The 251,963-nt window shown below is 35.8% G+C and overlaps 4 protein-coding genes across 6 annotated transcripts; 3 read left to right on the top strand and 1 right to left on the bottom strand.

The window, feature by feature from the left end:
- The first annotated feature begins 16,116 nt into the window (after positions 1 to 16,116).
- Positions 16,117 to 16,587, top strand: LOC149374295 (ankyrin repeat domain-containing protein 63-like). Its single transcript, XM_089594001.1, has 3 exons — positions 16,117 to 16,202; positions 16,272 to 16,458; positions 16,516 to 16,587. The coding sequence occupies exons 1-3, from the start codon at positions 16,117 to 16,119 to the stop codon at positions 16,585 to 16,587; spliced, it is 345 nt and encodes a 114-aa protein (XP_089450127.1).
- Positions 16,588 to 37,645: 21,058 nt separating this feature from the next.
- LOC106637926 (KH domain-containing, RNA-binding, signal transduction-associated protein 2) lies at positions 37,646 to 191,852 on the top strand. 3 transcript variants are annotated; one of them, XM_089593740.1, is made up of 9 exons: positions 37,646 to 38,128; positions 126,822 to 126,943; positions 162,366 to 162,482; positions 181,634 to 181,940; positions 182,031 to 182,145; positions 182,800 to 182,910; positions 184,272 to 184,280; positions 189,053 to 189,177; positions 190,649 to 191,852. In XM_089593740.1, exons 1-9 carry the CDS (start codon positions 37,966 to 37,968, stop codon positions 190,780 to 190,782), a joined length of 1,203 nt encoding a protein of 400 aa, XP_089449866.1. In that variant the 5' UTR covers positions 37,646 to 37,965; the 3' UTR covers positions 190,783 to 191,852. The 3 variants fall into 3 exon arrangements, with proteins under 3 accessions (XP_089449866.1, XP_014206390.1, XP_089449867.1); XM_014350904.3 differs by lacking the exon at positions 184,272 to 184,280; XM_089593741.1 differs by lacking the exons at positions 182,800 to 182,910; positions 184,272 to 184,280.
- A 7,492-nt stretch (positions 191,853 to 199,344) lies between these two features.
- On the top strand, positions 199,345 to 236,820 carry LOC149374294 (uncharacterized). The gene is made up of 4 exons (XM_089594000.1): positions 199,345 to 199,444; positions 202,936 to 203,036; positions 203,603 to 203,668; positions 236,779 to 236,820. Exons 1-4 carry the CDS (start codon positions 199,345 to 199,347, stop codon positions 236,818 to 236,820), a joined length of 309 nt encoding a protein of 102 aa, XP_089450126.1.
- Positions 232,322 to 234,654, bottom strand: LOC106643577 (E3 SUMO-protein ligase ZBED1-like). The gene is made up of 6 exons (XM_089593831.1): positions 234,548 to 234,654; positions 234,141 to 234,457; positions 233,662 to 234,109; positions 233,174 to 233,583; positions 232,898 to 233,090; positions 232,322 to 232,824 (listed from the first exon to the last, which is right to left on the bottom strand). The coding sequence occupies exons 1-6, from the start codon at positions 234,561 to 234,563 to the stop codon at positions 232,322 to 232,324; spliced, it is 1,887 nt and encodes a 628-aa protein (XP_089449957.1). The 5' UTR covers positions 234,564 to 234,654.
- Positions 236,821 to 251,963: the final 15,143 nt, after the last annotated feature.

Here is a 251,963-nt window from a genome sequence, read left to right as displayed (position 1 = left end):
TGGGTCGTTAGAGTACATCGGAATCGTTGTGGAAAAGCGTTTTTAGCCTTACAGTCTAACTTCGATAAAAAGGTAACGGCAGTACCTTGGAATCGTTTTGAAACAGCTGTTAAGTTGCGTGTTGCAAAGGGGGACCGTATACGTACAATCAAGGGCCGTTTGCACTTGAGTCTATCTGATCGAAATCGAAATCGAACATCGACAATCAAAATTTAACTTTAAAACTAATGCAAAAGAATAGCGTGTGATGATATTTCTACGAGGTCTAAATATACGAAAATTCGGAAATCTGAGATTTGAGCAAAAACAGTGTCTGATTCCGTTAAAGAGCCAGAAGATTTGCAAAATGTTAGGTTCAATATGCAGCTTTTATTGAAGTTTCATTGGTTCAAGATTCTGTTAAAGTACTTGCCGGGATTGTCGCTTTCCTTACGTATTTAGCAGAAACATATACGTGAAGCATCTGAGAAGAATATAATAAAGGAAAAATTGATTTGTTGACATTTGTAAAGGGCATTTCTTCGTATTACGTACAAAAAGCTTATATAAGGTACATTATGTAAATATATATTTATTGACATATAACATATCCAGCATGTATTTATTGACGTATAACATATCATACCACAGTAGGGGACCATTATTTTGTAACTTGTAAAAAAAATTTACACAAACAAAAAGATGATTTTATTTTTAAAGTTTTTTTTCTGTTGTTACACCCGATTTATTTAGATAATTTTATTTTTTGGTGGGCTCAATTGCAACTGTTTTTTTGTCATTCTTATCAGTAGATGGGCTCAAGTGCATAGTGCTCAAAATTAACGTGGTGTCGCAACTCTGGAAGAGGATACCTCAACAATGTCTAGGTAAGAATTTTTTCAGATACATTTTAATGACCATCATTATCATGAATTTCGTCTTGCTCCCATGAATAGTTAATTAACAATGCCGTGTTTCTAAAATGATATACCTGTTGTATACGTGACATTGCGCGGGAGGTACCTGCGATCAGTATTAAACAAAGCTTGCTTCAATATACCTAAAGGTTTTCTCAATATTTATACCTCATTGATAATTTTTTTTACTTAGGAATTCGATTTCGCAGTACTTTTACAACCATTGTTTGGTGTCCTGAGTCTTAACTATTTATGTATTACCACGTAAGGGAATATTAATTTTTTGATAATTGCATGTAATTACGCCCTACTGTTGTGTTACGGATTGCTTGTGACTGAGTGAAACTCGGAGGTACCTCTAGGTAACCTTAATATACACACACCTTGCCCTTTGCGTTTCATGCGCCGGTACACCAGTGGCTACCCGCTTTGCGCCACCTTCCCTTAATTAAGATGGGGTGCAAGTTCCACTAATATATATTTTAGAGCACTAATAACTTAAAACCAGATGTTTTTTGGATTTGATTTTTACAATATACAGAGACTTTTCTTACTTCCTAGTTGTTTATTTATGTCGACAAAGGGATTGAATCGAACATAATTAATCATTTGCTTGTGTTTATGGGGTTTGTACAGTAGAAAACGCTGTTTTTTACGCTTTTCCGTAATTCCCTTTCAAGCTACCTATTCTAAACATGGTTTAAGACTAAATCTACTTTTAAAAATGACGTAATAATTAATTTAATATGTCTAAGTACCGTCAGAATTTAGTGAACGTCTGTAAAATAGAACCAAACGTGAGAAAGTCATTAATTTATTCATTCATGTTTGAAGACTAAGGAATCAGTAAAATATTATGAGAAGAAACAATCCACATTACACTCGGTAAATTTCTGCTTACGTTGGCTTCTAGCAGGAACTCTCTCTCTCTCTCTCTCTCTCTCTCTCTCTTTGCTCTTACTGTTTTCCATTCCACTGACAAAGTGGCCGATTGGTACGACAAACATCACCAGATCCACTAAAAGCTAACCCATATATACATACAGGTCATACTATACTATATGCAGGCATCTTCTGACATCTGACTTTATTCAGAGCAGATGCGGTGACTCTTGAAAATGCATAGAAATCGGTATTGCGTTGTAAGAACGAAATTCTAATCAAAAGACTGCACGTATCGGTTCCACTTGTGTACGTATAAGGTTCGTTAAAGCCACTTTTGGTTCGGTTCTCTTAACAAAATACACCTATATATACATGCAGAACCAGTTCTGTTTGGTTTCCTATATATAGGTATATTTTTTTAAGAGATCCGAACCGAACCAAAAGTGACTTGAACAAATCAAGTGTGTTTGTATACAGAGCGAGTTCGTAAACAATCCAACTGAGTTGACTATGATTGTTGTTTGTCATTAATTTTTCGTTAAGGGAGTGAGCTGTATGTATACTTGAATTATGAATGAAACTTGATTATGCCAAAATGAGAAACAGACATCAAAATGTTATCTCCAGCTCGAGAATCTCGGGAAGCACAACAGTTTCCTCGCAAAAAGCAATTCGATTAAGTAACGTGCTGCCGAAGCCCGCGAGCAGACCCGGCAAAAACTCATCCCCGACATTTTGTGCGACGAAACGGGCGCGAGAGTGAGCTAGAATTTTGCAGAACTAACGAAAAAGCGAGCGCAAAAAGTAAAATCTGATGCATCCGAGACGCAAAGGAGCAGAGGAGAGTTTGAATGCGAGAAAAGGTGCAAATTTTTCTTGTGCTCCTTCATTTACGAAAATGTTCGCATGCTTGTTGAAACTTCTAATTGGCTATTTCACTGGGCAAAAAAAAAACACTTGAATAAAAGTTACTGAAGAAAAGTATTCGTGACTGTGCTCTACGGATAAATAGAGGGTAGGACGCTTTTTGGTAGACCTTCAATATTAAATGTCGAATTTTAATGATAAAGATTCAAGGCATACATCGAAAATTGATTTGAAATTACTAAACTTAACGCAATAAACATTTTAAGTCGAAAGAAAAGCATAAACTGAACGGTTTGATTATATAGTACATTACTGACGCCCACGTGTCTCTAATAAAGCTCGGAGCTCTTAAAAGAGGTCTGAGATGAATAACGCGTGTTTTGGGTTAATGTTCGGTTTCAAGCGAATCTACTATGATGCTGTTTTTTTTGTCCTTCGTTCTAGAACTGTCCTTATAAGTCTTACTCTGACGTGCATGCGCCAGTTTATCCCCAACCCTAAGAAATACGAAGTAAAAAAACCTTTGGAGTAATTAGAGTTGAGAGGCTATGCTATTTATATTATGTGAATCTTATTTTTTTTTGCAATTTAAGTAATCATGCACAATGTGTTCTAATTTAGTGATTCGTACGTTTTTTTTTTTTTTGTTGTTGTTTGTACATAAATAAGATAATGTTGAAAACATTAAGGTTATTGTCAGAGTAGGTGGCTCAGAGATGACGGTAGGCACTCGCGAAGGAAAAAGCACAAAAGATTTAATCTCACAAAGTATTATAATAAACGTATTACAGCAAGGTCAGCTTTAGGCTGATACAGTAAAAGTAATTTAACAGCGGTAACGTGGCGATCAAGAAGAGAGAGTGTATCGGTCGGCTGCCGGAGAAGTAGTGAGTGTCGCCAGACGACCACGAAGAGCTCAAGTGACTGTAGTGCCCGATGTATCCATAAGGCGGCGCAGGTGTGAGCAAGACGGGAACTTTGATTGCTCAAAGCTCACTTTCTTGACACTCCCTCCCTTTGAGTCAATCTAGAATTTCGTCTGAGATCCAATCAACTCTGAAAGTTACATCTGAAGATTGATTTTACTCTGAAGTTATGATTCGGTGGTCTCAATGGAATCATTGTCTTCCTGGTTTGACATATCTGAAATGAATATAAGTAGTTACAATGTGCGATTCGTGTAAATGTAAGTCGATCATTGAATACTTAATATTTTATCTCTGAGGTAATTGTGGCTTTCTGTGGGCAACGGTTTTGTCATTATATCGGCTTCATTCTCTGAAGACGAGATCCACTGAACTTTAACTTTGTCTTGTTGCACACAGAATTTAATAAAATCTCCATGAGTATTTGCCATATGGCTCTTTGAACCCGTAGTTTCTCTCTCTTTTAATTGACTCTGAATTGTCTTTATGTCATCGTCGAAATTTTTCAATCTATGACAACCATCCATTTGAGTGCATTTTATTGCTGATTGATTGTCACACCAAATTGTGACTGGGTATAAAGTTTTTCCTATCATGTTTCTGATCACCTTGTCCAGAGAAATCAATTCTTGACAAGCATCGCTCATAGCTAAATATTCAGCTTGACAAGTAGAGAGAGTTACATACGATTGTTTGTGGCTTCTCCAGTTTATAGTGTCTCCAAAAAGCTTTATAATAAAACCTCCTATTGTTGAAGAATCCTCCAAGTCTCTGAAGCTGGTATCAGTCATGGCATATAGGTTATCTTCTTTTCCTCTGAATATCAAACTCATATCTAAAGTACCTCTGATGTATCTGAACACTCTTTTGACATCTTTCCAATCTTTTTCAGTGGGTTCCAATTGTCTTCTAGATAGGTAATTAACTGCATATGAAATGTCTGGTCTGGTAGCTCCTGCCAGATAGAGAAGACTTCCAATTGCCTCTCGATATGGAGCTTTTGTCCGCTGCGCTACTCCTGCAGTAGTAAGCTCTGAATTTTTAAGTTCTCTATTCTTTACTTGTCTAGTTACCATTGGAATTCTCTGAGGTTTGCTATCAAGCATGTTGAATCTTTCCAAAATTTTCTTCGTGTATTCTGATTGGGAAAGTGTTAAAATTCTTTGACTTCGGTCTCTGGAAATTTTTATACCTAGAAACTGTTTTGGTTCTCCCAAATCTTTCATCTGAAATGTTGTACAGAGTTTAGATTTGATTGCCATTAATGTACTTGCGTCATTTCCAGCTAACAGGATATCATCTACATACAGTACTAGAATAATCATCTGATTATTTTTACGCCAAGTAAAAAGACAAGGTTCGTTTATGTCTTTTTCTAAGCCTAGTTTTAATGCTTCTTCGGTGAAGCGTTTATTCCATCTCTTTGGGCTGATTCGAAGACCGTAAATCGATCTTTTAAGCCGACAGACCTTTTTGCTCTTGAATTCTTCTTCGCACTCTATTCCTTCTGGGATTTCCATAAATATGTCTTCTTCTAGTGTCCCATTTAGGAAAGCGGACTTCACATCCATCTGACAGACGTCTAGGTCGTATTTGTTGACTATAGCTAGTGCTGCTCTGATAACTGCCAGTCTAGATACTGGGGCATAAGTTTCTCTGAGTTCGTACTCCCTCCTGTCTTTAAAACCTCTGATTACTAATCTTGCCTTGTAAGTTGTTTTACCTTCTGAGTCCAGTTTCCTTTTGAATACCCATTTCGAATCTATCGTGTGTACTTTAATACCATTTTTATCCAGGGAGGGTCGATCTATTATTTCCCACACGTTGTTAGATTCCATGGATTTGAGTTCATCAGTGATTGCTTCCAGCCACTTTTCTTTATCAACTGAATTAACCGCTTCTCTGAAGTTGATAGGATCTTGATTTGTTCTGGCTATAAAAGCATGAGTCAGTTCATCCTCTGAGTTTATGTTTTCTAAGTCGGTAATTCTTTTTAATGTGAAATTGATGTCAGGAGACGTATCTTTTTGCGCCAACCTCAAGTGGGACCATGTTGGTCTGTTAATTCTAGCTGTTCTGTCTGGCAGCTTTCTCGTCTTTGGCTCGATCTCTGCTGTCGTCTGATCAGCTTCTCTTTTCTTTGGTCGGCCTCTCCTAGCCTTGCTAGACTCGTGTGCATGATTAGGTTCTAGTATGTCTTCAGAATGTAGAGTTTTGTCATTTTCTGTCTCTGATTGGAAATTCCAGTTTTCCAAGATCTCGGTTTCATTGAGTTTTGTATTTCTTCTGATGTCTTTATATACTATTTTTTCATTAAACTTGACATTTCGAGAAATGAAGAATTTCTTGGTCTCTGGATGCCATAACAGGTACCCTGTTAGGGTAAAACCTACTACTATGGCTTTGAGTGCTCTCTCTGAGAATTTTGTTTTGGTTATTGGGATTTTAGCATATGCTAAACACCCAAAGCGTCTGATTTTGTCTAAACGGGACTTCTGATTCTGATTTATTTTACTTATTGGTGTTTCGGAATTAATACTTGAATGAGGAGTTCTGTTGTATATATGAGTGGCCACTTCAGTAGCCAATGACCACATACTAGCGGGTAGTCCTGAATCGAGCATGAGTGCTCTAATTTTCCATTGAATGGATTTATTGAATCGCTCTGAAGTGCCATTAAGTTCAGGAGTGTGTGGTGGAGAGAATTCCCCCACAATCTTTTCTTTTTCCATAACCTCTGAGAACTTTCCTCCAGTAAATTCTGTTTCATTGTCTGTTCTAATATAACAAACCTTGGCATCTGTACCTAATAAACTTCTGACATGTTTGAGGTACTCTTCCAAACAGTCACCTGCCTGGTTTTTGTTTCTGACGGAGTATGCTTTGGCATATCTAGAATGATCGTCTATAAAGACTATGATAAAACGGTTATCTCCTGGGTACGAGTCTGGTTTTATGGGACCCATTGTATCTACATGTATTCTTTCTAATGGTCTGTTGGCTTTGACTCTAACCTCTGTGAAAGGTAATTTTTCCATTTTGGCTAATTTACATGTTTCACAGTCCATTATTGAATCTGTGAATTTTACTTTTGATAAAATGTCCTCAGATTTTTGTAATTGTTTTAAATATTTTAAAGATGCGTGTCCCAATTTAGTGTGCCACATCAGGCCTTCGTCTGACTTCTTCTGAATGTTAATAATGTTGTTGGAACTTACATCTGATATAATTTTGTCGATTTCATCTGAATTGCTGTTGTCTAAATCAATGTAGATTTTTTTCAGTAGCAGATTGTTTGGTTTTAGTGAAGTGTGATCTTCTGATTGCTCTTCTGAATTATTGAGTTCATCTTTCTTCTCCCTCCCAATCTCAGACTGGGTATTCTCTGGACTGATAGACTCATCCATAGACTCTGAATTTTGACTGTTGAGAATATCCACAATGTCTGTCTGAGATTGTGTCATGAACTCGTCCAGTGAGACTATCTGTGCCGAGAACTGATATTTATTCCAATTTCTAGTTTTTACAGTGGTTTGATTTTCAACTTCTAACTCTATTATCCAGTTCGGTTTCTCATATACGCCTGAGATATATATTTTTCCCGTTTCCTTGTCAAAGATTTCTAGATATTTGTCATCTAAATAGATGCCTAAACCGGCATCGGCAAATTGTCTTAAGGAGATCAAGTTGTTGGAGATGTCCTTCGCAGCTATCACGTTTGTTAATTTAAACTGTTCATTTAAATTTAGTTTAAAAATTAAGTCGCCTTTCCCATCAATAATGATGTTGGCTGAGTCGTTTTTATTTGCACTTCTGATGAATTCATTGTTGCATTTTTTAAAATTTGTTAGAATAATTCCTTTGTTAACAACGTGATGAGTTGCTCCGGAATCAGCAATAAAAGATAATTTAGTTTTACCTCTGTAGTTATTTTTATGATTACCTGTTAACATAGCCTTAAATTTGGTTGCTTGTTGTTGTTTGGCTTGTGTACTCATGTTACCTTGCTTTTTATTTACACGGCCATTACCTCTGAATTTAAAATTACCGTTGCCTTTGCCTCTACCATTACCTCTGAGCTTGCTATTGTTTTTACCTTTATTATTATTATTGTCATTAGAATTATTTTTAACATATCCATCTTTAGGATGATTCCTGTTTGGGCATGCATCTCCCTTGTGGTACTCGAGATCCTGGCAGTAAAAGCAGTACCAGAGTCCATACTGGCTTAGAGGACAGTTAATGAGTCTGTGACCGAGTTTGTTGCATCGGAAACACTTAGTGTCCTTATTCGCCTGGTCGTTGACTCTCTGACTGCCTGTAGCCATGTTGGCCCTGGCCTGCTCTGAATTCAACTCTGAATGATTTCTTTCAGCCTGCAATTGTATTAGACTTGTCTTCATGTCTTCAAGACTCATCTCAGTATTTGTGGTCTGTCGCCTAACCATGTTAGCTGTACGCAGCTCTGAGAATTTGTCTGCTACGGCTTGGTAAAAGGCTGACCTCTTTTCCTCCTCAGTCAGAGGTACCATACCGTCTGAGTTTTCATACTCTCTTACTATATGATCAAACCTGTCAATAAAGTCATTGACTTTCTCTTTCGTTGTAATTTTAAGACGATATAGTTTGGCTCTGACTGACGAGGCTGTTATATTGGCTTCAGCCATTCTAAAGGATTTTAATTTATTTATAATTTCTCTAGGGTCTACAATGTTTAGTACCTTCTTGTGATAGTATTCATCTAAGTGATTAATTAGCAATTCTCTAACTAGACTCTTCTTAAATTCGATTTCATCTGAAGTGTATTTATCAATTCAGTTACTATTTTCTATGAAATCTGAAAGATCATTAGTTTTTAATTCTGAAGTTAAGTGATCAAACCAAACATTGAAAGACCCTTTTTGAGTCAGAATGTAGTTTTTCTTAAAAAAAGGTTTAGAAGTATTCTTATTTGAATCAATTGATTTTCTGAGATTGTCTAGTGAATTATTTAGATTATCCAGTCTATCAGTGTCATCTAAGCTATCTCGATTATATGGTCTCTGATTAATGTTACCAAAGGGGGTTGGGAGAGGATTATTATGGAGAGTAAAGTCACTCATATTCGTGTTTCTTTGAAACCTCTGATCGTTAATGGTAGAGTTAAATAAAGGTGGTACCTCTGAGTTTCTATGGGCTCTCTGAGAGTCCTGGATGGACTCTGTGGCACGTGTCAAGCTGTCAATCTTAGTGGATACTAGATTGAGAGCTTTGGTCATGAGGTTGGCAGCCTGAACAAACTCCGGAATCTTTTCTGTTTTACTGGACATGGCGTCTGCCGCCCTTTCCATCTTTGTTGACAGTGTTAGAAGCTTGTCAACCGCCGTATCCCAAGATTGGATTACTTCTGCTTGTTCGACTCCAACGTTCCTAATTTCAACAATCTCTGGTTGCTGAATGGTGTTGTCAGTGTCCTCTGATCTTAGTTGAGGGGTAGTCGTGTTCTCCGACAACTCTGAAATTGTGAATCATGTCTCTAGATTGTTTGGATTTTGCAGAAGTTGAAGCTGCTGGTTTTATATTGCCAGCACCTCGATAGGCCTCTCTGATATAAATGATTCACACTCTGATACTCTGGAAAGAACAAGTAGGAGAAAAAATATTCTCACCTTCCTCTGAGTTGACAACTGGTAAATCTTGAGGACTGTCCCTTGGAGGTGTTTCGGTAAAGTTGGACTCTACGTTTATTTGGGACTCTTGGTCTTGTTCATTCATCTGAGAAACAGCCCTCGTTGTTATTGTTGACACACATCTGAATATACCAAACACAAGAAATTAATATGCATGCATGCATTTATTATGTGGGCGTGTTCTCGTACACGGACGGCACTGCCTGCCCGGTTGGAATCAACACCTGGCTTGTTAGCACCGCTAACCTCAAATCTCACACACGCGCTCCCTCCCAACTCGTGTCACCGCACTGCGTGTAACTCGAAAAAAACGTGGGAAGGAGGTGCACTCGCGCATGTAAAACCGAAGCTTCGCGAGAAAAAACTAACAGCCCCTCTCCGCAATGGTTAAGAAGGTCAACTGCTGCGGGAGTTTATTAACTTGCAGCACCGCTTGCAAGTTACGAACCTATAGGTACATACACCTATTCGAAGGATGTAAATTTATCAAACTGACAGCACCAAATTAATAGGAAAAAAAAAACGTACTCTGAATAAGAAAGGAAGTAGTGAAAAAAAATTTAGCCTCTTCAAGCAAGAATTCGCGTATGTTGTTCACGTGCATGTAGCTCTCGAGGCCCGTGCGCGCCAAAAAATGGCGGCCTCGCTCAGGTCTGCGTGATCGTGGTGTTCGCGCGGGCTTTTATTATATCGACCACCAGCACGCGCTTCTACTTTGAACTACGCTGGCCGCACGCGGACAATAAAAAACTTTAACAGCACTGTGCCCTGCACCATTCGCTCACGCACATTATCACCCTGACACAGGAAACACGATATGGAACCTCTGAAGCAAGACACTCTGAAAAAGTACTCACTGCTTTCCTCCTCTGAAGCCCTTCATGGCAAGGCCGGCTCGTCCTCTCGAGAAAAAAAAAGTGGGGCCCATAACCTGTCAGAGTAGGTGGCTCAGAGATGACGGTAGGCACTCGCGAAGGAAAAAGCACAAAAGATTTAATCTCACAAAGTATTATAATAAACGTATTACAGCAAGGTCAGCTTTAGGCTGATACAGTAAAAGTAATTTAACAGCGGTAACGTGGCGATCAAGAAGAGAGAGTGTATCGGTCGGCTGCCGGAGAAGTAGTGAGTGTCGCCAGACGACCACGAAGAGCTCAAGTGACTGTAGTGCCCGATGTATCCATAAGGCGGCGCAGGTGTGAGCAAGACGGGAACTTTGATTGCTCAAAGCTCACTTTCTTGACAGTTATTAATAATAAAATATTCAAACTATTTAAATTAAGTGCTATAGCGCACGATAAACGGCTTGCGTCACGAAAACGTTTATTGTAAAACCACTTTAACAATAAATTTAGCTTTAGCTCCTTACATTTGCAGGTTATGTGAATTACATGCGAAGAATGTCAGGGATCAAGAACAGGGATAAAGGATATTTTTGTGATACATTGTGATTATTTGTGAGTCAAATATATCAAATACTTGAGTCATTTACATGAAAAATATCATTTTTATCATCTGATGATGATTCCATACTGACTTTTGAGTCAAAAATACAAACTTACAGAAAGCATGAATTTCAAAAAAATATAAAAAGAAAAGAAACATAAAATCTTCCTCATTTTTCGTGTTAATTATTCTGGTAAGAAAACAGTACAATAATTCACAACAAAATTAATGTTAAATAAAGTTAAATCAGCACAGACTTCAACATTGAATTTAGGTCAAAAAAGCACTTCCTGATTCACCTTTTATTTTTTAAATAGATCGTGGGAGTAATTGTACGTAGTAAGAAACAAAAAAACGTTTATTTTGCAATTACTAAAAATACTAGGGAGCTTAGCCCCCCATCGCCAACTCCCAACTTTCAAGTAAACAGATTTCTAACAATTATTTAGCCCAAGTAAAATAATTAAATTTTAGTTTATTGATTGGACTGGTAGTTTCAATTTTTTTTAATATATGCTAAATACAATTACTTTTTTTTTCAAAATCAAACTTTTGAATTGACGTGCTTATAATCATCATAAGCCAATCACGTGACGTATAAAAGGCTTCAGTTACGTGACATACTTCATTTTACGACAATAATCGCTTAAGTTTGAGATATTTTTGTCTAGAACATTGGTTTTAACTATATTAATGCCAACTGTTAGTATATGGTATTCTGCTTCTTTTATAATATCAAAAATATTTATTCATAGTTATAAAATCTTTCAATTTTCAATAATTTAAGCAGCTAAAAAATCTTAATAAAAACTTTGTACAAGTGACAAAACACATTTTGCGTATATAGCAAAGCTAGAGATTAGTTTTCGATGTGAGCACAAGACTATTGGATCTTAAATATAGTGTACATAATAGTTATTTACGTAACAAGTGCGGAAAAGACGATTTCCCGCACGAGTAGTCATTGACTCACGAGTGGCCGGAGTTGACGGGAACGAGTACCAGTTGAGCACACGAGTGCGTAGCACCGTACGATGATCGTAAGGTACGAGTTACCATCACCGGCCACGAGTGCGAGTCTATCACACGAGTGCGGGAAATCGTCCCGCACGAGTTGCGTACAAGTTTTTTCGCAATGTGTGAGGAAAATAGGTACAAAATAGATATGAATTTTGATTTCCAGTGTGTAGCAAAATTTTTTCCGGTGTGTGGCAAAACCTTTTCCGCACACTGTGCAGCAAAAACCTTTGCCACACACCATTTCCGCACACTGTTCGACAAAAACCTTAGCCACACACCTTTTCCGCACACTATTGCGAAAAAAATAAAGTGATTTATTAGAAAGCGCATTCTTTGAAAAGGCACTTGAATTTTTTACCTAGTTCTGGAAATGGGTGATTCTGCTGTTAATGGCTCAAATGCCTTTAAGAATTGTTAAAAAAAAATTGATTGAAAAATAGTAGTTTTCCTATGAGTTTGAAAAGTCTCTGTTTGCGAATTGAGAGGTTTGCGGCCCGAGCCGAAGGCAAGGTCCGTAACGAGGTTCGTAAAAGAGACTTTTCGAACGAGTTCCGGAAAACTGCTTTTTCGCCCAAGGAAGTACCAGCCTCCCAAAACCACCCGAGGGCGGAAAATTATTTTTCATTGTAGTTGTACTTCAAATACCATCTACAACAAATATCTAAGTAATTCTACTACAAATTTTTTAGGTCAAAAGGTAAACAGTCTTTCGTATAAGTCCATTTCAGTCAATTTTCGAAAAAAATACCTCTGCTTCTGATGCTTATAGCTAAGCTGTTTGTATATTTAAAGTATTCTTATTCAAATAAAATCAAAACTAGAATCAAACCATACCGATTGAAAAAGTGCCTCGGTTCAAAAGTTATAGCTATTTAAAAAGGGAGCAATAAAAATCTTTACAAATAAGATTTAATAGATTTTTGTCGGAAATTCGTAATTTAAAAACAAATCCCTATAACTTTTGATTGGTGGCACCAAATTTGACAATTAATTTTTTCCATTAATGGAGCTCCATTTCAGCAGTCATTTAAGCCTATTTTGGACCACCTAAAATAGTGTACTCCTTCGCTACTAGTGTCGGAAGTGGAATCGATGTTCATTGATGTATCTTACCAAAAAAGGCCAATTAGACCGAACGCCGAGATATGTGTCTCATTTGTTATCTCATCATTACTGGAGAAAAAGTTTCGTCAAGTTCAGACGTACGAAAGTTAGAAAAAGAGACACTTTTACCATTGGGGGTACGAAAGTGACGGATACGGAAGTGACATTTCGAGCTTTGCAGTACTATAGCGGCTCGAAGACTTAAATAGCATAAACGGTTTTTCGCTTTTAAAACATCTGTCTCCAGTAAATAGTACAAAAAAAATTTTCCCTTACCTGTATGAGTAACAGAGAGTTGGAGCCAGCGGGGAAGGAAGTGACCAAAATTTTTGTACGCACGAAAATTGAAAATTAAAACATGCGTCGATTAAAAAAATTGAAATTTTTAACAGCGGATTTTTTACCAGATGCTTCATTGCTTGATAAATAAATTTTTACTGAAAAATAAAATACCTGATAACGTAGAAAATTACTCACTCCTTACTTAGTAATCTTCAGAGAGATAACAAATTCAAAGTCTACGGCTTCTGTCACTTTTTTTACGTCAAACTATGAAATCACGTCCGTACTACCCCTACTACACTTGTCAGCGATCCGATAATTTGACTTTTCAGAGTCAAGCGTGACATTTTTCTAAAAGACACGCTATACGTGACATAGTTCTCCCAGTGGTCGAAGACGTCACTTCTTAAACTTGAACACGTGTGGATTGACTTTTTTGATGAAATTTGTGAGCAAGCCAAAAAAAACCACTAGTAATTAAAATTTGAAAACAGGTGTCAGACTTAGTATTGTACGGGATTTCATTTTTTTACGTTTTTACGCATTAATATCGAATCGACTGCTTTTCGTGAAGTTCTAAGGTGAAATATGAGATTGTAGATACAACAGACTGAAACGTGTTGAATCAGAACTGTAAGTAAAGTTGTTGTTATTCCTTTAAAATGATCTTTTTTTTATGCAATAATCTTTTCATAGCTTGTTGATCCTGAAATCAGGTAGTTTGTAAATAAATTAGTTTCGTTTAAGCATAAATACTTTTTCATTTACACACTATCCGTACTTAATTTTTTTGAAAATTTCTCTACCAATACACGCTGTCTGTATTCATACGTTTAATTTTTGAGAAAAAAAATTTCTAAAATTCGGTAAAATTAGATCTGCATCCATGTCTAACAACCAGTGTCTTATAAGACCAGCTTTGTAATTGCTGCCCTGTTTTAAAAATTGTTAGCTGAAAAATTTATATTTTGCTAATTTAAAACTTTTCTTCATTTTGACAGTTTCATAAATCGTTTGGTAAGTTGTCAAGAAATTCGTACGCTTTATTCTATAAGCGATTTAACTCATAAAATCATAAGCAAGCAAAGTAGAGGTTAATCTCATGATGCAACCAACTCTCATGTACAAAAGATACAAACTATACCTTATCAAAAGAGTAGCTTCTATAAACTACCGAAAAAAGTTACCGTTAGAATTACAAATGTTTGGAGATTATCTTAAGGAGGTTTGGTAGTGAAACAAGGAAATCGCAGAATTGCACGAAATTGTAATATGATATACTATTAACGAATCTAAGCCCAAATGAATTTTTTCAAAATTTTTTACCGTCCCGTTTTTGAGTATTTGATCACCAAAATATGTAAGAATAACATAGCCTCTTACGGGAGCCATCTTTTTGTTAAAAAAAAATATAGATAGGAATCGCAGATAATTATGATACTGTTTCTAGTTTGAAATAAGTATTAGATTTACTATTATCTGTAAGAAAAATTATACTTTACCGTTTATTTATTTGGAAAATAAACATAAATCACATTACACGTACTTCGATCTTACATAGTTATAAGGTTGGTATTTCTGTCTTTTTGAAGGCATTATCACGCGCGACTTGAATATTACTGAGCGTTTGATCACAGTACATTTGAAGCCGATTAATAAATTTTTTTATTAACAACAGTAAGTAACAACAACAACAATAACAACAACAACAGCATCATGATTATATACTAGTATATATAGTATACATATACACGCATATACCACGCCCGTACCAACTTAAAAAAATATCGGTAAAGTAGAAACGCACCCTACCCCTTTCCCCGCAAACGAGGTGGTACCAAACCTCCTTAATGTATTTCAGTTAATGGAAATGTTGGATGCATTCTACATTTTTGAAAAAATTAAATTTTTTACTTGAAATACAATCGTAAAAAAAAGTTTAATTACTAAAAATTCATAGATACAACGGTATTGAATATAATTTTTTTTTTTAATTCTGATAACTTTTTTTATCGATCCTAGTAATTGAAATAGATCGTCAATTACGTATGTATTTTATCAACATAGTAAACATAATTAATTGATTGCAAAAGTTATCAAACGTTGTGTTTTATTTCTTTAAATCTGAGCATATCGGTTCCCTACTATACATGTACCTACTAAATATTTAGAGTTATAATTATTCAAACTTGTAAGCGCTTTTCTCATGGAAGCTAGGCTCTAGATAGTTTTTTAAAATTTTTTTCCTGATTTCTTCATCTAAATGATTTAGAGTAGTCTCCAGTCACTTGCGTTAAATTAATGTAATTGAAATAAAAAATTTTCATTTACTTTTACTTTTAATTAAAGCAATTCAAACTCATTATTTATCAATTGTGTATTTTATAATTAAATTCAAACAAGTTAGTCTATTACGACTGTCTTTATATTTTTCTTAGTCATTAACATTATTCATTTGCAAAGCCTGATTTTAAATTAAATGTTTAAATTTTGTAATTTAAAGTAAAGAATTTCAATTTACTTTTTTTTGGAAAATTAATTTGTTAATTGAGTTTATTTAATACTTTACTCCAATTACAACAAGAGCTAAAATAACCACAGGAATTTGTTAAACTTTTGTATTTGAATAAAATAACTAAGCGATAAAATAATTTTAACGATAATTCAAATAAAATTGTTCGCAGTATTTGAAACGTATATCAAATACTGCCCATTTTTGCTGATAACGATATTGATTTGAGCAACATAAATATTGAATACACATTTTTATTTAGTTTAATTTTTTACGTTTTTATTAATTGTTTCAGAAATAGTTTGATACACTCGAAACCAACCAGGTAACTCGGTTTTTCAGTCTAAAGTAAGGTGTACGACTAATATGGAGGAATAATACAGTTTAACCGATGTTTTCTCACTTTAATTTTGAGACAGCCACGTAATTACTACATGAACTTCAACAAACAAGTGTTAAAAAAAAAGCTCAATAAAAAAACATAACAGAAAAGTTAAAAAAATCAAACAATGATGCAAGACAAAAGAAGAAAGGGATATTTCCATGAGGCAGTTCGTACCGGCGATGTTGACCGAGTTCGTGATATTCTAGAAAGGTACCAGGTACCTATTTTTTTCAAACTATCTTCCTTATTCGATTTTTAATATTTTTCTTACTCCATCAGTGATTCATCCTGTGTAAATGACTATGGTCTTGATTTTCAAACGCCTCTACACTCAGTCTATCTTTGGCACAATCATCCCAACAACAGATATCTAATTATGCAACTACTGATTGATCATGGAGCCGATGTAAATATACAAGGAATGCATACAACGTCACCACTCGCTTTAGCCATCGAGGAAGATCATGTAAGTATTTCATAAAATTTAAAGGTTTCAAAAATTTTTATCGTTTTAAATCTACAGATCGATGGCGTCAAGCTTCTTTTAAAAAATGGAGCAGACTTAACTTTGGCCATGGAAATAGATTGTTGTTGAACTGGAAGGAATTTCTCATGATTTAATAAGGATTCTGTTAAAACACATGAACGTAGACTGTAATATTATTAAATATATGAAATGTATGCTCCTGACAAAGGCCATTCTTCTCGGAGATTTGGATTTAGTACAAATGATGGTAGACCACGGGTGAGACGTGAATACTCTTATTGCATTACTTTTTCCTGACGTCATAAGACATTTAATTAATTTGGTCGGTTTCGATCATTTTTAGCTTGAAGAGTACGAATATTTACAAAAATTTATTAGCTGTGTGTCGTTTGAACGGTTCAAGACCTAGGCTGCAGCAGGTCACCGAGTTCCTGTTAAACCACGCAACTGAAATAGATTCACATGGTCACTTTACGCTCAAAGCCCTAAACTGTTACATGGTGACTTATTGCCATAATAGGGGAGACGTAAGAACGTGCATCCTTAAAAGGTTTCTACACGAGCAGGGCATTGATGACGATGATGACTTGGGTGATTCTGATCTTCATAGAGCTGTACGTGATGGGGATGAATTACTTGTTCAATCCTTACTCGAACGGGGATGGAATGTCAATGCGAAAAATAGTTTTGGTGACTCACCACTGCATTTGCTATTCGCAATGCCACAGCCCAGAAAAGAAAAATGGTACTACGACATTGCTGAGCTTCTCATTGAATATGGTAAGTTGTAGACATATGATTATGAATCGGATCGATTTACACGAAACCAATTAATTCATGCGTACAACGACCTTATTTTTTTAAAACTTTTTGTCTTAAGTGAATAAATAATGGGAGATCCCATGAATATCCAGTAAAAGTGACAAAAGTCAATATTTTTCCACTGAATATTAGCTGATTACAGCGGTAACATTTCGCTGATTTGCACTTACCTACATTACAGTATTAGTATTCGATATAAATTCGCTATTTGTACCTTTCACGTGTGGGTGGGTGTTTTTTGTAAGAAAAATTAATAGCAATTTACACACTTAGGACGGTTAAGTTAAGAATCATCCAGATCTTGTGTGTATGGTTATTGACTTGCGTTCGTGGTTTGAATATAATTTTACACCTCATAAGGTGCACCAGAATTGATACGTGACTGTTTGCGTAGTGGGCGGTTATGAATCAGTTTTCGACTAGATGTGGTGTAAATTTCTAAATTGAAAAACTAATTAAGAGACTTTGAGTCGACAACTTGATGATAACCGAAGCCTGTTTGTTCTGAGTACGATTTGTCATAACTTATGAAAGTTAAAAATTCTGAAAAGTTTATCTGTAGATGTATTTTATCTATTATCGCTTTACGTCATTTCAAAAATGTCACCCATTGTACATTAGTCATTGATAACGTATTGTACTCGAAAACAAAATTTAAGTATTTATATTACGTCTTTAATCGAATCTTCTGATTTGTATTTTATTCGAAGTTTTTAATTTTCTTGAAAAAGACACTCACCCCCATCTGATAAATATTGAAGCAAGTATTTTATTGCCAACTTTGAAAACTCTTGATCCAAAAATGGTACTCGATTTTATGTTTTTATTTCGTTCTCTATATTAACGTTCTGTCAAATTCACTGAAATAATTACGATGTAATAATGAGTTTCTATTTAACAAGTTTACCATGCGATTAAATGACCTATGACCCCCCATAGCTGCAAGCAGTCATAGGAGTTTATATGTATAAAAAAAAAAAAACAATCACACGTTTTCTTTTAGGAGCCGATCTACGTGAGCACAACTTTCTCGATGAGACACCATTTTACAGAGCTTTTAATGTGTTACACGACACAAAACTGATAACCTTGATGCTGCATAAAATCGCAGGAGTCTGCATAAGTGGACCAACGTTCTTTGACTCATGTTCAACTGTGTATAGTATAAAACGTTACTTAACTGGTAGCTACGACAAGAATGAACCTAAGATGCATGAACTCATCGCTGATGAGTTATCTGAAAATCAATTCGCCGATGGCCTGCTCGACATGTATGACATTCAATGGGCAAGAAAAAATTGTAGCCAAGACGTTGACATAATCATGTGTAAAGCCATTGAAAGGGGCAGCTTTAGCACCGTCAAGTTACTATTGGAGGCTGGCTTCAAAACCAATAGGTTTGTTATTTTATTAACGGAATGAATGTACAATTTACTATTGATGGGAATAATACTCTGTTACAAGTCATACCTTCTATTTACAGATACAATAACAAAGTTTGTTTTAAATACGCATTTTGGACAATAAGAAATTTGAGACTACTATGCTTACTTTGGGAATTCAGAGACAACTTAATGATGTACGAGTATACCATTATAAAGGTTCTTGATTGCTTTACCAATACCGGGCATTTAAAGAGCATAGTTTACTTGTTCACATTCTACTATGCCATCAGCAATCGTTTGAATAAATTGGATGCAACATTAATCCCATTGAAGGGACTTTTCAAATGGTACAGTGAGTTGGCAAAGATTCTCAGTTCTTGCAACAGTAAGCTGGATGAATTGAAAACAATAAAAATAGGCTCAATGTCAGTTTTTGATTTACTCACGATGGGACTAGATTCTCTTGTCAAACTGCTGAATAATGTGTATTATTTTGGAGCTTGCAAGCATTTCCTTTTATCTCTTGGCGAGGAAAATCACCTTGAATATTACGAATGTGCAATAAAAACTCGCCTTGATTTGGCTATCGAAAAGAGAAAGACAATGGATATTGCAACATATTGTTTGAACTGGGCTCTTCAAGATATTTTGATACCAATGAGAATGTACATGCTGCACCATCACATTACTTGGAAGATTTTGTCTTACCTGACTATGAGGGACTTGAAAAGACTAGCAAAAAATTTTGAACACAATCAAAAAATGGCGAAAATACGAGTGAAAAAAAGGATTTGTAATACCTGTGGAAAATTCTGTGGGAATACTGAAGAAAAATCTACACAGTCCCGCAAGAGTTTTTGCAAATCTTGCGGGAGTTCTTGGACATCTTTATTCAGGAAATACGCCTTTTTCTGCAAAAACGCCAGTAGGCAAATACGGCTATCAAATCCTGCAAACTCTTCATAAAAAATCAGTAGATCCTTGTGCATCTACCGTATAATATTTAAATAACTTATTGAAATAGCAAAAAAAAAACATTTTTTCGTCAGAAAATTTGTATTGCGAAGCGTCTATGTTGACAACAAATACGTTAGTTATGGTCTCTGTTTCACCTATACTAAACATTCGTGAGTTGTAAGGGAAATTTTTGTTAGGCTGCCCGATGATTTTTATTGGGTGTAAATCGTTAAGGTTAGGTAAAAAGTCCTGAGTGACGTTCTAGTCCCACGATTGACGTTCTGCACAGTAATTTTTGTGGGCATTTACTACAAAATTTATAAAAAAATTTATCTCCGTGTAAAAAGCTGACATTATAAGTACCACAAATTTGTCAATACAAAAGTCGTAGATCTTATAAAAATACAAAGTTTCCATACTACTGTGTATTTTTTTGACTCGTTTTCTGTTCTTAAAATTGAATAAAATGTTTGAACGTGAAAAAATAATTGTATTTGCTACAATTTATGTTTTAAATTTATGTGCAGCAAAGTTGTGGATTTTGTCCCACGTTTTTGTGATGTTTATTTACATCTTAAATGAGATAATAATAAAATTAAAAAATGAAAAATAATGATTTTTTGATTTAAAAAAAAAAAAATATAATGAAGCTTTGTGCAGATGAATTGGCAGTAGTTTTAAGTATTATTCAATAAAAACTAATCGATGTAACTAACAAAATGAGATCCAACCTTTTTCGTTTCGCTGTTTTACGTGACGTACGATCAAAGTTCACTCCTCGACCAAATAAAGTCTCAAGGTAAAGTTTTGAAAAATGTAGTGCAAAAAAAAATATTTCAAGCCCGAAAACTTGTACCTCTAAAACCACCGAAATAGATACTTACACGGAAGAAAAGGTAGATAAAGGAAGTAACCGCCAACCATCGTATATGTGGTGGCCCACACCAGGCTCCAAGCCGTTAACTCGCTGACATCTGTCTTTGACGGGCTGCTAATCCAGATTTATATCCGGTCCGCGCTGCACCTCCGCTGCCTCCGGCACTCGTCAATCTTCCACGTTCCAATCCCTCCCACGAAAACAAGAACCATAGGTACTCCTCGAGGCCATCTGATTCTTATTCCGATTCCAAACGGAGATAGACGCGCGCTTTTTTTTTTTTTGTTCTCGAGCTCCACTGCCACTGCTCGCTGCTGCTACTGAATGAAGGAACGGGTGGTGTCTCGTGAAGTATTCCTCGAGAGTCCAGAGGGGAAAAACACGCACACGAAGGAGGAGAAAGAAAACAAACTCGAACCGGCTGTATGTCACAGAGAGACGTGCGCCCCGACGGAGCGGAATGATCGAGACGTCGTGAAAGAAGGATGAGGGAACGCGTGGCGTCACATGGGGATCAAAGCACCACGGCACATCTACGTAACGGCGCGACACCTGCAAACCATGATAGGTATCGGTTGGCCGGTTCTATACACACGCGTACCTACACCGCCTCGGCCGACTGTGCCAACTTTGTTTCTGCCCTTTGACGCTTGGAAGCTCGACCGCGTGCTTTCTCACCCTTAACCACCTCCTCCTCCCTGTTGTATGTGGATGTGCACGCAAATACACACGTATATACGGGCAAGCGCTGCGGGAGAGAAAGAGAGAGCGGTGGTATTACCAACGGTCCCTGGTCCATGGAGCTCGATCGAATTAATACCAGGTTGGGGAGAACCGAGTGTAAGAGCCCGCAAAAGAGAAAAATACAATGCGGGCTGGAATTGCAGGTAAAAGTGAAGGCAAGGCGACAAGTGTCCGGGTGCACGCCCTTGTGAGTGCACGTGATGGTGACACAAGAAAAAGATAGAGAGAGAGAGTACCCAAGTGGTAGTTGTGGTGGGGCATGGAAAACGAGGAAACGTCGAAAATGGGAAAAATTAGAGGGGAGCAACAAGAGCTAGGAGCTGTGAGTATTGGAGAAGATAACGGGTACGAGTGTGGGGGTGGAGCTGAGGGGGGGAGGGAAAAACGAGCTGTAAAAGCGTAATAGAGACCAGGCCAGTCTGCTCTTGTACGGATAAAGGGAAAGGGTGAGGGGTGACAGAGACAGAGCCGGAGAGGAATGAGAATCGAAAGGACGATTAGAGTTGGGGTGTTCGGAGGCATGGATTTTTACACATGGCGAGAGGGAGATCGAAAGCTCGACTGAGATATACATGCGCGCGTACGATGGGATGGCGGTGGACGGTTTAACGGGAGCGGGGGTTGAGCGAGCACTGTTGAAAAAAGGTAAAACTTGTTGGAAAAAAAAAGTAGGGGCCGAAGAAACAAAGGGACGGATAGGAAAATAGAAAAAGACAAAGAAGGAGATGGATATTGGAAGCTAGAAAGTGTAAGAAATGAGGTATCGGAGAAATGGTGGAAGATTAAAAGAAATAAGAAAGGAGGAAAAAAATACAAATCTGCGTGTTGATATGTTGAAATATTTTGCTAATACGCAGCTCCATATGTTTCATGGTTTTGCATTGTGGTTATTATTTTAAAGTAACCTAACGGAAAACCAGTGGCTAAACTAGTACAAAAATTACAAGTTTCGTACTTAAGATACGACTGCTATATACATTTTCCACTAGAAAAAAATGTAAAATCGTAATATTTATTCGTGGGGACGAAAAGCGTCATCCAGCAGAAAAATTGTTACATGCACTGATTTTAAAGATTATTATTTGTAATTTTGTTGAAAAACAAATCTTACAGTTTTAGCAAACAAATGCAATTTGTACGAAGCAGTAACTTTTAGTATAAATTTAGTGCGTCTACTATAGTCCACTGCAGCTATATACGTCGTATTCACTTGGACTACATTCAGTACTTATTAATATGAACAGTATTTGACTTATATTACTTGTTTAATATACATACAAACAAATGGTATTTTTCTACAAAGTTATGATATCCCCGAAAAATTTACCTGTTAAAAAAAATAGAGTTCAGACAAGTTTGATGTGTTCAATTAATATTTTTTAAATAATTTTCAAAGCCTTTTAGCATAGGCAATAAGTTTTATTCACTTCACCCACTCGCAAACTTTGCAGAGCTGCAAAAACAAAACTTAAAAAAGGTAAAGTTTTGTTTTGCTTTTTAGTACTGCATACTTTTTGTTTATCACTCGTAGTATTTCACTGTCATGTACTCATACATTAAAAAAATCAAACCAAGTAATTTTAACTTTTGACTGGAACTACTTGTTAACTTGACATTACAACACGAATTAAAATGATCCCCTAATATTTTTTATACACTTACGGCATTAATGTATTTCATATTAGGTTTGCATTTACTACTAGTCAAAAGTCAAACTTATTCAGTTTGATTTTTTTTAATGCACTGAGAGAAAAAAAAATTAATGTGCCAGAATGATAACTTGATGTCGTTTCGCCGTCTAGGGACTTTTTACATTGTGGACAGTAACTTCTATTGTACAAACAGTAAAAATCACTGTATTTACAACAAAAATTACTGTTCGAAACATAAAAAATTATTGTTCAAATAGTTAAGAGTCCCTAGACGATCAAACACTACCAGATTACCATTCTAGCACAGTAATTTTGATTATGTGTTTTTCTCTCAGTGTGTATGAGTACAGTACAGTATAATACTATGAGTGTCATACATAAAGTAAGATGTATCAAAAAACAAAACATAACTTGACTTTTTTAGATTTCGATTTCACAACTTTGCAAGGTCATTACAAAGATAACAGCTTACTGTAACTGTATAAAAGTATTAGCAATTATTATAAAAGCATTAATTGAACATATCAAACTTGCTGGACCTTTTTTTTTGTTTCAACAACTTTAATATTGTATCAAATTATTAACATTACTTGATGAAAAATATTTTACAAAATTATGTTTTTATATCAAAAAAACAACATGTTAACTGGTTCACATGCTATTTTGTTTCCCCACATTTTTGACGTTTCAATTATGCCAGCACAGTAATTACAAATTATATTATAAAAAAACTGCGTGGTAAATACAAATACTTTGAAATATGAAAAAGGTGTGAGCGTCCATGGAGTAACTCCAGTCAATGCAATAGCCCTCGGTGCGAGGAGAAACTATACAATCATGTGCTTACAGTTGTAGCTGTCAGTGTTGTGCATATGTCGGCCGGGGTGAAGCTACAAGCCGAGTATAAAGTATAACCAAATGAAGAAAGCTGTCGACATTTTCGATGCACGGGAGAGCTGTGTGCAATGTATGTCGATGTGCAAAACGTATTTTTTTCAAATGTAGGTACATATTTCAACGTAATTTGGAACTATTTGTACAAAATTAACGGGACATTTGTTTAAGTATTATAAATATCTCTGTACAAGCAGCGTTTAGTATAAATTTAGTAGGACTATTACAACATACCGAAGCTACTTTGTATTTCGTTTACAACCAGTACTTCCCAATATGAACAGTATTGGATTTAATTAACTTATTTCAAATAAATATAAAGAAATGATGTTTTCCTAAAAAGTGATGATATTCTCGTTAAATTTACCTTTTCCAAAAATAAAAGCTCAGCGGAAGATTAGATAAGTTCAATTAATTTTTTCAATGGAATTTCCAAAACCTTCATAGTGGCAATGAACTGTATTTATGAATCGTTAGCCTTGCAAAGTTTTGAAATCAAAATAAAGTTTTGTTTCGTTTGTTGATACATTTTACATTAACTTCATAAAAAAATAACTCAATGCCTTGTTACATCGTAAATATATAAAAACGTTTGGACCTTATTTTAATCTCCCCAATGTTAGGTTTGTATTTAGTACCAGTCAAACGTCAAAATTAGTTTGATTTTGTTGATGTACAAGTACAGGACAGAATTATGTAGTACTACTAGTGTCATTGATTTCAGAACTTAAAAAGGCTAACAATGCATGAATACGAAAAAAGGTAGGGGAATAAGCATTGAACCGAGATTCAATCCAACAACAATAGAAAAAAATAAAAGAACTTGATCTCAACAATAACACAAACAGGAGGAGGGAGAAAGCGTCGAAAACGTATTTGGCCAACCATAAAATTTTTTACGCAGGACTTGAAAAAAAAACAATATTTTGCAAGCCAGCGTTTTTTTTACAAATTGAAAACCATTTGCATGCAGCAAGAAAGAAATGGAGTTTGACGGATAGACGTACATTTAGAAGCATATCGAAAATCCAAGGGGCTGTAAAAGCACAATGAAGCGAAAAGGGGGGAATGAAGCCGACGAGTGGGTAAAACGACAGTCCCCAATACAGGGCGACAAATGGCAAAGTTCGCTGTGCCGTGGAAACCAGGGGTCGCGTTGCATTTGGGGAATTTGCATTTTACTCGTTTTTTTTTTTTTTTTTTTTTTTTTTTTTTTCTTTCAGGAATCGCAGCGGTGCCGCTGGCTTTTCTCTTTCAGTTTCCTCATCCTCCCACTGGCGACGAATTAATTTCCTCTCATTGTTACAAGTAGATTAACTCTGCAGTCGAGTGGAGCTTAATTGATTTTATTTTAGTACCGATAAAGTGTTCAGGAACTTTTTCATATCAAAATAGTTTCATCACTGTAGAGGAAACAGATATTATGTTGAATGATCGGTAGATAAATTATTTTGTAATTTTAGTCAATCAGGTTTTTTTACAACATATTTAGTAAAAAAAATTATACTTGTACCCTATTTGCCATTCTAAAAAAGTTTCAACAGTTATTTAATTTTTTTTAGTTCTTATATAATTTTGCTTTTAAGTTTTTTTTTTTTTTTTTAAATTATTTGCATACAAGTAAAAAATGAGCGGCGATTTCACTTTTGATAATATAATATCTATACTTACAACATGATGGTTAAATTCTTACTAATCGAATTTTTGTTACTTTTGTGTCAATATAGACATCTTTACATTGACTTAGAAATACTATTGTAAAAGCCAAAATCAATGATACTTTATTTAAATTCTGTTGACGTTTTAGTTTTCCTAGCTTTTGTGATACCCAAGAGTAAAAAGTAGGTAAAGTTGTTTTAAAATTTGGGAAGTAAAAAGTACCAAATCCTAGAGATCCAGTAGCACATAGCTCGGGACCCTTTATCATTTTTTTTCCAAAGTTAATGTAAATTATTGAGCTTTTAAAAGCCACTTAAACTATAGACTCTAGAGAAAATATCGAGGTCACCGGTATTAAGCAGTGGTCGATATTAGAGCACTATCTTATTTTTACTTCGAGCTCTTAAAATAAAGGTTTAAAGAACATAATTTAAAGAATGGCTTCGTAATTGATGAATAAGGGTTGATTCTACAGGTACACTAATTCTCTCAAAAATCTTTTACCGTATTAAAACTGAGAAATCACCTTTCAGACAACGAATATTATAAACATATACTTATACATTTAATAGTTTTTATTATTTTTCAGATTTTTTACTCAGTTTACGATTTTAGTTTAACTTTTCGTATACATGTTACGTAACAATGTCTATCTTACCACATGTGTCGATCCAGCCAGTAATAAAAAGGGCTAAAATTATCAATACATATATGTATCAGACTGATCCATAAGCTATTCTAATTATTTCTACGAATTTCGTTAGCCCATTACCAAAAACACAAAATTCAACCCATCTTGTCCAAACCCCCTCATCTTACTTTTTTTCCACACAATACTCAGTATTCTAGAAAAATAATTAAGAAATCACTTAAACATGCATCTCCTAGAGATTAAATGAAAAACAAGAGCCTATACAGACTAAAAGTATAATCGAGTAGCTTCATTTTTTTCTATTCACGGAAACATAGCCAGAAAAACGACGCAACTGCTCAGATGAGAATCGGTGTCATGACACTTTCGAAACACGCCACAGCTTGTATACAACACAAGAGTATGCGGTGATCAGACGTAAAGAGAGTCACTTTATTTTCCTGTGGCATATTTGTTTCGCATTGCCAAGGAGGGGGGGGGTGGAAGGTAGAGAGAGAGAGTGAGTCCCACCACGAGCGCGAAGAGTACAAAGTGACGAGGCCATTTGTCCCTCGAGTCGGTGGTGGGTGCATGCCCGCAGCCTCCAAATCGTTTCAAGCCCCTAAGCAAACGACCTTCCCCATATAAAATGCATACATTACCATACATTGCCTGCACGGTGTACCCCCCTCTTTCTCCAGCTCCCTACAGCACTCTGTAGACTTCATTTCCCACCTCTCGGGTAAAATTACCTTTTTAAGCCCAATGGAAGTGCATTATTTCCCGGGGCATCTCTTATTGGGCGATATCAAAAGTTATTGCAAGGGAGGATGAGCAAGCATACGCTCCCACGTGCCTGTAGATATACGTACGGGTGTGATAAATAGTAGCCTTATGTAGAATTGTAGATGCATACAAACACAAACATACACATGCAAATACATAAATTACCAGTGCATAATAGATATTTCCTCTAATCAATCTATCAAAAATTAGACTTTGTAAATAATAAATGATGTTATAGAAATATAATTGAGTGATGAGAGATGCGCTAAAGTAAAGATTTTAATATTCAATACTAGAATATCCCGTATTTTTTGACAGAGCAGATTTACCATTATTTTTTAACCACAAGTTTTTGAAAAGGACATAATGTTTTTGCACAAGTATTTATTTTATAAATCTCATTTGGCAAAACAAATAATCTGTATCCGTGTACTCGGTCTGTACATACCTACTGTAGTTTAAAAGAAAATTTTATCACGATTTTAAAAAGTTGTAGAGAACCAAAATAGAAAAAAATTAAAGTTATGTTTAGAAAACCTTTGAAATCCAAAAACGTCAGTTGACCTCTTCGTAAAGTCTACAGCGAACGCACGAATCCCCCCCCCCCTCTTGGCTGTGGGTGTATATGTTAAGTACCAAACCGGAAATTAAACAGAGCGCGATCAGTACAGCAGTTTTTTCCCAAAAACAGTTCTGTACAAATCGTTTTGTACCACGCCTGAAAAATAACGGGCTTTGTAGAATAATTCAACGAGCTCTGTACAATGCGTTTTGTACTGAGCTATATTTTCATAGGTATTTGTACGAGTGTAAACTTTGGCCTAAAATGATTCTTCGTTTTATTAAATTGGCACTATGGATCATTTGGATATGAAAAGTATTTTTGAAAAAAAAAAGATTATATGAAGTTGCAGTAAAAGATGATACTGCTTCAATTTAAAGTGAGGAGGCTGGTAAAAAAAATTATTGAATAAGTTTTAGAAGAAAAAAATTGACTCCAGCAAAATACGTTCATTTACAAAGATTTCTTTGTTTGATTTGCAGAATGTATCAATTATAATAAATACAATGGGATTAATGAATTAATACAAATATATTATTGAGTAATTTGAGTTTATTATGCCATTTATTTACACATCTAATAGATGTTCCTCATAAAATGTACTTAATTTACCGGCAGATCTTACGGAGATTTTGATCGCAGGCACATTGTCTTTTAGAAAAAAATCATACTTAATACATCGTATAGGCGTATAGGTGCAATTTGGTTTCTGCCAAATAATAGCGAAATTTTTTTCATCTTTATTTCCCATTCTGTAACAATTATTGTTTGTTATTTTCATAAAAATCCATATGATGAGTAAATAAGTTAATTAAACGGTATTATACCTCAATAATCCTAGCTTCACTTTTCGCGCGGCCATTACTAGATTGCAATACTGCTGGTAATATAAAATGTATTCTTATTCGCCATCCTTACTTAATCAGATTTCAATTACGTCCACTTGTCGCCATGTGTAAGCTGCTTTCGATAAAATAGGTTGCAAAACTACCCCCTTTTTTAGAAGAGCTTTTTTTCACACACGTTGCTCACAAACTCAAAATCAGTAGTATTGTATTACTTGGCCAGCTGTGTACCAGTACATGTACTTTTTTCATTAGCATTACGCATTTTGTTTAAGCCACCATAGCCATAGTATTAACTGATGTTGAACGATACAATGCGACACAACGATAATACGATGATATATTGTGCAAATTAATCGAAGTATAAATTTCGGCCTATGTTTACACTTGTACATACCTGTATGAAAATAGTTATGTACGGAATGGATTGTGCAGGGCTCGTTCGTTACAGAAATCACTGTATGAAGCCCATTATTTCAGGCTTGGTACAAAACGATTTGTACATAATAGACGTTGTACGTAACACGTACATTCTGCGATATAATGTGTCTACTAGTCATTTGAAACGCGCTTCGCACAGTTCGAATTGATGTCCTATTTATAGGTAGCTATATGAACATTTTGACAAACAACAACAACAACAACACAGCACTGTTAAAAAAAAAAAAAAAAAATATCCAACTCGTCTTAAGCGTTAAGAAAATGAAAACACATCACTTTCGCCATCGCGTTTTCGCTGTCAACTGTATGAATGTGTATACCAATTGCAGAGCCAGCGCTGTTGTTGCCATGGCCTTCAATCAGTAGTTTCTCGCGCTCATTTTCGTAACAAGCTCGGGGAATTTCATGGGGAGAGAGCCGTTGTCGCTGGTGGTCGTGCAATTCCCCATCCAATGCAGGGGTGATGCCGAGAGCATTAAAAAAATAATGAAGCAAGACGATATTGTCCCGAGAAAACGTCATTTGACAAATAAAGAGAATGGGACGTCGCGCTGAACATTTTCACCCTCAGACATCTTCGCATTGTTGTCATTGCTGCGTGAAATGCTAATTGAGCATCATATATTCTTTTCCTCTCTTTTCAGCATAGGTATATGCTACGTACTACTTGTATCGTGTACTTTTTTTTTAGGAATTGCTTGAGTGGCAATTTGGAAGGTATAATTTGTAATTCCTTAATATTGATCTCATTTTTGTATGGTAATTTGTTTTGTATTGATATTAGTAATAGTAATAAAATAGCTTTACCATCTTCAAACATACGTTTACACGTAGTTACGATATGACATGAAGAACATTAGGCACGTATCGGGTACAAAAATCATTGAGGCAATGAACTTAAACATATGAGAAATTGTATGAAAACTACATAAAAAATATTATAAAGATAAATCACCACATTTGACTATAAAATGTGAATGACGTGGTCCGTAAGAAGTAGCAATATAAAATTAGGTTGGATGCTGGATGATATTTGACATAAGGCCGAGATGTACAAATAGTGTGGCTATATATTTATACCGATTTATACCGATGCTTGTAAGAAAATAGAAATCATTTAAAGTTCAAATTGGTCATGAGAGAAGGTATGGAAAAGAGATCATGCGGACGCATGTCATTAGGCTTTTTTAACCATGACTTCTCTTTGGGAGTTGTAGAGTTCAAAGAACAAAAAAAAATGTGTGACTGTGTCAGGTTCCCGTTTACATCTGTAAATAACGGAATCGACAGTTTTTCTCAAACATAATATTATTTAAAAAGTATGTTTGCTTCTTAGACGATATATATTATTTTTCTTGTTAAATTACACCAAGGCTTTTTTTCAACATTGTCAAAGAAGTTAAAAAAATAATGAATATCTAATTATTATGGGCTGATCTTCATTGTGCTAATGCAAAAGATAAATTTTGTTATAATTATATTCTATCATTGATCTGCGTGTTAAAATTTAAATACAAGGTTTACTAAAACTACTATGACGAATTTTGTTGCATTACTAATTTGAATCCTTTTACGCATAAATCATTGAACGTCTTTCTTATATTTTTTTTCCTCTGAATACTTATTAAGATGGAATATTTAAACTGTACACACCTAAACTTTCCAGATCTAATAAAACACGATACCACATGATAAAAATTCTTGTATCATCTAAGAACTGATTTTTTAAAAAAACCATAAAGAAGCTGACGATACATCGAGTGATGAATACCTACCTTGGCATGATTAAATCATTTAATTTTTTCTATCAATAGAAAAACTGCCTCAGCTTTACAATAAAAAATCATAGCTACGGCAGTACATATTTTTATGTCACAATACATTAAAGTGACTTTTCGAATACGGTAAAAATAATCAAAATTTTAGTACAATTGTTTTAAGAGTGCCAAAGTTATACCATTACTTTTAAAGTGACATTAAGGTGGATGTCCCAGTACTCGCTCGCTTAAGCAGACGAAATGTTCCTGTAATAGTCAGCCACGTTATATTTTCAAATGGGTACACAAGTAAAAAAAAATTAAAAAAGTAATTGTTTAGTGTCTTAATAACTACCCAATTTATCTATGTTTTGAAAATTTATACTGGAAAAATCAGCCAAATGATCGACTAGTGGGACATCGACTTTAACGATTTGTATTTTTCGCACTAAAACTCTGAGCGTATTCCTTTACTTCTCTAAACCAACATATTACATACTACCCCTTTGTGCATACTTAATAGATAGACGAGAGAGCTAAAGTACCTATAAATTCACTGCCTACGACGCATGAATGATTCTCCCCGTGGAAAAGCGAGAAACAAGCATCTGAGAGTGCAAGAAAAAAAAGAAAAAAGAAAATACGCTCCAACGTCCCAGACTCTGTAATTTTTATCCAGCACCCGATCCGTAGGTACCCAAGGAAAACACGGGGCAGAGTGAAAAAGGGACACGCAACCGACCGCGCACGGCATTCGTAATGTCATTCGCGAGCAGCATCCGGAACACGTCGATTTCTGAAATTTTAATCACGTGGCGGAGGAATGCCATTGCCCTCCCCGGCACGTACGTATCTAGCGCGAAGCAGCACGTGATAGCTCCGTCCCGAATTTCCACCTCCTTCCCCAATTGTAGCGCATATCTACGACATCAAAGTGTTAACGTCGCGGGTGCAGGACTAAACGGAAAAGAAGTGGCTTCGAACGAGGAGGAAGGAGGTTTTGTTGTCCTATAGCCGCTTAATTGCCGGAGTAACAATATACTTACTGAAATTTTTATTAGTTAATAGGAAGTTTGCACATTTTTTTTTTTAATTTTTGAGAAATACGTGTTTGTGGTTGTACAAGTGTTTTTAAAATCGACACACTCCTTTATATTTGAAGATATTCAAAAACAGGTAAAAAGTTCTTTCAAACCAAACTTTGTATGAAATATGTAAGGATTTTATGAAATTTTTATTTACTGCTGTAGTACTCACTTTAAACTGTTTTTTAATGAATTATGTATATATAATACAGTGGCTTTTCTCTTCTCTGATATCTGTACACCAACTTACCATGTATACTTGAAATTGAAGGTATAGTTCTATCTCACATTTCGTAAATTTATACTTATTTTTTCTATAAATTTTGCTTATCACTTATGAGATTATAATCACATTAAATACGTTCAAATATATCACAGATTTTGCTGAAATTGAATAGTTCAGGCCTCAATATTTTATAAGATATTTAATGGTTGAAGCTATACTTTTTATGCAATTGAAAATAATTTTTTTATTGTTTAAAAAAATTGCTGTTAGTTCCTTACAAAATACTTAGATATGCACAAGTACTTAAGGTGGCTCGGATAGTGCCGTACCTAGGGTAGGGTGCCATAAGCAGAGATCTACTTATCTCTGCCATAAGGGCCCCTAAAAAATCAACGCTTTTCGACGGTAAATTTTTCAATAAATATAATTATTTCAATATAATCAAAGTACAAGATCGAGAAATCGCCATAAAAGTACCGTGAAATTATAATTGTGAAAATTGGGAGATGTTGCAAGACAAGCTGGATTAATATTTCATACTTTTCTTCTGATTTTCTCTGAAGTTAAGTCGTTAACCCTATATTTTTAAGAATTTAATAGATTCGTTGTAAAAAAATAAACAAGAACTATTTAAAATTTTTGAGGTTAATCGAAGATTTTCGAAGATATAGTCGATTTTGTGATCACCGTCCACAAGAGTAGTTGTTGAATTGGTAAATTTCCAGTAGCAATTTGCGAAAAAATGAAGTCGTTGACTCCAGTATTTTCTTATCGCAAATGAATTTGGCATACTTTATTTACATAATTCCAGAATTTCAAAGGTTTCGATCAAGCCGATAAAAATCGCCCAAGCCTCCTTAAACCGGAGAAAACCAATATTTTCTACCTCATCGATGAGATCGATTTCATTCTGTAGGATAACATTATTTATAAAACAAACCTATATCATGAGAAAAAGAGGAGTTGACATACATTCCTGACATTTCTAAAAATAATTCAATCGGCAAAGTTCATTGAAAATTGGTTGAGAAAGAAGTAAAATAAGATGTCAAAGGAACGACGTATGATCTGATTTTTTGTCTTTCGTTTCCAAATTAATATTACTCTAAATCTAGGCTTTATTCGCTCCATACACAAAAAGAGAGGCGTTGAGTTATGAAAAACATAACCTCAATTTTTGATGTTTTCGATGTACCTTCATGAAATAAAGAGGGAAAATCATGGGAAAAGTTATATTACGTTCAGTACAGGATAACAATGATGCAAAAATGATTTTCTATGGTCATGCGTGCACATAACCTTTAAATATTAAAAAATACGCCATATCTTTAAAAGAAAGCAAGATATAGCAACAATACCAAGTTTTACAGGTTTTCTAAAGGGGAAAAATATCGTGGCACACAAGAAGAGAGGATTAAGTTATGTGAAGACATAACCTCAAATTTAAGTATTTTTAATATTTTTCTATAAAATCAAGGTGGAAATTTTTTGAAAATTATTACTAGTATGTAGAATATATTTTTCATTTTTTACCCAACAATAACCGTAAAAATTATTTAAAAAATGCAAAATTGCGAACGGACAGATAGATGGACCAAATATAACTACTTACATGTTTTCGAAGTTCTTACTTCTGCGGTGCGTCACATGTGACGCAACCCGTTTTTTTTTCTTCTTCTTTTATATACTCTTCTACACGATTAGAAAATAAACATATTTCGTACCGACACGGTGGCACAGTGATGGTAGAGTTGCAGTCTCGTTAATCTGGAAGGTTAAGCAGAGTTGGCCGCGGTTGGTAGTCAGATAGGTGACCGCTCTACTATTATTCCGTTCGCTTGCGCTGGTGATTTTTCAGATCGTTTGACCGTCTTTTTATGGTTACGACAAGGTGAGCGGGAGATGTGCCAAAGTTCAGGCCTAATGTGTCTATAGACAATATAGACATTTGTTTGGAACTTAGGCAATACACTGGCCGTTCCGGGATGGGTTCTTCCCGAGTGACTTCCCTACCCACAGGACTGATTTTCTTGGCGAATGCGGAACGGAATCCTCAACACCCTTACCACCCCCATCCCTTACCAGTCCCCAAAGTGCTGAGTGCCCAGAGAAGGACGTAGTGTACTATAATATATATCGTCACAATTTGCCATGGGAAATAATAGACTCGGCATTTTACTAAATACCAGATAAATCACGTAGGTATGTTCTAAATTCAAAGCAAGACTGTTTTGCTCTTGGTTTTATTTGTTTTTCGAGTTGAAGCACGACTGATATTAAATCCACTATCCGGCAATATCCGCAAGCACTTTTTGTATTATTGAGAATCGATAAAAATTACTTTTCTTTAAGCATTTCCCCCCTGAAGAAGGTTCTGCAAGCACGTGCAACGCTTTGGCTTTCCAAACCTACTCTTGTGTGGTGTAGTTACTCCACACACCCACATGTCTACGTAAGCTCTTTTTTCGTAGTGTTGGTACAAGAGGCGTCTTTTACTCTTTTCCTACGTGGAAATATACAAGCGTGACCGCAGTTAATTGGATTGTAAAAGTAGCATCGCTCGACTCTCTATTTTCTGGCTTATCGTATTTTAATCGACGAGCTGCCGAGAAAGTTTAAGAGGTATACAGAGGATTACGTTAAACGCAATAAGGATAACGCATTAACGGATAACGTTAATCTACTCAAGTACTCTTACATTTACCTCAGTGCAATTCATTAAAGATAAAAACTTTTCTTTTTTTTTTTAAACCTACAGGGAAAAACAATGATTCGGTCTATTTTATTGACTTTTAAAATAGTCGAATTATTTCCAATGATGTTTAATTGTAAAATGTCACACATTTATATTTCGGTGACTTTCTTTGTTACAACTCCAGCTTTGAATTTAATCTTCGCGGGCCATATTGCAAATATAAGTGTGATTTCTCTGTCAATACGGCATTCATGAGTATTGAATATATTTTCGACTTCTCTGAAATTGTACAAATTTAAATGGTAAAAACTAATGTGCGAAGGCTTCAGGACAAGAAACCCTCGAGCACAACTTGATCATGCATGAAAGTGTGTTAAATTTGTGATCAACATGTGTGACACTCTAGATATTGTATAAAAATTTTTAATATAAGAATAGGAGGTTTCGGCAAAAAATAAAAAAAATGTTAGATAACGCTGGAATAAAATTACGTTTTCTTAAGAACACATTATGTGCGTATGAATTTTTTCACTCTTTTTTTCCAGACATATTTTAAAAATAAAAAAATGATTTGATTCCACAATTTGACATAATATACACTTACTGGAATCAGTAATTGCATTGTATTTAATCTACCATTGAAATAAACCAAAACTTTCGAAAAGCAATTCAACAATTTCTCCTTGTAAGCTCATTAAATATAAGCTATGTATTAAAAAATAATAAAAGCATAAAAAAAACTCATACGAAAAATCTTTAAAAAAGTTACATTTAATAAAATTCTATGAGTGATCACAATAAGAGCCTATGTTAAATTGCAGCATTAAATGTTTTTTTTCTTGAAAATATGTGTAGAAAAGATTATTGAAAAATTCATATGATGTTCTAAAAAAAAAAAACGTAATTTTTTTCCAGTATTACCTACTTAACATTTTATATTTTTTATCGAAAGCTCCTCAAATGTATTATTTTAACACAGTTGAATCGATATAGTCACTTTGACTTTTTTTATACTTATTTCACTCTCTAAGTGCGACCGTTAGTTTCCGCAGTTTCAGGTATGACTATATAAGTATTAGTGACCGTTCGTTTAGTGTGACATGTTCTAATTTTATCAGCTTCACGCCAAAAGTAGCGCAGTTATCGCGGTTCTTACGCTAATAAGAGAGACCGTTCTATTTAATTAGTGTACCGATCTGCGACGTCGTCGAATGTGACTTACTTACATGTGCGTGTGTGGTATCTGTGCAGGTTCGCAAGAGTAAAGACTAAAATACGGCTTACTGGTGCAAGTAAACAGCTGACCTTCAAGAAGGAAAACAGCGCGGCTTAAAGCTTAGGATAAAATTTATAAATTGTTTTTTTTTTTTTGTTTTTTTTTTTAAATCATATATATTCAATGAACCAATCGAATAAATATTAAGAGCTTCCTCTGGGCCCTAAGTGATTTGCTGGGCGCAATAACCCTTCGGACGTTTGAATATGTACTTAATTACTCCCTGTGGTGACGTAATTTTCTAATTTAAAATGTATTGAAAAATTTAATTGGGACAACTACGCATTCACAAATCGATTTCGTGTCTTATCATATTTGTAACATGTATAGAACTTTTTTATATAATATGATATAAGTTGAATGAAAAACTATTTCCATAACATTTATTTATTGAAAAATATGGTACTTTTTTTACTAATAAAAGAAGTCGGAATAAACAATAACTTGAATAAAAAGTCATTAAGTATACGAGATAATTGTACAGCTAAACTATATACTGTTAAAAATACAATAAAATATTGTTTGTTTATCTTTTACTGTAGTGCGTGTACATACGTAAAGAAAAATAAGCAATTGATAGAAAAAGAAAAAAAAAAATTTAATGGTTTAATTTTTATTGATTGTAAAATAAAGACAAGCAAAAATTTTTTAGCTGAAACAATAAATTATATTCTGAAGAAAGAACTATTCAGGAACAAAAAATTTGAAATATGTTTCAATAAACTTTAATATACAAAATGTATTGAGCTTTTCTGCAAAAAAATTTTATTTTTCGTATTTTATTGTGAATAACGATGAATTAGAATTTTTTTTCGGTAAAAAATACCCAAGATCGAGAAAAATAGTAGTTTTCGACGGATAAGTGCCATCGTCTCCGGGGCTATTTTGCGACCCAAGGGACCTGCGAAGCAGGTATTTCTTAGCGCATGGGCCCAAAGTGCAACTGCCATTTTGCGCCCTCGGGTCACACTTTGCGCCCAGTAAATCACTTTGGGCACACGGGCAGAAAAGTTTTTTGCGCCCTCCGGGCCCAACGTACTTTTCCGCCCTGGGGCCCAAAGTGATTTACTGAGCGCAAAGTTTGCCCACGGGCGCAAAATTGCACTTTGCGCCCTCAGTAAGAAAAACATTTTACAGCCTTCTAACCTCAAAGTCGCACCTTCGCCGCTTTCTTTTCGGTTCTCAGGCTGTAAAATAGTATACGAACCTTGTTCGTAAAGGCTTCTTTACGAACCTCGTTACTGCCCTCGGCTTCGCCTCGGGCCGTAAACCTCTCGGTTCGTCAATTCAGCCTTTCCGAACTATAGGTACGTAATATACTAATACGCGACTCGGGCACCAACCTACAACAAGCGCGCCCTTCGGGCGCTTATGTTTGTACTTTGTGCCCTAGTGACGTATTGTACCATTTTTTTATTTGTTCATTTAACGATTTTCTTATCTAAATACCTTATCTATAACCTTATATTGTAATATTAGGCAAAAATTATTATGAATAAACGTTTGAGAAAGTTGCGGCATTAACTTTTTTATAGGGGAGGGGGGGTACCTTTTTGGGGGGCCATTTTTAGATACTACAAGAGTTCCAACCCTGCCCCAAATGGTATCTTGAGATAAAAACTTTTGTTTTAGTATCTATTGGACTTAGTTGCGGCAACAATGTAGTATGGACTATATGACACTTTTTATGTTACCATATAACTTATGCCCAAAACAAAAGTTTACAACAATACTTTGGATCTCTGCAAATAATAAAGATTCTCAACTTTTGTGAAAGTTGCGGCAGTAACTTTTGTTTACATAATTCGGGCTCAGCTCTCAGTCATATATATGTAAGCGTCATTCCTGATGTACACAGAGCCGCCGCAGCCGCCATTTGTGATACTCGAGAGTTCATCGTGCATTTGTGCATTTGAACAAACTTCGCATTTCGTGTAGACGTTTGTGTCGGTGTGGTACAATCCTTCGAGTAATTATTCACCAAGGCGATTGCACTTTTTCTCGCTCTTGGTCTTTTTTCTCAACGTTCGTTATCTAAAATCGCGACCTCGATAGTTCGTCTTGAGTAAACTCGTGTACGTTAGTCGCTCCAGTAGGTCGTGCTCTCGTGTCGTCGCGGACAGGTACCTAGTCAATTGTTATTTACCCGGTCTTCGTCGTCTTTGCCAACGAATTAGTCAATTTTCTGTACAATGGCGGATCGCAATGGTGTCACCAAGGAAGATCAGAACGAGGAGGGCGAGCAGAGGCAGCTCTCGGAGAAGGCGAACGAGTACATTCGCGAGTTGATGCAGGAGAAGCTCAACCTCGACGAAAACGGTCGCCTGCCCAATGCTCAGCGACTACTTGATCAAGGTACGCAACGTGATGTATATACAAGCTCATTGGTCTAGCTGTTTTTTTCATAATGTTTTTCCTCGAGTTTAGCTGTTTTGCTCACTTCAGAGTAAAACTGCAGTCGTAAAACTGTGGGTACACTATGTTATGTCTGTTTTGATCACTGCTTTTAAATTGAGGGAAACCTACCGGCTGGGTTTGAGGTTAGGTCGTTTGCTCTGCATTGATAGCTTTTGTGTGTTACTTTCAACAAATTTGGTAATAACGATTTTTACTTGACAGTAATAGCTGAATTGAATTAAAATTATATAAATATTTTTTACTTGAAAATGCTAAAGTACCTCGTGTATTCAGACTAGCAGCACATGGTTTGGTGTGTTGATGCTAATACTGTTTGTTGTGAATTTTATATTTATCTTTCATAAAAGTTATTTGTTACTGAAAAATATGTTGAAACCTTGTTGAGTATGCACTTTTACTGGGTAAAAAACTTGATTACAAATTTGCATGAGTAATAACAGACCTAGTTCAGATTTTAGTTTCTATCAAGGCATGTTCAGTATTCAAACAAGCTAATTAGTATTTTTATAATTTTATTCATCCACATAACAGGCAAAAATGTTAACTGCTAGTTAGTTTATTTGAAAATTAATGACTTTTTCGATTAGCCTTATGTACCTAAAGTGTTTATCTTCGTCATCCATGCATAGGTATAGTTCAAGAAGTATGGGTATACGTTTTAATAGTCTTTAATGTTACTGTAGTCAAAGATTTTTTTAATACATCTAACGCAATGTTCCTGCTAAAATATTTGAAGACACTAGATGGGTGTTTTTTTTACTTAAAGAATAAACTTCAAATGTCTACGCACTCCTTGAAACTCACCATTTGACATGAGTTTTTGTAATAATTTGTTTCCTTTTTAAGAGTAGTATGAAACAAGTAATTGATATTTTGTACTCATTATTTTAACATGTACACTTTTTACATCTTTCATTAAATTTGTAATACCATCATTTTTGTAGTTAACTGTTTCAAACAGCAAAAGATATATACTTTTGAAACAATTCATGGAGTTTATTATATCTTGCTAAAAAATATCTCTTCCTCTTTATGTATCTTTTCTTTTCTATAGCATGGAACATGGTCTAAATAGAAATTCTGTGCCTGATTGGTGCGATAAATAACAATTATTGAAAATGATCAATTTGTTCGTGAAGTAATAGTAAGTGATGAAGTAATAGTAAGTTAATACTTGGTTCTCCTAAAAGACTACACATAAGAATTATTATGAATTAATATAACTTGAGGAAATATTGCTTCTCAAGTTTTAAATATTTGTTGAGTTAAATTTGTAATATTCAATGTATCAGATCCAGAGAAAAAATATTTATCCAAGTATGTGTGTATTTATATCAAGATACCACTACCTTTTACCAGTACTAGAACAACTTGGGTTTCCCAATGTAACTTTGAATAATAAAAAGCAGGGTTGTGCTGGTGAAGAGTATGTGTAACAAAAAAAACTTGAGTTTATGAAATGATACTGAAATAATGGGATAAGAAGTATCTTTAATATTGGATTAAAGATTTGTACTTCTTGTGAAGTATGAAAAGACTTTATTAAATTAATAGTATAATAAACAGACAAGTCTATTATGTTCCATTCAAGGTAGAGATTTTAACAGATGTTGGTATGATATAAAATATTTAAAAATTTGGGAACAATTTTATATTACTAGCTGTAAGCCACTGATAATGCCGACATACAGTGATATAAATTAGTAGAGAAAACTTTTCACCAGTCTGAAACTGATTTAGTACATGTTGTTCTTCTGATTTCAGTTACTGTTGCTGCAAAGATTAAATTGGTACAGGGCCACGTTATTTACAGATTAAAAAAAATATATTTATGTACATATTTGTGTACCATTCAAATAAATATTAGAATATGCAGCTTGAAATAATGGTCCGAGGTTAAGCAGATGGGTGACCGTTCAAGTCTCGCCGTTCCGCCTGTGCTCTTGATTCTCGAGGGTCCATCAACTGTTACTCTGACGCTTCGTCTACGTGATCATAGGGGTGACTGAGTTGGCCCTCGTGTTTATTCGCTTTGAGCGCAATTCTGAAATCGCGCTCCCATTGGAGACTTTGAGAACGATTGGTCGTCATTAAAAAAAGTAAATATTAGGAAATCGAGCTTCCGGCTCCATTCTCCAGGTGGCCAACCCTAAAATTCTAAAGATTAAGACGAAGCGCTTCTGAAAAAACGAAATTTACGCTGAACAAGTCAATATTATTTTTTTTATAAAAATCATAAGAAAACACTTACCAAACACCGTTCCAAAGTGGTACCTTTATCTTACAACAGTCGGAGCATTTTTCGTCTTCCAAAACTTGTTATTTATAAGGTTTATTATTAAAAAAAATATCGCAAAAATGACCAAAAATTACGGAAATTTAGGGAATAATTATTATCACAGGCTGCATGTCACTGATAATGCATAGACATTTATTAATATTACTTAATACATATAGTATTAATAAGTTCCAGCAATTTTTGTCTTCCGAAATTATTAAACTCAAGTGTTATATCGCAAAAATGATCAAAAAATACGGAAATTTAGAAAAAATTCAGTAAAACAGGCTACACGCCACTGATAATGCATTAAAACTTATTGATATTACTAGAATCTAACCTTATGAAAAGTTACGACGTATCTAGATGATGATGCAAATATTCTGTCAGCACTGTTGGTAATTTGTCAGCGATGAATGAGCAGTACTTCGATACCACGTCAAGTCAATTATGATAGTATTGATTTGCATTTTGCTTGAACTTATGGTGTTAAGGCCTAAGGCAGCATATACATTCTGCGGAAAAATACGTGACGGAATGCTGACGTCGGTACATGAGGGCAAGTCCCTTACCAACGCTTATTTCCGTTCTAAAAGGTCAAGAGACCGCCATTTACATGAAGCGAAGAATTCCGCTATGAAAACTTAATAAACCAATGAGAGCACAACTCTTCCGATAGATCCTTCTAAAGCTTCACGTTTATTGGATCATATAGTTTCTATCGTGGAATTTTCCGCTCCATGTAAAACGGGGGTCCCTTGACCTTACGGAATTTTGTGTACAAAACTTCGTCATCTGCATAGTAGCTATAGTATTGATGGTTACAGTTTTTTATTTTTATAACCGTGTATCGTGCAACTGTACAACTAAAAAAGCTTAAATGGATTGAAAAAAGCGGTATTGCAATTGTACATGCTAAATGAATCAAAATGTACAAGAGACCACTACTTCGAACAAGAAAAGAGAAAATAGAAAAGCCTTGATTAAGTTGTGTGATATGTATGTGGCTTTATCTAGCAGCAGAAAAAATAAAAAAAAAATATGTGTACGACCAATTTATACATTGCTAGAGAGACTATTACATGGTGATAGAGATAGTTAAATTGTTTTGATGCAGAGATTTTGGACAATACCTAAATTATTTGCGATTATCATCTGATATTTTTTAAATACTGTTAACATTTGTAGCACCATGAATTGTGAAAAGTAATATAATAAGGATTTTCATCCCACCTTACATAAAAGTGCAGGTGTGTTTGAGGTATTAGGCCATTCGTTATAGTTTCAATTCTAAAGGATACGCTTTTCGCATGGCTATATGCACAGTTTCCAAAATTGTTGTAGAAATATGTTTAGGAATCTACAAAACACTAAAAAATATCGTTCTAACTGTGCCTACAACGAAAAAATGACTGTCAGTAGTTAGAGGTTTTAAAAAAAAGTGTGATTTTCCGATTTATGCTTGTGCGATTGATGGAAAAAAATTTGTTATGCAGGTATTACTCTCCATGTTCCCAAGTTCATTTAGAAACAATGACTAACTACTTCCTATTCATTTAATGTAGGCACAACCTCACAGCGGGTCAACAATTTTTGACTTCAAGAGTTATCACAGCTTGAATTTTATTGGAGTCTGTGATAATGTATATATACATTTACTTTGATAGAGTTTGTCGCTGAATGTCGTCGCAGTGATGGTAGTGTCTTTGCAACCAATCAGATTAGAAAAGCTATATAGTCTGTTGTCCAGGGACAATAAAATGTTTTCCGTTTTCTTACGTTTTCCAGTAGAGAAAAATTGGATATTCTCCTACATGATTTTAAATCAAAAGTTGGCTTCATTTATTTATTTAAAAATTTATGAAAAAATGCCAATTTTTTGCTTAGTTTTTTGCTTTCTCTCCGGCTCTATTGCCCTGAAATTTTTGACCGCTACTCTCTTTGTCATTAAATTTTCTACAAAATAGACACTTATGTAAATCCATTATTTATTGTTAATAACACGTCAATGGCAAAAGAGTGTAGAACAAAATTTTTTATACCGAAAAACATTCGATTGACGTAAAAAAAACTATCATGTAAATCCAAACATAACCGTGAGAAGACATAGATATTAAGTTGCACAACAAATAGCTATTGGTAAAATTACAAATAATTGTTAGTTTTTTGTTAATTAATATTTTAAAGGGCTATTACAAACTTGACTGTCGATTTATCGATATTTGGCTTCGGTAAAAACATTGTATTTAATGTTGGTAATCATAGCAAATAAAAAAAAAGATTTTTGACACCAAAAATGTTATTTTGCAACTTAAAAAATTGTAAATATCTCAGTCATTTGTGCATTCTCTTTTTCCTACAAATTTAATTGCATTTGTCATAAAAAAACACGAATTAAAAAAAAAAGAATGCTCTAGCTTACTCTAAACCCGAAATACAAGAAATTGGCGTTTTTGCAATAACGAGATCCAACGAGTAAAAGTTGTTGTAGACCCCCCCCCCCCTCCATTCTGGCAAGTTTTCCTGATCAAATAATTGTGATTTTACGTAGTAAATATGAAATGTCATAAAATAGTACTACTTATATCTTTACTGCGAAAACGCGAAAAAACTGCACAGCAGTAATTACTTGGTATTTACATTGGAATGACACAAAATTTTCGTTAGAAAAGGTAGCAGTGCACTTAGTAATTTTTACGCCTCTTCTTTTATGAACGTTTCTTAACCTAAAGTTTGCAAATCAGAAGAGAATTATTAACTTGTAAGAAACTTTTTGCAAAAGTTTTGATATAAACCTTTCGTTTTCTTAGGAGTTTTGATACCCAATTTTTTTTGTGTGAAAAAGGAATGAGTAAGGAAGATAAACGAGTTCGTAAGCAAACAAAATGAAGAACGGAAGGTAAAAAGAAAGGTGTCATTTGTGTGCTAGCACGAAATTGTCGATCATGACACCCCATCTAGTTTTCCATAAAAAAAGAGAGACCAAAACACGAAAGAATTTTTCTCGTTTTATTTGAGTGTCGATTACTCATGCTTTGCTTTATGTACAAACATTTTACTACATCTATGAAAGCGTGGTCTACTGCTTGGTCATTTATATTTGCGTGTTCATACCTCAAACGAGGTCAGAACCTAAAAAAAAACAAAAAAAAATATTTATATTTGCGTGCGAAAATCATAACGCACCATATTCAATAACTCTATGCGTTTTAAGTAAAAATTTTATCGATGATCATTTAAGGACCAGGTAAACAAAGTTAACCCGAGTTTTGAATAAAGGAGTTCACTCGTACCTAACCTTTTTGACGCATAAGATCAGCAGTATTGTAACCTGCATGACTATACAGATAAATCGTGACATACTAACGGTAACTGTCGAAGGAGAATTATTTTATTCACTAATTTATTGTTTATTCCGTAAGCCATGAATGAAGATGAGACTATAGCTACGTAACCACTAAGTTTTTAGCTATTTTCCAAAAAATTTCCAATCAAATCTTGACATCGATTATCCAGATATTGCAGGTTATGTATCAGAACATTACTGATTCTCATAAGACTGCACGTTAAAAGTTCAATAATAAAATCATCAATATCTCACTTTATAAGCCATGAAAGGACTTGAAATTTGAGTCGAAGGTTTTTCATACACGATTTAATCTTTGTTCGAAGTATTATCAATATTCGCTTTAAGTGCCATTCCGAAATCCCCTACTAGGCACTTGAAGAACGATTGGTCGTGATTAGAAAAAGTAATTATGTTTTCGAGCTTCCGGCTTCACTCACCAGGTGACCAACCCTTAAATTTCGCTTCTCTACAAGCATATAGAAATCAATTGATAGTACTGTCCTTTTCGAATCACGACCAATCGTTCTGAAAGTGCGCAGTGGGGGTGCGATTTCAGAATTGAGCTGTCGAACAGACACTCATGTTGATTATATACATACATCCGGTGCGATGGTTAAACATTATTTAAGGTGGCTCATCACGATGGTGCCGTATCAAGCAGGGGCACCGGGGGGGCTTTTCTATAAATTATAAATTTACTGAATATAAACCAATAAAAAGACAGTTAGTGGTTTGTGCCATGTCTTATTCATGATTTATGAGCAAAAAAATGCGAAAAAATTCCGTAATTGAAAAAAGTTACTATTGATAGGGTATCGAAAAACCTGCGTACGTCCCTATCCAAGCAGACGAACTCGCGCGTGTGCCTCAGCTCCAGCACCTGTCAACTTTCTTATACTTGTTTTGTGTGTATTTTTTTACCACTAAATATTAAATTAATGCTTGTAAAAAATGAATTCTAATTTTCAATGGAAGCATTAGTTAGTGATTTTTTACAAACAGAAAACACAGAATCACTTCATAACGCTGTGGAAGATGTGCGAGTTCTCAGAAATTTGTTAGTTAAATTAGGAATAAGTGATGATATTATAAGGGAAAAGTCTCAAAGTATTTCTTATATTTTGAAACAGAAAAACAAAGAAGCAGCTGTTTCTTTGAATAAAGCGTCTTTACTAGAGTACAAAAATAATATTTCGAATGGGATGATGCTGAAAATGGCTAAGGCGCAAGTAAATAAATCTATTTTAAATGAAGTATTTACGAAAAGTGGAGAAAAAGGACTAAGGCTTTTTCTAAGCGAGAATGTTGGAGAAAAGCCACGGGTGACTACTAACACAAAAGTATTAGACAAAATAAGCCAAATATTTGTTTGTAATGAAAAGTAAAGGATATATTATTTGATTGGAATTTATATTATTTATGGCGTTATTGCTATGTTGTCATCAAATGAACAATTAATATAAAAGTTTTATATTCAACTATTTTTTATTCAACCTATTTATTTAAATTATTGTTATTTAATATTTTTACACAAAGTTTTTGCAATAATATGCGTTCAAAACCGAGCATGACATTCCAGTTTTAGATGTAAACAATATTTTTACAATTTTTTTGCCCACATTCTTATATATGACATTTGAATCTCCCGGGCTAGCGCCAAGAATCAAAATTGAGGTTATCCTGCGGTTAGAACTTTCAAGACATTATATATTTTTGTTTTTACCGATAATCTTGGACTTTTGCGATTTTGTTAGAAAGAGGATTATTTAAACTACTTGCTCTCAGTTTCTGGAGACTGTGGCCCGACTTTTAGCCTACGAAATCTAACACTTTCGGTGAAAAAATCAGACTGCTCCATAAGACCAATGCTAAAATTTCAAACTTTCAATATGATTATTTTTCGATTTTGGCCGGCAGCATGCCCTAAAATTTTAACTGTACATCCGTTTAGTCATATTTTAACATAAATTTCAATTTGGGTGCAATGGCTCGACTTTCAAAAATGTGATGAGCCACCTTAATTGTGATGTATACATATGAGCCCTAGATATACGTACCGGGTGGTATAAATCGCCTGTTATGATGTATTATTTTCAAAATTTGCTACAACAGTGAGTGGACTTTTCTAAGTGAATGAGCGTTTTTCTTTCTTTCGAAAGTATACTTGGTTAAATTAATATAACAGTTTAAGATAGTAACGTATACATATGAGTCGTGTATATAGTTACCGGACGGTGATTCAACGCTTGTTATTGTATTACAAAATTTGCCACAAGAGTAAACAGTATACTTTCCTAAGGGAATTGACATCCTCCTTTTTCAAATTAGAAAGGACGATTATAACTCTCCTGTCGTATTCTATGCATTTTCTCTACTAAATAAAAGATACATGTGTGATAATTTCAAAATTTAATTTTTTAAATTTTGGGAAGTGTGTAAATTAATGTTATGAGTTGTGAATTTAAAACATTACATTTTCTCATGAATAGAAAAATTTTGTATTTCTTTTTTTTTAAATACGTTCTTAATAACTTCAGCTTTTTTAGAGAAAAATCGAGAAAACTACATTTTATTATCTCATTAAGATTCACATTTTCTGACTAATTAGTTCTGCATAGTCACAGTATACAGTATAGTAAGCTTTGTTTAAGATTGAATTTGAATCTTAAAAAGCCTAAAAACGCAACTTTATATTTCTAAAAAGAAAAAACTGAGAAAAAAATACTTTTGAATCGCACGGACACTGCTTTATTTTGTTTAAAGTATTAGAATTACTTTTTTAAAACCTTCATTAAAGGGTGTTCTTATTTTTAAAATAATTATTTTTATACATCATCCTACGACTTATAAACTAGTTTAATTAAAAATGAGTACTGTTAGATCGAATCACCTCAAGTTTACCACTTAGTTACAAGGTTTTTGTACACATCATTATTTTGAACTAGTTTCCGTTATCGTTAATCTAAATTTTGCCAATACAGCACACATGAACGAGTAAGCTCAATTGCATTTTTTGCCTTCTTCGAGTTGTTAGAATAAATTGTTTTATTTTTTAAATTATCTTTTGCCGATGAATTAAAAAAAATTTAATACTACTTAAACGTGACATCTCCTAAATTATGGTACAATTCGTCTGGTTCTCTGTCCTAATACCTATGAAGTATGCCTTTGATTTTCTTGATGAAATTGCCCAACATATTCAAGTACAGCACCAGCCTTTTTATCCAGCTCTAACTTAAAATTTTTTCAATCTCTCCTCGAAAATCATAGCCTCGTGCTAACTCTGTGGTACACTGTGCATGTTGCACTTGTTCAACAACACTATTATTCGATAGAAGTGTAATTGCGCTCATGCAGCTGGTAAGTTAATAAATGACATGTACTTGTCCGTTTCTCCTTACAAACCGAAGCGAGATTTTCCTTTCTTCTTTGTTATCCCACGTGCGTTCACCGGCTGTTCTACTTTTCGGTGAACGAAAAGTCTGATTACTTTGGCCGCGTACCTCACCCTATCCCCTCTGTGTCTATGTCTTTCTTTTCGTCTTTGACTCTTCGAGCCTAGTTGGCTGTGATTTTTTTCTTGCTTGACTCTTTTCGCTTAGCCGTCTTCTACTGACAATAGCCCGTCTTGTGCAGCTACCCACTGATCGCTCACGAATTCCGCAGAATTGAATTCGCCAATAGCTTTTTTGTTCTCAATTCTCTTATCATCGATTGAAAATCTAATTAAAAACGTAACTGGTTATTCCCCAGTTTATGCTATGATTGTATTGAAACCCGTTGAAACCAGTTAGTGAATTCCGTTTAGCGCCAAAAACAATTGTAAAATGAACATAATTTTTTGAAAATTCTCATTTTTAAGAAAAAATAAAACAGACTAATTAGTAGGAAAATATTAAACAATGTTTCGGCAACCTGATCTGATGTGTAAATAGTTTATTATAAAACAAGTGCCTTTATCTCAACTAACTTTTAAACGATTTGAGTTGCCCATTTCCCGTAATCGGCAGAAAACCTAAGCGATTAACTGCCATTTTCCCGGCCCTACCGAACAAGTGATAAAAAAATTATTGCTGTAGCGAAAATTGATAATTGTAAGGTACAAAACTTATGGGGAAGTTTTGTATTTAGTAATTATTACCGTTTTAGAAGGAATTTTACGTAAATATACGCAAGTTGGTTGCTTTTACGAATAATTAATCAAATTATGTTTTTCAACGCCGTTCTAATATTTATAATTTGTTTGCATGCAGGTATTAAATTTACGTTCGGGAAGAAGTTTTACTTATAATTTTGATTATCCATTTATTGATCCCCATTTCGACTGTGTGTCCATGTACTAAATCGCTTACTTTAAAAAACTTCTAATTCATTAAAGTCATTACTTGTAACGTTTCTTTCAACACTTGTGCACGAACAAAATATTTGTTCATTACAACAAAATTTCATCTTTGCGTTCGATCTCATTTCCAACGATCAGTTAAGTCATACCCCCGGGATGATGCTTTATGTGACCCAGATTTTTCGAAAAGCCAGTTTTTTACACAGCCCTCGGGTACCTTCCTCCATTTCATTCTTCGAGAGTTGGAGGCGTCAAAGGAGATAACCTAATTCGATTAAGTGTATAACGGAATTCCGCTACGATCTCCGGATAAATTTTAAAGTTTCTCGATTTCCGCTTTTCCCGGTATACAAGTAAGAATAAAGGCTTGGGTCGCACACGCTTCAGGATCCGAGCAGGAAGAAGTATAGAGAAAAAAAGTTGTGCAAGAATGGACCGACAACGAAGAGAGAACTTTAGCAATGGACCTTGTCGTCGTTTCTCGAGGATACGAGAGCGGGGTAAGAAAGTTAGCCGCTTTTCTCGAGCGGATTTGAATATTCGATGACACTTTTAGAGCGCCTGTCTCTTTTTCTTCATGTACAAAAACCGACTGTCTGTGCGCTCTTTTCATAATTTCGTTAGTTCACTCGCTGTCACTGAAGCTTTAAATTAACGCAACTCTTTTCTTCGTACAGAGCGACCAATTAGTTCAAAAATCATTTCAGAAAAGTTGAAGAAATACTGAATACAATTTGTTGGTTAATAATGTCCAAGCTCGAAAGTCTTTGAACACTAAACATCTGATTAAAGATCGCATTATTATAGGAATTCCAATGCATGTGTACAATAATAGATTGGTGTTTTAAATTTGAATCATTTAAAATGAACTTCATAAATTTTCAATCATATATTAAAAGAGTACATTTACGTTTAAAGTTGTATTAGCAGAAGATAAGCATAACTAGCAGCAGTATGCAGATTTCATACAAAAGATTTAGTATTTACGTTTGCAAAAAACCAAAAAATAAGTAAAAAAAAGGAAGCGTATTGTATTTTCTTGTGGTAGTGCGGTATGCCTACTGAACAATAAACATGACTGTGAAGTAATCATAGTAAATTAAAATCATCATGTATTAAACTTGAATCTTGCTTAAGGTGGTTAAGGAGGTTCGGTAGTGTTAGCGAGGGGAAATCTCAGAGAGGCAAGGGGAGGGAGAGCGTCTGGCAACGTTGTGAATTTTTTTGGCTGCTGGCACGTCGTCTACTGTTGTTGTCGTCTACTGCTGTTGTCGTCGTCTACTGATGACAGTGTACTAATTTATTAGGTTGAATTTTTTATAATTAATCAATTTAAAATTTAAAGGCAGACTGATAAAAATAAATTATTTGTTTATTGAATGTACATGTTGGTATGGTGTGACTTTGGTGTTCAAAATGGGCAAAGTGAAAAGAAAAACGAATAACCTCAAAATTACAACAGATGCTGCTGACAATGGAAGAATTCGTTTGAACGGAAAGTTTGTTAAAAAATCTAAAGTTGATAGACATTTACGAGGCAAAAGGTTGAGTGAAATGAGAAAAAAAAGCTCAAAGGGTTAAAAATTCTTTAGATGAAATAAAAAAAGTTGATGTTCCTGTTGATGGTGAAAGAGTTCTTAACATTAATTATATTGCCAAGAGAATGTTTTGCAAGATATGTAATCACAAATTACATTTAACTGACATTACGGATGAATGTGTTCAGGGATTGGGAACCATTTTCCATGTAAAATGTGGAAAATGTTCACATGTAAACAATGTTGAATCGAGTGAAAAATATTTAGACCCTGCAAAACGCGTGAAACTATTTGCAATTAACAGCAAAGTAGCCCTAGGTGAGTTTTATTTATTGTTTTCTTCTTTATTGATATAAGCTCTGAATTATTGCAGCTGCTGAACATGTATATTATTTTTGTAGGAGCGCTGAACTCTGGGTTAGGAGCAACGAAAGCTAATAAATTTTTAAAAGTCATTGGTCTTCCTGGTATCAATGATAAATCATTCAAGTGCCATGAAAGACTCGTAGGACCCGTGGTCGAGCAAGTAGCGAGGGAATCATGTGTACAGGCAGTCCTTGAAGAAAAAGAACTCACGGAGAAAAAAATCGACGAGTTGAAACTTTGTCTGTAAGTTTTAATAAAAAAAAAAAAATGTAGTTATTCATAGTAACCTTGAGAGTGTTTTTTATGTATACAGTAAATTAGGGATAAGAAAGTGTTTTTTTTTTTTTTTTAATTATGTACACATTATGATTTTACAATATTCGATCTTTATACTATACATATTTGCAAATGAACTTAAAAACGGTCGTTATAGAAAAGTATTTACACAATCTATTTTATTATCTACATTTGTTTTTTATTTGATTTTTTTATCAATGAGCAGAAGCAATCATCATGTACTTAATCGATATTTTTTTTTTTTTTTTCATTGTACCTACACAATATTAATTTATTATTGTAACAGAAATGAGTAAATGATTTTTTAAAAGAAAAAATTGTCTGGAAAGTTATTTCCTACCTTTTTTACGAATTTTCAGGCCGCCAGAACTTCAAGAAAATTTTCTTTCTTATACTACTACTGAAGAACCCCCCCGAAAAATCACTAGGCTGTTGGTAAGTTACGACATGGGTTGGAGTCTACAGGATATAAATATGATAGCTTGACCGGGTTTGGTAGCATAATTGGCTACAACACTGGCAAAGTTCTCGATTTCTGCACTAAAAACAGGAAATGCCGCATTTGTGAAATTAATTTAAAAACAAAAACAAAGAAGGCCCACGACTGTCGATTGAATCACCATGACACTGCCAAATCCATGGAGGCCGAAGGGGCAGTTGACTTGATCGTGAATAGCAAAATTCTTGAAGATTTGAACGCTCAAGTAGGAGTATTCATTGGAGACAATGACAGCTCCAGTATTCATGCTATACAGGAATTGGTTGATTATACGATAGTCAAGCAGTCCGACATCAATCATAGTAAGAAAGGAGTAGGCAATTTCTTATACAAGTTAAGAGACAATAAAAATATTGACGTTGATAAAGAGTTATCCCATGATATTATAGCTTACTTGAAGAACACTTTCGCAACAGTCATTAAAAAAACAAAAACAACAAACAAAAAATAGAGAAAGATTTGAAAAATTTAGCTTATCATGTTTTTGACATTCACGACAATTGTGGCAGTTATTGTAAATATGAAATTGAAAAAGAAAACTATGACAACAGTCGTCACATGACTAATGCAACTCTTTTCGAACACATGAGAAATTTTTTTTCTGATTTAGCTAGCAACGCGCATAAATTCGTTCTTGCTGGTTCATCACAAGCTAATAAAAGTTTAAATAATACCATGGCAAGTTATTGTCCGAAATCTTATTCATTTAGCACCAGTGAGTCTGCAGACTACAGGTATGCTTGTGCAGTAGCGCACAAAAATTTAGGCAGTGATTATATTTTAAAAGTACTATTTGAGAAATTGAATTTAACGAGTAGGAAGAAACTGGTTCACTATTGTAACTACGCCAAAAAGAAGGCAATCAAAAGACTGACAGTAGCGAGTACACCTCACTTTAAGACTTTGAGAAAATTCAACAGTATTAAAAAAGAGCAACTACGTAATCAAAAAGAAAGGCAGGCAAAAGATACGTACAGTTCCAACATGACGTTGTTAGATATTTCTGTTCAGCCTGAAAATCTAATTAAAGAAGTTGATTGTGATTTAATTTACAATACTAAAGATGTTGCATACATTTTTTTTGATATTGAAACGGGAGGGTTTTCTTTCGACAAAGATGTTCTTCAAGTCGCTTTGAAAAGCGAAAAAAGTTTTTAATCCGTGTATATTACACCATGTAAAAGTATAGATGCTAAGGCAAGTGCAGTCACAGGCTTGACAAAAAGTGGTAGGCAACTATTTTTACATGGTACACAAGTACCAACAGTTTCTCGGACAGTTGCTGTTACTAAAATATTAGAATTTTTAAAGAGTTTCAATAAAAAAGTTGTTTTTATTGCACACAACTGCGATTTCGATTCCAACCGCTTCATTCGATTAGTTGAAAGTTCATCTATGTTACAGTCTTTCAAAGATATAATTCTTGGATTTGTCGATACATTGGCTTTGTTTCGAAAACAATTTCCAGATATTCAGTGTCATAAGTTATCATATCTCGGTAATAATTTATTGCAGCTGTCAACTGAAAATGCGCATGATGCTGCAGTTGATATTGTTATTTTGGAAAAGTTGACAGCTCAGTATATTTGTTGGTCAGATATTTTGAATAGTACATTAATTGTTAATGACGTACTTCAAAAAATATACATGTCTACAAATGAAAAACAATTGAAACCAAGCTATGCGCCCATGAAATCTGTGATATCAGCTTCCCTTATAAAAAAAACTAAGTCAAAGTGGGATTGCATATAAAAACATAATTGATAAATATTTCGAAGGAACTGATAAATTACAGGAGCTATTGATGAGTGGGAGTAGTCCCTTGATAAAAAAACTCAGTATAGTGGATACCATTTCAGAATTTTGCCTTACTTTAGAAAATATCATCCAAGATAAATTCAAATGTTGCAATGTATTAGTAATTATAATATTTCCAATAAAAATTTTCAATTACAAAAGGAGTTTTTACTATTCATTACATTTCAAAGCGCGCGCCAAAAGCAGCGTTGCCAAGTCGTCTGCTGCGAGCACATTTTTTGCTGTTTTTTAATAGAAATTTGTGGTAGGGCTCTTTCAAACTTTGACAAAATATTATTTTGACAATATTCTTTCATTTAAAAAAAAAAAAGCAAGTTCATTTAGCCGTTTTTTTTTTTATGTGAAATTTAAGTGATTTCTCCATAAGCCTACATGTTAAAATATTGTTTTTTCAGGTCAATATATCTTGAAAACGGCGTGGTTAAACCCTTCAAAAATTTAGCTGTAGTTTGATACTATTATCCCAAACAACATATCGAAATTTCAAAAGTTTTCATCATAAAAAATTATCACTACCGAACCTCCTTAATCCGTGACTCTGAGGTCAATGTTACGTACGAAAAAAAAAAAATGCTTATGCTATAAACAAATGTACATCTAAAAAATAACATTAAAAATGATAATTTTTAGCACGTTTCAAGTTATAAAATAATATAGAATAATTCATAAAAGTATGAAAATAGTTGCATCGATGACTTGCAGTGTTTGCAGACCGAAAACTTAGTTGTCTGCTGATTTGCTGATGCGCGTATGTATAGTGCGATATACTCTAACACAATTACCTGTGTATATAACGCTGCGTCCCTACTGAATAAACTTGTTATTAAATATCTTTTGATTTTGTCCTATAAGGTACAATTTGTAACGCACCATTATAAAGAGAAAAACTTCAAGTTTATTTCTCTAGTTTTTGGTTATTCTGGCCCACTTCTGTACGTCAGTAAGAACCCATGCGAGTGCTCAACAACGATTTTCACACGTCTCGTTCTCATTATTTTATCTTAAAATGATAGCTGAAATTTTGCATAGAGGTGTGTAGTAGCTTCATAAACAACTTCTCCAAGTTTCTTTTTGATAGCATAGCCCAGTTTTGTCTTCCAGCATGAACCACCATATCCAAGTACACTTTACAAATTGTACACAAGGTATAAATGAAGTAGCTTTTTAAATAATTTGTTTGAAATTAGGTATATCGAATATTTTGTACTGTCGATTTTTATGGTGGTTTTAAATTTGAGAAATAAATGTAAAATCAGTTACGTGTTAGAAAAATTACTGATTTATTATACCATTATTAAAAAAACACCATTAGTTATTTTATGATCTGTTTGACTCTTTCAGTTACGTAAATAGATTGATCATTATTTAGAACTTCTCGCTTCCTTTACAAACGGCAGCATCACCAAACTAATCTCTTTTAACATCAGAGATATTGCAGTGTTATCAGAGCTTCTGAGATCAAAAATAAAGATCAGATATCGGGTAGAAGTTTTGTCTAACCAAGTCGAGTGTTGGCTTCCTTTTTGACGAGTGTCAGCTAGTCCCATTAGTATTTCAAGCCAAGTCATCCATGCTCGATTAGTTGACTGTGAACCTGCTTTGAATCCGAGTTTGAATCTACCCTCGTTGCCACTTCCTCGAATTTGGTCCCGTAGAGTATGCAGCTTGATCAACTCGCGACAGCCATTAAGGTCGCAATGGAGTTTCCAACCAGTTCATTGGAGTCAAAAGCTCTCGCCAACTCTGCGTTACGTTTCACCTCTTTTATTCCATCGTTCTAGATTGAAACTCACGAAAATTAGCCTTTTTCGCCTCTTTTCCATTTTTGTGACCATTGTTTTTCTTTTGTTTGTTTTTCTTTTTTCTTTCTTTTTGTTTTAAGCCCACTACTGATTGTCTACACAAAGATAGAATCGAAGGTATTGTCACCACAAAAGCTATAGTAATCCAGTGAAGCTTTAATCAATACTTACGTAAATTTTCACTAGAATTTTCACTGTGTTTACATTGATTTTTATAATTAGTAAATACTTTTAATAATAGTTAATACGTGTTACTAAATTTAAAAAAAAAATTTACATTTCAAATAACCTCGGACCTTTTTTAATATTTAACTTGACGTTTACAAGTTAGTGCCAAGATGAGAATAGATCGTTGTCATGCCAAAATGAGAGAGAGAGAGAGAGAGAGAGAGAGAGAGAGAGAGAGAGAGAGAAGGCGTGTAATCGATGGCTTACCAAAGTGGGAATATCTACTGTATATGTGTATGTATGGGTGTAGGTAGGTGGGTGGGTTGTACGTTCCCGTCCGTATATATCTGCGTGACCCAATGGCACACTGGATACTATTCGGTATGCAGGGCAGTGAAGCACCTGGGACCCTCGGCCCGTATTTCGCTCGCTAATGTTCGAACTTTCCATTCCCATCCCCGCTAATTTTCAAACATCGATTTTCTTGTATCAGAATATTTGACGTGTTGAATTCACTGGTCTTATGTACTTGAAAAACTTTAGAGGACCTTCATTTTCTGTAGCTTATACATAAGTTGTAACACACCTTATCCATGACGAGAGATAGTTGAAACAATGTTTATATGTATTATTGGATTTTTGCATACACATCAAAAAGACTATTTTTAGAATTTTTTTTTTTTGTATTCGATAAACTATTGTCCAACAGTATTATAATGACAGATAAAATGTATTATATTATATCTTAGTGTATGACTTGACGAACATAGTGCTCTCTTTTTTTTTACATTATTTTTTTCTGGACTAAGAAAATGTGGTAAAAATTAATCATTGAATTTTTCAATTAAAACTATGTTAGAAATTAATCTTTGTATTTTTATGAGTAATTAATGTTTAAGTGATACCACCAGAAACGCCAATTAAATTTCATGTTATGTAAGATATAAAATTATCCAAATGGATCAACTATTAGTGTATTATAAACTGACGACATTCAGGAAAAAATGATAGTAAAAACTTTTCGCTACTTCGTAAAAAGATGCATCATTTTTTTGTTCCAGTTAACGAATATCGCGAAATACAATCGCACTAAAACGGCAAGCTGTTAACTGCAGTCCGTCACACATCATGCAGGGAGCGATAAAATGCTTGTGGAGCTATTGTGCATCTCTTTCTGAGCGTTACATAACGACGGCGTACGGTTACGTATACGTATTGGACGATACTCCATCCATTTTCAGGCTATTATACTAAGAGTATTATGGCATCGTGAACCTTCGACCGTTTTCTTTCTCCCATTGATGGGTGTAGTACTACTTTTTCAAGCCTTTGTGTAGTAAGGCAAAAAAATATACTCGCTTATCATGCAGGTTTTAGGGCAGCAAATAGTAGCCATCAATGACGGATGCGCACGGAGTGTATTGAATTTTTAAGATTAAATATATGATAAAAATGGTGTAAGTAAAAAGATCAATGGAGAATGTGTTACATTGTCTCGAATATGCCTTTAAAACTTTTATGGCTCTGCATAATAGATGTTAGAACATAAGAAAATTAAAAGTAATTACTAATGTAGTCTCAAACACATAGAAATTAGTTTTCGTGGTGGAATTTCTTTAAATAATATTGTGGTTAATAATGCTGTGGCAAAAAAAATTCAACGTTATTAAATCAGAAATAATTGTTAGTTTTTTTTTGTTGAATTTATAGCACTGTATTTAACGTTACCTTCTTTAGAATGAAAACACTTGTTACACGTAATCATACATTAGTCGAGAAATGATATGACATCTCCCAAGTGTAATTTCAAAGAGTGAAAAACGACGAAGTTTAAAAAGGTGTTTTTGTTACTTCAACTTTGTTTAGTTGTGAAGATACGTATTGAGTTTTTAAAGTCGATCTTCGATGCAAAAATTGTGTGTTTGAAAATATTCCTGAATAAATGCACTCGCGACGTTCCTACAATTTTTCATTTGTATTTTTGCACATTCAACTCGCACGCAAAAATACGAAAATTCCAGGCAAACAAATGAAATAACGAAAAGAATTGGCCTGGTCCATCAATTTTATTGTCTTTCTTCTTGCCTTGTTACTTTTGGTCCAGCAAACAAACAACGGGTGCGTATACATACGTAATAATGGCATTCAAACAGTCGTCGGTGGAGAGTAGTGGTGTACCATGTTGGACAACACTACAGAGTACTCGCAGTCCTAAACTCGGATGCTCTTCACTACCGCTGTCGCACTTGTACAATTCATGAGCGAACGGCCTGGTAGCGGATGTCTGGATTCCGAACAGCGATTCAATATTTAAATGTTTGTTGGCATTCATTCACTCTTTCTCGTATCTTTATTTAATTGAAAATTTTAAATGCTATACAATTTGTGATTCCTTTCAAGTGTTGAATGATTTGCTTGAAGAAATTATGTTACAATATTGTTCGTTACTTACTTAGTTGATACCAAATTATGTAGTGTCACTCCTAATGGCGTTTTTTTAGTTTCAAACATATAACGCCTGTAAAATGAAAATCAAGGGAATGCATTTTCTTGGAGGAAACAATTTTCAATGAGATCTGAGTGAAAATCACGTCAAGACTCAGAATTTAAGGTCTTTATAGTACAGTAATTGATCGGAGCATCTATGAGCACTAAAAAAAAAATCAAATAAAAGTTACATGTAGATAACTTGATATGGTCTAAGGTTAAAGGAGTTAAAAATATGTACCAATGAAATCATTTGAATATTCTTTGTAGACATGTCTTATAAAAACAGGCTCAACTACATGCAAATAACTTTTCCACGCGAAATAGTTAAAAAGCCCTTCCCATTAAAATTACAAAATTCTGCGGCTGAGATTTAGTCTTGGGGCACTACATCATACGCCGCAAACGTTTGCCAGGGAACCTAGAAATGGAACGATAACATTAGCCGAGAATGCATTAGGAATATAGCGAGTGGCCGGTTGGACAGTGAGAAAGCTGATTCGGTCGAAAAAAAAGCAAGGGCCGACTCATAAAAACAAAAAACGGGAAAAAGTTCAAGCGAGTGTGGAGCCCAGAGTGTGAGAGAGGAGGGGTAGGTCACGGAAAAAGGAATCGGGTGGGGAGGTTGAACATGCGTGTGCTCTGCTGGAAGGGTAAAGTGCAGCTTTTTACTGAGCCCCGGCCAGGTCGGACTCATTTCTCTCCTTGTATCCTCTCGCGCTTCTACAACACAGAGCCGATGGAAGAAAAAAAAAGGAGCAAGTCTCTCTCAGCGCCTAGGCAAAGAAAAATCTTGCAGAATACCTCCGCTGCCCGTATGTTTTTGTCTTGGTCGTCTCTCGTTTCTGGCTTTCTTTTGCTCTTTGTAAATACATTCGCGCCCGCGCGTGTGTATGTGTGTAAAATGCGAGATGTACACGAGGTAGTGTGGCTGCGTAAAAAGTCTTCACACCTTTCTTGTTTGCAGTCCCAGTGCTGCTCGTCACAGAAAATTTTTCTGTATCCTTTGTCTTTTGATCCAATAGTTTTCAACTTGGTTTTTAATTGTTATTTTTTTTCTTAACTTATCAATTTCATGACTTTATTTAGTCTAATAAATTATTTTTATTTTTTAAAAATATTTTTTACTTCTTCGCATGATTAAAAACGAGTAAAAATACATTTATGATTAGAACGTCGTAAAAACCAGTTTCATGATGCTCAAACGACCAAAATTCGTCGTTAAGTTGTAGACTCAGTCAGTTTTGTTTAATATAAAATTTTTTTTTAATTGTTTCAATTACCAATTCTATTATTAAAACAAAGTTGGAAATTGAAAGAAAAATTAAATTAGAAGAATAATGATAAGTATATTTTGTACTGGCATAAGCAGTCTCCGAGTTTTACACAGCCAAAGTTATTAAAAAAAAAAATTTATCCGTACAAATTTGCAGAGTCAAATGTATATTTTTACAGTCCATACTTTTTTGCATCTTTTAGGCAGTTTTGAAATCAATTTAAATATAAAATTCATCTAAAAGATTATGGTACAACAAACTCAGATAATGCAACTTCATTGTTACAACAAACGTAGAAAATAAATTGAAAATTTAAAGTTGCCAAATGATAAATCTCAATCATCGCATGGGACTATTTCACCGAATTATTATCCAAATGCCTCATGAAGCAAAATTAACAAAGTTTTCATTTAATTTATGTTAAAAACAAGGATCCATCAATTTTTCGGCGTAACTCATGCTCTCGGGAGATCTGTACTGCAATGCCTCATTTTCGAAACTGAACTCTAACTTTGTAAAACCTAAACTTCAATTAAGGCTTACCAAAAAATTTTTCATCATTCGTTTAGTATAAGTTAGTTAAAAAATTTTGTACTGGGATCTCTTTAAAGTTTAACAGTATTCCGTGTTGATAGAAGTTACATTTTTACATGTGCAAACTATTTTCATTTTTACTTGAACACAAAAAATCTTTGTTATTGCCGAATGATTTATTAGAAAAAAATGTTAGTAATATGTCTCATCGAAAAATATTCCTTAAAAATTAGTTTCTATTTTTTACAATTGTTAAAGCTTTAAGTTCTGTTGACAAAAGTAAAAGCCCTCAAAGTTACATGTCATATAGACTTTATTATTTCATAACATCCAAACATAAAATATGGAAGTAATGTATTCGACCAATTAGCAAAACATGTGTAAAAATATCTCGCAAACTGACAATTTACATACATAAGATTAAAACTTGATCTACTGTCTGATGAAGTTTAGAGAAAAATTTGACATTTACTTGAATATAAATCTATAAAAAATGAAAGTTGTCTAATTAATTTCAGACTCAATTAGATACCATCAGTTTGCTCATTTGTGACCACGAAATACTCTGTTGTCATTATTCAAATCGATTCAAATGATATATAATAATGATATTGACACTTCATAAAATTTCCAAAAAAAATGTGTCTTAAAAGATTTTAAAATATTTAATAGTCAACGAATACGTGCACATTAACGAAGCTTCTTTTTTTATTAGTATGATTATGCTTATGAAGTAACACATTTTATAAAATGCATGTAACAAATAACAACGGAAATATCAGTAAAACAATATTCTCTTAATTTCCGAAATACTTACACATTTAGGGATATACTGACTTTCATTTATTGTTATAAATTTTTAATAGTTCATAACCCTTTCAACTTGAACTCTGATATGACTTTTGATGAACTCGAGGCTGTACGCCTTGTATCGAGTCTACATCTCATGAAATTTCCATACGACAGCTGGTTGTACTTTTTTTCCAGGTAATGTTTTTATCACTGTCGAGATGAAGCACATACGTGCCGAAAGGTACAGTCGAGAGACGACAACGCGTTGCGGGCGCTCTTTTTAATGGCGTCCTTATGGTGAAGTGGCAGACAAGCATTTCTGCGACGACAATTGACGAGGTGGTGAGGAGGGTGGGGTACGCCGGGTGCACTCGGGGCTCGGATTGTCTTTGAATTTTTCAGGCCGCTTTTTAAGTACCTCGATAAAACTACGAAGGGGCCGTGCACAGAGAGACGAATACGCGAAACCAGAAGAAATAGGGCACTGGAGAAAGACAACGAGAGGAGTACAATGACGTCAACAGGAGAGAGCGGTCGGGGGACACTTAAGAGACAAATAAAGATGATTTTTTTTTCTACTTTAGGGTTCCCGTTTACGTTCAAACGTTTTGCTTTGATTTTCTTCAAGATGTTCTTTTTACCGTGTGGTAGAAGGTTGTTGAAATTTTAAATTAGCTCACACATACTGGCTCTCCAAGCAAAGGTGCACTCAATTTTTTTTTTATAACTTGCACATCAGATGGTTCACAATTTTTTATAGTAAACTACCGATGGAACATTTGATCTGGTATTTTACGTGATTGGAATAACATGCTTGGAAAAGATCGTGGTTGAGATCGGATTCAGATTCGATTTACGGAGCATACTTTTGTTGAAGTTAATTGGCATTCGTTACATCTGTGTAACCAGTATGCTTTTTTTCTAGCAACCTCTCGTTTAATTTGGATTTCTGCTCTCAAGATCGCAGTCTTTCGTTATACCCATGGGTAACAAAGATGCCTTTGTTTTTTTTTTGTGATTCATCGACACCATATTCATTACTTTATGGAATATCATTTTATGACTTTTTTTTTATTTATTATTCTCGAGCGCTTAGAAATCGGCTTTTTAATGAAATTATGTTGAGCAAGACACGATAGGAATTGGCAATTAACTTCGTACCTTCGGAACTGCGTTGGAGAACACGGCCTATGGTACTGTTGCTTCTCGATCGATCGCAGACACTAGTTATCTCTCTCTCTCTCTCTCTCTCATCCTTTTCGACGTAGTATTTATAATTGCATTTCGCGTAATTAATTTTATAACAGAAAAAGAGCAGATAAGTAGAAGTGGATGCTCCTTGAAGTTGTGTTCAGAAATAAGGAAATTGCCTGAAAGAAGAGTAAAAGTGTAAAACAATGGATCACCTTCTGCTAAGATATTATTTTGAAATGTTTATTATATCGTTCCTAATGTATTTTCCTAATTTAATAGTACTCACAATAGAAGGCGCAGTTTATGCAATATTTAATTGATATACATTTCAACACTATATATATATATATATATATATATATATATATATATATATATATATATATATATGTAAATTAACCACGATTTCGTTGGAAATAAATAATTGAACCCCTACATAATTAGAAATGTAATTAACGCAGATATTATTGAGTTTTTTTGTTCATTTTTATAGATATTTTTCAGTTCTTTTGAGCTTGTCGCTTGTTATGGTACTACATGCCAAAGTCACCGTAATTAAAGAAAAAATCGAGCTTTTTTCTTTTTTAATCACACAATTTGCAGAGGTCCCTTATTATAGTAATGAATATACTACGTATTACCTACGCTGTAATGTTCTAACTGCCTTTTTTTAAGTCATGTTTTTTGCATATAATATTAGTATTGTGCACATCGTATGAATTTGTATGCCTTGAAAAGGTGTATGCATCACAGGAATATCAAGTGTTTGAATATAAGTGGTTTTATTTTATCTTTTGAAAAAATATGTTTTATGAACAATATATTTAAATAACAAACATCAAAATAAAAAAAGAACAAAACCAGAAACAGCATTTTAAAAAAATTAATAAAGTAAGAGTCGAATTTTTTTCAAGCTCGAAATCACATCAAACGATATCAAACTTAACGACTTTCCTCTCAACTGAAATATCAAACACGACGAAAGACAAGCACATTTTTATTTAGCGCTTAAAAAGTAAGAGGAAAAAAATCATCACTCCTTGGTAATGTCTTTAGCGGTATAGTCTCTTTATCCCTTTGGTCTACGGTACCGCTAGTTTTCATAGCTTGCCTTTACTAAGGTGTTTTTTGTACATATCTCTCGTTTTTCTTCCTTGGTCCTTAGTCTTCCTTTCTCTCTGTCTCTTTGTATGTAGTTTTTCTTGAGCACGAAATAAAAACTCGAGAGTAAGGGCGGTTAAAGTCAGCTTGCCTCGTTGCATGCGCTCAAAGAACTTTTTCCTCATCCACTGCTGAGGCTGGTTCAACCTTATGAGCCTTGTATAATTAGTTTGCGCTATCCTCTTTTCGTTAGACGTATTTTTATTATTTTTTTTGTCCTTTTTAAATGGAAAAACAAGCATACATGTACAGGTATACAACTAAACTGTAACCCCCGTTTCAGGTCAAGCAATCCTCACAATTTGAAAGCTTGAGCAGTGAAACTATATTGAATTGTCGAAAATTTACAGTTTCTCTTCTGTGTAACATTTACAAAAAATGGTTCTCATATTTGTGTCTTACAAAAAATTGGTAATACAAATTTATTTATGCATTTATTGGTTATAAAAACTAAAATACGAAAAAGTTATCTCACTAATGATATTAGTTTTTCTATTGTAGAGTATAGTCATAACATTAATGTTGAATATAGTTTAATACAAAATGATTTTTTCTTATCCGAAGATTGATGGGTTAATATCAAGTAATAATGATGCTGCGTTTCTAGCAAGTACAAAATTGTTTTACGTTACGGCAGCCGCACATTATGATGATTTGCATATTGAATAGTTGTTACAATCGTATGTAAATCTCCATAAAAATAAGTATTTTCGACCGAGTATGCAGTCTGCCGTTAATGTAGACAAAAAATACGATCGTAATTTATCGGCAAATGGCTTCCTGTAATCCTCTAGCTTTAATACCGGATTAAAATCGTCCTCAAACGTATGCGCATTTTGTCATTTCGATATGTAATCTTCCAACTGATCGGAATTATTGTATTATTAAAAAAGTCTTTAAAGGTCGCTATGAAAAAAGCTCGGTCAAACGTTTATTTTTACAAAATAGATCAATCTGGATGTAAAAAATAACTTTTTTCAAGTTTTCAAGCGAACACAATTTTTTATTCTGCTTGAAATGAAAACGTCATCTGCCTTTCTGTTCTTACGTGTAGAATTAGATTTTTGTAGAGCAAGACTGACTTTGATAAATAATTTCCTACAAATTAATAAATCACATGATCTTCTGTATACTTTTTCCGAGGCTTTTTCACTAGCTTTTTCGATACTGTCACCAAGTATACTATGTTGTTTTAATACTGCATAGGTTACTTCCTAATCATGTTACAAACGCTGACATGGTTTGTCGTAACTTGAAAGAAGTTGAAATGAGTATAAAACGTGAAAAATTTCTCATATTTATTCGTGATTTATTAATTAAAAAAACAATTAGTACTTGTTTTGTTTAAGACTATGACAATGATAGATAAAAAGTTATGTTATCAAAGACTAGACGAATTGATATGTTTATCTTGTCAGTAAGTTATCCTTAAATTCTTATAAAATTAGGTAATTGTTCAAAGCAATGCAATTAAGTAATATCAAGCTTCCAAGTTTAAATGTTGGAACTCATTCACGAGATTATTTATAATATTAATAGTTATACATAAAGTTGCAAATTGAACTATGCTACACATTTGACATCTCCTACATTAACGGAGATAATATTCCATTTTACTTGGTGCCGGTCATTTTTTCCTGATATTATATTTTGTGTTGGCGATGGGACACAACTAAACTTTAGCTTTGCGTTTAAAGACATTGTAATAAATTTTAAAAGAAAACACTAATAAACACTACGTCAACTACGATATCTAAATTTTAATATCAATTCTATATAATTACTTAATCGTATATTCTCATGAATTTCAAAAAAGATATATCGCTTAATGTACCATACTTTACTGTATTTCAGTAAAATCCTCTTTTACTCAGCAATAAGTAATATTCATTGTGTTCACATAAACTTCGTGTTCCGGAAGTTATATTTCATTGTAAGAATCGATTTCCCATCCCCAAAAGCCGCGTGAACTGCAATGGAATATTGCTACTCGAGAAAAAATCTATTCTCTGGTGTACTGGAAGTGTATTTCAGAACTGAGAAATGCCGAGAATCTGAAAAAGATTCGACCTTCCACTAAAACTTTGGAAACATCATTCTATTTGTTTCAAAGTGCTATTTGAGTTTCTTGACAAATAAAAACGCGCTGCTCTCATGTGCTCCAACGTGATTCAACGTAGACGTTATCGAGCATGAAAGATAATAAAAAAAACTTTGTAAACTGAAGATATTAACAGTATTAAATCATCTCGAAATAGAATATCGTATTAAGAAAATTTTGAAGTAATTGATTCTTTGTACTTCAAAAAAATGTATTGACTTTTTTTGTATAGCAACTGTTATTAAAAAAAATAATTTTTGTCAGCAAAATATAAATTCCCATAGTTAGCTGCATTTTTGTTATTTGTAAAACATAATTGTTTTTTTTAGTTGTAATTTTATTTCCTTTTTCAACATCAAAGTTTTTTTTTAAATATATCAATGATTGGCTTGCAATAGTTAAGGATATGCGCTATGGCTAAGCCGTTTATCTAACGTACGTGTTGATTTCCTGGTGGTTTTGAAACAATGATGGGTTGCTGTTCCAACATGACGTTGTCGAAAAAAAGACCTGTGTGACCTGGGTGAAATCCGATATTCTAGGCTTCTTTTTTAGACTCCGTTGGTGTTGTCCGTTTTTATTCCTTAATTGTACTTTGACAAGCGATTTGCTTAAAAGGACGTCATATTAAAATTCATTTACAATTGATATGAGAAAAATGCCACGATACTTTCCCCACAGCAAAGGTATCGTACAGATTAGTTTTTAGCTCGTTAAAACATGAAATCAGATGGAATCACGCCATACGAAACTACAAATTTTCACCTACACATACCAAATCTATTAATCCTTGCAAGATAAATCCCAACGCTTTAATTCTCCGGCATTGAAAAATAAGCTCCACCCCACCTCCGCAATCCAGCAAGTTTTTTTAATCTCGCGAATTTCGATATGCAGTGCACGTGGCAGTAAATAACCTCTCGAGCCGGAGGAAAGTGGAGGAACGGCCGAGGAGGGAGTATTTAACTTCGAGAGAGTGGCTGCGAAACATTCAAGGGCTGAATGGATTGAGCTTCCGCTATCTCCAGAATTTATCCACATCACTTTTGGGCTAACGTTTCTCGAACTGGACGGAAAGTATACGCATGGCGTCAAATACCAATACTAAAGTTGCTCTTGAAACTTCGAAGATACTTCCGCGTGCGCATACTTGACGACAAAACGTGTCATACGCGATAATACTCTCAAGCCATTTGCAGTTTAAATAGAAGCAAGCATTGCAAAATTCCTTTTCGTTGATGCGTACACTTCCAGTAGTCGCTTTTTCTACATATGTGCTAGAAGTCCTGAATGGCAACAACTGGAGGACGAGTCGGAGAAGAGGACACTTCACGTGTGCATCGTAAAGTTATTGCAAACTGCGCTTCCACGCCAGAGAGGCAACATTTCGCCCAGAGTAAAGCACGGGAATACGACCGTAAATTCTGAACGGTGTTGCACAGCTCTGGTACCAAGCAGCGGAAACGACAGGAGGGTATTACACGGCCGCGAGCGCTGCGTAGGTACACAGATTTTCGTGGCGTTACATCTTCTGAGCGCGTCTTCTCTGCTGTTTGTGCATGCCTGTTTGACGGCGAGGTTAACGTTGGCTTACCACGGCTACGCTCGATATTACGGATCATGATAGCGTAGCGTGCGTTTGGCATTGTTTTGTTGGAGCTGGTAAAAGTTATTGCCAAGAACTTGAGTAATCGATCCAAAGTTGGCTGATGAAATTGCAATCATATCAAAGTGCGTTTAGGTAAAAGCCATCCTGATTCAACCCATGCAAAAGCGAATTTTAATACTTTAAATGTTGTAGGTGACCTTACAAACTGACAAATCAATATTATGTAACAATTTCTTTTTTAATAATATTACATTGATTTTAACATTCATAAATTTAATGTTTACTGAAGATAATTACTTTATGTTTTATCTGTAAACTCTCTGCTTTACATACATTATTCTGTTTTTGTTATAGGTAAGCTATCTCAAACTGGTTAAGACGATTGGAGAAAAGGGATCGTAACCCACTGTAGTGAGTACTTGAAAATTTTCCGTAATCCTCGTTGCTGACTTAAATGAAAAATTTTAAAGTAGGTTTACGTAATAATACATGTAAGTAAATAGTCCAAGTTGTAAAACTCTGTTTATCAGAAACCTGACAAATAGGAAAGTATTTTATCAGCGTAGTATTCCTGTAGTTTTGTTTTCCCAAAATTTCTGAAATTAATTACAACTAAAATATCGTCCGCATTTTTTTAAGGCATTCGTTACAATTTTTTATCGATATAAAATTATATCTCTGCTAACAAAATCCGTTAACGGACTATTACAAGTAGTGAAATTTGAATGAAATTATACGTGATATGTTATTGAAAAGTCTGTCTGATTTAAACTTGATAATGTGAAGACTAATGATCATTGCTACTTTTTTAAGCTCCATGTGTATTGTAATAAGTTAAAATGATCTCAGAATTTTTAACGCAATATATTTAAATCAGAAAATAAAATACTGAAATGGATCTCATTTTTCTATAATGTTGTACCTTCAATAAATAAGAAAATTCTATTGTATCGGACATTTTTACTTATTGTTGAAAAAAATTGCAGAATGACTGATTATTCATTAATTTAACTTTTCAATTAATTTAGTTCACTATTTGGAATTTATTATTTCTAATTCACTTTGCTTATCGTATTGAAAATTACGTATGTTTATTGTTGCAAGTACTGTTGTGATTTATAGTTGACTTTCGAGGGAAATAGTATCACAACAAAAAACGGTAAATTGAGCATTATCATTGGTTATACTTACTAAATGAACATTATGCTTCGATCTTATAGTATTTTACTTTGATGATGGATCTGAATTTTTAGTATGTAATTCTAGAATCGTAATAAAAAACTGATTAAAGTTATCAAGTATTAATTTATGATTTTAAGATTTCATTTTTTAAATCGTGTAATTACTTGGGCCAGGCTTTTTTATTGAAAATGTATTAACTGACACCAAACCAAATTTCAATAAGTACTGCGTCTAAAAAATGTGAATTTACACAAAATTGGTTAAAAAGAACATTTCTCTACTTAAGAGAACCATATTCTGACTAAAAATAAATTACAAAACATGAATATAAGTGTCCACTAAATATCGTTATTTAATAAATGCGAGATTTGAAATCAATTTTTGTTAACGACGGATTTATAACTTAACTATTTGGCACTATCTTTACGTGGAGCGCTTTATTACAACTTTATAAGAGACAAAATTCACAGGCGTTCCGATTTCTGCACTTTCGTAATATTTTTCTTCAAATTTTTTAATTATAAGATATTATCAGAGCTCGTGTATCCTTTGAGGTCTTTGCGCTTGATTTATACTTCAGGCCGATGCTCCAAGCTCTGGCGTGTCCGACGTTTACGGTGCTATGTCTTCCAAAGGTGCTTTAATGGGAAAATTATACTGGAATTTTGAGCAAGGTGAACATGGTAGCGCCAGAGCTTGATAGACAGTCGCAGGTGTGAATGAGATTCTCTCTCCTGTTCTCTACCTCTCTGCGTATTAAACTCGAGAAAGCATCCGCGTTCTGCAGAGGGAATATGTGCGTGAGAGGCGTTTCAGCATCACCTGTACACTGAGCGATTTGGCATGCAACATCACACAGACGTCCTGCGAAATTCTATGTAGGACGGATTGTTGCCTCCGCTTTATGATACTGTGACACCCTTTATACCTCCCTTTGACAAACGAAACGGGAGTAATGTTGGAATGGAGTTGCGTCTTTACTGTGCCATAAACATTTTCTTCATGAAGTTTCTCATGTGACCTTAGACGATTGTATTTTTCCTCGTATTTTCCTTTTAAAAAATTTAATTCCAAAGAATTATAGCCTCTCAAAATAGTTTGATAATAAATCCCTACCAGCAACGAATGTTTACATAATAACATCGCAATTTAATCAAGGTATTTAATGACCATTTACAGATTTAAGAAGTCTCAAAATGTATTTGTTAAATGAAAGATGTAGTTTCGTAATCATACATCTCTACAGATATCCTAATTAAGAAGTTGAAGTTCAAGTAAGAACATGTCATACAACCTTTATTATTTAGTCGGGTTATAGAATATGTAGTACACCGTATTCAAAATAATTAAGATAAGGTCAGTAAACAAAACCATACAGACATTAGGCCATACTTAGATTATTTTGGAGACCAAAAGAGCTAGAAATTTCCCGTGACTCATGCATATTTCTATGGCGGTAATAGGCTTTTGAAATTGTCAATTATTTCCATAAATCTAGGGATTTATCCTTTACAATTATGACATGGACTACTTCATTGAATGGAAGCAAAGCATAAGTGACAAAAAATGATTTTATGGTTTAATTTTCGATCAAAACAAAACTTTAAAAAAATTTTGAGACAAAACAAGATTATTTTATAGAAAAGAATAAACAACTTTACATAATCCTGAGGCCCCAAAGTTTTACAAGAAAATAAATGTGCGTTACATTACAAAAATGAGTAGATTATGACGGGCTATCCTGTTGCAAGAATGAATAACATTAGAAGTACCCATTGATTTATGGTAGAAAAACTGGTAGACCAAATAGACTATGGAAAACGATGGAATATACTAAAGTAACAATGGGAAAACAAGATTAGGGAAATAAAACTAACAGAATTAGAAGCGATGGTGTTTAGGTATACATTTGGCGTTGAATTCCCTGATTTCTAGTGTCTATAATAAACAGTCATAACATTATAAAAATAATGATTAATAATAATTATTATTTTTATAACAGTAATAATTATACTGACATAAACAATTATAGTAGCAATAATAATAATAATAATAATAATAATAATAATAATAATAATAATAATAATAACAATGATAGTAATGATAATGAAATTCGTTAATCAAATAGTTTCGGATCAGGAAACCGACATAGGTTCAAACTACAATCGATTCTGAAGATTTGCTCTTTTCATTGTCTCTGTCTCCCTTCCTCTTTCTCCAAAACTGTGAGTTTGTGCTGCTGGACTCCCAAAATCTCGGGCCACGATTAACTTTAGAAACCATGTCCAAGCACAGCCCAATGATCCGTGAATTTCGGGAGCCCGACGAAACGTCTCAAGTCTCACGACACATTGCTGCCCACTTGCTCGCTCGGACGACGAGAAGTTCCCTAACTCTCCGACAGCCGATCGGGCACATTATTTTGTTCTCTCTCTCTCTCTCTCTCTCTCGCGTGCACACGTACACACGTGGGCGCACTCACACATATACAAAATATTCTACTTTACCCTGTTCACTGCGTCTTGCTAAAAGTTATGGTGCTTGATCGATCTTGGAATACTGATATCAAGCTGAGTGGTAAGAGCTTTTATTGTACGCTCATCTTTCGTACATTCCTACACCTATACTCTCAAAATTTTTGAAAAGTCTGAATTTTTTATGTTCAATAGCTCGATATTGGACTCAAGTTTCAAGAGCTATTGAGAGAATGCATAATTAATAATTCAGATATCAGCCAATATGATATTAAAATTTGTGGTATTATGATATTATGATATTATTTTGAAGTTTGGTAAAACTATAATTAATTATTCAAAAAATGATTTTTCACTGTCATACTAGTTTCCGAGTAACGAAAACTTTCCATTCTTCCTTCGTAAATCATGTAAAACACAGTTACCTGATTCTGAATCCAATTATTTTTGTCATTGCGGATGAAAGTATCCCATGTTTCAGTCATCTATTGGGATAGCCAAATTTCTCCATTTCTCTTTATCGACCTTTTTTCTATCTACTTACTGATAAGTCATGTATGCTTGATAGTTATGATCTGTCTGTTAGTTTCAAAATCCTTTAAATCTAATAAAAGTGTCAATCAATTTTCGAATGTTAATCAACACATAGCTGTACGTGACCGTATAAGTTGAAAATAAAGTTCGACTTTCACTTTCTAAGGAAACCTCTCCAACGCCATAGCAATCGCGAGCATCACCACAATAAGCCTTGCCACTTCGTAAAAACTGCTAAGTCAGCTTTTTGTACAGTATTCGCCTTGGTATTCGCTTAGCATTGAAACCGCAGGTGCTCTTGTAATGTCGATGTATCACGACATAAGGAGTTAAGCTCTTTGCCGTACGTGACACGGAGCCAGACTTAAAATTCTGCAGAGAATAAGATTTTTTACTGTTTTACATGAAAAACTCACTTTCATTGACGCAGTGACATAGCATCCAGTAACTTGGTTGATATTTGTGCATATAATGGTATTAGTTTCAAAACCGGTTGTAAGAGTCTATAAATAAAAATATCGTGATATAATAGTCCGAAAATGAATGTATTTATGTAATAATTGCAAGATAAATTCATGCTTTTAATTAATATAAAAAAATGACCTATTACAATAGTCAAATCATAATGGGCAGTATTTGTTTTAAAAGTTGACTTAATAAATTTAATGAAGCACAACACCAAGACAAAAAAAGATCTCAAAGTTTTCCCCCAAAGCTTGAAAAAACTGTAACTGTAAGAAACTATACAAAGCTGGAGTAACAAAAAGCTGCTAGTCATTCTCTGACAGCACATAACAATGAAGAAAAACTAACGAGAAAAGCTTCTCGAGTTTTCACTTCAATCCTGATTATAAAGCTTCCCGACACGAAGCAGAGTTGCTCATTACTGCGATGGCGCAAACGCTCTTTAGCTTCTCCAGATATTGTAGGCGATTTTGCTATAAATTTCAGTTGCACTCTCTAGAAAAATTTGCTTTTTCTTTTTTGATTGATGAATTTACTAATTTTGCTCCAGTAGTGGATGATACTGTGAAAAAAATGATGTCTGCTTGCCTAATAAATTTTTATGAAATGTAGAACAAAAAAAAAAGAACAAAGTATGACAAGGATGAAACTCGTCAACGTACAGTATCTATGTTATCCTCATGTAATTTTCAATTAAGATTTATTTAGCTGCCGTGAACAAAATTAAGTTTTGGTATAAGATACATTACCATTTTTAAAAAAAAAGTGTACTAGTAATTATTTTGGTCGTATTTTTATCATAAATTATTCTCAACATTTATAATCTTCATAAATTTATAGTATAAACTTGTAAACAACTTTAGAGTTAATGTTTCCAAGAGCCACTAAAAATAGACCCAAAACATACTTTACTTTGACTAAATCATTATCCTTGGAAGAATATTGATGTTAAAAATTTATGCACTTGAATTTTTTTAATGGATACAACAATGATGAAGTAGTTTTTCACTGTGATATTTCTTAATCTTCCCTTTTCCATGTTTACATGCATATTCATAAAATTTCTCTTCTCTTTTGAAGTCAGCAATAAAGTTTAATAAATCCTACGGTGGCTTTAAAAACACAACAGTAGCATCCAGTCCTGGTGAGCTGTCTGTGTAAGGGCACTCAGCGAACAATACTTTCTTAAAGCTAGCGTAGAATCTTTCATAACGCAAAAACCCGTAAAACAAATAATTGGCAACAAAGCTGAAAATTCCGTGACAGGAACCGACAGCACAATAGCTAATGCTCTCCTTGTTGTTACCTTATCTCTTTCTTGCTCTCACTTGCTCGTTAACGGAGGTAAATGCGCGTCTTCTTGTAAAGATAAATTTTCAATTTCAGGACGATTCGTGAAAACGGTGCCTAGTTGTTGTCTTCTATCTTCCTTCCTTCCTTTCTTTCTTTTTTCATCCGCTCCTAAAAAAATAAGAGTAGTAGAACATATTATACTCAACTGCTGCTTTTGTGTAAACTAGCTTTGATAGTCTTTCTCCTGTTACTTTTTAAAGTGTCTTTTACTTGCTCTATAATCTTATTGCGAGTTTAGATGGGCTCACTTGTATTGCTTACACGATTGATCTTAAAATGGTATGTATCTTCCACTTAAAGTATATCGTAGTCCTGCAGTAACTACGTGTGGCAATCTTTAAGATATTTACTTGTAATATTAATTCAAATTTCCGTCAACCAACATAACCCTTTTTAAATTATTAAATTTATTAAATATATAGGAAAATATTAGTATGAATTTCATTAAATTTCTGTAAAACTTGTTTTTTTTACCTGGTGAGATGAAATAGTTACATAATTAAAATAATACTTAGTTACAATTATAAGTTGAGTATTTTTTCTACAATTACGTAAGACTTCTCACATAAATAACCTGCCAGGCTTGTTATTTTAGTTTTAGGTGTCTTGTATAGATGGTAATATATACTTTTTTTTGTAAAATAATTATTTTTTTCGCTATTCACATTTATTAAATGAAAAATTTCTTCCAAGAATATGAATTAAGAATTTTTTTTTTGTGTAATGCAAATGAATTTGTATAAATATTTAAACTCTACGTATGCTTATGCCAAGTGACGAATAATACAAAAAATATGATTGATTCTCAGTGATAAGAAGTGGAAAATTATCTCGTTGAAAGTTGTAATTTTTCTTAAATAAATGAAATTTCAAATATTTTTTTAGTATTGTTTTTCAAAGAGACATTAAAATTCATATAAAATAAACATCACGCTTGCGGTTGCGAAGTAAAATTCTTAATTTTTTTCTTCTACTTCAGAAACGTGTGGATATTTCTTTTGTTGATATTTTCCATTACTAACAGAATTATAAATATGTTGGCCCAATTGAAAAAAAACAGTATTTACAATTTCTAAAACAAAATATACTATTCTGTCAATTCAGTAATTCAATTAAACTTAAAGCTGGACCGATTCCTTGCCAAAAGAGACTCATTTTGATCTTAGAGAAAAAAAATTCGAGTAAGATACATCAGACTCTTATGACGATAGTTACAGGCGGTTACAGGCAAGGTCCCGTGCGTTCGTAGCACCGCGTAGACACTATTTGTTCGGCGCTCCTCGGTCGTTTCTAGCTCTCACGATCGATGGAGCCCAAATTTTTTTCGACCCCTCTAAACTACCGCTCGTCTTCATTCATCATCTATACGAGGCCCTTTTTTCGCTTAGCGGCCGACTCTATGAAAAATGCACTGCACGCGAATTATTAACGATTGCGCCGAAAGCCATCCACGGCTATACAGCATACGCTGCAGTCGGGCTCCATATGGTTTATTTTCTTAACGTACTATGTGTTTAAAGTTTCAAACGTTGGAGCCCAACGAAAATCCAAAAAAAAAAATTTTTGTTTTTGTCATAAATAACCCAATAAACCAACGGCAAAGGGTGTATAATACCGTAAAAAAAAAAAAAATCAACATCTAACCATTTTAAACATAATTATTAACAATAAGAGTAACATACGTATAAAACGAACATTAAGCACTACACCACTCAGTAATACATGGTGAAAAAAATTCAAAATAAATATTTCTACATACCTCTAGTTGTAAATAATAAATAAGGTACTTTATAGGCATCAGAAACATAACCTCAAAGGGTAATAAACTCCTGAAATTAAAAAAAAGTCGGAAAACAGACGTTTTTTCGCTACCTACGTTCATTAGGGGCTGCGATAATTGTAAAACGTATAAATATCATTACAAGGTACTCAAACTAGTTGCCCGGATTTTTTTCAGAATTAGGAAACCTAACCTCACCGTGCAAAATGTCAAGAAAATCAAGAAAATAGCCTTTTTTCTGCCATTTTCGGTCACAGTCAGCCATTAGGGGCCCGTAAAGGGTCTGAATGATTTTTATTACTGTCTTTGTATCACATTTGGTACTTATGGTCATTTTTAGCACTCGGAAAGATAACCTCGTTTGGTTATGTGATCTAAATGTTAGAAAAAATTCGAAAAAAAGACGTTTTTACGCTAGCTATGTCCATTAGGGGCTGCGATAATTGTAAAACGTATAGATATCATTACAAAGTACTAAAACTAGTTGCCCTGATTTTTTTCAGAATTAGGAAACCTAACCTCACCGTGCAAAATGTCAAGAAATTCAAGAAATTAGCCTTTTTTCTGCCATTTTCGGTCACAGTCGGCCATTAGGGGCCCGTAAAGGGTCGTATTGATTTTTATTATTGTCTTTGTATCACATTTGGTACTTATAGTCATTTTTAGCTCTCGGAAACATAACCTCGTTTGGTTATGTGATCTCAATGTTAGAAAAAATTCGAAAAAAAGACGTTTTTACGCTACCTATGTCCATTAGGGGCTTAGCTAAAGCTTTAGCTCTTACTGATTGTGTGCTTATGCACTAAACCTCAAGAAATAATACTTATACATATATGCATTCTTATGATGATTATTAATGTTAAATACATTAATCCGTCGTCGTATTATAAGTTAAATTAAATGAGACATCTTTTTATAGTGTTTAAATTTCCTCTCTGCGTTTTACGGGCTTGAGACCGTCGTATTAACAATACGGCCGCATTAAAAATTTGTTTTAGTATTTATATTTTGATTTACGATCAATGTTGCATTCTATTTCTTTTTTACGCTTTTTTTGCATTTGTTTTCAAATCAATATTGATTATATTAATAAAGCTTACAGTTGTTATACGTCATGCGGTTTTTTTTTTAAATTTATATGGAGCTACAGATCTTCAAAGCTTTTTCTACTATTTGATCAAGTTTTTAGATGGCTGATACGTGTTTATCTTCATTTTTTATTTGTATTACATGCATTTTTACATAGTTTGCATATTTAGAAAAAACATGCTAATTTCATCCATTGTTTTTTCAATATTTATTTTCATTTTAGATTGTTACTTTATTAATAATTTTGAGAGCATTCATATCACGTGCATTAATTTTAGTCAGTTGTATCTTTTTTTGTGAGTACGTTTCTTTTATTCATTGTTACTATTTTTTTTCATATTTTTTTGAGGCATGCATATTCAACATATGTTGCATTTTTTCACACATTGATGCTTTTACGAAGATGCATATAATACATGTCTATGAGGAACAAATATAACAAAAAGTTTATTATACACTTTTACCTCATGCAAATAAAATAAACAATTATTTTTTTACCCTCAATATTGGAATGATTATACGTACCCAGAGAAAAAACGTAAGTGCAATTTTTTTTGTGGTACAGCAGAATCTTGCTTATTAGGTTGTCGTCGTGCATATGTGTTCATGCATGTTAAAATGTTTTTTTATGGCTTAATTTATATGTAAGAGTTAGTGCATTTATTTGAATACTACATGTTAGTTAGTCTATTTTATTTTGGAGTATTAAATTACTTTCAGTCTCCTATTTCTACAATTCGTATTAATTTGCTAGTCATTATCCGTACACTATACAATCATGTTTTTTTATATCAGTCTGTATTAAGCATTCTTTGAAATTCACAATTTTTTTTCTGCATGCAAAATCGATATTCAGTACTTTCACTATCTTTTCGTACGCTAGTTGATGCTAGCTACTGTTTAATCTAACTTGCATAAAATTATTACGTATATCAAAGTGGTTCACATCGTACTTTACTTCTGCGTTTATACACCAAGCATATGTCATACATCATAGGAAATTTGTTTAATGCTCATTCCTTTTTTTCATTAAATATGCATGCATACACATTGTCTCATTCGCCAATTACGACTTTTCTAATATTTTTGGAGATTTCTATATTTTTATTACGATTATTTTAATATGGCACTGAACACAGAAGCATTTTCTGTTGACATTTGCCGATATATGTGTAATTGTGTCATGAAAATTTTTTCATTAATATGTCTATTTATCAGCAAGTTCATTACGTTGTTAAAGTCTACAAATAAATTTCTTGGCAGTTTGTTCAACGTTTTTTGTATCATTTGATAATACTACTTTTTTTTTAATTACATGTTTGCGATTTCTAATACTGCTTGTGACTACATTTTCTTTATCATCGGTTGCTCCATCGATTTTCTTTAAGCAGGACTTATGACAATATCTATCACAGATTTCACATTGCACTTTGTTCGATACCGTCTCAGAAAAGCATACCAAGCATCTCCTTTTCATATTTATCGATTTCAACAGTAATGTACGCGCAACTTCTAATCGGTAACTATTTACATTAAAGTTGCGTGGAAAAGATGCATCGAATCCCATATGATACATGTATAAAAGATCAAGAACTCCGCAGTTATACACATCTCCATCTTGTTGAGTGGGCCTGGCGGGTGGTTCTACAAATGTTAAGTCCTTTCCCTGTAATGTTTTGAAAGAGGAATTGGTAAATTTTATAAATCTATCAAGACATTTACGTACTCTGTCCTTGTCAGCGCCATTTCCATAAGGATCAAAATGCATCATCGTTCCATCCTCAGTGTTCAGTATAACAAGCTGCCAGTGGTTATGAATTAGATATGGCATGAATATCCGTTTCTTCAAAAGAAATTAAAGATTATTAACGTGCCGAATATTACAATTATCGCAGCCCCTAATGGACGTAGGTAGCGTAAAAATTTTATTTTTCAAATTTTTTCTAACATTGAGATCACATAAACAAACGAGGTTATGTTTCCGAGAGCTAAAAAAGACTACAAGTACCAAATGTAATACAAAGACAGTAATAAAAATCATTCAGACCCTTCACGGGCCCCTAATGGCTGACTGTGACCGAAAATGGCAGAAAAAAGGCTATTTTCTTGAATTTCTTGACATTTTGCACGGTGAGGTTAGGTTTCCTAATTCTGAAAAAAATCAGGGCAACTAGTTTTAGTACCTTGTAATGATATTTATACGTTTTTTATTCATCACAGCCCCTAATGGACGTAGGTAGCGTAGAAACGTCTTTTTTTCGAATTTTTTCTAAGATTAAGATCACATAACCAAACGAAGTTATTTTTCCGAAAGCTAAAAATGACTAAAAATACCAAATGTGATACAAAGACAGTAATAAAAATCATTCAGATCCTTTACGGGCCCCTATTGGCTGACTGTGACCGAAAATGGCAGAAAAAAGGCTAGTTTCTTGAATTTCTTGACATTTTGCACGGTGAGGTTAGGTTTCCTAATTCTGAAAAAAATCAGGGCAACTAGTTTGAGTACTTTGTAATGATATCTATACGTTTTACAATTATCGCTGCCCCTAATGGACATAGGTAGCGTAAAAACGTCTTTTTTTCGAATTTTTTCTAACATTGAGATCACATAACCAAACGAGGTTATGTTTCCGAAAGCTAAAAATGACTATAAGTACCAAATGTGATACAAAGACAGTAATAAAAATCATTACGCCCCTTTACGGGCCCCTAATGGCTGACTGTGACCGAAAATGGTAGAAAAAAGGCTATTTTCTTGAATTTCTTGACATTTTGCACGGTGAGGTTAGGTTTCCTAATTCTGAAAAAAATCAGGGCAACTAGTTTTAGTACCTTGTAATGATATTTATACGTTTTTTATTCATCACAGCCCCTAATGGACGTAGGTAGCGTAGAAACGTCTTTTTTTCGAATTTTTTCTAAGATTGAGATCACATAACCAAACGAAGTTATTTTTCCGAAAGCTAAAAATGACTATAAGTACCAAATGTGAAACAAAGACAGTAATAAAAATCATTCAGATCCTTCACGGGCCCCTATTGGCTGACTGTGACCGAAAATGGCAGAAAAAAGGCTATTTTCTTGAATTTCTTGACATTTTGCACGGTGAGGTTAGGTTTCCTAACTCTGGAAAAAATCAGAGCAACTAGTTTGAGTACCTTGTAATGATATTTGTACGTTTTACAATTATCGCAGCCCCTAATGGACGTAGGTAGCGTAAAAACGTCTTTTTTTCGAATTTTTTCTAACATTGAGATCACATAACCAAACGAGGTTATGTTTCCGAGAGCTAAAAATGACTATAAGTACCAAATGTGATACAAAGACAATAATAAAAATCAATACGACCCTTTACGGGCCCCTAATGGCCGACTGTGACTGAAAATGGCAGAAAAAAGGCTAATTTCTTGAATTTCTTGACATTTTGCACGGTGAGGTTAGGTTTCCTAATTCTGAAAAAAATCAGGGCAACTAGTTTTAGTACTTTGTAATGATATCTATACGTTTTATAATTATCGCTGCCCCTAATGGATATAAGTAGCGTAAAAACGTCTTTTTTTCGAATTTTTTCTAACATTTAGATCACATAACCAAACGAGGTTATCTTTCCGAGTGCTAAAAATGACCATAAGTACCAAATGTGATACAAAGACAGTAATAAAAATCATTCAGACCCTTTACGGGCCCCTAATGGCTGACTGTGACCGAAAATGGCAGAAAAAAGGCTATTTTCTTGAATTTCTTGACATTTTGCACGGTGAGGTTAGGTTTCCTAATTCTGAAAAAAATCCGGGCAACTAGTTTGAGTACCTTGTAATGATATTTATACGTTTTACAATTATCGCAGCCCCTAATGGACCTAGGTAGCGAAAAAACGTCTGTTTTCCGACTTTTTTTTAATTTCAGGAGCTTATTACCCTTTAAGGTTATGTTTCTGATGCCTATAAAGTACCTTATTTATTATTTACAACTAGAGGTATGTAGAAATATTCATTTTGAATTTTTTTCACCATGTATTACTGAGTGGTGTAGTGCTTAATGTTCGTTTTATACGTATGTTACTCTTATTGTTAATAATTATGTTTAAAATGGTTAGATGTTGATTTTTTTTTTTTTACGGTATTATACACCTTTTGCCGTTGGTTTATTGGGTTATTTACGACAAAAACAAAAAATTTTTTTTTTGGATTTTCGTTGGGCTCCAACGTTTGAAACTTCAAACACATTAACGTACTCTCCTGCCGCCTCTGAGTACACCTCGGAATCCGTGTATCTTTAGACCTAGTAAGCCATTTCCTTTCTACCTTACCAAATTTTTTACAGAATACTGCTCAAGATGGTGTCTATGAAGCTAGCGTAGCCAAGTCATAGGGCCATAATAAAACTCATACCATATTTTTTTGCTAATTATTTGCTACTTTTTTGCCAAAGAATTGATATTTTTGCCATAGCCGTTTCTGAAAAACAATGGTCCTGCTGACTCGAGACTCGAGTCAGCGTAACCAAAGTAATATTTTTAGATCTCTTACTCATATCAAAACGGGCTTTAGGGCATAATTTTTTGCTAATTATTTGCTAATTTTTGAGCAAAGAATAAATTTTATTGCTGCTACCATCATCGAGTAACGGTGATCCTGCTGACTGGAGACTCAAGTCAGCGTAGCCAAGGCGATGTCTCCGGATCTCTTACACTTATCAAAACGGGCTTTAGGGCATAATTTTTTGCTAATTATTTGCTACTTTTTTGCTAAAGAATAAATTTTTTTACTGTTACCATCATCGAGTAACGATGGTCCCACTTGAGGTTTAAGTCAGCATAGCCACCGCTGTATTTTTAGACCTGTAGTATCAATTCGAATAGGATTTGCGGGATATTCTTTTGCTAGTTATTTGGAAACAGTTTAAAAAAAATGCTTATTACTAAGTTGCCAAGAAGCTAATCAGGTTTGATTTTTAACAGAAAATTCAGCCATAAATAGCGTAACACAATTATTCTATATCAAATATGCATTTTTTCAACGGTATGGTTGAACTTACAACTGTACTGACTTTTTAGCCCATGTGTGCCTTTTTGCACAAATGGCTCTTTTTTGCAGTTTCTAACTAAAACTTCTTTATAATTCTGGCAAACTCCTTTAAAACAGTATACCAATTTTAAAGGATATCGGAAATACAAAACTGTAGAAATTTATTCGATCTAATAATTCGTTTACGCTTTTAAGACTGACAGTGCCGTAGGTCTGAAATTTAAAAATCTTTCAGTTACTTACATAAGCTACTTCTTTATACTTCATTACGTTACTGAATAAATTTCATGCAAGTTAAGTGTCCATAAAAAAGCTCGTTTTTCATAAATAAAACGCTAATTTTCCGACTATTTAAAAGAATATTTCATTACTTTCGAAATATTGTTTTATTATATGTATGTAAAATAGTGTAAAAATTATATATATATATATATATATATATATATATATATATATATATATATATATATATAATAAAGGAAATAATCTTCTACTTTCATCATCTTGAAAAAAAACATGGTTTTTTTTAATGTTTAGGTGGACAGAGATTTCTTAATCTCTTTATGATTTTTGTATAGTACTTTTGAGATAAACACAGTCAGTTAAAAAATATTATGGGTAACACTTTAAGAGGACTATTTGCATACAGATTTGTAAGTTAGACATTTATATAGTTAGAAATGACCTTAAGAAGCTTTTTTTTTAATTTTCATTTATTACATTTTGAAAATAAAACTTGTAATTATTTTAATTATTTTCTTCAACCAAAAAAAGTAACTCATTAAATATTTAATTTTGAAAAATGAGAGTCACGATGCCGTAATTGTTTATTTGTTTTTGTACTCAGACACTGTTATAGTAAAAAATTTTCTTGAAATTTAGGAAAGGATTAAGACAATACATGCGTTTAAGCAGAGTTCATACGTTTGTATGGTCTTTAAAATTATGAGTCAATGCTCTAATTAGGTATACACAAGTACTTATTACTATTTTTTGTTACTTTCATATTTTTTCAAAAAAATTTAAAGGTTTTTAAGACCTAAATAAGATTTAGATTCAATGCATCAATAGTACATTATTTACCTAGGTGGGAAAAATTACTTGTGACCTGGAACATTATTCATTTCACTCCCTAGGTGAATAATATACTATTAAATAGGTTGGTTTGGCCAAAGAAGAATTAGTTTTTGTTGTGTCTTAATGTAGTCTGATGTAGTGATTAAAGATGTTTTTCACAAAATGCAATGAAAAATATAATAATTTTAATAACCTTTTAATAACATTATAATGCTGACGCCTTTGACTCAATTACGAGTAAGTTGCTCGATACGTCGAAACTCTCTTCAGTGTTAACATAAGGCTATTATTTTTTGACTTTGTACAATATTAAGGCATTAATCATAATTTTTGTTATTTTATTTATTTTTTAAATCAAGCCTGAAGAGGTCGATGCATCTGGTGAAGAAACGTTGCAAAAAAAAAAAACAAGTTTGTTTTTCCAATTAAACCACTCCCCTAAAGATCAAGTAAAAAAAAAATACTAATTTCAATAACCTTTAATGGTTGGAAGATGTTTATTTTTATTGCTTAAATAGGTAAATAATTAAACGTTATACCCTTGCTTTTGAACTTTTAACATACATTAACAATCTTGGTACTATTTTATAATTCTCAGATCTAAAAATTGAATGGTTCGCAGTGTCATCAAATTCCATCCAACTAGTGTTACCTCTTCGGTAAGAAAAAGCCGTATAGTGCCCATAACTTCCATGTAAATTATTATTTACAAATCTTAACATCCTACCACTCGTACCACGATATGCAACTGCACCAACTAGTAATAGGTTTTCTTGCTCAATCAATGGATTTTTCAAAATTTTAGGGAACTCTGATAATTTTAATTCATAATTGTCTTCATTATTATTGAACACATCAAAAATAATTATATCACCTGTAAAAATACAAATAAAATTGTTATAATATAATTCGTTGTATTTCAGATAGTTTGAAAATTATTGATTATAATTTATCAGTGAAGATTATTTGAGCTATCCTAATAATCAAATTAATTCTGGTTTAAGACCCCACATTCTCATATTAAACTTATGTGACAAAATATCTAATATATTATGAACAACCTTTCTCTCTCGTAAAATGATACGACATTTTGTATAGCAAGCATGCTTTAAAATAGTAGTGATAGCCCTGGATGAGATACGCACCAGTGACGAAAACTACTGTTTTGTACCATAAGCGCAAAGTACCTACGATTAACGTGCCCGAAGGGGGAGGATGTATGTTCGTGCTCGAGTTGCAAACAAAATTTTTCCTACCAAGGGTGCAAAGTGCTGTTTTGCACCTGTGGGTACACTTTAAGTCCACTAATCACTTGGTGCCCTGGGTCGGAAAGTACTTTGAGCGGGTAGGATAAAAAAGTATGCAAAGTGTAGCCCTAGGTGGTAGAGGCCTTGAAACACTTGATATGGTAAAAAATAGTAGTTTTTGTCACAGAAGCGCCATTGCCACCGGGGCTATTTTGCGGCCCGAGAGACCTGCGAAGCAAAGCCCGAGGTTCCATAGCTCGAGTAGAAAAAGTCTTCGGCTAGCCAAAAGGTACCTTACGGACCGTATGCTGTAAGCAGACAGCGTCCCGTACACAGTATGAGTACAGGCGCGCCTTCGGGCCACCTTCGGCATTCGAAGGGTCGGTATAGTATATGATAGTAGCCGATGACGGCCCGCATGTATTATATATTTGTATAGTGTTATTTTAATTGGCTAGCTTCAATAAATACAAAAAAGTTGATTCTTAATTTATGTTCATATGCTTAGGAATTTTATTTCTTATATTGAAAACTTTACATATTTATAAAAAATTAAATACACGTTCATAAAAAAATGTATACAAAAAATTTCAGTGGAATGTGTTTTTTTCTGTCATCATCGATTTTAATTAAAATAGGTACTAATAAAACAATTGGGTAAATGAACAAATTCATAACCAAACAAACCAGTATTAAATGTATATCCATATCATTGCAATAATATATATATACTAGAGGTATACGGGCTATTTACGGGCAGTCTTCGGCTACTGAACGGCCGGAGCATTCGGGCCGTCTTCGGGTAGGCTTCAAATAGTCTTTGGATACCCATTTTGGCACTTTTACATTTACAAACTTACTACTTTATTTATAGCGTCTACACTTAATTACTTAAAACAATCACATGAGTCCAGTTCAAAAAGAAAAAAGCACAATCACAGAAACTGAGATAAAAAGGGAATGACTGACAAGTGCACGAGCAACATGTGACGAGGCCTGCTTAGATCTTGTAGGAACTTGTAATTTATACCTGTACACACTCAACATGCACCAAAAGCCCGCTAGATGTACAACGGCTAATGGCATACAAACTCACTATCAACTTGATTAGACGACTAATTTATGTTGAATCAACAAGATTATGCTCATTGGTTGGGCGTTACGCGCGTAATTTAAAACCTAAGCGCGTAAAATATTATTCTTGTTATTTTTTATACTATTCAAAGAACTGAGGCCTCAATGGCAATAACTCTTAAAACTATGTATTTTATTTCTAAAATTTTTTTGCAGTGTTAGTAATAAAATTAAATTTTGTGAAATTGAGGAAATTAAATTTTTACCTTTTGATAAGAGCTTGTTAGCTCGCTCAGTATGTTTCGACGACTTGTACGAAAACCAGCCCAATTCAGATTTTTCAATGTTGTTTTAAATTGGAAAATCTGAACTGGGCTGATTTTCGTCCGAGGCGTCGGTTAGTTGTATATATGAAAAGTATTTCATTGACGTATGATGAAAGTCAGATGAAAGTGATATTATTACATCTTGCGTGGACGAGGTTTTCAACTCAACTTAAAAAAAAAAACTACAAAGTTTATACATTGTATTATTTATCAATCAAGTAGTGGATTACCACAGAATTAAATTGAGAATATAGTCAGAATTTTCACTACCTACTGATTTTACAAGTATGAGCAAAAAAGATGACATAACCAGTATTTTTATCAGAAATGAATAGTTATTAAATAATTAAGACACTACACTTACTAAATCGGTAACATGGGCTCTTCTGAGCAGTCATAGTATCGTACATAAACTAAAAGTAATACTTACAGATCTAGCAAAAAAACAAGACAAAGCTTGCTTTGATGAGTGTAAGAAATCCAAAAAAATTTGAGTTGGCCACGCTAGTTGCAGTGTTTACTTATGGGGATCACATTAGTGCCTTATGAATGGTTAAGGCAAATAATTAAATTCTCAGTCGAAATATTTTTTACTAAATAAAAAACATTTAGTAAAAAAAGCCACCAAGGCCTAAGTGGATTACTGTAACAGATCTGGAGATATAGTGGATACTTCGCTTGTGTTTCAAGTTAGCTGGACCATTTTATCTCGGCAATGGTAATGGCAAAAAAATAAATTCTTCAGTAAAAGTCCCGTTTCAATAGGTGTAAGAGATCCGGAGACATCGCCTTGGCTACGCTGACTTGAGCCTCCTATAAGCAAGACCATTGTTTCTTGTTAAGTATTGCGCTAAAAATATTATTTCAAAAGCCAAAAAATGGCAAATAATTAGCAAAAAAATATCCTTCAAATCCCGTTTGAATGTATGCTTCAGCACTGGAAATACAGCGTTGGCTACGCTGGCTTTAGCCTCGAGTCAACAGGACCATCGTTACTCGATGATGGTAGCAGCAAAAAAATTTATTCTTTGCTAGAAAAGTAGCAAATAATTAGCAAAAAATTATGCCCTAAAGCCCGTTTTGATAAGTGTAAGAGATCCGGAGACATCGCTTTGGCTACGCTGACTTGAGTCTCCAGTCAGCAGGACCACCGTTACTCGATGATGGTAGCAGCAATAAAATTTATTCTTTGCTAAAAAAGTAGCAAATAATTAGCAAAAAATTATGCCCTAAAGCTCGTTTTGATAAGTGTAAGAGATCTAAAAATATTACGTTGGCTACGCTGACTTGAGTCTCGAGACAGCAGGACCATTGTTTTTCGGAAACGGCTATGGCAAAAATATCAATTCTTTGTCAAAAAAGTAGCAAATAATTAGCAAATAATTATGCCCTAGAGCCCGTTTTGATAAGTGTAAGAGATCTAAAAATATTACGTTGGCTACGCTGACTTGAGTCTCGAGACAGCAGGACCATTGTTTTTCGGAAACGGCTATGGCAAAAATATCAATTCTTTGTCAAAAAAGTAGCAAATAATTAGCAAATAATTATGCCCTAGAGCCCGTTTTGATAAGTGTAAGAGATCCGGAGACATCGCCTTGGCTACGCTGACTTGAGTCTCCAGTCAGCAGGACCACCGTTACTCGATGATGGTAGCAGCAATAAAATTTATTCTTTGCTAGAAAAGTAGCAAATAATTAGCAAAAAATTATGCCCTAAAGCTCGTTTTGATAAGTGTAAGAGATCTAAAAATATTACGTTGGCTACGCTGACTTGAGTCTCGAGACAGCAGGACCATTGTTTTTCGGAAACGGCTATGGCTAAAAAATCAATTCTTTGGCAAAAAAATAGCAAATAATTAGCAAAAAAATATGGTGTGAGTTTTATTATGGCCCTATGACTTGGCTACGCTAGCTTCATAGACACGGAGTCGTTCAAATGACAAAGAATAGAAACTCAATGGACTTTTGGAATTTTCTCTTAAGGGTTCTCAAGCTCTCGACTTAAAACTAAGTTTTCGGGTGCAAGCTTTTCTTTCTCTCGAAACAAATCCGTACTACTGATTGGGAGGGGGGGGGGTCCGAAATAACCACAGTTCACTTCAATTTTGCAGTAAAACTATGAATGTTCATTTCAGCGACGTGTATTTCGACGACAACGATAGCTCAGTGCAGCGACTGTTCATTACTTCGACAGCCAATCACGGAGCAGTATAAGAAGAAAGTCAAAGTAAACTGCCCTGTTATTAGCTGTCGAAATAATGAACAGTCGCTGCACTGAGCTATCGTTGTCGTCGAAATACACGTCGCTGAAATGAACATTCATAGTTTTACTGCAAAATTGAAGTGAGCTGTCTTCATTTCGGACCCCCCCCCCCCTCCCTACCGATACTTCGTTTTTGACGATTATGTTGAATTGAATAATCGGTCGTATGCATGTCCACCCGTTGAAAAAATATTCTCAGATGCGGGTGAGAAACAGTTCTGATCGTTAAATGTCATTGAATTTAGACTTTAGCGTCCGGAAGTAGGTTGAGTTAGGTGTAAGCAGGTAACCTTACCCTCAGTGTCGCTCAACTCGCAGAAAAATCGCTTGATCTCTCTCTGATAATATATTTCCATTAGGTGTATGAATGTGATTATACCTCGAAAACACATCTATATTTTCGTGTATCCATCGAGTCGTCAGCTATATAGATATAAGGAACTAATTTGATATGCTGCAATTCATACTTCATATCTTATTCGTTTTTAATTAAGTCGATTGTATTCTCATATTTTTTCATCAAAACTAAGATTGATGGAACCGAATAGATATATTCAATTTTTATGTCCGTAGTAACTGAAAAGCTGTAATGATCTATATATCTAAAAGCATAGCTCGCTATTATTGAATAAATGTAGTTTTAATAGCTCTTGATTTTCTCGGTAGGCACCAGACGGATAACATATTATCTACTGCCAAGCGATTGCAGTTTCAAGATATTTCTTCAATTTTGTTGTATTGATATTTAAATGACAGTGGCATGTTCGATGTGCTCAATGATCTGAAACAATTTTTAGATAACGGCGTACTAAAATATTTCTACGCGCAGCAAAAAAAAGTGATGGTTCTAAAAGTTTATCAAATGTTTTTGGTACTAATAACGTAAACTTTTTCCCCTTAAAAATACACCTATTTTGTAAATTTAAAACTAAATATATGCGTATCTTGTTACATTTAAGCTCATCAAATAAAAATCCTTGTACTTGAGCCAAATTTAACTCTCTTTTAACTGTAGCACTTTAGCCCAGATAATCGTTGTGGTTTATCCCGTCCAAAGATCAGATTGTCTTTTTGGTAGACACTTGATTTGTCTCTACTGCTATATATTTCTTACCCTTACAATAATATACGATTTCAATTGAATTCATGTGATTCCTGTACTACGATACATATACACATTGTTGTTGATTTGGAACTTAGTATGTACAATGTCCTTCTCGTGACATATGGCTCGGAGTGGTTATATAGATAAGTGATTATATCGATTTCATGTTACTTAGTTTTGGAAAAAAAATTCAAGACTCAGAGTTTCTCTTCATATCGTGAAATATACATGAACATTCCAGAACATTTTGTATTGGTGGATTGTCCGCTTTGCTCACATCAGTCAATGCTGACGTAGATACTTTCTTGCTTAGTCTTCCAAGAATCAAAATTGATTGAGTGACTCAGAAGAAATCATGCTTTCTTTTTTGGAATTGCTAATAAATTTAATTTTCATACTCAAACGTTGTGACAACATGGAAATCGTGTGCTGAGCGAATTTAACTGCAAATTTTCCTTGAAATCATATAATGTACATACTACTTAAACATCAGTGCTTTGATTCTAATTTTTATTTCCTAATCGTTAGGTTGTTTCATCTGACGAATACTATCAATTAATATTACAACTGGAGTAACTCTTGAAATATTTTATTCTCTCCCCACTGTTACAAAGTTGGAGTCAAGAGAACTTCTTTCAACTGTACATCTGTAGATTAAATTTATTCAACTACATAATCATTGCAACAGCTGTTTTATTTTTATTATTAGTTTTTTTTTTTTTTTTTTTTTTTTTTTTTCAATAGTTAGCTTGTACTGGAAAACAAACAATTTTATTTTAATTAAATTGTAGTTGGGTATTATAATATCCATGCATTTATTTTTTATTGTAATTCGATGCTATTTTTTGCAGTCCGCACTTCATAAGAATTTAATTGTCATTAAATAATAAAATTGGCGCAGGTTATTATTACTTACATTAATTTTTTTTAACGTATTACAAATTTTCTGACAACAGAAAGTTTACAAGGTTTTTCAACAGAGCATTTTTGAACATTAACGTTTTATTGATTATTTTTTTAAAACGAGATATAGCTTCTCGATAGCAATTAAAACTCAATTGCATACAGCTACATAAATTGACGCTTTTCTCACAAATACGAGTATTCCAAGTAGCCGTATAGTTGAACAAATTAAAATTCGAGGAACTAAACCAAGCTGTGAGGATAGCAATCGACAAACCTGAACAAATGAGCTTTCCAACTTTCCATGTACTCTGGCGGGCGATATATTTATAATCCCCTTCGCAATCGACTGTCACTGTACATGAGCAAAATAATAAATGAAATGACACTATTATTTCTTGGTCGCAAATGTCTTTCCGGGCAGAGTATGAAAGTATGCACCAATATTTCAATCACAATTAAATGTACACATTAAGTTTGTACAAAGTATACATGCATGCAGTAATAATTTTTTTTTTACAACCTTTTTATAGGAGAAATTTGTTTTTATCTCTCTTTGCTGCATAACTCAAATTGAAAGATAACATAGGTGATAATTTCTGAATCCTTGCATTAACAATTTTCTCCATACAAGGAGCTGTAGTATAATACAAACACAACTTTTTGGAAACTTGTCTTTCTGTTGCCAACTGGTCTGGTCAACTCGTGATTACAGCGTACGGTGTACAATATTGGTATTGTCCGACAAACAATGGAATCCAGCGATAAGATCGTCTGTGATTAGGTGTTTTTGTAGAACCGTAATTAAGATAGTATGGGCTTTCCCAATCGCACAAAGGTGTAGAATAATAAGAAAACGATTGGTAACAACTAACCTCAGGCTTTCTTAGTAGGTAATTATTTAATTTCTTCATTTAGTTTTTAAATAATTAAAACAGCCATGCCCGTTTACTGAAAACTCGATCTTATTGGAGTACAAAGATCGTCTCAATTTCGGGCTTGTCTCATTTTGAAAGTCTCTGCCAGTAGCGCGAGGCGAGTGTCAGTGAAAAATGGGGGGAAAAGCGGGCCTTGTAGGTATATCGGCTACCACGAAAGCCAGCAGTAGCTTCGATGCACTAGCTTTATGAACTATCGTATTAATTTCTTGAGTGGTTTCAAAAAAATAAAAAATTAAATTTAAAAAAAAGTAGAAAAAGTAGAAAAACAATCAGACAAAAGCTGGTAGCTTCGACTTCTCCGGGAGTGGCATGAAAAAGTGTCGAAACACAACTACGCCATAATTAAACTGTACTCTCGCATTGTTTTTCCGTTATCATGCTCACCTACCGCATTTATGGTAGGCTGAGATAAAGTAGAAAATGGGGAAAGGGCTTCTCGAAACTCTCTGAACGGCCCATTATTCGTGAGTGCGTGCGTATCTACATCCATAATTGAAAGATAATTATGCTTGGTGCAATTAGCCAGTTAGCCAGCCTGGTCTACATTGCGTTAGATGCTTAACGAGGTGAGTCGTTATCGCAGTACGCCCAACTCAGCGTAGCAACAGTAGCTACAGTAACAGGCGACCAGTGGAGTGAGTCAATTAGTATCGCTTACGACGTCCTCTGCTGTTATATTGCAGTAAAGTTTCGGCACCGATACTTGAAAAAACTGTTCTCTCTTGAACTCACGGTTTTCATTAGTTGTTTCTGTCTACTGTTGAAGTCTGTGTGAACAAATCTACCAGTATGTCTTATAAAGTGACTGAAGTGCTTAGCGAGGACAGTGCCCTCATAAAAATTATCCGAGGCAAGCCCCAATCCCGGCACCGACAACAGCAGCCGCACCGCCCGCGTAACTCCCATTATAAGAACGTAATGGGTGGCGGTCTTTTAATTTCACCTTCGTATAAGATAAAAGTCCTTGACTTTTATCACTACGACGAAAAATTCAAGCAGAATGAGCGTGCAACCACACGAAAGTTCGACGTACACCGGCACCAATTAAAAACATGGCTTGAAAATGAGGAGACTCTACGCGAGTCTTATCTCTATGGAAGACGTTCAGCCTCAAGCGAAGGTGTTGCTACATCATTAGCTTCTACGTCGCAGGACCAGCCTTCGCTTGTCCACCTGTACCATCCGCAGTCAAGCGAACCGACTCCAGCTTCATCAGCGTTAAGTGTAGAATTTTCCAGACTGCAGATAAAGTCCGAAACTCCTCCATCAGCGTCGCCCTCTTCCTGCTCTTCCTCCTCGCTGACACTCCCATCCGAAGACGAGCCCTACGCCACTACCAGTCCGATCCCCTCCAAAGCCACGCAAGCCCTGATCCCAGTCCCCAGATCCCACAAAACGCAAATGCAGATGAAGCGTGGACGTTCGGACGAAGAGGACGGTTATGAGGAGAATTTTCTTATCCATATCAAGCGAATCCGCAGAGACAGCTGCAGGACGACCCCTAACCATGTGGACTATGTACCAGAGGATTCTCTGCCGCTGAGTGCAGACAGTTGCAGTATTTTGCCCGACAGCCAAGTGGAGAAAAATCCGTGCGAAGACACCAAGAACTCCGATCTTGCGTGTTCGAAGCCAAGTTTCAAGATAAAAGTACTGAACACAAAGGAAATAAACCATAAGTTTGATAAAAAACGAACAAAGGCCCGCAAGGTCGGCATCAACCGATACAAATTGAAAAAATGGATGATGCAGGAGGAGGAGCTGATGAAGCTTTTTAATGTAACGAACTTCAACAATTTTCAACGCTCAGGACCGGTCCCGGAGACACAAGAGTCGGCTGGAGACTCACTCTCGGAGGATACCGAAACCACCGTAGCTTCCATGCTGACGCCACCCAACAGCAGCTCATCCTCCTGCTGTCCTGATGTGCCTGAGCCGTACTATAGCTCACCACCCACACTGCCGTCTTGGTATTTACCACCAGCAGAAGACAACGCACTGTGCCAGGTTAAGCTGAAGAGAGACTCGTAGTCTCACCATGATTTAGATTTAATATCTCCTTTCGTAAGTTTGTTTTAAAATTCATCTTTGCACTTTAGAGTTCGGTTCTTATTTAAAAACTAAATTATTCACATCTGTAAATGAATTTGTTTAAGCGTTTACTCTTAAGTAGCAATGACTTTTTTCTAAACTCAATTTTAACACCAATACGCGTTGCTAACTCATTAATTGTATTATAAATGGCACAACAGCACTATTTTTGCTTCATATTAATTTCATGAAGTATGTCGTATCTTGTAAGAAAGTTTTATTTAACTCATTAATGGTATTATATATGGCACAACATCACTATTATTGCTTCATATTAATTACATGAAGTATGTCGTATCTTGTAAGAAAGGTTTATTTAAAATATCATTTTCATTTATTTTTTCCTCACAAATTTCTCCTCACCTTTTTCTATCCGCTCAATCCTTTGTTGAAAAATATATTAACTCTTTCCTTTCTTTTATATGATATTTTTAATGCATCTTACATGATTTACGAGATATTTTACGTAATTGATATTGAGAAAAAAAGTGCCCTCGTGCCTTATACTATATGTGTCTTATGTGTATATATACATACGTGTGTGTAAAAATAAATAAAATTAAAAAAATTAGTGAATAAACGTACTAGCGTAATAAAATAAGATAAAAATATTCTTTATAGTTTACGATGTATTTGCGTGCCTGCGAAATTTTTAGAGTATGTATTAATTATAATTAGTAAATAAATATTATCAAATATATGTAAAAAAACGTATATTATAATTTTATCGATTATGAAAATCGCCCATTTCTCTACTCTTAGAATCAAAAACATATATTGTATTTATTATTTTAATGTATTGTATGAGAAATACTAATTACTGACATGCAATGAGGTTGCTTTGTATGTAAGAGACTACTAATAAATAGAGTTAAAGTTATTTGTATTATATTCGTTATTATTTAAGATAGGTCCCTAAGAATATCATTAAATTAAGTAGGTTAAGTAACGTAAAATATGTTATTTTAGTTTCTAAGTAAGAGACTCTTGACAAAATTCTAAAACGTTTAGATATAGTTTATAGTTGTGCAAGACCCTGTTAAAACATATTTATGCAGTATGAAATGAAGTAATATATTATCTTTAAAATAATTCAAGTCAGAACTTATTTTCTACCCTTTTCATGTTTAATCACTAATTACAACAAAAAAAAAAAAAAAAAAAACTGGTACGTACATAAGAAATCAGGTATGGTACGACTGTAAGATAAGTGGTTTCTATAGCATAATATAATTAATTTCAAAGAAGTAGCTTTTCAAAGACACAAGTAGAGGGCCAGAGGCAAGTGGAATTGTGTTTATTTCGTCACGTTTCTGACTACATATTATCGTATAAGCTGAAGATTTTCACATACACCATTTACTTTCCTTTGTCTAATATACTTTACATGCTTTTAGCAAAATGAGCTTTTACTCTTAAGCACAAATTTTGCGCCGTTTTTGAGTTTCAAAGCTTTTACTCCAACTGATAATCATCGCAAAAATTTTTGACGTCACTTGCTAAGTAATAGCTTTACTTTTATAATCGTCTTTCACAGAGAAAGTGCATAAACCTTTTCTCTTACTCATACATTAACTGTTTTATTCTTGAATAGCGAAAATTTAATTTTGATGAAGTTTGAAACGATAACAGATGAGGAAAATCGATTACAAAGGTAGAAAGACGTATGGAAAGACTTAAGTACGTACCATAAAAGATTAATGAGTACAAATAGATAACAAAAAATTATCATATGTATTTTCGGAACTCGTACTTTATAGTATACATGTGATTTCTACATACATGCGAGAACTTCGTTCTTACCGGGGAGCTCCGAATTCCACATGTTTTTTTTTTTTTTTTTTTTTTTTTTTTTTTTTTTTTTTTTTCTATTTATACGTTGGTTCCACTAGAAATTTTGTTGTCAATTACTGTGTCGTAAACAGTAGGTATTGAAAAATAAACAAGTCTATTTCCTACGTTAGGCCCTTTTTCAACCTTTAGATGATTACTGCGCCCTCGGTAAATTAAAATTGGCATCTGGGGTACATTTCAGGTACAACTGCTATTAGCATCAGTTACGCATTATACGTTTAGCAAAAAATTATACTGTCTACACTTTTAAAGGTGACCGTTCCCAAGTCCGTATCTGTAGTAGGTGTATCGACAATTCATTATTTGCACGTTGTGTGCACGAAACACTTTTTTCTCCCTACAACTGATCGATCGGAGCTGTAAAATTTCTAAATGTCTGCACAATTGTTTTAAAACCACGCGTCTCCTGTCGAGATCAAAAGTACCTCGGGTTATTTTGCTTTCTCTGTAGCAATTTCCATTTTTACTTTCTTCGTGATTTATAATTAAACATGAGCTGTGAGAAAGAAAAAACCAAATCAGAGCAGCACAGCGCGCAGTGCCAACGACGACAACGGAGGAAAAAAGGAGATGGTGTCGTCATCGCGCACTGCCTGTACATCATTTCCCAGTGGGAGTTTCACGCGCCGAAAAACCTGTTGGGGCCCTCAGGCCCACGAGATCGCTTATCCAGTCGTATCTCTCGATCCAGCCGGGCCGGCCACCGGTGGTCCTTCCCTACTTATCTTCATTTCGCTCGTCGCACACGGGACCGCGGAAGCGTGTCCTACTCCGCGAGATCTTACGCGCATCGCGCTTCCTTACATTTTCACTCAGGGGAATAACGAGCTTGGATTTATTTACGGGCGGACATCTTGCATCACTGGCATATCATATACCTTTCATTACAATGTGCTCTTTTTTTTCCCTTATACGATAACAACTGGGCTTTTTAAATATTTCGGTTTTATCCATAGTGAAAGCATGAAAAACTTTTGCACCCTCGTTTTCAAAGAAGTTCAAAGTCGGTCTTTGTACACAAAAAATTATGTATGCACCATAGCAAATTTATTACATTCGGAGGTAGATTAATATAGATTCAAATATTCCATTCACAAACCTACGGTCCACCTCCAAGACCAACACTCTGGCCCACTCACAACAACCCACAAGCGCTACCAACGACAGCATGTGAAACCTCATTCAGGCCCATCTGTGAGAGCAAAACACGCGTGCACGTGAAAACCGAAGGGGAAAGTAGTTATCGCGCTCTCGAGCCAAGTATATGGGACGCACTCGTGGCACGCGCGCATCAAGAGAGATGATAAAAGGGGGCGTCTCGCGCCCAAACGCAAACACAGAGGGGAGAGATCACGTCGGTTGGTACCGTTGGGTGGCGCTGGTCAGTGGAATGCCGTTTAGCGGCTTCTTCTCTCGTGTCTCTCTGTGTAACTGTGTATACCTATGCTCGCCGACCCTCTCTCTTTTCTCGCACACGTGCTGGCGCACAGCTTCTTTTGTGTATCCATGAGTACCTAAGCGTACACTCACACCTAGGCCTATACATGCAAGTTACCCACGCAGTGAACAGACCGGGGAGATCCTTCTTTTTTGCCGGCAGAGACGCTTCCTTCGATCTTTTGTCGCCTCTTCCCTGCTTATCTCTTCCGCGTGCCCCGACTCTGAGACCCCCCCCCATTCCTTCTCTTCTCACCCCCTAGCTTTCGGCCGACTATCTGATGGGCCATCTTTTAATATATTTCATCGGTGACTTTTAATTGTTTTAATCGCTATGTCCTTACGCCACGGTAAGGAATTTCATGCATTTTGTTTGAAATGTCAGTATCAAAGTAGATCATTACATGGAGTCGGTATAGAATTTGTGCATACGATTGAGACTTATTTTGCTGTTATAAGAGTGTATCCGTGATTTTTATCTTTTTCTGACAACTGGTCTGTTGATCGACAGAGGCCATTTGTGAATGATTGGTCTTTTTTTTTTTTAATATTCGATACTTTGAATTATGCTTCGGGACCATACTTTCAAGACTGTACACAACAGAATATTTTACGTTTATTAAGACGACTCGAGCGGACAGTATATATTATAAAATACTTAGCACGGACATCTTTTTTTTTTTTTATCATTCGCATGCACTTGCAAAGTACAAATGACCTTAAATTTTAACGCGAGTCGCAATAAACGATGCCCACTTTGTGCTCGAGCGCTTTAACGTGTCATGTATATGTACCGTTCGGCACTTGCCTCGTGATAAAAGTTTTATTCTCCGATACAAAAATAACGACGTCGGATTTACGTTCGAATGAGGGACGGTTCAAAAAGCGGGAAATAAGAAATTTACGTGAGCTTCGAAATTACCGTTCAAAAAGACTGTGCATTATACAACAGTATTTAATTGCTCGATACTGCGCGATGCAGTTTGGTTACGTATACAGTCATCCATACGTACTTACCTTTTCTCATCGTTTTAACAACTCGATTAATGTTCTAATTGCCAGAAAAATAAACGACGCGTTTAATGAGGTGCAAGTAAGGTAGAAACACGTGAAATGATTGGGCAACAAAAATAAAAGAAAATCATGACAAGGTATGATCGATTTTAACACGCTATTCTACACACAACTACGAATTTTTAAGAAAAACAAAAAAATTTTTGAATATTTTTCGCTCAATTTAAAAAATTATAGTAAACGTAATTGCTCCGCTAATTGGACTATTCATTCGCCTACAATAAACTGTTTTCTCACTAATCATATCTATGAATAGTTTTATTAATAATTAATTAACTGAAATATATGTTAAAAATTTTTGTGTGCAGCAAGTGCATGAGGTGATTTTAGTACCCGTGCAAAAATATCTAACTTTGTGCCTCCTCACGAGCCATTTCAAAAAGTTTTCAAATTGCGATCCACTACTTTCTATATAGAAAAATGTAATAAAGGTGAGGGCCAGAAGTGTTTGTATAGAACACCCACAAGCTAGGGTGCTCATAAATAAAAAGAAAAAATCGACTGGAAATGACTGTGTAATGATGTTTATAATGGCCAAAAGACCGAGTAGAGATGCCTTGCTACGGCACGCAATTTCATGAGTCACTTGTACTTTTAACAACTACAATGAACACCTGCACCCATTTACACCGGATAAAGACAGTCTGTTTGCTTAACTTAATGCGTGCTCCTTTCTTGAACTTGTATTTAAAAAGTTGCTACGCTAAAAGATTTACGGATCATTCAGTTATTGGTTATTCGAGTATGGGTATCTCTGAGAGTAAACACTTTATAAATCAGTTTTTTGTATGAAAGTTGTAGCTGATTAATTAAAGGAGCTTACAGCCTCGTTCGGTCTCAATCTTAGTAGTTAGCGAAACTACCTACACGGTATGATCGCAGTTATTTCAAGTCAGAAGTTTTTGGTTTGTAATTCTATCGTTTTTGTAATTCGAGTCCTTAAATAATTAGTTTCAACATATAATGTAACGACATCGTGGTTATGATGTATCCATATCGTTAGACCGTTGTGTACGAAAAGACATTAAATTTCAAGATTATATTTAGTGTGTAAGCAGAATACCCACATTACGTAAAAAAACAGATATTTAGATTCTTCCGAAAGTAATTTTTAGGACTGGGTCGCGTATGGGTATTAGTTGTCCGTCCTTTATTTAATTAGACATTGAATTCCCTGCTCGCATGTCGAGTTTTCATTGGTTCTGTTATTACTTTGTTATTACAAGTAGTTCGAAGAGTTGTCAAGGCACTTTCGTAAGCGCAAAAATTGTACCTCGGAAAGAGAGCTCGCGGCAACGCGCCCGGGGATACGAGCGTAACGCCAATTTTCTCTGATTATATACGTTTGATCTACGCTTGATGTATTAATAGGAGAGATGTTTTTCATTGGAATTCCGTAAAAAATCAAAATGGATGATATTTTTGTTTTGAATTTTCCGTGCATGTAAATCAGCGAGGTGATGGGGCGGTAAATAAAATAAAATTTATTAACACCCGGGGGGTGAACTGGGACAGTTGATGTTAACTTATTATCACCTAAGCCAAATCAGCAATTCAAAACTCGGAGAAAACTTTGTTTTTTCAGTCGCATTTAAATGCCAAACACCTGCGAATTACGAAGAATACAAGAGAATTTCTCACATTATGTGACATGTTTATTTGAATTCTCGGTATGATAGGTCGTCGACCTGTCTACTTCAAATGCAAAAACAACGAACATATTTTTCAGCCGTCCATGCTTACGAAATACCCAAGTATGTGGAGTAATTCAGAGATTTCACGATTAAAAAAACTGCAATCGATCAGTAGGAGCTTGAACGTTTTTCGACTGAATCGAGTATTTGTTTAGCATTTGAATATAAGTTTTCAAGTGTTACGAGAAAAACGCTTCATTATATTTTTTATAGTCCTATGTGTGATGCTAAATATGTGTGCCAACTTTCGGATTTCTTTCAAAGATAAACAAGGTATACTTAAACGATAAATAGATATGTAAAAAATACTATTAATCAGATCGTGAGAAAGGAGCGGGACTCCTTTTTTTTTAAAATTGATTTACTTCTTACCACTTGAAAGCCAAGTTTCTTACCCTATGTAACTTAATTATGTTTCTTTCTATTTTTGCCGATGGACTCTTTGAAAATGACTATATAAAAGCTTTCACCAGAGTGTATAACTTCTTGCACTTGATTAGATATTTCAGCCACAATTTGCGTGTTCATTAGTTGGTATCTAAAAATACCATTGTGAAGTAGTAACTCTTTGTACAAAATGAGAATAAAGATTTTGGACATTGTTTCGACTCCAAACATTATCGCCATCTTGAAAGTTATTTTTTATTTGTGCGATATAAAAGCTTAATAGAGGTTTTGTAAAAATAAAAATATATACAAATTGTTTTGTTTGACTTTGTTTTTTTCGTTAACAAAGCAAAAAAAATTGCATTTGGTTTTTCAAAAATCCACAAAATAATATAAATATTTCATTTTACTTTTCAAAAACACAAAAATTAAACCTTTGATTTTCAAATTGAATTTTTCCCAAAGCATTACAGGCACATTAAATAGAAGTTTATATTATAATACGATGTATTGAAAAGTAATTAAAAGTTACTTGAAATTAGGAAAACATTAGTTTCACAAAAAGAAATTATAAATTTCGTAAGTGGTTTCCTCACGCAATATAAATATATTAAGTCAGTTTCAAAAATGAAAATTTTACTTCCTCAAATCTCGTAACTATCTTGCGTTTTTTATCCAATCAAGTATTATAAATCAAATGAATAATTTTTTATTTCTTAAACTACGCCGGTATGTTGAATTATTCGTAATTCCAGCACAGTAGAAATCCTAAAACGAGTGAGACGGAAAAATTAAAAATGTTTTAATTAAATACGTCTATCTGTGAGGGGCATGCACGTGGATATGGATGTGGCAACCTTGGAAGTCAAATAGAAAAACTTTTCTGACTTATGGAATATAGAACGTGTTGAAGTTGCTAAACTTTCGGAGTAAGTTCATAAGGGGTATATTCATTGTAAATGAAATCGTGTAGCAATCGTTTTACTACACGAAATTACATCCTCCAAACTTTAACAAACTCTTCGATATCATAATAAAAACATATTGTACTTGATATCCTGTATTTATAAAAAGTTTCAAATACAAATTAGTTCTAGCTGAAATAGTAGATTTCAACATGGTGGCGCATGTCACATCGCTAAGGCCAACATGGCGATTAGTGGGCCCGAGGGTTCTTGCGAAGCAACGCCCAAGGGGTATTTGTGTTCACCTTGGCCGGAAGCACATCAGTAGCGAAAGCTACTTTTTGTGGGAGTCGTTGTGTCTATGAAGCTAGCGTAGCCAAGTCATAGGGCCATAATAAAACTCAACTTGAAAAAAAACTACAAAGTTTATACATTGTATTATTTATCAATCAAGTAGTGGATTACCACAGAATTAAATTGAGAATATAGTCAGAATTTTCACTACCTACTGATTTTACAAGTATGAGCAAAAAAGATGACATAACCAGTATTTTTATCAGAAATAAATAGTTATTAAATAATTAAGACACTACACTTACTAAATCGGTAACATAGGCTCTTCTGAGCAGTCATAGTATCGTACGTAAACTAAAAGTAATACTTACAGATCTAGCAAAAAAACAAGACAAAGCTTGCTTTGATGAGTGTAAGAAATCCAAAAAAATTTGAGTTGGCCACGCTAGTTGCGGTGTTTACTTATGGGGATCACATTAGTGCCTTATGAATGGTTAAGGCAAATAATTAAATTCTCAGTCGAAATATTTTTTACTAAAAAAAAACATTTAGTAAAAAAAGCCACCAAGGCCTAAGTGGATTACTGTAACAGATCTGGAGATATAGTGGATACTTCGCTTGTGTTTCAAGTTAGCTGGACCATTTTATCTCGGCAATGGTAATGGCAAAAAAATAAATTCTTCAGTGAAAGTCCCGTTTCAATAGGTGTAAGAGATCCGGAGACATCGCCTTGGCTACGCTGACTTGAGCCTCCTATAAGCAGGACCATTGTTTCTTGTTAAGTATTGCGCTAAAAATATTATTTCAAAAGCCAAAAAATGGCAAATAATTAGCAAAAAAATATCCTTCAAATCCCGTTTGAATGTATGCTTCAGCTCTAGAAATACAGCGTTGGCTACGCTGGCTTCAGCCTCGAGTCAACAGGACCATCGTTACTCGATGATGGTAGCAGCAATAAAATTTATTTTTTGCTAGAAAAGTAGCAAATAATTAGAAAAAAATTATGCCCTAAAGCTCGTTTTGATAAGTGTAAGAGATCTAAAAATATTACGTTGGCTACGCTGACTTGAGTCTCGAGACAGCAGGACCATTGTTTTTCGGAAACGGCTATGGCAAAAAAATCAATTCTTTGGCAAAAAAATAGCAAATAATTAGCAAAAAAATATAGTGTGAGTTTTATTATGGCCCTATGACTTGGCTATGCTAGCGTCATAGACACCTCAAGATGTACAATATGATTTTATTGGCATTTATCGCTATTTTGCGATTGACTCTTTGTAGCAGTGACAAATGATGTTTTTATAAATTATGAAATCATTGTTGTTGCTTTCTACAAAGGAAAAAACTCTGTTAATTCATTCCTTATTACGGTCGATGTTCCAGTACTTGATTATCTTCCAATAGTCGATCGTTTGGCTGATTTTTCCAATATAAACTTTTAAAACATAGATAAATTGGGTAGTTACTAAGACACTAAGAAATTACTTTTTTAAATACAAATTAACGTGTATACCCAATTGAAAATGTAGCGGAGGCCTGTAAAAGAAAAAAATGACCGACTATTGGGACATTTCGTCTGCTTAAGTGAGCGAGTTACTGGGACATCCACCTTAATTTGCAGTGGTATTTTTATCTTTGACAAGTTAATTCGTTTCATAAAAAACTAAATAAATTCTTTGTTTGTTTTGAAACTGAACACAGTGAATTGAACTAGAAACAATTTCAATAATCGTATCTAACGCAAATTTAATGAAACCCAAGTAATTTATCACGCGCTCCATCACTAACGTGAGTCATGTTTAAGCTTATACGCTCAACTTTGCAAACCACATATTTCACGATGGTAAGACACACAGTAATTTATCGTACAACTATTTCTCATGAAAGTTTGTATTAAAGCAGTTTTTTTTTTTTTTTTTAGATTCCTCGGTTTTTTTTGCGTAAGTGCAAGTTAAAAAAAAGCACGAAACTTTTTAATGAAACGCACATGACCAAGTACCTAATATCTCAAAATTTTAAGCTTTTTAGTGATGTCGTGTTAGGGCCAATTAAACGTTTTTACTTGGTTAATAATCGCAATATAGCCTTGTATTGCACTTGTAAAAATTAAACGCCAATCATCCAAACATTTCTGAGTTTTCCCGTATCAGTCACGTAGCAGAAACGGTTGTTTACTCCCAGAAACACCCTATGTGTTTTTCATTGCAGGTCTTGTATGCACGAAGTGTTGCAAACCCCAAAATATTTTCCCCAACTTTTGCCGCTAAAAGCAATGAAAGCCTCCTACGAGAGAAAGAGCGCAGGTGCGACGGTTTAATCGATGGGACGAGTTGCCTGAAACATTAACAAGTCTTGTCAATCATAAAGTGGGTTCGCGCGCGTAATCAAGCCCGGATATGCGTGCTAAATATTCCATTGTATTGTCCGTGTCATCACACCACTTCGGGCGCCGACGGTGGCCAAAATTCGCGTCACCGCGGCCCTAAATTACCACCGGCCGTCCGGCCAGTCCACACACACATACACACACTGTTCCGCGCATGGGATGACCGCGTTATAGCTGCTCAAATTTTCAGGCTTTCGGGAACGCCGCCGGCTCGAACGTAATCTCGATTGCCCGATGATTTACGCAAGTTTGCTCTGAAAATTTCAGCGCCGCACATGTGCGGTGAGTGTGTTGTGTACCCCAGGAAAGGACAGCCGAACGACGATGTTGTAGCGGACAAGTTCGAATTAGTTGCCACTGCTGCCGCGTAAACTCTTAATCTTTGCCGGGGTACACACTTTCTTGTTGGTGCAGCCGGTCCCTCGTCTCCGGTATCTGCTCTCGATAAGACCCGCCTCCGCCCTTTCTTGCCTTAGCCCACTTTTGCTCTTCGGTTTTGCGAGAGTACTTCTGAAATATATTTTCAGGCGGGGGAAGTTTTCCCGCGAAACTTCCCTCTCCGCGTTACGGGCTTTGCGGATATGAAAAACGGCTTGCACGGCTAACACTGCACGGATTCGAAAATATTCTCCGGCGTGACGTTTAAGCGCGGGTGGTATCAAAGTATTTGAATAAACGGTGTGTACTTTCAAAGCGAGTGTTTACCAAAGTCGAGGCTTTAAAGTTTTTTGGGGGTTTTTTGAGAATTTTAATGGGGCCTGCCAACTTACTAGTCGATGTACAATTAATGAAAAAAAGCGAGTCTCTGGTATTCAATGGAAGTGAGTTTAACAAGTAAAAAATTAAGATCTCACATTGATCGATGAGGTAAAATAGGTGTCCGGGACCAATTCGTCCTGGTCTAAGGACAAAGACAAAAAAAGTCGTGTTCTGGCTGGGTCATTATCACGGTGAATTAATTGCTCTTGTATTTGTGCTGAGTTGGAAATTGGATTTTTCCGTCAAATCAAAAATCGTAAAATAGATCCATCAAAATAACGAAATTTATTCATAGTCTCATTTGACCTCTGACTTTGAATCATCTCTAAAAAAAATTTGATATTTATGTAAATCGAATATAAAATGTTATTGTCACTCATCAGTAATCTAGTCAACATTCTTTTAGAAACATTTTAGGCAAGCTTTAATCGAGTAGTCTTTCCATGTTTTTTTTCAAAATGTACTTAAGGTGGCTCCAGCGCCTAGTGCCGTATCAAAATGAGGAGGCTAAGAATTAATCATTATTTTCTTTAAAATATGGTATAAAATTATCGTAGAGACTGTTGTAAGCCATATTCTACATTTTATCTGTTACTTTAGTGAGTAAATATAAAAAAACAAAAAAGTTTTATGGTGCCCTAATTGATGAACTGTTACGGTACGCTCCTAAGTTCAAGAGTAGTTATACCTATATATATGTACTCTGCAGAATGCAGACAGCTGAGAGCTGACTTGCACTCGCAACTGTATACTTAGTCTCCGATTATTTAAAGATTTTGTTCGATAACAAGACACTTTTCTCATATCATCGAAAACTGCGTAATAATATATACAAGATAGTATATTTTTTACACCTTACGGGTTATTTATATCAGTGCAGAAGTAGGTTTTATATCGTGTAAGCTTGCATTTCCTATTTAACCCGTCTTAAAATTACGATTTTGTAAGCATGATTTCTTACAATTTTCATCGTCAACCTTAATTTTTTTTATACGAATAGAAAGATGGGAATTCAAAGAATATAATTCAACCTCGGTTGGGTTATTTATAATTTTAACATTGAGGCCAGTGGAGCCACCTTAATAACTGCATTCGAATTTAGTTTCAAACAACTTTTTGTCTTTTTATTTAAATAAATCCAAAGATGTACTTCACTTTAAAAGTTTGTCTTGAACGTATAACCGTGGTTTTTTGAGCTTGGTCGTCCTATTTCACTAACATAAAACTCCATAATCAGTACCATAAGAAAATGTCTGTTTGTAGGGTATAGGCTATAGCAGCGAAAAACCAGGCTAGACATAATGTAAAGTATGTTACAAGTACTCATTACGAAGTAACGCATGATAGAGCAATAAACGTAAAAAAACAATCCACGTGTTATTTGAGGATCCATGAAACCTAGCATTGATACCTCACTGATGAGTAAATAACAATTATCAGTGGCTTAGGACGAATTCAACAAAAATCACGATAGCGGCCTAGCCCGAATTCAATACTTTAAAAAATTATCTATATCGTTCAGAACCAATCCGATGATTTTTCTCTTTTTCAGTCCCAATTTGACATTTACCAAATAAGGTATGATGAGCCTAAAAATCAAATCACAAAGTTTTATCAACACAAATGTACAATCATATAGGGTTTAAAAGGAATTGTTATTGATATTTATTCCATTGTATATGTGGCTCGTCTACAGATAGAAATATTCTTTTTTCTTTGATCCAATTTTTTGTTACAAACCGTCATGCCTACACTTTTTAGTTGTCATAAAAGTTTACAAAATGTAAAACATTTTAAAAATATACATACATCTCTGATAGAAATTTGAGCATTTCTACTAGTCAATTAAAAAGTTCTTACCAAGTTCAGCTCGGGATATAATGTAGTAAAGTAGGCCATAATTATAGTCAGTAAACTCGTCAAATGTCTATCACATCGTAAAATGCTGGTGAGCAATTTTAGTTAGTTTCTACCAGAGATCAAACTAATTTAGTTCGAATCGAATGCAATACCAAAAAGAAATGACTAATTTAGTGTTTCAGCTAGCCTGTAATTTCTTTTGTGAGTAAAAGCAGCAAAATCAACAATCACAAACAAAATACCGAATTAAGTTTGATGAATTTCAATCTTAGTTTCCATATCTCGAAAGCCGTATGCCAAAACTGAAAGATAGAAACGGCAACGAAATCGATTTCCAGGCGTCGATATTTTTCGTTTCAAATCACGAAACTTCCACCCCCGTTCGAAAAAACGAAGACACATCTGATCCCGCGACAACTTTACTGTACACGCTTGTTTCAGTGGTCGAAGCGCGCTCGTACCCAACATCCAACAACTCGGTCGCAAGGGAGAGTGCAGGGCTATACATCCGTCCGGTACTTTGACCGTCTCCAATTTATTGATCCAGGGTGGGTTGCGCTGGGCCATTGTCGCGCCTTCCAAACCTGCTGCCCGACCAAAAGTCCTTCCGTCCTCGGGATTTTCCTCCTTTTTGATCACAAGCTTCGATTTTTCTGCGCATCTGCTCCCTTCCGGGGCACATTTTCCGGCATCGAACTGCAACGCAATCGCGAAGACGAAAGGGACTTGGTGCCTGATGCACTCACTCGTGTCTTGCGCATGGTGTTTATCCTCCTTGATTCATCGCGAGCGAGTATGGGCGAAGTAAGATGGGATTAATCATTTCGACGTTGAACGAATTTTCCGCGCTGGAGCCTTGCGTGCGCAGGTACATGCGAAACAATGAGATTTTCCTAGACAATGGAAAAGAGGGGGGAGAGGGCATCGATGGGGTTAGCGGTGGTGCTGCGGTGAAGGATGAAAAAAAAGTGGTTCCCCGAACGAGTGCCGCGCCGCGTGTAATAATACTCATTTGCCCCGTGAATAGCCTCGTTTGTGCTACGGCGTAGTAAATACAGTGGGCGGTCGAAACGAACTCGAGCCTGAAGATTAATTGCCCGGCATTATTATGCACGTAAGCTGTGCGCTTCCGAGCGACTTGGCGCCCAAAAACCCCGCGCTCGCTCGCTAATGTTGAATATTCGTGCGTGTACATGCAACGTGCGTATGTTCGTGTTCGATGTATAAAGCGCCAGTGCGCGTGAATAAGAGGAAATTCATTGGGCGTGACTTGCCTTTCCTTTTTCACCGCAAGCCCTTTTTTTTTGTCTGTCGCTCGTGAGATGGATGGGATCTACCGATCAATTTTTCACCCCGATTCTGGTAAGCTAAAAATATTTTTTTTTTTCGACAGTAATGTTTATTACCAGTTACAATGTAATACCGTGAAAATGTACACATTACTGTGAGATTTATTTTTTTATTTAGTTGCAGTACATGGAAAATTACAAATTTCTTAAATAGATCGGGTTTACTGGTCACTTCAAATTTGTCTGACTGTTTATGACTCTTGTCTTACCATACTCGCCTGACTCTACTTGATTTTACAATCGATGATCAGAAATCAAATATACTATAGACCGACGAGTTGAATTGTTCATAGAAAATTACAAATGCATAGTTAAAAATTAGATATCTAGAAAATTGTCAATGAAAAACTGCACTTTAGTTGTTCAAGTAGTTTTTTGTCAACGCATGATTAATGCAAATAGAGATCTTTTTACTAGAGTGCATTGTTATAACGAAATAACTTAGCAATTCCTGCTTTTATTGATTATACATGAAATAAAAAATAATTATCTATTTGGTAATTGAATGATAGAACCTATTTTTTTATACTTTTTTTTACATGTTGTTAATATTGTTCCGTATATTTTGCACGTTTGGATTTTTGTCCCTTGAAGTTTCATTAACTTTTTTTGCACTAACATCTTTCCTTTACCGCAGTGAAGAAAACAAAAAAAAATTCATTGCTCGCTGAATTAGCTCGTTTCTTTGAACTAAATATAAATTAGCGGACTTAAATGCGTCTGAAGTACGTCGTGAAAACCATTCATTCGTTAAATTAGATTGCTAAAATGGTACCATGAGTCATTTAAATGCATGTTTGAAACTGTTCTCAGAATTTCTTGATAACTTTTCAAAATTACGAAAGTTATGTGTTATTGTACTTTAAAATATTACTTGCATCAAAGTCAGCTGTTTATCCTCGTTTGATCAAGTTTGTTGATGACAAATTTTGTACATGATCATCAACGCTTGTGGTTAGATCAGACTTTTCAAAAAGCAAAGATTTATTAGCATTTCATTTTTTTGGATCCCATTTTTAGTAATTCAATCTCACATTCAAATATTACTTGTGAAGAAGAGAAATTAAATTGCGATAATTTTTTAGTACTTACGACAAAAAAAAAGTATTATCGAGTTGTAAAACATTTTTTACTAAAAGGATTTGCCTTCTATACAATTTAATTAATCAACACGCACTTGTACCCAACAATGAGTACGCGCTGGTGACCTACATGCGCAGCCGAAATAGCTTCCGTACGTTGATGTATTGATTATCAATGATTTAATAAGCTCATAATCAGTTTAGCGTAAGCATCGATAGATCTCTTCCGTTTTCAATCGGTAAAAATCAGTCACTTAAACTAACGTGAGCATAAGATAAACGAGCTAAAAATCACTAATCGAACTTAACGGTCAATTAAAGGCTAATTAACACCGTCATTGGCTCACGAAATCGTCGCAGTTCATCAAAGTGCGCTCCGCCGCACCTTAAGAACGGATTATTCCGGACTTCCGCGCTACAATTTCAGTTTAGTGTCGCTGCTCCCGTATCTCGACTGATCGCTCTCTGGAATCAGGATCGTCGGGCTCATAACGTGATTACGACTCGGTCGAATCAAATGACAGTCTTTTACGAACGCGCTAGCTTCTCCGTGTATACATGTGGAATTCGTTGCTTTCGCGCATCGATCCCCTGTGACTTGTGCACACGTGCAAGCCCAATGCTTTTCTCCCTTCGTTGGTGTTTTTTTTCAATCCCTCCTTTTTTTTCGTATTTGCAGCAGAGGTCTCGTATTAATTCACCTGCAGCTTGCCGCCATTCTCTCTTCGTGACAGTGTCCGTAACAAATACCCAGAGGAGACCCTATTCCCCGAGTTAATGTGGCGATACTTTTTCCGCTTTTCCCGAGCTCCGGTGCTCGTAGGTTTAAAATTATTTTCCTTTCGTTCTTCATCGAGGCTCCTGTTTTTATTACATAAGCCATGAGTAGGATGAAACTCGTGTCCGCTGGGGCAGGTTTAATTGGCTTTTTACAACACTCTCAATATGTATATCTAACCGATGTGTTCAAATATTTGACCTAAAAGTGATAAAAAATGTATTTAACTAACTGCAGATTTTTACTATAGTTTTTTAATTTAATTTGTTGTAATTAACTGTGATTACGAATTTTCTTTTATCGTTTTCACAATAGATTTTATGAATGTATAACCCCTCTTTACAATTTTTGCCTTGTTAAGCGAGTTAAATAATACATTATTAAGTTAATAAAGTCCGTAGTGGAATAATTTGTGTAATTCAAACGGCTTTACTTTATTCAAACGAGTAAGTGACAATTTTTTTTTTTTTAATCCGTTACAATGTGATTGGAATTGATGGAATTAACGGAATTCCACATGAATACCAAATTTACATTTTTGATGACTCTTTTTGATATTGTTTTTTTTTGCAAGACTATATTTTATTACAAAAATCGTGTGATTTTGCAGTACAGTTTAATATATACCCACAGTGGGGGTAAAATATAATGAAATAAATTTATGTCAGTCTGTATGGATGCGACCGAGAGTGACAAGTGAGTTACAAGAATAAAAACCTACGCGTTTCGGGAAAATAACGCCTCGTTGGATTTCCAAAACGTTGCAATATCAAGGGCTCTTGAGCTCGTGTCGCATGACTCTACCAACCAGAACCTTTTTCACACGAGCATCAACAACGTATCAATCCGCTGCTTTGCTCCGCGTTGCTCACTGAGCAGGGTAGTTCTTGCTCCATTGTTCTTTTTTTTCTCTTCCCCTCCGAGCGAGTTTCCGAAGCGTCTTCTTTTTTTGCTTTTGTGGCTCATGCTGTGTTTTGTTTTGTATCAAGTGCTAAGTAGGTACCACTAGTTGCTAGACGCAGTGAAAATGTTGTTACGTTTGTTGCGTCTCTTTTTGTTTTGTTTTGTTTCTTGTTATTGTTATTGTTGTAGTGTGGTGTCTCGTTTCAGTGTTCCAGCTGTAATCGTTAATTACTGTCATTTTTTTTTCCAAGTGCAAATAAAGGAAGAGGCCAATCCAATTATTTTATTTAGCGTCGAAATTGGTACAAAAAATCATGTGTATTTTTTACTACAATTAGAGTGAAGTATCATTATCTAGAAGCAGTACTTCTTCATTCATAAGGGATTGCGATAAAGTTAGCCCGGTGATATTTTGGAAAACAGCACGCTTAATTTTTTACAAAGTACGATTGAGTTAACTCTTTTGTATACAACTAAAAAAAGGAGTAGAGTAAATTCTTTCGGAACCTACAAGCTAAACTCGTGAGTTGATAATAGGAGACAACAAAATATAACCAAAATAAAACAAAGAAGTTGAAAACTAATAACAAACGGAAAGGAAGAAAGAAATAAGTAAGTCCAAGCGCAGCATTTAAGAAACGCTACTCAGCGTCAAACGATTGTTTATTCAAAAGTTTTTCCTCTGTGCTCAGTGGAAACTAGATCTCATTGACAAAACAACAAAATGAAGCGGATAAGTCTCTTATCAGAAGATTAAAAAGATAACATAAGGCCTTATAGGTAGAAACCAGAAAATCGACCTCCAAAAACTGCACGCCTTAATCATATCTAAAATTTTATCTATACTTTCTTATCTATAATCTTAGATGAGTATTTATAGATAAGATAATCGTTAGGTAAGCGGTGTAATTTTTAAACTCTGGATAAAGGTCATTTTACCCCTTTGATAAAATTTAAAGGTTGCTGCAACATTAAGGTTTGTTACAAAATATTGTAAAAAATGAACTGGCAAAGTTGTGGCTGGTTTTGCTACTGCGTTAGGGATAAAAATAACACTTCTCTTGAGCAACTTTTTTGTTTGTATCCGTTGGTCTTGAGTGCAGCTAATTTTGTAAAATTGATCAAATACTATTACTTTAAAAACCCACATAACTCTGCACTATAGGATTTAATACGACAAAAATATTTCTTATCTTCATAGATTATGCGTTTTCTCATTTCTAATAAGAGTCGCGGCTGATTTTACTCGTCCGCCACCCTAGGGCTTCAGGGTCTATTAATATGATGCTAATAGAGGTTTCAATGTACATGACACAGGAATACATGCATTATACACGAAGTGAAAAATATTTTTAATAATGCATGGATACATAAAAAAAAAAAAATTGTTTTAAGAATAAATGTATACTCCTTTATTTAAATAATTTACTTAAGATCAGCCGAGCATATCGTACAGCAGTTCTACATTTTTTTAAAGAAACATTTCATACTCATATGTGCTAAAGATATCACAGTTTCATCGTAGAAAATTTGTAGTAGCTACTTTCAAATTTTGAAGATTATAATCACTTATGAGAACAAGTTCGCAGATTTTTATTACATTTTCTTTGTTAATGTTCTCTATCAAATGCAGTTCACATAGTATCTGTAATTCTGGTAACTCGTAAAAGTGAGCCATTTTCAATAACTCAAATGGCTGGTTCTCAACTCTGCACGTATTGGTATAGATGAAACTAATAAATTCTTCAATAGCGCGGGCGTCGTAACCATCTAGTACAATTTCATTTGTATTTTTTTTCCAGCACATCCGACATTTTTTCAAACACACGACTTTTAGCAGTGAGCACGGCTCTGTGCACATCGAACCGTTCGTTGTTGACGATGATTGTTAAATCGCTAACCTTTTTGGTTTCCAACATTTCTTTCCAACCGCGTACCAAGATACTTGGATCAAAAGTTGATTTGTAGTACAAAGTAAACTTGCTCGTACATGTAGAGCAACTTAGTATTGCTTGAAAGACTTGATGGTTGCGCTTGTACTTAAACTCCCGATACTTAGAGCCAGACTTGATAAATAACTCAAAGTGATTGATTTCAAACGATTGAAACTCCTGACTGGACTTCAGGTTAAACGTAACGTCGATCTTGCATGGACTTTTGCAACTAAAAACTAATTTCAAATCACACTTCACGTTATTGATTACCGGCTTGAATCTGTCCTCATGCTCGCAGTCGAAATCGATATACAAGTAATGTGGACAATTAAAGTACTCGTCCATAGTCTTGAATGCCTTATTGTACCGTAAAAATCTGGAAAATGATTAAAAATTACACAAAATACAAGCGCAGATGTACTCAGAGTACGTATGAACTCTTCGTTCAGCGTTGAAGACTTCTGCAGAGGCACCCAACAACACAAATACAAGACTGATATTTCCAAATAGTATTTAAAGTTCGCATGAACACTACTACTAGTTGGTGAACTTTCAATCACTGTTCCCTGTTGTGCTGCAGGGGTAGGTTTTATACATGAGCCTTTAAACTGTTATTACTCGATGACAATTGAAACCTCTCTAGTTAATGACTTGACAATCATAGAATAATTGATTATTTGAATCTAAGAATGGTGTGTCACAAATGACTAATTAAGAAAGGATTAAGATTTCGGATAATCGTACGCATAGTCAGTACATAATTCGTACTGCGTGAATTTCACCTGCACTCACCTGAAAGCACCCATTAGCAAATCGATGACTTGTGTCTCACTGGAAGTAAGCTCTCTTTTACCCTTATAAAAAACCCGTATAATTACCCGTGCAAGTTTCTTATGGTTGTTGGTATATGCCGTTCATTGTCAAAATTAAACGAGAAGTATAATGAATAAGGTACTAAATAAATTTTGATGATATAATGTTTACTGGGAAAGTAGGGCCTAGTATGTAACACTTTTCTGCACATGCAGACACATTAACTTTTATATTATTTAAAAATTGATCTTTTAATGTCACCTTTATAGCAATAGATACAATGTTTAGAATTTTTTACGATATATTTTGGCTTCATCTACGATTTATATAATATTTACTCGTTATTACTGTCTCGTAACACTATGCTAGAAAAACAAATTGAACTTTTTAAAACAATTGCCTGGGCTCGTTCCATCTCATTTCTCTCGCAGCGACACCCTGCCACCGGCTCATAAATTCTTATACATTTCGCAAATTGTAATTGCTCGGCCGCCTCCTCCCTCCCGTCACATCTCCAGATGGGATCATAAAAGTCTCACTGAAGTGCCACATCCCGCGGAAACTTTCTCCCGCTCGCTGATCCTCTCGGTAGTGGTGGTACATCCACTCGATGGGCATCGCTTTTCCACTCGAATTACTCGTACTCCGAAAACACCCCAGCTCATTTCTTTGGACTGGATATAACTCGTGCACGCGCTCTGCTCTGATAATGCGAACAATTTTTCCCTCGGCTAGAGCCCCCCCAGATCTCGTAAAGAGGCAGGGATTTCACTTTTGTTCCACTCTGGATTGCACGCAAAAAGGGTATATTTTTTAATAAACGGGAGGCATAAAGCGTTACAGCGTCATTCTTTGGCCGTGAGTAATTAGTTGGGATGTAACTGGTATTACCACGAGAGTAACGAGCCGTACATTTTTATAACGTACTACCTCTTCCGGCTCCGCGTTGTTTGAGAGGCTTAACCAGCATTTTTTTGAATGCCTTTACTGGTGCACTTTTCGTTGCTGGGCTCGCTTATTTATTCGTCGCATTAAGTCTTTTTTGATAATCCTAATTGATTGTTATGGTATAATTTTTACGGACACTTAATAAAGCTTAGCAATATTCGACTGAATTAATTTGGTTATTTTAACGCGTCCGGCGCTAATTAATTAAAATTTCTGTGTCTGTTTCAGGTAAGGCACTCTATAATGGCTTTGGCTCTGCGCAAGGCATTAATCGATGGGTGAAAATTCGCCCGTAAAATGGTACGGCCAGAACATTATTCAATTCAATGGACGATCTGCGGTAATGTATTACACATTTATACGTCCTCTCGTGGTTGAAGTTGTTCTACGGTACTGTGATTTTTTCAAAGTAGTTATTCTGCCATGCCATTTGCCTTTGCGGCGCTCGAGTAGTTCGTACATTCTTTATAGGTTTGGAGATTGCAGCGCGCTGCTTAATCCAACTTGGAATTAAATTGTCTCTGTTACATCAGTCTCGGTTGTTTTAAGTTTCTTGCTGAGTAGGCCAAAAGTTGCACTGATCGGTTAGTACCAATGATTTGTTTTTTTTTTTTTTTTTCTCGTAGAACGACTGATACGTACATAAAAAATAGCATTTCAATGGAAAATTAATTAACATACAGACTAACAAGTATATAAATATTACTAGAACTTATTGCCCCAATTTGTTATAAAATAAGGACTTGTTTACTCATAAGGTCATACTCGCATACTGTACATGACTACACAGCATTATATTCTAGTCCGCAATAAGTCTTTTATATACTTCTTTTAGTGTTGTTTCGTTCATATTGTATAGCAATAGTTCGACCAGATAAGGCCAAACAGCTGTTTGCTAAGAGCTTAGTGAGCAAAACGCTGTCTGTTAAGATAATAAACATCAACATCATTTTATAATTGTTACAATTATTCGCTTTATAAGATCAAATAAATCTTATTCCTTATTTAATAAGTATATAACTTGTAAGATATTTTTTCTTCACTGAAAAAAACGCGCCTCCCACAATTCCGTAAGGTAAAAGGGACCAGTACTGAAATGATGTATTCGAAGAATCTTGTTTTGTCAATTTTCATTGAACTTCCATATTTCATCATAACAAAACAGTTATTTCGGCGTGAAGTTTATATTTTTCTCTACCAATAAGAAAAAAAATGTGTACAGTTAACAAATTGTTTTTAAAGTTTTTTTTTTAACAATGACTTAGTAGATAAACAGACTGTTAAAGTACTGATATCAAATTGCATTTCTGACTCAGTGCCTGAATACCCCATGTTAAGAAAAAAAAACTTATTACTGGGGAAAAAGTTTGTCTGCTAGGACATTATTATGAGTAGCTTTTTAAAAATACCTTCAATGCTAGCGTAACAAAAATATAGAATTAACAAGAAGGAACAATCAGTTTTATTTAATAATATAGTAATTGTAAGTTCATGAACTAAGAAAATTAATAAATAAGCCGTTCGCTGGTTAACAGCGTGGAGTAGAACAGCACGTGTCGCTGTGAGTATCGAGAGAATGCAACTTGAAGCCATTAACTGACTTTCTCAATAGATGTACAACGAGTTGACGATCATTTATACTGACTGCTCAAGCTCTCAAGCTGAACTTGCAATAATTATGTGATAAACTTGAATGTTCTATAAGCATGTTGATAGTTCAATGCCTCGGTCAAAGAAAGTACTTGTATGATGACAGTTCATTCTTTCGTATATTTTATAAGAAAAAGAATTGAAAAGGCTTTGACTTTTGATCGTTACATTAATCTTAGAGATAACTGGATTCAATTTTCTGAACCAGCGGTTACTTGTGTAGGTATATAAATTGTTACATATGTAAATTTGAAGCAATAATTTAAGCATAATTAATCTAGTATTTAAGCTTGACAACGGATTATTGTGGATTTCTATACTTTCTTAGAAGATAATTAAAAAATGTAAAAAAGGTTTACAACACTTGAACCGACATTACTTTAAAATACGAGTAAAATCTTTTTTAAGATCGATTTTCGCAAGCTTTAAAACATCACTTTTTTCTGAAAGTATGTGGAAGGCTTAAAATTTAACAATTCAATGTCAAGTTTAACAAGATATCTCATGTTTAATAAAGACTGAAAGATGTCATTTTTGTATCAATTTTTATATGAAAAATATATTATGATATAAAAAAAAGTTGATGCAGAAAACTTACAATAAAATTTTATTTTGTCACTCTCATCAATACAAAACTTTAGTATTGATGTACAATAAGAGAATCCTAGTTGACATCACAAGTCGCGCGTGCGAATTCATTCGAAATAAACTTTAAGGTGTCATAACTCACGCTGAGCCCTTTGATCTCATCAGAAATTTAAATACGACATATTGCGCGACACCCATTTACTTGCTCGGTACTCTCGCGTCATAGGTACATAAGCTCACGGATAAAAAAATCAGATGGCCAATGCAAAGTTCTATTTCGCGTTTGACAGGCCGACACTTGCAGAGTTTTTCGTCACTTGCATCTGGAACACATGACGAACCTTATGAAAAAAGGACGAGAAAGGTATTTTCAGTTGTTTCAACGTGACGGTACGTTCGGAATGAAAACCGGTAAATTTAGAAAGTCCACACTCAAGTGGATTAAAAACCAGTAGCAGCAATAATAACACAAATGATTGCGAGTAGCCACCGTTCCTAATGTAATCCCAGCAGCTGCATTTAGCTCTCACCCGCGCTTGTTTCCACGCCGATCGACACCTTTCTCGCACTTTATCAAATTATTTTCTCAAAAAGTGGCACAGCTCCGGCGTTGGCATTCACACCACTGTCTCTTGTGTTCTCATTTGAGTGACATAATTTTTTTCTCGTCTTTTTCCACCTTGCCGCTCCATTTCAATAATGAAATGTGCGTCTCTGCGCCGAATAATCACACCATCGTGCATCAGCTTCTCAAGATCCTCTTTCGAAGAAGCTCACTGACCCTGGATAGCACCACGCTCTTGATAAAAGTAGAACTGGAGGTAGATGCAAGATTAACGTTAAACTGGTAGCGTGGAGTCGAGAGAAGAATGTTTATCCTTATTGTGTAAGTGATAAGAGTAAAAATTTGCATTGCAGATGCATTTGCCGAGGCCAATAAGGTGATATTTTTGGTAATGCTTTTTCTTAATCCGATCCTTATTAGCGGGTGGTAATGTACCCTTAAGGATTCCTAACGTATGCAGGCCTTCAGCTTTGAATTGCGCTTCAGCTCTAACTTTGTCAAATTCACCTTGATTACCAAACATTTTATTTATGGATTGACGATTATATTTATTCAAAGCAAAACCTTATCGTTACTATCTCATTGTTTTCACACCTTAAGTTTCAACATTATATTGTGTATTATCTATGATACCTCAATTATTATATATACATGTTGACGCTACAAATGGTTTACAAGTAGATCCCGTAGTCTATGATCTATTAGATGAGTTAGTATGATTGGGTTAAGCATTAGCGGAAAAGTTCGTGGGTGAGGCGTATGCACATATTATCTGTGCATTGTTTTGACTGTCAAACAAAATATATTTTGAGGTTATACAAGTATTGAAGCATCCAAATTTCTAGAAGTTAATGGTTCCAGTTGAGGTTTTATTTAATTTGCATGCAAAGTAAATGATGATACTTGTTTTTTTATTTTTTTTTTATAAATAAACAAAATAGTTGTTGGGATCGATGAAGAAGTTTTCAACGAGATTGATGCGAGTACCGTGCATACAAAGTATGAAGCATACTATAATATTAGTAGAACTGAATGAAACAACAGTAAAAGATTTTTTTCAGTGTACGCGTATTTACAGTAGATTAAAAAATCACATGGTTCTTGATTTTTTTGACAAGACTTCGTCATGTCCAAAAACTAATAGTCATCATATATTTCTACAACTCTCTTAAAAACTGTGCATCGGTAGTCCGAATGCTCCCCGCTCATTTTTTCAATCTCGTGTTTTAATGTACCTCCGCGCTTTTTCTCATTCGATACCTTAGACATCTAAAATCTGTTATCTCCTCTCTTCTCTATGTATGGGGTAGCTTTGTTTTACAGCCTTTTACGCGCGTTGCCGTACTTCATTGCTGCTTCGACGTACGAGTGAAAAAACGGGATGTAATAAAAACTTAACAGTTTTTCCTTGAGAGTGTTATATATCAAAGAAGCGAAACGATGTACGTTTATGGTCGCGAGTGACAGGTTGGGTGCCCTTATACACTTTTACCATTTTTGATCATTTTATAGAAGTTTCGATTAGCAAAGCTTTAAAAATATATGCATTGAGTTGCAAGTGCCAGTGTACATGGTGATTCATTTTACATTATCCTTGCAAATGTGATTAACCATTTATGTTTTCGACACATAAATACAAAATATTTTGACGGAATGACTACAAGAAAAAAAGAAAAGTCGTCTCATGTCTCTGTCATAAATATCTCTCAAGCCGTATAATATTGCATTTTTGCACGACACCGACAAAACGTGCTGTACGACGGGGCAGCTGTTGCTTGGCTGTTGCACAGAGTTGCGATGAAAGGAAGGAAGTAAAGGCTAAGAGGTGCCGGGGAAAGCGCGTCAGTCACGTATCCGATAGACGTAAGCGATTTTCTATAGAGACCGCTGGCATTGCTTTTTTTCACACTACCTGCCACGAGGCGGCGTTATCGGGATAAGTTTTCCCTCGGAGCCAAAGGCTGCGCCACACGAATTCATATTCGAAAAGAGAAGCGCATACATTCGCCTTCCACCCTGAAAATCTTCCGTAACACCACCCATGAAGATAAGGGAAGTGCAAAGCGAGAGAGAACCCAACAGTGGCGATGCCGTTGCATGTTAGGTGTACAGCGCAAAGATCGGAAAAGGCCAACACAAGACTTATGAAATATTGTTTCGTCCATCCGTAAAAAGGGATGTCACTTCCAGGGGGAATTGAAATTCCTTTAAGGATGAGAGAGAAAGGCGCATCCTCCGTATTTCTATGTGTGCTTCGGTGTATCTCTGCTGCTGCTCCTTCCTCTCGTATGATCGCGCTTTTCGCACGCCATATACTCGAAGACTTGTCTCCCTGTGCCTGCCTCGTATGAATTTCTCCTCACCGCCAGTCCTTCCCCCCCCCCCCTGGAATATTGATAAATTCCAGTGGCGCGCCTTGGCTCGACGTGCAAGCTCGCGTGCGTGCGTGTGTGGGAGCTTGATTACATAGTTCGAAAATCATCTGCACTTTCGCTCTGTCTCGTTCTCTCCCTTCCTTTATCGACTGTGTTTTATAGTCTTCTGATCGCAAGATGCGATACTCAGGTCATGTGTGTGTACAAAAGTACATCTAAGGTTGCGTTTTCTCTGTATTGTAGGTAAATATGTATACGTGTGAGAAGATGGAACGTATTTTTCTCCTTTATCTTTCCTTTAGTTGTGCTCTTGTGCTCAATCGTGTTACACAACGGATATGAGATACTTTAGATTGAATAGATGACGAAAAAATTGATGGCGTTAAAACCGAGGTTGAAACCGCAGGTCTTTTTGTTTTCATTTGTCTAAAAAACAATTATATTTTGTTTAATAAAAGGTAATGACGCAGTTATTAAAGATGGTTTCTAATAAGGCTGTGATCTTACGTATGGGTACTCATTTAAACATGTTGTCCTCTGTTTTTTTTTTTTTTTTATAAATTTAAATTTCACTTATTCAGTGACATTACATTATATCATCATTACGATAACCAAAAATTTAAGATTGTAGTTTTGTTATCAAAAAATGGCAAATATATTTAAATGTCGTAAAAATCTTTAAAAAAATTTGCAAACGTACATAAAAAAATACTTCCTGTAGCTGGATATAGATGATACGCGAATTTACTTCGTTTGGAAATCTTAAAATAAAACGTTTTATGAATACTATGTTTCATTATTATATTAGTTGTTTAGGACTCTTTCAACACTAAATTGAACATATGATGTATCATTACAAAACTTTTTCAGAGGCATGAATAGTATCAGGAACTAATCAGCTCTTGATTAAAATACCGGGTTTTGCTGTTGAATTGCTTCCGTCTTTAAAATCACTCAATTTTATTTAAAAAATTATATAATTTGACAAGTCAATGCACTAGTTACCACAGGTAATACAGACATCTCAGTTATTACAGATTTTAAATATTCTGGGTTAGATTCGAGTAAAGAGACTCCAAATAATGTATACTGACTACTTATAAAATACTTAAAAATCAATATACAAGTTTACTTTTCATTAATTTACATATACATTTGTTAAATCCTACCTTAAAAGATTGATTGTCACGTGACTGAAGCTTCTTTTTTATTCGTTCTGTGATTGGACGAGACTTCCAAAAAGTGAATGAATTTAAAAATAGGTTTAAAAAAATATAGTTTTAAAAGCCAATATTTGAAATAATTAAAATTTTATGATGTAAGATAACTACATAATTAATATTTTTGGATTCAAATACATCAAATGGTTTATTGGGAAAAATTAATTTAAACATAAATTTTGTTAAATTGAAGTAATAATTTCAATACAAAATTACTCTACGTTATTACAATTATGTAGAGTTAGATACTATTTGATTTGTTTGTAATTTTAAATTCAATTGTCATTTGAAGAGTTAATGTATTACTTAACAAAGCTAAGATCTTGAAGTATTTGTTATGGTATCAAAAATCATAAAATTGTTGATAAAATTATCCATTTAAAGCGTACATCATTTGCAAAGAATCACTAGAAAAACCAAAAAAAAGACGATGGCAAAAAAAAGAAGGACCATTCAGTGTTAAAAGCGCGAGTTCCTTATCCCACGATTCTCTGTACATTTGATCGAGAGCACTGCAACCAAGAGTACACAGCCACCAATCAATACAGTGTAAGCAAGAGGGTAGAGCTCGAAATTCGGTCTTTTGAAATCGCTGTTTCCTTTCAACCGCGCCAGGAAGCTGATGCATCGTCCTTCGCTTTATTTGTTGTACTACAAGTGCCAAGTCATCCCTCCCCATGGCAACGAAGCGCATCTCTCGCATACGTATCTACGTCAATAGCTCAAGTGTAAAAAAAAAGTCCCACGAAACGACCGCACGTGAGGAGCTTTTCAGTAAGCCAAAGAGGTGGAGAGGAAGCCACAACGATTTTGCACCCCTGCGAGTAGGATACATGTTAACCTAAAAGTACTAAAAGTAGTGTATCCACTTTGAATAGAGAAGGTGCTTGCAAGCGCGCTAGATAAATATTTTATTTTTTTATCCTCTCCTCCGCGCCTCTCGAGACTTTGCCTCTCTTTCGTTCTGCTGAACTATTGTTCGAGCAAGTATTATTGTTCGGGCTCGCTCGAGTCGAGGCTCTCTGTTATTGTTAATTTTGGTTCTTCTCTTTTTTGTGGTTTTTTTTTGTTGCTGTTGTTTTACCATGTAATTAGATGCTGCGGCTTTTGTGCTTGTTCGTGGTGTTTTTACTTTTATTTGCTCTGAGGTTTATTGAGTTTTAGGTACCCGCAACCGACGAGGCAGGAAAACGCTTTTTGTCAATTTTTATTTACGGGAACCAAGCATCGTTTGTTTTTGTACAGAATATTTTGAAAAGTTTCATAAAAATTTTTCAATCTTGCTCTAATTATTGTCATTGCAAAGAGAATACTTTTTTGTCACAATTAAAATCCTCTCATTCTTTTGTGGTATGCGTTGACGTAAGTTGAAATAAAATGTTTTGTACGAGAATTTTCGAACTAATTAAAAATCTAGTTCTTTCTGTAAAATTAATTTTCTAATGCCTTAAAGTTCTAATAAAAAATATCAGATAAAAGATGAATTTTCAAAATGATTGTTATCCTTATGTTTAAAAATAAATTAGAAAAATTAAAGTGGTTTAAAATAACGAACAATTTTTAGTTCACATCAATGAGAGTATACCAAATAAGTAAAAAAAAATTAAATTGTATTTGCGTCCAAAATTTTTCTCTAAACAAAAACATGTTCTTGAAAATTTTTCGTATCTATTAGAAGTAGCTAGAAAATACAGTAGTACTTAAAAGTTATTTTAGGTATTATTTTGAAAGTTATTTAACAATAATTCCAGTCATAAAGTATGCATAGTAGCATTTTCTGTGATAATGTAAGCTTTAGGATCCATAAAAACAAAAGGTTTCAATAATATTTCCGTGATGCAGTTTTTCACTCATGGTACAGTTTTAGATCATTGAAAAAATTTAAGTTACACCCTCAAGAGTATTAAAGAAAGTCTTGGACTTTTTGTGTATTGATGATAAATAGACGGTGGAGGCTCCTTTGCCTGTGACAGTGGTGTTTATACGATTTTTAGGCTTCAGATATAAAAAATTAAAGATCTTGCTTGCTGTATTAACTCACATTTTTTGTACCCCAAAACAATTCACTAAACTTTTGAAAAACTTACGCTACTTATATTTGCGTGATAATATACACAGAAAAAGGAAAACAGGACTTAAAGTCGTGCTACAATCAGTTGGAGTCTCAAAATAATATACTGTCATCGTATTTATAAGCAAGCAGCATAATTATTTCCCATGTCATTTATAAGCATCGGCTGTACATATGATACACACGATGTACAGTCATTCTATCACTGCTATTTCAAAGCCGTGGTGTGATTTTTTCCCATGCCAAGCATAGCTTAAAGAAAATAGACCTTGGTTTAACTTGATAGGTGTCATTTTTTTCCTCAATAAAGTGTAATACAGAACCATGCTTTGCTTAGCACGTTTATTACTGCTGTTTTCCTTTTTCCGTGTAGCAGATAATTCCTTCTATTGTCTTACTCGCATGTAGCATTAATCGATTTTTTCACTTTAAAAATTTTTTAAAAACCAAGCCGTTTGATAAATGAGAAAATATATTTAATTTATTGTAAGACTATGCAGTTAGAGCTTCGATGAAGGTAGAATTTTTCAAGTTGAATATAAATTATTTTTACTTATTTAACACAAACTCTTACAGCAAAAGATAAAAATAATACGCATCCAATCACTGCTAAATTCGCTGACGATAATAATAATTTTTATAAGTTCGGAAGCTCTTGAAAAAATTTGTTTTGCTTAACTTTAATATTTTGGTAACAAGGCAAATGAATTTTCATTCACTTTTACAGAGAAAAGTTTCCTTTTATTAGGAAAAAGAGCTCTGAAACAGAATGATGAATATATAGTATAGCTGTAGTTGTTAAAGTAGGTGTTCAAAGGTTATCACTGAAATAAATTTAATCGATTTCTTGGAAAGTCTTTGCTGGGCTTTTATTTATATGCTTCAAAAAGTATTTGCCAAGTATAAGACAGTATGGAAACAGATGAAAAGATTCACTATTTATGATCATCCTTTTCTGCAGCAAGACCATAAATGTTGCAACATTTACTCTTACAGAGTACCAACCGCGTGCAGTATGATTTCTTAATTATTTTCCTTTACAAAAATTCCTTCCACGTCATTTCAAATTGAGCAGCAAAAGCTGTTTTCTCTGCTGCACCAAACAGAGCATGACTTTTCCAAGCAGGAGAAACAGCAGCGTCCCTTTGAAACATTCATTTTTGTCGTGCCTAACCCACATTTGCTCGAGATCCTACACGTAAAAAAAGTGCGTCGGAGGAATTTTTTATTTGACGGCAAAAACACCTCAGTCTCATGAAATTTTCTCTTCAAAGAGCTTATGGTCATCAAGAAGCGTGAATTCGGGGGGCTTGAGAAACGAGGATGACGCTAACGATTACCGGAACCTCGAGGGTGAAAAATTGAAAGAAAAAAAAAGCTCACAGAGTCCGCCGAAGTGAAAGGATAAAAATTTTTAATGGCCTTCTCCCTCGCGCGAAGAAGATCGTTTACCCTCGACGGGCTTAACGTCTCTCTCTCTTCGGCGTTCCTGGATTTCTGGTCTTAACTCCGCGGAGGCGGCCACGCGTATAAACGAGCTGCACAATGATAAAACACTTTCCGAGCCAGGGACCCGAAAAGCATCTGATACCTCATACTTTTGCGAGGGAACGACGACGTCGAGCATTTTTAGAATCTTGTGAGCAGAGGAGGATTGAAAATTGCGGCGAGTGCTGTTTACTGCTTTTTCATGAGGCCTTTTGTAGATTTGGATGGAGAAGAATGACCGTAATTTTTTTCATATCAAGAGGAAAGCTCGCACAGCTTTAATGGACCCCGTGTAGGTGGTAACCGTTTTCGCCCAACCTTCGGATCCCTTCGGAGCTTTAGCTTTGTTAAGGTGGAAAAAGGGTATTTTTCAAGACTCATCGCTGCGGTTCAAAAATACAGCATAATTGATAAATCATTAGTCCATTCCACGATAACAATTTCACTCTTGATACAATTGAGTTCCTCGGATTGAAAACTGGAAATCGGTTTGTGCAACATTTGAACACCCTTTTTAATTTAAATCGTTGATTATCCTTTGAAATCATTAAAACACAATTGACTGACGTTGACAATAATAGGAATAACAAAGGAGTAGTATTAAGTGTATCTATCTTGTTAATGATTTACTCGATCGATACACAGATATTTATCTGTTAATTGCATCTAAATTAACGTCATTTTTGATTGTTACAACTGAAAAATTATTTTATAACAACAACTCTACATTTTGAGGTAGTAACTATCAGTTTTTCAAAATCCACAAGGTAATAAGCCAAAGCATGGAGGTAGGTACACTTGATCCTATGTAAGAATTTCCCGCATGAATGAATAAAAAAAATCCGATACTTTTACAGGCTATATTTCATATAAAAATGACCTTAAACTGAAAGATGCACGATTGACTATTTATCAGACAGAACGAACACCGAAGTGTACCCGCGTCAAAATAACAAAACACGTAAACTTCGATAAAACAAAACGCAAGAGAGCCACTTTACAAAATTTAGTAAAAGCTCAGGTCGCTTACTCGGTCGAGCAGAGTGGTGTGTCGGAGGGAGGGGGAGGGGGCGCTGGGCTGGGTCAATCCGTATACATTTACAAGAGCACACATGCATCTTTTAAAATAAGAGAGCCGGCGAAGCAAATGCTAGCGGACAGTGGAAAGACAAAGTACAGGACAGGGTGGAGAGTACAGCAGAAACGACCGGAACCAGGTACGTGTTTATCAATAATCCAGTTGATAATGCGCACACGAGTCGGGGCTCTCTGGGCCGTGGCTGTTTGCTGCTTCGCGCTCGCTCGCTCGCTTCCCCGTGCATCGATGCACGAAAACGTATTTGCTCGCGCACGCCATGGGAATATCTATAGATCGACCCATCCGAATATGCGCCCTCGTTTTTCCTCTCCATGTATCACTTATTGCTTTCGACTATTCCTTTTTTGTCAAGGGTTGCTGCTATTTTACGGACGAATTTTACATAAGGTCTCATATTTATTTATGGTAAATCGTGCACATACATTTTGTACGACATTTTAGCGATTTGGGTGGAATGGAGGTGCAGCAAATGTGTGATCACTGAGTTGGTTTTTTTTTTTTTTTTTTTTTTCATTTTCCTGCACCAATGACAAGTGATTTTTACGGGCATGCTTCCTACCACCTCTATAATGTTTATCCTAACCTAATCTGTGTATCCCCATTTTTTTTGCAAATCCTACCTCCCAAGTATTTTTTGCAGCCCACAGCTCTTCTGACTCTTCTTTCCCAACTAAACTAAACTTTTTTTCCATCCCAATGAAAATCTTGTAATAAATAGTTACTATTTTGTCGCAAAACCATTTTACATGAATCATAACAATATTATTTGCAAAAATAATCCTTAAATGTAGGGCTGATAACAGATGAGGATGACAGGATTACAAAGCTCTCTCTCACGTAAAAAAAAATAAATTGGAAATCAATTTCACGGTAGGATTTTTCATACGTGGCCGATGCAATCATTGCATTTTTTCGTCCATTTATCTGCATATAAATAACCTATAAAAGTTTTGGTATCCAGGTTTCATGCGAAATATATCGGGATATTGGAAGCGCAAAATAAAATGCCCAATGACAGTTCTATTAAAACATTAAAATGCTTTTCTCGAACTGCGGAATAGTTTGGATTAAAATGTGAAGCAATATATTTCTTGACAAGTTTTTTATCGCCACAGTATTGCTCTCATTGAGGAAATTTATTCAGGTTCATGGCCTATTGTAATTGTGTGATGAACTAAACTATTTTCTGGTAGACTCTTATAATATTGGTAAATTTTTGAATGTTTTGTGATTTTTTATTCATTTCGTGTTTACGAGTGTAGTCTTGGCTGTGGCAATAATGTATTGTATTATTTTGTTTGTTTTCATACAAATATTCCATTTAATACATTTGACATAGTATGCGTACTAATTGTCATACAACTAGAACGTTCCTTTTTCTTCTATTTTAAAATAATAATAATCAAGAAAATTACATAAAGAGATAGCATTTTGTTTGTTCATCTTTGATTTAACTTAACGTAAAATCAAATTCTACGTGATTTTTATTGAAATAAAAAAAAAGAATCTTTATGTCATCATTTATTTACATTGTAGTGTTAACATTATTGAATATTATCTTTAAAAAACATCACTATAATTGATAGCAGCATAAAATTGGTCAGTTCATAAAATCTAAATTGTTGTGAAATTCTACTTAATATACTTGTAGATTCGCACTAAATACCTTTTTTTCCTTCTTATAACACATTCTACCAGCAAATATTCAGCACGTCTAAAAGTTTTTCGTTTTCGCTTATGTTGGTATAGAAAATCGTTATGACTAACTAAAGTAACTTGCTTCTCAAAATTAAAATAAACATCGTTCTAACTGTACTCCACTATTTTATTACCGCTATGCGGATAATACCGTCATTGTGCATACTTAAGTCATGTAACTACTGCAATTAATATTCTTGACAATTGTAACAATTCCTTGTGGTTTACATATGAGCTACAAAACAATAATAGTATTATTTTTTGACATCATTTTTATACTGAAAAATTCCATATTATTACTAATTAGTTTACAAAAGAAACGTCATTATCTTGTACATTTCATTTTTTCGCATCATCTACTTGCGTATAAAAAAAATTTAAAATTTAGTTAATCGTGATGTTCTCCTTTCTCACAAATGCTTACATAGAATGAATATCCAATTTCATTTATTAACAAACATAAAATGTAGAGTAATTTGACACTTCTCCAAAAAAATTCTATCCAACTTGATTTTCGTCCAACGTCTAACTGTGAAAAATAAGTTTGGTTAGAATAATTTTAAGAAAAACTCGTGCAAAAATCAATTGTTTGCCAATTTTATATTTCTCACGAAGATGTCTTCAGTGTCTTTTTATTTTTATTTTAATCGTAGTCCGTAGATATTTATTTTGTATTAATAATACACAAAATTTTAACAGTGTGGTAATACTATTACTATAAAAAAAGTAAAAACGATGATATTCACAAACAAAAGCTCAAATTATTCAAAGATGCTTTTTTTAATTTATTAAAATTCTTATGACATAGTTATTATAATCAATTTGAAGTTTTCCTAAATAACATTTTCTAATGAAAATTTCATGTACCTTGTATACAATACATACAAATAATCCAAACAAGATGTAAAGATATGAAATACATTTTTCTAAATGGATTACCATGTAGTGTTTGTACAATCTTTAAAAAAAGTAGTAAATCAACTAAAAGTAATTTAATCAGACAAGAGTACTTCGGGAACATGAGATGTACGATTAAAAAGAAAACAAACAAAAATGAAATATGGAAAAAGTCAAACCGCATGTACCGCAAAAAAAGTTTGATATCGATAAAAGTGTAAATAAAAAAATACTCGTACGTCGAAGAAAAAAAAACGAAAATAGTGGTAAAGAAAAGAGTTGAAAAAAAAATAGCCAAAGAAAAACAACGAGACTACAAACACACGTATACACCCACCCCAGCCGTGACGTACACACGCAGGAGCGCGGGTGGTGTATCGAAAACTCTATAGAAAGTACAAGTACATCCCGAAGTATTTTAAATTCCTGGCTCTCCAGCTCCACAAGGCGCGAAATACTGAGCCTTTCACCAGACTTTTATCAGTAGTTGAACATGCCCTCTCTCCCCTACTACCAGCCCCCCTGCCTCCACCCACCTCTCACTATTTTCCCCGAGTACAGCGGAAGCGAAAGAATTGTCGTTTGCGCCGTATTTTTTGTGTGTACTACTTTTCCTCACCACCTTTTTCTCTATCAGCCATTGTGATTTCGCACCGGCACCCTCTACGACGCGAATCAATGTCTTTTTCAACCCCACCCCAAGCGTGAGCCGGCACCTCGGGTTTTTCCTTCTTTTTCCGCGCACCATTTTCATTTTAAACCCCTTCATTGCGTCTTATCGCCCGCTAGTAGATGCAGGGACGTGTTAAAATGATAATGTCCCTGCGGATGTACCGAGTCGAAGTTTGGCTATATTGCATCGGGAACGACTTGGAAATTGGGTTCGGGAGAAAGAGAACGTCGTTTCTTTCTCTCAACAAGGACAGAACAATTTCTGCGTGCTCGGGAAAAGTTTGTCCTCCCGTGTGAGTTCCGTGGGCCCTGAGTTGTTTATGCGAGACTCTAGCGCAGTTGTTGGTTATTGATTTCTCACTGAAATCGATGGAAAAAAAATTCTCGACTTGCACTGTAAGTAGGTACAGTTAGCATAAAAACAACAAAAGCTGTAGTTTAGATAAAATGTTACGTTGAATCGTGGTAATACATAAGTATTTGTTTTTACACACCTGTGGTTAGAGTTTCAAAGTAGTTAAGTAAATATTTGATTTAGAAACCCTATGACAAGAAACTCTGTAAAACGGCTGCTACTTCAATATGTAAAATTGAACATTATTTGAGGTGTAAAAGTTTAAAAACAGCGTGCGACTTGTGCCATACATATTTTTTCAAAAGACCCGGCCGTGCTCATACTTGTCAGTTTATTGGCCACCAGTGTTTTTCTATTACCCCAAAGTTTACTTTACGAGCGAGGTCCGGCAGCCGGAAGCTCGATGTTGATAATACGAGGTACAAACAACGATGTACAGGGTGCTCGGGTGTCTCGAGAGCCATCATAACTTCTTATCATCGACACAATAATCCGGCCAAGGTTTCAAATGGCTCGGACAAGGCGCTTCCTTTTCAATAACACGAGGTGTCTGGTGTAGCAGTGGCGGCGGCGAGGCTCCCGGGAGAGCTCGCCGTTTACAACCCCGGAAAGTGATATGATTCACGAAGCGTTAAATCCCATTTCGGTGCTTTCGGGCCAAAAAGACTCGCTCTGCCGCCCCCGACGGAAGCTCGGGTCACACGCTGTACTGCACGGCGGATGGAGAAGAAAATACCACTAGCTGGTCTTAACTGCTCTCTCGTCGTGTCACGGGCCATTCCTTACACTTACATCCTCCGCGCGTATATCTCCTAAAGCCCGATACAACTTCCTTTTTTTCATCCATCTCTTCGGTGGTAGCCGTCTATAGTATGCCTTGGCTCACTGGATAAGCAGTGAGTAAATTAGTTGCTGTGTGCTTAAGATCCCTTTCTTTTTCGCTGTTGCAGAGATTCAGAAGACCCAGGCCAGTGGGAGACCGATCAAGGATTTCAAATATGTCGACATCTACCGCGAGAAGCCGATTAAGGTATCGGTTAAGGTGTTGGTACCCGTCCGTGAGCATCCCAAGGTGAGTACTTGCTGTTTACTACGTCACTGCTTATGTTTACCATAGCACAAACAATAATTTGTATTTTTATGCTTGTCAAAAATTTGTTACCAAAAATATCTTGAAGTTAATTTGTTCAAACATTTATTATTATTCAATGAATTGAGTTTCTACTGTGTGAATATTCATAATTTTTAGGTATGGGAAGATCGATAACAAACTTTTTGGTTGTAAATTTCTAATGTACGCAATTTTACTTCGCAATTTTGCGTTACAGCTGTTTACCTACTGTACCTTACTACGACGTTGTGAATTTTAAACTCTTTTTCTTGTTTTTCGAACAAAATTTCAATATAACTTTATGAAATAGCTGTGTTGACAGTAAAAATTACTGTTCTGTAACCATGACTACTGGAGGTATTCCATCGGATAAAAAATTTAAAAAATAGTGATTTTTTATTTCTTGAATGAGATCTTGATTGTAATTAGCTGCGTACTCGATGATAATATTACTTGAATCATGTTTCAAACATAGTTTTTACATTTTCTATTCAAACAAACCCAACGCATCTGTTAAAGTGTCAGTCTCTTGTTGATACTTTGCTATAATATCACGATAGTAATTATTATTTTTTTGCTATCAGTGAATGGTCATTTTAATAGACTGTACTGTACCGTACGATCCTGATAATTTCCTTTTCAAACAGAATAAATAACTTTGATTACTTTCAGAATTTCTCTGACATGTATTGTAATATAAAATTTCATTGTATTACGAAACGAAACAAAGCCGGGTTGATGTTTTATACATTTTTTTTTAATGCTTTAGTTACTTTTCATTAGTATCATCAGTTCTTAATCATAAAAAACGCATTAATTGACGAATAACATAATCAGCCACACTGTAAAATTAAAAATTACGTAATGGTACGACAATGCACCTATTAATTGTTTAAGTACACAAATCGACTGTTTTATAAAGAAATTAAAACCGAGTGCAAAAGATAAAATATTCAGTATCGGGGTACTTTAATCATGTGGTATGATTTGTCATAAAAATAACAAAATAAATTATAGGTATAGCATATTTATCACAGTCAATATCATATAAAAGTGAGGTAGATTTAAATTGCCATTACTTTAAATCTTGGTAAAATTGCATGATTTCAGTATAGTTAGATCCATTCATACAAGAATTTATGTCGGATCTCTTGGTACTGGTTCTTAAAGTTATTTTTTGAATTCTGAACAAATCCAAGTCAATGTTTTTCAAAGTTACATAAAAACACGATTTTAGATACTAAAGATATGTTACCGATGAAAAAAAATTGGAAAGGTGATAATAAAAAGAAATTAAGTTTTAATCGGTTTTTCTAAATATTTGTTCCAAAGAAATACGTGACAGCTGTTTCGGTACACTTTAGCTTCTTTAGACGAATAGCGCTGTTATACTACCTTCGGAATAAATGTATATGAAAATCAATTAAAACTAGATTTGTTTTAATTATCACCTTTTCATTACAGTTTTTCATCAAGTGAACACCAATTCAATTGATTACTTGAAAAAAATTGGACATCATTTAATCTTATACTTACAAAAAGATAAACATTCATGGAAGACACATTTCCGAGGGACGACAAAGCCTTTCCTCACATCAGCATCACTCGTCCTAATCGCAGTAAAAGAGCTCGCGTGAACTAATCCACCGAATCGAGAAAAAAATAAATAGGCGCAATTCGTCCAGTCGAAACGAAACCTATTAACAATCGGGCGCGCGAAACGCCATGACGAAAGACCCACCGTCTTTTCCGGCGGCTCTTCGCAAATCCCGCGATTTCTTACGAGCTTATCTCGGCCGAGAGCCACGGCGGGCTCTTCTATTAATTATCCCCGTGGCTTACAGCGACGCTCAACGGGGCTCGAAACGGCCACCCACCCCTCGATTGAAACTTGCTTCCAGCCGCCAATTATGGCCCACGCCAAGGTAAACTTTGGAGCTCGGCAACAAGGACGCCGTGTAGTACCACACACGCTGCAAGCTCTCGATTCAAAAAAGCCCGAACTCGCTTCGCAGCTCGTGACCCGGTGCACAAAAAAAACACGTACGCGTGGCTTTGCGACTCTGTTTGCGCTGAAGTTCCCGTAGAATCGGCTGGTTCCGAAAAAAAAACTCGCGATTGTTTCCAACTTATCCGTCGATGGCGCGGATTACAAGCCCTTTTTTTCTATGCGCCGTGTAGTTGTACACCGTATTGGTACCAGGACGTACTTTTGCCCTTCCAGCCTCGTGTTTTCCCCGCATTTACGTGTGAACGTATGCTCGGACAAAGTTTTTCCCGAAAAATTTAATCGTCCTGTCCCGCGTGCTCCGTTTACTTGCATGTAGGGCTTTAACAATACTCGATATTAGTCTTGATATCGTCTTGTCTTGTCTTGAAAATCAAGACGATACCAAGACAAGATTAAAGTTGACGATATCAAGACAAGATCAATACCTCACATGTCGAGACTTCTTGTCTTGACGAGACTTTCTGTACAAGATCTTGAGTCTTGGTCTTGAAAAGATTTTTTAAATCTTCATTTCTCAAATGAATCGTAAAAGTCTGGGAGACGGAAATAATATTAAATAGTGAAAATATATAATCGGCATAAAATACAAAAAACAAACAAATATAGTACGATGTTTATTTATGCGACTAGATAAATTATTATCCACACTACAAGGTACATTGTATCGGTATCACATAAATATAATCGAGAAGAACGGAAAAGTACATATAAAGTCAAAATGCAAATTAGATGATAGGAATATAATTTTTAATCATAGTATTTTTAATAAATTTTATTTTTTTAAATCTTATAGTATATATTCTATCGTAGAACAGTGAAAAAATAATATTTTAAAAATTAACTTTGCATATAGCTTGTCTCGAATCAGAATGCATCCACCTATTAATACATATAAGTGCTCTTATAGCGTCGTCTTTAAGGCTGCATCTAGTTTTTGTAACTACAGCTGATCCTTCCGAAAAAACTCTTTCTGAAGGCACTGAAGTGGCCATAATGCTAAGAATATCCCTAGCCATTCGAGATAAAATAGGATATACCCCACTCTGAGTTTTCCACCATTGCAATATATCTGTATCCCTGACAGCCCTAGGTGAATGTAAATAATGATTTATTTCATCATCCCATTGACTAGAATACTTTGGTTTTTCATATAGAGCATCAAGATTGATGCAATCCTCAGGAACATTACAGCTGTCATCTAATACATCGTTATTTTTTTCTTTATTAAACTTATTATAATAATCATTTCTGTAGATATTTTTAAACTTAAGCATAGTTTGTTTTTTCATTTCACTTCCCCATTTTGAATAATCGAAAGTGATTTCTTTATGACGAGGATCCAGCACTAGCGCAACGCAATATATCCAATTGCACTTTTGATAATGTTTAATAATTTTGTTTCGTCCAGCTTGATAAGCTAATAATAATTTTTCATCTACTGAGCTTCTTTCTTGTTTTTCATCTAAATTTTTAACAACACACTCGATCTTATCTAAGAGCATATTTAAAGCTATAACAGCTTTGGGTAAGATTACGAATTTTTCTCCGGATATTGCTTCTGTGATCTGTTTAAAAGGTCTTAGAAATCTTAAAATCTGATCAATAATGCTCCACTCACTACTATTTAATGAAAATACATTTAACTCAGTGGATTTTAGATAAGTATCACATAGCATGATTAATGCGGGCTTCAATTTACATGCAACTTCAAGCATATCGCTGGTGCTATTCCACCTAGTTCTTACATCTAGCGTAGGTTTTATAAACTCAATACTTGTAGCATCACAGCATACTTTTAATTTTTTTTCGAGACTCTCTCCATGTCTGATTTTAATAAATAATTTTCTTATCTTATAAATTACGGAACCCAACTCATCTTCACATCTTTCGTCGCTTTCGCTATCAAAACTATTTTCGAAACCATCAATTACAACATCATCATTATCATGAAAGTTAACATTCAATAATTTTAGAATATCTTGTACTCCAAGATTCAAAATATGGGCAAAACATTTAAAATGTTGATTTTCTGTGTCAAAATTAAGCTGATTGTGTTTCATTAAAACACCAAGTTCACGAATAAATGAAGTATTTGCAGAAGCGTTATCCAACGTAATACCTTGAATTTTGTTTGAAATATCAAAACTTTGAAGAGATTTAAAAAAAATATTAGCAATGTCAAAACCACAATGCTTTTCTTGAGATGGTATTATATCTAGTGCATTCGAAATAAACTGCCACTCATCGTTGATAAAATGGATTGTAATTGCATAATACGACGATCCATTCGATGCAGTCCAAGCATCAATAGTGAAAGAAAACCTTGAAGAGTTATTAAGTAACAACTTTTTTAAATTTGCTTGCATCTGTTCGAATTGCGAAATAACTTTTGATCTTAGGCTATTTTTTTTGGGAGTGAACTTCGATTCAATTGCATGAAAATACTGTTGTGTCACATCGTCGTCAAAAAAATTAAGCGGTAGGTTCTTGTAAGCAATCCAACAGGTCGTAAGGCGATCTTGTTCATTTTCTGAGATCTTGTTCTGAAAAAATTATTATTTCATAAATAAAAATCGAGATAAAAATACAACGATTTCATTGCAAAAAATTAAGGATAGCGAAATTTCGTATTTGGTCAAATTACACAACGTGAACATTAAATCGCATTTAGATAAGCAAAAACATAATAATAACTATTAGAATCCAATAAAATTAAAACTTCGCGTCGAGTACACGTAACCCATAAGACGAAAAGTCTGTGCGTCAAAGCATGGCCTACAGACTACAATCACACGTCTGTAGATAGAGTTTTATTTTTTTTTATATAATACTGCTATATATACGTCCGGTTCCTAAGAAGGGCAACTATACTCTGGGCTCTGGGCACTGAGCAGTTGGAATAGAGAAACGATAGGGGATGGGAGGCCTTGCTTATATTACAGGGAGAGAAAGAGCGGGTGATTAAGCAATTTGGCTGGGCAAAAGTCGCCCGTCCCCCTCACGAGGAACAATGCGGGAAATCAAAGCACATGTACAAATTTAGGCTGCGGACACATGGAGCAGGAACGCTTCAGCGTGACGTGCGCGGCACTTGAACCTGCGAGAGCTAGTGATAGGTCCGTGTTGTCGCATTTCCGCGCACCTCTCGCTCGCTCTCATGGGTTCAAACGAGTGGCGCACGCTTCACGCTGCAGCGTTCCTGCTCCATGTGTCCGCAGCCTAACAGTGGTGCTTGCCCGAAAAAGTCGTACCGGCCGGGAATCACGGCCCTCCGCATGTGGCCGCCTGCGTGTCGACCCACGATCGAGTCGACTGAGCCTCCGTGCGCTCTTATAGGAATAAGTATATACTTATAGATACACTTATGCGCGTCACGGCACGCAGCGCTAGGACATATAGGTATAACTGAGGCTTCAATGTGCGACGCGAAAAATAAAATAAACAAAGGCAATACGCTGGGTACAATAGGGCATCAGCCTCAGTGAAAGCGAATCGAATTTTCCCCTTTTTTACATGCACAGAATAAAATCGTTTTTACATTTAAATAAGTTTTACTCACCGTGAAACATGATTCCAACGTTTTTTGTCCGACACATCTAGTGTTGATCTCATTTGTTGCTTTTGGTGGAAACATCGTATCAAACTCTTGTTTATGATGCAATTGCAGATGTTTTTTCAAGCCACTCGTATTACTATTCTTCATTTTAATAGGTTTCTGCACACATTTTTTTGCCTGGCACAATAGACAGATACCTTGTTTTTCTCCATCAGCTTTTTCATATTTAAAATATGAAGAATAACCAACTTTTGGGTTTTGGCCTTGGGTGTTGGTCGAGGAATCATTAGTAACACTTGCGTCTTTTTGACTTGACATTTTAGAAATATTTGAATACCATAAGCACTTAAAAAAAGAGGTTACGATACGTCTCACTTATATCTGCAGCGTAACCCAATTGACTCGGCGTTTCGAGTTTCGAGCAGGTTCCGTCGGTACAGTTAAGTAGGTATCTATAAGTAATGTATAGGTAATGTGAAGTTGAAAGGTTGGGCTTTCCTGATTGGCCTACCGAATCGGGCGCAGAATTTTCGTAACGAATTTTGCACATGTATTGAATGGAGTAAGCTTATGATATAATCAAATAAAAATAAAATGCTGAAGTAATCAACAAATTTTTTTACTCTTACAGCCGCTTTAAAGGAAGTAGAAAATTTTTTTTTAATTATTAAGATACTGTTTTATAAATAAGCTAAAACTGTACAATTATTAAATAGAAATATACGAGTTATCGACAAAAGTTACGTGGAAGAAGCCTACCTTGCCCACTTTGTGTTTAAATTCTTTAGAGTGTTCCACTTCGTTTTTAATTTATAAATTTAAAAAAATCCATATGTACCACCCCCAACAGACAGATAAAATGAAGTAAATAAAAATTTAAAACAATTTGCAAATTAAAACTACCTGAGCAATATTAACTTTAAAAAGGTATTTTTTGAAACCAGTTTTTAGAAAAACACCAATATTTTCTCGACAAGACCAAGAGTATCGTCAAGACAAGACGATACTTTTTGACTCAATATTTTTTCAAGACCAATACAAGATTACTTGCAATCGATATTTTTCGAGACCAAGACGATATGCACTCAAATTCTCGTATTGTCTTGGTCTTGTAAAGCCCTACTTGCATGCCCGTATTATGCAGGGGAAAAACTCGGGACTTGGCTCTGTTTTTCGTACACTTTGCATAATGTTTGTTCGAGATGTTTGCGCGGCATTATACCGTCGTCTGTTTTCTTTCTTTCGAAAATACAAACGTAATAGTCCGAGACTGTACGGTATGTGTTTGTTTCCCCTGGGTAAACAACAACTTTGCGTTCTTATTAATTTTTCGCAACGACATTCAAGTTTCAGGAAAAAACGAATCGCTTCTGCCCCCCTCACTTTCCTTATCTAGTTGATAATTCTTTTTTTCCATACCCTAACGTTCGACATATCCATTCAATTAACGTCGTTATATTATGTACGAAAGCATATAAAGTTACTTTAAAAAATTGTAACTGTGATGTATAAATTATCCATGCAAGATAAGTAACTAATCAAACATTTATTTTTGAAAGATAATGTTTTTCGGTTACTCGGAACGGTTAACCGAAGCAAACTGTATAATGTCCGAGATAGATGTGAATTGTCATCCGAACAGAAAATGAGTTCATTTGTTTACAACAACAGAAGTCATAAGAGGTGCTACCCTTTTATCGACCATGAGTACTAAAAAAAGTTAATTTCCATTTATTGGATTATTTACAAAACTAAACTTAAAACATTTTTCAAATGTTTACATTTTTGATTTAACAGACTAAGACAATCAACAGTATACTGGACATTTAACCCACAGGTTAAATATTATCTTGCAAATGTTCGTCATTTACGAAATTCAGTAGAGACAGACGTGTAAGGTAAGACAAGGCATCAACAGGTGCAGAAATTAAAATGAACTAACTTGATCTCTATTTATTGTAAGGAATGTAATTTTCATAAGGTATGATTTAAGAATATAATTTCCCGCTTGTAGATACATTATATATTAGATTTCATATCTTGAGAGATATCACAAAAGGATATGGGTGGACTAAGAGTGCTGTAAATAGTACCTCTATCTATTCACTCCGAGCCGATGCAGAGGCTGCTCCCTTTTGTATTAGATATTTGACCGTAGTTCTTACGTGTAAACAAACGGCTTAGAGCATGCATTCATGCACATAGCTGCTTATGATTGGCAGGCTCACTGGAAGAGACTGCTGGGGGGAATCGTCGTTCTCTTTCTAGCCTGCTAATCACAAGCAGCCACATGCTATAAGGCTTTTGTTTACATCCAAAAACTTTTGTAAAGTATCTGCATCGGCTCAGAGAGAATATGTGTCTATAAATTTGGTGATGCTTATATATTACTTATACCAGTGATAATGTAAAAAAAAAAACTCGTAATATGTCATTTTGAATTTGCAAGTACTTCAATAAATAAGAAATTTAATGTAATACGTTTACATTACATTGTTAATGTTATCGTTTTTGTCACAAAATGGTAGATTTCCTTTTGAGAGAGAAAACTGGAACTTCCACATGTACGTATGACACCCAGGGCGAAGTCAAGGGTATTATAATATATTATTATACCATGCAGTATGGGTATTATACCAAGTACGTGCGGGTGTTCTATTTACCTCACGTGTAAGAAATAATTTTTTTTCCATGCCTCCCGTGAAAGTTCGGCATTTTTTCTAATTTCGAAAAAAAGGATCAAAAGTGTAACCATAAACTCTCGGGTAAAAAACGTATTTGCTGCTTATTAGGAGAGTATTTTAGCTACATCTACGTGGAAATTGCCTCCCAAGCTAAAAGCGAAAGTGGCAGACACCCAGAGGATAGCAAAATATTATATGCCCCACGAGCTTGGATGCAAATTTTTATCCGAAAGGCAATGTGGTACTTCTGCTCCTGGAAAATAGAGGAAAAAGTCGTAGATCCGCTGGAGGTGTGCAAAAAAAATACATTTAGAAGTAGGTATACGTAATAAATCGTAAGATTAATTCACCCCGTCACCGACAGACAAAAAACCAAGTTAATTAAAAGTGAAGAAAAAAAGAGAGTCCAACCTGCATGACAACCTCGCGAAGTGAGATTGAAAAATTAATTCCAGAAAAATAAAGATCGCAGAGGAAAAAGTGATTCCGTTGGTAAAATAACAGACAACGTAATTCCCCGTCTCCTTCTGCGCTTTTCCGAAATCCTGTCATCATACGAAGCTGCTCGACCCAAGCATCTCTCTACCCACGAGATGCGAACTGAAACGTAAAAATTATGTAAGCCGTTTATTCGCGCATTCTTCTTCCAACCCTAGTCATTTATTTTTTCTTTCTCGCATCTTTTCGTCTCTTTCTGAGCACATTTTTTTTTTCAAAGCTTAAACCCAAGGCACTTCAAGCTGCCGCAAATTTTAATTTTTTCCGTCACCGCGCTCTCGTCCGTGTTACGTATATATGTAAAGAACGAAGCTTCTAGCTTTGGTGGCAGTGGTGGTTGTACAGGACGCGCAGGCAATGTCGTTGAAAAAGGGTTGCAAAATTAGCATATTATAGCATAACGTGGCTGCAATTTCGAGCGGAATTAGCTCTCTCTCTTTCTCCTGTCGACGTACATATAAATACACGGGAACCTATGTGAGCGCAAGACACAGTCAAGCAATGCAGACACAGAGAGTCGGGAATTCGTGAAAAAACAACAGAGTTATTGTCACCAAAAAATTCCACCTCTGGCCCGTCATGAGACTGAAAAAACCGTCTCTCGCTTCAAGGGTGGATGAAACGCTCGGCTGTAAAAAGAGATATACAAGCAGTTAGAAGTGCGGTATATCGGAATGGGACTCAAGCAGGGAACGAAGGAGCGGATGCGCCGAGTATTCGCAAGCCCGTGAAATTCTTCCTATTCCACCCCAGTTTTTTCAGCCTTTCCGTGTACGTCTGTTTACGAGTCGAGCTTTGCTTACTGCGAAACGAGGGTTGCTTTAATTTTATTTTCAGCTCGAAGCTACGCGCCCGAGCGTTTATTGAAATTCAGCTGTGTGTTTTCTCGAAACCAGGTAGCTCTTGAGCTCCAAAGCAGAATGAATGCGTGCACGTGAGCTGTGCTTGTACATCATACGATCTAAAATAGCAATTTTCAAGCCTACCGGTTCCAGTACGGGGTTAGGTGGGGCAGCCGCGGGTTTTTTATCAGATTTTTGAAAGTGCACTTTTAAAGTAGACTTTGTAAAATGTCTCCATTTAAACGCAAATATCAAATTCAATACGGCTCCGTTCTGAATCACATTCCTCCCGCTCTCTTTTTTCCTCTCGACGACTCTGATGTACGTTTTCGCGCGCGCGGGGGCATGTAATACGCATCATGAATAATACGCGGGCTCTCGAAAATTCAAATGCTCAGCGGCCGAAATGCAAGGAGGGCGGCACGTGCTGCTCCTCATCCTCAAAAATAAATTTTGAATCCCGATTCAGTGAGAATCTTGAAATTGCTTTCGCACGCGTGGACCGTATGATCGTTAAACATTTTACTTTATTCCGTTGAATTTCAGCAGATGGGATCTTCATTAAAAGTTGAATTTGGGGCGAGCTAGTACTCCACTTGCTGCTGCTTGTCTTGAGTGTTTACTCGGTGCAGGAAATCGTCACGTTCAGGAAAGTTTATATAAATCGCAAAAAAAAGGTATTTCTAGCAATTTATCTCAAATGGTCAAAAGTGTACTCTTATAACTTTGATCACTTTTTTGTTATCGTTTCTGTATTTCGAGTTACTGAGCTGAGTGCACTTGATTGATATTATTATTCCAAAGCACACAAATCATTGTACTACAACAGCGATCATAATTTAAGGCCTCCGCTACCTAATCTTGTTAACTACTTCAAGGGTAATCAATAAGTGGGTCCGTGTGGTTCCAGAGCAAATACACTTGCGCATGTGCATTTATACCCATGTATACGTACACACATATTACATCTCTATACGCTTGGCCAACCCGAACTCTAGAGGAAGAGAGACGTGCGCGGGTCGTACGTGCAGGCGTGTACCACAGCACAGAGATGGCACTATAGCAGCCTCGTAGATCCCAAAACGGCCGGCCAACTGCTAAGTTTCCGACTTTGATTAATCGTCCTTGGCATTCAGTATGCAGTAAACATAGAGAGAGGGCTAGATAGAGACGTACCACTTTGTGTATACACTATGCAGGTTTATGGACTGGTGTACCCCTGCAAGCTTTCATCCAGGCATTTCTGACTACGAGGACGATGATGATCGATTAACCGATTGGTCAATGGGTAGCTCAGGATCCCACTGGCTGGTTGTATATACTGTTGTTGTTGCCGGCCGAAGTACAAGGGGATGGATGGACTTGCTTACCCCCGAGCCATGGTGGCTCTAAGCCTCTTCTCTTCTCTGCTCGTCTTTCATCTCTTTGTATCTGCTTATAGTTCATCTAATGAAGCACTTAAGAGACTCTATTTATCTACTAATTATTGTTAACTCGCTTCTTTATGAATGATCACTAAATCTACTTATATTTCAACGTCTTGTATTTTTTTAAATCCTTAGATTTTCACGTACATCAGTTTTCAAACCTTTACGTGCCCACACCATTGTTCTTAATACATCTTCCAAGTGTTTCGGTATCACTACATGTATTATAATCCAAAGTAAAGTATTTGCCCCGATACACGATATAAATTATTATTTAACGCAAAACAAAAACAATGACCAAACTTCACTTTATTTATTACTCCATTAATGCTTTAGTAATACATAATAAATCTGTCTCTTATACAATTTTTTTCGGACAAAGACCACAACTATTTAAAAAACTTAACAAGCGGTTCTCCAACGCACGTGTGAACCCTTAACAATGCAATAGCTGAAACCAAAACGCCATTAGGTAGGATTCAAATTCGCTGCCATTCCGAAATGCCTGGCATCCACGCAGTCGTTATGCAACCAGAGTGCGCCCGGTAATAGCCGATGGATGCCCACATCGCAAAACCACAGAAACGCTCATTATCTCTCGCTCTCGATCTCTCTCTTTCTATCTCGTGGACTGGGCATTGTGAAATGAGCTGTAAGTCGATATAGATTCGAGCTACCATCTTCTCCTGCTCCTCTCCACCTTCCCTTCTCTTCCTCCTATCAATCTCATCGCAATCTCGGGCTCCCACCTCCGCGCTATAGCGTCTCGTGCCACGGATGGCTTGGCTGGTCATTAGCGGTAATATGATTATCGTTCCACGAGGGGCGAGAAGAAGGGTAGGAGAGACGGAGGCCGTATGACCTTCCAATTCCTGCTTCCTCCCCAGAGCAGAGACAGCATTCTCTCGTCCTTGTGATTAATGGGAACCGCACCAGAACTCTGGCGACGATTTCGCCTTTCAACCCTCTGCTGGTCTGGTCTTCTCTTACTGCTACTGCACTTGTCAGCTAAGAGATGAAACAGAGGAGGCAGTGGTAAATAGCCGCAGACGCAACAGTATTGTCTGCTGCCCACAACTATGGCAAGCTCGCTGTCAGCCAGTGTAGGTACACATGAAACCTGCGTTCCATGCGTAGCCCCTTATCGTTACTCTTATACTTTTCTCTCTCTCTCTCTCTCTCTCTCTCTCTCTCTCTCTCTCTCTCTCAACATGCATTTCTCGCTGTTTCAGTGTCGCGTATGCTAACTTGATTGTTGTTGATGTGTTGTTACGTGTTACGTGGATTCCATCCTGTTATTTTATACGTCGCGTACGTAAAAAGTTAAAATGTGAAGTTTTTACATTTGAATAAAGTATAGGTCTATTATCTTTCTTGTTTAAAAGATAAATGTATTAGTTAACGTTTGATGTATTTCAGTGTGTGCCAAAAATTGAAAAGTATTTGAATTTATCTATCTTTAATGCAAACCCCATATGTATGTTTTCTTTATCACATCATTCTATCACATGATTATCTCTACTGACAATCTTCTTTACTAACTGTTATGGGCCTACCCTAAGCATAATTTTCTCCTAGATTCTGCTTGTTGACAAGTTTTCACGATCTTTCCATCGCTAAGAGGTTGATGGTGATTACACTTGTTATAACATGGCTCTTTGATTGTATGGTATGTATAGGTGAGTTTTAGTGCTCTTACTCACTTAAGTTAGGCATTTCCCTATTTTTGTTTTTATCTATTATGTAGTAGCGTATCTTTACTTTGTGAAGGATTGTGGATTAATTACTCGACATAAGGTGCCTTTATTTCATTGAGGATTTTCTTAAAACTTTTTGCATCGTATTTCCAAAGAAATTATCATGCCAGTCTCTTTTTAGCTGAAAATATGTATAATATCAATTTCAATAAGATTAGTCGTGAGTTTTTCAAAGGTTAATACACATTTTCTTACGAAGGCGTGCAATTTACGTGTCTAAAAGCTATTAGGGGTTTAACTGATACCATTATTTCTGTACGTTTAAACAATAGGATTATTTCTATTCACCTCATATCTATTTAATCTCTCAGTTCTCAATAGGTTAATCATAAGGTGGCTTCGAACTTCATGTCATAATCATATTAGTTTATGGCTAGTGTTAATTTTCACATTTTCCTATACCAGTCTATTTGGTGCACTCAACCCAAAATCCGTTGTTGACTCCTTTACAGAAGGTTTGCCAACATTGACTTTAATTTCTTTTGATGGCGTTTTTACTCGTATTTTCTATCTAGAAAGCTGTTATTTCTCACATTTTTGTTCAGTCTCTGGTCTGACTTCGTCCGTTGAAGAGGTATCGGTGTAAGTAATTGTTTTATTAATTCCATTATTTCCAGTACTAGGCCGGATGTTCACCATCCTTCTCTTCCTTCTTTGGCATCAAGATCTCGCTGGTGCTCTTAAAAAATAGTGCGTTTGCATGGCCAGCCCTTTTCTCGTTTCTGAGTTTGACCATCTGGATTAAATTGGTACAAAGCCCTGATCAATTTATCCTCGTAACTATTCCAACTTCAAATTCTTTTTATTACAAGAACTAACAAAATACTTGTTACACTCGATTTGGTTGTTTTTACACTTCTAATTAATGCTTGTGCAATATATTTTGTGTAAATATTAATTCAAACTACATTCTAAAACGTATACGAGGTGTGATCAAAAAGTAAGGTGACTTTTTGAATTGCGCGCGCTTTTTACACTCTAAGTTAAAAATTTTCTTTTTATTATGTTGGTACACTAGTCACGATCATATGTTCATAGTTTTGACTATATAGCATGTGTTGTTTTTATGTGAGAGACTTAAAGGTTAGACTCGTGTTTGCGTACTCGGCGATTTCTTTTTGTTAAAAATAATGGAGCAAAGAGTTTGTATTAATTTTTGTGTGAAAAATGGTATTAAGTGCTCAAAAACTCTTGAAATGTTGACAGTGGCCTACAGTGAGTCAACTATGAGCGAAAAAAATGTTTATAAGTGGTATAAGTTATTCCTAGAGGGCCGAGAAAATGTTAATGATAAACCTCGCTCTGGGCAGCACGTCAAACACCGACGAAACTGTTCAGAAAGTGAAAGAAATGGTGCTAAAAGATCGTCGAATCACGATTAGAGAAATAGCTGATGATCTTGACATATCGTTTGGCTCATGCCAATCAATTTTGACGGATGTTTTGGGTATGAGACGTGTATCCGCGGACACCATGATAATGCACCTGCGCACAAGTCGTTATTAGTTAGTAGTTTTTTGGCCAAAAACAGTACTTCCATCATACCTCAGCCACCATATTCACCAGACTTGGCCCCCAGCGACTTTTTCCTCTTCCCAAAATTGAAAAAGCCCATGAAAGGACGAAGATTTGCCACAATTGAGGAGATTAAGGCTACATCGCTGGAGGAACTCAAAGCAATACCCAAAATAGCATTTCAGAAGTGTTTTGACGACTGGAAAATCGTTGGCACAAGTGCATTGTATCTGAGGGGGATTATTTTGAAGGGGATAACATAGTTTTGGATGAATAAATAAATATTTTTTTATAAAAATGAAAAGTCACCTTACTTTTTGATCACACCTCGTACTTAAATATATTGTAATTTGTAGTGTAGGTATACTAATGTCTTCCTATTTCGTCGCGCATATATTAATATACACTTTGTCTAATGAATTACGAGTGATGAACAATCAGGATTCTAAAGTAAAAGCAGAAAATCTTTGTTCACCAAAAGAAAAGGAAATCAAGACCCAACGTTTCTCCCTTTATTTCTCTTTCTCTCTGAGCCTCTCTCTTTTTCTCTTGACGATGCCTTTATTAAAAAGCTGAGAAACAAGACGTGAACTTAACTTGCTGTGACTACTATAAGCTATATTGCGTAGTCACCGAGTTTTTGCCTATCCCCTGCAGTTCTTTTCGCATTAGCCTTTGTACTACGATCTTGCTTTTTGTTTACACCGGAATTTTTCCTTTCTCCTTGAGTAGAGCACGTAAATAGCCTCCAAAATCCCTCTCCTCCTCTCCTCAACATCTAAGTAATGAAATGTTTGGCGTTTCTTTGACGATTTATTCGTGGATTTACACTTCAACAACTATAATTTAATTGTACAAATTTTAATTAGCCCAATTATATTTTTGAAACGCATGAACAAATACAAATCTGGTTTTATTCAAACACTTCAAAAGATCTGTATTGCTATTGTCGTTTAATCACTTTGTCTTGCATATGAGTACCAGTAATTTTATTACTCGACCAAAAGCGCCAGCCATTATAAATTATTATGAAAGGATATCGACGTAATTACCACATCAATGGTATTTACCTTTATCTGAATTTATTCATGCAAAAGATCAAAATCTCCCTCTTTCTCTCAATTATTATTAAGTGATGAAATATACCAATGAAAATGTCAGTGCGTTTGAATATTTCAAAATTTTGCAATCATCAATGATGAATAGCCATCGAATATAAATCATTAAATGAAAAATCTGCAAAAGCGTCATGTCCATTGTTTGGAAAACCGAGGCAACCGAAACGCAGAAGCCAAATAAATCAGAGCCGAAATTTTATCGTCTATCGCTTTCACATCAAGCCACACGGATCAGTAGAGACCGTCAAGCTTCGCATTGATCAAAGCGATATATTCATTCTCCGAAGTACGCACGCACGCTCTGACTAGAATCCTATGCGATGCTTGCCTCGTGTACCGGGTAATTTTAATCTCAGCTCGTGTGTACATGTATAATCTGAGCCTCGCAATTTACGAAAATGTCAATTCCGTGCGTGTTGTGTGCACGTGAGTGTTAATGTATACATGCGTGTGAACGCGAGTGATGTTCAAAGGGAAGTGCCATGTGACACCAACGTACCTTTGGGATGGCTCATGTCTGCAATACTAATGTCATGCAAAACATCCCCCCCCCCCACGTACTCCAGCCTGAGATTGAACTTTGTGGCTAATCGATCTGCCGTTCCTTCGCATTGTGACTTGGATTTTTCTTTGCTTATAATCTAATTTTTAGTTCTAGTTTTGGTATTATATTGAAAGTGTTTTTGCTTGTTTATTTTAGAAGGGATACCTAACGAAATGCTGTCCACTACATTATACTAATCAGTCATTTTGTCTATTTTTCCTGCCTTTTTTTAAATAAAAATTCAAACCGTATTCTGTTACTGTGTTGTATTTCACAGATTCAGTAAATTTTTTTATTGCTTAGAAAAAATGCAATCACAGTATGCCGTGTACCCAAAATTTTTCGCGTATTTGGATATCCAGTATAAAGACAGAACTTCACAACACAAGCAAACTACAGTTATTTGATGCGAATCTCAATATAATTCTCTTTCGATTTCACCATATCTATTGACTTTATCAAAACACACACGCGAAAGTTCGTGGAAGCAATCTACTAAAGTAATGTAAATATAATCAGAAAGATGTTTAAACAATTAAAAACAAAACTTAACACAACTTTGGTGTACGAAAACGTAATCATCGTTATTAACAGTAAAAAAAATGTATTCAATCGAACCGTAAATAACCCTATTTTTTTCGATTTTTTCTGCTCTGTTACCCACCCTCAAACCAAATCGACGTTTCCAATCTTTCGATAAGCGATGAGGATACGAATTTTTGTTCATCCATTAATAATAGATTTTTTGGAACATATACTTCGTCATGTTGAAATGAGATTGGGAACAACACATTTTGTGGAATTCACAGTGAAGAAGATGCGGAAACTAAAGCTCCCATAATCCTTGTTATTGCACTCCTCTGGATGGCGTAATACGTAAAGTAAACTAGTTGGATGAGAGGGACAAAAAATCCAAACAAATACAAAAAAAACTGTTGCACATAAAAGTAGACAAAAAGAAGATTAGTAAAAAAGAAAGGACCTAAAATAGAAAAGGGAGAAAAGGAAAATAAAGAGCTCAGAGCGGACATAAGGCAAGGATTACTGCGTTATTAGTGACGCTAGTATTATTTTATAAAGTTCTGCTTTTTTAGCATTTTATAAGGACTAAAAAAAAAATAAAAAATTCCGTTGCAAAACAATAGAATAGGATTCATTGATGGCTCTTAAAAAAAAAGAAATCGAACAAAAAGTGTGAAATAGACGAGTGCTCTAGTACATTTTACCGTGATAGTAGTTCTTAATAATTTTTTTTTTTTCTATCTGCATAATAATATAATCTCGCACTTAGCATCCTTTATATAGTTTGCTTTTATAACGCATGACGCTTTTTTTTCAGAAAATTTTTTTACGGAATTTCATACAAATATTTTGCATAAAACTATCATTAAGGCCCTTCTATTAGAATTACCTACTTTTCTGAATCTTTTTGTATTAAAAAGCTGTGATGATAACTGAAAAAGCTTAAAATGCTTGTCGCAAAATATGCTATAAACGTAGTGACAGTTATTGTCGTTTGTAATCGAGAAATTTTTAGAAAAAAAAGAATAGTCGACACTTGTATAACTACTCAATATTGAATACATTTAACTGTAGCTGTTCATTATCACAGACACCTCAAATCAGACGATAACAAATAAAAAAGTCGAGCTTTTCTTTTCAAAATATAACATTAACGGTATATCTTAACCTCACTTTATCTGCCATTTGAGCGAGAAAAAACATGCAAAGCACGAACAAAGCTTATTGTTGTAAACATGGGTCGGGACGTGATAAGAGTGTCAGGAGATGCGAGGACTACTTTCACAAAGTCGATACTTATTTCTCCATCGAAAGGCTGATAAGTGTCATTAATTTCGCCTCCCGACCCCGTCTCCTCTCGAGGCCCGTCCCCTATATATCAAATGTTTTTCCATCAACCACGAATCTCTGCAGAGCTCAGAGTGGCCCAAGCTCGTCAAGAAAGCGATCGAAGCTTTCTTCGCCCTTGCAGCATTTTTGCGGCAAGATTTATCGACTCTGAACAACTCGGGATTTTCGTGCTGGCTTGAAAAGAAACTCCCAGACTTTTTTTTCCCCATTACTGCTGCTGGAGCTTTTTAGCCCCCCCCCCCTCGTCTCGGTAATTTGGAATCCACGAAGAAATTGGCAGTCTGTAGCGAAAAACGTTAATTCATCTCACGCGAGCCGGTGAGCTAGGCACGTCGCCAGACAAACTAGGCGGAAAATCTTTAGTGAGTAGGTATATACACGCATAGGGGTGCGCTGGTTGGGCGATCACCTTTGTCCCCCCCCCCTCTTCCATCTCCCCTTTTCCGCGGTACAGAAAAAAGACCTCACGAGATCCGGGATCCCTTGAGAACTTCCATCACGTCGCTGCTGATTGCGGGTTAAATCACTTCGATCCACGGATATTATTGGCTCGGTGAGAAAGTAATGAGCTTTTTTTTCCCAGTTGCTACTCGATCATTTGGGAAGCTTCAAGACAAATCTGGTGTAAGAAGAAGTAGTGAAAAAGATTAAACGATCGAATGCATGGGTAAGCTTTGCATGACGTCCCAGTTTCTCTACTACTTTTTTGAATGACATCCTAAGAGATGCTCATCATGATGATAGTCTGCGGTAGTAGTTTGCATGAAAGATTCAATTGAATGTCACTACTTTACCGCAATCCCAGTTGTTACTACTTAAAAGCTTTTATAGGCTATCCGAATTGCGGGAATCAAACTTAGAATCGACCCTTTAATGAAGTTAACAATTCCTTTTCGATTATGTTTTGTCCGAGTCGAAAACTACGGTAAATCGAATCGCGTAGTTCATGGTGCTGTGCGATATGTGCGGCGGGAGAGAGTGGATAAACTGTACGGATTGTATTCTTCGATTCCGCGGATGCTGCGCTTGAACTTCAAAACTATTTATGACTCGCAAAGTGGGTCGTGGATGTCAGCGATGCTACTGGTGATGATGATGGTAATGGTGCTTTTCATTCTCCGTCCTGTTTAATCGTATAGTCGAGTGAATGTTTGAAAAACACCTTATCCGCCGAGGCAGACAACTAACTCGTGCGGTCCCCAATAATTGCGCCATCGGCGAATTCCTTGGAGTCAGCCGAGAGTCGACCTCATCATTCGACTCGATTGTTCGTCACTCGTTGATTGCTGCTCGAGTTATGAATTTCTCTCCATCTCTCGAATTACGACGAGATACCCCCTCGATCTCCTTCGTGGCTTTATTTACCCCGATTCGCGTGATCTGCCTTCCAATTTTCGTTTATTGGCAAATATCTGTGAATGCATCGCGTACAGTGCACAGCGTTTATCAACAAATTGCATCTGGAGGGATAAAAGCAAAACGAAATTCCCCAAAGCTTTTACGGATTCATGGGTCTCACGTTCGTGCGTATGTATTACTGAGTACACAAGTAAAAGATGCGGGTGGCGGTGCAAGGGTTTGCCTCGACGATTTTTCAATAATTTTCATTTAAATTTCTCAAGAAAGCAATTCCGAGTGATCGATCTTCACGAATTCTCCTGTCGTTCCTTGTACACGTACACTTCTATCGTGAAAGGCCCTTCTCCGCAAAATTTTTTTTGCCTTTTTTAGGAATACCGAGCATTCCCTCCTGCCTTTACCCCCTCCCCCCCCTCCCCTGTCAGTCTCTGGTGTTTTACCGTTTTTTCTTCCTCTTTGGCTAGCTTATAAACTTTTATCAAGTTTCCAGCTACGTAATTTTAGAAAATTGAGGTCCAATCCCAGAATCTTGTGGACTAATGAACTATTTAAAAAAAATTTTGGATCCTCGCAAGTACTTCCTCGTTGGCGTTTCAGAATCCAATCAGCGATCGATTAGTAACGAAATAGTAATTAAAGGGGGTACTTGGCTCATGAAAGGATTTAGATACCCCTAAGAAGATTGATCGAGAATTAATAAAAATTATTAAAACTATTTATCTAATAATACATATTAGAGTCTGATATAATGGCATCTCAAATTTTATGGCATGAATAGAAACTGAAAAATTTGATGAATATTATAGCATAAGTACCACAAATAAATAAGTTTTTTAAGTTTTGTTTGAAAAAAAATTTCTTTTTGAATGAACCAGTCAAACTGGTAACCATACTTAATTATAGTAAAAAAACAATCGTGCATCTATACTCTTTTTCTGATTAAATTTGAATTGAAGGTGATACCAGTACTAGGATTAGTTCATCTCGGTGTTAAAATTTCATAAAATCATATGTCAAGTGTCTTAGAATTCCATCAAATTTTTTATATTCAATAATGTTTAAATTAATCTTAATATCATGTTGATTGCGATCAAATGAAGTACAATTACTAGTAACTAATTTTTTACAAGAACTATTGAAATTGTTATAAAATCATTTTTAAATCATTAAGATTTTATGCAATCTGATGTCACTTGGACTAATTCTTCTTTATGACAGTTGATAACTTTTCAAAATAATTGGTAAAAAAAATCGATTAACAAAGAAAAAGGAATGCAAAAACCGCTGCTGCAAAATCGCATGCACGTATTTACATTCGAAATACGAAACACAATAAAATCATCTGGGACTAGAACACAGCAGCGCATAGGATACAGCTATACTCGCTAAATATTTAAATAGACGCGATCAAATTTCCGCACGATTTCCAGCTCGGTCTCCTTCAAATACCTATATTTTCGCGAAAAAAGTGGGAAAAATTGGAGAAAGAAAAACGAACCTCGACGCCCGTCTCATTTGAATGTAAATACATATGTGATATGCATCAGCAATGGTTTAACCATATTTGCGCTCGCGATTTCCCCAAGGGAGTCTGAACAGAGAGAAATCAAAAGGGGGTATAATAGGAGGATGTGCTTGTGACATACATGTGTACAGCGCGCGAAATGATGCATATGCTGTACGAGAAAGTTATACACGTAGTGGAAAGCCAAACACAGGGCTGGTGTTGGTCCTGCCATTGCTTGAGTTGCTAATTATCGAAATTTGCTAGCCATACGTTTTTTTTGTCGCGATAGACGTTGACTTTTTTTTTGATAAAAGTATCACGTCAATTAACTAAGAAATAAAAAGCTATCGACATGGATTTGGCTACTTACTTGAATTGATGGAAGAAAAGAATGAAACAGATACTGTGCGATGGGCACGTGTGTCACATCGAATTCGCATGAGTATAATTCACAGCTGCAGTATGTATTAAGATTGATGGACGCGCGAGTGGTAAAATCCATTACTGGTCAGGTCCGCGTCTAGATTTGATACATCGCTAATAAATCCTACCCCAGTTAACACGGATCAAAACTATTATATTCTGAATTTGTTCAACTTTGTAGTCCCTTTTTGCCGCTTCAACAAGTTGCATAAGGTATTATGTGGGATGACGAATTTGCTTTTTATTGCAAAGCTTTTAGCCCAAAAATCAAACATTGACCTTTCAACCTTAATATGAAAAATGCAACATTCATCCGAATAATCGTGGTAGTTTTTATTAATCAATACCGTATCAAGATATTTTCATAAAATTCAATTGAAAATTTACGTTTCGTGTTGCTTAAATGAAGGCATTAGAAAGATTGATCCTTATTTGAATATAAATTTGGAAAATTTAAACCCCGATTTTGGCAACTAGGCATTGACTTCTCAATACTTCGGTCGTTGAATTATTGCCTATTGGATTTGCATTCTCTTGAAATACATTACAAAAAGGCATCCACGCGAAAACTCATCATTCCAATGAATAATTCCCCTGACGATGTGGCTCATGAATTCCGTTACCGTATGATAGGTGTGTATTAACGCATAACGAAATTACACAATAGTGAGATGTGATTTTTTGATCTTTTATTGTTTTCTAACCTTTTTAAACCACCATCTACACGTTACACGGCAAAATAAGCTTTCATTGAATATCATCAGCTGTTTCGACCGACGTCATTAAATACAAGCGAGATTAGTTGGAAAATTTATTCAACGTTCGCACGCTGCAATAAAGATGATTTATTTTAACTATTTTTTTTTATAGTAGACAATCATAAAAAAATAAATAAGGTTTAAAGATTTTAAACCTCGTTTACAGACAATATCCCTGGTAAGCACTCTTGTGATCTATCTCCCTTTCAAACCGTGCTCTCTTTCTGTCAACAGTGCATATGTATAGTATGATAAAAACTTTATTTTTTGAAAAGTAACATTCAATTGTGGCTTTTGAAATCAAAGACGAAATTATAAGACTTCCTAATCGATGTATCATTTGATACATATTATTTGACGCTATAGACAACGACCACAGCCCTTAAATTTTTTCTTGACCAAGAACATGACCTTTTTTTTTCTCGAGATGAAGCATGTAATGTTTTAAAAATTCCAACAAGAAAAGGCTTTTACCTGTTCATAAATTTTACATGGATAATAGTACCTTTTCTAATTCATGAAAAAAATTTTTTTTTGAAAATCCCTGATAACAATTTGAATTGATTAGCAACATTAAGATATTCAATATCACAACCAAAAAAAAGAAAGTTTTAAATTCATAATCTACACGAATTATAACTTTCTTATTTTAAATATAACATCAGTCATTTGGCATCCAAGTTTCACTTTTTCGACGCTGTACTGGAAGCGCTGTGTGCTGTGCACCCAGCGAATAGCCAATTACCGATTCGACTGTCCTGTTATCACGCAATACAATCATAAGTTTCTCGTTTCTTTTTTGATTAAAATTACTGTTTCGTTCATTAAGTTTGTATCCTATCCGGATGACCAAGCAAACGTGTCCCACCTGGTGTTTGGATTTGGAACCTCTGAAAAGTAGACAAAATCTAGTAGACAAGGAGATCAAATTAATTCGATTGGTTGTTTAAAAATTTGAATAACCAATAAGATTGAAAGACATATATTTATGTGTATGTATACGTATACAGAATTGTGTTTGTCTTCTGCTCGTCTACGCTTCGGCTGCACTTACGGTGCCATCTAGCGGGACTTGGTCATCCGGATACACAACTCCTCGCACACCTCGATTCTTGCTAACGTTTTTCATTAATCCCGCTCATAGATATCCACATAGTTTCACCGAGTGATCCATCACTGCATTCTCTGCCACGTTGCAGAATAATACCGACCGCGAGTCGGTAAAATAGACTGGTTGTTCGGCTCCAGAGATGTGGGATATGGTGTGTGTTTATCACGCAGTAGACAAGTCGATAGCGATGACTATTACGATTGCCGAAACAGCTGGACTCTATCGATCCAGTGTGTGCCATTCTCTGGCTCGCTAAATGTTTACTGCATGGATGTAACATTTTATGGGTATGATCGTGTGAATGCTGATATTAGTCCTATGGTGACTACAGTAGTGGTAAATCGTATTGATCAGCGTGGACTGGTTTGTCGAGGATAATTATTCGAAGTGCAGCAGCAGTTCAAGACCTTAAATGTAGTCGAAGTGCTCGTGTGTGTATGAATACGTATATTTTATTGTTGATGATGTTTCCGTATTTAGATTTTCAAATTACTGTGTATGAGATCTTACGCCTGTGCTCGATAGACTTTGGTATTTCGATAGTTGGTTTGAAGAATCAGCTCATTCAGATTTCAAATGAAGAAGTAGCCTACTAAACCAATTTGTATTTTTGAATTTTACTCTGGCAACTTGGTGCAATCCTGAAAGCAAGAACGGCTTCTTTTTGTAAATGTAAGTTTGAACCTCGTCCAAACTGTAGAGTAACGTCACCAGCCCGGCCGATCGCCTTTCGGTTGAGCTCGACGAACGCTGGCCAGTTATAGCTGCGTAGTCAAAGCAGAAACATGTACCTATGCGTACATAGCTCATATCTTATGGCTATTGCCGTCAACATTTAAATAAGATAGATAAGCTGTACTTGTTGTTGATTCAGGTATACTTGTAGTTAATCGTTAGTTATTATTATTTCAATACTTATGTAATTATTTATGAATAAACTTACAGTTCTATCAAGCATCAACAGCTGTACTTAATTGGGGAAATTCATTATTACACCTCTTGTAAGGCTATACCTTATATCAGCTTTATATAAATAAAATAGTAGTGCTGCCACTGCAAAATAATAAATTTTTAAAAAATCTTTCTGAATCATTTATTTCTTAACACCAAGTAAAAGTAGCTTTTTTTAACCAATAACAGATTTTTACTTTCAGAACCTCACAACATATAATTTGCTCGTAAAACTTCAGTGTCGTTGAAAATTTACTTTCAGTCCCCTACAGTACTACACTTTATTAGCTTTATTGATAGAGTAAAGACATTTCTATTTGGTTTCAGTTTTTTTACACACAAAGACATTGTCTGTTAAAATCACTAGTTTCTCTCTAAACTTCGCGTTGCTGTCTCGGGTGACAGTGGACATAGCATGCAAATAACACTTTATTCTCTAGCTGTCGATACATTGCGAAAGTCGTAACACGACCCGAAACAAGTATGGCTTTGGCATTAGTAACCCGATGCGAAACAATATGGTTCTAGTCACTGGGCGTCAGCTTTAACATTGGATGATCGTGTTATCTTTATCGCGGGATTTTTTTTCTTTACATGTCTGTCATTACAGGAAAGTCTGTTTTAAAAAAACTTAAACAGTAATTGTGTTGTCTTCTTTGGCTGTGAGCGACAGGAAATTCACATTCTACGCCCATCTTTGTTTTAGCTTGTAGAAAATTAATAGATAACGCAAGAACAACTGCATAATTTACAAAATGAGAACGTCCAAGTTTTTTTTTTTCAAACTAAAATCTTTTCAAACGATAGCTCCAAAAAAGAAAAGATTGGACAACAACTAGACACCGGATAAGACACGTAAAAGATAAAAAATTAATGCAAAGAAAGAATGCCGAGTATGGTGTCAGGGTTGCAGAGTTCATTAAAATTTCTCGGTGCACAAGCATTTATTTGCGCTCACGGAACCGACCGTGTGATTCGTCTTCCTCACTTTTTCTTCTTCGTCTCTTCCTCGAGGGGACGTGCTGTTATGCATCCCTTTTTTTCCGTGTTTAATAATATTTTAAATGCAGCACTGTGATTACTCGTCCAGTTCATTTCTTTGTTTTTTTTTTATTTTGATGATAAATATACAGCAAAAGGGTTACGTTACGTAAATGATGTATATGTAGGTTGAAAAAATTCCGTGGAACAAACCCTGGAATAAGCTTTGACTTTATATAATTTTGATTGATAAAATTTTGCTAATTGATGGTTGACGTTTTTTTTAACAAAAATATCAAAATGCCAATCCCTTTTAATCATAGCATCACTTAAGTTCTTTATAGTTGAAAATTAGTTTTAAATTTCCACTGCAGTGTCGACGACTACATTTTTTTTTTTTTTTTTTTTTTTTTTTTTTTTTTTATTTAGCTTTCTCTGACTTATTACAAAATCAATATAGCTACGACTACACATTGCTTATGTTCTTATGTGTATAACTTATATTAGGTACTATTGCCAGGGTGAGTTTTTGCAAAGAAGTAATTAAAAAGAAAATAATAATGCAATTAAGAGTTAGGAGAACACGCGCTCATTACGCATGAGCAAAAGAAACTCGAGTTTAACCCGCACACTACTTGCGAAAGTATTTAACTTTTCTAGCGAGAATCGGCTCAAGAGGCTTCAAAGAGATTTTGAAAAATGTTTTTCGTTGGAGGATTTTAAGGTTGCTTTTTGGTATGCGGATTAGACAAGGGAAGCCGGCAATTTTTTTCCATACTCCCATTTTTTTTTTTTGCATCTGCAGACTTACTCCTGTATTTTTATTTTGTCTTTCTTACAAAGAAATAAAGGTTAATTGCACTATGGCCTAGGGTGTGTTAGGCGTGGAAAGAAGAAACCGTCTAGTGAATTATAAATAGCAATAGAAGCTACCAAAGCCCTGTCAAGAGCTCAGAGCTTTTTATGCTCCTGCAATGTACCAAGTAGGTTACAGAAGTTTGTTTCAGTTAGTTAACTTTTGAGGCTATACTAGAATAAAAATTAATGAAAATTTTTTAATTTTGTAATCCTTCTTTCTTTTAAAATCGTCCATATTATTTTTTAAAAATTAATTCCACGAAGTCACGTTAAAAATAAATAGTAAATTTATTCAATATATTTTTTAATTACTTACCCCTCGTGGGTTCAATTCCCAGTAAATTCAGATTTTTTCAAAAACTTTTATCATCGAAAAAAGTTCCCTGGAAACCCCGGCTGATTGAGAAGGGTTTATCTGTAGAATTTTCCTTCAGAGTAATTGTATAGAGTGTTTTCCTTGCATCACAGGTCTTCAGGTCTGGGTGAATGCGAAACAGTGTTAGGATTTTTGGTAGTGACTAGCGGATCCGATGCAAGGCGCCAGGCAGGGATTGCCAGCCTTACCGGCGATGAGTGGTCCCTGAAACATGGGGGCTTCTTCGGGGATGTTAATTATCCTGAATCCGAATTTTTGGTAGAGAGCGCCGACTTAAAAGGCGAGGAGTGGACGGTCTCCTGGGAGAATAGAGACTTCTCTGAGAAAAAGCTACACAGTGACGAGTAGACCCGATGCACCATTGGTGCAGAGTACCAGCTTAACTGGCAAGATGTTTCACAGGAGATAATCCTACTGTGCCCATGGTGCGATAGGTATTATAAGTATAATAGGTATGATGTTCACTTTATTTTTCTGAGCCTTTATTACGTACATATGTAAGAATAGTCTTGTGAATTCATCGCAGCTCGTTTCCAGATCCTTTAAGTTCCAATAAACCAATGTCTAGAGTGTCTATGAGTAGAGGTACACTATAGTCGTAAAAGTAAAATTTTAATTCACAATGCACAAGTATTCAATAAAAATCAAAACTTTGCGAGCAAGTACACACCAAGTACACTCAACCATTTCAATTGCTCTACGACGTCGTTTCGTAACGTCCTAATGACCGCCATATTTTTGTTCTACAAGCTACAACCAACCATTGGAACTCACGCACTCGGACGATCATTTTCCTGTTTTCAGTTGCAGCAGCAGCTGTTCGACGATACTAATAGCCCTCTAATGCGTTGTCCCCAGCTTACTACGTGCTCTCGCGTTCGCCTAATTATGTTAGACGATCCCATCTAATGTAGAGATCGTTACTTCGGCCCATGGCCTCGTAAAACATCATTTTCGTCCGCTACTCGTCGTAGACTCTCTGGACTCTCGTTTACGGCTGGAACTCTAATCAGCGGCGTGAACTTAACAGTGAGAGGCTATTCTATATATGTGTTATCCACGACGGCTCTCCTCAACGAAATCAATTTTAAAAATTCTGAAATCATAACAAATGTACATTGATTGGTAAAAGGTTAGAATCTCATGCAATTGTAGAATCATTCTAAAGTTTGAAAATTCAAGTACCTATACTGTCAGAGAAAAAATGTTTTTTAACCTTATTATATATATATATATATATATATATATATATATATTCAGTTTTAAAATTGTAACCATTAAATCATAAATCTATTCATGTTAAAAGGATTACAAGGTGGGGTGCGAAGTGAACGGTGGCATAACGTGGCACCCCAATCATTTTAATGATTATCTATTTAAAACATCTAATTTATACATAAATGTTTTAAAAATCAAACTATAGAGTACTATTGTCTTTTTTCTTTTTAATCTCTATGAATAACGTTTTCTATTTATTTTGCGAGCGATTTAAAAATTTCTAGTACTAAAAAAAGGTCAGATTTTTTGGACTAGCTCGAAACAACTCGAAAACGATGAATTTTATTAACAAAGAAGGTGCGTTAGATAGCTAAGTGATGAGCTTTAAAACACCGTATTTTTATCTTGAAATTTATTTTAGTAATGTAATAAACAATACTAAATTGTATAAAAATGGGGCAGTCGTGACCCCTCATGCCCACGTACAATACTTTCCCTTATTACTTGATTAAAAACAGTTAAAGGCATCAATATGAATACATTAATTATTTATAGGACTTGTTTTAATAATAACAAAAAACAAAAGTGATTCGAGCAAAGAAATGATTCGCGATGACCGTCACAAGTGCCCCACAGGGGGGTCAGAGGGCCGCTCTTCTCTCGACAGTAGAGAAATTAACGTTTTCTTTCGATGATGTTTTTTTTGATTTATTTGTTGAATCAGTTTTTTAAAATGAAATTTTACGATTATAGCTACCGATTTCAGTTAAACTAATTTTTTTATTTATTTTTTTAGTCATTAAAATTCCCCGTATCCCAATTTCTACGCATTATTAAAGTTACAGTATTACAGCTGCCCAACCCTCTCCTATATAGCTCCTCAGTATAAAGTAATTGAGTCGTTATTCTTTCCGTCGTTAGTTACCTACTATAAGGCTTGACAGTGTATATAGTATTCATTAGATTATTTCACGTTTCGCTCGATATTATTAAAATTGTCGATTTGCTAGTTTCTAATGATTTCTTTTTTTTCTCGTTAGTATCGAATTCTGCGCCGCTAGTGTTTCATTTAGAATTTCGTTGAATATTCGTACTGAATATCTTCGACATCACCCATGTAACTGCAAACGAAATTGGTTTTAGCGTCCCCAGTCTCAGTCCATGGCTGAAATGTTCATTAAATCTTTTTTTTTCTTTTTGCCATTATTAATGCCAATAAAATAAAATCGCCAAAAAATATTTCATGGTAAGGATTGCGATGTGGAATCATGATTAAGCCTTCTGGAAGTACACCAGTATTTAATTTCGCAAAAAATCTCATCTGCAATATTGCATGGAAGAGGGGGTTGTACATATTTTTAATTTCATCAAATAAATTCTACGAAAATTTTTCAGCTGTGTATGATGGAAATCATATATTATGCACTTCTGGAACTCTACGTGAGAGAACAGTAGTCATCCCGAAGACACGAAACTGTGAATAATTTTAATTAAAAATCTCAGACGTATCAGGGTTATATCGAAATAAAAATTCTTAAAACAGCGTCTCTTTTTCTCTATCAGTATACCCGCACCAAGTAGGCCAGATATCCGCACAACTCTTGGGAAATCTCTCGATCACTGGTCGATCGACACGTTTATTTTCTCGGTAACAACTAGCATCACACGGGTGGCTCGAATTAAAGCACGTGACTACCGTCTATTTCCTCGCATATGCGAAGCTAGTGTTTCTCCATCAGTGCCCTACCTCTTTTTCCTTTTTCCTCTCTCGCTGCTGCTATTGTTTTTGCTATTGTTGTTATCTTTTTTCTCCTCCAGGCACCTCCGTACTTGTACGCGAGTTCGCAAAGCTGTCGATGTTGGCTGATGTGGTTGACATATTTTTTAATGGCTATTGACGTTATTTTTGCGGTAATTAAAAAGAGAGGAAAACGCAAATTTACCCACGGTAGTTTCTTTGGTCGCTTTTGTTTGCCAACTCATTCGTGCTCGTTGACCCCCTGAATCCCGTACTTCTATTTCTTGATGACCGATGACGTTGAGCTTCGAGTTTTTGGTTTTTAAATTTCACGGTGGAAAAAGAAAAACGTGCTTGATCAAAAAGTTCTTTTTTCTTTTTTCAAATAAAGTTCCATTGCTATTAAAAGCTCATGGAGCAAAAGAAATGTGACATTGAACGTATGATAGGAACATATTTCATATTTTGTATGAAAGAATTAACGTAATACTTTATTTTTCAATTCAAAAAACATATTATCTTATTTCTGAATTGCAGAAACTTGAATTAGATTAAATAGAATACGTTTTTAATATTGAAAAAATAACATGTAGTAATTCGTTTTTGAAATTCAGAAACCTGATAGTACAATGGTTTACTCAAGTACCTACATTAAAAAATGTATGGCAAGGACGGCTATAATAACTCTAAAAAGCACCAGTGTTGTGTTTGACTAACTTCACTATCTAGAAAACCCTACCGTAGTAAAATACAGTAAGTTAAAACGTTTCATTAAAAAAATACAATGAGACTAGCTACTTCGATTGGTATCCATATTTTTTTTCATCTTACAAATTCGTAATCCATCATTGATCGTTGTCGATTTTCTTTTCTATTTGTATGACTAAAACCAATGAAGTATTTTGCCAAAATGAATTTTGGTTACCAATCGACGCAATCAACTACAACTAGTTGTAAGGTAATTTAATCGGACTCGGTTCAAATTCTCCTAGTTTATCTATTCAACACATGCAAATAATAGAAAAGCAGTACCCTTGTCTCTGTACTTTAATTTTAAAAGTACACGAAGGGACAACCTCCACGTAGAAGGTGATAAGATGGTACGTCTCTGTGTCTCGACTTCGTTTGACAGCACCATGTGGCTGAACTACTTGGCTCAACGTACTAATTTCAGGACGAACACTCCGTTAACTTGACATAGTAGTGATATGTAATCGACGGTGTAGGTCCGTTGTATTCGTTTGGAAACCATGTCGTTCGGCTTGAGCCATTCGTCTTCTGGGCTGATGTCTATCTATAGGTATTACTAACCATTCATCGTGCGGTAATGTCCTACTGAAATGCCTTGGTAGAGAATACTATAGATAAAATAACTAAACAATTGAAGAAAAAAAGAGCCGATGTTTGAAGAAACAGTAATCACCGGAGTTTTATATCCTGATGCTATTGAAACGACTCGGATTTCATGCTAAATGCTAACGCACACGTATACGAGAACTGATGCAGGTAACGTCAGCTCGCACCAAACAGTTCCGGAGGCAATAATGCGCGATCCGCCGATTCCCCGAGGCGTATTTTACTGGTCGCAAGCACCACGTGTTGTAGGTTGCGGGAGAAAGGGGTCAAATCATCATCGAATCTTCCGCGTGTCCAGGGAATTGCCGCCGGTTCGCTGAAAGCAGCTGACGGAAATGCTAATGTGCCGCTCCGGATATTGCGAACTCCACGCTCCGACCAAATAACCTCCCAACTGCTCGTAGGTATCCATATATGTATTTTCCACTCTGATGCTATTGCACCCCTCCCCCCTACCACCACCGCCCCGGATGGTGCTCATCACGTGCGTTAACCCCATTGTAATAAAAGTTCGGGCTACTTTTTAATGGCTTTTTCCCTCCCACGTGTTAAAAATGATACGACGCGATTTGCGAGGCAGTTCAACTATCAAGAGAAAATTAATTTTTTTAGAAAAAAGTTAAGCTCGTGCTCTTTGCAGTCTGTAATTTTGTCTCCATTGTACTACATCCAAATTCTTGAAATATTTAAAAATCGTTTCAATTTCTAATTGATTTTTTAAAACTAAACCTGTGGGATAAAAGAAGAGGAAACAATTTATAATAGCGTATTGTTTGTTGCCATGCGCTATCAGTTGAATCAATAAAATCGGAGTTTAAAGATACCAGTAAACGTTTAGAGGCTATTTAGTTAGCCCTCCTTTACGAAATTAGTAATTTTATTAGTGTTTTTCATTCAAAGAGTTTCAAAATTAATAATACTAAAATCGCATTACTTGAGCTCAAATGATGATTAAATATAAACATTTACTTAGAAAATGAATGATTTTCCATTTTACATAATAAAATCATTTTGAAATCATTAAATACTTTTTTATTCTTCATCCTTTTGGACCCTTCACGTAAAAGTGAATAGCTGCTCGGCGTACGCTTTGTCCAAAGTGCATAATAAATTATAAAGTTCTTGGATACATCAATCTTATTCAATTCGTGCTTAAACAGCTCGCTCGCGCAAGTTTTCCGAACATTTAAAAACAAATCGTGCTCAAACGTAAAAAAATAAAAATAGTTTAAGTCGTTTTAAACACTAATTCCGCGTGTACAGTTTGCAAACTTAAATACGCAAAATCCCCAAGACTCAAGTAAAACTACGTTTCTGGACATTCAATTGGCTGACACTTTATCACGTAGTACAAACAAATTTATCGAGAGTCTTGTTTGTGTTATAATTTGTATCACATAATAATTTTTATACTATAACCTTGTTATACAATAAGTAAGGATACACAAAAAAATAATATTTAAAGCAAAAGTTTCAGCGTATTGATTTTTGTATCATAAAACTTTAAAAGATTCAAGTAGATAGATTACAATCCATCAGTAAGAATTCCCAAAGACATGATGTTTCTTGTTGATTCAAGAAAGAAAAATGAAACACCAGGAGATAATATTTACAAAGCAAAGATTGTTCGAACGACATCCTGAAACCTTAAAATCACGAATAATCTTACTTTCATCTTGACCCAGTAATACAATGAAAGCGTAATCCATCTAGAAATCAAATACACATCTCTACCCTCCTCACTGACAAGAAAATTAATTTCCATTGACTCTCTTTACACGTACTATTAAGCTGCTGTTGACAGGCACACTATTTTTATCCATATCAGATAATGTCGATGCAAAACAATAATTGCGGTTCGAAGAAGAAATAAATCACCGAGAAACCACAATACTAACACTAAGACAACCAGTAAGCTAAACATCGCTTGTATGTATCAATAATAGGTAATACATCCCTACCTTAGACGTAACGCAATAGTTGGCGCTGGAGGGTCCATAACAATCATTAGCTCGATCATCGTACACGCATCCGGGTATGATCAGCTTGATTAAAATTTGCCCCCCTGTTTGTCGTGCTCCCGATGCAAATTGTGGAAAAGCCCCCGAGATCCCTACCGTGGCCGCAAAAGGAAGAAAGCCGCGGAAATGGAAAACTCCAGCTACCTCCACCCCTTGCCCTCCCAACCTGGACGTGCATGGAATACTGTGGGTTGACTCCAACCACCTTCTCTTCTATTATGGACCTTACTTACGCTCTGCTGCGCGCGTTTCTTTGTTGTGTTTTATTAGCTGCTGCTACTCGCCGGCTTTGATGAGAATTCCAGTAAAGGGGCTTTACAAGGTGCGAGGGCAGCGTGGGTTTTGCAATATTTTTCGCCCGCTCCAGGAGGAAGGGTATCCGGTTTAGCGGTAATGCCTTTCACGGCAGTGTCCTGCGAAACGTGATCTAGTCCGCGAGGAGGACGAGTACCTGTTTTTTAAATTCTATTCGTTCTATGGTTCGAGCATTTACTTATACACCAAAGTTGAACACACGGAAATGGACTTTTGTACGATAGCTTCACATCAACTTGTGGACTCTTCTGACTTTCTCGGGATGGGATTCTGGTGAGCTCCGAGAAGCCGTATCATATTGAAGTTTCTTAACGGGGTAGTGCTATTCTTACGAATTTTCGGATAATGAGGTTTTAAGTAGATGCAAAGTGGGAAAACTGACTCTGTCCAAATTGACTCGTCGAGACAAAGTTCAGTGCCGGGCTACTGGTCTAAGTTGCTGGAAAAAAATAACGCGGGACCTTTCGTCCTAGAAAAAACTTTTCCGATTGACCCTAACCTCCCTGGCCCGAATAATTTAGCCTACCAATTAGCTCGGGCTTTCCGAGCAAATAACTTTGGCGTCACCGTGTGCTTCTTGATTCTCCCAGTACCTGGACTGTACTTAAGTATTATATTCCTTTGAATATTCTATAGCGACGTGACAACATTTTTAGAGTTAGTTGATGACGAATTCACTCAAGGGATCACTCATTCCTCGTTTTCTGGGGAATTCAGCTACCGAAACTTGTAGAGAAGCGAAAATTCCAATTTAAAAATTCAAAGCATCGGTTTCAAACTCCACTGAGTACGATTGGCCCGAGGAGTCGGAGTGGCTTGGGCGTTAATTTCCTTTGTCTTTGAACAACACTTTAGGTACTTTTTACACGGAGTACGTATACAGCGCACCGCAACTCTGAACTTGATAATAATTCAGTTGTGATTCCATTATAACTTTGCAGGCGAAGCAACGTCAAAGCACGTGCATAATGGGTGCGGGCTTTAAAGATTTCTACTGAGCTAAGTGCACGGCCTAACGAGCGCTATGTACACCAAATCCGTGGAATATATATGGTGGAAATCTAGTTGGAAAAATCCCCAGTGATGACGTACAAGGGATCGTGCGCACGTGCGGTACACAGCATCAGCACACAATACGCGCTCGGGCGTCACATCCTTCAAGTTGGCGATGAGTGAATAGTATTAAATGTGGGAGGGGAGAACGCGCCCGCAGCCGTAAAGCGCGCGCGAAGTGCGGCGTCATAACCTAACTTTCGAAATCTGCTTTTGCGCCCCGGGTAATAAGTTACACGTCTGCTGCATTAGGCGAAATGTGATTGCGGGGCTGCTGCTGTTTTAGGTGTGCCGTGCGTGTGTGTGGGTGCTTTGTTGCGCGACGTCTTGGTCCTGCAGTAACACGTGTGGTCCCCCTCTCTCCATCTTGTTTTGGTTCTGCAGTGCGAGAACTAAGTTCCCAGCCGAGCTTTCCCCGCAATTAAAGCTGCGTTTGTGCGTTTGTAAAACTCGTGCTTGCTTTGTTTTGAATTACTGCGACAAATTGTTGACTCGGCGTAGTGGCGCTCGCGATCAAACTTGCCTGTATTTACCTTTGGCTTTATGGCGTAGAATTTAATTGCCGTGCGTTCAAATGCATTTGTTCGTTTTGACCAATGAGAGCTTTGAAGGTGCAAAGTTTTAGTTTTTTCAGCTTAAAGAAATTTTACTGCATCCGTATCGTCATTGTTTGCCGAATTTCGATAACTTTTCGGCAGGTTTCTCTAAAAAGGGTTTACAAATCAACTTTCGAGTTAAGAGTATATTTCATAGTTAAGGTCCGTGTTATACGTAGTCCAGCATATTTCAGATCAAAGAATTGAGGAAAAATTTCAAATGAAAACATTTCTTGCCTTGGCAATTTCGTACTGAGTAGGAAATGTCGATGAATTCAATTACTCGCATTAATACTTACCCATCGATAAAATTATATTATTTCTAATATTCTTGTATACCATATGAAAACATTTCTGTTAAATAAAATAATCTTATTTATAACTTTTTGTTACCGTTACAATTTTTCTTATTCGGCTTTATTCTTATTGAGAATACGGCCTTGTTATTGGCCCCTTTATATCGACGTAAAAGTTACTAAATAATTTTTTTTTTTTTTTACCATTTTTATTGAACATTTTTCTAACTTTCTCAAGGTCGATCGATTGTTGATAGAACTGACACTATTGTATGAATACAGCCTGCAATTGACATGGACTGATCGGATGTTCAACAAAATCTTGACGGAAATGTGAATTTCACTATAATTGTGTTTGATATTCGATTGCTCTTATAGTACAAATATCATCATATTAAATACTGTTTCATTAAATCTCGGTATTATTGATAAAAACACTAAAATATTCTGAAAAATGTTCCAAACAAAACATAAAAACTCAATCACCATAGAAACAAAATTATTTTATTTTTAGCAATTTGTTTTTAGTTATATAGAAAAGACTGTAATAAGTTTTAAATAACAATGCTTTACAGTAAGTTTATACTATTCCTTCTTCATTACCATCCAACTAAAATCGAATGATTTTTCTTTTTGTTACAGTTCAACTTCGTGGGAAAACTGCTTGGCCCCAAGGGTAATTCCATGAAGCGCTTGCAGGAGGAAACGATGTGCAAGATGGCTGTTCTTGGCAGGGGATCCATGAGGGACAGGCAAAAGGTAAGTTTCCATCATGACTCTAGCAACTGGCAAATGAAAATAGAAAAAAATGCCTCTTGGCTTATCCTCACTTTTTTTTCTTTTAATTTTTTCCGTCAACGTGCCGTTCAAAGAAAATTTTCCCCCTCTCGCACGCTCGCGTTGGCTTCGTGATTGCCCCTCGACGCCGACGACGCCGGCTCTTACTTCATTTTCGTGCCACTCGAGCGCACCGCTTTGCTTAATTTTTTCATCCGCGCAGACGATAAAAAATGAGAGGAAGGCATCTCGTTGGGTAATTCAAACACTTGGCTCTGAAAAAAGACTCATAAGTCTGCTCTAATGAATGAGCTATTTCGTGTGATTTGCGTTTGTCGTGCTATTTGAAGCGTTTGAAAATTTTTACAAGATAATACGGAGACGATTATGATGACGGATCTCTTCAATTACGTTTATTTTGGAGTGCTTAGTAGATTGAACCATTAATTAATGTTGTTCAATTTACTCAACATGCTCGTATCATAGGTATAGAAAATCTTGGTAAAAATTATCAGACAGTTTTGAGATACTAAATATTTAAATTAAACAGTAATATTTGTGTCCTAGTTCATGCGTATTATCATACTTTCTGATAGAACCTAAGTCATAGTCAATCTTTTCGATATTTTTCATCATTTTGACTCCTTATTACAAGTTAATTACCGTTGCATCATTGTTATACTCGATGGTAAACTGAAAATTTAAGTGAACTTAATTACAAACAAAAAAACTTTTATTATTTCTAAACAAAATGAGCATAATTCAGAGCCCCTGGTCGATGTGGCCACGAGAGCAAGAACTACCTCATAGTCATTTCGTGAAACCAAAAAAATTGTTCTACTTCCAATTGCTCGAGTTCTGCCTGCTTCTTAAAAGTTGCTGCAGCAGAAGGAACGAAAACTCACGAAATTCGCGCCTCGCGAAAATTTGAGGCGGCACCCGTGTCTGTTCCTAGGCGATAAGAGAGCAGTAGTGCAAAGCTCGCATACAAGCTGTGACACTATTATTGTCCATAATAACCGTACACTGCAAATACTTTGATGCATACGATGCATGGTACTGGAAAATTTCTGTACATTTACGTTCATATTATAACGGAATATTAACAATCTGTACACTTGGACATTTTGATCGAATAAAATATGAAATTTTTGTTTTAAACATAAAAATAATTTTAAAATTTTAACTTACATTTTCACAATTTTTTAATGATATTCTAATGTGGAAATTTCGTTTGAAAAATACATCCATATCAAACTAGACCCTAAAAAATACATGCTTTCCGTCTGTACTGTAATGTGTATAATTAACTGCGTTAGTAAGTAACTGCAGCAAAAACCCTTGATATTTTTTCATCAAAGTTTCAATAATCAATAAGCGATGAAATAATATAGGAACGTATTAAACGTAATAATACCTTACAACATTTTAATTAACTACGTTATTTTATCAAATTTATTTGCCAAAATAACCCGTAGGTACCTCTTAAATGATACTTCACTCTCTAACAAAATGGTCCCAGGTTCTTTTGACGGCAAGTGTTGGAGAATCAAATAAAAGCGTAATACTCAATTAATAACAAGTACATAAGTTTCTTGAAAAATTTATGAATTTAATATTTATACCATCGGAAAATAATTTTAAAATACGACATAGTATAAAATGTTCATTGTATTAAATATTTTAAAAAAATTAAAATTTCTCAAAGGAGACGCAAACATAAAATGAGCCATCAATAACTATAACTGCAAATAAGTGAAACTTTCCTATTAGTAATTAATTAGATAGGCATATCCATTTAAATATTTTTGAAATTTGTAAGTGCCGTGGGGATTAGTGATCATGATGTTATCGTACTTGGGAAGTAACGTTTTTGTCAAGTCATAAACTAAATAATCCAACTTGCGTTCAGTTTGAAATTGTAACTTTCAAAATCACATACACTCACACAAGATGTTACATAGGTGTATTCTTCGTATAGCAGTATAACAGCCCATACAATATATCACGAAGCTTAGTCACAAATCGTCGTATACTTTTGAAAATTTGCAGTTCAAAAATTTAGCGTGTTGGCGGTAACCAAAGTATTAAGAAAAATAGTATAATAATAATGATAATTTATAACACAAACGCAGTTTAAGTTTTAGCATAAAGGTACATGAATTATTTGGCGATACTTTTCTATAATAAACAATAATAAATATTATTACACATATTATTACAAATGATTAACATATCAAAATAACAATCAGTGGGTTATAATGAAAACACAGAAAAACGCGTTTTTTCAAAATCGATGTATGCCCAACACCATCATTATGCACTTTTAAAAAAATTATCTCGGCTCATAATCAAAGCCTCCTCTCAAAAAATGTAGAGGACCAACTATACCACTAAATCCTTGGTGTCGTTCTTGTGATATTTTTATTCATTTGATCTACCTTGAAATCATTTTATATCATATATTTCACAGGCGTGAGTATGGCAACCTAAATTGTATCAAATACACCATTTTTTAAGTAAATAAACATTGATCTGTATCTATGTTTCTAGCTTTATTTATTTATTTGTTGAAAATACGGGAATGACTCCACAAATTTAGAAACTAATACCATTGCGGTATCTAAAATAAGCGCTGATGCTCGAGTTAGGTAAGGTTTTTTAATTATGTAAAAAAATTTAGTGATTAAAAATTTTTCTTAACGCGTGAGTTTGAGTAATTAAAGACAAAAAAATAAGTAAGTATTTATCTTAACAAAATTCGAATTTTTTGCACCATTCTTCTGCAAGCACTTCTTTATGTACTTGAATATGGTGGTACGTTTATTGTGTGTATACTGATTTTGCACGTAGGCAAAGTAAAAACAATCTTTTTCATTTGTCTTCAAGTGATCGATTGTCAGCTTGTAGTCATCCACTATCGGTCCAGCCAGTTCAGTGTCTCTAATAACCTCCCCATTCATTGCCACTTCCTTGATTTTCACCTTAGAATTAAAGCACAGATAAAGCTCTTCGATGCAGTTAATATTTACAAGGAGGAGGCCTCCATGGCGGAGATTAAACACTGCGACCAAACGGTGATTCTTTTCTAGTGTGACCGTCATGTTACTCTTTTTCTTGCCATCTACGTCAGTCTGTATGCAGTTGACCTCGTAACTCCTCGAAGCATTGTGTTGACATAATGAGAAATACCCATTTTCGTTCGATTGCACCGAATTTTTCCAAGTTACTAAAATGTTGTTTATTAACTGCTTTTGAGTAGGGACAGATCCACTATAGTTCACGTGACTGACAGTCAAAAGACTAATGTCCTTATTTATAGTTTTTGTGTTAATGAAATATGCTCCACTATTTGGATTCAGTCTATTTACGACCATTGAGCGATCAAACATTGCATAGTTCGAAGGTAAGGAGACCGACTTTTCGATTTGCTTTCCTGAAATGCAGATTTTCTTTTTCATAGATTTGATCCATAGGATGCCAAGTATAGTAAATATTTTTTTTATACCATTATTATACGTACCCTCGTGGTTGTATCGATGTACGCACAAACTGTGCTGCTCGCCACATATCGTTTTGCTACGCACGTAGACGTGAAAACTGTTATCGTAAGCCAGGAGTTTCAAGTCCTCATCCCATTCGCTACTTGTACAGTCCAACTGAAGTGAGCTGCAGTTGTTCATATCTACTACAGTAATGCACATGTAAAGGCTACCGTTAAGACTATATGATATCCACTGTAGCACGGCCTTATTCCCTCCATGCATGATCTCAAGTTTAGGGTCTTTCAAGTTGTACGACCGACCATCATTATCTGATACTGGGATCATTACGTTGCAACTCTTCGGTGCCATTTACCATTTTGAGGTTGAACGTGCAGTTAACTTCCTCAAATCCCTCGTTAGTCCAATACATGTACAAAAAGCTTCCATTACTTAAGTGCAACTGATGCTTATGTAGAAACGACTTGGAGACCTCAAAGTACTCTTTAGAGAAGTCCTGTTGCAAGTCAATGGCCAGCGTGGCGACGTGCAACAGACTCATAGCCACGATGATTTTAGGCAAACACAACATTTTCCCTTAAAACGAATATCTTATTTTCACTAATTTTTAAAAAATATTCGCAATTAGTAGCGAAATCAACGCTTTTACGTTTTTAATCGCAGAAATATTGTTAAAATTGTATATGATTATAGCATAAAAATCGAAAATTAGTTTAAAAAAATTGATCCCTGGATTTGTTATGAATCCGAAATAAATTTTGTTATGTTCGAAAGTATTTACCCTGCACCTAATATCAGTTTATTTTCATTGACCAGATATCAATATACTGACTAACTTGTCCAACCTCAAACTCTGGCTCTGTATAAGTAGCTGCTGTAGTCGACATTTTTACTCCCCTCGTAGGCGCCTATTTGGTGTACCCCTTCCACGCGTCTGCATACTGTGTACCAACATGTATGTGCTCATTTCTACTTCTCTCCTTGTAGACGCATACCCCGAGGCATACCCCTATCATACTTCCCAAAGAAGAAGAAATGTGCGCCTGGTTCGGCCGCTTGACCGCGACGGAGCGCTTGAACTAGTGGAAAAAAGTGGTTACACTGTGTGAGAAAGAGTTAACTTGAATTGTCAACCTGTGATATATTTCTAGTCATGTTGGTTGCAATGTTGGGACATAAAAAAATACTCAAACTCTTATAGAAAACGTACAATTTATAAATTCTAAATTCTTACCACCAACGCAAACTTATTTTAAGTACAAAATAGTATAAAATTTAAAACGTATTTTACAGTGAAAAATAATGAAATTTTTCAAAGCAAAGAAAAGTATGATGAGCCGTCAATGGCTGACTAAAGATAAGTGAAACTTTCGAATCAATAATAGATTAGGTATATCTATTAAATATTTTTCCGTCACACTTTACCCAGGCTTCGGACTCTGACAGTTTAAAAAAAAAAGCTGCCGTGTTTGCACCGTATTCTGCCAATGCCACTAATAGTTGCGGTACATGATACGTTCGTCTTTTTTACACTTTTTTTTGCACATCAGTTTCAATGGGTGAGTCGAAATATCTGCAACTACTTTTTGCTTGAGAGGATTACTTATTTTTCTTCGACTGATGATGGCCTCTGGAACTGGATCGTGATTATGATTTGCCACGTTCTCAATAATAGTATGGCTTGGATCGAGCTTCAAATAATTTTGAAGAAACACAAGTACTGCTTACATTTGTCGCAACACAGTGTTCAATGTACTTATGTATATAAATTTTTTTTTTTTATATTATAGTGCTCTACGTCCGGCTCCTTTAATAAGGGCACTATTATGGGCACTTAGCACTTGGGAAAGGGACGGGAGGCCTCTTATTACTGAGAGGGAGGTAGGGGGAAATTAGGCAATTTTTGCTGCGAGAAAGTTGCCTACACCCTCCTCGAGGAGCATTGCGTGGTGAAAAAGCACATGTGAAAGACACAAAGGTACTTGCCCGAAAAAGTCGCACTGGCCGGGAATCGAACCACGGTCGCCCGCGTGTCAATCCACGATCCAGCCGACTGAGCCACCGCGCGCTCTGATACATCTATTTAAGTGTTGATTAAATTTATTAATAACTAAATTATGATCCAGCCCCAATTCGACACGTATTAAAAAGGGAGTTAATCGCCCAGCCCCAATTCAACAAATTTTCTCTTTTTTAGCCTCAATTCGACATTTACGTATGTCAGTTACCCACCCTCTAAATTTGAAATAGTGTCTGGTCACTATTTTAAAGTGAATATTCAGTATTTTAAAGTGAATATTCACTATTTGAATAAGTTATAAGTATACAACTTTGAAATAGTGAATATTCATATTTCAAATAGTGAAACCATATTCACTATTTCAACCAGTGGATATAAACTGTATGATATAGTTAATATTCACTTATTTGAAAGTAAATTCATTCACTTTCAAACTAGTGAATGTCTTGATTATTAACTATTTAAAATAATGAAATTGATAATATCACAAAACTATGGAGAAATTTATCATTAAAATAATGACAAAACAACAGCGTCCACACATTAAAGAATGACACTTGATTTCTTATCCACACCAAAGATTAGCCGCTCGCACTGATGTATACACTACCAGTACCACCACTTAATAATTCTTATTTATAAGTACACTAAACTTATTCGTCACTACAGAGGAGCACACACTATATCTATACGGAAAAAAACTAAGGAAACTTTAGCATATTACTTTTCCTAACCTTACATTTATCAGGATGATATTTTTTCACTCACAACACACGAGTAATTCTCTTGAACCGAAGATTTTAAACAACACTAAACGGCAGGACTCGACCTTGCTCATTCGGATCCCCGGACACGACTGAGCTTATCACTCGAAAAAAAGTGAAATCCAGCGATTTTCACTTTATAAATAGTGAACTTCTGTGACTTTTCACTTTTTGAAATAGTGAAAATATTTTTCGCAATAGTGTGCGGAAAATGGGTGTTTTCCGCACTAGTATTAGTGTGGAAAATCGATTTTCCCACATAGTGTGCGACAAAGGTGTGCGGCAAAGGTTTTTCCGCACAATGTGCGGAAAAGGTGTGTAGCAAAGGTTTTTGCCGCACAGTGTGCGGAAAAGGTGTGTGGAAAAGGTTTTGCCACACACCGGAAAAAATTTTGCTACACACTGGAAATAAAAATTCAAACCTATTTTGTACCTATTTTCCTCACACATTGCGAAAAAACTTGTACGCAACTCGTGCGGGACAATTTCCCGTACTCGTGTGATAGACTCGCACTCGTGGCCGGTGACGATAACTCGTACCTTGCGATTACACTCGTGCTACGCACTCGTGTGCTCAACTGGTACTCGTTCCCGTCAACTCCGGCACTCGTGTGAGTCAATCACTACTCGTGCGGGAAACCGTCTTTTCCGCACTTGTTACGTAAATAACTATTTCAACTTAAAAGTTAGTCAATATTCACTATTTTAAAAATCAATATGTCGTTCACTTTCGTAAATAGTGAAATTTTCACTATTTCAAATTTTGGGGAGTATGCATAAAGTATAATACTTAAAAAATTCCGTTTTTATTAAGTCGTTAAACAAAGAATGCTAACTCAAGCATACTTAAGAGAAGATATGAGCCGTGTATAGTTAGTGCATATATGGATGTAGTGTTGTCGAACTAAAATCTCGGAAACACGCGTGAACACAGCCGGCCCTGATACAGCAAAGAATGGAGACTTTTCAGCACCAGAGCATCTTGCAAAAGTTGGAGCGTAAATTATTATACTCGTGTAATCAAATCACGCTAAATCAACGACGATGTACGGGCGCGTTTTCCGCGCGACTCTGCCGTAAAAGTCTCCCGAGTGTGCCGAGGCATCAGAGATACGAAAGGGAAAAAAAACGGCAGAAGAGGTATATATGTGAGTCGAGAAAAGTAGTAGCGCAAAAGAGGGTCGACGCGGCAAAAAGAGCAACAGCAGCTAGCACCACCACTCGTTCACTGGCACGTAATACATTATGCACGCGCGTGGGACTCGAAACGTATAGATAGCAGTGGGCTCTGTAATTTCGAGAGATGCCAGACGCGAATACACACACGTGGGCACGCGTAGCTTGTTAACCTCAAAAACTACTCTCAAACTCGCTTGGCGAAAAAAAGCGTACGCGCGGCGAAGGGGGCGTAGGGAAGGGTAAAGGAGAAAAAGATATCCGTGGTTGGCGGTGCCGTGGGCAAACCACTGCTGCGTTGCTCGCGCTCTGCTTGTTTTTCTAGTGCTTAAACGTCGAGGAGATGCGTATCTCTTCGTATAGGTAGTACGCGGTGGCGTTTCTAAAGGTACAGCAGTGGGTTCTTTTTCTTTCTCTCTTTTTTTTAATCCATGCTATGTATTGTTGCAATCGGAAGGGTAAAAAAAAACTTCGCCAACGAGTTCTCAAAAGCAAAGTGATTAGCTGTGAGTCTAATAAAAGCACGCAGGCTTAGGGGTTGATAACGGACAGCCGTGGTAAAAAAGTATATGCTGTAGGTTTTGATGAATATTTATGGCAAAATTAACGCAATAGTGAACTCGCAGCGAGTGACATTTTTCATATTTCCTAGGTGGTCCTCTCTTGGCGCTATTTTCATGCAGACGCGTTTTTCATTTTTATGGATCTTCGGTTTCCAACCGCCGATGCTGGCTTGGTAATTTTCTTTGCTCTGTACCAATTGACTACTGTACATCCATCAAAACACTTTGTACGTCAAGATGATTTGGTACTTGTTAGTTATAGTCCACTTACATTTGAGTATATGGTTATGGTTAGACAAAAATTACCAATACTTTATGTAGTTAACAAATGAAAAATTATTTAAAAATTCACAGTTTATCCTTTTTACATTAGGTGACTCAAATGTTTCGCCAGATGTCAGAAGAAAAATCAATTTGGTCACAAAAAAAAAATTCAAACACTTAGATAAGTTAAAAAATAATTTGTTCGATAGAACTACTAATTTAGACCTCGAGTGTACATGCATACGGTTTTTTCATATTTAGTTGAAAAAGTTTTATCTCATCACAGTAAACAGCACCTAATCAGTTTATTTGCTTTGCACCCAAATGTTTCTGTAATCACTTAATTTTTTTTTTTTTTTTTTTAGAAAAAAATTCGTATTTTCCCACAAACTTTCATGTTTAGCCTGTATAAAAACCAAAGTTTCCATACTTTTTCTGAATAAAATTCAAACTGAGTTATTTTACATTGAAATTCACCAGTTTGTATAATTTTATCGATATATACGTTTTGATATCAGCAGCAATACCTAAAACTACCGTGAACGAAACATTTTCACTACTCTTTTTTTTTCAAATTTTCTCGAGGATAACTTTGGCGCGTACAGTTAGCTCTTCCAGCTTCTGTTGCCAATCTCGAACAGTTCAGCAGTGGGCGTGCATAGCAAATTTCGGAATAACAATAACGCTGGCGGCTATGCGGCTCGTAAAAGGAAGCTACTGTTTGTTGTGTTCAAAAACAGTTTGCTGCTGCTCCCTCATTCTTGCCCTTATTGTAGTGCGTTGAAAGATTTTTTGTGGTAATTGCGATACAGCACGCATACGAGTACATAAAAGTGTCAGAGATAACGCTCCTGCTAAATTTTAGAGCGTATTTCTGGAGAAAACTCCAACAGTAGTGATACTTTTTCTACGGAAACTGTCCTCAATATTGTGATCCCTTCGTTTGGTCACGACAAATGATATAATTTTAAAAAGCCTTGCTTAGCCTTCTAGTTCGCAAGAAATTGAATCGAAAAGTTTTTTGGTTTGAATATGGAAATTTATAAAGAGTTTTCAATAATTTTTCACCACTAAAGACACATTTTTGTTTTAAAAGTCGGTGAATTTATTGCAGAATTGTGTAAAAAACTAGTACATTAAAGGTAAACACAGTTTAAAAAATCAGTTAAAATTTTAGTTAGCCTGACTTCATTGTGTTAAGAACTAGTCGATTCAAAGTTATTGCATAATCTTGTTCACATATCAATACACTGGTACACATGTTATTAGGAAAGTCAAATTAGTGATTGTATACTCTAGTTTCAATAGTTTTTATTGTTACTTTGTGTGTGTACATCAAACTTATCACCAAGCGTTTGTGCCCTAAAGCAAATTATTCTGTAATGAACCTCAAGGGGCAATATTTACGTGTAATTAATCTCTTATACTATACACGTGTTTGTGTTCTAGTACTATTGACTGTTTTACGCACATACCAAGCGACTAGCAGACTTGTGCTTGGCGCTACAGTTGTTAACTCGTCGGAGATTGAGAGCAATCTAAAACTGAGTTGTGCAAATATCGAATAAATACAGTTGACAATAGGCAAACTTATTTAAAAAAAAAAATAAAAAATAAAGATAAGAAACAATCATCTAAATAAACAATTTAAAATACTGATTTTGTAAATAAGTACAGCAACATTATTTCTAAAATTTGGAAACTCCAAGAAAATAAAAAGTGAAAGAAAAGCATTTCCATAGATGACGGTGAAAATTACAAGTATAGTGTAGTCTACAAATAACGCAGTAAATTTATTTTCCTTCTTGTGAATACAAAAAAATATAACCAAGGTTTTATTCTTTCAATTCGTCCAATTAGCACACAATCATCATCATTATCGCATGTGCACTCATGCTACCTATGGGCACAGTCCGCACGTATGTGCTACCTATAGCCAAGTCAGTCAAGCCAGTTGGCTCTGGTGGTGGAGAAAATTAGCATATCCCCTTCTCCCACCTCCCACCACCCTACCGAAGAGGGACAGAGAGGAAAGTAAATCGAGCAAACGCCGAAGGAGCGCCGTCGTCCAGAAACTCGGACCTGCGTTCCGGCCGCCGTCCCGTATAATTGGATGCCTCTGTACCAGGCGTGTCCGCAGCTCCCCGCTGCCACAGCGCCCCCTCGGTGAATAAGCGAATAGGAAACAGCGCAGTCGAGACTGAGTTCAAAAGTAACACGGACAGCTAAGCGCTCTATTTAATTCGATCCCAGAAACGCAGCGCAATCACTCGCTCTCCGCGACAGAGTCCCGATCGACGATTTTCCGACTGGTGGAAGTCAGATGCCAAATTTGCGGCCCATTGCGCCTCGGACACAGGTGGTTTTCTAATGAACCTGTGTGATATTCTCTGACAGCTGATTCATCGCGTCGATAAATCGATAATAGGCACTTTTCGGCCCTTGCGACGCTCGGTGCGACCCGATCCGACATTTCCATTCTTCTTTCGGGGGACGAGGGGGGCTGTGGGCATTATTAACGACAATGACGGGCGTGTTTACTCGATATCCTGCCCGTCTCCTAAAGTATTATAAATCTCGCTACTACGCAAATTCCCCGAGCATCTTTCCGAACTGTCGATACTTGACCAATCGGCTTACGATAAGTCGAACTCGGAGAAAAAGCCGCGGCAGAACGGAGGCGCACTTAAGCTTGCCTGGAAACACTGGGGAGATTTATCATGTTAATTAGCGCCCTAGTGCTCGCTTGGTTTTTTTCCCTCGTTTGTTCAACTAAAGAGGAGGAGGACAGAAGCGCGGTCATCCGTTTGGTCGTCGGTCTAACACGGCCGGGGAGCGCGCGACGCGTGCGAAATTGCCGGCAGAGTGACGGATGCGCGCACACACGCCTGAGAACCTAACCTCCTCTCGTGCTCGCTTGATTGAGCGCCTGCCTGCTCTTCTTGTCGCCGTTTTTGTTTTCGGTGTTTTTTTTTTTTTTTTTTTTTTTTTTTTTTTTATTGTGCCGGACGGACAACAGCGCGTCGAGCTCGGCTTTCTGAAGAGCTCTGCTGATTCTCATTAAAAACGCAGCGTTTTTCAAGCGCTCGCGCGTCGGGTGGGCACTGGTGGAAGCGTGTAGTTTGTAAAAAGCTGTTTTTAGGGTGTTAGCTCCCCTCTCCCTTTCCAGCTTGTCCTTTTCATTTAGCAATCGCGTGAACCTTTTTTTTGTTTTTTGTTTTTTTGTTTTACCGTCGTTTCGTATCATGTACAAACGTGCTGCGTGCGAGGGAAAAAAATTCGGCCCACGGCTGGAAGAGTAGTTTGTTTTTCGCTGGCCTTGTTCCATTATTTTTGACTTATTTTCGCTCTCGCCTTTCGAGGGAGCCATTAACGCTCGGCTCTGCGGACGTTGCGCGTAAATATTTCGGGCTCTTTTATTAGTGGAGTATTGAAAATTTCGCTCGTACGGGTTGTGCAGGTTGGGCACTGTCACTTTGATATACGCGGGCGTGGCAGCTAACTTTTACGAGATTCTATAAGTACTCTGTAGTTTTAGGCATTGCACTATTTCTTTTTATACACATCTATGTGTTTTCGTGTAGCTGGATGAAACTGCGAGAGAAAAAATTATTTTCTGCGTCTGATCAATGCGTTACTTCAACTACTTACAATATTGATAGCCAAGTGCCATCATTGAACCTGATGATGCTTGAAAGATTAAAATTCATAAATTTTGAAACAACATGCTTTTATATTGTTTATTGCAGTACGTAACATTTAACAACACTTTTTATAGTTCAATCAATCGGTTTTGAATAGTTGAAGTAGTATAAGTAATGCTTTGGTCAGACGTCATTGAAAATTATTTTACCTCAATTCTGAATGAATATTATTTTTATTTATTCATTTATTACCAAGTTTTAATATATCGTGTTTGTTTACGTAGCGTTAAACTTCATATGTAATTTGAAACAAATTTTTCACAACCAAAGTAATTCGATACCAAATAAAACTACCATAAGCTCAAGGCCAATAAGATTTTTTTTTGTTTATTAGGGACAAGTCCCTTGAAAAGTATTAGGAGCCTATTTCGCTGATACAGCTTTACAATAACGTAATTACATAGTCTGAATTTATATTAGTAGATTGCAATGCTGTAAGAATTCATACATGTAGACGCATGCATTAGGTATGTTTTGTTGGTTGATAATAATCTCAATTATTTAAGATGAATTTCCTAGTGTCTCAATTAACGCTTACACATTTTAAGAACTCCTAATTCAAGTGTATGCTTTATGTAAGTTTTGTGTTAAGTCAATTTCTAAAAAAGTTATTTTTCTCAGAAAAAGTTGGTTCATCGACGTTGTCATTTCTAGCCGTAGTTTCTGGTTCATCCCTTGATCGCTTTCATAGCATGTTGATCCAAAGAAAAAACACAAATAACTGTAATAAAAAACTACTTCTTAAATAAATTCAAACTGAATTATTAAATCAATATTTTTATAGCATTTTTACTCCTTCCTCTTCAATGTCACTTTTATTAACAAATAATTAAGTAACAAAGCAAGCCTCATAAGAGAGGTCGTTTTTTTTATTAATCATAATTCGACGTTTCGTTATATTACATGTCCTCTTCGGGGCCAAATGCACCCTGTACTTTAAATTAAAAAAAAATTTTCTGTTACAAATATTAATAATTGTCAGCACTTTTCTCATCAGACGCCTTAAGTAAGCCGGTACTAATGTGTTGCGTGTATCAAATCAGGCCATTTCAAACAATCACTTGACCAATGCAAAAATGTCAACACTTTTTTCACTTGTACGTGTGATAAATGCAAATACAGTGTAATATGCTAGTTTAAATTTATAGGTATTCCATCTAGATATTAAGACCCTCAATAATCTCGGATATAGTGAACATATTAATCATCTTGAGACATATCCCGCTGCTTTTCTAAACAACATACACGACACTTTTTATCCACAGCATAACAGAATCGCCCATTAAACTGCCCCCATATCACCACTGAGGTAGAACTGGACAATGTACTCTCAATTTAATAGATTAAGATAGTCAAAAGTCCCTGAAACAAAACCCTGACTTTAAAGCTCAACGCAATTCACGCGCAAAATCAGAGATTCAGCAAAGCGTTACTCATAACACTGACGTTATGTGCAACGAGCGACGCGATCGTCTGCTGAATTTGCCTGGGATGGTCGAGATGGAGGGAATCACATAGCATAGCGAAAAAAAAAATAGGAGGATTAAAAAAAAGAGACGGAAGCTATCCGAATCCTCTGAATTCGTTGAATAGAAAGAAGGCGCGAGCGCTCGACCCGAATAATTTAGCAGCAGCAGAAGCAGACACCTTTTTTTCGATCTCTCTTCGACGCAGCCTGCGTTAAATTTTTCACGGAGCGAACTCTCGTGGCTTATGCGCGCCGCTTCTTTCTCCAATCAACTGTAAAATAACGTCGTTATGGCATATATATGTACATTTTAGTTCCCATTGAAGGAGCGTGCGTAGCGACATGGCGTCCTTTTTTCTGCAAAAAACGTGGATTCGGAACCGCAGTCGGCCCCTGTTGTTTGCTGGGCTATTGTTCGTGCTTGTAATTGTATCGCCCTCTCTCTGTCTCTCCACCCCTTGTATGGCTATTTTCATTACTATGCGGCCCGGATTATTCGAGATTTGAGATAGTTTAATATTCATGAGCTGAATGTATGCTCAACAATGTACACGCTGTGTGCACCGAAACCCCTTCTCTGGCTCTGCTTATTTGGTTTTAAATTTTGCTTTTTTTTCTCCGAAACGTTAAACAGAGTTTCAAAGTTATTCTAGATATATGCGATTTCAACGGCCGAAATGTACACAAAATAATGTACTCTGATTCCTGGAGGATGTAATTTCATTCGTGACATTTAATCTGTCTCATCGATTTAATGACCGTATTTTTTTCTTTGTTGTCTTAAAATGACTTCGGGACTTATGCATCGAGACTTGAAAATGCACAGATTTTGGGAATTGGATTTACTTCAAGGTATTTTTCATGGTGCGTATATTTTTTACTTGCAGTAGAAATAAGTTGTAGCCAAGAGATAATGAAAACTCCAATAATGTCTTGAAATAAAATCAACGTGCAATGTTAATCATGCTCTCGGTATCGGTATCTCGGCTTTGAATTTCCGGAACTTTCCAACGGAAGTTTAAAACAAACAAAAAAACATCCATTATCGGCTTTCATTTTCGTCTGGTCAGTATATTTTTGTACTAAATATGACTGTAACATATATGCACTAAAAGTACATTCATGCATTTTGAACAGTCTTAAAGTGCGATTAATGGCTAACTTTTTTGTTACGACATAAGAAAACACACTTCAGCGTTTCATTCAAATTGGTGATTCGCAGCTGGAAAGTTCTGGCCAGGTTGAAATTTTTCTCCAAAAATGGCAAAGATATGTGTTATAAAAATGCCAAAAAAAATGAATTTAACGTGATTTTTCTTTCTGGACTGATAAGTCTCCTTGAATCTGTTGTCTTCGTGCGGTAACATCTACTCGATCGATACACTAGCTCGTCCCTACGCTTATACCCATCTCGTCGTTGTCCTCGCTCTCCTACTAATTCTCTTCTTACAAAGCAGGAATCCGCTTATCGACTATCTTTACTTTCGTCGTTTTCTATCTACTTCTCCCGGGATTTCTCCCCCTAGCCCCCGGACCTTTTGCCATTTCTTTTTCCTTATGTAAAACCCACGCTTACCGTTACTTCTTCGAGACATCGCAGTGCCGTAAGCTCATCAATACCATTCAATTTCGCGATGGAAGAGCCGCGTTTACATCAAGAGCCATGATAAGCCGACATTTATTGAATGTCTTACGTAGCCATTCCTTCCAAAAGTGGATGAATTTATTATGCGATCACTCAAAATCCAAACCTGTTTCACAACGAACGAGCAGATCGCCGAGCTCTTATACGTCCTCCTCCTCCTTTTTACGGATGTTATTGTAAGCATACGAGAGTATTTGCTCCAGTAAACTCGGTAACGTTGCGCAAGAGCAGCTCAACAATATCTCACGCGACTCGCAGTACGCCCCTACAGTGCGTGCGTGCATTTGTCAAAAAGTACACCAATACACGTGCCACGACTTCTCGGAAAACTTGCTTCTCGGTTCCCAGTATTATCCGCTACAGGTGGAGTATTCATATACCTTCTCTTCTTTGTACGTCATTTTTTCTCGGCTACTTTTTCGTTCTTCGTGCACATAATACGTAGTACTGCCGCAAAACGAGACAATAAGAGATTGTAAAGATCTTGGTCTTCTTCTTGAAAAATACCGAAAATATCACTTGTTATTAAGATATTTTTGTACACACGAAATCGATGTTGTCTTATTATACAACCCACAATTTGTCAAGAAATCTCGATCTTGTTTTTACTGAAAGTATCGATCTCTAACCGTGAATAACTTAAAAATAGTGTAGATCTATTAAACTATTATTTCATAGGTACAAAATATCCTTAACCTATAAAAGTAAAAATATTACAATGTAGAATGAATTAAACTATACAAAAGAGTAGAAAGTTTAACACTTCAATTTATTATGTTTGATTTTCCATCTTTTAAATACTAAACTCGATTCATAATTTACTGATAGTAGGGAGTTTATTAAATTCTTTAACGGCAGCATGTTGTTGTTGTTGTTGTTGTTGTTGTTGTGGTTGTTATTATCGTTATTATGATTATTATGATCATTATTATTATTATTATTATTATTATTATTATTATTATTATTATCAGTATTATTATTTATTATACAAGAAAAGTGAACGCCAGAAAATCTTTCAGATTAATTTGAAATATCCCCGTAAAATCAAATTATTGCGTAAGTACTTGTAATTACCTGAATTGCCATAATAGTTCTTTAATGACGAGACAAATGAAATGGTTATTCGCTTTGAGCGCAATTCCGAAATCGCGTCCCCACTCGGCACTTTGAGAACGATTGGTCGTAATTAGAAAAGATAATTATTATGAAATCGAGCTTCCGGCTCCATTCACCAGGTGGCCAACCCTTAAACGTCGCTCCTCTACAAGCATATGGAAATCAGTTCATAGTACTGTCCTTTTCTAATCACGACCAATCGTTCTCAAAGTGCCCAGTGGGGGCGCGATTTCGGAATTGCGCTCAAAGCAAATACAGTTCCTTGTCAATCAACATTTTAAGAAAGGGAAAAAAAGTCTCGTTAAACGATTTCCCAATTCTGTCTTAGCTGTTTAATCACATACTTCACATTTGCTGTATACATGGAATCGACAAACGATACATATTTTTTTTTTATATTATAGTGCTCTACGTCCGGCTCCTTTAGTAAGGGCACTACCTATTATGGGCACTTAGCACTTTGGAGAAGGAAGGGAAGAGGTATGGGAGGCCTGTCATTACTGGGAGGGGGGTAGGGGGAAATTAAGCAATTATGCTACGAGAAGGTCGCCTAAACCCTCCCCGAGGAGCATTGCGTGGTGAAAAAGCACATGTGAAAAATCACAGAGGGCTTGCCCGACAATGTCGCACTGGCCGGGAATCGAACCACGGTCTTCCGCGTGCCAATCCGCGACCTAGCCGACTGAGCCACCGCGCGCTCTCAAAACGATATATATACTCAAGATTTCCAGTTAAAGATCTATGTTTCCTTGAGTTTCGCGGAAGCTGTATACACATGTACCGTACAGCGTATTACATGTTTGTGCGCGTTTCTCGATGTACACCCTAGGATGCGTGTCTTTTTCTCTTTGCTCGTGCAACTTTTCGCGAAACTCCTCGAAACTCTTATCCCCTTTGCACGTGGCACTGCAACTGCTCATCCGCGTTGCCGGGCTCGAGATTACTTTCCCTCCGTTTGCCTTATCCTTCTTCGTTTGCCCGTGTTTACCTCGATGCTCCCCCCACTCCTCACGTATGCGCGAAAAGGCATTTTATGAACTTTGGCAGAGAGCTCGGTGCGCTCGAGCGCTTTATTGGATGAGAAATGTTTCATATCGAGGTATCTCGCATCGTGAAAAATTAATCACTCGGGTGCGGCTCGATTTTTCGAGCGCCGGGCTCCGCTTGCTGTTTGTCCCAGCGTTTCTTTAAATTTGTTTTCACGCTCAATCAATGTTTGAGCTTTTGGTTCATCCTTTTCCGCGAAAATTCTCGTTTCTACCAATTCGGAAGCTTTTAACAGCGGCCGTCAGGAAAAATAGTGACTCGGACTTTTTTGATCGAGGAAAATTTCACTGCTAAAAGCGTAGAGAGGCTCCGCAGGATATGTAACGGACAGCCGCTGTGGCGACGAAAATTAATCCTCTCCTCTCGCGATCAATGAGGATCGACGTCCGCGGACGGAAGTGGAGGAAAATAACAATTTGGAAATGGCGCTTTGTGTGTATACCCCCGAGAAGTTCCCTGGCGTATATCACGCTCGGGAGTGCACGAAGAGTGAGAGAAAAATGAGGGAGCGCAAGAAAGAGAGACGGAAAAATAAAAAAGAGGAAAAAAATAGAAAAGAGGAAAAAATAGACGCTCTCGCATTGCGGGAAAGCGCGAGTGATCCTCGATAACCTTATGCAGCATATGCATAGCATGTATACGTATGTGCACGTATTTTCATCCGACGTCCTCGCACGAGAAGCTTTTGTATTGCAAAACAAGAGAGGTACAAGGAGGAGGGCATGAGTCATGCCACGGGTTCCTGAAGGACGAAGGGGAAAGGTTCTGTCCATTATGTTTTCCTTGTCACGACAGTTTTTTCTTTCTACCTGCTCCGTCTTCCGCAACACGAACACCTTACTGGCGCTTGCTTCTTGGCGTTTGTGTGAATATCAAAATACATATTTGGACGCGCAGAGGTTATTAGTTCCGCTAGCGCATTGATAATTTTTTTGCTCCTGGCGTGATTTTAAAAAATACTTGGTGACGGCTATTATACTGGATTGCTGAAAAGTTGCTATCTCGTTTCACCGACTACTTGCAATGACTTGCTGAATAAATAGTCACTCCGCCAAGAATAAGAACATAGTAATACTGCTTAATATGAAGCCTGCAGTTGAATTTTTATTTCTAAGCTTTCAAAGCTGTGCAATATATATTATTATTCCCTGAAGGTTTTAAGTAAAATGAGGAGCTAGTCTTTGAAAGTCAGTTTAACACTACAATTGTTCAAAGTATGTATGAAAAATTATGTCCGTCGATGTTAAATTGAAAAATTATTATACTTGTTTCAATTAGTTTGAAATAATTAAGTCAGTAAAATAGGAATTTAAGGTCAAAAACATTATGTCAATGTTTAACAAGACAATGTTGAAACAAGAAAATTTAAAAAGGGATGAGTAAGATTCTAGTTTAGTGCATATATTGTGTGCGATTCATTGATTAGACTCTGGGACAAAAATGATCATTAATTACGTTAAAATGTTGGTTTTTTGTAAATTCATTAGATTATAACCCTGCATAAGTTTTAATTTCTCACAGTGAGCTGCTGCTCTCGCGTAAATAAGTTTAATTCCGTTTTTTTTAGAAATTATTTTTTTTTAAGAATATGGGCTTTAAAAAAAAGTTATATATGGAACAAAACTTCAAGGACAATTTTTGTCATTACAAAATTACTTGTGCTTTCATCATTAACCTTCTGTTAATAAAAAGTTTTACCTCAATAATACTGCTTACAATTTTTTTTTCGGACAAAAATGCAAGGTAGTTCCTTGTAGTGAACGTAAAAAAGGCACTAGATTATTATTAGCAAATACATAAAAACGCAATAGTCTTACACCATGACACAATCTTTGATCTCCGGCTCGATAATTTATTTTCCAGGAAGAAGACCTTCGCAAGTCCATGGACCCGAAGTACGCACATCTATTCGATGATTTGCACGTCGAAATAATGGCGCTGGCCCCGCCAGCCGAAGCTCACGCACGTATTGCCTTCGCTCTGGCTGAGGTACGCAAGTACTTGATACCCGACAACAACGACGTCATTCGCCAGGAACAGATGCGTGAGATGGAACTCGGTGGTGAAGAGCCTATGGAGGAACGTCGTCCAACTGGTCGAGGAGGCATCCTCCGACCCGCTGGTCGACCACCAGGCCCCCCTGGACCTCCTCCTCGTGGGGCTGCCAGACGTAAGTGCGCTTTCAATACCCTGCCTTTCAAAAAAGCTTCACTCCTTTTTCAATTTTATTTTTACAAAATATTAAACTTTAATCCCACAGCCATCCTGCCGCCACCGCCACCTGTCCGCCCACCAGTTTCTCGACCTGTCCCAGCCAAGACTAAGGTGTTCTCGATTTTGGACCGTGCTAGGGTAGCTATGGATCAGAGTTATGGGTGAGTTTGATCTTTTTATTTTTTTTTATAAAAATTAAGTATAATAATTCATATTGCGTATAATTCATTGTGTTCAATTTTTGAGTAATAGTCCGATAACACATCTAAAACCAGTGTGATTTCAATAACACTGGTGGTGGATTATCATGGTAAATTCTATGGGTTTAAAATAATAAATATAACCTTTAAACACTGCGTTACTGTAAAAAAAAAAAAAAAATGAAAAGCTTGAGCATTTACTTCCATAAGATTTTCTTGAAACATCTTGATGACTAAATAGTGTTACTCAATTGAATTTTGAAACAATTTTTTTATTGAAAATTGCATGAAAATTCGTTCGTTGGCTGTTCATTTTTTAATAAAGCGATTAGAAGCTATACATAAATTTTTGACCTTAAATCGCTGATGTTAATCAACTTTTCTAAAACTAACCACCGTCGTCAACAGCCTTGATGCAACCTTGTACCGACTAAATATAAAATAAATCGGAACAGACGATAAACTACTGAATTTAATATATTTTTTAAAAAACTAACCATGAAACAAAGTTCTCTTAGAGTGAGAAGAATATGTAGGTGCCAAGTTCGTTAAAATAATTTAAATCCGATATTATACGGCTTTTTATTTAATTTTTTGTTATCGCACATAATTTAGGTACAAAACGGCACCCCCGGCAGCCGCTGGTCGCGCACCTCATCTCGATTACGATTATCCTGTCTCTTCCAGCGGTGGTCGTTACGGCTCTAACGATGGTCATCATGTTACGTGAGTAGGATTGTTGCGATGACTTACCAGCTTGTTAACCAAACGACTTTTTCTCCATCATACCCAAGTATATTGAACTAACGTGCATCTAAGATTAAGTACATCAGAATCATCTACTCAGGACCACAAAATTTAAAGCACATTACATAAAGATATTTTCCAACTTCATAAGATATTTTTACTATGAGGAAAGATTTCGTGACTTGATGACGTAAGCATTATGAACAATCTCGTAATCCTAGGTTATTATAATCATAAATCTACAGGTTTGAAAACATAAGAATTTAAGACAATAAATGTTTGCAGAGTAATACATTAATGCCGATATATACATTTCATCAGAATACCTATAAAAAAGAATTTATCTCAAATTCTGATGGTATAAACTTTTTGACTTAATTCCTTTGAATCTAAAATTTTGAGCCTCACAGATTTTGTAGCCAAAATCTTTAAAATATTACAAAATTTATCACGACAGCTTTCGAACTCCTTCACCTCTACAACGTAAGCTTTTCGACCCCACAGCACTTACTTTTCAGAGCAGTATTCTATTCACTACAAGAACCAAAATCTTTTGTCCTAAGCTTGTCGTTCTTGTAACGCAAATTTTTACACCGAAAGTCCCATAATTCTGATAATATAATTGTCACTGATAAAAGGGATTACTTGTCGTTAATCGTTGGTTTAGTAACCATTATTCAAGGCTTTCAATTAATAACAAACGAATATTCGTTAATAGTTGAGTCCTTGTTAGTTAGTCACTTGATGAACACCCATTTTTGATGTCAAAACTGAATTCTTTTGTAACTTCTAATAACTGAAAAATATTTAATTCAGTAAGTGTTAACGGTTAAGTACTTACTAATATTTACCTTGACATTCAATAACAGTTAATGCCAGTGGTAGAATCCTTTCTATAATAGAAGCCTCTAACTCTCCGAACCGCTAGATAAAATCTGGTAACACCTCTTACGGAAAATTTTTTTGGTAATGCTATACCTTTGGAGGTATTGAATTTATATTTCTTACACCATTTCTTCATAAATTAAGAAACTATATTGTTGTGAAAATCTACCACCACTTATTTCAACTTGATAGTTTGACTTGACAAAAAAATCAGAAACGCATCATTCACCATTTAACAGCTTGATAAATTATTGAACTTAAACAGCACGAGATTCGAAAAGTCGTATTTCAAAGTTCAGAGTCGAAAACTTCCAATTTAAGATAGCTAGAGCTTAATTATCTTTGAGTGACTTAGCTTAAACTAGAAGCTAAAGTGCTCTAATAAGTAAAAAATATAAAATTACACATCACATTCTTTCATAGGAGTCAAGTTATTGTTTGCATAAATGTTATAGTTCAATTAAGTAATAGTAAAATCGATCGATTTTGACGCTTAAAGGGATCTTAAGATTATTTTATTATATATTAAGATATTTTACTTGGATTTTTTAACATTAATAACTGGTATAATATTAGTAGGGGGGGGGGAGTGATAATTTCCTTTAAGGCTTGTATTATAAATGGTATAAGCCATACGGCGATTCGATCTTTCTGAATTTCAATTCTAAAAAGAACGACAAAAGTATAAAGTATCGACGTCGTAGCTGGGAGTAGTGGTCGCTACTGCATAATGATGTAGAATACGAGGTAGTTATGTCAGATAAAAAAAGTCCTTTCACAAGTATTTAACCCTTTTCAGAGCTCCAATCACGCTCAGTATCAGAAAATGCGCGATACGTTCAATTAAAAGTAGTAAAAAATGATTTATAATTGCAAGGATTTCGTATTCTTATAATCAAGCTTTTAAATGCTTATAATTTATTGTTATTGAGCTTTAAACGATATGAATATAAAAATTTTCTCGTGCTTTACGTGTTTTGGTTTTGTGGTCCTGTGCAATTGAAATAATATGCAGCAAAATAGAGATCAAAGTAATGTCTAGTGGGACGTTACGGTGTTCTCGTACTACCTTGTTTATTATTACTACTGTAATTCATAACATCATGGACGTTCTATTAATCATTTTCTAGAAGTTGCATTTAGTTTGAGATTTTTTTTTTAGTTTGACTCATATTTACTGTACTTATTTAAAACATTAAATGGTGTGAGTGTAACCTCCATTACCTGAAAGTGTGAAAGTAATGTTTGCATGACTTCAAGAATCTGCGTTATCCTGGCAAAGTTTCATGCGTTATTCGTTTTTCGCATCAAAATTTTTTTATTTCCATACATTACATCATCATTTTTTTTTCTTTTTTTTGTAATCCAATATAAAATGCAATCTTTTAGTCAACTGTGTGGTCAATGCTTCCTAGAACCGTGTATCAAAGTCCAAACGTGTACAAAAACTTAGTCATACCTTCAGTAAACGTTAATGTTACGAAGTTAACAAAACTTGCACTATTCGCTGATTTTACAATTTCTTGAACTTAAAAATAATAAAGATAGTTAAAAAATTTTTTAAAAGACTGCATATCAAAATCAGATTTTTTCGCACTGCATAAATTTTAAGTACCTGATGCCAAATGTATTCAAAATTTTACGTACTCGAGTCAAAAAATGTTGACGGCGTCCCTTCCGTTTAAATGCGTGCTGCCATCTTCAACTCTTGCATGAGCTGCGAATTCAACCAAAAAGTTTCTAACAAACAAAGATTTACTCAATATAGCTCGGGAAGATGTATAGTGAGAGCATAGCGGTTTCTTGTAATTAATCAGAGTGGATGTTTTTTTTCTTCGATGATTGGGCTCTCGTTATCTCACTTCTTGAGTTAAAACGAGGCCAAGCTGATTCCAACATCAGCTGACGTACAGGGCTTTATTTTCCTTCCTTTTTGAAAATCTTGTTTCTTATTTTAATACAATACTCTACTCTGATCATTGAACCTTGAAATTTTTTTACGGTGTTTATTTATTTACGTGAAAAAATTGCTTGAATTGGCATAATGGTGAGATATTAACTTGCATGAAAATTAAAAAAAAATTTGCTTGTTTGCATCTGGGTATCGGAGTAGTTTGTACGATGAACTAGTAAGTATGCGCATATAGTCTAAAAATAAGAATGTTATTTAAAAAGATATAATATGAATGTTGAAATAAAACCTTGCAGTAACAGAAATTTCAAAAGTTCTGTTTACAGATTTTGGAACAAAAGTTTGCGAAAAATAATATTTGCCATCGTTGACCTCTCCTTACCACAAAATTTAGGTCCAGTCGCGCGACATTCCTCAAATGTCGAAATGGTAGTTCTCGTACCTAGTTGCTCATGTTACCAGGGCAAGCACCAAGCCCGAGGGACTCCTTGTGTTTGCCCTGGTTTGATGCACACCAGGTGCGAACCCTATTTTTCCTACCCCTTGGGCACACGCGACCCTCAAAAATGCCTAAGGTAGGAAAATTTATTATTCCTACCTCGGACGTTTTTAAGAGGCTGGTGTATCCTCAGTAGGGAAAATAGGATTTGCCACGTAAGCGCCATCACACCGTGGTTACCTTACATCTTTTGGGTCTTGCTTCGCAGCTCCCTCGGGCCGCAAAATGGCCCCGGAAACGATGGCATGTATACGACGAAAACTGCTATTTTTAAGAAAGCATTAAAAATGTCTAATTAATGTAACATGGATTTCACAATTAATTATTATAGTAAACGTTGCAATGTAAGTAATGGACACTGTATAAGCACTCCAGAGAATGTCAGAACTTAAATGGGTTAGTAATAAATTAGTAGCGTACAGGTATTAATTTTTATATTGCTCCTTTAATTATTCACTAGGGCGATAGACAAACATTTTTCTTACCATGGGCACAAAGTGTAACTGTAAATCTTGCAATCACTTCACGCCCTGGGTAAGAAAAATAATATACGCGATTTGGGCACAAACACACAACAACTGCTCCTTTGGGGTGCTCATGTTTGTATTTTGTGCTCTAGTGAGGTAATGTACCATTTTATCCAATAAAGTCTAAAGTATCGATGGCTATTTTTCTACATTCAATACTTGGTGGTTGACATTGAAAAGTTAGATTTAAGTACTGAATACTTTAGTTTGTTGCACATGTTGATCTACAATGAAAAATGTATATAAAAATTTAACTGATGCGAAGCACCGTAAAACATTTTTAAATTTATACTCAATAATGAATCTCATACAATAAATTTATATAAAGAATCACTAAAATTACCTCTATAATGGTTATCTATTTTTTAATGTGCTGATAAAAATTTAATTTCAAATCGTGTTCCCTAATGTAGTTTTCATCAAAATTCATTACAACAAATAATTGTAATAACGTAATTATTAGAGAAATATAACTGACTAAAAAAGATCACAATTAATATATGTATAAAAAAAGTGCTGCTAATAAATTAGCACAAATCTTCCTCAAGCAATGTTATCTTTAATTTTTTGTTTTTTTTGTTTTTTTCAATTTTATAATTTGGTTCTATTCCTACAATTATCTTAACATGAAATCTAAAATTCTTATCATTAATATTTCATTTTTTAATTCAAAAAACTATTGTTAAGGCCTAATAAAGTAAAAATCACCCGACAGATGGAGGTCTTATCTTCAAGAAAATTTGAGTAATTTGCTAATGAAACAGCTAATTTCTAATATCGAAAAACCATAATAATAACGAAAATAAGATATAAAGTATGAGTTTTTTCCCCCCGAGTGCTATTAGGCAAAAATAACAAAAATTTAAAGCCCCGTATCTGAAAAATCAATTAAATTCTAAGGCATGATTAATTACATACCCACACAAACAGACTTTTGGAAAAATGACAAATTTTTATTACTAACACCATAAAACACATTTTCTTACCATGAGCACAAAGTGCAACTGTTGCTTTGCACCCTCAAGCCACACTTTGTGCCCTCGTAATTACTTTGCACTCACGGGCCCTCTGGGCCCAAAGTGTACATACGGACACAGAATTGCACTTAACGCCCTCGGTAAAGAAAAACAACATACGCGACTAGAGCACAAACACAAACAACCACTCCCTTCGGGCGCTCATGTTTGTACTTAGTGCCTTTGTGCCCATAGTAAAAAGTGGGTAAATCATGATTATATAATCGATTTATTAAATATTTTCTATGTTAAAAAAACGATGGGTCATGTGATACAGCCTGTTTATTTGTTGTGTGATTGGCTGAGACTGATCAAGCGCGGGTGGATTTGAAAATGAGGTTTTGAAAAATCTGTGAAAAGTCGTTTAAATTTGCAAGTTGAGAAAGATTATAATATTACGTATTACGACAAAGATATAATTATTGTATTTTTCTTTAAAAATATAGAAAATAAACGTTTGGTTAAATTTTGAAGGTTTGTCTGTGGAGCATGCCAGGGGCGCAGCCCCCTAGTAGTAGAAAAAATTCATGTTGTATACCAGTCGAAATAAAATATACCTACCTACATTTCCGAATTAAATTAGTTATTTTTTCATGCTTCGTGTTAAAGTGGAGAGCGATTCATCCATCAAAACTATTGCACAGAAACATTAATCCACATGTCTCGTGAATCCACTGAAAATTTCAGTATTTCTATAGAACTATTGTTTTTCCTTGGTGCGTTGACTTCGTAATTAGTTTTAGTTAAGTCCAGTGAAACGGGAGTAGTGGGCTTGATGCATTGTGTCTGTCTCATAAGCAGGAAGTGAATTATTTACTAAACTTTACTGAAACTAATTATGGAGCATACGCATGTTTAAGTTATACCTAATATTGTTTCCGTACATAGTACTTTTGTGCGGTTAATTTTATTATTTTTCATGTCCGATTATCATGAGTGAAATAATTGATTAATCCGGTTAAGTTAGATTAATCACCATCAAATTTTTATTCACTATTTGGATCAAAATTAAAGCGCAACTTTCTACTATTAACTGTCACATCCATTAAAATTATAGTTTTTATTGACTTATATTAGCATATTTTACTTTCAATAATCAAATTTTAGTCAACCACATAATCCAAATAAAAATATTTTTAAAAAAACCATTTCAATCTTTGAAATTACCACGATTCGATATAACACGGCACAATTGTTATAAATTGTAAAATCGTGTCATGCTTCTAAAATATATACGAAAAAAACGTTTCGCCAACATGTCGTTCCACTTCTCTATTTTCAGCGAGGAGATGTATCCACCGCCGCCATCGTCAAGATACGGAGCTGCAGCTTCTGCCTATGACTACGAAGAAGAGCCCGTGCCCCACGGCTCTTCCCATGACTACTATGATGCGCCGGATTATCCAGGTAAATCCATTTTTCAATACTTGTGCAAGCGAGCGTGACACATAGCTCCATAACGTCAAGGAAAAAGTTTAAAATAAAAGTGATATGGAAGAAAATTTGCTTAAAAATAACTACATATAAGCAAACTTACTGATAAAAATTGCTGACCTTTATTTATTGTTGATCATCAGATCTTGATTATTTTTGAAAGATAGCAGCTTGAGAGATCCTTTGGTATACTTATTTGATTGTTTTTTAATAAAAATTCCACACGTACTTAACATTTTTAAGCCTATGCTTGTATCAAACAAATGTTTTCTGAACAATTCTCTGATCTCTTTAAATTTTTTATCGCGTTTTATGATGTTCTGTCTATATCTGTCATAATTCGTGCTTGCCAAATTATACATAAAAAAATTAAGTTTATAAGCTTATTGTTGGTTTAAAAAATTTTTATTTTGTATATGAATTTAATTATTGAATTAATACCTACCTATTAATCTATCTGTTTCGTTGAACTCTTGTATTTAATTTGTCTTTTTATTATTATTATTATCATCATTATTATTATTATTAATATTATTATTATTATTATTATTATTACGAAGATCATTACGAACACTAATAATGAAAATTTTAAGGTGCAATTCAAATATTTTTATTTTCACGATTACTTTATTTCGGTGTTAAGAAATCTAAGTTAATAATGTAATCTAGATTTTGTAAACCTTCAAACGCTTAACTCACGGTGCAAAAAAAATATACAAAAGTTAAAAAACTTTAGTCTGACGATACCTGAATAAAATATAATGCTTCTACTGTTTCGTGTTTTACGGCTTGTTTATTTCAATTCTAATGATAAGTAGAATCTATCAACGAATTTCATCACAAAAAATATTTCTTACATATACATTATACTATTCAATGAAACTATATTTTAAGCAATGTTATTTATCTTAAACTTTTTCCTTGAACATTTCATTTTCGTAACATACAAATTAAAACATTTTATAATTATTAATATTATAAAATACCTAAACTATACAATAATAGCAACTAAATTTTTTAAATTATTATGTCTTTTAAGTGATACTTTCAAATAACGCAAAAGTTGTCTTGGACAAAAAATTGCATAACATTACAATAACTTTAAAAATATATGTCATGAATAACTTTTTACAATAACGTTAAAAAAGGTAATCACAAGATTTCTTTTAATATTATAATACTTTTTTCTAAATATTTAAATTTATAGAATACCTTATACCAATTAAATTAATTTCTTTACTTCGCAACTTCTTATAAGCTCATATTAAGCTTAGCAAGATTTTATAAAAATCCAAAAATAAATTTTAATACCGAAAATGTTGATTGATTTATGAATCTACTTCAATCAATACTATAAAATGTGAATGATTAATCGTCTTAGAATATTGTCAAAGAAAATTTTAATACTAATCACAATTTTTTAAAAACTCTTATAAAATTCAAGTGCAACGATCAATGAAATTCGAGGACTCATCTAGCCGTGCATGGAAGTCATACAAGACAACGACGACCGGTGCGGGTGGCTCGGCTGCAAGCTCTCGCTACCGTGCCACCCCCTATGCAAGACCCGCTAAGTAACTAATTTCGTGAAGACTTTAAAATGAGCGGGAATCTAAAATAGAAAGCAACACTCCGCGTGACATTACAATTTTTTTACATGATTTTAGCTCTATGCTTGCAACTATTAGCTTCATTATTTTTTCACGTCGTCGAACAGTTTTGTATTACACAAAGTTAGATTAGTTAAGCAAGTGTACCTATACTTTAGAAAATGTAAATCATAATTTTTTACAAGTAGTTACCTTCAATTCTTTTCTATAAAATTGACAATTTGTATCAAGAAACAAATCAAATTTTTAACTCTAAGTATTTACCATGATCAGCTTGAACATTATACATCAATGTTATACCAATATTTACCTAATATTGAAATATTTTACAATAAAAATTTTCTAAACTAAATTTGTTAGAGTATTTAACGTTCATAAACTGAATCTTTATAATGTGACATTAATATGAAAATCAAGAATTCACATTTAGAATGCATATATTAATAAATTATTGAAAATGAAAAAAGAAATAGCGAGTTAACATTTAATGTAGTAGTGATTATAATACTATAAAAAGGGATTCTAGAAAGTTACATAAAAAATTATTTACCAGATGTTCAGCTTATTAATTGAAAATCCAAATAATGAACTTGATATTAATCTAATACACGACAAATGAGACATTTAAGAAAATAAAAATAATTTGATGCGAAAATGTTATGGAAATTAAAAAATTTGTTATTAAAAAAATTTCGATTATTTGAAACATTTAATACCTAAGAAATAATTGTCAATATTAATAATAAAGACACTATAGACTTCGTCTATCAAAATTCACATGTATTTTTACCAATCTTTATATAATATAACATTACTAGTGACAAAATAATTCAGTGTATTAGTCAAACTTAAAATAATGTAGTATTAAAATACTTAATTGTTATACTTGTAGTTTAACTGTTCAAGCAGCAAAAAGTTCATCCTTTAAATAAAGAAAAAGAAAAAAATAATGTTACACTCACTAAGGTAACTTCCAATTATGTCAATCTAGACATTTTTGACACATTTTATTTAGATTACCTAATGTAACACCAATAATGGAATAAATAAATAAATAAAAATGTAAACTAAAATAGAAAATTAATCATGTTTTATTTTTTTACTAACACTTCACAATTGAGAAAATTAAATGAACTGGTTTTGACTATACTGAGTATACTTAGATTTTTTTTCTGGTATAAGTCATTTTAATCATTCATAATACAGTATCTGATTCAGCAAAATCTAAGATACTACGTGATTTGTTGCTGTATTAATTATCATCACATGTAGTACAAAGTTATAATATTGCCGACACCTTAAAAATTTGTACATCGAAGTTTACTATGATACAAAATTTTTCTTCTTACTCCAAATTTCCGCAATAGATAATATCCTAATTAACTATATAACATCTTAAATATAGCCAAAGTCACGGCTTTGTCAAGAGTACTAAACACAGTAGAATATGAACAATATGTGTAAAATAAATAGTATGTACATCGCATATTAAAATTTGATGGCTCCAATTTTGTTAATATAAGTATATAAAAAATTAATTTTTTAATCATTACAAAGTAATTTTAGCACATCTAGATAGACGTAAGGCTTTAATGTACATGAAATTAATGACCATTGAATTTTTCGAGTCACATACATGTAATTAAATTATTTATTTGAGTCAGTAATCTGTCAGTTGACTACTTACAAGATGATTACTGTAGAATCGATATTATAAGTGATTAAAAACACTATCCTAGTAGTTGCAATTGAAACCCGAACCTGTTTGGACTAGAATGTAATGATCCTGAAATGAGTGATAAGACATTGGCGTCTTGCACATTTTTTTGATACTACGTCAATCCTTAGGTTTAATTATACCTCTCAAACTGTCCAAGTGGTGCTTCCATCCTACTTGATACTGCAGACAGATTTTTTAAAATTTGTTTATACAGATTTGAATTAATCAAATGGAGTATTAGTTATTAACTTTCTTGAATGTCATTACCTAAAAGAAAAAAAGTAGAAAGAAAGATATCAAGGGGCTTAGAAGCTGGCATCGATAAGATAGCACTGCTCGTTTAAACATCCTAGCCAATGAAATACAGACTGAAAATGCAGCAACGAGTGGAGAAATTTACCACTTCTTATCTGATGAGAAATTTGCATTCACTATTAGGAAAAAAAAAAAAAAAAAATCATGTATTGGTAATAGATATTAATTGATTCACTAAATCCGCAGATGACTTGTTAATTAGTAAAATATGATTCATTATTTGCATTAACTTATAAAAGTGGACCAAACGCAGATATATGGTTTGTAGTATAGGTATATTAGTCTTATTCTGAAAAGAATTAATGACACATTTTTCTAACAAAAATTTGCTCTTTCTAATAAATCAAAATGTGATCAAATAAGTATATTCGAGGAAAACGGTGTAAAAAAAAAAATTATAGAAAAGTATACAACTAGCAAGTAATGTTTCCACGTAAAAGTTTTTTTGTTTAATTTGTAAACCAACGGTCAAGACATTATCCCCTTCCAAATTTTTTTTTTTTTTTTAATAGATAGTAAGAGTAAGTAATAATGTCCAACTAATTTTTTTTTTTTTTTTTTTTTTTTTAGTTACTTAAGCTTAATTGGTTTACTTAAAACTACAGCCAATGGATTGTTTATGGCCGTAAATAATTACCTTAAATATTTAGTGTAACTACTATCAATAAAAAACTGTTCAATAGTGTCTCAGATTTTGATCACGATTGTTTTAGTTGTCATTACAGGGGTTTTAAGGTCGCTCATTACATAACCGACCTCAGGATTAAAAATAAAACAATGTCTTTTCCAACATGTCAGACAAAACTCTTTAAAGGTGTCCACCGCATTAGATCTTCCGTTTAAAATTCCATAAATGTTACGTAGGATTTTATATGAGCAACTATAAAATCACAACTATCGCAGTTTTAATTCAAACACACAATTTTTGTCCACTTCGTAAAATCGAATATTTTTAATACCTTGTATCTAATTTCTGATTCGTAGTCTGCGACCAGCGGAACATTACCGACTTATCCAGATAGGTGTTAACCGACCGTCCTGAGAATGATCGTCCCCCTACTCTAGACATCATTTGGAAAATCCATGGTCCATCTGAAAAATTTGGGCATCCACATTTTTTTTATGTTGAAGAAACTCAAAAAAATACAAAAATTTAAACGAGAACCAAATCACTTGAATTTCTCAAGTTAAAAAGTCACCCTAACATCTCATAAGTAGCAGACGTTATAAAAACAGATACTTTTAATTAATTACAGAGGAACTTTGATATTACTGTTGAAACATAAGTTTTTTTTTCAATTGCGGAGAACAGCTTATTGCCTAGTACAAGAAGTATGGGCTTCCCTTCACATAAGAAAAAGTTTTCAGTCATTTAACCAGGACCATCTACGGTATCTTTTTTATACTTACCACAACACAAAGATTCCTAGTACCGGACACGAGCTTCTCCAATAAAATCTTTCTCATCATATTGAATATATCAATTCTCTATATATTATATGGTTTATTATTCAGGGTTTGTAATAAATAAACGGGTATTTGTTCCCATAATGCCTAATACTTTATTCGTGGGATTTATGATAAGATCAAGTGGATCATAGTGAATCAGCTAATGTCTATTATCGTCTTTTACTCTTTTCTTTGAACCCGAAAGCGTCTGGTAAGCTTGTGAGTATATCTTAAAAAATATTTTATATTCTAATAAAAAATCTTCCAAGTGAAAAAATAAGTTCTGTTTATTATTTTCCTGATTAAAGTTCTGGTAAAAAATAAAAAATGTTGGATTTTGCTGAAATACAATTACTTACGTCCTTTTTAAAAACGTTAATTGTGCGTATGAATTTTTTCAACATTTTTTCCAGGCGTATTAACAAGCAAAAAAATTATTTGATTCCACAATTTAACATAGGCCCTAAGGGTGTTATAAAATTGTATTAAAACTACTTATATCAAAAATCTTTTGTAGTTAAAAATAAGCGTTCTTTTCAAAATAAATGAACAAATAAAAAAAATAGTACACGCAAAATTTTTAAAACGTTGCCTTTAATGAAATTTAGTGAGTGATTCCTGAGTCTGAAAATAAAGAGGAATATACTATTTTTTTTTTTTTTCCTAAAATATGTCTGAAAAAAATATTGAAAAAATGCTTACACATAGGGGTAAGTGAAGGTATTGTTGCAGTTGCTCCACTTATTGCGAAACTCTCGAATAATGCCTATATTTTAATTGAACTAATAAGGTATAGTTAGTAAACACTTGAAATCATTAAATTAAGTCAGAGTATTTGGTTAATCGGACTTCAGTTTCAAAATAGCATTCAATACTTTATATTTGCATTACAAAGAATCACGTCTGCAATAACTGGTGCACACATAACCTCCTTCACTATGATGGTATTATTGCGGATACCCCGTTGATTTAGCATTGAAATTGACCACAATAATACATACAGGCCCGCAATAATATCAGCATTGGCAACTCAACTTTTAAACCCTCTTTTTAAATCAATAATAATGAGTTGATACATTTGTAAAAGTTGAGTTCAGTAGTTTTTGAGTCCAACATTAATAAGAAAATAAAATAAAAAAATTAAAATTACAACGATTTGACGAATTAAATTTCTTAGATAAACGTTTCAAGCTAACCACTCAAAAAAACCGCAATAATATCCTCTTATATCCCTATTTTGTTCTTAAAAAGAATGTAATTTTTTTGAACTTTTTTCAATGTTATATGCAACATTTTTTATTTTTCACCAGAATCTTCTTAAAATTAATGGCTGGTATTTTTTTCGTAATAGTGCAACTAAAGATATCAGTTATTCTCCGTTAATATAATACGTTAACTGCTTCTTGAGTATATTAAGTTGTGTATAACTAAAAACTTGATCAATGCAACTAATATAAGAACAGTAACATAATATTCTTTATAGTAAACTTTTAAATCGAGCTCCAATAAAATTCTCCTTTAAATTAGTGTGCCAACAAAATGCTAGTGATTCCCTTTTTTTATATATAACTTTGTTACGGAAACAACATCGAATAAATTATGTTTCATTTGTAACAATTGAGTCCATTGTATGATGTGTACGATATTGGAACTTGAATAACTTGTTAAATTTTGTGCTACACAGTCGTAAAACAAGTATTTTTAATGTTTCATAATTTGTGTTTAGACGTAAAGGATTCGACAGTTTTTTTAGTCTGGCTATTACTTTTTTTCACTTGTTGTCAAATGAATTATACAACAATCCGTGTGGACTTTGGAAGTTTTGAGACAGGATCAAGTAAAAATTACAACCTCTGACACAGATAGTGGTCACTTTTATTAAATATTTGCATGATTATAAGGTCAACATCTTCGATATTAATAGCCGAAAGACATTTTTGAATAAGAACAAAGTAAGATAGCATGTATATACGTTTACATCATTACCGTATGAGGTCCCTACGATCAGCAAACTCAGCATAGATGGCGTGCTGTAGCTAAGAGAAAAATGGCGTCACTGAGACACTACGGCTATAAGTGACGACGGTATACGGTAATGTGGACTTACTTATGTGACAACATATCCGTTATGCTGACGTCAGGAGATCATGAATACTACATTTGTGTCAATGTGACGCCTTTTTTCTCTTAGCTACAGTACGCCATCTATGCTGGGTTTGCGGACCGTAGGGATCTCATACCACACTGGTTAAATTATAACCTATATAAAATCATGTATAACGCATCTACTCAGGCTTAAAAATCATAAATACATTTAATATTTTTAAAAACCACAAAATGGTAATTATTTTTGCAGAATCATTTTTACATCAATAAATTCAGAATCTAATTTGATCTTTTTGATCAACCAATGAGCTTCAAGCTATTTACTAAAAAAAAATTTTTTTTCCAGAATAGAGTTTAATTAATTATTTCATTCTGTGCGTACGGAATATCGCCAGAATAGTTTTGAAAATAGGGTACAATTGATTGCATTCATAAAAATTTAAAATATACCGTGAATTACTTGAATTTTCATATCTTTTCATATTTAAATTGCGCGTACTTCTGCTAAGCTGCGAATACATTATCGCTGCCCAATTTCCTTCGTACTTACCATGGTGTAAAAACATAAGTTGTGTTATTGCGCACGACCAATCAGGTTTCTCATCTCAAATGACACCATGTTGTCTAATCTGCCAATCATCACTAAGGAGGAAGTTTAAAAAAATTTAAATAAATGTGAGTCAAAAAATTCAATAATAAACATTTTTATAAGTAATTTTCAAATCTTATACATTATGAATTTTATGCAATTACTGTACACAAGTTTTATGTATAGCTACGAAAAGACTAAATTAACTTAATATTTAATGCATACATAGGAAAGGTAATAAATTATTTTTTTTTTATTGTGTAAAAAATAAATAAAAAAAGATTTAAAAAGTATATCTTATGTAGATTTTTCAAACATATCTTGTTGATTACGTATGTAAGTAATACAAAATTAAACCCTTCAGCTATAATTTAATTAGAGCAGTATGCCATTTATACCTCCACAACCTTGAACAGAAACGGTAAATTTTACGTAATATTTATGGATAGCTTGACAACTCATTGTGATTTTACTAGAAAAACTTCGATAATATCTCTTGTTTTACTTTCACATAAAAATGGATTGATTTTTTCTAAATGTGCCTTTCGAAAATCAATAAGGTTATTACAACTAACCAAACAAATTCAAACAATAATAATCATTAAAAAAAAAATGCCTATTCTTCGATCTATATTTCTTCCAAGTTACAAATTTTTTTCCTGAATTACCTTTGTTAAATAAAAACTTGATTAACCCGTTAAACTGTGTGCATATAACGACAAATTTTAGTAATAAAACTTAATTTTAACTTAAGATATGGATATCTAAGGATATCATCACGTATAAACCGACACATGAAATAAAATTACCTATTTGCCATCAAGAAAAATATGATGCACAGCTTAAACGAGAAATTGTGTGTTTGGCACATACTGTACAATAGGTTTAAAAAATTTTCTGTGTAGTACATACTAAATGTTAGTAAAAATCAATTATATTATAAAAGTTAATCACAACTATTATAAATCTTTATTAGTTAACATAGAAATATTAAATTATTTAAAGAGTATAAATTGTCAAGGTAAGGTACATTTTAATATTTTCTCCTAAATTATTTAAATAAGTTTTCGCTTTATCATAAAGTAACTATACTACAAAAAAAAAAACATTTTATCTGTATTTATTTACATTTTTAAGCTGTAGAGAGTGTAAACATATGAAAATCAGTGCCATATTAATTTTACACGTCATTGTCATACATATCCGAAAAATTTTTCGTCAAAACCTACATAAATCAGTAGTGCACTACAACAGATGTATTAGAAATTTGAGCCCCTAAATATGATAAGACTAGCGTCTATAATTGTAATAAGATTGGGTAACAGGATTCAATTATTAACATAAAAGCTGTCTTTCTATTTAAAGCAAAAATGACGATTTTTGCGCAAGACTTCACTATTAGTGTTGTTGTACTTAAACTTACTTAAGTATTAGTTTTAAACTGTATTTAAAAAAAAAGTCATGAATGAAAAGTGTAACAGGACCTAATTATTTTACGTCAATGTAGTGGAAATAACGATGTTTTTCGTGAAACTTCAAATCTACACATCAGACTATTATTCCTTTAGCGTATTCAGCAAAAAAACGATTGATTGTTTACTAATGCGTTAACTCGCGTTAACTTATTAATGTAATAAAATTGTAGAATAAATTAAAATCATACCAGCACCTAATCATTCAATTTAGACCATAAAATTAGCTTTTTAAGGCAAAAATCATTCCATTAGTAGATTCAGCATATTTTAAATGTTAACTAATGTGGCAAAAAAATTAAACACAACGTACATTCTAATGAAAAAATTAAATTACCACTATCGAATAAACAAAGTACCAAAATATTTTGAAGAAAGTACGAATGACAGTTGACTACTCCCTAAAAAAATGTAAAGTTACTAAAACAGAGGAATTCAAATGAACCTATAGTATCAATTCGGTCTGGATCCATATATCGTACCTCTAAATCCTGGGCCTCTATCCAAGTTAGCTATACATTGCAAAATATAAATTTTTTGTACAGTTTTGGATAGCGCACGTACTTGAACATCATTTTCTAAAAACTATTGAATAAAAAATTTTGATTTCGCGGTGTATCGCTTGCTTGGGTAGAGGCTCTCAGGATGAATCTTTTATGAATCAAAGCTGGATGTATTGTAGTCGCAGTTTTGAATCTGGAGTAGATCCTAACTACTATAGTAGAAGTAAGTACTAAATTAGAATGTTTTGGATATATAAGGATTCCATCGGTTAGGTATAATCGTATAAAGTTCAGGAAGGAAATAACCAAAAAATAATTCGACGATTGTGGGTTTGCCTTATGTTGCGCATAGCAAACGGAACAGGTTTATGTAGAGATGGCTGGTTATATTCAAGTAATAAAATTGGCTAAAATTCAGTTGAGCTTGAGCAGAATAGTATTAACCGATAAATTTTCTTGTAATTTCAAAGCTAATTGTTCGTGTGATTGTGGTTTAATTAAATTTTTTAACTGATGCCCCATTATGCTAGTTTACTTAATTTTTGTTCTAAATTTTTGCAATTTGTTGAATCAAAAGTGCTTTTTTTATTGATATAAAGTTTTCTGGAAAGAACGTAAACTCGGCTCAATGTTTTAAATTGGTCTAAAAAAAATTATCATGACTATTCGAAACTTAAAAACTTGAAGCATATTTTTTTGACATTGTAGAAATTTTACTATGACTGACCTCGCATTCGATACTACGATTTTTAATTGTACCATCATCATCTTTATAAACGTTGTAAATACTACCTCCACAAAAGGCTTTGGCTTGATTAACAGCAACAAATTGATCGAATGTGCGCTTTTATTGTTGACGGATACGTCGAAGGATTTTTAAGTATTTTTTAAAATTTCTCCGTCAACACTACTGAGACCGTCTGATGTGAGAAGTTTGTTAAGCCAATTGTAAATAGTAAATCTGTTTTCTTTAACTGGCAAATTTGACTTGATAAAATTCTGATTTTAAAAATCGTCACTTTCGTTTAATTGTAAAATTAAATCACTTAAAATATCGAAACTAACTCGGTTTTTGCTGTTTTTAACAAAAGTTTTATCAGATTTTTTCAATAATTAATTAATGTAACTCTTATCAGTGAGCGTACAATACTATAGTATACCATAAGTTTAAGTATCACATGATGTAACTTCATACCTTTACTAAAATAGGCCAAGAATGGATTCAAAACGGACTGATTCTAGGTTTTTATCTAAGATTCCTGCACTTTAAACTCAGTAATTTTCCATTTTTTAAAAGTATTAACTGCAGTGGTTATTTTTTTCCAGAAATTTTCAGTCTACTCTTTCGTACAAAGTAATTCTGGTTTTTTTTTTTTTTTTAAGTAGTTCATCAATTACGATGTTATGTTCAGTGTTACTGAACCTATTCGTGACGGCTTTACTTCGACTATATTGTGACGGTCACGCTATTGGACGTGGTAGCTAGTTTCGTCTTTATATTTTAAATAAATGAGAAACATTAACATATTGTTAAAACAGTACTTAAAAAATCAATGAATTAGTAAACCAGGGCGATGTTAAACTTTAGCTGATTCCACGATAACGAAACTGATTCATGTCTCGACATTACAGGAAGTCACTGTAATACTGACGTACCAATACATTTTCTACAATAGCTGATGATGAAGATATTGAAGAAAATAAAAAGATAAATTGTGCGCATTAACTAATTCAATGTAAAATAAATGACTACAGAAAAATTCATAAAAATTTCCTTAAAAGTTTCCCATTTTTTAAGTTACGCAATAATGTTTTCGAAAACATTTATTTGAAAAATAATAGTTACTTTACTGTGAACCGTTCGATGAATATTAAAAAAAAAACATTTTATTTCACATATACCATTGTGGTTGGTACGGACTATCAGCTGTTGAGTTTTTTGTACGCTAAAAAATTGTCGTTTCGTGAGATAGAAGCATAATTTTTTCCATCGCTAAATGTATGAAAAAGAATCGCTTTTACTTAAAAAAATTAAGGGAAATAATATTAACAATAATCAATAGTAGATTTTTAAAGAAAAGACAATTAAAAGAAGAGATAAAAAGCCGTAGAGCTATACAAAAATTAAAGAAACAAAATTTATTTCTGAATTCCACAGCTGTGAACTCTCATTATCAGCTGCCAAACATTGACTCTGTTGAACAAAAATAAACAAGTTTTAAGTGGCTCATCACCATTTTGAAAGTCGAGCTTTTGCACCTAAATTAAAATCCATGGTAAAGTATCATCTGAACGGATGTGCAAGTCAAATTTCAGAGCGTGTTGCTGACCAAAATCGAATAAAAAACACATTCAAAATTCGAAATATTAGCATTGATTTTATGAGGCATTTTGATTTTTTCACCAAAAGTTTTAGCTTTTTTAGGCTATAAAAACTTGGAGCAGGTTATTTAAATAATCTTCTTTCTAATGAAATCGTAAAAGTCTAGGGTTGCCGAGTGAAAACAATTGATGACGTGTGGAAAGTCCGAAATCGGAGACTAACCTCAGCACGCAAACAAGCGGATTCGTATCTATAATATTTATCCATATTGAGCCTTGCTACTCAATGTTTTCAGGACTGATAGTTTAAAGTTACACAAACGGATAGTACAAGGATGATGAGCCACTTTAAATTTGATCGGGAAGACTTCTGACAGCAAAAAAAAACAGAAGTGGCTCTCAGAAGCTACGTTGAGGCACAATCGCGTTGTGATTAAGTCATCGAGAAACCAAACTTCTACCCCGCTTAATCCCCTGTGTTCTCCCAGAAAAAATGAGTCAATCTAGGTACTTGATGAATCGGAAAAAACAAGCTTACATGAGTTATTCTACGAAAAACAGAATATTTTGAAGGCTAAAATGGACAAAAATTAAAAGAGGTTTTTAATTTTTCTACTTTTTTTGGCGAATACGTTTTGATCAAGTTGGTCATGAAATAGACGATTTTCAGTGGAATGACCTATTTATAGGAATAAGATACTGAGATTGTCAAACGCACGCCCAAAATTTACGGAAAATTTTATTCGTAATGACTCATTAGGCGTCAAAAAATCTGTAAATTTAAACCTTTTTTTTTTTTTTTTTTTTTTAAGTCTACTGTGTTTAAAAATTCATAAATTTAAGGTTAACGAAAAATAATCATATTTCTGACCAACACTGGCGCTAGTCTTGTGACCAAAGTTTTGTCTTTCCGTCACAGAGTACACTGTCTGTTATTGTAGGTTTTAACGGAAAAAAAATTTTTTGTTTACATGATTTGATGTGGAATACGTATAAATAAATATTTTAAATTTCTACCCTACAGCAACACACACTCAAATAGTATGTCGATATTATGTTACATATTACACATAATAGTTCGATACAAAGTTTCTGGTCATTAAATAAAACTTATTTGTTCTTTAAACGATGATACCGTTAATAATACAGCTGGTAAATATCGAAGATTTCTATTATTAAGTAGTAAGGGTACACTTACTTACAGTTATATCTGTCCTTCCGGTTATAGTCCCCTTCATGGTTTGGAAGGATGGATATAATTGTGTACACATTAATTAATTTATTCAAAAATAAATATATAATATTTATAGTGTCAAAAACAAAACAAAATTATTTCATACCAGATGTAAACAAAAAAAAATAACTGTAATATTTGCTCAACTGGAAATTTAATAATCGCCTTTGATGTCGTACGATGGAATCTAAATTTTGAAAACTCATTAGTTAAGATAAAAAAAAATTAACTAGCTGCTCAAAACTCTCGTCTATCTTAAACAAGTCAATCATATATGTATAAAAGGTTGGTATTCATAACTACCATTAATCGATTTTAACTAGAACCGTAATTTTGTCTCCCGATTAAACTATACTGTTTATTTATTTGTATTCGTGTCTGAGTGTTCATGCATATGTATATTATTGTTAGGTATACAGTCTATTGGAGCAGATGTCGTGGGCCAGGTGCGCTCATGTGACCTAAAACCGTCTTCGTGTCCGGTTGAGCCCAGAACCGTAAAGTCCTTTGACGTAAGTAAATTGTCGAATGGCTGTCGACGCTTTGACATTCAATTAAACGTAATCTTTGACTCTGGTAATAAGCATTCGTGTCATTCATGTTTGTTTTGGTTATTGAAATTCTCCGGTTTTTGAAATCCCATGGACATTTGAATGCATCAAACATTGTTTCAATTTCCTGAAATAAATTTTCGGTGGATATATTTTTAATCATATCACATTTTGATTTTTCATATCTGCATTTATCAAGTGCAAACGCATAAATCTATCACTTATAACAACAATGATTTTAATACGAATTGAATACATTTTGAAATCACGAGATAAATTTTTTTGCCGTATAAATTAATAAGCATGGTTTTGAAATTATATTTTTAATCGTGAATCACTGTAAAGTAGTTTATGGACCACGACAAATTCATTTACAGAGAACTTGCGAATAAAAATAATCGTGACGTTTCCATGCATTATCAGCTTCCTGATTAAGTAGTATTTTTATGTTTCTATCATAAAGTCATAAAATTGTATACACCTCACGTAATATGTTTGACTCTCTAATTAAGCAGATGATTTTGTAGGTGGAGTTTATTCAGCGATTTTTCTACGTTCCTGTTGAACTTCAAACGATGAAGCTGCTGCAGAAGGTGAAGATTATCTATATCGAATGCTTTGTGCATAGATGATTGTATGTTTTGATTTTTTTATTTATTCATCTATTTTTCAATCTCTATGGATTTATAAGTAGAGTGATGTTCAAAGCGTGCTTAAGTTTTCTACACTGAAAATTTTTGTTACTTCGTTTAAACGTACTTAGTGAAATCCAATGCGCAAGGCAAAATTTCTGCCTAATCGTCAAAAACTGTCCCTCTCTACTCTTTGTAATCACCACCCGCATAACGCACTCATGATACATCGAAAAACAGTTGAGCCAACGAGAGTTAAAGTAGCCCAATAACCTAACGCGTCTCATTGGGAGTGACAGGCTTTTAGTGGCGATATCGAGTGTCATCAAAAAAGGAAATTGTTGGTATGGGAATAAGGATAACAGGGTGGAGTAGCATTGAAACACATCTTCTAACGGGATCACCCACAGCCTGATCGTGGCAAGAGAGGGGGAAAAGCTCCCTAAGACGTTCAGACAAGCGTCCTGGCCGATCGTAAATTCATAACGCGCTTGTGCCTCCTATCCGTACAGCCTCATGCATCAATGCGGACATTTAGCAGCTGTAATATGCCGTAGGTAAAGCTGCCGGGGAACTCTGCGAGGTACGCGTAGCGCGCCGTAATTGCGAAGCCGCGACGCCCCCCTCAATGGCAAAGACAGCTCCTTACGTCACAATTGTACGCGGTCCGATGAATCGGTGAATGCACTTTAACAGGTGGACCGTCAGTCCTTTCATTCGAGACACCTATATTTACTCCTTACCACTCGGTGATTCTCGCGAGGCCAAGTTGGCTTCAGAGGAATAGTTGGAGGGAGAGCACTTGGGCGTGCGTGTGACTTGAATATACGTAGGCGGGCTAGCAAGGGCTGCAGTGTGTATGCATCAGCTAACTTCTATGTGTTCTTGGCGTGACAGGGGGATGAAGAGTCTTGCATAATTTCGCCGGAAATGACTGGCTGGGGCTGCGGGGTTAAGGTCGCTTTTAATCTTTCACGTTAGTTCGCGGTCGCGAGTTTGAAATGCGCTCATGTAGGACGTGTAATATTATTCACGGACCATGATGAAACGCGGTCTTGTTACTAATAAAGTTTTTCCTAAATAATACATATAACGGGAAGTTTGATTTTTCAAATTTCTTCTACTTTTAATTGCTTCAAGTTTGTTTCCACCCTGGGTTTTCTGAAAAAAAAAAATTTCTACTTTGAGCGTTTTTTTAACGTTTACTGTGCCGTCAGTTGAAAAAATAAAGTTCGTATCCAGAGTTCATCCACTCGTCTCGGATTGTCCCGTAAGATAATACTAACTATTTTTATGGTCGAGTTGCGTTCTTGATGATTTTATCTCATGGCCGAGTTGCATTTCAGTCGTTAATATAATTATATGGCAGTAATGTAATTTTAAAAACTGATCATGAATCTTTAAAATTTATGTTTAGTGGTAAAAATTAGTTACAGACTGTTCTTACTAACCTCTGTTGTTGTCAAAATAGTTTTTGGATTGCTTCGCGATCTAGCAAACGCGGATGAATATTCAGAATTGAAGTTGATATTTTATGTTTGAATCTGCACGTGCGTAGATCAATCTAAAAGTTATGTGCGTTCTATAAGCCAATAGTTGGGCACCATAATTTATTCATCAACCAATCACGTGTCAAGTAAGCAGTAGCTTACTTAGTTAATGTTGGTAGCCTTCCATATGCGAATAAACACACAGAAGTTAAGACAGTGAAGTAGTTTCAGTTAGTTAATAAAAGTAGTTCGATGGTTAATATTACTTGAATTTATAAATACAACTGTTGTACAGAAAATAAATTGTAGATTTGATAGAATTAACGAATTATTTTTAGTCTCATAAGAAGGACTGTTATTCAATTCTTAATACACAGCGGTTTTAAAAATCAATACCTATTTTCCTCACACTTATTGCTAAAGATCTTGTATTCAACTCGTACTGGGCGATTTTCCGCGCTCGTGTGATAGACTTGCACTCTTTCCCGTCAACTCCGGCCACTCAAGTAAGTCAATCATCACTTGTTTTACACGTAGCAATTCTCAGTGAGCCGTAACAGCTTACCTAGGAATAGTTCCAGTAAAATTAGACACAGATTATATTCGTGAGTTATCTAATCTTCAAATATTTAATTGTGTTCCAATTAATTATGTTAATTGTCTGAATTCTACGTCCATAGAACTGAAGATCGTTTACGACCACTGGGTTTTATCGAATTTAAATTGTATTTAATTTCTGTGTATTAAACCATACGTGATATGCAAATGAACAATGACTAATTAATTCAAGGGAAAAATCTGCCAAAAAACCCTTTTTTATTCAGCACAAAATGTTACATGTGACATAGTAATTCTCTCTATTTACAAATTGAATTACCCTTTTTTTTTTTTTTTTTTTTTTTTTTTTTTTTTTTTTTTTTTTTTTTTTTTTTTGTAAAAAAACAATGAGATTGAACATAATTGACTAATAAAAAAAAAGGGAGAACGCGAACATAATATATTAATACAGTAAATCAAGCAAATGGAAGGATGATCGATCATCGTTAAAAATTATCAATTTTACCTTATACGTATACGAGAAAATGTTGATTGACAATCACGTGGAGTGTTGTCCGATACATGACTGCTATTGACCCATTTGGGTAGTTTGTGTGCTTGTTGGTTTTCTCAACTATGTGGATTGTCGATCAAAATCACAGTTGCATTTTGATAGCGTTGGGCAATGACATGAAAGGAACAATGATTTGATTCCTCAGAAAGCAGGCTTGCGGCCTCCAAGTTATCTGTACTTGAACAAGAGTAGCCTTTATTCGTGAAATTGATCGCAAGTCAATCAATTAGAATACCTCCTTTTCTTCCGATGCTTGCTCTTCGTGAATCATGTGTAATATCTTCTTTTCTTTTTTCAGTTGATATCATAACTCTTCTAAGTTCTTCTGCAAATTCGTATTCAGAATCTAAGCTTTCAATTGTTGTATTGTTGACGGCGTAATAGTAAATTCTGTATTTAGGCCTAAGCTTTCGCTCAATAGCCTGGGGACACGACAGCAAGGGTTGAAGACGAGGCACTAGGGTAGGAACAGGGTAGATGATTAGAGAAGGGTTAGCTAGCTACTTGGCCATCGGCATTTGCACCAACCGGCACACAACTTGGCGTTGCTTGATTTTTAATTGGAGGCTAGTTGTTTGGCCATCGGCATTTGCACCAACCGGCACACAACTTAGCGTTGCTTGATTGATTTTTTTTTTAAATGGAGGCTAGTTGTTTGGCCATCGGCATTTGCACCAACCGGCACACAACTTAGCGTTGCTTGATTTTTTAAATTAAAATTTTTTTTGAATTAAAAATTTTTCCACCACCTGCTTGGCCATTAATATCCGGATTGAACGGCACGCAAAGTGGGTTTTACGAAGAGAAGAAAAAAAACTATTAGGGGATATATGAGAATTAAGTTTAAAAAGTATTGTTACTTACTTTTATTAAAAAGAAACAAAGGGGGAATATAAGTGGCTCTCGAGGCAAGATCCGGGTGGCCGGATATAATTTAAATTGAAATTGTGGACCGGATTCTCCAGGTCACGAATAGGCTTCGACCGGATTCTCCAGGTCGTGTATTCCTGTCTGGCTACTACTCTCGGTGGTTTACCAAGCTGGCCTGACCATTGAATGCATCGACCGGGTTCTCCAGGTCGTATGCCTTTAGTCTGGCTACTGCTCTAGGTATACACCCAGGCTGGCCTGACCATTGAACGAATTTTTTTGAGACTGAGCTGCTCGTGCAGGAGGCCATAGGCTTATATAGCCGAAGATCTTGCCTCCTTATCACTGCCACTACGGCCAGAGACGACGAGACGCACATAGGTTCTCAGAATTAGTCTGCATCATCTCATGGCAGGGAGAGGGAAAGATTTCCTATATGCTTTCCGTCTTCCTTTACATATGTTGTTTTGGTTTTGGGGTGACGCTTACTCGCTAAAGAATATAATATAGTAACGATACTGGTCCCAGTGCTTGCTTATCGGGATTAGGTCGTATTATAGTTCGCGTTATTTTTCGGCTTGGCGTCTCTGGATATGTGAGTGTTAGAGAAAGAAGGTGGTAGGAGTATAGCATGCTGTTGTCAAGTCGCGTTGCATGAACGCTGGCCGATGTGTAGATCAACATCCCGGCTCGCGCGTCGGGTTATTTACGAATGGTTAGGACACAGAAGAGGGAAAGGATAGAAAATTATTAAATTTCATCAGGCGATGTCGACGTATAAGGAGGGAGGGAGATGTAGACTAGTTCTTCTTTGTCTTGCTCGGTTTCTCCTTATTTGTGTGTCACGAAGCCTTAGTTTCGGTACTTGGTGTATGTGTGCGTGTATGTCATTTAGCTTGCTACGAAAACGCGGCTTTACGAGGAGGATAAGGAGAGGAGGAGGAGAGAAAAAAAAAAGGTACGTCGAGCGCAGCCTCGATGTAACAACATGTTGTCTCCGGATCGTCTTCTTTTTTTATTATTATTTCCGTTGATGTACTTGCTTCGTTCTCTTCTGTCATCGTCGCTATTTTCTTTACGAATTTCTCATATTCCTCGTCTGAAATCTTCTTCTGTTGTATCTTCTTCGTCAAACACCAATTGCACTGACATGTAGTTAAGTCAAAACACGTTTTTGTTACAGGTTTGTGACGTCGCATGGAAAAACGCGAGATAAAATATTCGATGTTGCTACTGCACCACCACCAACCATCCTACACCACCAACAGCGAGTGACTGCCGGGTACTGGAGGAGAACGCCTCTTATATACCTTGTACATTATTATGACATGGTCATGCGCTTTGTGCGACCGTCAATTGTACAAGGTATATAAGAGGCGTTCTCCTCCAGCACCCGGCAGTCACTCGCTGGTAGGTGGTTTCATATAATTTAGTTAATTAAAATATTTTTGAAATAAGAAAGTAAATTTAATCAACAACCAAGTTATGTCTTATCTGATGATTTAATAAATTTGAATTGAAAAAGCCGGAAATAGTTGATTTCACAAATATAAATTATAAAGTTCAGATTCGCATTTACAATATTTAAACAATTTATAGTTTTTCTCAACTTAACTTACGTCTATGATCGTTGGTTAGCCTCTGCTTGCGCGCACGCAGTTGCAAGATTTTACACGGTTGACCGCAACGATGATCCTAATCCTACACAAGAGTGACAATAATGATGACAATAGTTAGGCTGCTGCTTTTAACGTCGTAACCCAAGTCGACGGTTCTTTTTTTCTTGTTCCTCCTCGATTTACTTTTTAGGCGAGTTAACAGTGGCCTGGTTAGCTCGAGCTTTTCTGACACAGCTTAGTCACAAAACTAAGTCTTACATTTGCTTGAAATGCACGCTTCTAACACGTAGCTTAATCACCGAACTAAGTCTTACATCTTGTTTGTTTCAAAAGAAGTAAGTTATATGTGACGCGATTGCAGAAGCAGGTGTACCGCTCGATGTTTCTAGATCGCTGAGCTTTGGGCTTTTTATAATTTAAAAACGAAACTCTGTGTTTCGAAGTAATAAATATTAAGTATGTAACATGGGATGTCACAACTCATCAAATTTATATATTCTAGCTTAATTTTTAGAAATCAAAAATAATTGCTCCCGCTTTCTTGTGTATTGTAACATGTTGCTCGTTTTTTAGAATTACTTAAAAGGCTAAGGCTATTAAGCATTCCATGCCATTATTATAACGTTGTGATAGTACTGCTGAAAGTCCGTAATTACTAAAGTTGTATGCTAAGACTAACTGCTTTTTTGGTCAAATATTGCCACAATCTTATCCGATGTAATTTGACTTTTTAACCTACCAAATCCTATCAATGGATGGTCCAGTTCCGTTTATCTTGTTTGCATAAATCGTATAGTGTTTAACGTTATCTGCTCTGTTAAACAAAAAGTGCTCGTAAATGTATACCAAACTTATAAATACGTATATTTTTTTGGCATTTTTTGGAACTGGTACTTCAGTAACATCTTCGATTTGTACAGAATTTTGCAGAAGCAATTTTTCATTTAAAATATATCCTAAAATCTAGATCTCTTCTTATCTCTTCATTGGCGTTGCCTGTAGAATAATGATCATTTATTTATATTTCTATTTACTAAATACATTTTTGTACCTCTTGTAGTATGTCTTGATAATCTCTTGGACTAGAAGCTACATTTTTCCGAAAGTTAGGTATATCCAAACAAAACATCTGGCGTAATAATTTTTTAAGCGTTCTTTGATTCTTTATCAAGTTCAAATTGCATTAATATATGTTTAAAATTAATTTAAAAATAGCGATTGAAGACTCTTAACGTATTGAATATTTTATTTCTTTGTCAAAAGAGTTGCTGTTGAATAACTCATTATAGATTTACCATCTTTAATCACTGCATTCCTTACCTCGCCATTTTCAGTAGTTACTTCACCAAATTTTTAAGTGACGTCTGTTAAGGTGGGCGACTTTAAACGGCGGATGGAAGTTAGGGATTAGTAGAGTAGTATGGCAGCTGTTTTCGCCAGAATACGATCTGTCGTTGAAGTCTGTCGGCGAATAGGTGTTGATCCTCAGCTGATGAGATCGTTGAGCGGCTAGGGTGTCGTTTTTTTATTTACATATTCATATTTAAAAAAAACTTATTTACAAACTATCACCTAGCTCGCTTGTTGTCTCTACTATGATCGGTCCTTGGTCGATGAGTTTCAGGATCTTGTAGTGGGGGAAGCATGAATGACACTCTTGATGAAAGGCTCGATAGAACCCTTTAGAAGCTCTGAGCTCGTCGCCAGAAAGGGTGTAGTAACTACGGTGCAGCCTTGAAAGAGGTAATTGTTCAACCTTTGCCCCAGGGTGAAATGCTTCCACTCCTGACTGGACGGAGTGGAAGTCCTGAGCACTAACTCTTGGAAAAGATACGACGTTAGGGAAAAATACAGTACACAGCAAAAATATGTTTTTAAATGTACAGTAATATTTATTAAATACGTACTGCTCTTACCACTACTGTGAATTTATGTTTTGCCGAGCAAGCGATGATCAGGCAATCTATAGGATTTGCGTGATTCAAGTCAAAATTCGTAACTATTGGTATTATTTGTAAAATTATTTTTCTGCTATTGAAGCAACCTTGAGTATCCTTAAATTAATTAAGAAATTCAACCGTTATTTTTTTATTTTATTCAATCACTGTCAATCCAACAAGCCGTTAATTAAACGCTTTGAGCTACTGTCTACCTAACAGTACTGACGTAACTTATTAATGATAATTAAATGTATTTAATAAAACAATTTTTTCTTTTAATTTCAATTCTGACATGGCTATAACTAAATTGCCTGTGCCAACTTTGATTTAAATTTTAAAATGTTTTAATTACTATGATGCAAAACTACCTACAATATATTATAATTAGAATACAAGTAACTTGCTCATCGGTTTGATGATTTTCGTTAACCACATATAATGGTTTTCTGGGTTGATTACATAAAATTTCTTAGTTGTTAATTAAATGTCATTTAGGATATTTAGACTTCGTAGTGAAGAACAACTTATATTTAAAGCCTTTTGAAAGCGCTATATCTGACTAAAATAACCAAGAGTCAATCCTAAGACAGTGTTACGTCGAAGACGGCGTAATAGTAAATTCTGTATTTAGGCCTAAGCTTTCGCTCAATAGCCTGGGGACACGACAGCAAGGGTTGAAGACGAGGCACTAGGGTAGGAACAGGGTAGATGATTAGAGAAGGGTTAGCTAGCTACTTGGCCATCGGTATTTGTACCCATGGCACGTAACTTAGCGTTGCTTGATTTTTAATTGGAGACTAGTTGTTTGGCCATCGGCATTTGCACCAACCGGCACACAACTTGGCGTTGCTTGATTTTTAATTGGAGGCTAGTTGTTTGGCCATCGGCATTTGCACCAACCGGCACACAACATAGCGTTGCTTGATTGATTTTTTTTTTTAAATGGAGGCTAGTTGTTTGGCCATCGGCATTTGCACCAACCGGCACACAACTTGGCGTTGCTTGATTTTTAATTGGAGGCTAGTTGTTTGGCCATCGGCATTTGCACCAACCGGCACACAACTTAGCGTTGCTTGATTGATTTTTTTTTTTAATGGAGGCTAGTTGTTTGGCCATCGGCATTTGCACCAACCGGCACACAACTTAGCGTTGCTTGATTTTTTAAATTAAAATTTTTTTTGAATTAAAAATTTTTCCACCACCTGCTTGGCCATTAATATCCGGATTGAACGGCACGCAAAGTGGGTTTTACGAAGAGAAGAAAAAAAAAACTATTAGGGGATATATGAGAATTAAGTTTAAAAAGTATTGTTACTTACTTTTATTAAAAAGAAACAAAGGGGGAATATAAGTGGCTCTCGAGGCAAGATCCGGGTGGCCGGATATAATTTAAATTGAAATTGTGGACCGGATTCTCCAGGTCACGAATAGGCTTCGACCGGATTCTCCAGGTCGTGTATTCCTGTCTGGCTACTACTCTCGGTGGTTTACCAAGCTGGCCTGACCATTGAATGCATCGACCGGGTTCTCCAGGTCGTATGCCTTTAGTCTGGCTACTGCTCTAGGTATACACCCAGGCTGGCCTGACCATTGAACGAATTTTTTTGAGACTGAGCTGCTCGTGCAGGAGGCCATGGGCTTATATAGCCGAAGATCTTGCCTCCTTATCACTGCCACTACGGCCAGAGACGACGAGACGCACATAGGTTCTCAGAATTAGTCTGCATCATCTCATGGCAGGGAGAGGGAAAGATTTCCTATATGCTTTCCGTCTTCCTTTACATATGTTGTTTTGGTTTTGGGGTGACGCTTACTTGCTAAAGAATATAATATAGTAACGATACTGGTCCCAGTGCTTGCTTATCGGGATTAGGTCGTATTATAGTTCGCGTTATTTTTCGGCTTGGCGTCTCTGGATATGTGAGTGTTAGAGAAAGAAGGTGGTAGGAGTATAGCATGCTGTTGTCAAGTCGCGTTGCATGAACGCTGGCCGATGTGTAGATCAACATCCCGGCTCGCGCGTCGGGTTATTTACGAATGGTTAGGACACAGAAGAGGGAAAGGATAGAAAATTATTAAATTTCATCAGGCGATGTCGACGTATAAGGAGGGAGGGAGATGTAGACTAGTTCTTCTTTGTCTTGCTCGGTTTCTCCTTATTTGTGTGTCACGAAGCCTTAGTTTCGGTACTTGGTGTATGTGTGCGTGTATGTCATTTAGCTTGCTACGAAAACGCGGCTTTACGAGGAGGATAAGGAGAGGAGGAGGAGAGAAAAAAAAAAAAAAAAAAAAAAGGTACGTCGAGCGCAGCCTCGATGTAACAACAGTAATATACAAAAAACGCGCGAATTTCTCGGTTATTAAATGGACCGCAGCACATGTGTCAAGAAGCGCTCGTGCTTCGACGAAATAAAGCTGTGCATTTTTTACTCGAATAACTGCGCTCATCATTAGCTGTGACAGTACGGCTCGGGTGATTGTCTCTAGCACGCCCACTCTAAACTCCACGTCACGCGCTCGGCTTTGTATTCTTCAAGTCGCGATGGAGAGATGTGTGATGCCGCTCGCCGCATGTTTTACATGACCCCGCTCTGTAATTCCCTGATTGAACTCCTACACAATTTTGGCACAATTTTTTCTGTTGAATGAACTTCTATCGCTCCTAGACGCTTAGCTTATTGTACTTCGAGCAAGAGTAAATGCGGTGCGTCTCTCCGCAGCGTTAACATTTAAACGCATTCTTACTAGTGACCACTGCGCGTGCCTGTCTAGTGTTCTTCACTTTTTTCGCAGCTGTCTCGAATTCTCGGTCCCCTTGACGCTTAGCCCCCTTTTCCTGATTTACCCGCCTGATTTCGTCCTCCATCGTTAACAAATGGAAAGTCGTCGTGTTAATGAATTTAAAAAATTGATCAAGCGACGGAACTATATTTAAATCCAACGACTCTTCCCATTTGTATCAGATAGGGATTGAAATGGCACGCTCCAAAAAACGCACGATCATTGATTCATCCGGTTTTATGCCTAACGAATGACAAACATTCAGATGCTGGCGGGTGTCATTGATTAATCTTGACAACGCCTGTGCGTTGGCAACCTCCAACGGTTTGATGATGACATTCATCAGAGCATCTAATTGCTTTGATGCGAGAACATTATTCTGGTTATACGAATCGACGAGAACTTTACACGCGTTTTTTTAATTTTCTGCGGTCGCCTCGAAAATTGTAATCTTATTTAGAGCCTCTCACTGTAATGCGTTTTGCAAATAAAAAAATTTAACCAGGTCATCGATATCCGTCGGTGCTTCTACCATAGTTCCGAACGCGTTTTTGAACGTGATCCACTTTTCATGCTGACCGTCGAACTTAGGGAGTTCAACAACTGGAAATTTTAGAAGCTTTTGCTTCTCGAAAAAAGTTGACTAGCCGAGGGGTTGCGTGCCGTTCATGGGGTTGTTGAAAGCCCCACCGTGCATGGCCATGATACGAGCTGCAAGTGCATAATATCGATCCCTCATATCCTCAATCGCGATAAAATTTTCGGATCAGGCTTGGCAGACTTCTCGAATGTTTCGCAGTGCAACTCTTCGTACGCGATGAAACTAGCCTTTAAACGCTCAAGTTGCAGCATCGCATTGGTTTTTTCTATCGCTTTTTGGTCGGAGGCGTTCAAGATCGACGTCAAATTCCCCTTCAAGGTGGCACGCTTTGAAATTACGGCTCTATTTTACGCCATTCTGTGACGTTGCACTTTCGCGCCCTGAGACACTATAGGGTGTCGCGGTCAGGGCGGTCTCGAAACAACGTCCAAAGACACTTACGAAGATCCTCTCGCTAAAGTCCTCTGTATCCTGAAACGCGAAAAACCCCTTTCCCCGCGCTCACGATGCCCGCTGCTTGGCCCAGGAGACTCGTCCCTGAGGAGGTTTCGCCGGCGGTAGTCCGTCGGGATCTGATTACTCTCCCAAGGAGAAACGAGGCGCGACCTGTAAATTCGGAAGGAAAGATAAACACACGCATGACAATAGACGAGGCAAATGATTTATACGAACACTTCACTTTATTTTGGCGAACTTTTACACCTGGGCTTTTAGGCACGAATCTTGGCGCAATCCGGCGCTATCGCAACGATCCGCGACAATCACACTTTCCCCCGGACTCTCCCGTTCTCGCACTCCACGCTTCCTGGGGGCGTCCCGCGCTACCCGATCCCTTGACACACACGTAAATACACACACGCTCGCACACTCTACATTACCCTTACCTCCGGGTTCACCATATTCCGGGTCATTACCACCGGACTGGCCCATCCACTGGATGAAGGTTTCACAACCTCGGACTTCAACATTTCGTCGACCTGGGCATGTATCTCTCTTTAAATCTTTAGCGACACAGGATAATATCGCTGTTTGATGGGTTTGGCTGTTGTGACCTCTATGTCGTGTTCTATCCACGGCGTGCGACCAAGGGGAGTATCATCTTTCACATATCGATCCACCAGGTCCTGCAACTGTTTCGTTTGGGAAGGTGTAACCTCAAGCAGGCTGATGACAGAAAATTGTATTCCCTCGCCTTGCATAAGTCCTGCTACTTCTAATAGTACTTTTTCCCCGCTCTTTCGGAGGATTAGCGTAGCTCCACCGAGTCATGTACCGTTTGGAAAGCGTTGATGAAGTTGGCTCCTATATAACACTTGGCATCTAAATCAGGAAGGATAGCTACCTCCAAGTCCTTACGCGTGGATCCCAATGTGAAGGGTAGCGTGACAAATCCCAGGATATTGGAGCAACGCGCATCAGCCATGGTAGCGTTACCGGTTGATGGACGTAGACGTCGACCACAGGCGCTGGCGATCTGTAGTCCTATGGATCGCATCACCGTGTGTGTGGAACCGGGGTCGTACAACGCTCGGAGTTGAAAGCCTTGAACTTCGAGTTGTACCCACCACCGGCGACCATCCTCCCTCTTATCATTCACTGGTGATTTATTCCTCGGTAGCATAGGGTCCTGTAAGGGAGTGTTACGCCCGCCTTGCTTCGTTTCCCTATTTGTGAGGACATCTGTTGGCCAGATGACCAACCTCATCGCAGGCGTAGCATCGTCCGTGGAAAGGTTGTGGGGATTTCCCTCTGTTCTCGGATTTTCCGGACTTGTTCCTTTTAGATGATCCGGATCGGGAAAAGTCCGATAATGAAGAGGATTGGCGCCTCCCCCCCTTTTTCGTAGCATAGGGTGGACCGTTTTTATTCCCCTGTGGGCGGGCATTCTGCCTACGCGTTGAGGTTTTGTTGTGTGGTGAGTCCCACTTGGTTGGAGTTCTCTTCCCGTGTATTATGTCAATTACAATTTGCATACCTCTTTGGTCACGCGTGGCTTCTCCCTTTCTCGTTTTGTCAATTCTTCCCAAATCTCCATCTCTGTATTGTTCATAAACGCGCGGCTGGCCAGTCGTGATTGGCTGACCTCCATCTCCAGTTTTACTTTAGGAGTTTCAGTTACCTTATTGGGAAATTTCTCTTGGTTCTTCATAAGCTGTGAAAGCATGAGCACCACCTAATCATCCGGCTTCGGATCGCTAATCCCGGCGATCTTGGGCTGTCTTTTGGTTTCCTTGTGTGTCTTTGTTGGTTTGATGGCCGTTTCCAAAAAAAAAAGCTTTCCGGTGTGTTCTGGAGGTTTCCGGAATGTGGTTTGTAGGTGCATCACCCGTTCGGCTTCCATTGCCTTGTGTAGGAGGTCGTTCAGTTCTCGGATTTTCCCTCGTTTAACCATTACCTGTAATTCTGGCCTTATATTCTGGTAATATAGGTCCAGCTGTTTTTGTTCTGGCCATGGAGGTTCAACCCTCCTTACAATAGATTTTATTTGCGCTAGGTAATCCCACACTGGTTTGCCCCAGTATTGAGTCCCCAGTTGAGCGTCCAGTGCTAGCCGGTGTTGTAGCTCGTTTCCAGCTCCGAACCATGACCTACCATCCTTTAAGAAGTCTTCGTAACATAACCATCTGTCTTTTTCATTTCTGAACCATGTGGCTGCTACTCCTGTTAGGAATTCCGGTAATGCTAGAAGGAGTTCTTCCTGTGTAAGGTTTGCTGACATTCTGCACTCTTCTATGCGTGTCATAAATTCCTCAAAACTTTCATGATTGTCTCCTAACAATTTAATTTGCCATCTTCTAACAATTTAGCCGATGTCTCAGGAGTTCCCTTCCCTCAACGGTCTTGCAAGAGTATGATCTTCGTGATGTTCTGGAGAAACATCATCCCCCCCTCCCCAGACTGGAGCATCGGGAACAGTCCATAAATACGGCTGCCATGATAATCTCTGTCGAGATAAATTATCTCTCGGCCATTCTGAGTGTGATGCTTGTTTTGACTTTGTGTAAGTATGTATGCTGTCAATCTTTGGCCTGGTATCTTCGGCCTGTCCTGTTTATCTGCTGCTGTTGGCATGAGAACTTCTTATGGTTGCCGTTAGTGTCTGTAGTTGAATTTGTAAATTCGAGAGTTGATCTTTTAACCACTTGTTTTCTTCTGCAAGTGATTTTACCAGGTCATTTATGAGTACAGTGTCGTTCTCCTTGATGAACGGGTTTGGAATATTTACCTGTTCCTTGGTTTGCATTTTTCCAAGACAGGTTATTTTGAGCCTTTCTTAGATTGCTTGCCCATAGTAGGGATAGGTGAAGGTACAAGGGCCTTAGATAAGGTAGGGTTAGTGCGCATTGTTGCGTATGCGACGGTTTCAAACTCTGAAGTTTTAAAAAAGAAAGTAAGGCATTAAAAAATGATAATATTAAATGGTTGTGTATGTTTACTTCGCAAAGAGAGTAAGACCCCAGGGGTCAGGCGTCGCTGTCTTAATTGGCACTTACGTAGTCGAAGTTCAAAAAGACGCTTACGGCTATAAAGTCAATGAAACACAGCAAGAACAGGAAAAAGCCTTTTGGCAAAAAACCTGGTTTATTCAAGTAAAAAAAATTACATTTCGATTATAAATAATAATAGATGAACTTTAATAGTATGTGATGAAAGAGAATCAGTAAAATGATGCGTAAGTTATTTAAGAATACCTTTTGGTTAGGTTGTAGACCAAACTCTTTCCCAAGGGGGAAAGTCGATCGAGGCTAGCCGTTGCTCTAAGTTAAGGGATTGCTGGCCAGGCAGATCCGCGCTTTCGTCGACACGAAATGTTACGTCTAGGAATAGACGTTTTGAGGTGCCGTGGGCAACCAAAAAATCGACAAAATGTAAAGGTTACAACAGTCGAACTTTTTTGTGGGTTAGCAGAGACAGATACGTCCGCTTGAACGTCTCAAACAAAAACAAAACGAGAGTGCACACAAAAATTTTTAACCAACTTTTTTTTTACAGTCTGAATATAGCTTATAACAAAATATCAACGCGTCTGACAAACTCAACTGTTTCTACTGATCCACAAAACACGCATTGTACCGCCTCTCCTCTTGTCTGCTACTGTTAAGCATACCCTTCCACTGTGACGTCGATTTACCACGTCACAATACTTATATATATATATATCTTCCTATATTATATAGTCGTAAGAGTTTTGCTCCCTCCGCTCCCCCCCCCCATCTCCCCCCAAATAAGGTAGTTTTTCTTTCATTTTCTTGGAATTTTCGAGTAATTCTACTTTTTTGCTAGCTCCCCCCCCCCCCGTTCCCCTCATACTCCTCCCCAGATTTCCCATATATAATGTGAATAAATTTGTAAAGCCTTATACATTAACTGTTACAAATGGTCTAGTTGTCTCATATAATTTTATTTGGCCATACTCCAAAATTACATACTCTAAAATGTCTCTTTAGGTGCTCTGCTCTTACATAACCTTTCCCACAATTTTGACAAATATTTATTTGAACGTTTTTTTTGACTTGTAACGCTGTCCCCGGTTAGCTTAGCGCACTCACACCTCTACCCTGGGCCCAACGCTACAAGTACAACTGTGGAGCTCCGGCCTCTTTGGTACGACCACCGTACCCCGGTGTCGTAACCCAAAGTACCACGCACAGCTGTAGATTCCTCTTTCTCCTTTTTTTTTGATTTCACAAGGAGCCACTATTTTGCCCCCTAAAAGCCACTATCCGCGAACCCCAGCCGCTACCTGCTTTGATCGAGGACGGCACGAAGTGCACCTCGCGACTCAAATCACCAGATCGCGCAGCCACTAACTTAAACAGATGGTACTCACGGATGATGCCTTTGACCCCTAGCTTCCTTGCGGTCTCCTGTACCTGATGTCGGCGTTGGTCCCGGTCCTTCACCACCCTCAAGCCACCGAACGCACCAGCCAGCCAAGATCCAAGGACAGATTTCCCGGTCAACAGGACACGTGGGAGAGCTAGCCAACAACCCAAACTCGAAATTTGCGATGATCTCACGTCAGTCAAGGAAACTTCCCGTAACAAAGCGACGTAGCAAACCTAAATCGAATACTGACTCGCCCCGCTTCCTTTCTCTGGCTCAAAACCTTGGAAAGAATCCCTACCAGCCCTTTGATCGATCGCCTACCGTCGATCAACGATTTCGGACTGGCTAATTAATCAACAGCGCCCTCTTTTATTAACTTAAACATCCCTTATTCCTTACCCACATAATATTTTGACCGGCAAGTCGTGCCGGCGCCTCCACCGGTCTGGTCCATATGTTTTAGACCGTTACACTCCTTCAAAAGTGGAGGCACCGTCACGAACCATTTACTCGCCACCAACCAATAAGCCACACCTCTCATGCCTAAGTCGCGTCAGCGCCGCTCACCAAGCGCGTGCGCACGACCCATGACCCGAGAGGCAATATCCGATCACGCCGAGCACACACACAGGCACGCACATATGCAACTTAGGGATTTACCACAGCCAGGCCGCTGTGTGCGCGTGCTCGACGCTGCGACTTCGTCGCAGACTTTTCAAATGTCTCTGTAAGTGAAACATTTTCCGCATTTAATACACTTAAAATTTTTCTGAATGTTTTGGAATTCCATTGTGTGACGCAAATAGTTTTTCTTCTCTAATATTATAATGCTACATAGATCGCATACAAAAAATTTTTTTTGTGAACTTTTTCGTGCGATGATAGACACTCTTAATTTGAAAATTTTGAGTTACATTTGTCACACTGATAAAATTTTGCATCCATGATGGTGTATCTGAAAACATATTACATAAAACAGATTGTTTATTATTTCATAAATCTGGGTACTAGACGGTACTGAAATTTGCGTTTTTGATGAAAGAAAAAATTTGCAAGAAAGTATAAAAATAGTAATGAACTATGGGATGGTCTTTTTGTTACTCTAAAATTTCATTCCAAACAATATTTTCAATTTCAAATTTGTTTTCTTATTCAATTTGGAAAAAAATTTTTTTGGGTTTCTACATCTAAACAATGCAATATATAATTGCCCATTGTAATATATTTCATTAATAAATAAATACGCCATTAAATAATGATATAATTGTAATATTAAGTTTATTGGAAATAATGAATAAAACGTTGAATACATATGTTCGTATGTAATGAGTAACGAGTATTAAAGTGAATTAATATAACTTTCTCCAGCTACGCACTCGTCTAGTTTACTAGACAGCTGGTTACGCACTGAGCGTTAGTGGTCCCTCGCAATCAGTACAACAAGATCTTATACTAATACATCACAATTTTTTCCCTTTTACAGATTAGGGTTTAACCTTGGAGGTGGCCTCAGACCTGGCTTTGCATTGTTACATTTAATGATCTGATCCGCGTGCCTTTTTTGTAATGCATTATTCGCATTTTTGACCACGTACGTCAGGTAAATGTCCCTACCACGGAACGAATTTTGGTGCCGATTTACATTTATTATAGATAAAAAATTTTTTTTAATGTTTGATCATAAAATTTCGATTATTAATGGTGGGTCATCTGTTTTTGAACGTAAGTTGCTGTTTTATATCAAAATTTAAGCAGAATTAAAAAATTTATGTGATAAATAAGAAGGTGATCAAAATGTACATTAAACGGAACGTCTGCAGTAGTTAGGCAGCACTGTTCCGCAGTCATTGTCCCCATCACGGAACATGATTTGAAATGAATATATATAGAATTTTCAAATTATTTATGTATAATTTAAAGGTAATAATAACTGAGAGGGGATCAGCCAAGGTGAAATATATATAATTTACTATTTATTTTATAAATTTCGTATTCATTTCTTTTATTACATTAAATTATTATTTATTCTTATTACCTTTTTACATTAGTAAAATTTTTTTTTTATTATAGTTTTTGGTAAATATAAAACATTTCCAGCTTGAGTACATTTAAATAAAAATTCTAAGATCTAAATAAATTTTAATAAACTATCTATGATTTTTCTTGTTTGATATTTATTAAAATAGCCTTAATTTGCAAGTCCAACTCTTTCTTTTTATCATTCAAAGACTTTTTTCTTCTTGCAACTTTTTTTTCCCATCACCTGTTTCTTGTAATATTTTGATTTCAACCCCCTTGATTTCTATATCTAACTGTTTTTTTTGAGCAACTAAACCTTTCTTCCTTTCTTGCATCTTTTTTTTTTCAGCTTCCTTATCTTCCTTTTGTTTATGGATGTTATACCACAGATCAGATGTGCATGCAGCAACAAATTTTCCTTTTCCTTTAATTTTTTCCTTTTTTTTTTTGGCAAGTACTTTTCAGGCAGTGTAAAAATGTTGTTAAACATTTCCAAAGGTTTATTGCTTTCTTGTATGTTGGATTAATTTGAAGTGTCTGAAACAAAGTAATTGAAACGAGAGAAAGATATTTTTTGAAATTCTTGTTTGATTATTCAAAATAATTTGTAGGGGTATATAATACCAAGTTGAGGTGCAATATTTTCCTCGTTATGAGACACTTCTTGTGCCAAGGGAATACTTTTTGCAGGGGTTTCCCGGGTGAGATCTAAGAAGTAAAAGAACACACTTTTTATTAAATATGGATAAAAAATTTTCAAATTATACATTTATATCAAAACTAACCTGCATTCAACTGTATCTCAGGAGAGTTTAAATTTAAAGGCTCTGCCATAAAAGTATCTTGAACTACCTCATAAGAGCTGATTTTTTGCTCTTCGACATTTTTTGACGGTGAAATATTATTTGACAATGTATTATGTGTCACAGGTGCTAAAGTACTATCAATCGATTCTACTTGATTAAAAACATTCTTTAAATGTGTATAATTATCTGACTGATCGCCCATTAATTCAGTTTCAAGTACATAGCCCTGTTTGGTCAGTCCTTCAGCTGCATATATAAAGCATTCGTCGGTAATTGATTGAATTGCAATTTCTGCATTGCAAACTGTTTCTGCCAGGGAACTACTGACTGTGAGGTGATTGTTGGGATTACTGTCAATTTCACAAAAAGGTGTCAGATCGTCGTGAGAATCGTTTACTACTTGAGGTAACGTTTTGTTTGTACTTATATTTTGAACCGTCTTAATAGTAGGCTTATTCTTTACTGCTACTTCTAAATATGCATAAATAAATTTTACAGACATTTAATAAAAAAAATCTTTTATCTGAGATGGAAAAAAAATTAAATTGTAAATATTTTTCTAAACTGTTATAACTGTAAATATGTTAATTAAAAAAGAAAAAAATCTAACAATAAAAAAGATTTTGTACATCAATTTTAAAACGTAGTTATTAATCGTAATTGTAATTAAGTAATATATATATATTTTAAAACTGTACATATGAATTTCTAAATATTAAAAAATGTTGAACTTTTAAAGTTGTATGTACCTTTTGTACATTCCTTTTTTAACTTGAGCCAATGATGAAATAATCCTTCATCTTTGAGGTCACCTGTCCAAATCTGGTTTATTTTAGCTTATTTAAATTTCTGTAGAGTTTCTACTGGTAAAGATTTTTCGAATCTATCAAAAAACTGTTTATTTTTATTATAACAAGTATTATTCAAGTCATTTATTTTTTCAACTTCGTTCATTGAATGACTCTTGGTTTTTCCCTTTCTTTGCAAGATATCATAACGCACTGCATTTGGATCTAAAGGATAAAGCCCACTGCTACGAAATCCATTTATGAGAATGTGCTCTTCGTCCATCATACTTAAAGCTCTGTTCAATACAGCTGGAAACTGGGGTTTGGTCAGTCTTGTTAGCTTCAACTCCTTTCTCCAATTATTGACTACTTTTTTCCAAATTGCTTTGAATGGCCGAAAAAAAGCAATGTCGAGGGGCTGAATTATGTGAGTCGAGTTGGGGTATAACCCAATTATTTCAATGTTACGTTCTCGACAAAAGTTTGATAAAGGCATTGTCATATGGGAGGAATGACCATCTACAAACAACACAACCGGAAATGGAATTTCCTGTTTTTGTAACCAGGGATAGAACACATTCGTGATGTACTCGTAAAAAGTTTCTGTGGTCATCCAGCCTGTGTCGGAGTTGCCAATCCCCCATTCTGATGGACAAATCTCAAATACTTTTTGTGGGATAGTTTCAGCATACTTATATAATATCATAGAAGGTGTTCGAGCACTACTAGCACTGTATGTAAATAAAGTGGTGACACTTTCTTTTTCAACAGCATTAACAATCTTGTAAACAGTGCGAGAGCCTTTCATAGTAAGGACGGAATCAGTCTTAGGGCACAAGTGAATATTTGTTTCATCGCAGTTAAAATATTGTGAAGCAGACAGATTTAAGCAATTCTTACTTTCTAAATACGTTCGAACTTGTGTAAACCAATCCTTGAGGTCTTCTTCGGTGACAGATGCTCTAGCTGAAGTCAGATGTTGAGGAGTTCTTGTTCGAACCATGGGATGACGCTTCATGAACCATTCGTACCAATGCCTACCTGGTCGATCATTGGTGAACGGTGTTTCTCTGTCTAAGCTTTTAACGTAGGCTTCAACACAATCAAGCAACTCCTCCTTGTCAGTTGGAAAACCTCTTTCAGCCTTGTAATGTATCCAGTCTACAATTTTTTTTTCTTCAGCAGCTGTCAAAACAGTTTGAGCACCTGCTTTCAATTCTATGTCTGGATTTTTTAAACGCCGAAAAATTGTTGTTTGAGGCACATGAAATCTTGAAGCAGCTTTTCTAATAGAAATTCCACATTTCACTGCTTGGATGGCTAAGTTTAGCTGACTAGAAGTATAAGTTTTTTTTGTTATTTTTCTTTTTCGCACCTTTCCTTTCGCATCTGTAGCCTTTTTTGGAATTTTCTTGTTTTTTATTTTTGTTTTTTTAGCACCCATTTGTTCCATTTTTGTATACCTAAATCTAAAATAAATAAGTGATACTTATTGTTGAATAGAGTTTTAAGGTTAAGTTTTATGTTTTCAAATTAGTGTGATTTAACATTACTTACCAATCAATTTAAGATTAACAATGACAAATCTTATCTTATTGAACAAATAAATAGTACTTAAAACAATACAAAATGATAAATGAAATTGTTTAAAACGTTATTATGTTGACTAGTAAAGTATGCTTCACGATGGGGACAAGATGTCTTGTTTACGCAGGTAATGAGGAACGCGTTATTTTGGCTGTTTCTTTTAATGTACATTTTGACCGACAGTGAACATAGAACGGAACGCGCGAAAATTAAAAAAAATATTAAGTTTTCCATCACATCATACGTATAAATAAAAAGTATAACTTAAATACATGCGAAAAAATTTGACTCCGGTATCATATAATGTTTTATAATTAATACAGCATGGGTACACAAATCCTCTCTTTTCATAGGATTCTCATTAATTTTACAGGCGGAAAGTGTACGTTTTTAAATTATTTTTTATTTACTCCTCACATCAGTGTATTCAGATAAAATTTTTAAAAATGATTTGAAGATATTTAAAACTATTTATTGCAATTTTTGTAAACTTATACATAAGCAATAAAATTTTTGGTACAAAAAATAAAAAATCGTTCCGCTATAGGGACAATATTCCGTGGTAGGGACATTGACCTTACTCGGCGCTGTTTGTTTTACAATTTTTCCTTCAATTCGTTTTTCAGAACGCGCACTATAATCATTAATCATGACGCTGTCATTCTCATTTAATTGCAATTGTCTATTACCGGCTCGGGCTTGTATTTGTGCCTTTTGATTTTGAAACACCACGTCATTCACGTTAGGCCTGAGTTGGTCGAAACGTGTTCTTAATTCTCACTTATACATTAAATACGATGGTGTTCGTCGCGTCGTAGAGTGCTCTATACTGCGATAATCCCACAAAAACATACTTATCGCAGTATCTAGCTTTTCTCCCCCCTTCACAATTTTAGTGACCTAATCTTTGAAAGTTTGTACGAAATTTTCTGCCGCGCCATTCGTCGCTGGATGATAAGGGGGCGATAGCGTATGCCTCACACCGTTTCGTTCTAAAAATTCATGAAATTCTTTACTTTTAAATTGAGGACCGCCGTCTGTCACGCAGTGCAATGGCAATCCGAATCGAGAAAACAAATTTTTAAATTCACTTACTAGTTTGCATGCTCTAGTGTCCGACTTGAAGTCAATGACCTCTGGCCATTTAGAGTGCGCATCCACAATAATTGAAAACATTTTTCCGTAAAATGGACCAGCAAAATCACAATGTATGCAACTCCACGATTTATCTGGCCATGGCCATGTGGTTAACGGTGTTTGTGGCGGTTTTTTAAGCTGAACTAAACAAATTTTACAGTCTTTAACCAGGCTTTCAATATCACAATCAATGTTCGACCACCAAACATACGAGCGCGCAAACATCTTGATCTTAACTATGCCGAGATGCGTTGCATGCAATTCATTCAAAAATAATTTTCGCATCGAGTTCGGAATGATTGCCCTCAAACCCCAGAATAAACATCCCTTTTCAGTAGTAAGCTCTAATCTTTTTGCAAAAAGTGGTTTTTCATCATCTAATATGTTACTTGTTTCAGGCCAATCATTTAGAACATATTTAATTATCCTATTCAAAAGCGTATCTTTTTTACTCTCGTTTGCCAAAATTTTACAATAAAATGCGCTTACATTATCTTCAAAAAATTTTACTTGCGAAAACGATGTGTCCATCAACTCAATATCTTCATCGATTCGCAGTCTAGATAACGCATCAACATTAGCATTAGCCTCTGACTTAACATGCTCAATTATATACCTAAAACCAGACAAATAATATACCCAACGTTGTAATCTATTATCTGCTGTCATCGGAATACTTTTACGTGGGCCCAAGATCAGCTGTAATGGCTTATTATCTGTGCGTAAAATTATCTCTTTTCCAAAAACGAATTGGTAAAAGCACTTAAACCCGAAAACAATAGCCATAGCTTCTTTGTCTAATATTGTACGATTAAGCTCCTTCTTCGCTATTCTTTTTGATGCATATGCTATCGGTCTCTCGCTTCCGTTCTTGTACTTGTGCGACAAGATAGCCGACAGCCCGTAAGCAAACGCATCGCAAGCCAGTACTAGCTGCTCTTTCGGGTCATAGTGGGCTAATACTCTTGGGGAAATTAATTCATTTTTTACCCATTCGAATGACTTTTCGCAATTATCATTCCATTCAAATACTTTGTCATTTAACGCATCGTAAAGTGGCTTCAGTCTCTCAGATCTGTTGCTTAAAAATCTCGCATAAAAATTCACTAGCCCCAAGAATGATGCTAATTCTTTTTTATTAGTGGGACGAGGTGCATTTATCATTGCTTTTACCTTAGATTTTGCTTTATGCAAACCATCTTTATTTATCACAAAACCTAGCACCTCAATTTGATCTTGCATAAAAGTACATTTTATTTTATTGAGCCTCAAGCCACTTTCTTGTAAACGCAAACACACTTGTTTCAAGTTTTTAAAATGTTCTTTTTCTGTACGACCAGTAACGTAGATATTATCTATATACGCTATTGTGCCCTCGCATCCCCTTAAGCACTCGTCGATTTTTTTTTGCACATCTGCCGGTGCAGGTGATACCCCTTCGGGCACTTTCGTGTACCGGAAAAGTCCCTTGTGCGTTACAATAGTTAATAAATCTTAACATTTATCAGCCACAAGAAATTGCATGTACGCATGCTTCAAATCCAGCTCAGAGAAAGAAACGCCTCCTTGTAACACCGAAAAAATCTCGTCAATCGTATGTAACGGGTATTTGTCAATTATTACAAATGGATTTAATCTGACACTAAAATCACCGCATATTCGAATATCACAGTTGTTTTTAAATATTGGCACGATTGGCGTGGCCCATTCGCTCACTTCAACATTTTCCAAATGCCCAAGACTCAACATTCTTTCAATTTCTCTCTCTATGAGTGGCTTTAAAGCATGCACCACCGATCTGCATTTCATTGCTATTGGTCTCGCATCGCTTTTTAAGTGAATCTGAACTTTGCTTTTATTATAGTATCCTGCTGATTCACTAAACAATTCTTTAAATGTATTACTTAATTCATAAATAACATTTTCTACATCTGTTTTGTTTATTTCAAAGTTTCTTACTTTACCGATTTTAAAAGGCCATAATTCAAACTCCGCTAGCCATTGCCTACCAATCAAAGCTGGCCCTGAACCTGGCAATACAAAACAGTCTAATGTACGCGTCTTATTTACAAATTTAACCGGTAGATTTGTGACAAGAATTTTTCGGCCGGGAAAACAGCCGTCCCGAATTCCCTCACAAAGAAAAACTCGCTTACTTACTCCTCCTCGTCCCTCTCCACTGGATTCCTCTCCTCCGGGAGGTCTGCCGCTGGTGCTCGGCTCGGGAACGCCGAACACTCCTGAAAAGAAAACTAGAAGGGGACTTCGGGGCACCAACTACAAAAAAATAACTCCCTGGTGTCACTTTCACAGCGCATGCGCTATTTATTCTCCCTTCTCTACCCTGTACAAGTCCCACCTCTCACTCTCTCTCTCTCTCTCTCTCTCTGTATAAATATATATATATATATGGTTCCAATGTCCTTGAGGTAGATGTCCTGGGTTGAGCGACTCCTGGTCGTCCTCCGCCGGCCTTAACCTTTATTCGGTTGGCGGTGACCCGTACCTAAATCTCTCACTCACACGCACACGCTCGCACACAATCCCACTCACACCTCTTATCTCTCGACCTTTCTCTAGTGCCCTACACCCTGACACCACCACTACCCACGAATACACCCCCTTTTCCACGCCTACTCACACTCACCTGCGCCCGCTCGGATCGTCCCAACACTATCCCGTATACCACCCGGTGCACTATTTACAGCACACTTACCTCCTGGTTATCCTTGCAGGGTACGACTACCTGGAACTCGTCTCACTCGTCGTGACGGCTCGGCCGTGCTCTCTGCCTCGGGCGATCTCCGTTGTTCTTACCCGATGGTCTCTCGCAAATTCCCCTTTTTCCTAGCCTCAAATGCTCTCTCGTTACACTCGATCTTGACCCCGCTCTCCTCAATCTCTTCCTCTGCCCTATCACTTCCCTATCTCTCACCAATACTTCTATTTAACCTGCTCTGCTCTGAAGATTCTCCCGTTGTTGTCTCGCGGATACTCGTCACTGTTCTCGTTTTCTCTCTATCGTGGCTGCTATAATCCTCCTTGACTCTGCTCTCTCTGATGGCTCTCGCGGTACTGCTGCGTTATGGCAGTGCACTTCAACAGATGCGCGCGCCCCTCCCGTGTATACGAAAAATCTCCAACACGCCTAAAAACCGGTAAATTATTGGAGGTTTCCAAAACTAGGGAATTGACGCGGCCGCTCGGTGCTCACACCTCTCCGACGTGTCGCGAGCCCTCGCCTCTCTCTCCTTCTCTCTCTTACACACATGCTCACCCAATCATACCACACACACTTTCAATCCCTTCTCTGGTCTTCGGTCCTTCTCTCTCCTCTGGCTCGTAGTCCGCGGCACCGAGAACACACATTAAGAATGTGTTGTAAAACGATACATATGTAAAATATATAATGTGTCATAGGACTCGGTAGCCGCCAATGACTCGCCCAAAAATATAGGTACATAGTGACGTGATAGCTTCAGCTACCACGTCACAGATTTAAGAGTTTTCCCAATGGCTTTAGCGCTCTATTATCATATACTTTCAAACTTATCTCCGTTTCTGACAGTTTGTGTCCCCTAAATTTTTCTTTGTAAATAGTTGCGAACGTACCTGTATCTACTTCCATAGGCAGCTTAACATCTAATACCATTACATCCACAAACATTGGTTTCGCGTCTAGGTTATTTACAAAATTTATTTCGCCTACGTTGAACGCGAAAAATTCTTCCTGATGTGCCTCATCGGTGTTGTCGTCGATCTCTTCTAACAGTTGAACCTTCTTTTAGCCTTTGCTGTTATTTTCTTTGCACACACGCATAAAATGTCCCTTTTGATGGCACAGGTTACATGTATACTCCTTGTAGCGACAATCTTTCACTTGATGATTTGTCCTCCCACAGCAATAGCATGTGCCTATTTGTTTACCTTTTCCAATCGTTTTGCCTTGCTGTGTGTTACAATGCTGGCCTTGATTTATTTGCCTTTGAGCACTTTGGAATTTGAAAACTTCTTGCTTATTTCTATTCTTTTGTTCCAACGTATTATATACAACTGAAACGCTTTTATTTGCTGATTCATTTGCAATTGCTTCCTTATAAACTTCGTCGAATTCTGAGGTTGATTTCTTGAATAAAATTTTTTTTGTATCCACATCCTTTAAACCGCAAACAAATTGATCTCTTAACGATTCTTTTAAATTTTTAAAATTGCAATGTAATGACATTTTCTTTAATCTTGCACAAAAGTCTGCAACTGATTCATTTTCTTCCTTTTTTGCTTGATTAAATTTACAGCGTTCTAATAACTCCGATGGCTTTGGATTGAGATGTTCTGACATCAATTTAATTAATTCATCGTATTTTTTTTCTTTAAGAGAATCAGGCGCTGCTATTTGTTGCATTAATTCAAACGCACTTTCATCCAATCGCATCAGCATTTGCGCAGCTTGCTTCGCATCATCTTTAATATCTTTAGCGATAAACATAAAATCCAAGCGATCAATAAATGTTTGCCAATTATATTTACTCAAGCAAAATTCTATTTTCGTAGAATCTCCTGACATCGTGCTCTTTGTCTCTTCTTCCGAGTCACTTGCTGATTTGAAACTGTCCGAATTATCTTCTGTTCGAATTAAGTTCTGTTTTATTCAATGTCGGAATCCAACTTGTTTTAATTTTTCCCGACATTCACACTAAATCTTGCGTCTATACCTTTCTATAGCACGGCTTACACTTTTCGTATTTATATCACCTTTGAGTTCGTATTCCTCGTCGCCAAAGTTGTAATATATTTCATTAATAAATAAATACGCCATTAAATAATGATATAATTGTAATAATAAGTTTATTGAAAATAATGAATAAACGTTGAATACATATGTTCGTATATAACGAGTAACGAGTATTGAAGTGAATTAATATAACTTTCTCCAGCTACGCACTCGTCTAGTTTACTAGACGGCTGGTTACGCGCTGAGCGTTAGTGGTCACTCGCAATCAGTACAACAAGATCTTATACTAATACATCACACCCATGAAAAAATAATGGTTTTCTAAGGTATAATCCTAAGGCATCAAAACTTTGACCTTGAGATTTATTGATAGTCATAGAAAAAGCTAAGGTAAATGAAAATTGTTGTCTGTACAGTATAAATGGTAGCAAAGAAGAATTGTTTGTGTTTAGTGTTATTTTTCGAATAAAGACTTTATTTCTTTTTTTTCACCTGAGATTATTTCAGCTTCAATGTTGTAATTGAATAATTTTGTAATTCGTAATCTTGTACCATTGCAAAGTCCTTCAGATATGTTTAAGTTTCGTATAAACATAACAATAGCGTTAATTTTTAAATTCAATTCGTGTGAAAGAAGACCTTCTTTAATACTATTTAAATATTCTGTAGGGAAATCAATATAAATATTAACGTCTGAATTATCTACTTCTTTGTGAGTTGCTTTATCAATACTATAATACATTACTAATGTTCCAACCATATTATTTAAAAATTTTTTGTTCAAAAAATGTGTGTTTTTATTGTGAGATGTTAATATAGCTTTAATTATAAAAGAATCATCATCATTATTAAAAATTTTAGAACATATATCATTCGTTTTCCATGTCTGAGGAATTCTAAAAGTTTTAATTTATATAATCCTATTATATCCTATATCCAGTAGCAATGAAGAAAATTTTAAATTAAAAATTATTAAACAAAGGCCAAAAATTGAAAAATTTTATGGTTTCTTGAACAAAAGTAATTTTGTTTCCGTTTTTTACTACTCGGAGAATTTGACGAAAGTCTCCACCTAAAATTATTATTTTATTTCCAAAAGGTTTATTACTACTAGATAAATCTTTTTAAGTCCTATCAACGATCTCTAACACTTTTTTCGGTATCATAGAAGCTTCATCCCAAATATTAACTTCTACATTACGTAATTTTTGTTTATTTGGCTCAAACTGGAAGAACGCACTTTCTATAGTGCTTAAGCCTGAAGAAAGTCTGATAGTTCTGTGAGTGGTCATTCCCTTTAGAAGCAGAATAGAAGCAATACCTGTCCAAGCCATTGTAAGAAAGTTCTCTGTAGAAGTAAAAGGAAGAATTTTTTTTCCGTTGCAATTTGGGAGTTTAATTTACTGGCACATTTTCGTTTAGACATTTTGTAACTTTTTAAAATGAATTTAACGAAGAAAAACATACAAATGGGCCGAAATTTTAGTTATAAAAAGTTGAAAGAAAAAAACCAATCAACTAACGATACTCTTAAAACAAAACCAATTTGTAATTCTGACAATATCGTAATTTTTTAATTTTTCACGATATTTGAAATCTTTCGATACGTTGTCGTTTTAAATATATAAAAATTAGGCATTAGTCAGGGAAAATGATAAATGATTGTTAAAAATTTATGTTGTTAATTATGATCAATGTACATTTATTACATATATCAATTTTAAGTAACAATTAATATAATTCGTGTTTTTTCCATACTTCGTAAATCTATATTTGCTATTACGGGTGTTGGTGCGCAGTAGGGATGGAAAAGCCACCGCAATAGTCGATTAATCGGAAAGTCGACTCAGTCGAAAACTTAAAATCGACTGTCAAGGAATAATCGACCCAAATGAACGATTAAAGTCGATTATAATCGACTTTCATGGACAATCCGTTAGGTACATCTAGATGCTGACGCCGAAACCAGTGGAGCGGCGGAGCGTCAAGGTAAGGTTAGCAGGGAATGTATATATATCTATAGAATTTACATAGCATCTGCGTATATACATCTATAGGTATATACATTCCCCTGCAGGTCACATACAAGCTCTATAGATATATACATTCCCCTGCTAACCTTACCTTGACGCTCCGCTGGTTCCGGCGTCAGCATCTAGATGTACCTTTAGGCCAAAAGAAATCATTTGAGTATTTTAAGAATATATGAGTGAAAAAGGTATTGGTAGGAAATGGTATACGCCAGGCAAAGAAATATTCATGTAATGTATTTATAAATCAATTTACAACAGTCAGGAAAGTAATTAAAAATAATGGAGCCCAAATTCAGAAAACCAGTCCTCTTCGTCTACAGACATCAAAAAAACCAACTCGTTTAAACGCCGGCCCAGCATGCGGCACCTAAGCTGGTGGCCGATCATTCCAGCGTGCGAGAACAATCTCTCGCATGGGGTAGAAGTGGCTAGGATGTTAAGAATGCGCCGTGCAACGGCGCACACGTTTGGAAAGGTCTCCTTGAGCCCTTCAAGGACCAGCATGACGTTGGGGTTGGCCTTGCGATTAACCACAGGCAGCGCGAGGTACTGCTTCAGCTCGGCTGGGATTCCCGTGATTGGTTCTCGGTTTGCGGCATTCCTTGCGGTGAAGTCCTTGGCTTTCTGATCGAAGGACGCCAGGAGATCGTCGCTGTCATCGTCTGGTTCAGCAACCTGCTCTGGATCGTCAAGGCCACCGAAGATTCGGTTGGTCTCCGCCTCGGTCTCGGCCTCACAGCGAACCGCGTTCATTCGCTCATTCATTAGTTTGGCTGAAAAGGGGAAAATTACTTTAGCTCCAAACTCCCAGAAATGTATTTTCAAGAATTATTAGCAGTTGCATACCAATGTAGCCCATTCCTTCAGCAATCGCAACATCTGAATTGAAGGGCACCCTCTTGAAGCGAGGGTCCAACAATGTCGCAGCTGCATAGAGCGAGGTTCTCTCAATATTGCCGAAAAACTTTTTGATGTCATCAAGGAGGGTCTGCTTTAGGTTGAAGCCTACTGGAGTGCTAGGTTGAAATTTTTGAATCCGCTGAAAAACACAAACAGTATTATATTAAAGATTGAAAAATGATTGAGCAATAATAACTGGCCAAATATTGGCATGTAACTTACCGATTGCATGCTATTGATCATAGGGATGATTTTGCTGATGGACACAGTTTTTGCACTACTGAGACTCTTAGTGGTTAGAGTCAAAGGTCTCAAGAGTGTCTGTGCATCAGTCAATGATGACAGCTCAGACACAGTGAGCATGTCGGGAGGCACACTTCTGCTTGACTTGTCTAGGCTCACCTTCATTAAAGTCCTGCCCACTGGATCAGATAGTTCAAGAAAACGCTCACACATTGCTTCCCCTGAGCTCCAACGAGTGCGACACTCATTGATTAACCGTTTAGCATCATTCTCAGTCTTATTTGTGCCCTCAATCTGGAGCTTTACAAGTTCACTAGTGGCAACCTCACTCTTTCTGAAGAAGGTAACAATCTTCTTTGTCTTACGGAGGACGGCACCCAGCATAGCACCTGACAAAATTCAAAACAAATAAAAATTAAGCTTACGTTCAGTAACCAACTGCATCACTTTGTAGGCTCTGGACTTACTGTTGTCTGGTGTGCCATCAGCTCCAGCTTGGCCACGGGCCTCAACATAGCCATCCTCTTCATCCTCATCATCAATGTCTGACTCATTCTCAGGGAGATCTGGTTCAACTGGAGCATCAACCTCAATCTCAGATGGACGAGGTTTAGAGCCGTGGAGTCCTAGAGCTTTGCTGCCGATGAGGTTGAGGATATGACCCATGCATGAAAAATGCTTGTTCACTCCATACACTTCCTTAGCTGCCCCTTTGATATTGGCTCCACCATCAGTAGTTATACCATCTACCTTATCCACTTCTATGCCCCACTCCTCATGGACACTTCTCATAATTTTGGCTAGATTAAAAATAGTCTTACGTTCTCGGAGGGGCCTGCAGCTGATTTCAAGAGTTATTTCCTTAGAGCCTGCAGGTATCAAACAGAAACAGTATAAATGAGATTCAAAACATGACTAAAGTTAATCATTAACAGGACTGCAAAACGCTACCACACTCACCTCTGTAAAAGTGAATCGTGAACCCAAGATAGCTTACAGTGGTATTCTTGTGCGTATAAATGTCAGTAGTAAGAGAATATGATTCTGCTTGTTTAAGCATGATCTTCACTTTTGACCGAAGGACTCTATACTTGACACCCAGTTTCTTGGTCGTTGTTGGCTCTGAGGGTACCTCATACCTGGAGTTCAATTTTTTGCAAAACACTCTAAAACCTCGCTTTTCAGGGGTTCTCAATGGCATGTTGTCATGAGCTATCATAAATAACAAAGCATCTGTAACTTCTGCATTCCTTGAGCCACCATCTACAACCAAAATTAAAAAAAAATATTTAGTATAAAGTTCTGACCAGAGAGCAAGAGGTAAGGATCATAAACAGGCTGAATATGACTCACCCGCGAACGAATTCATTTCTTTCCAAATTGCAGTGAGAGTTCCTGGGCGTGCAGCAGAAGCAGATGAGGCAACATGTGATGATTGCGTCGAAGTCGAAGCCGAGCTTGATTGCGAGCCACGGCGGGAGCAGGATGGAGATTGATACTCCTGCTGTAAAAACCAAATCGATGAGGATGTACACGAATACAACGGATAAATTAATCACGCGCCTGGCCTAACATCACATCATACGCAACTACGCTTAACGCTACGTAGAGGCAAGGTTTAGTTTGCCCAAGCACGGCGAGTCAGAAGTATAATTGTATGCAACTAACCTCAACCTCTGAAACCTCTCCAAGAAGGTCGTCGTCCTCGTCAACAGTCTCTTCCTCTACCTCAATCCTCTTCCGTTTTGATTTCCCACCCGATGGAATCTGCTTGGGCAATGTAACTTTGTGCACGCTTTCGACGTGGAGAAACATCATGCTTGTGCTTGTCTTGAACTGCAGCGTGAAATTAGTCCCCTTACTCTCGCACTCCTTGCACTTAACTTTCGAACCGTTTTCAATTTTAGAAAAAAAAGACCAAACTGCACTCCGTGGAGCCATCTCGGCGCTTTGACGATAAATAAACAATGAAAAAACTCTCACTCTCACGCAACTCTCGCTCCTCCACTCCAGTCGAAGCAGTCGGTCCTAATACTCGATTACTACGACTACTGCACTCAGCCGCAGTCGACTGCGGAAGTCGCTCGACTGCGGCGCTCATAATCGACTATAGTCGAAAGTCGATAGTCGACCTTTCCAACCCTAGTGCGCAGAGCGCGCAGGGGCAGATATAGTTATAAGAGTTTAGAACGAGGTTTTAGAAATATCTATTGACACATACAGGATAGACAGCTCATTTAAAAAAGGGGGCCACTAGAAAGAATAATAAAGCCCACCAAAAAAAAATCAAGAGGTCATCTCTTTTTTTATATAAACTTTACCACTTTTATTCGAAATCAGCAGCTTGTTCTTCATATTTTCTTAAAAGCAGCCCAGTTATCATTCCCCAGCGTAGAACATGTATTTCCGAGTATTTTCGAAAAATGCCGTAGTCTTCCGAATTCTGTCAAATATACTTTAACATATTTTGTTTGGTACTAACGATTAATTTTATAATTTTTTAAGACTTTATAAGATATCAATGCAAAAAGCTTATTTTTAAAAAATTAGACTTTTAACACAACCAGGGGGGGGTGGCGCGCAGGAGGGCGAAGCCCCACTAGCCCCACTATATATATATATAACAGTTAGTTTAATGCAAAATGAAAGAACAAGTATGTCAAGCGCAGTCTCAATATAATGCTCTAATTAAACAGGCTAGATGAGTTGGCCAACAAAATAAAACGTTATAGCAAACTGATATTATGGATCATGTTATTTCAGAATTCAACACACTATAATCTGTCATACTTTCAAGTTTTTACAAGTTCCATTTTCTACATCAATATGGCAACGTCCTTATAGTAATTTTTCCAATCCCAAGGCGTTTTTCGTTACGTTTGGAAGTTTAGGCGCCCTCGGTAGGAAAAATAGTGTTCGCCATATAAGCACCATCCAACCGAGCTACCGTACCGTTGAAAACTTCTCCTTTTTTTATTTTAACACTCATCTAGCCTGGCCTACTCAGCGCTTATCCATTTAGAATTTTCAAAATTTCAATGCTGTCAGCTGCTTGTTATGATATACCTTTACCTTTTATAATATACATGAGCAAATAAATAGAAACTTTGGGCTTGCTTCGCAAATCTCTTGGGCTCAATACTTGAAAAAATTTGCGATTAAGATAGTTCCTGTATACCAACAATAGTAGTGATGATAAGATACGCAAACTCACTTCAAAATCTAAAGCACAACTGTCAGATAAATTTTCCTACTCGGGCATATTTTTTTAACTTCAGATGTTTGCTGCAATCTCTTACAAAGAAACTTCTTGTAAATTTAAAAGTCAGCAAATTTAGGATCACTTTAACTTTCGTTGTTTCTTTAGCATGCGTTTTTAGTGTATTGTATTATTCAAAACCACTTTAATTTAGTTTATGTGAGTTTTATAACTTTGTTTAAATGTGAAACAATGTGTTTTTTTCATTGCATTACTTGTTTCTTATTTATTTGTATGTTCAAGTTCTACCTGTTTTATTTTATACTTGTTAAAATTGATGTTAATGACAATTGATACACTTGTAACTAATTTTAAGTTTGTTTAGCCTAAAATGCTCACATGGCTGGGACTTCCTCAAGGTGGATGATCCTGAATGTTTTCTGAGGGATTGTAAAAATGAGTCTCATTACTCTTGTAAATATTGTACAATTTTTAATAAATTTATTTTTTACATACAAGTCTTATTTTTATATTGAATTCATTTACATGAAGATGTTGTTGTAGCGATTTATCTATTGCAATGACACCGTTACATTTTTAATTAACAGTTTATAAATTTTTAACTGTGGGATATCAAATTAGTAAGTTGATGAATTTTTGTAAATACAATTGTTAAATATAGCTTACAATTGAATTTTTGAACAAGGCGTCTACTATACTTAAAAAACCTAGAACATCGGGAAGTGAAAAGGAATAAATTTTATTCTGCATGAACCTAGAAATATCATAGACCTGCAGTTTAAGTACTAGTCATTGAATTTTTAAAAAGATTTTTTAGCTTACTGTTTTAAAATTATTAACTAGGAGTAAACGGGGGTATTATTGCGGTTTTTTTTAGTGGTTACCTTTAAACGATTGTCTAAGAAATTAAGTGCGTCAAATCGTTGTGATTTTTTATTATTATTGATGTTGGACTCAAAAACTATTGAATTCCCCTTTTATAAATGTATAAACTCATGAATATCGATTTAAAAAGAGGTTTTAAAGTTCAGTTGCCAATGCTGGTATTATTGCGGGCCTGTATATATTATTTTGCACGTATTATTGTGGTCAATTTCAATGCTAAATCAACCGGATATCCGCAATAATACCATCATAGTGAAAGAGGTTATGTGTGCACCAGTTATTGAGGACGTGATTTTTTGTTATAAAAATGTAAAGTTTTTAAGGCTATTTGTGAACTGAAGTTCAATGAATTAGGTACTCTATAACTTGATTTAATAATTTCAAGTATTGACTATCCATAACTCATCAGTTCAATTAAAATATACACATTATTCAAGAGTGCAACCGCAATAATATCCTCGTTTACCCCTAGTAGAATAAAATTGTTTTTTTTTTTTAATTCCAGATAAATAAACCAAACTTTCTGTTTCTTAAATCTTACTAGTAATTGACAGAGTAAGTTATACGATTGATGGATTCATCGTAGAGATGCTCTAATTTAGTAGAGACTATAAAGGTGGCAAAGAATGTCTTATCGAAATCCAAAGAAAAAAATTGTTAGTAACACAACGTAGAACTAATAATTTTAATTAGTCCACGGATAAAATTTCATTTGATTTATTAGTTTACAAAATTAAATTACAAAGAAGTATTTTACAGTAAAACATTTTTTGCATGTGGATCTACAGTTCCTACAGAGATCCATCTACTTAATATGCTTGTATAACTGTCTAAAGGACTACAAGAGTCCACAGCCTGATTAACATGCGTTTTTGACCATGTACAGGTGCTTTTTATTTTATAAAGCAATTTAAATTTGGTTCTTGACATTCTTATATCCTCATAAAATTTCTTATTCATATCCAGCTCTGAATTAAAATAATCAGCACATTTACTATACGTTCTGAACTAACTATTGATATACCCATACGAGAAATATCTTACCACAAAATACTTTCTTATAAATAAATTATTTTAGGGACTGTTTAAAGGAACAAAACGAATAATAACAGCATACTAAGATAAAAATACCGATGTTGAAACGATTTTGGTAAAATTTTGTTTACAAATTCATATAAAATCGCATCTAGGAAATAACATGAACATTCAAATTTTTATTTATATATTTTGTTCTCTATTTCTCACACATTTTTTAATTTATTTTATCTTAACAAGAAATGATTTTAAATTAATAGCAAATTACCTCGTAATGTTGTACCTAACGCGAAACACCATTGTGAATGCATGTCCCGATAGTGGTACGTGATGTCCCAATAGTAAAACGTCCATATTATTTCAATATATGTTTCACCAACAGGACATCTGAAGTTTGAGGTTATGAAACAGTCATTTTTTTGTTGATATAATAAAACACCACTTTTAACATCTGGAATGAATTTTTTTATAAACACTTGAGAAATACAATAAAAGAATTACCAAGTCGCAAAATTTAATAATTTTTGACCAATCGTACAAAACGCCGATTTGATTATAACATTTTTTTGGAGCACCATATTTAAATCTATATCTTTTTAAAATACGTTAAAATGATGGAATTTTCGAAAAATTTGTTGCATTTCTTTATATGCAAAATTGACGAAGTTATAGGTATTTATTTAAGTATAGAATTCGCTTATTGTTAAAGAACTGATTTAAATTTTTAAAATACATTTTTTTTTTTTCTTTATAAAATTAAAGTTCTTAGTGTTCTTTACAATGTACCGTTGAAATTTTTGGTCTAACTTTACTTAAACGCCTAGTTCGGGCAAATCAGTTTTTGAATTAACAATTCCATTCTGACATCATTTTTTTTAAATAAACAAAATACTTGTGCATGGTTAAAGATACTCATAATAGGCACTTAATCCTAAATTTTTAATTATTTTTATGAATCAATAAAACAAATGTAAATTCATTAAAATTGATTTTAATAACAAGAAATTTCTCGGTTTTTTTGCAACCTAAAACTGCAAAAAACAAATTTTTCACGAACATATTTGCTTTTGTACTTTTTTCAATCAGACCAATAGAAAATCAGTTACAAGCCAAAATGTTTTTACAATTTGTTCAATAACAATTAAAGCTGGCAGCTTGGTTGGACCAAACTATTTTTCCCAATAATTAGACTATATAATATTTAAGTGATGACAAGGATTATCTCGCCAACGACGAAAATTTCCTTATTATATGCTTCAACTAAGTAAACGTATGCCAGAATATGTATGAGCGTGTAAAATTATCTTTAAAAATTTAAATGCTATATAAAAAATAAAAGATTGTTGAAGATTTACAAAATAAATTTTAAGATAACGTGAAATGTATCATAAAATTTGAAAACTTACCACAAGTTGGTAAGTATTGATTACATTGGTTTCATAGTAGGAAGAGATACGAGATGGCAGCAGCATGTATAAAATTATGGGTTAGTGCAGGTTCCAGGCGATGGCAGACCCACGGCTGCCAGCGGTTCAAGGTCGGGAAGGAGAGACTGATTGAGTAGGCCTGTGTAAGAGTAAGAAGAGTCTTTATTAGAGGTGCCTACAAACAAACGCTCAAGAGCCTGGTCAGGCTAGCACTGCTCGAATGCGCGTGTCGAGAGAGCAACGAGGCAAGTGTGGAGACGCGGGCGGCAGGAGGGGAATTTCCCCCACTCCTGCATACATACAGCCGAGGAGCCCCACATACTCCCCCCCGAGCAAACGCAGTAAAAACATTTAGAGGGTGCATGGCAATATGCAGCACATAGAATAACAAATATTAATTTTTTAAAATTAGAGGAACGCCGGTACAAATTTTCTTGACAAAATTGTAGGTACGCAGGTACGAAGTTCTCTTAAAAATAGGTACGCAGGTACAGAGTTTTCTTAAAAGTTAGGTACGCAGGTACAAGGTTTACTTAAAAAATTATAGGTACGCCGGTACAAAATTACTTTGTTGTACGCAAGATCAATCTAGTAAGTTGCATTTTTTGGTGATTAATGATAACGTGATAAGGCTTTATTCTCTTCAAGACTAGATCACAATCAAGTTTTACTTAAATCTAAGGTGGATACAATTGTCCGTTTCATGCAATGTTATATAAAACAAAATTAAGTAACGCAAAAGTGATTCGAGTGTCAGGCATTAAGATCAAATCTCACATTGTCAGAAGCTTTCTTATTTTTATTACATTGGTAAGTCTTAAGAATAGGTATAGGCTTTTTGGGCTGTAGGGGTGGAATTGATAGGTCGAGTAGAGGAATTCCGAGGTTCTCAGGAATGAAGTAGGCTGGTTTTAGCAGTTCAGTCGAGATCACTTTGGGCACTCCTTTGATGTCGATTTTGAAATCCCGATCAGAGACACGCTCAAGAATCTTGTAAGGCCCCGTGTAAGGTCTTTCGAGAGATTTTACAGCTGGAGAGCGCCGAAAGACGTGAGTGCAAGAACTGAGGTTCTTGAACACGAAAGGGCGAGACCCGTGATGATGTTCGACGGGAACAGGTTTCAGCTGTCGCATGTGCTCGCGGTAATCCTCGATGAAGATTTGAGGATTGGCTTGGAAGTCGTCAGAAATGAAAAATTCTCCAGGAATGCGAAGAGAGGTTCCGTAAAGAAATTCAGCAGGAGAGGCTCCTGTGTCACTCCGCACCGATGTTCGAAGGCCCAAAAGGACCGTGGGGAGGATTTTTACCCAGTCAGGCTCGTTATGACACATAATTGCTGCCTTAAGGCTGCGGTGCCAGCGCTCCACCAGGCCGTTTGCGGCAGGGTGGTAGGCTGCTGTTCTCTTTCTCTGACAACCGATGAAGGACAGGTAGGCGTTGAAAATCTGGGATTCGAATTGGGCTCCCTGATCAGTAGTAAGGAATCTTGGGGCTCCGAACCGAGAGACCCAGTGTTCTTGAAAAGCCCGTAGGACCGTGGAAGCCTCCATGTTTTTGAGAGGTACAGCCTCAGCCCAACGCGAAAACCGGTCGATCATGGTCAGAAGGTACGAGAAGCCGTCGCAGGTTTTGAGAGGACCAACGAGATCGATGTGGACATGTCGAAATCTGTCATCCGGGGCCACGAACTGTAGGGGTTCGTTTTTGATATGACGAGAGATTTTTGACTGTTGACAGTCAGGACAGGCCTGGCACCAGGCTTTGATATGGCGGTGCATCATGGGCCAGACATATCTTTGCCTTAATAGCTGGTCAGTGACCTTGGGACCAGGGTGCGCAGGTGCGTGAAAGAGGTCGAAAACACGTTTTCGAAGTGTTTTGGGCACGTAGGGGCGGATAATGTTGCCGGTCAGGTCGCAGTGAAGGCGACTGTGGTTGTGACCTAGCTCGATGCTCTTGAGGTTAAGCGAGTGATCGGAGGATTCGAGAAGCTCCTTGAGCTCTGGATCATGCTGCTGATGCTGTATGAGTTCGGGCATTTCGATATCGAGAGGTAGCCGAATCATATCAACGCGCGAGAGAGCATCCGCGGCGACATTATCAGTCCCAGGGAGGTGTTCAAAAGATGTTGTAAATTGCGATATAAAGCAGAGTTGACGCCGTTGACGCGGCGAGGCTTTGTCGAGTTTCTGAGTGAACGCGTAGATCAAGGGTTTATGGTCAGTGACCACCTTGAAACTACGACCTTCAAGGAAGTATTTGAAGTGCTTGATAGACTCGTAAACAGCAGTGAGCTCCCGGTCATAAGCGCTGTAATTGCGCTGAGACGCGGAGAACTTCTGCGAGTAGAAAGCGTGAGGCCTCCAGACATCACCAATGAGCTGCTCGAGGGCCGCGCCCATAGCAAAATCCGAGGCATCAGTGACTAGACGAGTGGGAGCATCCGGAGAAGGATGAATGAGATGACACGCATTGACTAGGTCGTTCTTAGTCTGGTCGAAAGCTTGAATGGCTTCTGAGGACCAGTCGATGACTCTGGTGTCATTTTTCTTCGAGTCATTAGTGTATCAAACTTTCTGTTTCTTAAATCTTACTAGTAATTGACAGAGTAAGTTATACGATTGATGGATTCATCGTAGAGATGCTCTAATTTAGTAGAGACTATAAAGGTGGCAAAGAATGTCTTATCGAAATCCAAAGAAAAAAATTGTTAGTAACACAACGTAGAACTAATAATTTTAATTAGTCCACGGATAAAATTTCATTTGATTTATTAGTTTACAAAATTAAATTACAAAGAAGTATTTTACAGTAAAACATTTTTTGCATGTGGATCTACAGTTCCTACAGAGATCCATCTACTTAATATGCTTGTATAACTGTCTAAAGGACTACAAGAGTCCACAGCCTGATTAACATGCGTTTTTGACCATGTACAGGTGCTTTTTATTTTATAAAGCAATTTAAATTTGGTTCTTGACATTCTTATATCCTCATAAAATTTCTTATTCATATCCAGCTCTGAATTAAAATAATCAGCACATTTACTATACGTTCTGAACTAACTATTGATATACCCATACGAGAAATATCTTACCACAAAATACTTTCTTATAAATAAATTATTTTAGGGACTGTTTAAAGGAACAAAACGAATAATAACAGCATACTAAGATAAAAATACCGATGTTGAAACGATTTTGGTAAAATTTTGTTTACAAATTCATATAAAATCGCATCTAGGAAATAACATGAACATTCAAATTTTTATTTATATATTTTGTTCTCTATTTCTCACACATTTTTTAATTTATTTTATCTTAACAAGAAATGATTTTAAATTAATAGCAAATTACCTCGTAATGTTGTACCTAACGCGAAACACCATTGTGAATGCATGTCCCGATAGTGGTACGTGATGTCCCAATAGTAAAACGTCCATATTATTTCAATATATGTTTCACCAACAGGACATCTGAAGTTTGAGGTTATGAAACAGTCATTTTTTTGTTGATATAATAAAACACCACTTTTAACATCTGGAATGAATTTTTTTATAAACACTTGAGAAATACAATAAAAGAATTACCAAGTCGCAAAATTTAATAATTTTTGACCAATCGTACAAAACGCCGATTTGATTATAACATTTTTTTGGAGCACCATATTTAAATCTATATCTTTTTAAAATACGTTAAAATGATGGAATTTTCGAAAAATTTGTTGCATTTCTTTATATGCAAAATTGACGAAGTTATAGGTATTTATTTAAGTATAGAATTCGCTTATTGTTAAAGAACTGATTTAAATTTTTAAAATACATTTTTTTTTTTTCTTTATAAAATTAAAGTTCTTAGTGTTCTTTACAATGTACCGTTGAAATTTTTGGTCTAACTTTACTTAAACGCCTAGTTCGGGCAAATCAGTTTTTGAATTAACAATTCCATTCTGACATCATTTTTTTTAAATAAACAAAATACTTGTGCATGGTTAAAGATACTCATAATAGGCACTTAATCCTAAATTTTTAATTATTTTTATGAATCAATAAAACAAATGTAAATTCATTAAAATTGATTTTAATAACAAGAAATTTCTCGGTTTTTTTGCAACCTAAAACTGCAAAAAACAAATTTTTCACGAACATATTTGCTTTTGTACTTTTTTCAATCAGACCAATAGAAAATCAGTTACAAGCCAAAATGTTTTTACAATTTGTTCAATAACAATTAAAGCTGGCAGCTTGGTTGGACCAAACTATTTTTCCCAATAATTAGACTATATAATATTTAAGTGATGACAAGGATTATCTCGCCAACGACGAAAATTTCCTTATTATATGCTTCAACTAAGTAAACGTATGCCAGAATATGTATGAGCGTGTAAAATTATCTTTAAAAATTTAAATGCTATATAAAAAATAAAAGATTGTTGAAGATTTACAAAATAAATTTTAAGATAACGTGAAATGTATCATAAAATTTGAAAACTTACCACAAGTTGGTAAGTATTGATTACATTGGTTTCATAGTAGGAAGAGATACGAGATGGCAGCAGCATGTATAAAATTATGGGTTAGTGCAGGTTCCAGGCGATGGCAGACCCACGGCTGCCAGCGGTTCAAGGTCGGGAAGGAGAGACTGATTGAGTAGGCCTGTGTAAGAGTAAGAAGAGTCTTTATTAGAGGTGCCTACAAACAAACGCTCAAGAGCCTGGTCAGGCTAGCACTGCTCGAATGCGCGTGTCGAGAGAGCAACGAGGCAAGTGTGGAGACGCGGGCGGCAGGAGGGGAATTTCCCCCACTCCTGCATACATACAGCCGAGGAGCCCCACATACTCCCCCCCGAGCAAACGCAGTAAAAACATTTAGAGGGTGCATGGCAATATGCAGCACATAGAATAACAAATATTAATTTTTTAAAATTAGAGGAACGCCGGTACAAATTTTCTTGACAAAATTGTAGGTACGCAGGTACGAAGTTCTCTTAAAAATAGGTACGCAGGTACAGAGTTTTCTTAAAAGTTAGGTACGCAGGTACAAGGTTTACTTAAAAAATTATAGGTACGCCGGTACAAAATTACTTTGTTGTACGCAAGATCAATCTAGTAAGTTGCATTTTTTGGTGATTAATGATAACGTGATAAGGCTTTATTCTCTTCAAGACTAGATCACAATCAAGTTTTACTTAAATCTAAGGTGGATACAATTGTCCGTTTCATGCAATGTTATATAAAACAAAATTAAGTAACGCAAAAGTGATTCGAGTGTCAGGCATTAAGATCAAATCTCACATTGTCAGAAGCTTTCTTATTTTTATTACATTGGTAAGTCTTAAGAATAGGTATAGGCTTTTTGGGCTGTAGGGGTGGAATTGATAGGTCGAGTAGAGGAATTCCGAGGTTCTCAGGAATGAAGTAGGCTGGTTTTAGCAGTTCAGTCGAGATCACTTTGGGCACTCCTTTGATGTCGATTTTGAAATCCCGATCAGAGACACGCTCAAGAATCTTGTAAGGCCCCGTGTAAGGTCTTTCGAGAGATTTTACAGCTGGAGAGCGCCGAAAGACGTGAGTGCAAGAACTGAGGTTCTTGAACACGAAAGGGCGAGACCCGTGATGATGTTCGACGGGAACAGGTTTCAGCTGTCGCATGTGCTCGCGGTAATCCTCGATGAAGATTTGAGGATTGGCTTGGAAGTCGTCAGAAATGAAAAATTCTCCAGGAATGCGAAGAGAGGTTCCGTAAAGAAATTCAGCAGGAGAGGCTCCTGTGTCACTCCGCACCGATGTTCGAAGGCCCAAAAGGACCGTGGGGAGGATTTTTACCCAGTCAGGCTCGTTATGACACATAATTGCTGCCTTAAGGCTGCGGTGCCAGCGCTCCACCAGGCCGTTTGCGGCAGGGTGGTAGGCTGCTGTTCTCTTTCTCTGACAACCGATGAAGGACAGGTAGGCGTTGAAAATCTGGGATTCGAATTGGGCTCCCTGATCAGTAGTAAGGAATCTTGGGGCTCCGAACCGAGAGACCCAGTGTTCTTGAAAAGCCCGTAGGACCGTGGAAGCCTCCATGTTTTTGAGAGGTACAGCCTCAGCCCAACGCGAAAACCGGTCGATCATGGTCAGAAGGTACGAGAAGCCGTCGCAGGTTTTGAGAGGACCAACGAGATCGATGTGGACATGTCGAAATCTGTCATCCGGGGCCACGAACTGTAGGGGTTCGTTTTTGATATGACGAGAGATTTTTGACTGTTGACAGTCAGGACAGGCCTGGCACCAGGCTTTGATATGGCGGTGCATCATGGGCCAGACATATCTTTGCCTTAATAGCTGGTCAGTGACCTTGGGACCAGGGTGCGCAGGTGCGTGAAAGAGGTCGAAAACACGTTTTCGAAGTGTTTTGGGCACGTAGGGGCGGATAATGTTGCCGGTCAGGTCGCAGTGAAGGCGACTGTGGTTGTGACCTAGCTCGATGCTCTTGAGGTTAAGCGAGTGATCGGAGGATTCGAGAAGCTCCTTGAGCTCTGGATCATGCTGCTGATGCTGTATGAGTTCGGGCATTTCGATATCGAGAGGTAGCCGAATCATATCAACGCGCGAGAGAGCATCCGCGGCGACATTATCAGTCCCAGGGAGGTGTTCAAAAGATGTTGTAAATTGCGATATAAAGCAGAGTTGACGCCGTTGACGCGGCGAGGCTTTGTCGAGTTTCTGAGTGAACGCGTAGATCAAGGGTTTATGGTCAGTGACCACCTTGAAACTACGACCTTCAAGGAAGTATTTGAAGTGCTTGATAGACTCGTAAACAGCAGTGAGCTCCCGGTCATAAGCGCTGTAATTGCGCTGAGACGCGGAGAACTTCTGCGAGTAGAAAGCGTGAGGCCTCCAGACATCACCAATGAGCTGCTCGAGGGCCGCGCCCATAGCAAAATCCGAGGCATCAGTGACTAGACGAGTGGGAGCATCCGGAGAAGGATGAATGAGATGACACGCATTGACTAGGTCGTTCTTAGTCTGGTCGAAAGCTTGAATGGCTTCTGAGGACCAGTCGATGACTCTGGTGTCATTTTTCTTCGAGTCATTAGTGTAGGTGTAAAGAGGAGCTTGAACAGAGGCTGCGTTAGGCAGGCTGCGGCGGTAAAAATTGACCAGACCCAAGAATCTGCGGAGCTGGACAACTGTATTAGGCCGGGGGTAGTCAATGATCGTCTGAACCTTCTCAAGAGAAGGTTTCGAACCATTCTGGTCGATGAGCTGACCGAGGAAGACTATCTCTGATTTGCCAAACTCACACTTAGAGAGGTTTAGCCGTAAGCCAAATTGTTTGAGTCGCTCGAGGATGACACGAATGTGTTTCTCATGCTCTGCAGGAGAGGACGAGAAAACGAGTATGTCATCTAGATAAGCGAAAGCGAAATCTAGGTCACCCAGGGCTCGGTTAATGTATCTCTGAAAGGATTGAGAGGCATTCCGAAGACCGAAGGGCATGAAGACGTACTCGTACAACCCAAAGGGCGTCGTGACGGCGGTCTTCAAGACGTCAGTGGGGGCCACCGGGATTTGGTAATAAGCCCTGTACAAGTCCAACTTGGAGAAGATTTTCTTACCCTGAAGCAGCATAGAGTAGTCGTGCAGGTAAGGAATAGGGTATTTGTCAGGGACTGTGCAGGAGTTTAAGCGGCGGTAGTCGCCACAGATCCGCCATGACCCATCCTTTTTCTTGACCATGTGGATGGGACTGGCCCAGGGACTCTTCGAGGCTCTGCAAGTGCCCTGTTTGACAAGTTTTTCGAATTCGTCTCGAGCGATCTTAAATTTCTCTGGATCGAGACGCCTAGTTCGTTCCGTAACTGGTGGACCGTTAGTTTCGATATAGTGAAAAACATCCTTCGCCGTCAGAGGAACAGCAGGCTTTTCACCAGTGACTTCAGGAAAGTCCGCCAAAATTTTGGAGAAGTCAGACTCAGCGCTTAAGACGCTGATTTTGGGAGAATTGGAAAGTCTAAGACTCCCGACAGAAAAGGTGTTTGAGTAGGGGTCGATGAGCCTACGTTTTTGCAGGTCAACCAGAAGACCAAAAAAGTGCAAGAAATCAGCCCCCAAAATAGGGCTGGCAACGTCTGCACGATGGAATCTCCAGGGAAATCGACGTTTGAGGCGGAGATCTAAAAGAAGATTCTCTGGGCCGTAAGTTTTAATAATGGAGTCATTCGCTGAATAAAGCTTGAAGTTAGTAGGCTTTGAGTTACTGTCGAGTTTAGGGAGCAAGGAAATCTCAGCTCCAGAGTCAACGAGGAAACTAAGTCCCGAAATAACATCGCGAATGTGGAGGCGTTTAGTCTCGGAAGCATCTCCGCTCGCGGCCTCCAGGCGAGGAAGAGGATTTAGTTTTCCGAGGGGGTGGAGCGCCAGGAGCAATCGCCACGGCAGCGAAAGGCTTTACTGCCAAACTTGGCATGAAGATAGCAAAGTCTATCGCCCTGGGCCCCACCGCCGTCCTTGTCGCAGTTGCGGTTCTGCGACTTGGACCGTCCACGTCGGTTCGATTGACTCCTGGGACGCTTGTCCTTTTTCTTCCAAGTGTCAACCTTGGCCGAGATACGGGCGATCTCAGTCTTGAGCTCATTAAAGCAGGTTAGGATGGGATCAGAACCGACCGAGCTGACTTGAGGGGAATCTGCAGTCATAGATGCCATATATTTATCGGCTGCTTCCGCCAGTTGAGTCAGGTCGGTAATAGCAGAGATTGAGAGAGCGGCGCGACAGTTAGCAGACAACTGTTCCAAGAAGATGGTCTTGAGGACGTCCTCCCCACAGCCCGCGCCGAGGGAGCGCATGCGACTCAATACTAGCGAGGGCTTACCCTCCAAGGAGAACTGGCTGCGCAAAAGCTGGCGGAGGCGATCAGCCGCCGAGCCACTGAAGGTGGATAGCAAGCGGGCCTTGACCTGTTCGTACAGGTCACTGGGTCGCGGGTTTGCATCTAGGAGGTCGATCACTAAATTCATAGCGTCCGCGTCGAGTTTCTCCGCTATATAGTCTGCTTTGGTTGCGGAAACAGTTATTCCAGCGTTACGTAGGGTTATTTCGCACTGAGAAAACCAGACTCTGGGATCACTGCGTAGGAAGTTGGGGATCTTGGGAGCCCTATAAGCCGACACCTGAGGAGTGCGAGCGTTGGCTAGAGAGTTAGTAAGCTGCTCGTTCTGTTGAGTGGCCAGAGCCAAAGCGGCGGTAAGCTCCTGCAACCGCTCCTCAGTTGCCATCGCAGAGGTTCAAAAAATTCACTGGTCCGAAAAAAAATTTATTGATTTTTCTTACAAAATACGCAAAGCTGATAACCAGTAAAAAAGAATTTTTGAGATCCACTAACCAGCAAATATTGACGATCAATGAATTTTTTGAATGTTAATAATAACGTATAAATAATTAAAATTAATAATAATAAGTCTCTTAGTTGTTAACACGCAGTGACAAAAAACGCCAAGTTGCAAAAAAAAAAAGATTTTTGATAAAACGAAGAAATAGATTCTAATAAAAAGTTCACAGTTAACGCTAAGAGTAGTAACGCGCACAAAGGTAAACAAGCGTTTCTGCGAATTACACTGCTTACGCGGTATGGCTTGTCAACAGAGGTTAGGCACCGGTAGTAACTGAGGCACAAAGGCTTTATTCATACTGGTCTTACGCGACCTTCAATAAATACCTCGATGATGCGACGACCTGGAGCGAGTGTGCCGACGACGATGATGATGAAGATGATGCGAAGCCGGTGCGCTCGATGAAGGCGGCGACGGCGCGTGCAGGTGTAGCGCGCAAAGTGTCGATGCAGAAAATGGCGGCGGCGCGCTGACACGTGCGCGGATTACGGGCGAGCAGAAACGCTCGCGAAGGGCAGTGCAGGTACGCTGAACAGGTGCACGCGGAGGCGGCCGTTAAGCCAAAAGGCACGACGACGACGCTGAGGCAGGAGGCGGCGCGCTGACAGGGCACGCTGACAAGGCGCTGTAAGCCGGGACAAAGGCAAGGCGGCGTCGTTGACTCGGCTCGGAAGACTGCGTACTCTCCTCCCGAAGTAGTCGGGGTCACCAATATGGGTTAGTGCAGGTTCCAGGCGATGGCAGACCCACGGCTGCCAGCGGTTCAAGGTCGGGAAGGAGAGACTGATTGAGTAGGCCTGTGTAAGAGTAAGAAGAGTCTTTATTAGAGGTGCCTACAAACAAACGCTCAAGAGCCTGGTCAGGCTAGCACTGCTCGAATGCGCGTGTCGAGAGAGCAACGAGGCAAGTGTGGAGACGCGGGCGGCAGGAGGGGAATTTCCCCCACTCCTGCATACATACAGCCGAGGAGCCCCACAAAATTAAGGATGAGGATAATGGCTTATGTATATTCAATACCACGCCAATAAACGAAATTTAAAAAAAGGATGAGGATAAAAATTGGTAAGACAGTATACTTATGTTATATTCTGTTGATGTTGTAAATCAAGTGAACCAGTTTGTGATTCCGCATTTACTTTGTACACGTAGTCAATACATCTCTAAAATAAGTAATTTAACCCTTTATCATAAACTAATATTTTACTTGTAAAAAATTATCAATTTCACTTACCAAACGAAATAAAAATTGTAGTAATATTATATTATAGAAAACTTAAAAAAAGCAGTTGATTTCAAAAGTGGTCTAGACACTCTATTTGTACTCCAAATTTTTGTGTCAATGAAAAAACTATTAGAAAAATGTTATCATCCTAAACTTAGATTCTAACTATGATTTCATCAAGTTGAAAAGAAATCCACAAGTAAAAAAAGGTTTTCAAAAAATAGGTACAACAGTTTTACTTAGAAACAATATTCTTATTCATTTATCACACACCAATATACAAAAATGAACCGTATTAATATCAGAATATAATATACTACTAACTTGAAATATATTCAATAAAGTTACATCTGAGTATCTTACAAGATTAGAATGATGTCTCAACAAAAGAAAGTGTTCGTCTACAACATTATTCCTTGTGATTGGCACAGAAATTCTGGTAGAAAATTCTTTTCTTCTACACTGGCTCTAGCAATTATCGTTACACATTAGTGCTGTCCTCGTTCGTATTCCTTCGCAATGTTAACAATCGTTTGCTCATCTGCCGCCCCGAAATCACGAAAGGAAAGAGTAATGGCGAAAAATGTAATCTTGCACCAAACGCTAGCAGAACAAGAGTGCAGTTTCGTGTTCAAGAGGGTCGACAAACGAATCGATAAAAAAAAGACCCGCTGGTCAAAACCGCCATCGCGAGCAATGAAGAGAGCTTCGCGTCGCGACAACTAGGAAGAACAGCTCTCATTCTCTATTATTGCAGTTTCAAATAACGCCCACTTCCCGACGTCCGGCCTGCCCGTAGCGCGCACCTCGTCATCTCTCTTTTTCCAATTCATCGGCTCGTCATCTCGGCGTCTCTTGGAGCCTCTCTACTGTTATTTATTTTCATTTTTTTCCACACAGACGTGGGCAGCTTTCACTTTCATCCCTCACTTCGAAACTCGGACACCTAGGCCTTTACGTCTTTCCGTGCCACGTTTTAAAACATTTGTCTATAAATACGCGTCCGTAGGAGTACGTTATCGAGTACTCTAGAAAGTTCGTTAAATCTATAGAAATTAATGCCTTAGCTTTTTTTACAGTGATTGACGAGATAAAGGAGCAGGAGAAGAATAAGTGATCCAATACAATAATCCAGGTATAAACAATATCATTACGTCACCTCCTTCTCGTAGCAATGAAATTTTGCCCACATCTATATTTACAATATGGTCGAAGAAGAGAGATTTCGAGAACGACAAATTGTGTCGCGCTGTGCTAAAGTTCGATTATCGTAGATAAATTTTCGAAAACATCATAGATTGCTTTAATTGATTCTTTCAACGTCTCTCGCCATTCGTATATACACACATACGTAATTTTAATTTTATTCATATGTATATATATATATACATACATACATGTATATGTATAATAATAGTAGTAATAATAATATTTTTGTATGATTATCTTAATAAATTGTATGTATGATTATATCACAAGAAAGATTCAAATGCTCTGTACAAGGTTTCATCGAGTCGCCGAGCATCAGATGCTCCTGCAACGTACCGTCTCGTTATTTTCGGTTTGTAAATTTTACTCATTTATTTTTTCCCACCCATTCATTCG

Source organism: Copidosoma floridanum, unplaced genomic scaffold, assembly GCF_036245765.1.
Source record: "Copidosoma floridanum isolate Cflo_tuat_1 unplaced genomic scaffold, Cflo_Japanese_pri ptg000020l, whole genome shotgun sequence".
Taxonomy (NCBI): Eukaryota; Metazoa; Arthropoda; class Insecta; order Hymenoptera; family Encyrtidae; genus Copidosoma; species Copidosoma floridanum.
This window is presented reverse-complemented; position numbering and strand designations above follow the sequence as displayed.

Excerpts from the sequence above, each read along its gene's own strand:
- LOC149374295 (XM_089594001.1), top strand. The coding sequence starts at position 16,117 with ATGATGCAAGACAAAAGAAGAAAGGGATATTTCCATGAGGCAGTTCGT. Across the intron at positions 16,203-16,271 it reads GTTCGTGATATTCTAGAAAG|TGATTCATCCTGTGTAAATG; the intron begins GTACCAGGTACC and ends TTACTCCATCAG. Across the intron at positions 16,459-16,515 it reads TAGCCATCGAGGAAGATCAT|ATCGATGGCGTCAAGCTTCT; the intron begins GTAAGTATTTCA and ends TTAAATCTACAG.
- LOC106637926 (XM_089593740.1), top strand. The coding sequence starts at position 37,966 with ATGGCGGATCGCAATGGTGTCACCAAGGAAGATCAGAACGAGGAGGGC. Across the intron at positions 162,483-181,633 it reads CCATGAGGGACAGGCAAAAG|GAAGAAGACCTTCGCAAGTC; the intron begins GTAAGTTTCCAT and ends TTTATTTTCCAG. Across the intron at positions 189,178-190,648 it reads TGATGCGCCGGATTATCCAG|TGCAACGATCAATGAAATTC; the intron begins GTAAATCCATTT and ends ATAAAATTCAAG.
- LOC149374294 (XM_089594000.1), top strand. The coding sequence starts at position 199,345 with ATGGCTGGTTATATTCAAGTAATAAAATTGGCTAAAATTCAGTTGAGC. Across the intron at positions 203,037-203,602 it reads GAACCGTAAAGTCCTTTGAC|GTGGAGTTTATTCAGCGATT; the intron begins GTAAGTAAATTG and ends ATGATTTTGTAG. Across the intron at positions 203,669-236,778 it reads CGATGAAGCTGCTGCAGAAG|CCTAAAATGCTCACATGGCT; the intron begins GTGAAGATTATC and ends AAGTTTGTTTAG.
- LOC106643577 (XM_089593831.1), bottom strand. Across the intron at positions 233,584-233,661 it reads TGATGGCACACCAGACAACA|GTGCTATGCTGGGTGCCGTC; the intron begins GTAAGTCCAGAG and ends GAATTTTGTCAG. Across the intron at positions 232,825-232,897 it reads TGAAGGAATGGGCTACATTG|CCAAACTAATGAATGAGCGA; the intron begins GTATGCAACTGC and ends TCCCCTTTTCAG.